Below are 255,197 nucleotides of genomic sequence, written 5' to 3'. Positions count from 1 at the left end.
TCCTCAGCCAAGTCCAGTCAACTGATGAGCCCATGGAAAGCATTCTTCATTTCTGTTACAGTTTTCTGTTTTTTAAAAAGGTTATTTCTTAGAATTTCCATCTCTCTACTTATATTACCCATTTGTTTTGGTGTGTTGTCTACTTTTACTGTTAAAGCCCTTAATGTGTTAATCACAGTTGTTCTAAATTCATGGTCTAACAGTTCTAATATTTCTGCTGAGTCTGAATGTGATTCTGATGCTTGCTGTGTCTCTTCAGACTGTGATGTGGTTTGGTTTTTTTTTGGCCTTTTACTCTGCCTTGTAATTTTCTGTTGACAGCTGAACATGATGTACTGGGTAAAAGGCGCATCAGTGAATGGACCCTTTAGTGCTGTGGTGGTGAGGGGTTGGGGAGGAAATCTTTCCATAGTCCTGTGATCAATTTTCAGTAAGCCTGTGTCCCTGGGCTCTGAACTTCACGAATGCTTCTGTAGGGGGAGCTGGAGTTGGGGATTTCCCTACCAGTATGTTCAGTCTCTAATAAAATAATTTCTGCTGAGGGCAGGCCTTGTTAAGAATAGATGACTTTGACTTATTTCAAAATGGTTACTTTCTTCCTTCCCCTGCCAGAAGCACCAGGGGATTTTTCTCTGAATTTCCCTCTGAGACTCTAGTAGAATTCCTGGACCTAAAACTCACAGAACTGTGGGGATCCCCTTATGATCCCCATAGTGTTTAATGAGACCTGTCCATGCTGAGCTGCCGCAATCTGTTAGTCAGCGTCCAGGTCCTCTCACCCCAGCGCTGTCTCCCTTAGAAGGTTTCTGCCTGGAAGTTTCTGCTTCAGTAAGTTGTGATTCTCTGTGTCCACCCACCTGTCTCTCCAGTTTGGGGGAGTACAGTTGGCCCTATCACCTCGCTTCTGACAGATCCAAGGAGACATGTTTATTTTTCTCAGTGTGTTCGGCTTTTTTACTTACTAGGATGAAGGGATGACTTCCAAGAATATGGAAGTCTGATTCCCCTCTCAGAATCCTGATTGCACCTGTGGAGTTCCTTTACCAAGAGAAGTAATGTACACGGGCGCCAGGGATTAGGACAGGGCATCCCTGGGGGACCGGTATTCAGCTTCCTGCCAGATCCCTGGGTGCTTATTCAGCTTTCTTCTTGCTGTTATGACTTGTGCTGTCATGAACAGTCTTCAGCGAGTCTTGTGGAAAATGTGTCCTCCTTTCTGTTGGGTGTATATGTCGACCTGGATTGCTGGATTCGTAAGCTGTGTGTATTTTCAACATTAGCAGATATTAAATGTTTAGCCAAACAGTTTTTCCAAAGTTATAGGAGGTCGCATTTCTGGGAGCAAATGTTTGCAAATTATATATCTGATAAGGGTTTAGTATTCAGAATATCGGAAAACTCTTTAAAACTTCATAGGAAATCAACCTAGTGTTAAAATGGACAAAATACTTGAGTAGGTACTTCTTCAGAGAAGATACACAAACAACAAGCACATAAAAAGATGCTTGATGTCATTAGTATTGACTGGGGAAATGCAAAACAAAGCCACAACGAGATCCCACCTCACAGCCAAAAATAAGAAATAAGAAGTGGCAAATACGTGAAGACATTAGAACACCTGTATGTTGCTGTTGGGAATGTAAAGTGGCACAGCTACTCTGGATAGCAGCGTGGTGGTTCTTCAAAAGGTTAAGCATATAGTTAGCATAAGACCTAGCACTTCCGCTCCTGGGTATATACCCAACAGAAATGAGAATGATGTCCTCCTAGAAACATTTGTATACAGATGTTTATAGCAGCATTATATATAACAGTACAGCTATTACAGCTAGGAATAATAGCTAAAAGGTGACAATAACCCGGACATCCATCAGTGCACAAATGGATAAACAAAGTGTGGCCTGTCCATACGATGGAGTATTTTTCAACTATGAGAAGGAATGGGGAATTGGTGGTCCAGTGGTTAGGACTCTGTGCTTTGGCTGCCGAGGGCCCAGGCTTGGTCCCTGGTCCAGGACCTAGGATCCTACAAGTCAGGTGGTATGGCCAGAAAAACAAAAAAGAAGGAATGAAGTATTGATATCTACTACAACATGGATGAACTTTGGAAACATGTTAAGTGAAAGAAGCCAGTCACAAAAAATCAAAATGTGTGATTCCGTTTATATGAAATGTCCAGAACAGGCCAGTTCTCTGAGACATATTAGTGGTTGCGAGAGGAGAGGGCACTGAGGTTGACTGCTAATAGGTATAGGGTTTCTGCTGAGGGATATACAAGTAGTTCTGAAATGATACAGTCCCCGTCCTGTGAATATACTAAAGACTTGTCACTTCAGAAGGGTGGATTATCACGCGTGAATTACGTATCCGTTTTCTAAAAGGAATTTGCATTACTTCCAGCAATATTCAAGAGTTCCAGTTGCTCTACATCTTTGTACACACTTGCTGTTGTCGCTCTGGCAGGACTTTTGTTTTACACAGTAGAATCTCATTGTGATTTTAATTTTATTTCCTTGATGGCTAATGAAACTAAGCACATTTCATGTTTATTGGCCATTTGGTTATCCTCATTTGTAATGTACCTGTTTGAGAGTCTTAAGAATCTTCTCTTTTTTCCCCTCCTCAGAAAAACAGGGAAATATTCGACTTCTTTCTGACTCATTCTTCACATATTCAGAATACTAATCTTTGTCCGACACGCGTTGCAAATATCTTCTCTCGTTCTGTGGTTTGGCCCTTGTACTTTTTTTTTTTTAACCTGTTCTGAAGATGTGTTTGCTTGTCCTCAGATGTTGCTCTGATGGTAAAGCATCTGCTTGCAATGCGGGAGGCCTGGGTTTGATCCCTGGCTTGGGAAGATACCCTGGAGAAGGAAATGGCAACACACTCCAGTACTCTTGCCTGGGAAATCCCATGGACAGAGGAGCCTGGTAGGTTACGGTCCGTGGGGTCTCAAAAGAGTCAGACTCGACTGAGCGACTTCACGTTTAAAGATTGTGAGGATAGTCTTTTAAGTTTTTTTCCCCCCAAGAAGCTTTATTGTTTTACTTTTCTACAATTCATCAATTCACCTGGGATTGATTTCTGTACATGGTGTGAACTAGGGATAAGGGTTTTTTTTTTAATGTGTTCAGTTAATTCATTATCGTTCAGTTCACTTCAGTCGCTCAGTCGTGTCCGACTCTTGGCAACCCCATGGACTGCAGCACACCAGGCTTCCCTGTCCATCACCAGTTTCCGGAGCTTGCTCAAACTCATGTCCATGAAGTTGATGATGCCATCCAGCCATCTCCTCCTTTGTTGTCCCCTTCTCCTCTCACTTTCAGTCTTTCCTGGCATCAGGGTCTTTTCCAATGAGTCAGTTCTTTGCATCAGGTGGCCAAAGTACTGGAGTTTCAGCTTCAGCATCAGTCCTTCCAATGAATATTCAGGACTGATTTCCTTTAGGATGGACTGGTTGGATCTCCTTGCAGTCCAAGGGACTCTCAAGAGTCTTCTCCAACACCACAGTTCAAAAACATTAATTCTTCGGTGCTCAGTGTTATTTATAGTCCCAACTCTCACATCCATACCTGACTACTGGAAAAAACATAGCTTTGACCAGATGGACCTTTGCTGGCAAAATAATGTCTCTGCTTTTGAATATGCTGTCTAGGTTGGTCATAGCTTTTCTTCCAGTAATTGCGGGGGAGGGTATCGTCCTTCTGAACTGCAGTGTCACCTTGGTCATAATTGGACTGTCTGTTGATGCATGCGTCTGTTTCTGGGCTTTCTGTCTTATCCATAATGCTGGTTTGTCTATCCTGTACTAGTACTACCTTCTCAATTTCTGTAGTTAAAAAAAGAAGCCTTTATCTGGCAGCCTAAGCCCTCTTCTGATGTATTTCCAAAAGATTATTTTAGCTATTCTTGATGTTTTACATTTCCATATAAACTTTAGAGTCAACTGGTCCATTGCCACACCAAAAAAAAGTGGCATTTTGATTGAGATTGCGTTGAATTTATAGATCCTTTTGGGGATAATTATAATTTTTATGTCCTCCAGAACTATGCAGAGGAAGATCTTTGTATTTGTGTAGGGCTGCAGTCTCTCCTCGCAGTGTTTGTAGTGTCAGGTGTACGTGTATTTCAGGTTGCATCTTCTTTCGGTAGATGTTTTTCCAGCTATTTTTTAATGCTATTGTATTACTTGTTTGTTTATTTTGGCTGCATTGTGCAGCTTGTGGGATCTTAGTTCCCAGACTCCTGGGTCCTCAGCAGTGAAAGTGAGGGGTTCTAACCATTGGACTGCCAGAGAATTCTCTCTTTGATGGTATTTTAAACGGCATCCTTTTAAAATGTTACTTTGTTGCTGGTATGTAGAAATACATTTTTTTTTTATATTGATCTTATCCAGCAACTTTACTAAAATCCATTTATTAATGTAATAGTTCATCTGTAGTTTATTATACACACATCTGGTCTACAGTCCCCTGCTGTACAAATTGGGTTATGGAAAGGTGCACCATCTGCAGTTTATATTTTTCTAGTACAGTTATGTCATCTTCTCCAGGCAAGGTCACTGGAGTGGGTTGCCATTTCCTTCTCCAATGCAAGAAAGTGAAAGGGAAAGTGAACTCGCTCAGTCGTGTCTGACTCTTAGCGACCCCATGGTCTATATTATAAAATTTTATCATAAATAGGTATTAAATTTTATAAAAATTTATATATATATATATATATATTTTTTTTTAAAGAAAATCCATCCTGAACCTCCTCCTCCTCCTCCTCCCCATACCATCCCTCTGGGTCGTCCCAGTGCACCAGTCCCAAGCATCCAGCATCGCATTGAACCTGGACTGGCATCTCTGTTTCATACATGACATTTTACATGTTTCAATGCCATTCTCCCAAATCTTTCCACCCTCTCCCTCTCCCACAGAGTCCATAAGACTGTTCTATACATCAGTGTCTCTTTGCTGTCTCAGATACAGGGTTATTGTTACCATCTTTCTAAATTCCATATATATGCGTTAGTATACTGTATTGGTGTTTGTCCTTCTGGCTTACTTCACTCTGTATAATAGGCTCCAGTTTCATCCAATTAAGCCAACTTTGTGTCTCTGAAATAGATTTAACTTGATCTTAATAAAACTGAATTTGGTTTGCTCATATTATGTTAGGATTTTACATCATGCTTCTGAGAAAAATTGGCCTGTATTTTTCATGGACTTGTCAGTATTTGATATCAAGTTTATGTTTGACATCATGAATCAAGTTTTTTTATTTTTTATTTTTTTTTATGAATCAAGTTTTGAAGTATTCCCTCTTTGTATTCATTGTAAAGAGTTTATGTAAAATTGGTGGTGGTGGTTAGTCACTAAACTGAGTCCAACTCTTGCAACCCCATGGACTATAACAGCCCATCAGGCTCCTCTGTCCCTGGGATTTCCCAGGTAAGAATACTGGAATGGGTTGCCACTTCCTTTTCCAGAGGATTTTCCCAACTCAAGCATCGAACCCATGTCTCCTGTGTTGGCAGGCACGGATTCTTTAGCACTGAGCCACCAGGGAATCCCAAGATTGATGTAGAACTTGTTGTTTTTGCTTCTTTAAAGCTATCAGATATCAATTTATAAGGCCCATTATGGAACTTAACAGTAGCCCAAATGGTAGTATCCTTTACGATTTTTTATGAGGGCTTTTGCTTTACAGAAAGTACTTGCTTCTTAAATTGGCAAAATGCCAGAATATGGGAATTCCTCCTTCATGTAACACCTTTATTAATGTCTTTATCAATAGTGGATCCCCACCTCATGCGAAGAGTTGACTCATTGGAAAAGACTCTGATGCTGGGAGGGATTGGGGGCAGGAGGAGAAGGGGACGACAGAGGATGAGATGGCTGGATGGCATCGCTGACTCGATGTATGTGAGTCTGAGTGAACTCCGGGAGTTGGTGATGGACAGGGAGGCCTGGCATGCTGCGATTCATGGGGTTGCAAAGAGTCGGACACGACTGAGCAACTGATCTGATCTGATCTGATGCTGAAATAGGACTGTAGACAGTGATAGGGAATTCTCACTGTAAGATTTATCCTGTGATCATGGTCACTTTAGAGAATTATAGGAAGAACTATAATATATACATAAAATAAAAAAATACATGAAGTGAGTAATGTGAAGAGGTCCATGAAATTCAAGGATATTTTAAAAGATATTTTTCAGATAGAGCATATATGGAGATGGTTATATTTTTAAGAAACAATAAAATAATGATGCCTCCAGTTCCTCAAAATACGGTTATATATAGTTGGAGGGAGAGTAATACACACCCACACACACACTACCACACAGGTTTGGGGAGAGCTGTACCTTGAACTCATTGTATTACCGAAACTTTTTAAATTAGTTGGTGACAATTCTTTTCTGTCTTGTCTTGGGGTAAAATTTACTTTTCTAAAATTTAGATACAGTGATTTTCAAAATTTTTGGTCACAAGATTCCTCTTCTATTTTACTTAATTTTTGCTCGCAGCTTGTGGGATCTTAGTTTCCCAACCTGGGCACTCAGCAGTGAAAGCGTGGAGTCCTAACCACTAGATCGGCAGGGAATTCCCAGGATTCCTTTATATTTGTACTTACTAAGAACCCCAAAGAATTATTTTTAATGTGGTCATTTATCTATATTTGCCATGTGGTAAATAAAAGCTGAAAATTTAAAAATATTCATTTATAAGTAGCGATAGTAAATCCATTTCATGTTAGCATAAGTTTACAGAAAACAGCTCTGTGAAACTAAAAAAAGTCTGTGAAGGGTGCCGTTGTGTTACATTTTTATAAACTCTTTAGTGTCTGGCTTAATGGAAGACAGCTGGGTTCTCCCATCTGCTGTATTCCGTCTGATCTGAAATGCTGTCTGAATTCCAGGAAGAAAATGCAGCCTCAGAAATACATAGGTGGAAAAAGGTAGGAGTATTTTAATAGCTTTCCCAGAGAATTGTGAGTTTTTCTTTCGGTGCTAAGACTTGACAAGTGTTTTTTGCAGGCTAACTACAGTGGAGAAAACCATTGGTCTGTCTTTCACCTGGAGTAGATTTTTACCCCTGTTTGACTCTGTAACATTATTCATTGGATTTAGAAAATATCAGTTTGCTGAACTCCAGGTTCTTCCAAATTCTAACATGTCCCATTATAAAATGTCTTCTCCCCAAATAACATATTTTTAGTTATTATTAAATCTCATTAGAAAAGTTTAAAGTGGTGGGAAATGGTCAGGCTCAGTGGCCAATACAAATTTTCCAAGATTCTAATTTTTTTCTGAAAAGTTCAGATTCTATCAGTGCGACAGATACGGTCAGTGTATATTGCTTGTACTGATAGGACCACTTCATTCATTACTGAAAAGTGTCTCCCAAATACGCCTGAAGAACCAGTTGGTCTGTAAGTAAGTCTTTTAGGTGGGTGAAAGAAGTGGCCACACCAGCTGATCACTCAGTAGTACAGAAACACTTGAGGAGGCAGCAGAAGTGTGCGTGTGTCCTTCCATTTCCTCACAGAGCTGTGGAGGAACTGGTGCCAGCTGGTGCAAGGCAATAAATTCACTTCATCAAGGGAGTTCTTCAGTGGGTTTGCTTTGTATTTTCCCAGAGTGGTGAAGAAGAGGACTACAGATTCAGTTTGCTTCCACTGCCTTGCCTTGTGCTAGAGGGCTCCTGGTTTTACTCCAGCTGCAGTGCAAACCAGTATTCACCAGTGAAAAATGCAAGTGACCTCTTGGGAGGAGGAGAATAGTCTGACCTCACAGAATCCCTGTGAAGTTCTCAGGACCTCCAAGGCTCCTCTGATCACTCTGAGAGCTGCTGTTACAACTCAGTAGCCAAACTAGTCATTTGATGTTGCCCCATGTTGCCTTAGAATTTCAAGCCAGGTTTTGGTTCAGAAATCTGAGTTGACATCCTGTAGGATGTGACTCTCCAAGCATTTTTTATTAAGGTATGTTCTGTCTTTACTGCTACAGCTTCACCGTCGTTACCCGGGTTGGGCTCCCACTCTGTTTTGTGTATGTGTGCACGTTTCAGATTCTGTGCACATGGAAGTACTATTAAGGAAGTACTATTAAGTACTATTTAGTTTAAAAAAATGTTAATATAGGTTTAATGATTACTCCCCACTAAGTTATTACCACATGCTGGCCGTGTTCCCCATGTTGTGCGGTGCATCCTGGGGCCTGTCTTAGGCCCGCTAGTTTCTACCTCCCACTCCCCCACTGCTGTAACCACTAGCTTCTCCAGTGGTTCTAGCTTCTCTATATCTAGTTCATTGTAATTTAAAAATTCCATATATGTGATATCATACAGTATTTATCTTTGTCTGACTTATTTCACTTAGCTTGATGCCCTCCAACTCCATCCGTATTGCTGCAAATGACAAGATTTCAGTCTTTTGTATGATTAATATTCCATTGTATTTAGGTACCACATCTCATTTATCCATTCACCTGTTGACGGATCCTGAGGTTGCCTGCATATCTGGCAGTTGTAAGGACTGCTGCTCTGAACACTGGGGTGCATGTGTCCTTCCAAATGAGTGGTTTGGGTTTTTTGGATACATACCCAGGAGTGGAATTGCTGGACAGCCACATCTTTTGCTATACTCCCAGATATTTTCCTGCTCTTTAGCTGCCAGAGATGCTCAGTATTTTGAGAGCTTTAACCTTCAAGTAAAGTCTTAATCCAACTCTGGCTTGCAAGAGATAATTGAGCGTCTTAGCCACCACCTTCTTCGTAATGGACTTTGTAAAGCCACAGCTGTCTTAATGTGAAAGAACTGTGGGGCCCGTTCTGTGGAGAACCATGGCAAGAGGCAGAAGAGCTGGGTCACTGCACTCACTCCGCATGCCTCTCTGAGTCATCTGTTCTTCTGTGGCCTTAGTCCCTCGGTGTGTTGAGGACAGCCTGCTTGGGATTAGAGTTACGATGGGGTAAACCAGATTGAGGATGTGGGGGTACTTTTCTAAACTGTAAAGTGTTACACAAATTAAATTTTAGTAGCCACCAGGGAAGGAATTTTAATTTGCATAAATTCGTTAAATAATAGTCCCATGATTATGCAAGCACTTTGAGCTCTCTGCTCTAAATGTATTAGTGTAAGTGACCGTTTCTGAAAAGCCCACTGCCTCGTGTGCTTGTTTCTACAAGAAAACAGTTTTATGTATGTTTGTATACATATATACATACATGTGTATTTACATATATAAATATACACATATGCATATATATAAATATGTATGTATACATACACATGTATAAAATGGTATTAGATCAAGTGCTAGCTGTTTGTAAGGGTAAAATTAGATCCATCCCTGACATCAGTCACAAGAATCAACTGCCAGGTGTATCAGACCTAAATGTAAAATATGAACCCATACAAGTACTAAAAGAAAACTTAAAATGCTTTTGTATCCAAATGGGAACAGGCTTTCTAACTTTAACTCAGTATACATGCAATTAAAAATTGTATACTCAACTATCTAAAAGTAATCTGGAAAAAAAAGCACGATGGCAAAAAACACCATAAACAGAAGCAAAAGGCAGGCAAAAAGTTTGAGAGAAAAAAGTTGTACCACAGACAAAGAGCTGATATACCTAATATTTGAAGAATTCTTAAAATAGAGGTAGGGGAACCAGAATCCCTATAGGATGTAAATAGGCAAAAAGCATGGACAGAGAAGTAAAACGTAATATAAAAGTAGCTCTTGAACATATGTAAATGCATTCCATTTTTCTCAGGAAGAAATGCAAATTAAAATCACACTAAATATTATTTCTCCCTATCTGAATGAAAAAAATTCAAAGCTTGAGAATGCAGTTTGTGGGCGATGTTGGAGAAACAGGTGTGTGCACTATTTCTGGGAGTGCAAAACAGTACAACCTCTGGTGAGGGAAATTTGCACTAGTTAACAAAACTGTGCAAACTCAGTAACCACCTAACCTAGGAACTTACCCCAAAGGTACATATCTGAGGATACAAAAGTAAAATTCACACAGTTATTCTCTGCGACATTGTTGCTAATTGCAAAACGTTGGGAACAACCTAAAGGCCTCTTCATGGGAAATTGGGTAGATAAACTGAGGTATGGCCACTCAGTGTAATTATTAAAAAAACAAAATGAAGCTGATTTCTATAAACTGACATGCAGCAGCTCCAGGAGAGCGTATGTCTCTTTCGACGACAGAAACACAGGGAAGATGAAACAAAATGTGGCCTGCAGAGAGTGAGTATCTTTCGGTTACGTCTTTGCTTCGGGAACCCCTGTTAATGCTTCCCATTTTCAAAAGCTAGGATTTAATTCGGAGAAGGCAATGGCAACCCACTCCAGTACTCTTGCCTGGAAAATCCCATGGATGGAGGAGCCTGGTGGGCTGCAGTCCACGGGGTCGCTAAGAGTTGGACACGACTGAGTGACTTCACTTTCACTTTTCACTTTCATGCATTGGAGGAGGAAATGGCAACCCACTCCAGTGTTCTTGCCTGGAGAATCCCAGGGACAGCAGGGCCTGGTGGGCTGCCGTCTATGGGGTCGCACAAAGTCGGACACGACTGAAGCGACTTAGCAGCAGCAGCAGCAGCATTCCTTGGCCGTTGCAGCCCTCTGCTGGTGTAAATGAAATGAGATTGACAATATGATTTGCTTAGCTTCTAGTCTAGTTTTTGATTTTATTTTAATTGGAGGAAATTGCTTTGCAGTATTGTGATGGTTTCAGCTGTACAACAGCACAGATCAGTCATAATTATATCCCCTCCCACTAAAGCCTCCCTCCCGTCCCCCATCCTGTCCCTCTTGGTTGTCACAGGGCACAGGGTTGAGCTCCCTGTGTCAGACTGCAGATTCCCACTAGCTGGCTATTTTACATATGGTCATATATGTGTGTATGTATATATATGTTTCAGTGCTGTTCTCTCAATCCATCCCGTGCTCTCCTCCAGTATGTGCAGAAGTCTGTTCTCTGTCAGCATCTCTGTTGTTGCAAATAGGTTCATCAGTATCATCTTTCTAGATGTCATATGTATGCATTAATATATGATATTTATTTTTCTCTAACTTCACTCTGTATAACAGGCTCTGCTGCTGCTAAGTCGCTTCAGTCGTGTCCAACTCTGTGTGACCCCATAGACGGCAGCCCACCAGGCTCCCCTGTCCGTGGGATTCTCCAGGCAAGAACACTGGAGTGGGTTGCCATTTCCTTCTCCAACGCATGAAAGTGAAAAGTGAAAGTGAAGTCGCTCAGTCGTGTCCGACTCTTAGCGACTCCATGGACTGCAGCCCACCAGGCTTCTCCGTCCATGGGATTTTCCAGGGAAGAGTACTGGAGTAGGGTGCCATTGCCTTCTCCGATAACAGGCTCTAGATTCATCTAACTCCTCAAATTCGTTCCTTTTTATGGCTGAGTAATATTCCACTGTGTGTGTGTGTGTGTGTGTGTGTGTGTGTGTGTGTGTGTGTCCGTCCGTCCGTCCGTCCGTCCATCCATCTGTTGATGGCATCTAAGCTGCCTCCATGTCTTGGCTGCTGTAAATAGTGCAGCAGTGAGCACTGGGCTGCATATATCTTTCAAAATTACAGTTTTCTCTGGATATATGTGTGGGTGTGGGATTGCTGGACCATATGCTAGGTTTATTTTTAGATTTTAAGGGACCTTCGCAGATTTCTCCATAGTGGCCGTTACCAATTTACATCCCTGCCAACAGCATGGGAGGGTTCCCTTTGCTCCACGCTGTCTCCACCTTTGATGTTTTTAGATGTTTTACTGATGACCATTGGGACAAATGTGAGGTGATACATCTTTGTAGCTCTTTTTTAAAAATGTACTTATTTTTGGCTGTTCTGGTCTTCATTGATGCGAGGGCTTTCTCTAGTTGTGGAGAGCGGAGGCTACTTTCTAGCTGTGGTGCATGGGCTTCTCATTGCAGGGGCTTCTCTCATTGCAGAGCGCGGGCTCTGGGGCGCACGGGCTCGGTAGTTGTGGCTCATGGGCTGAGTTCCATGGCATGTGGGATCCCAGGTCAGGAATTGAACCCATGTCTCCTGCATTGGAAGGCGGATTCTTTACCCATGAGCCGCCAGGGAAGGCCTGGCCTTGGGGTTTTCATTTGCGTTTCTCTATTAACAGCTGTGAGGAGGGCATGGCACCCCCCTGCAGTATTCTGGCCTGGAGACTCCCCATGGACAGAGGAGCCTGGTGAGCGACAGTCTGCGGAGTTGCAAAGAATCTGAGACAACTGGGCGACGAAGCACAGCACATTAATAGCCAATGGGTTCTCTTTTCCACTACTTTTTTTTTTCTTTTCAAACTGTGTGAATGAAATTTACCTGTTGAAATTGGCTTCTTGAAAGTCAGCCCTGTTTTGCATTATTCTTCCAAGATCTTCCACAGGACATTTCTTGAGAGTGGGTGCCGATTCCAGCGTCCCAGGGTTTGTGAATAGCAAGTGCCCATGAGCTGCAGGTTTTAAAGTGCTGTTACAGGAAAGGGCCACAAGGTGGCAGCACTTTGCCACATACAGATCTGGTTACCTGGGCAGCCAGACGATTGGCAAAGTCATGTTCCTGGGTTGTCCAGGAGAGCGGAATGCCTGAGAAGAAACGCCCAGGGGCTTGTGTGTCATTCCTCCTTCCTGTTACCTTTCACCCCATGGAGAAATGCCCATCCTTGCAAAACTGCTCCGCTAAGGGTGCTGTGGTCTGTAGGTGTGGGGACTCTCAGGAAGGAGGGTGGAGGTGGGAGCCCAGCACCAGGACGCGAGGAGGGGAGACCAGCTGACTTCACGAAGCTCTTCCAGCCCAGGAGGATCTACAGATCTCTGGGTGAAGTAGGCTTCTTGTGGCTTTTTGTGGGCCTGCCTGGCTCTGGAGATTGTGGTCCCATCAAGGGGGCTCATTTGCTTGCACATCCTCCGTCAGTCCCATGCGAGTCCAGCTTCCAGACGCAGGCCTGCTCAGGCCCCAGGGACGTGACACCCACCTGGGTCCCTGAGGCCTGTGGGGAGTATGGTTGGCTCTGCTTTTCTTAATTTTTATTTTATATGAAGTAGAGCTGATTTACAATGCTGTTTGTTTTAGGTCCACTGCAACTTGATCACTTATGCACACACATAGATGTCTCGTTTTTTGGATCCTGTTCCCATATAGGTTATTACGGGAGTGTTTAGTTGAGCTCCCTGTTCGAGTTCCCTGTTCTATACAGTAGGTCCTTCTTGATTATCTCTTCTATATATAGGACAGTGTATCTGTTAACCCTAACCTCCTAACTCATCCCTCCCGCCCCTGATTTCCCCTTTGGGAATTACACATTTGTTTTCTAACTCTGTGAGTCTTTTTCTCCTTATAAATTAATTCATTTGTATCAATTTTTAGATTCCAAGTGTAGGTGATCCTGTATGATGCTTGTCTTTCTCAGTTTGATTTACTTCACTAAGTATGATCTTGTCTAGGTCCATTCATGTGGCTGCTAACGGCATCAATTCATCTGTTTTTTATGGCCAGTATCCCACGGTATACATGTAGCTGCTGCTGCTGCTAAGTCTCTTCTGTCCTGTCCGACTCTGTGCGACCCTATAGACGGCAGCCCACCAGGCTCCCCCATCCCTGGGATTCTCCAGGCAAGAACACTGGAGTGGGGTGCCATCGCCTCCTGTGATACACGTGGTGCGTCATCTTTTTTGGTTCCTCTGTCAGTGGGCACTGGTGGCTCCCGTATCTTGGATGTTGTACACAGGGCCGCACTGAATGTTGGTGTGCCTTTTCAGATTCTGTGTTTCTCTGATGGTAGGTCCAGGACTGGGGTGGCTAGATCATCAACTGGCTTTATTCTTAGTTTGTAAAGAACCTCCACACACTGTTCTCCAGAGCCTGTTACCAGTGTCCACCTTCCTCAGCCTGGTAGGGGAGCTCCCTTCCCTCCTTGGCGTCTCTGCATTCATTGTCTGTAGACGTTTGCGGATGGCCATTCTCACCCGGCACAGTGTGATACCTCCTTGACGTTCTGATTTGCGTGGCTCTTAATAATAGCTGTGTGCAGCATATTTTCCATTAAATTTTTTTTTCAATAAGTATAAGTGAAATTTACTTCTTGAAGTTGGCTTCCTGAAAGTCAGCCCTGGTTTGAGTTGCTTTTCGTGACCTACCGTAGGACATTTCTTGAGGGCAGGTGTCATTTCCAGCCCCACGGGCCTTGTGAATAGGAAGTGCCCCTAAGCACTAGTTTGGCCACCTGATTCGAAGCGCTGACTCATTCTCATCAGGGAAAAAACCCTGATGCTGGGAAAGAGAAGGCAGGAGGAGAAGGGGACGACAGAGGATGAGATGGTTGGATGGCATCACTGACCCAAAGGACATGAGTTTGAGCAAGCTCTGGGCAATGGTGAAGGCCAGGGAAGCCTGGTGTGCTGCAGTCCCTGGGGTCAGAGTCGGACACAACCGAGTGACTGAACATTGATGGGAAATGGCCACAAGGCTGAAGCATTTCTTCCTGCCCACTCGGGCTAGTTGGGGCAGTCAGACCTTAGGAAAAGTCGAGTTTCTGGGTTGTCAGTTAGGGTGGCATGTGCCAGGACAAAACCCCAAGGACGCGTCTCTGCCTTTTCCCCTTTCACCCTTCCGTAGACAAACCAACCCCTGCCAAGCTGCCACACCTAGGGCACTGTTGCCCATAGCGGGGGCCGCTCTAGGGAAGGGGGCTGGAGTGGGGACTTGGCACCAGGTCACGTGCAGACAGGTTGGCTGCTCAGAGCTCTTCCAGCCCAGAGCGTCCACCACTGGGAGGGTGTCCTTGGCTTGGTATAGGTGGAGGAGGGCCCGCCTGAATCTGGAGACTGTGGTCCCACCAGAGAGGACTGTGCACTCCGTGCCCAAGCGGGGCTCACTTGCTGGCACACCCGCCCCGGCTCCCGCAGTCTCGTGACAGTCCATCGCTGGGACCCACGGCTGCAGGGGTGTGACACCAGCCGGGGTCACCAGGGCCTGAGCGGGTATGGTAGGCATGGAGACGTTTTTCTCCTCCACACTGGAGTATAGTTGGTTTACAGTGTGACTTTTGTTGTAGGTGTCCACTGACTTGACTCAGTTATACATACAGCCATTCTTGTTTACATTCTTTGCCCGTACGTGCAGGTTATTAAAGAGTATTGAGTAGAGTTCCTTGCGCTGTCCAGCAGGTCCTTGATGAGTATTTTATTTGTATTTGTGTGTCTGTGTCAAGCCCCACCTAATTTACCCCTCCGCTTCCTCTTGCCTTTCCCCTTGGGCAACCATAAATTTATTTTTCTAAGTCTGAGAGTCTCTTTCTATTCTGTGGATTAATTTGTCTCAGTTTTTAGATTCCACCTGTAAGTGATATCATATGATATTTGTCTTTGACTGACTGACTTCACTTTGTCCTGATAGAGATGAAAATGATTTCTCTCTGCTTTAGTTAATCACAGAGGCAACCATTTTATGTCCTGTACAGCATCAGCTAGTTTTGGAACTAGTAATCGTATCCCATTTTTTTTCATACATAGACACACATATCCCATGATTGTTCATATCATCCTCTGAAGTGTTTTTGCATTCTTTTGATTGCCAGTAAGTTAAATAAATCTTTGAAGCACGCTGACTCTGCTTGTAGGGCCGTCATGCTTTTAATGTTTTGAAATGCACGCTTTGATCCTGACAAGAGGTAGTTCCTCCTGTGCGCCCTGTCTCTCGTCAGTCTGTTACATGGCTTGAAAGTTTAGCATCTGTTTCAGTTCCTCCCCTTTTCAAGCAAATCAATCTCCAAATCGCACTGGTTTTCCCTTCCACAGAGTCTCTTCAGGCCACCCCTTCTGCTCTATTTCTGTGCCCACTGTCCGAGTTCAAGCCTCTCTTTCCTATTTCCAGAACATCTTCAACAGTCCCTGCCTGCCTGTTAGCAACCCGGTCTACACAACGGTGCTAGAGAAACACCCCCAAGGAAGAGCGCTGGTCATTCACTTTCCTCCTCTGTGGTTGCTCATTGTTCAGCAGTAAAGGGAAGCTCTAGTTCCTTAGCCTGATTTCTTTTTTTTCGGCTGTGCCAAGAAGCATGTGAGATCTTAGTTCCTGGACCCGGGATCGAACCTGTGCCCCACGCAGTGGCAGCACGGAGTCCTAACCACTAGACCACAAGGCAAGTGCCTCCTTAGCTTGCCTCCTCAGGCCCTCCCAGACTGGGCCGTCGCTTTGCCCTCCCTCCCCACGCTGCCCTTCCTCCTCTGCTCTCCTGAGCACGTCTTGGCTTCTCTCGCTGTTGCCACTCTGCCTGTCATGCCCACTGTCCTCTTCCTGCGCGTCCGAAGTCCACTATTCTTTAACCCCCAGCTTGAAGCTCCACCACGCTGATCCTTTCAGCTGAAAGTCATTTTCTTCGACTCTGAATTCGCAAAACATTTAATTTGTATTACCTCTTTTTTTTTCCTCTTTTTTATAATTTGGACCCTCTGCCTTTTACAGCATCCGCACTGTCTGTTCTGTGCCATGGTCAGTTTGCAGGCGTCCCTGTAGGACAGTCAGTGTCTGTGATCCAGAGTTGTATCCACGGTCCTGCCTAACAGTGCTAATATAGTTAAGACAGCCCTGAAGTTGTTTCAGGAGGAGCTGCTGAAAACAAAATTTTAATGAAAAAGTAGCACCAAATTACTTTTTGAATAGTGAAAATCTCAAATTATATTTTCCCAAACTTTTTGAATGTTTTTTTCCCTTCGTTTAAAAAAAAATACTGCTATTAAAGGAGAAAACTGAGTTATCTTCAAAATTTAATCTTCCTTTTATTTGGTGTAACTTTTCTCCATAAATAAGATTTCTCATTTCAGTGTACCCAGTCCCAGCATTTATTCAGGGTTGTTTGTTCATTAATGAAGGGAAAGTTTTCTGTGTGGGTGCCCCCCATCTAAAGGACTCCCTAATAATTATAGTCATCCTCTGGTGTCTGGGGGAAATGGTTCTACGACCCCACTTTGGGAGCCTCCCTGGTGGCTCAGATGGTAAAGAATCTGCCTGCGATGTGGGAGACCTGGGTTCCATCCCTGGGTTGGGATGATCCCCTGGAGAAGGAAACAGCTACCCACTCCAGTATTCTGGCCTGTGGAATTCCATGGAATGAATAGTCCATGGGGTCGCAAAGTCATACATGACTGAGCAACTTTCAGTTCACTTCACTTCATCCCCCTTTGGATACCAGAATCCTCAGAGACTCTAGTCTTTCCTTTAAAACTATGTAGTATTTGTATATAACCTATGCACATCCTCATTTGTTGGGTTTTTGGCTGTGCTGGGTCTTCGCATCTGTGCTCAGGCTTTCTCTAGTCTCTGCCGGTGTGGGGTGTTCTTTGACTGCAGTGCACTGATTACCGGGGTGCTTTCTGTTGCTGCAGAGGCTCTAGAGCCTGGGCCCAGGGCTTGTGGTCTGCTGTCTTAGTTGCTTCTAGGCATGTGGGATCTTCTTGGACTGGGGGTCAAATTGGTGTTCCCTGCTTTGGCAGGGGGATTCTTAACCACTGGACCACCAGGGAAGTCCCTCCTTTAATACTTTATTTTGAAAATATCCAAACACATAAGTTGAAATGATTGTACGGTAAACACCCGTGTGCTACACCATTAACATGTTCTGCAGTTGCTTTATCACGAGTCTCTCCTTTCATCCATCTCTCTGTTCATTAACCCATCTCTCTCTCCTTGTGAGGGATGAATTGCAAAGTAAATTTCAGACACAGGTAGTGTCTAGTTTGGGATGAAAGTGACTTGAAGAATAACAAGGCAATGAATTTTTACAGCCCTTGTGAAAAGACAGAGGCTTTATTGGCTAGGATTGGTGGCTGCTTGGCCTTGGCAAGAGGTTAAGAACATGTTTTATCAAAGACGGTAGGATAGTTTGGGCTGACTGTAGATTATCCGCCCCCACCCCCTCACTCTCAGCATAGGATCTACTCTCTTTGTTCCATTTGAATGGGAGAAAGGGAGGTTTGGGGCTGTGTAGAACAGAAGATCCATGTGGAAGCAGCATCCCCTCCCTTCACCTGGGTTTCCAGGCCCTCAAGGGGTGCAGGCTGGGGATTCTGGCTTAGTGGTCAGCAGCAAGGCTGAGAGTCAGATGGCCTGGGCTTACCTTCCACTTGCCTGTGAGTGTTTGACCTTGGATGTGATACTCAGCCTCTTGGCCTTGTTTCTGAACTGAACTTGGGTCTTCTTGCTTACAGTCCAGCAAAGCTGGACTTGACACTGGCTTGCAGTGAAGGAAAGGAGAGCGTTTATCACAGGACCCAGCAGGGAGAATGGACCGCTTGTGCTCAAAAGACCTGAACTCCCAATGGTTTTCATTAGAAGGTTTTAAAGGCAGCATTTGGGGTGAGAATGCAGAGGGCGAAACTTTCTTCTCATTGGTTGGCGGTGAGGTAAGGGTGGCATTTCAGGAACCTTCATCATCGCTGTCTGGTTCCAGCCAGTCTGGAGTCTGTGTGCTGGTGGTCAGCCTGTAGCCACCACCCTCCACCTGCGCGGGGGTCTTAGTTCTTCCTGCAGAACACCTCCAGGATCCATGGTCAGATTGTTATGGGCAGGCATCGCCTGAGGAAGAGCTAGGACTGTTTCATCCCTGAACTGTTGTTGTCTTGACTGCTTTTGTTTCTGCATTCCTCACTTCCTTCATTAGTAATTGCTTGAATCTGCTCTTTGGAACTCAGGGAAGGCCTGGGAGACCTACAGCCTTTTTCTAAAAACAAGAACTGGGGGACATGGCGGGGGCTTCTGTACCTGGGAGGGCTGGATTCCAGCTTCAGTTTTCTCATCTGTCAAATTAATGTAATGACAGTACCTACGTTATATTGTTGTGGAGAAAGTATGTGTGCATGGCATGTAAATCGATCAGCTGTGGTTGCTAAATATGATTACCTTTCTTGATGAGTTCACACAAAATTAACATACGGGAGGACTATAGCAGCAGTTTTGACACGTAAGCCTGAAAGGAATTCAGAGAAGCAGGAGGGAGCAATCCCGAAAGTCCTTTGGGATAACCCATAACAATGAAAATGAAATTCATTTTTTCCCTTGCTCTGCAAGGCCCCTACATTGTCTGGCTTCTGCCTACCTCTCCAGCCTCACCTCCTCCTCTTCTCCCTTGCTCAGCCTGGCCACAGCAGCCATTTCAGAGAGAGCCGGGACGTTTGCGATCCCCAGGACGTTGCACTTGCCGTTCATGTTCCCCGAGTCTCCGAAGATCTTTACGAGAAGAGAGGCCAGGCCTCGCGGCAGGGGGCGGGCCGGGGCGGAGTCTGCCGGAAGTGGGGCGGAGGCCCAGGAAGTGACGGCCTAGCCCGCCGAGTCGGTGGAGTCGGCGCCAGCCGCGGCCTTGCGTTCCCGGGCCCTGGGCGATGGAGAACGGACAGGTCTACAGAGCCACCACCGAGGCGCACCCGGGCCCCGGCATAGGCCCCCGGAGCGGCCTCGCCGCCTACTTCACCCTGAGCCGGCTCACGGGGTTCCGGCGACTCAAACTCTTGGAGCTGGTGAGTCCGCGGCTGGGGCGGGAGAGGAGGCAGCGAGCGGCGCCCTGCCTGCTGCTGAGAGGCGGCCGTTTCCACATCCCCGGTTCCTTCCCGCTCCGCCCGGGGAGGGGCCGTCCCCCACGGGGGTCGGCCGGCGCCCCCTCCTCCGGGGCCCCTCCCCGAGGCCCGGCCCCCACCCCCGCCCGCCCGGTGTTCCGGGACCACCCAGCGTGTTTGGCGGGCGCAGGAAATGCGTCGGAGAGCCAAGCCAGCGGCTTACCCGTTCTCTGCTTCTGTGTAGCGACCTTTGGCTCTTCTCCCTGCGATTACCCTGCATTATCTCCCAAAGTGCCCTGTTTGGACTACAAAATGCTTTTATATCGTTTATCTGGTTCTTTCGCTTTTCCTGGTGCGCACCCAACGGGACAGTTAAATTTGTTGGACAGAGTGTTCCGATACTACGCAAGGCGTAGAGAGAGATGTCTCCAAAGAGTTGTCTCAAGTTTTAATACTAACTGGAAAAGAATTATTTCTAAATGAGCAGTGTGTACCCAATACAAAGTCAAAAGGACAGCTTTTTGTGTGAGTTGTGTGAAGGTAGCAGGGCGAGGGCATTCTCTCAGGGACATTGAGTTTCAGTTTGCTTTAGGCGTTGGTTAAGGATCTTTATCAAACCGTCTTTGAGATTTACATTTTCATTCAGATCACGTGCACATTGAGCTCCTTTGTGCTGTTTTAACCAACAATGAGTAACATTTTCTGCAAGAGGAAAAATCAGACTGTTTATTTAGAATGTTTCTGGGTTGGTTTGGTTTTTGAATCATCCCCAGTGAAAAGAGCCAATTGGTTTTCTTTGGAAGATCTTAAGTTCTTAGAAGTCAGATAACCAGAACTTACATTCTTAGAACTCAGATGACCTACTTTCATTGAAAAGAAAAATTGCAGTAAAAAGCCTAACATAGCTTTTTAGCCCCCTAAATGATCACTTCCGGGAATAACTGGGAAGTCACTTGGAAGGAAGTGACTGTGGCCCAGGAGGGTCGGGCTGGGTCTGCGTGCTGGCAGCCCTTCTGTTCCTACCGAGTCGTCTGCCCGCTCCTGCCATTGTTCTTGAAGCGGATCCTCCTACCCAAGAAGGGCTTCCTTCTGCTCTTCCTGTCCTCAGCTCTTGCGTGACTTTAGATGTCAGCTGTGTTTCTCTGCCTCAGAGCTAAAATGTTCTTATACAAGTAGAAGACTTCTTTGGAAGAGGAAAGAGTTAATGCTCATTTGAAGCGCTCTCGCTGTTCAGAAGACGTCCTCAGTGTCGGTCTCTTGCCCATTAAATATCTTTTCAGTTTCCTTTTTCTTTGCAGTGAGAACTGGCAAATCTAAAGTAAAGTTTCTGATTGCCTAATTTATAGTTTAATAAACTGTAGTTCCATATCTTCTGAATAGAATGCAGCTATAAGTTTGGATGGTAGACTTTCTACTTGGAGAGAAGGGGGAGGATGAGTTTATCTTGCCGGGATTGTTAGACTGTTCCTGCTTGTTCTCCATCATCCATAAGCAGAAACAACAAAAGAATGAAAATTAATGTCTCCTTGAAATCCATTTGTTCGTTTATGGTGAACCTGTCGCAGCCTTTTCACTTGGTTTGGCCTCGCCTCACGGCCTTCAGGATCTTAGTTTCCTGACTGGGGATTGAACCCTTGTCCTTGGCAGTGAAAGCCTGGAGGTCTAATCCCTGGACTGCCAGGGAATCCCCTGGTTTACAGGGAGCGTATTACATTTTCTATAACATAGATTGAGAAAAATATTTCTTCAGTATTGCCGTTCATTCTGATGGTTGTCTTTTTGCTCCTACTTCGTCTGTTTTAATGTCTTACCTCTTCAAAACAATAGATTTACCCAGAAAGTCCCCAGAAAGTTTTATATGGAGTAAATGAAAACTCATGCATCCAGGGGCAACAGACAAAGTCTTCTTTGCCGTAACTCAAACTCTGCCTTTAGGTTGGTTTCTTTAGATAAATTAATTTTTAATTAAAAAGAGTTGGCAAGCTCTAATAAGGAACAGCTGGAGTGGAAAAACCCGTAGTCAGAAGCGGAGGTACTTTAACAAGGGACCTGCAAGCCTGAGGACATTTTATTCAAAATACAGTGCATTTCTGTGTTCATTATTCTAGACCCATAAATCACACCAGATTCTCAAAAAGCCCAAAAGAGAAATGTCTTATTCTGAAATTTAACAAACCAGACACTGTGCTTAGGAAATTCATGGAGTCCTAGGAGGTGAAATTGGGTCTCCTCTGAGGTTCTTTCCATCCTTGAGGTTTTTGCAGTCTCTGAGGCTCTGCAGGATGTGCGTGCCAGGACAGATCTGCCAGGACAGATCCAGGGGGGAGCGAGGGCACCTGCGAACAGGAGGGGAGGCTGGAGCGAAATGGCCTGACCGGCACTTGAGTTACAGACCCCAGGAGTTAGAGGGCCATATCTGCCCTTCACGCCTGACCTCAGTTTTGTCAAAGGCTTGTCCACCCACCCTTGCAGAGCTGAAGAGGAAATGGAGACTCGGCTGCGAGGGCACCATCAGGCGTCGCTGCAGTTCTCAGTCCATGCAGTCACTTTAGTAGTTACCCTGCCCCTAGGTTGGTCCTTATGCACCTACTTGGTGAGGTTTTTGTTGTTACTCTTTGAGGCAGGTTTTTTTTCTTTGGTCTTACGGGGAGAATTGACTTGCTAATAAACTGGTGCAGTCAGTGATCTAAGTATGTATGATACAGTCTCTGCCACAAACAAGCATTGTCTTTATAGTGCCCACTGAGTGTCCTGAGGCTGCACAGTACTAGGATTCTAATGACTCTTCAGGCAAGCAGTTGATTTAGAGTTCACCACTGATTTAAATGTATTAAATTGTGAGTAGTGTTATTTTGTAAGTGCCAAGAAACAAATCACTTAGAAGCTGTTTATCTTATATTGGTGCTCTTTTCATGACTTAAATGTGAAAATTGATACATTCTAAATTGAAGTGCTCTGTTTTTACCTTTAAGAAGATCCATAATGTCAGCAAATTGTATCTTTGAACATTTGTGAGTAAATGTTTGCTGAAAGCAAGGGAGGCTTAGCCTGACCACAGGCTGACACATTTGTTTACTTGAACCTTACTAGCACTACAAGCTTTTAAAAGCAAGTTTAGTAATTCACAGACTAATAGAATTGTGTAGATGGAGCCTTACAATTAATACAAACATTAAAAAGTTCTTTTATGAGAAATTTTTTGGCAGTAGACTGTTCAGTGATAGAGAATTAGTATTTAGTGTGGTGACTGTTAATTTTAGGGAAGACTGAAGTTTCAGAAGGGGTAGTGAAACTGAAATGGAGACACGGAGGAGTCGTTATCTGAATGTTGAGGTCACCAGGACGGTAAGTGCATCTTCAGTCACTGAGACTTCCCAAATGTGTTGACTCTAGCGTGGTGGTTTTAATGTATGACTTAAGAGCAAAAAGGGAAATGCACACAACTCTGCTTCTAACTTCAGAAACCCAGTTGACAGGGAAATCCTACAGACACACCTAGTCGTAAGAAGGACTTAAACGGTGTGTTAGGGGGAAATAAGTACAGAGTGGGAGTCAGGAGTGTGTGGCTAACTTGGGAGTTAGTCTGTCAGAGATTTAAGTCCCTCAGCTGTAAACAGAAGCGTGGGAGACCGTGTTCTCCAAGGGCCCTGCCAACTGTTAGCAGCTTGATAATGCCCTTAATTACGTTTGGGTACAATTTTGTATCATTAGAAGGAGCCATACTGGGCATGTGTACTGTGTTAGGTGCTTAGCCTAGTACTCAGGACGCAGTACTTAGTACGATGCTTTCATGCTGTTGAGAGCAAAACTGTTCACCAGAAAGTAATCACTAAGCCTCTCAACTTAGGAGTTGAGTTCACCATTATATCCTGACCTGATTCACTGACCTTATCTCTTTTCCTATCTTCAACCACTTAGGTATTTAATGCTGGTGACCACACATTTCTTGATGTTCTTCCCTTAACTTTCACTTTTCTTCTTCATTACAAAAAAGTGTCTGCTTACAAATATAAATATATACATTATATATGAGATTAAAATCACTCTGCTATGTCACTGTTAGATTAACACTTGGGAGTGTGTTTACTTGCTTTTTAAGGACTCTCCCTGAGAAATGTCCCACTTCCCGTCCCTCGCTCTCCTGGTGCCAGTTGCCCTGGTCCCTCCTCCGCTTGGACTGTGCCTTTCTTCAGCCCCTCCCAGTCCTCCACCCCTCCTTTCTGCTAACCAGCAAAACCAGGCAGGCAGTTCCTGTCTCGGAAAGTCCATCCTCTCTGACAGGATCATCACATAACCACACTCCACTCCTTAATCATTTTCCTCAACACTCCCCATCCAGTTAGGTCAGTTGCCTTCTTGCCCTCTTGCTGCCCTGCAAGTCCTTACTGGTGTGATTCTGTTCCTTTTGTGCCACACCCAGAGTGCCCTCTGTCTGTCCTGAACCTGGGTCTTGCTTTTCACATATCCTTCTGTGGCTACTATTAATCCAGGTGGATCTGAACATTTTCCTGAATTTATACCAAGTGCTCAAGTATGAGATATAAAATTTTTTTTTCCCTTATACTTAGGTTTTAAAAGTGCAAGTTGCTCAGTCCTGTCCGACTCTTTGTGACCCCATGGACTATATACAGTTCATGGAATTCTCCAGGCCAGAATACTGGAGTGGGTAGCCTTTCCCTTCTCTAGGGGATCTTCCTAACCCAGGTCTCCCGCATTGCAGGTGGACTGTTTACCAGCTGAGCCATACATAGGTCTTATTGTTCTGTTATTACATGTTCCTACACATACTACAGTGTTGGATACATAATACTCAACACACTTAAACATTTTTTTTAATTGAGATGTAATTGACTTGTAAACGTTTCATGTATACAACGTAATGATGTGACATTTGTATAGATTGGGAAACGTTCCCTTTGTTTTGTGTTGGAGACCGTATAGAGCTGCTGTTGCTCTTGCTGTTCAGTCGCTCAGTCTTGTCCAACTCTTTGCGGCTCCAAGGTCTGTAGCCCATCAGACTCCTCTGTCCATGGGATTCTCCAGGCAAGAATACTGGGGTGGGTTGCCATGCCTTCCTCGGGCATCTTCCCGACCCTGGGATCGAACCAACATCTCCTTCATTGCAGGCAGATTCTTGACTACTAAACCACCAGGGAAGCACATGGAGCTGTGGGAGATTTTAAAGGAAGCTTAGTATTAACAGAGATGGGGAGTCAGGAGTTTTCATACTGAATATAACTTACAGTGCTAATTTCCTGGCCTTTAACTGGGAATAGGAGCTAGTAAATATCCAAACTTGACATAGTACCCCTTCCTTCTCTTAGGATGTCCATGCTGAACCCCCCTCCTGATAGAGCCCGAAGCTTTAAGGTTGGTAAGAATGCCTCCTTTGAGGAGTTTGGAAGAGGGCTTGTAATGACTTGTCTCTGATGGGCTCTGGCCCAGCTGGTTCCTGCTGCACTTTTCTTGGGGAGAGTAAATAAGTGGTCTGTATCTACTGCAGATAGGATTTTCTTGTCTTAGGGACACTGTTGAGTGTTCCGAGAATCTCATTCTCGTAATAAGAATGGTTCAAGAGCTGCTCTCCTCACACCTCAATGAGTTCTAGGCTCTTACCTTCTCACAGTTGATTCCATACAACGTAGATACATCCTGAAGATTGCTTGTAGAGAAACTCCTAACCTTCAGGTAAGATTTAACACAGTAGGGAACATGGCAGTGGAGTTGTAGACGTTTGGCACTTAGTACACTCTAGACATTAGAAACCCTTCTTGTAATTACAGGAGAGGAAGTTCCTTTGCACAGTGACTTTCTGGGACGTGTCTTGGTGAGCCGCTTTGTCTGTGGTGCCATGACTGGGACGCCTCAACCTAACGTCTGTCTGATATGAGGAAGTTGTTTGGGATCTTCTGGACTGTTCTATGCCTCATTAACTTACAGGAAATCACAGCAAAATAGGGTCTATTTTCACCCTTACACGCTGTTCTTTTCAGTTGTGGGCACATGTGAATTTTGTATGGCCAGTATGAGGGGGAAATCCCTTAGAGGCTTCCATGCTAATTTAGATTTGTTTCTAAATTTGTTTAAAATAATCATAGTGTCACAGGAACTTGCAAAAAAACAGGCGCAGGGAGGTCGTTTGCGTTCACTCGTGTGTGTGTTCGTGTACCTCTGTGCTTTTGGAGCAAGTGTAGCCTCCTTAATCACCACAGCCAAGAACCAGAACTGCTCCATTACCATGTAGCTCCCACATGTCCTGGCCGCCGCTGATTAGTTCTCCATCTCTGAAAGTTGTGTTCTTCTGTGAATGCAGTCCTGCGGTATGTAACGTTTTGAGATTGGATTGTTTTCACTTTATAGAATTCTCTGGGGATTCATCCAGATTGTTGCATATATCAAGTTTCTTCCTTTCTGTTGCTAAGAGTAGTAGTCCATGGTATGGATACCACAGTTTGCTTAACCATTGAAGGACATCTGGAGTGTTCAGAGTTTGGGACTCTGATGAATAAAATGTTAAGAACATTCACGTATCAGTTTTTGCAGGAATGTACAATTTCATTTTCTGGACCAAGAAATGAGCAGATTGTAGGAATGCAGTTTCTGGGTCATATGGCAGTTGCCTGCTTAGTTTTTAAAGAAATTGCTAACCCGTTTTCCAGAAAGGCTGTACCAAGGACCTCTGCTTGGATGACAGTGTTTTGTAGGATAAAGCTGTTCTGAAATGTCGCTGTTGATTCTGGTCACAGTCTTACTGCCACTCATGTATCTGGTTGCACCTGCGCCATTCTTGAGTAAGGTGACTTTTCCCAGTAGGCTTTGACCTGGGTCATCAGTCATTTCATCAGCTGTCAGGTTTTAACGCTCAGAAGGAAGTTCCCTCAGCTTCCACAAAACCCACACAGGCTGCCCAGGTGAGTCTCTGCCCCCTCTTCCTTTCTCTAGAGCAGCGCTAGCCCACACCTTGCGTCCTGAATCCTGCTTTTAGAGATGCTCTTTTCTTCCTAGACTCCTCGTAGGTTTCTAAGCGTTTAAACATGCTGAGTTCTCTGTTTTGAAATGCCTTTCCTGTTGAGCCCATCCACCAAGGCCCGCCACCTGGCCGCGTGAGGCTGCACCTGACGACTGGGCTGTGTCTGTTGCCGGCCTCGCACCCTCGCTGCCGGGGGACGGCACTGGAGTGTGAGCCGCCCTCACCGAGCACGCTGAGGTGGCCCTGTTGGTGTCAGCAGCAGCCCCGAAACTCAGTCTCTCGTAGCGTTTCAGTAGTTCTTACCTGACCTCTGAGTAGCATTCAGCACTCTGGTGGTGGTTCTTGTGTTTGGCTGTGCCACGCAGCAGGCCTGGGATCTCAGATCCCTGACCTCAGATCCCCTGCCCCCTGCATTGGAAGCACAGAGTCTCAACCACTAGACCACCAGGAAAGTCCACAGTCAGCACTTCTGATTACTTGCTCTGCATAGAAATCCTTTTTCTTGATTTGCTACCCTTTGGACTGCTGCTCCTAACTGTCCTGTGCTCGTATCTCCTCCTCTCTTTGGGGCTTCCCTGGTGACTCAAGCTGTAAAAGAATCTGCCTGCAGTGGAGGAGATGCACGTTCCATCCCTGGATCAAGAAGATCCCCTGATGAAGGAAATGGCAACCCCATTCCAGTACTCTTGCCTGGAGAATCCCATGGACTGAGGAGCCTGGTGGGCTACAGTCCGTGGGGTCCCAAGAGTTGGACACGACTGAGCGCCTGAATCACCACCACCAGCAGCCCCCTCTGTTGGTCCATCCAGTCTTGGGGTTCATCACAGTTCTGCCGGGGGCCAGCGTTTCTAACTCTGGGTGATCTCCCACATGTTGGGCTCCACCTCAGATGTGTCCCTCGAGCTCCAGACCCATATATCCTTTTGCCTCAGGCAGCACATAACTCATCCACAGACCTCTCATTTACAGCATGTTTAAAATGAATTTATCCTCTTTGCAACACTCTTGCCTCTTAAAAAGCAGACAGACTCTTCTTTCTGCAGTGAGGCATCAGTGTGTTAGTACCTCATCACGCAACAGTGGGAGTGCTGTTAAAACCCACTGGCATTTAAGTGAGTTGTCGAATTAGCTAAATAACTTCTCCATTCAGTGGAAATGCATTAAAATATTTTTTGTGGCCAATTAAATACTTCAGTACTGAAATTGAATGTGAAAAGGAATTGTTTATATGAAAATAAATGGGAAGCTTTAGAAAGACCAAAAAATAAGTTAATAAATACTTGCTGTGGAATTAAGAGCGCGGCAACTGTGAAAGGCTAGTAAAACTAGTCTGATTCTAGGAGTCATCATGCTACTTCTTGAGTGTCCCAGATCTTGTCCTGCTTGAAATAACATCAGTCTGGAAGTGGCAGTCATAAATGATGGAGGTGATTAATGCAGCAGACCGGAAGGGGAATTCCAGTCAGGCGCACTCCCAAAGAAAAGGCCCACTTGCAAGACTGGTGAATGAATAAACGTGCCTTTTTGGGTTGAAGTGTTTAAGCACATATGTGTTAGCTTGTTTCCTCTTCTGTCTGTAGTCATCCTGTCAGCTGAGGGCTTCTACTCCATCATCAGGGGTTTGACTCTCCTCCATTACAACTCCCCTGTTAACTCTTGCCCTTCATTTCTGGCATCAGCTTCCCGACTGGATGGCTACCCCCCGTTTTGCCCTTTCCCACATCCCTTTGCTATCTTGTAGCCAGAACTACTAAAACATAAACCTGATCGTGTCACCCTTTGCTTTAAAAACCCGTAAGATTCAGATTCCTTACACTAGGAAAAGGAGGTGTTTGTTTATTCATACACTTATTTTTGAGTGCGCGGGTCTTCCCCGCTGGGTGTGGCTCGCTCTCGTTACAGCGAGCGGGAGCTGCCCTCTGGCTGCGGGGCATCACTTCTCACTGCAGAGCGCGGGCTCTAGGCGCTTCAGCACTTGGGGCACATGGGCTTACTTTCTGTGCAGCAGGTGGTCTTCCCAGACCAGGGGTCGAACGTGTGCCCCTGCACTGGTAGGCAGATTCTTACCCCTTGGACCGCCAGGGAAGCCCATGGAGGTACTTAGAGAGTCCCTCTGCTTACCTCGCTGGCTTCATGTAGCCATCTCTGTGCTGTGTCCCCTCTTCTGTGTTGGCCCAGCCCCTCAGTTCAGTGCGGGGGCGGGGTGGCGCATGCGCTCTCATCTCCAGGTGCTCCTGGCCCAGCCCCTCTCAGTTCAGTGGGGGTGTGGGCTCTGTGTGGGTGGGGGGTGGCGCGGTGCATGCGCTCTCATCTCCAGGCCTCCTGTGCGCTGCTCCTCTGCCTGAAACTCTGCCCCTATCCTTTGCCTCCCCACCCACCAGACTGACTCTGCAGCCCTCCTGGTCTCAGCTTCCTTGTAGGAAGCTTTTCCTGAACCCCAGGTTGAGTGCCTGTTCCATGCGCTCTTAGGACAGTTCCTGAATTCCTCCTGTTCTGGCATTCAGCACATAGTAGGTAATCTTCTGTGTACTTATATTCCCTTCAAGGCATCTGGACTGAGTCCCGTGTAGGTAGAACGGGTTCATTGAGGAAGCTTGTTTGCCAAGTCTCCACTCGACAAATACTTGAGTGAGCAAGATGGTATTCTCTGAATTCTGTAGGTTTCCCTGAAACAAGTAAGCCAGATGCTCCGCTTCTTTTGTAGGTGCTGTCTCTCCTGGCCTTCATCTGTGAGGAGGTTGTGTCGCAGTGCACTTTGTGTGGAGGACTCTACTTCTTTGAGTTTGTCAGCTGCAGCGCCTTTCTGCTGAGTCTGCTTATCTTGGTTGTGTACTGCACACCATTGTACGACAGAGTCGATCCCGCGAAAGTCAAGTCATCGGTAAGCACGAGAAAACACAATCCCTGTGACAGGAACGTACCTGGTTTTGGATCTTGTGTAGTTGTGTTATTCACGGTAGTAGCGCTTTCACAACTCTCACAGGAAAAAGACTATCCATTGTTTCAGGTCTGCCTCCAAGCAGCTTGGTTTTCCTGCCAAATGGGGTGGTTGGGGAGGGTGAAATTATAGTGACAGACACTGCCAGTAATTTACAGGTATTGATGGTTTAATCTGATTCACATTAGGTATTTTTTAAAAACTGGGGTTTTTATCGTCTTTGGTTTCTCGCATTTCAGAGTGTGGGTTCTGCAGTTCTGCACTCTGCCTGTTGTAGGTCAGGCACTGTGCTGAACCTGAGAGATGGAGTAATGAACTAATGGGACAGGTTTCGGAGCCTTTCAGCAAAACAGCGTGTAACTCTAGCTATTTTGTTTTGATTTTATTATGAAAGAAAGTTGTCTCTAAGTGAATTTAGAAGGTATTTGTTATATTCATTATTTAGAAGTAACCCTTTTAATAAAAGTAGAGGGGCAATTTTATATTCACAAAATTAAGATGTATAACTTTCTACAGACTTAGTCTGCCCCTCAGTTTTTCATTTAGTATGGATTTGTGAGATGACAGATGAGCTAATTTATAGAGTTCCTGCATTTAAGGAAGAAAAAATTGAACAGTTTACTTCAGTAGCATTCAGGTTCTCAAGAGTTGTTTGTGAGGAATTGTAACTAGCAGGGTTGATTTATGAAATTCACAGTTTTGAGGAGAAAGATAAAAGAGTTAAGTTTTAACTATTAAAAACAAGATAATAGGGTAAATATAAACCAGTTAAGATTTTATTGTTTTAATGAGAAGCAAGCTTTGGGTCCTGTATTGATAATGTACCTAAGATTTACTTTTTTCTGTATACCCTTTTGTACCATAAGAATCTATTACCTTTTTTTTTTTTGCATTTTAAAAATTGTACTGAAGTATAGTTGACTTACAGTGTTGTGTTGATTTCTGCTGTACAACAAAGTGATTCAGTCACACACACACACGCATATTCGGTTTCATATGCTTTCCCACTGTGGTTTATCATAGGACACTGGGCGTGGCTCCCTGTGCTGCCCACCCCTCCTGTACACACCAGTTTGCTCTGCTGAGCCCACCCTCCCCCGGGGCAGTGCCCGTCTGTTCTCTGTGAGTCTGTTGCATAGGTGGGTTCATCTGGCCATGTTTTAGATTCCACCTATAAGTGATATGGTATTTGTTCTTCTCTTTCTGACTTACTTGACTTAGTAAGATTAATCCATTTATTTTGCAGCTAATTGTGTAATTTCATTCTTTTTATGGAGTCATATTTCATTGTGTATACACACACACACACACACTCCACATCTTCTTTGCCTGCTCATCTATTGATCTATTGTGTTTCCATGTCTTGGCAACAACAGTGATGCTCTGCACCCTGGGGTACATATGTATTTTCAAATTACAGTTTTGTCTGGGTGTATGCCTAGAGGTGGGATCGCAGGATCTACGGCAACCCTGTTTGTAGTTTTTGAGGAACCTCCCTGCTGTTCTACATCGTGGCTATGCCCATTTGTATTCCTACCACCAGGGTCAGGGTTTACTTCTGGCCTCCCTACTCCGTTTCCGTGATCTATATACGTCTGTTTTTGTTTGAGTTTTCGTTGGAGCATAGTTGCTTTACAGTGTTTCTGCTGCACAGCAAAGCGCGTCAGCTGTGTGCATCCATGTGGCCCCGCTTTTGGATTTCTCCCAGCTCAGGTCACCACAGAGCACTGCATGCTGTGCAGGGGGTTCTCACCGGTGGTCTGTTATACACAGTATCAGTGGTGTGTGTGTCAAGCCCAGCCTCCCACTTCACAGAAATTTTTGATTTTTTAATCTGTATACTAGCTTTCCTAAGTGATTTACTTTCAGATTATGATTTTCTCTTTCCTGTAGATGCTTAAAATTTGTATATGTTTAGAGATGACCTTTCAATACTCCCCTTAGGATGGGTTTAGTAGTGCTGTATTGTTTTAGTTTTTAGTTGTTTGGGGAATTCTTGGTTTCAGTAGAGTGTCTCAGGTGGCGGACTTTTGCCTTTCAGGACTTTGAGTACATCTTGCCGTTCCCTCCCGGCCTGCGGCGCTTCTGTGGAGAAACAGGCCTTGCCTTGTGTAGGTCTGTTCAGGTTTACCTTGTTTGGGACCTTCTGTGTTTCCTGTGCCTGGATATCTGTTTCCTTCTTTAGATTTGGGACGTTTTCAGCCATAATTTATTCAAATGCATTTTCAGTCCCCTCTTCTTTCTTCCCTTTTTTGAATTCCAGTTGTGCACAGATTGGCACGGTTTATATTATCCCGTAGGTCTCTTATATCGCTTTTTTTTTTTTTTAATTTGGCTTTCTGTCCACTGTTCTGATTGGGTGATTTCCATTATTCTATCTTCTAGGTCACTTAATTGTTCTTCATTTTTCATTCCACTACTTTTAGCTCAGCTTTCATCTCAAGAAATAATTCACTAATTTTTCTTTGTTCCTTTTTTAGTTTCTAGTTCCTTTTTATAGTAATCTGCATTTCTATCAGTAGTCCTCAATTTCTTCACTGTTTTCATTATCTCCTTTTTGAACTTGCCATGTATTAGACTGAAGAGGTCTGTTTTGTTGTTCGTTCTTTCAGGGGAATTCTCTTGATCTTTTAATTGAGAGTGGTTCCTCTGCTTCCTCATTTTATTTACATTTCCCTTGCTGTGTGCATTTAGGAGAAGCAGTTATCTGCTGTGGTTTTGGAGGGCTGTTTTTATGTGGGAGCACCCCTGTGTAGCCCTGTTTAATATTTTTGGGGGCGAGAGCTGTTGGCAGCGTGGATGCCTGCCACCGCTTTCCTCAGCGTCTGCTCGCTGTCCTCCCCTCGCTGGGACGTGTGGCTGACGTTGTGAGCAGCACCTACAGTGGACATTGGGTGGGGCCTCCTTGCTCTGTGGTTGTCATTGGCCTGTCAGGGGCCCGGTTTGTGCCCTAGCTGTTGGGAGTAGAAGTTATCAGATGTGCTTCTGAGTTGTGGTGCAAGGTAGGGGGATTGGAGCATCCCCACTGAGTCTTCCTCAGAGCGGTTCTCAGGTGAGTCTGCTCACCTGGCACCTGTGAAGACATACCGTGGTCAGCTCTGCCCTCCCCCCATCTCAGCCTTGGGACTTCTATCAGTTGGCCCTGGGGTCCTTCTGGCCTGGTGTTCACAAGGCCACCAGCTCAGCTCCACTGACATCAGGCTCCAGGACCACAGGAGTGGTGCCCCTGCTGTGGGGCTCTGGAGGTGTTCAGACCCTGGCCCGGCCCAGGTCCTGCGTGCACGTGTCCAGGAGGCCCCCAGCTGCTCAGGCTGCATCTGTTCCAGCCACGGGAGGACCCGTGGTCCGCACGATGTTCTCTGGGTGCTGAGTTTACACGGCTGCCAGCAGAGATGGACGCCGGCAGCTCCCAGAGCTGTGGGGAGAGACCGCAATCCTGCTCCTAAGCTGCACGGCCCCTGGGTCCAGCCCCGCCTCTGTGCGTGGGCAGCCTGCTGGCGTTGGCTCCCAGGCGCCTGCCAGCGCAGGAGCCCCTGAAGTTGTGGCCGGAGCACATGCCAGCCCCTTCAGGTCGTCTCCGCGGGCCTGCCCTCTAAACCCCTGCGGTTCAGCACCCGGCCTCCGCCCGTACGAGAAGTTTCTCAGGCTGGGGCCGCAGGGTGGTGGCCTGCACCACGTGTGCGGTTTGTCTCTCCTGCCCCTGACCGGCTGCCGCGCTCACCTCCTGGCCAGTGAGGCGGCCTCCCACAGCGTGGGAACCTTTCCTTTCTCCAGCTCCTCCCGGGGGGACAGGTCCCATCCTGCTGCCTTCCCTCCCCACCTTCATCCTGCCTGTCACTTGGAGACCATTCCTGTCCTTTCAGGGGTCTGAGGGCTCCTGCTGGTTGGTGTTCAGTAGGTGTTCTGTGAGAACTGTTCCGTCTGTAGATGTAGTTTTCATGGGTTTGTGGGAGGAAGCAAGTTCCATGTCCTTCTATTAAACCATTTTGATTGGATACTGTCCTTTAAAATAATTCTTTTTAGCATGAAATATTGCCATTTCCAGTAACATGTTACTGGACCTAGAGAATATTTTACTATGTCAGAGAAAGACAAATACTATATGATAGCACTTACTATGTGGATTCTTAAAAATAATATAAAAGATATATATATATATATACACATACACACACGAAACAGACTTACAGACACAGAAAGCAAGATTGTGGTTGCCAAAGAGGAGAGGGAAGAGAGCAGGGACAAATGAGGGATGTGGGCTTAAGAGACTATATACATAAAATAGAGGAGCAATAAGGATTACTGCTAGCACTGGGAACAGTACTCAGTATCTTATAATAGCTTCTAATGGAATATAATCTGAAGAAAACATAAACCTATAATAGAATATTCTGAAAAAACATAATTGAATCACTTTGTATTACACCTGAAGTGAACACAAAAGGATAAATCAGCCGTACGTCAATAAAAAAGTACATATGAAAAATGAAGCAGCAAAAAGTTGGTACTGAACAGTTAAGAAATAACTTTGAAAATCAGGTAGAGTCTGAATCAAATCCACAAAGCCTCTGATGACCACATTCATGCGTTTCTCGTCCAACAGCCAAATAGCACTACTTTCCATAAAAGTTTACTTCCCATAAAAGTATTTTAGAAGCGGTTAGTGCTTCTCGAGTGCTGTTTACTTCCTGGCTGCACTGGGCCTTCGTTGCCGCAGGCCGGCCTTCTCGGGCTGTGGCAGCGGCTGCCCTCTAATGCAGCGCTCGGGCGTCAGTGCGGGGACTTCCGCTGGAGCACAGACTCCAGGGCGCACAGGCTTCGCTCCCCCATGGCGGGCGGGCTCTTCCCAGACTAGGGAACGCACCCTGGACCACCAGGGAAGCCTAGAAATGGTTAGTTGTGCATAAGAACATTGATCTTTTGGACGAGAAACAATATACATTTTCTACTTTTATGGTCAAAATAAGCAAAATGTAGAAAACTTATTACATCAAACTCCAGCATTTAAAAAGTTATGAGTAAATACTGATTTTAAAATATTGACGAAAAAAAATTAGTCACTTCATCTTAAAATAGCTTTTGTAAAATACCTTACAATATTTCTTTTGGGTCTTATATACTTTTCAGCCTAACATTGTAAGGAAGTCCTGTTTCTTTGATTTAAAAGTTACTCTTACTGTCTGCTTTCTAATATACTTAAATTTTTTGTGTAAGGTTTTCTTTTTGAGAAAATGTTTTTGAGTGTATAGTGGTTGTGGTACCCAGGGTGGAACAGTAATCTTTTTGAAGAGAGAATCTTTTCTGTCCCATTACATCAAGAACAATAGCAGCCAGTGTTTAGGAAACATTTACTGTGTATCTGGCACTGGTCTGCGAAGTTTTCCTGGATTAAAGAACTCTATAGAGTCACCTGTGAATACAGTATTGGTACTACTCATCTTGCAGATGAAGAAGCGCTGAGGTAACGAACTCAGTCATGTCACTAGGAAGGAACATTACTGGGATGTGAACTCAGGTAGTCTAGCTTCAGAACCCATGTTATTGAATACTGTGTTCTGTCTCAAAATGAGTGTCTTGTTTAAATACTTGAGTGTACTTCAAATATTAATAGTTTTATAAGTAACAGGTTTGAAATAATTCAAAGGGATAGAAAAAAAGAAAAGTAACTTGGAGAAAAACATGTCTTTTAGAAGCAAAGAGAAAAATCAAGTGTTTTTTATAAATGCTGAACTAACAAAATAGTGAATTCTATTTTGGGTGGTTTTACTGATGCTCGGTTCAGTGGCGAATGTAAACTCACTCAGACTGGAAGCCCTGTGGCGTGGCGGTCATGTCTCCAGTCTCTCTTCTGAGTCAGGTCTGTGTGTCTAGCAGTGTGTGCACTCGGCTTCTGAGAGACAGCGTGCTCTCGGAAACCAGGAAGCTATTCCAGTGCTGTAGGCTGCATTCTGATGAGCTCTGCGTGCTCTTACAGGGTAGATAATCTCATCCTATTAATACAAGCTTGTGCTGGATGACCTGGTGGGCACAGTTGAAAACAACAAAGCTTAAGTGTCTAAAAAACAGACTATTGGTCTAATTTTATTGTGTTAATGATGGGCAGTCCTTTGTACTTTAAAAGCAACAAAGTACTATGAGAGAGGCCATCCTAGCTGGGTTACCTGGAAAGGAAAGAAAAATGCCTTTTTTTTTTTGCTGGAAGTAATATGGTATTTAATCTTACGGCTTTGATCTTTATGTCCTAAAGGAAAAGGTAAACATACATGCACGTGTGTTTCATCTTATTTGTCATGGTATATAGTTGATTTTTTAAATTACTTTCAGATGTAAAACCCAGCAGTTCAATATTTTTGTAGATTATACTCCAGTTAAAGTCAGTTACAAAATAATGGCTAGATTTTCCTGTGTGTACGGTACTTACAGCTTGTTGCTTATTTAAACAAGGTAGTTGGTCCCCCCGACCTGGCCCCCACCTTCCCCCACTGGTCTGCACTAGTTTCTCTGTGTCTGAGGGTCTGTTTCAAAGTTACATACATTGATTTTAGTTCTTAGACTCCACACATAGGTGATAATGGAGAACTATTTTTATTAAAAGATTATCTTCTGATTATAGCATGTGCATATTCATAGGGTGTTCCTTTCCAGGGCATTTATGAAATACCAAGCTTACTGAAAAGTTCGTTGAAATATGTAAGTCTGAGTAAGGAAGAAAGAAGTCACTGTTTTTTAAAAGTTAAAAAGTAAAACACACAGTTTTCAACCAGCCTAACCCTGCCGTCTGTCCCTTCTGTGTTGCGTGTGTGTAGGACTTTTTTATCACTCTGGGCACAGGACTGGTGTTCTTTGTGGCATCCCTCACTTTCGCTTTGACACATGACAATACCATAGCTGAAATTGCTGCAATCGTAAGTACCCTTTATCTCTGCTTGTTTTTGTCTGCTTAAAAATACAGAATTTGGAAGTACTTAACAGGTTATACAATAAGGGAGAGTAGTTTTTCTAACTTATTTTTTAGTGTAATTTTCAACAGAGAATAAATGTGATAGCCTTTAATAAATAATAGCAAATAAATGTGATAGCCTTAAAAACCTAGAACCTGTCTTTAGAATTTGAGTTCTGTTAACAAAAATCCACTTACTCTGCCTATGGACATTATTGCTAATGGAAGTGGTAGGATTGACTGATTATCTTAAAATGTCTCCCCTTTTCAGTTCAACAGAACACACTTATACATACCAGGTGCTGTTGTAAGTATAGGGACTAACAGAGGTATGACCTCAAAGTTCAGTCTAATATAAGAGATAGATAAGTAAACATCTTTTTATCTGAAACTGTTGAGGGGCCAAGTGTTTTTTAGAATTCAGAATATTCTGGATTTTAGAAAGGCAATAACGGTACATTATCACACACCTTTGGACAGTCTGAGCAGCACCTTATTATCTAACATTAATATTTCTGAATATTATTCTGAATATTCACAGTAAAAGAGATGGGAAAGACTAAATAGTTTTGTCTTGTGTCAGTTTTGAGCCAAGTAAATCATGAAACTTTTTTTGTAGCTTTCTGAATTTCAGAATTGCAGATCAAGGATCGTGGATTTAATTGGGGCCAGGAGAAGGCAATGGCAAGCCACTCCAGTGTTATTGCCTGGAGAATCCCAGGGACAGGGGAGCCTGGTGGGCTGCTGTCTGTGGGGTCGCACAGAGTCGGACACGACTGAAGCAGCTTAGCTGCAGCAGCAGTGCTGTGAATATGAACAATTAACAATTAGTAAAGAAGTCTTCTCACTAGTCAGCCGATTTCCAATTACAACTGAAGTTGTAATTAATGGAAACATCAGCATATAGATCATTCACACTGCTTAGAACAACTCAAAAGGCATTCAGACAATTGGCTGGCTGTAATATTATCTACCTACTTACATGAACACATCTTAGTACTTAAGAGAAAGTCTTATGGTTAATTTCACTTTATAGTCATTTTTGTTGAAGAATGAAGCAGTAATTTCTAGTATAAAAGTGTATTACTATAAAAATCCTGTGGAGGAAGTGAAAAGTGAAATAAAGTTGAGGAGATGTTCAGTTCATGGAGGGTGGGAGGGAGCCTAAAATTCCCAAAATTCCCAGATATTTAAAAGCTTATTTGTGTGTTTTAATTAGGTGATGTGTTAGAATGTTACAGTATTTAGTCTCATTGAATATGTTTAAGAGTGGTGGTTTAAAAGCTCAGTATTTATAAATGCTGAAAATTACCTTTTAAGTATGAAAATTATATAGATTTAAATGAGTAAGGAAGTCTATTAAAAAAAAAAATTCTGATGTGAGTGAAAAAGCAAAAAAGATCATTGGGTGATATGCAGAGGGGGTCCTGTATAGACCAGAGCTCTCTCAGGCAGTCGTCACAGACAAGGTGACATCTGGTCTGGCCTTTTGAAGTATGGAATATATTTGCCAGCCAAATGAAGACTCCAGAGGGGAAGAGGGCCTTGGGTTTTTGAGGGGTGGACTTGCTCGTGGCATGTGGGCTGGATGTGTCGGGGACACTCCGGTGAACGAGGAAGTTCAGTTTGCTTTCCCGTGAAGCGCGGCAGGGTGGAGGGCCGGGGCTGCGGCAGCCGCCAGCCGGGTGTCACCGCGGAGCTGCAGCCCTAGTCCCGCAAGGGATTCAGCCGGGCCCCCAGTGATGTCCCTTTCTGCAGAGTACTCTTCTGGCCCCGTCCTTAAGGGTCTTGTTAGTGATGAAGCTAAATTTGAACTGTTCTTCTGTCTCTTGACAGAATTCTCAGAATGTTTGCTCAGATGTTAGACGAGTGCAATGAGGAAGTGGCTTAAGGAAGAGGAAGTAGGTAGTGGCATCACGGTGCTGTGTCACTGCGGTGGGACAGTGAACTGGAAAGTAGTTTGTAGCTAATTGAAAAGTACCTTCCCTGTAGAATGTTTTGCTGTGAATAACCTTCCATTTTTGCCTAGGCGTGGTTGCCCGCTCCTTTCATCTGTGTCGGTCTAACCTTGCTAGCAGTCTTGTTTTGCATCATGTTGTAGGACTGGGTTTTCATCTGTTAACCTTAGCTTCAGAGATTGGCACTGAACACACGCACACACACACATAAGACAGGACATTAGTATTTTGGGAGACTTTGACTAATGGGCATTATTCTGAAATTTTTTTTTAACTTTGCATTTTTTGATGACCTGATCTTAAATTTTTTTAACTGATGTTAAGAATGGGGCTTCCCAGGTGGCACCAGTGGCAAAGAACGTGCCTACTTAATGCAGGAGACTTGAGAGACGTGGGTTCGATCCCTGGAAAAGGAAATGGCGATCTGCTCCAGTATCCTTGCCTGGGAAATCCCATGGACAGAGGAGCCTGGTGGGCTCCAGTCCACGGGGTCACAGAGAGTTAGACACGACGCACATGATGCACAAGAGCACACACACATGATGTTAAGAATGATGTGTATAGAATAAATCGGCTTGTCTTATTTGTATAAAATGGGTCCAGAGTCAAGTAGGAAATGTGAGAGTATACTCCAGAATTCCTCGTGTAATCTTTGTCCCCTTTCCCTCCTCAGGTGTTTGGGATGTTAGCAAGTCTTACATACGTGGCTGAGTTCTCCTTTATGCTCCGTGAAAAACTTAAAGAGCCCCGGCCGAGAAAAGGGGAGGCCACCATGAGGAGAGAGCACCTCACCGAGCCTCTGAATGCTTGAGGGGACGGGTGCGCGAGGTTGCCGCGGGGCGCGGCAGCTCCTGTAGACCCTGGGTCCGTGTTAAACCGCTGATTTTTGGAGAGCAAGGCAGGACGGCAGTTTGATCAGTATTGATTGGACTGTGTATCAGTCACCATAAATAAGGCCAGAGGGCTTTAAAAAAATTTTTTTGTAACAGTTGAAACTTGTGTCAGATGAAGTTTTGTTTGGAGGTAAGAGCAGCTGTGTCTTTAAATCACATAGCTCAACTGATGATAAATTATTCCATCATTGTTACTAGGGTTAGGTTTGAAATTATGCTTTATAGCTGTATAAACAGCGTGATGAAGTTCATCCATTTATAAATGGTTTCACTTTTAATTTGCTTAGCTGTGACTTTGCTTTTTGATGACTAGATACAGTTTAATGTATATTTGAGATATTATTTTAAATGTTGGTCTACGTTTTCCCCTTACACATGTAAAACCCAGGCTTTTACCATATCTCACTCTGCCTTAAAATTATACTGTAACATTTTAGGATATAATTATTAACTCTTTCTGAGACCTTTTATAGCCTAATAGAAAATGTATGGGAGATGCTGATATTTTACATGTTATAAAAGCAACAATGTCAGCAACCCCATGTAAAAGTACACAGAGAAAAACGGAAGCAGCCGCTACCCTAAGGACCAAAGATCCGCGTTTGCACAGTGCAGTTCTTCACCACTGTTCAGTGTCTGAAGAGATGAGTTCATTCCATGAGACAGAAGATGGTTCACTCCTTTTTGCCATATGATTATTTCTCCTGAAATTAAGGTTCTGTTCAGTGTTTTCTTGGGAGCCCATCTTACTTTAAAACCTCAACCTTTGATTTTTGATTTGAGAGCTTCCCCGCTCTGTCTCCTTACCAGGATGGGCCAGGTGCTGCTCCAGCAGCCGGCAGAGGTGGGCCTGGGGCTCTGGCTGCTCGATGGCAGCTTCTTCAGATTCCTGGGCCTGTCCAATTGCAGAGACTCACAGCAGGATCTTTAGGGTTCTTGTTCCCACACAGATGTTGCCCTAGTTTCTCTTCAGAGACCTTAAGGAAGGGAGTGCCGAGACGCCTGCCCAGCTCAGTACTGTTGATGGTGGAAGAGAGTGCCAGCCCACCCTCAGGGGAACTTCACAACCAGCTGTAATCGAAGAACTGTTTGCTGCCAGCAGGCTAACTTAGAGCCAGCCAGGGCACTTTGAATGAGACCGTTCTTAAGGGAGGTCTTTTTATAACGGGACCTTTCTAACCAAGTGCTTCCCAGGCTAGACCTTGCTTGCCCTCTCGTGGAGAGTTTTCACTTGACTCCGGCGTGGACTCTCGTTGCCGGTGAGATAGGCTAATGACCCCATCCTTAATTTCTCATCTGCCGCTGTGTCATGGATGGTTTCAGACAGATGCCCAAACACAAGCTCTGCTGTCTTCCTGATGCAGACCCTTATCCGTTTGTGGCAGTTTGGTTGCTAGTGGCAACGTCACCACTGCCTGCTCGAGAGATCGTGCAACCAGTCGAGGATGCTCTGTGTGTGTTCACAGGGTGTGCTAAATAAGGAAGGAGAACTGGTGTAGGTCTAACCCAGGTTCAGAGAGAACCAGCTTGTGGAAGGTAGGTGCCGTGGTCCTTGTATCATCTCTGCCCAGCTGGCACTTGCGGCAGACCATCTGGGTGCCCTCAGGGTCCCCGCTCGGGAGGTTGAGGGAATGGCCTCAGCGGGCCGGTGCGGAGCTTAAGCTCTCCTTGTCCCGAGGTTTCACTTCGCTTGTTTCACTGGCACAGAATGGAGCTCCTGGCTGGCCACCAAAAGATACTACTTTCACGGGTATTTCAGGTCATCCTAGAACCTTTCTTCACTTTTTTTTTTAAACAGGACCCACAACTAATTAGCCTCCATCTGCTTTGGTAGGAGTTAGAAGTAAAAAGATCTTTGTGGTCAATAAAAATTCAAGGAGAACTTGAAACCAAAGCCACTGTTACAGAAAAGGGCAAACTCAAATGTAAATTAATTTCTTATTAATGGTTATGGTAAATTTATGTAAGTAGACCTTTGAGAACAGTTCTTTTAAAAGGGAAGTGTGCATACAGTGCAGATTTTATAATTGCTGTACTTAAATTATGTTCTGATGGGGGCTGGGGAATGTATTTTTACAGTGTTTATAGCCAATCAGTTTATATTTAATAATTTTAAATCCTGTGGGCCTTTTGTGTCTCTGTGTCAAATTTTATAGTCTTTCTAAATAAATCGACTTCACTGTTCACACCTTTGTAGTTGTTTATTTATTACAGAAGCATAGTGTTTAAATGAATGTGTTCTCCAGACTTCTAGGAGTTGGTTTTACAACCTGGGAGAGAATACTGGACTTTGGATCTGCCAGGGCGTGGGGCGTGGGCAGGGAAAACCATGTCCACCTGTGGGCTCTCCCTCTTGGAGAGCTAGAACACACATTCAAACCACATCTCTAGGGAACCACGTGTGAAGAGTTACAAAAGAATGTTGTGAACTAAAGGCCTTCAAATACTTCCAAAGCAGCAAATTTGGACTCAGTCCCGTTTCCTAGTATGGGTAACAGTCCCCAAACAGGCTCATTCTCGTTCAGGCTGTTCAGTGACTGGGAAAGTGAAGCAAAACTAGGGTGGTTCTGGTAAAGCTACAGGTATTCGTGTAGTTTGCAAAATTCCTGCCTCCAGACGTATGAGAATAACAAGATCTTTAGAGTCATCATGAACTCACTGGAATTTGTACATTCTTCAAACCTCTGTGTTTTGATAAAGAGCATGATTTTATCAGCATACAATCAACTACAAGGAGCAGAATATCTAACTAGGTGGGTCTTAAAACACTTAGAAAGTGAAAGTCACTCAAAAAGAGTGTCCGACTCTTGGCGACGCCATGGACTACACAGTCCATGGAATTCTCCAGGCCAGAATACTGGAGTGGGTAGCCCTTCCCTTCTCCAGGGGATCTTCCCAACCCAGGATTGAACCCAGGTCTCCTGCATTGCAGGCTGATTCTTTACTGACTGAGCTACGAGGGAAGGCCTAAAACACTTCAACACTAAGGAAAATTTATTTCACAAGAAGTCCGGGTGGTTCAGTTCCACAGGTGATAAACTGAGTGGCTCAGGAGTGTCGCCAGGGACCCAGGCTCTTTCCATGTTTTCCTGCCCATCCTTCTGTTTTTGTCCTCTGGGTTGACTCTGGCTGCCCGGGCGCAGGAGGGCCTAGACGAGCTACTCCATGTTCAAGGTCAGGAGGGGCAGCGGTGAGGAGATACCCCTCGTCCAAGGAAAGGAGCAGCGGCTACGCTTTGCTGGAGCAGCTGTGAAGAGATACCCCACGTCCAAGGTAAGAGAAACCCAAGTAAGACGGTAGGTGTTGGAAGGGCATCAGAGGGCAGACACACTGAAACCATCCTCACAGAAAACTAGTCAATCTGATCACACGGACCAGAGCCTTGTCTAACTCAATGAAACTAAGCCATGCCATGTGGGGCCACCCAAGATGGGCGGGTCATGATGGAGAGATCTGACAGAACGTGGTCCACTGGAGAAGGGAATGGCAAACCACTAAAGTATTATTGCCTTGAGAACCCCATGAACAGTATGAAAAGGCAAAATGATAGGATAGTGAAAGAGAAACTCCCCAGGTCAGTAGGTGCCCAATATGCTACTGGAGATCAGGGGACAAATCACTCCAGAAAGAATGAAGGGATGGAGCCAAAGCAAAAACACCACCCAGGTGTGGATGTGACTGATAATAGAAGCAAGGCCCGATGCTGTAAAGAGCAATATTGCATAGGAACCTGGAATGTCAGGTCCATGAATCAAGGCAAATTGGAAGTGGTCAAACAAGATGGCAAGAGTGAATGTCGACATTCTAGGAATCAGCAAACTAAAATGGACTGGAATGGGTGAATTTAACTCAGACAACCATTATATCTACTACTGAGGGCAGGAATCCCTCAGAAGAAATGGAGTAGCCATCATGGTCAACAAGAGAGTCCGAAATGCAGTACTTGGATGCAATCTCAAAAACAACAGAATAACCTCTGTTCGTTTCCAAGGCAAACCATTTAATATCACAGTAATCCAAGTCTACGCCCCAACCAGTAACACTGAAGAAGCTGAAGTTGAACGGTTCTATGAAGACCTAACAAGACCTTTTTGAACTAACACCCAAAAAAGATGTCCTTTTCATTATAGGGGACTGGAATGCAAAAGTAGGAAGTCAAGAAATGCCCGGAGCAACAGGCAAATTTGGCCTTGGAGTACGGAATGAAACGGCAAAGGCTAAGACAGTTTTGCCAAGAGAACACACTGGTCATAGCAAACACCCTCTTTCAACAACACAAGAGAAGACTCTACACATGGACATCACAAGATGGTCAACACTGAAATCAGACTGATTATATTCTTTGCAGTCAAAGATGGAGAAGCTCTATACAGTCAGCAAAAACAAGACCAGGAGCTGACTGTGGCTTAGATCATGAGCTCCTTATTGCCAAATTCAGACTTAAATTGGAGAAAGTAGGGAAAACCACTAGACCATTCAGGTATGACCTAAATCAAATCCCTTATGATTATACAGTGGAAGTGAGAAATAGATTTAAGGGACTAGATCTAATAGAGTGCCTGATGAACTATGGACTGAGGTTTGTGACATTGTACAGGAGACAGGGATCAAGACCATCCCCATGGAAAAGAAATGCAAAAAGCAAAATGGCTGTCTGGGGAGGCCTTACAAATAGCTGTGAAAAGAAGAGAAGCGAAAAGCAAAGGAGAAAAGGAAAGATATAAGCATCTGAATGCAGAGTTCCAAAGAATAGCAAGGAGAGATAAGAAAGCCTTCCTCAGCGATCAATGCAAAGAAATAGAGGAAAACAACAGAACGGGAAAGACTAGAGATCTCTTCAAGAAAATAAGAGATATCAAGGGAACATTTCATGCAAAGATGGGCTTGATAAAAGAAATGGTATGGACTTAACAGAAGCAGAAGATATTAAGGAGAGGTGGCAAGAATACACAGAAGAACTGTACAAAAAAGATCTTCATGACCCAGATAACCACAATGGTATGATCACTCACCTAGAGCCAGACATCCTGGAATGTGAAGTCAAGTGGGCCTTAGAAAGCATCACTACGAACAAAGCTAGTGGAGGTGATGGAATTCCAGTTGAGCTATTCCAAATCCTGAAAGATGATGCTGTGAAAGGGCTGCACTCAATATGCCAGCAAATTTGGAAAACTCAGCAGTGGCCACAGGACTGGAAAAGGTCACTTTTCATTCCAATCCCAAAGAAAGGCAATGCCTAGGAATGCTCAAACTACCGCACAATTGCACTCATCTCACACGCCAGTAAAGTAATGCTCAAAATTCTCCAAGCCAGGCTTCAGCAATACGTGAACCGTGAACTTCCAGATGTTCAAGCTGGATTTAGAAAAGGCAGAGGAACCAGAGATCAAATTGCCAACATCTGCTGGATCATGGAAAAAGGAAGAGAGTTCCAGAAAAACATCTATTTCTGCTTTATTGACTATGCCAAAGCCTTTGACTATGTGGATCACAATAAACTGTGGAAAATTCTGAAAGAGATGGGAATACCAGACCACCTGACCTGCCTCTTGAGAAATTTGTATGCAGGTCAGGAAGCAACAGAACTGGACATGGAACAACAGACTGGTTCCAAATAGGAAAAGGAGTTTGTCAAGGATGTATATTGTTACTTGCTTATTTAACTTATATGCAGAGTACATCATGAGAAATATTGGGCTGGATGAAGCACAAGCTGGAATCAAGATTGCCAAGAGAAATATCAATAACCTCAGATATGCAGATGACACCACCCTTATGGCAGAAAGTGAAGAGGAACTCAAAAGCCTCTTGATGAAAGTGAAAGAGGAGAGTGAAAAAGTTGGCTTAAAGCTCAACATTCACATGGCATCTGGTCCCATCACTTCATAGCAAATAGATGGGGAAACAGTGGAAACAGTGTCAGACTTTATTTTTGGGGGGCTCCAAAATCACTGCAGATGGTGACTGCAGCCATGAAATTAAAAGACGCTTACTCCTTGGAAGGAAAGTTATGACCAACCTAGATAGCATATTCAAAAGCAGAGACATTCATTACTTTGCCAACAAAGGTCCGTCTAGTCAAGGCTATGGTTTTTCCAGTGGTCATGTATGGATGTGAGAGTTGGACTGTGAAGAAAGCTGAGCACTGAAGAATTGATGCTTTTGAACTGTGGTGTTGGAGAAGACTCTTGAGAGTCCCTTGGACTGCAAGGAGAGCCAACCAGTCCATTCTAAAGGAGATAAGCCCTGGGTGTTCTTTGGAAGGAATGATGCTAAAGCTGAAACTCCAGTACTTTGGCCACCTCATGCGAAGAGTTGACTCATTGGAAAAGACTCTGATGCTGGAAGGGATTGGGGACAGGAGGAAAAGGGGATGACAGAGGGTGGGATGGCTGGATGGCATCACCGACTCAATGGACATGACTTTGAGTGAACTCCGGGAGTTGGTGATAGACAGGGAGGCCTGGCGTGCTGCGATTGATGGGGTCGCAAAGAGTCGGGCACGACTGAGCGACTGAACTGAACTTGACCATCCGTGGTGTAACACAGTGGTGACATCTCCAGGCGTCATCTGCTTGTACAACAATGTCTGTGTCTCTCCAAGGATTTCCACAGAAGCCCCTTGGTAGACTTCACCTGTTTTACTAGGAGCCATTAAATGCCTATTTCCAAATCAGTTATTAACATGGAGACAGAATTTCTGCGACTGGCTTAAAGTCATCAAGATCCCTCCCCTTCGGTTGTGAATACCCTGTGAAGCACATAGCCTTCTGATAGCTAAACAAAACTGGTTCTGTTAGCAAGAGAAAGGACCATGGGTTAGGGATCAACAGTATCTGTCCTCCTGTTTAAGAAATTGGGGGAGGCCTGTCTAACTGACAGCAGTTTAAAATAGAAAATTGTAATTATACTAAATTACAATTCTACAAATGTGAACCACAGGAAATTGGTTTAATAAACGGTGGGCAGTAGTATTCTTTCCCTGATACCACGCCATTTGGTAACTTGGTTTGGCCGCACCATGCCACATGTGGGGTCTTAGTTCCCCAGCCAGAGAGGCAACCTGTGTCCTGCAGTGGAAACACCATCTTTTTAACCACTGGACTGCCACGAAGTCCCTGGCTACTTTTATTTTTAATTTTTGAAATATGTCAGGCACTGGCAGTACAGGATAATGCCTGTTGTAGATATCACCCAGCTTTAGTAGAGCATAACATTTTGCCATTCTTTGCTTTAAGGGTCCCCGTTTAAAGAGAAAATGAAGTTATCGTTTTTAGTACCACCACCATCTTACTCTTTGCTTTTCCAAAGGTCAACACGATTTTGAATTTGGTGGACACCCTTCCTGTTTTTCTGGTCTGCACTGTGTACAGATGTACCCACAGTGTGCAACATGTGTAGTCGCTTTTTCCGTCAATAGCATTCTGAAGTCCATCTGATACATGTAACTGGCTGGCTGATTTTTGCCACTTGGTATTTCATTGAACGTATATGCTGCAATTTACTTGTCATTTCTCTGTTGATAGAAACATTTTAAATTCTTGATCATATCAACCAGTATGGCACCGAATAAACATACTTGAACATTCTGTGCACATGTGCTGGGTGTGTATTTAGAAATGAAATTGTTGGGTCGGGGGTATATGCAATTTCAACACAGCTGCTGCTGCTAAGTCGCTTCAGTCGTGTCCAACTCTGTGCGACCCCATAGACGGCAGCCCACCAGGCTCCCCGTCCTGGGATTCTCCAGGCAAGAGTGCTGGAGTGGGGTGCCATTTCCTTCTCCAATGCATGAAAGTGAAAAGTGAAAGTGAAGTTGCTCAGTTGTATCCGACTCTTCGCGACCCCATGGACTGCAGCCTACCAGGCTCCTCCGACCATGGGATTTTCCAGGCAAGAGTACTGGAGTGGGGTGCCACTGCCTTCTCCATTCAACATAGCTAAATACTTCCAAATGGGTCTGCAAGGTGGTGGAACCACTTGGATTATATTCTCATTGGCAATGTGCATGCTGGGTTCCTCCCTCTTGTCTCGTGTTTAATCTCAGACAGTCTATTACGGCCAGTCTAGCACTGAAACAGCCTCGTTTTAGTTTACATTCCCTGTGGACATGTACACGTATGTATGCATTAAACAGTAAGTAACGCGCTAAACAAACTGCCCTTCCCACCCCCACTAAACGCTATGCTCCGTATGCCTATAGCATCATGCCAAACCCCCAAAACAAGGCAAAAAATACAAACACACAGAATTTATTAGTGGATCTATTTAACAAACATTTTCATGCTCAAAGGAAAACAGAGCTAGAAAATAACCCTAAACGTACCAATGAATTACTTAGTTCTAGGGAAGTGTCTGTCTTTATAAGGAGTGTATGTTTTACCAAAGTAAGTTAAAAAATCAACACTCAATTCAACATAAATTATACAGATCAACCATACATAAGCTATGTTATTACATAAAATATACAAACTCACCTGTTAATGTAGCTAAAATACTTAAAAGGAAGACACTGAATTCCATTAACATGGGTTTGCTCCCAGCCTGCTTGTTTTTAATAAAATTGTTCACGCAAGCATCATGAAGATTAAAAGGAGCCAGTATCAAGCACATGAAGAGAGTAGCTCACGATGCCCGGCTTACTCAGCCCCAAGGGAAGCAGCAGCAATCAAAATTAAGCCATAAATGAAGTCTGAGTAAGTTTATCTAAGGGTGGTAAATTTCCTGTCAGCCACCATTAGTCATACAAGTAATCCAAATTAATAGAAAAGACCACTGTAAAGTGTAACAGAATAACCACCACAACAAACATGTTCTCAGCCTTAAAAAGCCATAGCAGAAAGAAACTGAAAGTGACTTTAATGTTTCCTGAGTACAGGACAGCTGAAACCCAAACTAGAATTAGATAGCCCGCTACACCAAGCCCTGAACCCAAATAGTTACAGTAACAAAAGTATTCACCAGAATACCACTAGCAATAGCTTCACACTTAGGACTTAGCAGAGCTTTACACATGTAAAGGAGTCTGTTCTATAATCGATAAACACAGGTAAACCTCATCAGCGCTTGCTAATCCAGTCCATACGCTGCCATCTTCAGCAAACCCTAAAAATGAACTGTAGCAAGCATATTCAGAGTACATAAAAACACAGGGTCAGATGTGTAAGTTACAGGATGAGGAGAAATGGGCTACATTTTCTATTTCAAGAACTTAATTCCTATGACAAAAAAGTTTTCATGAAACTGAAAACCAAACAATTTAGTAGTAAATTTAGAATCGAGTGCTTAATTGAATCAGGCCATGAAACACACACACACTGCCCATCACGCTCTTCAAGTATTACATTAACCCATAAACCACTTAACAGACTAGGAGAGGAAGGAAGTCGTAACAAGGCAGTGAAAGCGAAAGTCGCTCAGTCGTGTCTGACTCTGTGACCCTCATGGGCTATACATAGCCCATGGAATTCTCCAGGCCAGAGTTCTGGGGTGGGTAGCCTTTCCCTTCCCCAGGGGATCTCGCCAACCCAGGGATCAAGCCCAGGTCTCCCACATTGCAGGCGCATTCTTTACCAGCTGAGCCAGCAGGGAAGCCCAGCAGACCAGAAAAGGTGCTTGGAGAAATCAAAGTATAGCTTAGAGCACCTAGCTCACACCCAGGAGAATGCATGATTCACAAATACCCTGAACTAAATCCAGTCCCAACCACCCACACATTCAACTACTACCAGTTATATAAAACATTCACCCAGTATCTAAAGCACAGGAGATAATGACCCAGCAATCCCACTCCTGGGCATATACCCAGAAAAAACCATAATTCAAAAAGACACAGGCACCCCAACACTCACTGCAGCACTATTTACAACAGCAGCACAGGGGAACAATGTCCATCGACATGGGTGGACAAGGCAGCTACGGGACGTGCACAGGGGGCATTAGGCAGAAAGGAGCCGAACTGGGTTACCGACGGAGACGTGGCCTAGGGACGGGCATACAGTGAAGTAAATCAGAGAAAAACATCACATTAATGCACTTACGTGGGATCTAGAAAAAATGGTACAGATGATCTTATTTGCAAAACAGAAATAGAGACACAGGACACAGAACAAATGTGTGGGCACCAAGGGGGCCCGGCTGAGGGTGGGGGCGAACTGGAGACTGAGGTTGATCTCTCTCTTATGCCTAACGTCAACAGTGTATATAACTAATGACAACCTACTGCATAGCTCAGGAAACCCAGTGCTCCGTGATGACCTAAATGGGAAGGACATCCAAACAAAAGGGGATATATGTATACGTACAGCTGATTCACTTTGCTCTGCAGCAGAAATTAACACAACACTGCAAAGCAACTATACGCCAATAAAAATTACTTTAAAAAATTAAGTATAGGAGACAGAAATTCAAAATGTTTTTGGCATTAGGCTTCCTCAGTGGCTCAGCAGTAAAATTTGCCTGCAATGCAAGAGACCCGGGTTCCATCCCTGGGTCGGGAAGATCCGCTGGAGAAGAGAATGGCAACCCACTCCTGTATTTTTGCCTGGAGAATTCCATGGACAGAGGAGCCTGGTGGGCTACAGTCCATGGGGCTGCAAAATAGTCAGATGTGACTGAGCAACTAAACAACAAAAAATGTACTGTAAGGGAGTGATGAAAGAAATAGTAAAAGTAATAAAAACCAGAGCTTATCCCTTTTGCATAATTTAACTAGTAAATATTTAACAAAGAGAATTTAAGTTAAATGCTCCAAAACCAGATGAGCTAATCAGTTTCCCAGAACAGATTCATCTATGCGGCAAAATAGAAGATTTGTAAGTAGTCGTGGTAAGCCAAACAAGCCTGTGAAAGCTGGCTGTCCAGAAAAGAACTTTAGTTCAACTTTAAAAATTACTCAAAAAACTATAACTTAAATGTTCATCCTAAAAGGTACAGCTTTTTAGAAACAGTCTACAGCCGTATCTAGCCATCAGTTAAGAAAGCATTCAGCATTATCTTCATACCAACGGCAAATTAATCAACTCCTAGTTTAACCCTGAACTAATCTATTAATTTATAGAAGCACTAATGTTAATATGAATAAGAAGCAGTGTGAGCATAAGCTTACATCACTGACTAATACTATACTGATCATAGTAAGTAACACTAAACCAATAGTAAACTATTTATCAAATATATTGTTAAACCAACACAGGTAGGCACCTATGGGAAGATTTTAAAAAATAAAAGGAACTTGGCAAAGATAAGCTGGGCCTGTTCACACTACCTCTACATTAACGAGCGCGAGAGGCGCCGCCTGCCACCGATGTCAGGAATTCGGGCGGCGCCCTCACCGTGTGAGACAGCGACCGATTTGCTCTCTGATACGGACTTGTGTGCATGGCCACGGGAAGGCTTCCCTGCCTCTCACTCACAGTCAGTGAGACTGACCTTCCTGTGAAGAGGTGGGAATGACAAAATAAGACAAGACCCTGTGGTTTTAATTAACTGCAAAAATTAAACCATTAATGGCTAACGATTTCATATGGGTCAACAATTTTGGTTGGGGTGACCTCGAAGAATAAAAAGCCTCCAAGTGATTAAACTCTACACCTAGTGGTCAGAATAACGAAACATCTTTTGATCCCAAAACTCAAGAGAACTGGCTGCCCTATGGCTAACAGCACAGCCTTATTCTAGAGTTCCTAGCAACAGCAGCGTGTACGACCAGTGTCAGCTCAGGACACCCCAGTGGTATAACCACTAAGATCATCTGTTCAATGATTAAAGTCCTATGTGATCTGAGTTCATATAGAGCCATCCAAGTTGATCTCCATCTGTGCTGGATTTCTCCCAGTATGAAAGGACACGAGAAATAAGCCTACCTTACAAAAGTGCTTTAAAAATAATTAAGGATATAATTTTAGTGTAATTAATTCATAATTACTCTGCCCAAGAAAAGGGTTTGTTAGGGTGACAGAGCCCTGTAATTTCGTAAAACTTAAACTTTTATAATCAGAGGTTGCACTCCTCTCCCTTAATAAAATGTTTCTTAATATTTAATCCAGTTCTTCTAGACATGGCATTCCTTGAGTCAGTTCAGTTCAGTCGCTCAATTGTGTCTGACTCTTTCTGACCTCATGGACTGCAGCACGCCAGGCATCCGTGTCCACCACCAACTCTCAGAGCTTGCGCAGACTCATGTCCATCGAGTCAGTGATGCCATCCAACCATCTCATCTTCTGTCGTCCCCTTCTCCTCCTGCCTTCAGTCTTCAAAAGCATCAGGGTCTTTTCAAATGAGTCAGTTCTTTGCATCAGGTAGCCAAAGCGTTGGAGCTTCAGCTTCACTGTCCGTCCTTCTAATGAATACTCAGGACTGATCTCCTTTAGGATGGACTGATTGGATCTCCTTGCAGTCCAAGGGACTCTCAAGAGTCTTCTCTAATCAGATCAGATCAGATCAGTCGCTCAGTCTCGTCCGACTCTTTGGGACCCCGTGAATCACAGCACGCCAGGCCTCCCTGTCCATCACCAACTCCCGGAGTTCACTCAGACTCACGTCCATCGAGTCAGTGATGCCATCCAGCCATCTCATCCTCTGTCGTCCCCTTCTCCTCCTGCCCCCAATCCCTCCCAGCATCAGAGTCTTTTCCAAAGTCGCATGAGGTGGCCAAAGTACTGGAGTTTCAGCTTTAGCATCATTCCTTCCAATGAATGCCCAGGACTGATCTCCTTCAGAATGGACTGGTTGCATCTCCTTGCAGTCCAAGGGACTCTCAAGAGTCTTCTCCAACACCACAGTTCAAAAGCATCAATTCTTCAGTGCTCAGCCTTCTTCACAGTCCAACTCTCACATCCATACATGACCACAGGAAAAACCACAGCCTTGACTAGACTAACCTTTGTTGGCAACGTATCTCTGCTTTTGAATATGCTATCTAGGTTGGTCATAACTTTCCTTCCAAGGAGTAAGCGTCTTTTAATTTCATGGCTACAGTCACCATCTGCAGTGATTTTGGAGCCCAGAAAAATAAAGTCTGACACTGTTTCCACTGTTTCCCCATCTATTTCCCATGAAGTGGTGGGACCAGATGCCATAATCTTTGTTTTCTGAATGTTGAGCTTTAAGCCAACTTTTTCACTCTCCTCTTTCACGTTCATCAAGAGGCTTTTGAGTTCCTCTTCACCTTCTGCCATAAGGGTGGTGTCATCTGCATATTTGAGGTTATTGATATTTCTCCCGGCAATCTTGATTCCAGCTTGTGTTTCTTCCAGTCCACTACAGTTCAAAAGCATCTATTCTTTGGTGCTCAGCTTTCTTTATGGTCCAACTTTCACATCCATACATGACTACTGGGAAAACCATAGTCTTGACTAGACGGACCTTTGTTGGCGAAGTAATGTCTCTGCTTTTTAATATGCTGTCTAGGTTTGTCATAGCTTTTCTTCCAAGGGGAGCAAGTGTCTTAATTTCATGGCTGCAGTCTACTCCATTCTATTATCCAATGTGTGTGTGCTGAGTCGCTTCAGTTATGTCCAACTCATTGCGACCCTATGGACTGTCCTCTGTCTATGGGGATTCTCCAGGCAAGAATACTGGAATGGTTATCATGCCCTTCTCCAGGGGATCTCCCTGACCCAGAGATCGAACCTGCATCTCCTGTTGTAGGTGGATTGTCCACCCATTGAGCCACCTGGGAAGCCCCTCTATATCATCTATGTCATCCAGATGAGCCTCAAACTCAAAATATGCACTAACTAGATTCCTATAAGCAGAAACACAGACAATTTCACAGGAAGCATCAGTAGCAATTAGCCTTTTACCATTTTCTTTTTTCATCAAGCCACTGCACAGCTTGCAGAATCTTAGTTCCCTCACCAAGGACTGAACCTGGGGCCCCGGCAGTTAGAGTATTAGTCGTAACCACTGGACTGTGAGGAAATTCCCCTTTTATCAAAATCAATGCAGATGGTGACTGCAGTCATGAAAAGACACTTACTCCTTGGAAGGAAAGTTATGACCAACCTAGATAGCATATTAAAAAGCAGAGACATTACTTTGTCAACAAAGGTCCATCTAGTCAAGGCTATGGTTTTTCCAGTGGTCATGTATGGATGTGAGAGTTGGACTATAACGAGGGCTGAGCGCCAAAGAATTGATGCTTGTGAATGGTGGTGTTGGAGAAGACTCTTGAGAGTCCCTTGGACCGCAAGGAGATCCAACCAGTCCATCCTAAGGGAAATTGGTCCTGGGCGTTCATTGGAAGGACTGATGTTAAAGCTGAAACTCTAATACTTTGGCCACCTGATGTGAAGAGCTGACTCATTTGAAAAGACCCTGATGTTGGGAAAGATTGAAGGCAGGAGGAGAAGGGGACGACAGAGGATGAGATGGCTGGATGGCATCACTCAATGGACATGAATTTGGGTGAACTCTGGGAGTTGGTGATGGACAGGGAGGCCTGGCGTGCTGCGGTTCATAGGGTCGCAAAGAGCTGGACACGACTGAGTGACTGAACGGAATAAATGAATCCTTTGCCCTTCCAACCCTTCTCACAACACAAGAACGTTTATGAATAATGTTCTCATCACATCCCCTACTGGATCACACAGTTTACTTCTACCCTACCAGAATCTAACTGTGCCCCTTTGGATCTAACAAAAGGAGAAAAACTCATATCTGGCTTCAGCATGGAATATGCAGCAGGCCCATTCGCCATATTTTCCCCAGAAGAATACAACACTATCATCATCATATCTTTACTGCAATCCTATTCCTAGGAGCATTCCAGGGTCCCCACACACCAGAACTGTATATAACTAACTTCATTATCCAAACACTTTTACTAGGGACTTCCCTGGTTGTCCAGGGTTAAGACTCCACGCTTCCACTGCAGGGGACTTGTGTTCAATCCCCAGTTGGAGAATTAAGATCCCACTTGCCTTGAGGTATGGCAAAATAAAAACAACAACAAAAACACAAGTCTCTAACAATTTTCTTCATATGAATTTGAGCATCTTACCCACAATTCCAATATGATCACTCATACCTCTACTCTGAAAAAGTTTCAGATGGGGCCACTAGCCCCATCTGAATGACACATCTCACTACTTATCAAAGTGTTGTCAAACATATCCCCACAAACATAAACAATATGTTTGATAAAAGTTACTTTGACAAAGTAAGTGACAGAGGTTTACATCTTATTTCTAAATTATAGGAGCTGGACTGACCCTTGGGGCTTCCCTGGTGGCTCAGGTGGTAAAGCATCTGCCTGCGATGCAGGGGACCCGGGTTTGATCCCGGGTGGAGAAAATCCCCTGGAGAAGGGCATGGCAACCCACTCCAGTATACTTGCCTGGAGGAGTCCCCATGGACAGAGGAGCCTGCTGAGCTACAGTCCATGGGGTCACAAAGAGTCAGACACAACTGAGCAACTACATTTTCATATCCTTTTCACTTAAGAATCCAAAACTCTTGGTACGACCACATTATACTACATCCCATAGTACGGTCAGCTAAATAAGCTATCAGGCCCATACAGACCCTGAAAATGATGGTTTCTAGCCTTCCTGTACTAAGAAACCCCATTTTCTTTGTGTCAACTATTATTTCAGGCACCTTAATTGTAACAACTAGCACACACTGATTACTTATCTGCATCAGATTTAACATAAACATACTAGGTATCCTCCCCATCCTAACAATAACTTTAACCCATGAGCTATAGAAGAAGCCACTAAGTGCTTCTTAACACAAGCCACTGCATCAATATTACTCACAATTTAAGCCATCATTATTTAATTTTTTTTTTTTTAATTTTTGGCTGCATCTCAGGACCTGCAGGACCTGTTTCCCGAAGGGGATTGAACCCGAGCCCCTTGCAGTGGAAGCATGGAATCTCAAGCACTGGGCCACTAGCGAAGTCCCTAGCCACCATCATGAATCTCCTATACACCAGCCAACGAACCATCACAAAAATCTTTAATCGAACACATCATCAATCCTAACAGTGGCCTAGTCATAACAGGAGGAGTCTCTCCATTCCACACTGGAGTACCTGAAGTCACAGAAGGCATTTCACTAACAGCAGGCTTAATCCTATTAATGTGACAAAAAATTGCAACCACCTGTCAGGGTTATACCAAATTTCACTCTCCATTAACCTAAATTTAGTACTACCTATATCCACACTCCCCATTATAATTGGGGGATAAGGCAGACTAAATCAAACAAAAAATTCATAGCTTATTCATCAACTGCCCCTACTTGTTGGGACAAGTAACAAGAACAATCCTAAACCTACCCATTTATATAATAACGCTCACAACATTTATGTTATTCATTCACAGTTCAACCAGTACTACGTTAGCATGATCATATACATGAAACAAAATACCCATCTTACTCACTCTCACTGTTCTATTATCAGTAGGAGGCCTCCCACCACTATCAGGATTTATACCCAAATGAGTAAGTATTCAAGCAACTTCCCTGGCTGTCCAGGGTTTAAGACTCTGTACTTCCACTGCAGGGGGCGTGTGTCTGATTCCAGGTTAGGGAACTAAGATCCCGCATGCACCATGGCCACAAAATAAAAGAATTAAGTCAAGAAATGACAAGAGTATTTTACCTACACTAATAATTACTACAGCATTGCGTGTGTTAGTCACTCAGTCATGTCCAGCTCTTTGCGACCCTATGGACTGCAGCTCGCCAGGCTCCTCTGACCGTGGGATTCTCCAGGCACGAATACTGGAGTGGGTTGCCATTTCCTTCTCCAGGCGATATTCCCCACCCAGGGATCTAACCAGGGTCTCCTGTACTGCAGGCAGATTCTTTACTGTCTGAGCCACTAGGAAAGCCCATACAACTTCCACACGCTACATCATTAAGCATATTCCCCTCCATAAACAATAACTTGAGCACGCACAGCAAATGACTTTCCTCCCAATGTTAACTGCAATGTCCACATAAACTCTACCCCTCATACCAATCTTACCCCTACCAAGAGCCTTCAAAGCCCTAAGCAAGTACAGTTTATTTCATTCTTGTTCCTGGACCAGGGATTGAACCCACTTCCCATGCATTGGCAGGCAAATTCTTATCCACTCGACTACCAGGGAAGTCCCCTTATGTTTATTAATTGGTGCTTGGGCTGGAACAGTAGGTTCTCCCTTAAGCCAACTAATTCATGCTGAATTAGGTCACCCCGGAGCACGGCTCTGAGATGCCCGAATCCACAATGCAGCAGTGACGGCCCATGCCTTCGTCAGTCTTTTTCTTCACAGTATACCTGTCATAGCTGGAGGTTTTGGAAGCTGACTAGTCTCACTGATAACCGGAGCACCCAGTACAGCTTCACCCGTATTAACAACAGAAGCTTCAGGTTCTGTTTCTTACTTACTTACTCTCACTTGCATCAGCGCTGCAAACCGGGGCTGGAACAGGCTGAACTATGTAACGACCACTGCCAGGAAACTGAGCTCATGGAGGAGCTTCCGTCACCCTTACGGTTCGGTTCCCTACATTTAGTAGGTGTTTCTTCAATCCTAGGAGCTATTAATTTCCTTAGTGCTATCATTAATGTAAAGCCAACTGATCGACCTCAATGCCAGACTCCGTTATTTGTATGATCTGTATTGATAACAGTTGTATTACTATTACCATTCATACCAGCGTCACCAGCCAAAATGACTCTCTTCTTCACATACCAAAATCTAAACACAATGTTTTCTGACCCTGCAGAAGGAGATCCAGTTCTATGCCAACACTTACTCTGACTCTTTGGTCACCCTGTGAAGTTTATATCCTTATTTTACCTGGATTTGGAATAATCTCACACATTGTAACTTCTTATTCCAAAAAATAAAAAAGAACCTTTAGGATAGGTGGGCCATGATATCCATCTACTTTCAGGATTTATCCTATGAGCCCATCATATATTTACAGTAGGTAAAGATGTTGATACACAAGTATACTTTGCATCAGCTGCTATAATTATTGCTATTCCTATAGGAGTAAAACTATTTCACTGATTAGTAACTCTTAATAAAGGTAACACTGTATGAACAGTGCAAAGAAATAGAGGAAAACAACAGAATGGGGAAGACTAGAGATCTTTTCAAGAAAATTAGAGATACCAAGGGAACATTTCATGCAAAATGGGCTTGATAAAGGACAGAAATGGTATGGACCTAACAGAAGCAGAAGATATTAAGACGTGGCAATAATACACAGAAGAACTGAAAAAAAAAAAAAAGGTCTTAATGACTCGGATAACCACAATAGTGTGGTCACTCAACTAGAGCCAGACATCCTGGACTGCAAAGTCAAGTGGGCCTCAGGAAGCATTACTACAAAGCTAGTGGAGGTGATGGAATTCCAGCTGAGCTATTTCAAATCCTAAAAGATGATTATGTTAAAGTGCTGCACTCAATATGCCAGCAAATTTGGAAAATTCAGCAGTGGCCACAGGACTGGAAAAGGTCAGTTTTCATTCCAATCCCAAAGAAAGGCAATACCAAAGAATGTTCAAACTACCACACAACTGCACTCCTCTCACATTAGCAAAGTAATGCTCAAAATTCTCAAATAAGGCTTCAACAGTATATAAACCGTGAATTTCCAGATGTTCGAGCTGGATTTAAAAAAGGCAGAGGAAGCAGAGATCAAATTGCAAACATCTGCTGGATCATAGGAAAAACAAGATAATTCCAAAAAAACTATCTACTTCTGCTTCATTGACTATGCTAAAATCTCTGACTGTGTGGATCAGAACAAACTCTTTAAAATTCTTAAAGAGATGGGAATACCAGACCACCTTACCAGTCCCCTGAGAAATCTGTATGCAGGTCAAGAAGCAACAGTTAGAACCAGACATGGAGCAATGGACGGATTCAAAATTGGGGAAAAAATACATCAAGGCTGTATATTGTCACTCTGCTTATTTAACTTATATGTAGAGTACATCATGCGATATGCCAGACTGGATGAATCACAAGTGGAAATCAAGATTACTGAGAAACATCAACCTCAGATATGCATATGAAACCACCCTAATGGCAGAAAGTGAAGAGGAACTAAAGAGCCTCTTGATGAAGGTGAAACAGAAGAGTGAAAAAGCTGGCTTAAAACTCAACATTCACAAAACTAAGATCATGGCATCTGGTCCTGTCACTTCATGCAAATGGGGAAAAGTGGGAACGATGACAGATTTCATTTTCTTGGGCTCCAAAATCACTATGGACAGTGACTGCAGCCATGAAATTAAAAGATGCTTGTTCCCTGGAAGAAAAGCTATGACAAACCTAGACAGTGTATTAAAAAGCAGAGACATCACTTTTTGACAAAGGTCTGTCTAATCAAAACTACGGTTTTTCTAGTATCCTGTATGGATGTGAGAGTTGGACTATAAAGAAAGCTGAGCACCAAAGAATTGATGCTTTTGAACTGTGGTGTTGGAGAAGACTCTTGAGAGTCCCTTGGACTGCAAGGAGATCCAACCAGTCGACCCTAAAGGAGATCAGTCTTGGGTGTTCATTGGAAGGACTGATGCTGAAGCTCCAGTAATTTGGCCACCAGCTGCAAAGAGCCAACTCATTGGGAAAGACCCTGATGGTTGGGAAAGATAGAGTGCAGGAGAAGGGGATGACAGAGGATGAGATAGTTGGATGGCATCACTAACTCAACAAACATGAGTTTGAGCCAACTCTGGGAGACAGTGAAGGACAGGGAAGCTTGGTATTCTGCAGTCCATGGGGTCACAAAGAGGCAGACACGATTTACTGACTGAACAACCACCAACAACAGAGGTAACCAACATCAAATGAGCCTCTGCCATCTTAGGAGACCCAGGGGTTTCCCTTTTGACAGTAGTTTAAGAACTCAACATGAATTATTAGAACCAACTCATCCCTAGTTATGGGCCTTCCTGACCCACACTGGGCAGCTGCACTTTTCCACTGTGTATTATCAGCACGAGTGCCCTTCCCCAGAACAGGAGGCTTTGTGCACTGATTCCTGCTTGTCTCAGGTTATATACTCAATTCCGAAGGAGCAAAACTCCATCTGTATTTGTAAAGATAACCTTCTTTCAGAGAAGGTGTGAAGGAAAGGGAACTCTCCTGCACTGCTGGTGGGGATGGACGCTGGAGCGGCCACTATGGAGACTCCTCATATGGAGGTTCCTCATAAAGCTGGAGTTGCCGTATGATCCAGCAATCCCACTTTCTCTGGCATATGCCCAGAGACTCTTTTAATTCAAAAAGGAAGTGCGCCCCTATGTTCACAGCAACACTATTCACAACAGCCACGACATGGAAACCATCTAACGTCTGTCAACAGATGAATGGATAAAGGAGATGTGGTACATACATACGATGGAATATTACTCAGCCACAAAAAGGAATGAAATAACGACATCTGCAGCAACATGGGTACAATTAGAGATTATCAAACCAAGTGAAGTCAGTCAGAAAGAAAAAGACAAATATCACACGCTATCATTTCTGTGTGGAACCTAAAACACTGCACCAGTGAACCTATCTATGAGACAGACATCACTCAGAGAGCAGACTGGTCGTTGCCAAGGAGGCTGGGGGAGGCATGGACTGGGAGTCTGGGATTAGTAGATGCAAACCAGGATGGAAAAACAACAAGGTCCTACTGTAAAGCACAGGGAACTATATTCAATCTCCTGGGATAAACCATTATAGAAAAGAGTATCTTTTAAAAAAAGAATGTCTCTATGTGTATTACCGAGTCACTCTGCTGTGCAGCAGACACCGGCACGCTGTCCATCAACTGTACCTCAATCTCGACAGGAGCCGCACTGGTAAGGAATCCGCCCGCCAGTGCAGAAGATGGAAGTTCGAGTCCTGTGTTGGGAAGATCCCCTGGAGCGGGGCACGGCAACCCACTCCAGTATTCCCATCTGGAGAATCCCACGGACAGGAGGGTCGCAAAGAGTTGGACGCCACTGAGCAGGTGTGAGTGCACTACTGGGCGTGCACACCCAGCTGTTTCTTTAATCAGGGAAAGGTGGGTGGAAAAAAGGAGTGAAAAGAACATGATGGAGCCCAACTGCAGGCCCCGGACCTCTCTAATCGACTTAAAGAGCCTGCGTCCTGGGGCCAGGATGTTGACGGGCTGGAAAGAGGTGTGGGACGTGTCCTCTTGATGCTTCGTAATTTTCTCAGAGACATGGAAAAGATACCTAAATATTTATTGGTCAATTCTCTTTCAAATTTAAGTTGGTGTTTCTGCAGACTGGAATTTGGCTTCTTCAACAATCAATCCTTCCTAAAAATTAAGACACTGTAATCCTTGTAATCGGTTTAACAGTGCATGTTTTTGCTGGGTAAGCTTCCAAGCCAACTGCCCTTGATCTTCCCCTACCCTCGATTTTTCCTTTCAGCATAGCTGCCCTTCCCATACTTCATCATCACCAAAGTGTATTTTCCATGAGAGTCCCACACACATGGCCCTTCACGTGCTTGCCTCTCTTGTCCCCACGTGCCCTCCAAGTGAGCTTTCCTGATTGTTCTTTGCTGAATAAACAGCCAACAGCCCAAAGTAGCCCATTGTGCCACTAAGAGGCTGATACATGGTTTATTAAATCAACACAATTTTCTTCAACAAATCCTCACTCACAATGGACAAAGGCTAACACCAAAGCATAACTCCTCACCCTCCAATAGATCTACCAAAATGATACTGGACTACTTGCAGACTTAAGATTTTTATTCACCGCTTAACTGAATACTGTTAAACCAAAATATATAATATATATAATACATACACTGATCGTTTGGAGTACTGACATTCTATTGCTGGGAAAATAGGCTGTCCTGTTTCTAAGAAGATTTTCCCTCTGCATTGTCAGCTCTTGAACAGGCCACTGATCTTGGCGGAATAATAGGAATTAAAAACTGCCTGGGTGTAAGACCTGGCTTTGCCCAGAACGTGACTGTCGGCAAGTCACTTCACCTCTCTGGGCCTCAGTTTCCTTCTCTCCCATGAATGAGGCTGGTATCATCCATGCTTGGCTCGTCCGTGTAAGGATCAGCGGATGTGAAGGAGCAGTGGGATGCATAGAGCGCTTTGTGGATCGTAACGTTACAAGTGTCCAGTTTGCTGACCTCTTCTTTGGCTCTTTTCGTTTCATCTTAAAATCCTATCCCTTAGAAGGTCCTATCTATCTGATCACAGTGAATCAATATAAATATTTAGCCCACTGTTTTTGCCTAGAGTTAGCCAGAAAGTGCAAAAAGAAGTGACAGGAGCAGATAATTATGTTTGATCACAATCAAATTCAGGACACAGTTTTGACATATTTATAATCCTTTTTTCACTGCTTTCATTTGTTGAAATCAAACAGACTTCAAATCTTGGCACTGGGTATGAATAAGAAAATGTATAAGTAAACTGTATTGAGTGCCTGCCTGCTGTCTAGCATGCTGTTAAGAGACTTTGCTGTACAATATTTCACTGAATTCTAACAGCAGTCCTGTGTGTGTGTGTGTGTGTGTGTGTGTTATGTCGATTCAGTTGTGTCCAACCCTTTGCAACCCCTATGGACTGTAGCCCACTAGGCTCCTCTGTCCACGGGGACTCTCCAGGCAAGAATACTGAAGTGGGTTGCCATGCCCTCCTCCAGGGGATCTTCCCAACCCAGGGACCGAACCCACACCTCTTAGGTCTCCTCATTGGCAGGCAGGCTCTTCACACTAGTGCCACCTGGGAAGCCCAGCAACCCCATGAGGCAGTTATTTTGTTTTTCTAGACCCCACTCTTGCTTCCTTCCTCCAGTATCACGATACACACAAGTCCCCACCACACCATAACAGCTGAGTCACTTTAGAACACATTTGCATCCTTTTCACTAGTTCATGTTGCCTCACAAACAGCAACATTCATCAGAAATAAGACAAACAGAAACTTATAAATTCTTTTTACTATTTGTCATTTATTTCTATTAAAAATAAGTATACTTCAATTTAACAGCTAATGCCTATCCTTCTGAAACTCTTACAAAAAATTTCAAGTGAAGAAACACTTTCAAACTCATTCCATGAAGCAAACATCACCCTGATACCAAAACCAGACAAAAACATCACAAAAAAAGAAAAGTATAGGCCAATATCACTGATGAATATAGATGGAAAAATCTTCAACAAAATTCTAGCAAAAAGAAATCAATAATGCATTAAAAAGATCATATAGCGTGATCAAGTTGAGTTTATCCCAGGATTTATCCCAAGTTTATCTTCAATATATGCAAATCAGTCAATGCGATATACCAGAATAACAAAATGAAAGATTAAAAACCATATGCTAATCTCAATAGATGCAGAAAAACCTGACAAAATTTAGCACCCATTTATGATTAAAAATTCTACAAAAAATGGGCACAGAAGCAACCTCCCCCAACGTAATAAAGGCCACCTGTAATGAACGCACAGCAAACATGATTCTCAATGGTGAAAAACTGAAAGCATTCCCTCTAAGATCAGGAACAAGATAAGAGTGCCCACTCTTGCCACTGTTATTCAACATAGTTTTGGAAGTCCTAGCTATAGCAATCAGAGAATAACAAAACAAAACAAATCCAGACTGGAAAATAAGAAGTAAAACTCTCACTGTTTGCAGACGTGATACTATACATAGAAAACCCTAAAGATACTAGCAGAAAATTCCTAGAGCTAATCAGTGAATTTAATAAAGTTGCAGGATACAAAATCAACACACAGAAATCACTTGCATACCTATATACTAACAACGAAAAATCAGAAAGAGAAAATAAGCAATCAATCCCATTTACCACTGCAACAAAAAGAATAACACACCTAGGAATAAAACTACCTAAGGAAACAAAAAAGCTGTTGACAGAAAACTATAAAATACTGATGAAAGAAATCAAAGACATAAACAGACGGAGACAGAGTCCATGTTCTTGGGTTGGAAGAATCAATATTGTGAAAATGACTATACTACCAAATGCAACTACGGATTTAATGTGATCCCTATCAAATTACCAACGGCATTCTTCACAGAACTAGAGCAAAAAAGTTCACAATTTGTTCAGTTCACTCACTCAGTCATGGCCAACTCTGTGACCCCATGGACTGCAGTACCCCAGGCTTCCCTGTCCATCACCAACTCCTAAAGCTTGCTCAAACTCATGTCTATCGAGTCAGTGATACCATCCAACCATCTCGTCCTCTGTTGTTCCCTTCTCCTGCGGCTTTCAATCTTGCCTAGCATCAGTGTCTTTTCCAATGAATCAGCTCTTCGCATCTGGTGGCCAAAGTATTGGAGTTTCAGCTTCAGCATCAGTCCTTCCTATGAACACTCAGGACTGATCTCCTTTAGGATTGACTGGTTGGATCTCCTTGCAGTCCAAGGGACTCTCAAGAGTCTTCTCCAACACCACAGTTCAAAAGCATCAATTCTTCGGCGCTCAGCTTTCTTTATGGTCCAACTCTCACATCCATACATGACCACTGGAAAAACCATAGCTTTGACTAGATAGACATTCTATCTTACAAATAGCTGTGAAAAGAAGAGAGACAAAAGGCAAAAGGGGAGAAGGAAAGATATGCCCATTTAAGTGCAGAGTTCCAAATAATAGCAAGGAGAGATAAGAGAGCCTACCTCAGTGATCAATGCAAAGAAATGGAGGAAAACAATAGAATGGGAAAGACTAGAGATCTCTTCAAGAAAATTAGAGATACCAAGGGAACATTTCATGTAAAGATGGGCACAATAAAGGACAGAAATAGTGTGGACCTAACAGAAGCAGAAGATATTAAGGAGAGGTGGCAAGAATACACAGAAGAACTGTACAAAAAAGATCTTCACGATCCAGATAATCATGATGGTGTGATCACTCACCTAGAGCCAGATGCCTAGAATGTGAAGTCAAGTGGGCCTAAGGAAGCATCACTACTAACAAAGCTAGTGGAGGTGATGGAATTCCAGCTGAGCTATTTCAAATCCTGAAAGATGATGCTGTGAAAGTGCTGCACTCAATATGTCAACAAATTTGGAAAACTCAGCAGTGGCCACAGGACTAGAAAAGATCAGTTTTCATTCTAGTCCTAAATAAAGGCAATGTCAAAGAATGCTCAAACTACCACACAATTGCACTCATCTCACATGCTAGCAAAGTAATGCTCAAAATTCTCCACGCCAGGCTTCAACAATACATGAACCATGAACTTCCAGATGTTCAAGGTGGATTTAGAAAAGGCAGAGGAACCAGAGATCAAATTGCCGACATCCGCTGGATCATTGAAAAAGTGAAAGAGTTCCAGAAAAAACATCTATTTCTGCTTTATTGACTTTGCCAAAGTCTTTGACTGTGTGGATCACAACAAACTCTGGAAAATTCTTAAAGAGACGGGAATACCAGACCACCTGACCTGTCTCCTGAAAAGTCTGTATGCAGGTCAAGAAGCAACAGTTAGAACTGAACATGGAACAACAGACTGGTTCCAAATAGGAAAAGGAGTACGTCAAGGCTGTATATTGTCACCCTGCTTATTTAACTTATATGCAGAGTACATCATGAGAAATGCTGGACTGGAGGAAGAACAGGCTGGAATCAAGATTGCCAGGAGAAATATCAATAACCTCAAATACGCAGATGACACCACCCTTATGGCAGAAAGTGAAGAAGAACTGAAGAGCCTCTTGATGAAAGTGAAAGAGGTGAGTGAAAAAGTTGGCTTAAAGCTCAACATTCAGAAAACTAAGATCATGGCATCCGGTCCATCACTTCATGGCAAATAGATGGGAAAGCAATGGAAACAGTGAGAGACTTTCTTTTTTGGGGTTCCAAAATCCCTACAGATGGTGACTGCAACCATGAAATTAAAAGATGCTTGCTGCTTGGAAGAAAAGTCATGACCAACCTAGACAACATATTAAAAAGCAGAGACATTACTTTGCCAACAAAGGTTCATCTAGTCAACGATTTGGTTTTTCCAATAGTCATGTATGGATATAGAGCAGGCAATGGCAACCCACTCCAGTACTCTTGCCTGGAAAATCCCATGGACGGAGGAGCCTGGTGGGCTGCAGTCCATGGGGTTGCTACAAGTCGGACACAACTGAGCGACTTCATTTTCACTTTTCATTTTCATGCATTGGAGAAGGAAATGGCAACCCACTCCAGTGTTCTTGCCTGGAGAATCCCAGGGACGGGGGAGCCTGGTGGGTTGCCATCTATGGGGTTGCACAGAGTTGGACGGGACAGAAGCAACTTAGCAGCAGCAGCAGCATGTATGGACATGAGAGTTGGACTATAAAGAAAGCTGAGCACCGAAGAATTGATGCTTTTCAACTGTGATGTTGGAGAAGACTCTTGAGAGTCCCTTGGACAGCAAGGAGATCCAACCAGTCAATCCTAAAGGAGATCAGTCCTGAGTGTTCATTGGAAGGACTGATGTTGAAGCTGAAACTCCAATACTCTGGCCACCTGATGCGAAGAACTGACCCATTTGAAAAGACCCTGATGCTGGGAAAGATTGAAGGCGGGAAGAGAAGGGGATGACAGAGGATGAGACGGTTGGATGGCATCACTGACTCAATGGACATGAGTTTGGGTAAACTCCGGGAGTTGGTGATAGACAGGGAGGCCTGGCGTGCTGCAGTCCATGGGGTTGCAAAGAGTCAGACACAACTGAGCAACTGAACTGAACTGATGGATGAACCCAAAAAGGACTAGAATCAACTGAATATGATCATTAGTTTAAGCTAAAATGAATGAATGTATAAATGTATACACACACACAGTAGATTATGATTGAGTTCATAATTATCAAATGTCTTTAGTATATATATTATCATAGCATGTACAGTATCTCTTATAAGATTATTCCCATACTGGTCTCACCTAATAGCCTCACTATTATGCCAAGAAGGAATAATACAATCACTGTTCATGAGAGCAACCCTAATAGTTCTAAAAACACATTTCAGTCTAGCCAGCAAAATACCATTGTCCTCCTAGTATCTGCAGCTTGTGAACTGCACTTGGACTATTCCTATTAGTAATAGCATCAAACATGTGTGGCACCAACTAGGTACAAAATCTTAACCTTCTCCAATGATAAAAATCATTATGCCAACATTAGTACCACTAACACGATTCTCAAAGAATAATATCATCTGAATTAACACTACAGGCCACAGCTTACAGATTAGTGGAATAAGCCTATTTATTTTCAGTGAATTTAATAAGAACAGCCTCAACTTTTTCCGAGCTTTTTCTGTGACTCCCTCATCAGCTTTAACAACAGGACTTTGCCACTCACACTTCCAGCTAGCCAATCCACCTGTCCAAACAGTCCTTAAACCTCCCCCCAAATCTCCATCAACATACTAGTAATATTACAAATATTCCTAATCTTAACATTGGCTGCCATAGAACAAATCCTATTTTACATTTTATTTGAAACAATACTAGTTCTAACATTTACTGTCATTACCCAATGGGGTAACCAAACAGAACAACTCAAGACAGGATCTGAATATATATACTTTTTTGTTCGACACACTGGTAGGATCCCTCCCACTCCACATAGCCCTAGGATATAACCACAAGACTACAGGCTCATGAAACTTCTTAATAATTCATGGACAAACAGAAGAGACTGGTGGTTGCCAAGGGTGAGGGCTGGGGGAGGGACAGTACGGGAGGCTGGGGTTAGCAGATGTGAGCTATCACATACAGAGTGAATGAACAGAGTCCTGTTGTACAGCAGAGGGGACTGTATCCAGTATCCTGTGATAGACCACAATGGCAAAGTGACATGAAAGTCACTCCATCGTGTCCAGCTCTTTATGACCCTGTGGACTGTACGAAAGTGAAAGTGGACTGCATAGTCCATGGAATCCTCCAGACCAGAACAGTGGAGTGGGGAGCCTTTCCCTTCTCCAGGGGATCTTCCCAAACCAGGGATTGAACCCAGGTCTCCCGCACTGCAGGTGGATTCTTTACCAGCTGAGCCACCAGGGAAGTCTGATAAAAAAGAATCAGCTCTGCTGTGCAGCAGAAATTAAAACAGTATCGTACATCAACTGTATACATTACCATATGTAAAACAGATAGCCAGCAGGAAGGTGATGTGTGACACACAGAGCTTAGGTCTGTGATGACCTGGTGGGGTGAGAGGGAGGGGTGAGGGAAAGGGTTAAGAGGGAGGGGAATGTATGTATACTCATGGCTGATCCATACTGTTGTACAGCAGAAACCAACACAACACTGTGAAGCAATTATCCTCCAATTAAAAATAAATTAAATTTAAACTTCTTAATAATTCAACATTGAATACAAATTAATACCGGACTCCTAATCTAACATTTTCATGGGACTAACATGCATAACAGCCTTCAGGAAAAAAAACACCTCTGACTTTCAGCCCTGACCATCCAAAGCCCACACAGAAGCCCCCGGCAGGGTCCACAGGCCTGCAGCCGTACTAGTGATTTTACAGGGAGGCTACAGCGTGTACGGTCACAACCATTTCAAACCCACGTACAGATTTCAGGGCAGATCCCTTTCTCATTCTTTCCTTCTGGGGAATAAACCTCACTCGCTCAAAGGGTTTACACCAAACAGACTTACAGCCACTCACTGCATATTCTTGTCAGCCATGCAGCACCAGCCTTTCTCATCCAAACACCCTGAAGCTATGGAGCAGCTGCTGCCCTGATAATCACCCCCATATCACACCAACTATACCCTTCTCCCAGCAATCTCACATCAACACATCCACAGCCCAGCCACCCCAGCATGAGGTCTACAAATGCTCTTCCCATTCACAACAGGAGGACTCCTAGCAAGCCCTAGACTTAGCCCCGTCCTCAACTACCAACTCAACTGGGGAATTATTTGTAATATCACCTCTCTCGTGATCAAACATCACCATTATCATCATAGGAATTACTATAGAAATGACTGCTTTACACTCCCTATTATAACACAATGAGGTAATTATACACATCACACTCATAACATTAAACCATCACAGACAGGAGAAAATGCCCTTGTAACTCTCTACCTCTTCCCTCTCTGACTCCTGTCACTCAACCCCATAATTATTTGGGGGTCCTTTGACTGTACATACAATGTTAAAGAACCCATGAGGATTGTTAATCTAGTAACAGAAGCTTAAACCTTATTTATTGAAAAAGTATTCAAGAACTGCTAATTCAAGCCCCCATGCCTAACAGGATGGCCTTTTCAGGCTTTTAAAGCATAGTCATCATCCATTAATCTCAGGAGTCAAAACACTGATGCAACTCCAAATAAAAGGAATAATCTTATTTGCCTCTTTCACACGAGTTACACAATTTATATTAACACTACCAAGTATAAACACGTACTGTAACATCTCCTAACATACACCCATCCTACATAAAAACCACTCTCATATGCTTTTATTACCAGTTTAATCCCCACAATAATATTCATTCACTCAAGCCAAGAAATAATGACTTCAAACGGACACTGAATCACCAAACTTTCGAAATGATCACTCAGCTTCATAAGAGATGACTTCAATAATGTTCACCCCAGTAGCTGTCCTTGTTACATGATCTATGAAAAAATTCTCAATATGATACATACACAGACCTGAACACGAACCAAGTTTTCAAATACTTCCCCCTCTGTCTAGTGATAGTGCTAATTCTTGGAACTGCCAACAATCTTCTCCAACTTTCTATTGGATGAGGAGAAGCTGGAATTATATCTTTTTTTACTGATGGATGATGGCATGGCTGAGCAGGAGGTAACTCAAATCCAGCTCCTTTGCAAGTAAATTTATATAATCTCATCAGAGATATCCAATTTATTTTATCAATAGCATGATTCTTATTCAACTTAAACGTACAGGATTTACAACAAATTTTTCCTTCGTCTAAACTATCCAAACTTACCCTTCAGAGGACTTGTTTTCCAGCTGCAAATGGAAAACCCACCCCATCTGGCTTCCTGGCTTGAACTCCCTCAGCAAGAGCTCCCCACTACCTCCTCTCAGCCCTACTCCAATCAAGCACAAGACTTGCAAGCAGGCATTTTTCTATTTATTTGCTTTTACTCCCAGTAAAAAAGGAATACATCTATTCAAACAACATTATGCTGAGGAGAATCGCCACACTATTAACAGCAGTATGTGTTCTCACCCAAAACAACATCCAAAAACTGTTGCCTTCCCATTTATTTTTCATTTTCGAATCATACTTTTAGTGCAAATTTATATCATTGAGGAAAATCAGTTGACGTATTAACTACAGTATTAAGGATCATTAAATGACCAGGTCTTTAATAAACTCAAGTTTTTCTAATTAGACAACTAAGTAATGAAGTATCTAGCTGTTTCAAATAAATACAAAAGAATCTTAAATGCCCAAATGTAGAGATACTGAAACTCTAGTAAGTATTGCAGTCCACGAGGTTGCTAAGAGTCAGACACAATTAAGCAACTTCACTTTCACTCTTCACTTTCATGCATTGGAGAAGGAAATGGCAACCTACTCTGGTGCTCTTGCCTGGAGAATCCCAGGGATGGGGGAGCCTGGTGGGCTGCTGTCTATGGGGTCACACAGAGTTGGACACGATTGAAGCGACTTAGCAGCAGCAGCAACAGACTGAATATATCTTGTGTATTATATTCATGACATAAATACAATTGTCTAGACCACAAAGCCTTTAATTGTGTATTTTTTCAACATAATTAAGATGTATACAATTTTCACACAACAGCACGAAACAAATTCTATTCAAGTTCCCATAGACTATAAACCAGGAGACAGTGGAACATATCCAGGGACATAAAACAAGGGACAAAATTTTCATGGTCTAAAGGTTTTGAAATCATGGGAGTTTTTTCTCTTGCCACTGTGGAATTATGTTAGAAATTGGTATCAAAAGATATTTTGAAAGTAACCCACATATTTTCAAGTGCAGTGTGACATTTACCATGTGAGATCTTCAACTTAGCCACTGAAAGCCTCAAAAAAGTTAAAAGACCGGCAAAACCCAGAGGCCCACACTCTTTCTTACAACATCAGTGGCTGTCGTGGGTGCCAGCAGAGGCTGAACTGTGTGTCCACCTATAGCCGAAAATCAAGCTCACACAGGAGATTCTGGTGACCTTACCACTCCCCCGCTACATTTGGCAGGTGCTTCTTTAGTCCTAGGCGGACTAATACCATTAGTGCAATCATCTATACAAAACCATCTCAATACCATCTCAATACAGATAACACTATTATCTGTATCATCTGTACTGATGACAGCTATATTCCTATCATCATCATTACTGGTATCAGCAGCTGGAATGACCTTCTTATTAACAGACCAAATTCTAAACACAATATATTTTTTGGTCCTGCAGGAGAAGAAGGAGACCCAATTATATTCAACACTTATTCTGATTCTTTAATTACCCTGAAGTTTATATCCTTATTTTACTAGGATTTGGAATAATCTTGCAAGTACAGTCTCAGGAAAAAAAAATCCTTCAGGATAGATGGGCAGAGTTTGAGCCATGATATCCATCAGCTTTCTAGAATTTATCCTTTGAGCCCATCATATATTCACAGTAGGTACAGATGTTGATACACAAGCATATCTTATGTCAGCTACCACAATTATTCCTACCGTAGAGTAAAAGTATTTAGCTGACTAGCAACTATTCAGAGAAGGCAATGGCACCCCACTCCAGTACTCTTGCCTGGAAAATCCCATGGACGGAGGAGCCTGGTGGGCTGCAGTCCATGGGGTCTCGAAGAGTCGGACACGACTGAGCGACTTCACTTTCACTTTTCACTTTCATGCATTGGAGAAGGAAATGGCAACCCACTCCAGTGTTCTTGCCTGGAGAATCCCAGGGACAGGGGAGCCTGGTGGGCTGCCCTCTATGGGGTTGCACAGAGTCGGACACGACTGAAGCGACTGAGCAGCAGCAGCAGAGGAGCAACTATTCACAGAGGTAACAGCAAATGATCGTCTACTATGAGTCCTAGGATTTCTTTTCCTTTTGACAATAGGTAGTTTAACAGGATGGAGAAGGAAATGGAAACCCACTCCAGTATTCTTGCCTGGAGAATCCCAGGGACAGAGGAGCCTGGTGGGCTGCCGTCTACGGGGTCGCACAGGGTCGGACATGACTGATGTGATTTAGCAGCAGCAGCAGCAGCAGCAGTTTAACAGGAACTGTTATCGCCAGCTCATCCCTAGATATTGTCCTTCACAATACACATTGCATAGTTATAGTTTTTCACTATGTATCACCATAGAGGTGCTTCCCTGGTAGTTCAGTGGTAAAGAATCCACCTGCCAATGCAGGAGATGCAGGTTCAGTCCCTGGGTGCAGAAGATCCCCTGGAGAAGGAAATGGCAACCCACTCCAGTTTTCTTTTTTTTTTTCTTCCCCACCCTCACTCCAGTTTTCTTGACTGGGAAATCCCATGGACAGAGGAGTCTGGCAGGCTATAATCCATGGGGTGACAGAGTCAGACATAACTTGGTGACTAAATGACATCATCATTGTCAATACAGGCGTTTTTGCTATCATAGGCGGCTTTGTGCATTGATTCCCGCTACTCCTGGGTTAAACACTCAATCCAACAGGAGAAAAATACATTTTGTAATGCTATTTATAGGTGCAAATAAAACCTCCTTCCAAAAACATTTTCTTGGTTTATCTGGAATACCACCAGGATATTCCTACTACTTTCGTGCCCACACAACATAAAATACCATTTCATCAACAGGTTCCTGCCTTCCACTTACAGCACTCATACTAATAATTTTCATAATCTGAGAAACATTTGCATCACAACAAGAGGTCTCAACAGTAGAATAACTTTCCAAACAGAGTAATTACATCGAGGCCCTCCACCACATCACACATTTGAAGAACCCACTTACATCAGTCTAAGATAATTAGGAAAGGAAGGAATCACACCCTCTTCTACTGGTTTCAAGCAAACACCATAATAATTATGCACTTCTCGATAAATGAGATAGAGTAAAAATTACATAACTTTGTTCAACTTAAAATATAGGTGAAAACTCACTCTCTCTCCATGGCATATCCTTTTCCACTCGACTTTCAAGAGGCAATATAACCCATCACAGAAGAGCTCCTACATTTTCATGATCACATATGAATCATCATTTCTTTCATTAGCTCTCTGGTTTTTTATATCACTCATGCTAGTGACTAAAGCTTAGATAGTAGAGAATCCACCTGCAATGTGGTAGACCTGGGTTTGAACCCTGGGTCGGGAAGATCCCCTGCAGAAGGGGAACAGTTACCCACTCCAGTATTCTCGCCTGGAGAATTCCATGAACAGAGGAGCCTGGCAGGCTATAGACCATGGGGTCACAAAGAGTCGGACACAACTGAGAGATTTTCACTTTCACTCATGCTAATGACTAAACACACACATACAAACACAAGAGATGCATAAGAAGTTGAAACAGTCTGAACAATTTTACCAGTCATCATCCTCATCTTAATTGCCTTGCCACTGTTACCGATTCATCCTTTTCTGACCCTAAAACCTCTAGAGAAACAATGAGACTGGAGTCACGAATACACTGATTATGAAGCTTTCAATTCTGACCCCTCTATGATCCCTACATCAGACCTAAAGCCTGGAGAACTGCGATTGCTTAGAAGGAGATAATCGAGTGGTTCTACTCATAGAAATGACAAGAGAATCTCAGTCTCCTCTAAAGATGTTTTATACTCATGAGCTGGCCCTTCATCGGGTCTAAAAAGAGATAGATGCTCTTCAGGAGCATCTTAAACCAAACAACCCTTGTATCAACACAGCCAGGCCTATGCTATGGTCAGTGCTCAGGAATTTGTAGATCAAATCACAGCTTCATATCTATCGTCCTGGAATTAGTTCCACTAGGATATTTTGAGAAATGGTCCACATAAATATCATAAATCCACTAAGAAGCTAAACAGCATGAACCTCTTCAGTTAAAGATGGGAGTTAAAATCTCCCCTTAATGATTTGCTGCAACTAGAGACATCAATTCATTACTATTTCAATCATTCTAGGCCTATTTATTACAGTCCAATGAATAATTTTAAAATACGTTTATCACATAAACCTAGAATTAAAACTCACTCAAATGCAAAAAACAATCCATCCCTTGAGAAAGAAAATGAACTAAAATTTATTGGCCTCATTCATTACCCCAACAATAACAGGACTTCTCTTGTTATCTTCATTGGTCTAGTCCCAAGAACTGTATTCCCCACACTTATATCACAAGTCCATAACCACATCACTTCTACTCAACAATGATGCTTCCAACTCACAGCAAAATAAATAACAGCCATTCATATCACTCGGCCATAAGGTGCAAGAAAACTGGGTCATTTGAAGAGACGTGGCTGGACGTAGAGACTGCGTTATGGAATGAAGTCAGAAAGAGAAAAATATAGTATATGAATGCATATGTGGAAGCTAGAAAAATAGTACAGATGATCTAATTTGCAAAGCAGAAACAGAGACAGGCACAACAAACAGTATGGATACGAGTTGGGGGCAAGAGAGGTGGGATGAATCGGGAGCTTGAGATCGACACATACACACTACTGACACTATATATAGAATAGATGACTAACGAGAACTGACTATGTAGCACAAGGCACGCTGCTTAATGCTCTGTGGTGACCTGAATGGAAAGGAAATCCCCAAAAGAGGGGATACATGTGTATGTATGGCTGATTGTTTCTGCTGTTTGGTAGACACTAACACAACGATGTCAGGCAACTATACTCCCAATTAATCAAAAAACCCCCCAAATAATAGCCATTTACAATCTCAGAGGACAGACCTGAACACGAGTATTTCACTCACTCCCTCTGTTTATTGGGTCAACAAATTTACCAGGCTCCTCCCACCCTCATTCACCCACCACACAACCCTCAACACGTTCAGGTCCAGCGAGCCCTCCAGGAGCAGGAACTGTAACGCCTGCTTTTCCCCACATAACAAAAGCATCCTTGGATCACTTTGTACCACAAGGAACCCCAGGTCATCTCATCCCTGCGCTAGTCCTCATCACAACTGTGAGCCTGTTTAGTGAACCCACAGCCTCAGCCATATGATTAACAGCCAGTATTGGAGCAGGGCGCTCGTTAATTCCCTGAATGGGGGGCGCTCCAGCGCTGCTATACATTAGGGCCAGCACAGCCCTACGGCAGTGACCATTCTCATCCACTCATGATCCTCGAGTTTGCTGTCTGCTAGTTCAAGCTTATGTAGTCACCCTACTAGCAAGTCTCTACTGACATGGCAACACGTCATGATCCATCAAACCCACGCATGTCAGAGTAAATCTCAGTCCCTGACTCCCTTCAGGAGCTCCTTCAGCTCTCCTAACAACACCTGGCCTCGTCATAGGATTTCAGTTCAATATGAGAATTCTCAAAAGTCTACTAACACTCAGAACATATTGATGATGAGACGCTGTCCAAAAAAGCACCTGCCAAGGCCATCCTACACTGACTGTTCAAAAAGGACTTCGATCTGGACTAATTTTTTTTTTGTTTAATAAACATTTTATTGAAGTATAGTTGACTTACAATGTTTCAGGTGCACAGCAAGGTGATTCAGTTATACACATACACATATTTTTCAGATTATTTTTATTTATTAAAGGTTATTATAAGCTGATTAGTTTCCTGTGTTATACAGTAAAACTTTATTGCTTGTTGAATTTTTTTTAATTAGAAATATAGCATTCTATTCATACTAAGTCAAACAAGTAGAATCAAAATGTCTTAAATTTTTTAGTTGGGCAAAAGTTTGTAAGTTTTCTAAAATATATGTATTATACACACTATTTACATGTGTTTAGACTCTCAGTCTTGTCTGACTCTTTGTGACGCCATGGACTGCAGTCCACCAGGCTCCTCTGTCCATGGCGTTTCTCCAGGCAAGAATACTGGAGTGGGTTGCCATGCCCTCCTCCAGGGGATTGTCCCAACCCAGGGTTCAAACCCAGGTCTCCTGCATTGCAGGTGGATTCGTTATCATCTGAGTCACCAGGGAAGCCCCCACATACTATTTAATATATATGTATGCAAAAGTTTCCCCACTAAGCTTGAGAAAGAAAATAAAAAGACAGAAGAGACAGAGAAATTGGAAAACAAACTAAATGAAATGGGAGCACTGAATACGATATAGAAAAAAAAGTGAAATAAACTAGATAAAAGTAAAAGATTATCATATAGTCCAGTTGTTTTTAAACATGGCTGCTCATTAGAAACGTATCTGGAGCTTTGGAGAAAAAAAGTAATACCTTGGCTTTTGTCTTTTTCAAAAAATTCAAAGTTAATTCTGATATGCATCTGGATTTAAAAAGTGATTACAGGTTTTTCTATTAAATGCTAGTTTTGGTGATATAGAATTCTATTATTTTTCTGTTGACCAATCATGATACAATAGTATTAAATGAGTAATAGTTATACAATCACAATAGTAAAAGGTGTTTATCACTTTCTACAATCAATGATCTAGAGTAACGCTTTTCATGATTTCAGAAGTCCTCTTTAATACCACCATTTTCTGAGTCTTTCATTATTCAAGCTTTGCCCCCACACCTGGGCTAGGTGGATGCTGACCCCCCAAGCATTCAGCCTCTAAGTCCACTAGAGGAGCACTTCTCAACACCTCAGCCCCATTAGCCACTGAGGCACTCATCACTGTGCCTGCCATAGACTCACAGAAGACATACCCTCCAAGGACTGTCTGGGGCTTCCCAGGTGGCTCCGTGGTAAAGACTCTGCCTACAAATGCAGGAGACACAGGTTTGATCCCTGGGTCAGGAAGATCCCCTGGAGGAGGAAATGAGAACCCACTCCAATATTCTTGCCAGGAAAAAAATCTGGTGGGAGCCTGGTGGGCTACAGTCTATGGGGCTGCTAAGAGTCAGATATGACTGAGCAACTGAGCAACAAACTCTGTGACAACTGTCTGGGGTGTTTACTACACATTTCACAAACCTCAGAATAGTAGGAAACACCTCTTGCAATTTCAGATAGGATATATGGATCAGCTTATTTCATGGCTACAGGATTCCCCAGCCAACATGCAATGATTGATTCTACTTTCCTGATCATCTGCTTCTTAGACTATTTAAAATTTCACTTCACATCCAATCACCACTTTGACTTTGCAGTAGCTGCTGCCTGATACTGACATTTTGCAAACCTGGTATGACTATTACGTATCTATTACTAAGGATGCTGAACGTCACTATCAGAGAGATACAAAAGTACAATGAGGTCTCACCTCACACTTGCCAGAAGAGCCATCATCAAGAAGTCTAGAAACAATAAATGCTAGAGAGGGTATGGAGAAAAGAGAACCCTCCTACACTGCTGGTGGGAGTGCAAGTTGATGCAGCCACTATGGAGAACAGTACAGAGGTTCCTTTAAAAACTAAAAACAGAATTACCATATTATCCAGCAATATCACTCCTAGGCATTTATCCGGAGAAAATCATAAACTGAAAGGATACATGCATCCCAATGGTCACTGCAGCACTACTTACAATAGGCAAGACATGAAAGCAATCTAAATGTCCATCAACAGAGGAAAGGAAGAAGATGTGGTACATATACATGACAGAATATTACTGAGCCATAAAAGAGAACGAAATAATGACATCTGCAGCTACATGGATGGACCTAGAGATCATCATACCAAGTGAGGTAAGTCAGACAGCCAAGGACAGATGTCATATGACATCACTCACATGTGAGTCTAATTTAAGAAAAACTGACACAATTGAACTCATTTACAAAACAGCAACAGACTTACAGACGTGGAAAGCAAACTCATGGTAGCCAAAGGAGAAATGTAAGCAGAGGGGAAAATCAGGACCCTGGGATTAACATACACACACTACTACATGTAAGATAGATAACTAACAAGGACCTACAGTATAGCACAGGGAACTCCACTCCATTTTCCATAACTTATATAAAAAGAAAATCTGGAAAAGAATGAATATATGCATAAGCACTGGGCTTCCCTGGTGGCTCAGACGGTAAAGAATCTGCTGCATCACTTCACTGTACGCCTGAAACTAACAAACATCAACTCTACTCCAAAAAATGTTTTTAAAAAGCAAACTATGCTCATTAAACCCCTGTTTCTAATTGCACCAACAGCAGTTAGTTTGGTCTATGCATGCACCCAAAAAGGACTAGAATGAACTGAATATGATCATTAACTTAAACTAATATTGACTCATTACAGTATGATTAAGTTCATAATTATCTAGTGCCTTTTAGTATACATAAATATTACTAAGACATGTACAGTTATCTCTTGTAGGATTATTAATATATTGACCTCAATATCCTTACTAGATATGATGTCTTGAAGGAATAATATTATCACTATTCATGATAGCAAAGCTAATAATTCTAAACACACGTTTCAGTCTAGCTAGCAGAATACCCATTGTTCTGCGGGTATTTGCAGCCTGTGAAACAGCACCTGAACTATCCTCATTAGTAACAGATCAAACATGTATGGCATCAACTAAGTAAAAATCTTAATTTTTCCAATGTTAAAATTAACTCTATAATTATATTAATACCACTAACATGATTCTAATAACAAAAATTAATACAAGCTGAATTAACCCTGTAGCCCAGAGCTTAATGATTAGTGGAATAAGCCTATTTCTTCTCAATTTAATGAGAACGATCTCAACTCTTCACTAGTTTCTTCTGTGACTCCCTCTGAGCAGCACAATCAGTTTTAACAACAGGACTTTGCCACTCACACTTCTAGACAGCCAATCCTGCCTGTCCAAAGAATCCCGAACCACCCCCTAGAAACTCTCCATCACCATGCTAGTCATATTACAAATGTTGCTGATCTTAACATTGGCTGCCATGGAACAAACACTATTTTATATTTTATTTGAAGCAACTAGTGTTCCGACACTTGTCATTACTCAATGGGGGTAATCAGAGAGAACAACTTCAGGCAGGACTTTCTTATTCTACACACTAGTGGGTCCCTCTCCCTCTTAGTAGCACTAGGATATATCCACAACACTACAGGCTCATTAAACTGAGTAATTCACAGACATAGAACAGGCTGGGGGATGCGAAAGGGGGCGGGCTTGGAGGAGGGGTGGAGTGAGAGGCTGGGGTTGGCAGAGGCAAGCTTTTATACACAGGATGGATAAACAAGGTCCACCTGTATAGACAGAGAATGATATTAAATATCCTGTGATAAACCATAACAGAAGAGAACACTAAAAGAGAGCATATGCATGTGTATGGCGTCCCAGCTGGCACTAGCGGTAAGGAACTAGCTTGACACACAGGAGCCATAAGAGACATGGGTTCAATCCCTGGGTCGGGAAGATCCCCTGGAGGAGGGCATGGCAACCCTCTCCAGTTTTCTTGCCTGGAGAATCCCATGGATAGAGGATCCTCGCAGGCTACAGTCCCTAGGGTGGCAAAGAGTCGGACACGACTGAGCGACTTAACTTTCGCTTTAACTTTCACTTTCAGAAGGCAGACTAGACCTCAGTTAAAACATGTGATGGCCTTCAGCTCTGATCACCCAAAGCCCACACAGAAGCCCCCCAGGACAGAGTCCACAGTCCTTGCAGCCATACTAGTAACAGTGGGAGGCTATGGATCCACACACAGATTTCAGGGCCGCTGCTGCCTGAATAATCTCCACCAGTGTCACATTGACTATACCCGTCTCCTAGGAAACTCACACCAACAATGCATTCGCAGCCCAACAACCATCCCAGCACAAGGCCTGTGAACACACCTTCATTCACAGCAACGTGATAGTTCCTAGCATGTCTTAGAGATTTAGCCCTGCCCCAACTACCAACCTAACTGGACAATTATGTGTAGTATTATCACCTCTCATGATCAAATACCACCATTATCCTCATAGAAATTAATGTAGTAATGACTGCTTTACACTCCTATATGCGCTCATCATAGCACAAAGGTAAACATCACGCCCTAACATGAAGCCACCACTGACAGTAATGAGCCCAGAGTCTGTCGTACTGAGTGAAGTCAGAAACACAATTACCGTGTATTAACGCATATACAGAGAATCTACAAAAAAGGTACTGATGAACCTATTTGCAGGGCAGGATCAGAGACGCAGAACAGAGACTACAGAACAGAACTGTGGACACGGAGTGGAGGGAAGGAGAGGGAGCAGCCCTGACATATACACACTGCCATGTGTAAACAGCGAGCTAGCGGGAAGCTGCTTACAGCACAGGGAGCCCACCTTGGCGCTCTGTGATGACCTAGAGGGGCGGGATTGTGGGCAGAGGGAGGCGAGGGGGGGAGAGAGAGAGACACAGAGGAGATATGCATACCTAGAGCTGAGTCACGATGTGTACAGCAGAAACTAACATGACAATGTGAAGCAACTATACTCCAAGTAAAAAATAAATAAAATGGAACTAAATAAGACATTAGAAAAAGAAGTGTATAATAAACCCCAAATGAGGGAAATAATTAAAACCAAAGATCAGAAATCAAAAACACTGGAAGCAGAAAACAACAGAGGAAATCAATAGGCCAAACTAGTCAAGAGAGTTTGGGTCTACTTATGCATTGTATTCAAATAATTTTATTCTTTAATTCATAAGGTGGAAAATTCATTTTTAGGATCTTAATATATTAGCCCTTGTACTAAACCATAATATCAAGTCACTATATTTATAAACTACCTAGGAGTTTATAAGTTTGACTGTTATAGTAAGTGTTTTATAGCCCGTGAATTTTAGATTTAAATATAAAGCATGTGTTTGGGGGAGGGGGGGGAAATCACTGACATGAGAAAATGCTATTTTAATTCTCCAACTCTTACCTATTACCCCTATCACTCAATCCCCAAAATTATGTGCTGGCCCCTCTACTGCCAACATAGTTTAAAAAAAAACCACTAGATTTATTGTGCTCAAACTCTCTTATTTACCAGGAAAGTATGCCAGAACTGCTAATTCAGGCCTCCAGACCTAACAGGATGTCTTTTCCAGACTTTTAAAGGGCAACAGTCATCACTTGGTCTTAGGAGCCAAACACTCATGCAACTCTAAATAAAAGGCATACATTTATTTGCCTCTTTTACAGCAATTAGACTATTTATATTAACACTACCTATTATAACAAACTCTAACATATAAAGTTACATATATTCAACCTACATAAAAGCTATTATCTCATATGTTTTTATTACCGGTCAAATCCCTATAGTAATATTCATTCATTCCGCCTGCAATGCAGGATACCCCGGTTTGATTCCTGGGTCGAGAAGATCCCCTGGAGAAGTGATAGGCTACCCACTCCAGTATTCTTGGGCTTCCCTGGTGGCTCAGATGGTAAAGAATCTGCCTGCTGTGTGAGAGACCTGGGTTCGATCCCTGGGTTGGGAAGATCCCCTGGAAAAGGGCGTGGCAACCCACTCCAGTATTCTTGCCTGGAGAATCTCCATGGACAGAGAAGCCTGGCGGGCTACAGTCCATGGGGTCGTAAACAGACACGACTGAGGGACTAAGCATGGCACAGCGGGCCAAGAATGATTTCGAACGGACAACGAATCACTGTCCAAACCTTCAAATGATCATTTAACTTCAAAAGAGATGACGTCAATAATATTTGCATTAGTAGCTATACTTGTTACATGATTATAGAATTCTTAATACACACACAGACCCTAACATGAAACGATTTTTCAAATACTTCCTCCTCTTTCTAATTACAATACTAATTCTTGGTACTGCCAACAACCTTTTCCAATTTCTCACTGGATAAGGAGATGGAATTATTCCTTTTTACTGACTGTATGATGACATGGCCAAGCAGAAGCCAATCCAGCTGCCCTGCAAGCAATCTTTTTTTTTTTTCCCCACCTTTGATCCCACTAGGCTGCTCCTGGGATTTTAGTTCCCAGACCAAGGTTCAAATCTGGGCCCCAGCAATGACAGCCCAGAATCCTAACCACTAGGCCATCAGGAAACTCCTCCCTCAAGTAATCTTATATAACTGCATGGGAAATACTGGATTTCTTGTATCAATTAGCATGACTCTTATTCAACTTAACATGAAATATACAACATATTTTTATGCTTAAATTACCCCAGCTTCCCTTCATAGGGCTTGTTTTCCAGCCGCAACTGGAAAATCCACCCCATTTGGCCTCCCTCCGTGAATTCCCTCAGCAAGAGGGTTTCCCCAACCCCACCCCCCCATTCAGCCCTGCTCCACTCAAGTGCAAGATGTGTCACAGGAATTTTTCTACTTACCCACTTTCACGCCCTAATAGAAAACAATAAGTTCATTCAAACAAGAACATATGCTTTGGAGCCATCACCACACTACTTACAGCCATGTGTGCATGTATGTGTGCTCAGTAGCTGGTGTCTTGTCCGACTCTGCGACCCTATGGACCCACCAGACTGGACTCATCCAAAATAATGTCCAAAAACTGGTTGCTTTCTCCACTTGAGCCAACTAGGCCTCTTTAAGGCAACGATGGCATGAGTCAACCTTACTGAGCTCCCTGCACACGTGTACACATGCCTTCTTCAAAGCCATAGCATTTGCAAGCTCCGGATCCATGCTCCACAATTTAAATGGTGAACAAGACATTCAAAAAACAGTAAGCTTATGGAAAGCCATACCTTTTCACCGCAACCTCCCTCGTCGCCGAAGTCTTGCGAGAACAGGAAGCCTCGTCCTCACCGGTTCTTATTCCAAAGACCTGATGATGAAAACTGCTAACTCCTTGTAACCGATGCCTGAGCCCTGTTAACCACTCTCCTTACCACACTGCTCCCAGCTGTCTACAGCATGCAAATTTTCCTCCCACTCCCAGAACGACCTTGCTTCTCTCTCTTCTCAATGAAAATCACCTGCTCCTAATCCATTCCATCAAATGTCCATTAGCTGGAAGCATCTTCGCTGGATTCCTTCTCTCCAACACTATTCTCCCCCACAACAATTCCACAAATAACAATGCCTCGTTATTGGAAACGAGCTGCCCTGGCCGTGACTATTTTAGGTTTTATTCTGGCCCTAGAAATCAACCGTACTACCCCAAATCTAAAGTTGAATTATCGTTCAAACCTCTTCAAATTCTCTAACCTCTTAGGCTATTTTCCAATGATCCTGCACCGCCTCTTACTATCATTAAATTTTTCAGATAGCTAAAAATCAGTGTCATCACTTCTGACTACAACATGTTTTACCAAAATCCACCTCTCTTAGCCAAAGAAAAACCTCTATCTACACTGTATCAGACCAAAAATGCCTGAGGGAACTGTTTCCTCTCATTCCTCATTACCTCTTCCTGAGCATAATTCTATTTAGTTACCAGAGTAACCTCCATCATGACTCCAACACCTATAAGCAGTTATCAGCCAATAACAATTACTAATCAAGTACTAAAATTATACAACACAGCAATTGCTAGAGCATCATTGTGAAAAACCCAGAGTTAGTGGTATCATAAATGACCCAATGCCCTAGTTCATTAACCACAATCTCTACATCCTCATCCTTGAAAACAAAAAACCATTACAAATTCCGTCATTCATTCTGAAAGAAATTTGCCTAAAACAGCTTCAGTAGAGATGTGTGAGGCTGAGCTTTTCATTTGTTTACTTTTTAGGCTTCCATGGGTCTGTGGTTTGTTTATAACCTTGGCCGCCTTTTTTAAATATTGAGTTGTTTCTTCCTCATTTGAGAGTTCTTTTATTATTATTGTCTGTGGAATCTTGATTCCCTTACCAGGAATCAAACCTGCACTCCCTACATTGGGAGGGCAGAATCTTAACCACTGGACCACCAGCAAAGTCTAGAAAGTTCTTTAAAAAAAAAAAACAAACAACTATTTTATATTGGAGTAAAGGTGATTAACAATGTGTTAGTTTCAGGTGTGCAGCAAAGTAATTCAGTTACACATGTATCTATTCTTTCACAAATTCTTTTCCCATTCAGGTTGTTACATAATACTGAGCAGAGTCCCCTGTGCTATACAGTAGGTCCTTGTAGGTTATCTATTTTTTAAAATAGCAGTGTGTACATCCTGAGAGTTCTTGACATTTTATAGATATGACCCTTTGTAACATGCCTTGGACGTATCTTTTCCTATTCTGTGAAATATATTTTAACTTTGGTTCTGTAGTTACGTAGGTCAGAGATGTTCTCTATCTTCTAAAATATTTGAGGATTTTCACACCTTATATGTAGTACTTTGGTCCTGCCTTGATTTTTCTGTGTGGTGTGAGTATCTCATACCTTCTCATTGATTGTTTCAATGAACGACTCTGCTCCTCTAACAGAGTGTTGCTTTTCTCATATACCAGATTTATGGGTATGCATGGATCTGCTGCTGACCTTCTGTGACAATTTTACTATCCCTTGCTAATACCAAATAAAAATTTCTAAAAATCAAAGACCATAAAAACATTGTTACAGAGTGGGGCATTCCTAGGATGGCGGAGGAACAGGACGGGGAGACCACTTTCTCCACCACAAATTCATTGAAAGAACATTTGAACGCTGAGCAAATTCCACAAAACAACTTCTGAACGCTGGCCAGAGGACACCAGGCACCCAGAAAGGCAGCCTGTTGTCTTCGAAAGGAGGTAGGACAAAATATAAAAGGTAAAAAGAGAGACAAAAGAGTTAGGGACAGACACCCATCTCGGGGAGGGAGTCATAAAAGAGGAGAACTTTCCAAATACCAGGAAACCCTCTCATCGGCGGGTCTGTGGGGAGTTTTGGAATCTCAGAGGGCAACATAACTGGGAGGATAGATAATAAACCCACAGATTATGAGCCTAGGCAACTCCCAGCTGAGAAGTAGCCTAGACGCTCGCATGGAGCATGCGCATGGAGGCGCGCGGGCTGCATTGCTTAGGGTAAGGACAGGGACTGAATGTCCTGAGGGCAATCTGAGGGAGCAACCCAAACTGTGGGATGGCCAGAGAGAGAAAAAAGAGAGAGAATTATCCTGCGAAAAGCCCTAACCTAAGACACTGCTGGCCAGCTCACAGAACACAGGACTGAGCAAATACCAGGAGAGCTGGCCGGCTGCCGACCGGCCCATCCCCCACTGGAGACAGCGAGGCAGGCAGGGGGCAGCCAGAGCAGTAAAGGGGCAATCTCGGCCCCAGAGAGGGCAAACTGTGAGCAGGCTCCAGTTGCTAACCAAGTCTTCCTGGGATCCTGGATGGTTGACATCCGCCAGGAGGGTCACAGTCAGAGATCGGATCCCCAGAAGAGACACACAGCACACCTGAGATGGCGCTCCCGCTGAGCACCCAGGAAACCGAGGGGCTGGATGGGGGAGGCCATAAGACGCACCCCCACCCGGGAGAGTGCGCTTGCCAAGCACCTGGTCACCTGAGCTGCTCGGACCTGGGAAGGACACAAAACGCAGGCCCAACCGAGTCTGCGCCTTTGTGGAGTACCCAAGAACCTGAACCTGAGGGGCTTAGACCTGGGAAGTGCACGCAACCCAGGGCCCGCTTTGGACAGTTCCCCTGCAGAGGAACCCGGAGCCTGAGCAGTGTAGACCGGGAAAGCACACACGCCCGTGAGCGGGGGCAAACCCAGTGTGGCCGAGACACTGCGGGCTCTCCCCACACATGCCAGCGATATTTGTTTGCCACGTTCCTCCCTCCCCACAGCACGACTGAACAAGTGAGCCTAAATAAGTGACCACCACCGCCCCCTTGTGTCAGGGCAGAAATTAGACACTGAAGAGACCAGCAAACAGAAGGAAATAAACAGAGGGAATCACTTTGGAAGTGACAGGTTCAACAGATTAAAACCCTGCAGTTAGCACCGACTACAACGGAAGAGGCCTACAGATCTTGAGACGTATAAGGTAGAACAAGGAACTATCTGAAACTGAACTGACCCCACACTGCCTGCAACAGCTCCAGAGAAACTCCTAGATATATTCTTACTATTACCATTAAAAAAAATTTTTTTAATTAAGTCCTCTATTACTCCTTTAATTTTCATTTTTATAACCTACTATTACCTTGCAAAAAAAAGACCCTATTTTAAAAGCAAACTTCATATATATATTTTATAATTTTTTTGATTTTGTTTTGTTTTTTTTTAATATTGTATTTTTGAGAGTCTAACGTCTACCCTAGATTTGTAATCTTTGCTTTTTGGTATTTGTTATCAGTTTTGTACCTTTAAGAATCTAATCTTCAGTACCCAATTTTACTTAGGAGTGTGATTACTGGCTTGATTGCCCTCTCCCCCTTTTGACTCTTTTTCTCCCCCAGGTCACCTCTATCTCCTCCCTCCCCCTTCGCTTCTCTACTTATCTCTGTGAATCTCTCTAGGTGTTCTGGGCTGCGGAGAACACTTAGGGAACTGATTGCTGGTTAGATTGGTCTCTCCCTTTTTGACTTCCCCTCTTCTCCTGGTCACCTCTCTCTCTCTCTCTCCTCCCTTTTCTCCTCTGTGTAACTCTGTGAATGTCTCTGAGTGTTCCAGACTGTGGAGAGCACATAGGGAATTGATTACTGTCTAGATTGTTCTCTCCCCTTTGATTCCCCCTCTTCTCCTCCTGGTCATCTCTATCTCCCTCCTCCCTCTTCTCTTCTCCATGTAACTCTGTGAACCTCTCTGGGTGTCCCTCTCTGTGGAGAAACTTTTCATCATTAACCTAGATGTTTTGTCATCGGTGCTGTATGGATGGAGAAGTCTTGAGGCTACTGTAAGAATAAGACTGAAAGCCAGAGGCAGGAGGCTTAAATCCAAAACTTGAGGTCACCAGAAATCTCCTGACTTCAGGGAACATTAATCGACAAGAGCTCATCCAAAAGCCTCCATACCTACACTGAAACCAAGCTCCACCCAAGAGCCAACAAGTTCCAGAGCAAGATATACCATGCTAATTCTCCAGCTAATTCTCCAGGAACACAGCCCTGAGCATTAAAATACAAGCTGCCCAAAGCCATGCCAAACCCATAGACACCCAAAAACTCACTACTGGACACTTCATTGCACTCCAGAGAGAAGAGATACAGCTCTACCCACCAGAACATAGATGCAAGCTCCCCTAATCAGGAAACACTGACAAGCCACTTATCCAACCCCACCCAAAGGGAGCAAGCTCCACAATAAAAAGGAACCACACACTTCCAGCCTACAGAAAGGCCACCCCAAACACAGCAATATAAACAAAACAAAAAGAGAAATACTCAGCAGGTAAAGGAACATGATAAATGCCTGCCAAACCAAACAAAAGAGGAGGAGATAGGGTGTCTACCTGAAAAAGAATTCAGATTAGTGATAGTAAAGATGATCCAAAATCTTGAAAACAAAATGGAGTTACAGATAAATAGACTGGAGACAAAGATTGAGAAGATGCAAGAAATGTTTAACAAGGACCTATAAAATATAAACAAAAAGAGTAAATCAATCATGAATAATGCAATAACTGAGATCAAAAGCACTCTGGAGGGAACCAACAGTAGAATAACTGAGGTAGAAGATAGGGTAAGTGAGGTGGAAGACAGAATGGTGGAAATAAATGAAGCAGAGAGGAAAAAAGAAAAAAGAATTAAAATAAATGAGGACAACCTCAGAGACCTTTGGGACAATGTTAAATGCAACACTAGAATCATAGGAGTCCCAGAAGAAGACAAAAAGAAAGGCCATGAGAAAATACTTGAGGAGATAACAGTTGAAAAATTCCCTAAAATGGGGAAGGAAATAGCCACCCAAGTTTAAGAAACCCAGAGAGTTCCAAGAAACCCAGACAGCTACAAACAGAATAAACCCAAGGCGAAACACCCCAAGACACATATTAATCAAATTAATGAAGAACACACACAAAAAGCAAATATTAAAAGCATCAAGGGAAAAGCAAAGCAACAAATAACACACAAGGGGATTCCCATAAGTATAACAGCTGATCTTTCAACAGACACTCTCAGGCCAGAGGGGAATGGCAGGACACACTTAAAAGTGATGAAAGAGAAAAACCTACAACCCTGATTACTATATCCAGCAAGGATCTCATTCAAATATGAAGAAGAAATCAAAAGCTTCACAGACAAGCAAAAGCTGAGAGAATTCAGCACCGCCAAACCAGCTCTCCAACAAATGCTAAAGGATCTTCTCTAGACACGAAACACAGAAAGGGTGTATAAACTCGAACCCAAAACAACAAAGTAAATGGCAACGGGATCATACTTCTCAAAAATTACCTTAAATGTAAATGGGTTGAATGCCCCAATCAAAAGACAGACTGGCTGAATGGATACAAAAACAAGACCCCTATATATGCTGTCTACAAGAGACCCACCTCGAAACAAGGGACACTCACAGACTGAAAGTGAAGGGCTGGAAAAAGATATTTCACGCAAATAGAGACCAAAAGAAAGCAGGAGTAGCAATACTCATATCAGATAAAATAGACTTTGAAATAAAGGCCGTGAAAAGAGACAAAGAAGGACACTACATAAGGATCAAAGGGTCAATCCAAGAAGATATAACAATTATAAATATATATGCACCCAACATAGGAGCCCTACAATATGCAAGGCAAATGCTAACAAGTATGAAAGGGGAAATTAACAGTAACACAATAATAGTGGGAGACTTTAATACCCCACTCACACCTGTGGATAGATCAACTAAACAGAAAATCAGCAAGGAAACACAAATTTTAAATGATACAATGGACCACTTAGACCTAATTGATATCTACAGGACATTTCACCCCAAAACAATGAATTTCACCTTTTTCTCAAGTGCACACGGAACATTCTCCAGGATACATCACATCCTGGGCCATAAATCTAGCTTTGGTAAATTCAAAAAAATTGAAATCATTTCAAGCATCTTTTCTGATCACAATGCAGTAAGATTAGATGTCAACTACAGGAAAAAAAACTCTTAAAAATACAAACATATAGAGGCTAAACAACACGCTTCTGAATAACCAACAAATCACAGAAGAAATCAAAAAAGAAACAAAAATATGCATAGAAATGAAAATGAAAACACAACAACCCAAAACCTATGGGATTCAGTAAAAGCAGAGCTAAGGGGAAGGTTCATAGCAATACAAGCTTACCTCAAGAAACAAGAGAAATGTCAAATAAATAACCTAACTTTACACCTAAAGCAACTAGAAAAAGAAGAAATGAAGAACCCCAGGGTTAGTAGAAGGAAAGAACTCATAAAAATTAGGGCAGAAATAAATGAAAAAGAAACAAAGGAGACTATAGCAAAAATCAACAAAACTAAAAGCTGGTTCTTTGAGAAGATAAATAGAATAGACAGACCATTAGCCAGACTCATCAAGAAAAAAAGGGAGAAGAATCAAATCAACAAAATTAGAAATGAAAATGGAGAAATCACAACAGACAACACAGAAATACAAAGGATCATAAAAGAATACTATCAGCAACTATATGCCAATAAAATGGATGACTTGGAAGAACTGGACAAATTCTTAGAAAAGCATAAGTTTCCAAAGCTGAACCAGGAAGAAATAGAAAATCTTAACAGACCCATCACAAGCACAGAAATTGGAACTATATCAGAGATCTTCCAACGAACAAAAGCCCAGGACCAGATGGCTTCAGAGGTGAATTCTACCAAAAATTTAGAGAAGAGCTAACACCTACCCTACTCAAACTCTTCCAGAAAATTGCAGAGGAAGGTAAACTGCCAAACTCATTCTATGAGGCCACCATCACCCTAATACCAAAACCTGACAAAGGTGCCACAAAAAAAGAAAACTACAGGCCAGTATCACTGATGAACATAGATGCAAAAATCCTTAACAAAATTCTAGCAACCAGAATCCAACAACATACTAAAAAGATCATACACCATGACCAAGTGGGCTTCATCCCAGGGATGCAAGGATTCTTCAATATTTGCAAATCAATCAATGTGATATACCACATTAACAAATTGAAAGATAAAACCCATATGATTATCTCAATAGATGCAGAGAAAGCCTTTGACAAAATTCAACATCCATTTATGATAAAAACCCTCCAGAAAGCAGGCATAGAAGGAACATACCTCAACATAATAAAAGCCATATATGATAAACCCACAGCAAACATCCTCAATGGTGAAAAATTAAAAGCATTTCCCCTAAAGTCCGGAACAAGACAAGGGTGCCCACTCCCACCACTACTATTCAACATAGTTTTGAAAGTTTTAGCCACAGCAATCAGAGAAGAAAAAGAAATAAAAGGAATCCAGATTGGAAAAAGAAGAGGTAAAATTCTGTTTGCAGATGACATGATCCTCTACATAGAAAACCTTAAAGACTCCACCAGAAAATTAATAGAGCTAATCAATGAATATAGTAAAGTTTCAGGATATAAAATTAACACACAGAAATCCCTTGGATTCCTATACACTAACAATGAGAAAACAGAAAGAGAAATTAAGGAAACAATTCCATTCACCATGGCAATGAAAAGAATAAAATACTTAGCAATAAATCTACTTAAAGAAACCAAAGACATATAGAAAACCATAAAACACTGATGAAAGAAATCAAAGATGATACAAATAGATGGAGAAATATACCATGTTCATGGATTGGAAGAATCAATACAGTGAAAATGAGTATACTACCCAAAGCACTCTATAGATTCAATGCAATCCCTATCAAGCTACCAATGGTATTTTTCAGAGAACTAGAACAAATAATTTCACAATTTGTTTGGAAATACAAAAAACCTCAAATAGCCAAAGCAATCTTGAGAAAGAATAGAACTAGAGGAATCAACCTGCCTAACTTCAGACTATACTACAAAACTACAGTCATTAAGACAGTATGGTACTGGCACAAAGACAAAAATATAGATCAATGGAACAAAATAGAAAGCCCAGAGATAAATCCATGCACCTATGGACACCTTATCTTTGATAAAGGAGGCAAGAATATACAATGGAGAAAAGACAATCTCTTTAACAAATGGTGCTGGGAAAACTGGTCAACCACTTGTAAAAGAATGAAACTAGAACACTTTCTAACACCATACACAAAAATAAACTCAAGATGGATTAAAGATCTAAATGTAAGACCAGAAACTAAAAAACTCCTAGAGGAAAACATAGGCAAAACACTCTCTGACATAAATCACAGCAGGATCTTCTATGACCCACATCCCAGAGTAATGGAAATAAAAGTAAAATAAACAAATCGGACCTAATTAAAGTTAAAACTTTTGCACAATGAAGGAAACTAATGCTGTGAAAAGACAGTGTTCAGAATGGGAGAAAATAATAGCAAATGAAGCAATGGACAAAGAATTAATCTGAAAAATATACAAGTAGCTCCTGCAGCTCAATTCCAGAAAAATAAACTACCCAATCAAAAAATGGGCCAAAGAACTAAACAGACATTTCTCCAAAGAAGACATACAGATGGCTAACAAACACATGAAAAGATGCTCAACATCACTCATTATCAGAGAAATGCAAATCAAAATTACAATGAGGTACCATCTCATGCTGGTCAGAATGGCTGCTATCAAAAAGTCTACAAAGAATAAATGCTGGAGAGGGTGCACAGAAAAGGGAATCAACACTCTTATACTGTTGGTGGGAAGGCAAACTAGTACAGCCACTATGGAGAACAGTCTGGAGATTCCTCAAAAAACTGGAAATAGAACTGCCATACGACCCAGCAATCCCAGTGCTGGGCATACACACCAAGGAAACCAGAATTGAAAGAGACACGTGTAGCCCAATGTTCATCGCAGCACTGTTTACAATAGCCAGGACATGGAAGCAACCTAGATGTCCATTAGCAGATGAGTGGATAAGAAAGCTGTCGTACATATACACAATGGAATATTACTCAGCCATTAAAAAGAATGCATTTCAATCAGTTCTAATGAGGTGGATGAAACTGGAGCCTATTATACAGAGTGAAATAAGTCAGAAAGAAAAACACCAATACAGTATATTAATGCATATATATGGAATTTAGAAAGATGGTAACAATGACCCTATATGTGAGACAGTAGAAGAGACACAGATGTAAAGAACAGACTTTTGGACTCTGTGGGAGAAGGTGAGGGTGGGATGATTTGAAAGAATAGCATTGAAACATGTGTATTACCATATGTGAAATAGATTGCCAGTTCAGGTTTGATGCATGAGATGGCACTCAGGGCCAGTGCACTGGGATGACCCTGAGGGATGGGATGGGGAGGGAGGTTCAGGATGGGGGACACACATATACCCAAGGCTGATTCATGTCAATGTATGACAAGAACCACTACAATATTTTAAAGTAATTAGCCTCCAATTAAAATAAAATTTAAAAAAAGATTGTCATACAATGTGAAGTCCAAAAAAGACAAATGTATAATACTGCTTATATTGTGGAATCTAGAAAAAATGGTACAAATGAACTTATTTGCAAAGCAGAAATAAAGTCACAAATGTAAAAATACAAACTTATCTTTACCAAGGGAGGAAGAGGTGAGATGAATTGGGAGATTGGGGTCAACATATACACACTACTCGGTAAAAAACAGATAGCTAATGAGAAGAACTGTACAAAAAAGATCTTCATGACGAAGATAATCATGATGGTGTGATCACTCACCTAGAGCCAGACATCCTGGAATGTGAAGTCAAGTGGGCCTTAGAAAGCATCACTACGAACAAAGCTAGTGGAGGTGATGGAATTCCAGTGGAGCTATTTCAAATCCTGAAAGATGATGCTGTGAAAGTGCTGCACTCAATATGCCAGCAAATTTGGAAAACTCAGCAGTGGCCACAGGACTGGAAAAGGTCAGTTTTCATTCCAATCCCAAAGAAAGGCAATGCCAAAGAATGCTCAGACTACTGCACAATTGCACTCATCTCACATGCTAGTAAAGTAATGCTCAAAATTCTCCAAGCCAGGCTTCAGCAATATGTGAACCGTGAACTTCCAGATGTTCAAGGTGGATTTAGAAAAGGCAGAGGAACCAGAGATCAAATTGCCAACATCTGCTGGATCATTGAAAAAGCAAGAGAGTTCCAGAAAAACATCTATTTCTGCTTTATTGACTATGCCAAAGCCTTTGACTGTGTGGATCACAAGAAACTGTGGAAAATTCTGAAAGAGATGGGAATACCAGACCACCTGACCTGCCTCTTGAGAAACCTATATGCAGGTCAGGAAGCAACAGTTAGAACTGGACATGGAACAACAGACTGGTTCCAAATAGGAAAAGGAGTACGTCAAGGCTGTATATTGTCACCCTGCTTATTTAACTTATATGCAGAGTACATCATGAGAATCACTGGGCTGGATGAAGCGCAAGCTGGAATCAAGATTGCTGGGAGAAATATCAATAACCTCAGATATGCAGGTGACACCAGCCTTAGGGCAGAAAGTGAAGAGGAACTCAAAAGCCTCTTGATGAAAGTGAAAGAGGAGAGTGAAAAAGTTGGCTTAAAGTTCAACATTCAGAAAACGAAGATCATGGCATCCGGTCCCATCACTTCATGGGAAATAGATGGGGAAACAGTGGAAACAGTGTCAGACTTTATTTTTTGGGGCTCCAAAATCACTGCAGATGGTGATTGCAGCCATGAAATTAAAAGACACTTACTCCTTGGAAGAAAAGTTATGACCAACCTAGATAGCATATTGAAAAGCAGAGACATTACTTTGCCAACAAAGGTCCATCTAGTCAAGGCTATGGTTTTTCCAGTGGTCATGTATGGATGTGAGAGTTGGACTGTGAAGAAAGCTGAGCGCCGAAGAATTGATGCTTTTGAACTGTGTAGCTGGAGAAGACTGTTGAGAGTCCCTTGGACTGCAAGGAGAGCCAACCAGTCCATTCTAAAGGAGGTCAGCCCTGGGTGTTCTTCGGAAGGAATGATGCTAAAGCTGAAACTCCAGTACTTTGGCCACCTCATGCAAAGAGTTGACTCATTGGAAAAGACTGATGCTGGGAGGGATTGGGGGCAGGAGGAAAAGGGGAAGACAGAGGATGAGATGGCTGGATGGCATCACTGACTCGATGGACGTGAGTCTGAGTGAACTCCGGGAGTTGGTGATGGACAGGGAGGCCTGGCATGCTGCAATTCATGGAGTCACAAAGAGTTGGACATGACTGAGCGACTGAACTGAATGAGAATGAACTGTATAGCTCATGGAACTCTACTCGATTCTATGTGATGACCTAAAATAGGAAGGAATGCAAAAAAGAGACAAAATATATGTATATATGTATATAGCTGATCCACTTTGCTTACAGTAGAAACTAATACAACATTGTAAAGCAACTATACTCCAATAAAAAAATTTTTTTAAAGCCCAGGAGCTGGAATCAGTATATTTTTCTATTGTGCAGTCTTTTTGAGCCATTTCTCCAATAAGCTCCCAAAATAAGAAGAAATGAACCTCCAGGACCTTCCATGCTTGTCTTGATTGGCCGCTAGCCCTTGGGACCCTGCAGCAGGTTAGGTGAAGGTGAGATTTTCAACATCATGAGAACTAGAATATTAGGGGAAGGACATGTGAAACTGCTGGTCCATGTTTGTAAGAGAAAAAAAGAGTTACTCATTTCCCCTGGACCTCAGTGCACTTCTGGGGTCAGCCATGTTCACACCTGATCAGCTGAGATGTGTCACCTCCACATCAGGGATGATCCAAATCATCTTCCTTTCTGGTCCAGGAGTTGCTACTTTTCAATGGCATAGACAGCGGGCAGGGGAGGGTGACCATAGAATATCTGGGTCAAAGTGGTCAAGTTTATCTACGTAGATTTGAACAAAATGAAACATCCACCCATCCACCTGCTGAGATCAAAGCAGGTGCAAAAGCCCTTGAATGCCTAGGAGCTCAGGTAGACAGAGGGGCCAGTCACTCTTGTGCAAGCTGCCAATAGGTGCAGACAGACCAGGTGGCCCTGTGGAAGTCCTCATTGAGGACTCTAGGATAGTGGACCAACGATACAAGTTTTTGCAGTGAAGACTTACTTCCACGATTCCTCACTAGGCATCTCAAGCTTTATGGTGGTTCCATTACAACTATGGTGGACTTGAGCACAGTCCGCTGGTCTGCAGTAGAGGTGATGGCTCCGCCTGCAATGCAGGAGAGCCGGGTTTGATCCCTGGGTCAGGAAGATCCCCTGGAGAAGGAAATGGCAACCCACTCCAGTATTCTTGCCTGGGAAAACCCATGGACAGAGGAGCCTGGCAGGCTATAGTCCATGGGGTCGCTTGCAACTTAGCGACTAAACAGCAGCAAGAGGTAATGGCCACACGTGTTGGCTTTTCCACATATGTTTGTCTCAACACTGTTCTCTAGGTGTGGTTACTTCATATAACTATACATATAATGTAAATGTTGAATCTGAAAACTGCTATGTTTCCAAGAGGAGGTCATCCAATATATGGGATCTCTTTAAGAGTCCAGTCCTGGGGGGCCCAAAGACCTGACCATTAAAGCTGGGTCATAAGTGACAGTCCATGAGCTGATACACAGATATTGTTCACTGATTCCTGGGAGAGCAGGGGTGGGCAGTACACTGACTAGAAAGTTCCACGTGAAATTCAGCTCATCACATGGGACACCCATTGCTGCAGGCCATCAACCGTTTGCCTTCACTGAAAGGCTCTAGCATTATAGAGGACCTGCTCACCTTGGAGCAGGGTGGGCTTCTTCACTGATTCTTGTCAGCTGGCTTTCATGAGACTAGTACTCCATAAGGGAAGACACCTGTGGGTGAAGTCAGAGGCTTAGGGACTGGGCTTAATTGCAAGATCCATAGTGTTTTCATGACAGAACTTCCTAGAGCTCATCCCACCTACGGAATTTAGTTCAGATTTGCAGGATGTCAAGTTGGAGGCTGTTTTGACCAGAGGTTAGTCACGTTCACAGTCGCTTCTCAATGGCAGGAGGAAATTCTCAAAATCAGAAGCTCAACCACACACGTTAAAAAAAAATGGTAGCTGTGAGGTGACGGACGTGTTAACCTGATTGTGGTAATCATTCACAAAGTAGACATATGTCAAATCACCACACTATCTCCTTTAAATATGTAACATTTTATTTGTCTATTATATTTTTTGCCAAAATTTCTTCAACCTCTATGTTCTTCTGGTTTGTCTATTATCAGATCAGATCAGTCGCTCGGTCGTGTCCGACTCTTTTTGACCCCGTGAATCGCAGCACGCCAGGCCTCCCTGTCCATCACCAACTTCCGGAGTTCACCGAGACTCACGTCCATTGTCTATTATACTTTTTATTAAAACACCACCACCAGCTCAGAGGGCCAGGAGAACCAGAGGAGCCGTCATGGTAAAAGGCCTCCATCAGCTGTGCAATGAGTAACAGGCACCTGTTACTCACTGGTCTGAAGGAGGTGCTAGGGTACAGTGCGTAAAGCGCTTCCAAGATTATTGGGTATTGGGGCCCTCATTCAAATACGGCCACAGGTCTGACGTCTCGGGGTGGAGCTTACAGGAATATTCCCAGGTTTGGGATGTACTGTCTCTAATTAGACAATATGCAAAGGGGCCAGTGGAGCTGGGATTTTTGCCATAATTTGTGGTTACCACCAAGTTGCTTGTTAACTGATTGTGAAACGTCTCTTTGAGCTGTGATGCAGCTCTTAAGATGGCTACTTGGAAGGCAGCTGAGGGGAGCGTGGGTCACTAAGCAAAAGCGTTTGGCCTGTGAAGCCGTTATAGAGACGCCTGCACACCCACCAACAGTTCACATGATAACAAGTTGTATCCAAACACTGAAGCTCTCTCACTGGAGAATTCAGGGCCATGAGTGTATTGTGCGCTACGCCAGGTAGAAGCAAACTCGCCGCCACCCCCGCCCCCACTTAAAAAATAAACTGTTGGCCATACCTCAGACTGAAGACTAAGAGCCAGGTATGAGGGAAGTGGCAGTTCCGTCCACGTTGGAAGCGTCGATCATGGCTGAAATGAACGAGGCCACCTTCTTCCCTAAGCACCCAGAGTCCATAGTAAAGCTCCCGGCTTTCATCGGCCTGACAGAGGGGGTGCAGCTCCCAAGGAAGCGTGGAAACCCCGTGCTGCACCCCTGGCCATCCAAAACCTCAGGTGAAAAGACCGTGCACCCTTTCTTCTCCCAGGAAGAAGGCGCTGTCTCAAATGTTATGCTCGGCGAACTTTACAGGGAAACGCCTATCCTGGAACTTGCATGTGACCCTTAGCAGGTTCTTACGAAAGAGAGGCAAGCACAGTCCAGACCAAAGCCAACCAAAGAACCCCCCGCAAAACTACAGCCAGTATTCTGTAAGTTCAGGAATATGCAGGGCTTCCCCCTGGGTGGGGTGAATCCGGAGAGACGATCCATACCTGAATTTTGTCCCTGCTTGTCCCATGGCTTTGGTTCACCTGGTCTGAGGGGAGTCAGCTCGCACCGAGTAGATCTTCGCGCGCAGGACTCGCGGACTCACTCCAGGTTCTCGCGTTGCTTCCTACGCGCAGGCTCACGATCCTCTGGTCCGCTCTGCCCGCCCGTTTTAACTCTGTCAATCACCTGTCTTGGCTATTGTAAAATAGATTCATCTGTGTAGCGGTTTTCCTGGGTTGCCTTCTTCCTGGCATTCAGTGGCCTCCTTAACCAGGAATTTTATTTGGAAGGTGACTCACTTCTTGTTCAAACGACTTGCTCGTTTGAGAATCTTGGTGGCTTTATGCCCACCCACTTCTTGCAGGGGGCCGTGGGGGGTTGTCCCTGGCCGTTCACCACTCCCTCCAGGCTATTTTCTTTCCTTGGAAGAGTCAGATGCTCCGAGCTCCAACCACTGGGGTCAGCAACCTTCCCTACTGTCTTCCAAGGTCGCCCCTGAGTAAGGCAGTTAGTTGGCGCAGCTGTGGCCTATTTTTGGCTTGTACTCACAGACCCAGATGGACCACCTACCTGGGCAGTGAAGCCAGTAGGAAGCTGCCGAATGGACCACCCTGTGTGATCGTTTGCAGGGTCCCATGGGAGACACTGTATAAAATCTGCCTCAGGACAGTCTGGGCTTCCCTAGTGGCTCAGACGGTAAAGAATCCGCCTGCAATGCAGGAGACCTGGGTTTCATGCCTGGGTTGGGAAGATCCCCTGGAGAAGGGCATGGCAACCAACTCCAGTATTCTTGCCTGGAGAATCCCATGGACAGAGGAGCCTGGCGTGGATAGAGGAGTCTGGCGGCCTACAATCCACAGGGTCGCAAAGAGTCGGCTGAGCAGCTAAACACAGGCCAGTCTGTCTCGGGTGAGGAGGACAAATGTACCCACTGACTGCTGTGTCCAATTAGCCAGCATCCCCCTACGGGCAGGAACTCTCCTAACTGCGGGCTGCACACCCATGGCGGGGTCCACAGGAAAGCTCTGGTGTGGCAGTCAAAAGCTGTCAGTGAAGCCTGCGGCCCAGCTCTGTGCTTGCCCTGGAGTGAAACTGGTCACAGCCTTTGCGGGGCAGACACGTGGTCCTTGTCTGGATTAAGAGATAGTGTGAAAAAGGGCCGAGAGGATGCTAAGTGTTGCCTGAAAGGAGGTGGGGGCGGGGGGTGGTGTGTCTGTTACAGCAACACAATGAAAGGATGACATACAGCATGGGGTCCTTTTCGTTTAATTATAAAGAACTGCCATACTTATCTGCACTTTTTAGGCAATACATCGAGTGAAACTAGAATTATGCGGTAAGAAAAGCAAAGGTGTGGTGAATGGAGATTTCGAAAGAAAGGAGAACTAGGAGCGGGGATGGGGTGAGAGGCGTGTAGTTAAATGTGGTCAGAAGCCGGTGATCAGCGCGTGAGCATCATTAAGTAGGGAATTATGATGCGTCTGAGTGCCTGAGGTTCCAAGAAAACCTGCAAGTTGGGCTTCTTTCTGATCCCGAACCCTGGATTCGGATGTCTCGGCTTTCCGGGCCTGGCAGCGGCGCTCCCCACGGCCACCAGAAGGCGGCGCCGCGGGCGCGGGGAGCCGAGCAGCCACCGGCGGGGCCGGGTGCTTCTCCGCAGAAGGAAACCGAGCCCGCGGGGAGCAGTGGCGACGCCCAGAGGCACTCCCCGGGGAGGGCTCCGCCCGAGCGGGCGCAGGAAGCCGCTGACTTCCTGCGCCCCCGCCCCTCCTCTGCCTGCCCGAGGACCGCCGCTAGGAGTCGGGGGTGCTCTGCAAACCAGCTGCAGCCAGCCCACACAAGTTTTGTTTGGCCTAAAAATCCAGATTTCTGCTTCTCTCAGACACGTGGGGCTTCTGGCGACCCCGGCGGCACTTGCGGCCGCCCCTCCACGTGCATCCCCGGCCTGGCGTTTCTTTTTCCTTTTTTGATAGTTTCGACCAGATCAATAGCTTTCTGGCTATTGACTGTTTAATCCCTCTTCAGAACTGAATCCGGCGCAACACTTAATACTAGCGTTTCCTTTTCTGTACAACTCTATATAGAGTTAATCATGGTCTCTTTTTGACAGTGAATCCCCAACAAGCTACCAGTTGCCTCAGTCTCCTTAGGACAAGGTTCAGAGGCATCAGGTATGGTCACCACAGCCTCCTGAGGAAGTTTCTCCCGCTGTTTTGCCTTCTCCAACCTGGACTGGTCGCCCTGTTCATTCGTCTGGTGTCTAGTGGGCAGCCTGGCAGCTCCCTTCAGCTCCAGGGGTGCCTTTTTTTTTTAAAGCAGAGAAGTCCCCCTTGTCAATCGAAACCACATCAAATTCCATTATATAAAACTGAAAATATGGCATCCATATAAATTATTCATTTACATTTATAACACTAACTTATAATGAAATCAGTCTATAAGAGTAATGACGTTAATTGGAACAGCATGCCAATTGGAAGAAGGCGCTAAATGGGGCTGTAGCCTCTTCTGTTCATTCATCTACCTGCTTTTGTGGCTGGAGGTAGAGGAAGCCTGGCTCTTCCAGGATATCCTGGAAGGTTCTCAGAAGCTCACCTCCCATTCCTGGTGTCTCCCTGGACCAGCCAAGGTGTAAGGCCAGCCTTCTCCTAGGGCTGTGTGAGGCAGGGTTCCCACTGTCAGTGTCATCAATAACACAGGAGTGTACATCTTAAGATGTTAATATATATTTTGCACATAACATCAACATCCAGGGACTTCGTTGATGGCCCAGTGGTAAACATTCTGCCTTGCAATGTAGGTTCAATCCCTGGTTGGGGAACTAAGATCCCACATGCCTTGGGCAACTAAGCCTGTGTTCTGCAACTACTGAGCCTTGATGCCACAAATAGAGAGTTCGAGTGCACAAGGAAAAGATCCTAGTGCCTCAACTACGACCTGACCCAGCCAAATTAATGAGTTAATTTAAAAAATAGGATAACTTTAAAAAATTTAAAATAAAAATTGACCTCTGTGAGCCCCTGTTCACTGCTACAGTCCAGAAACCACCCTACAGTGGGGAAGAAGTGGGACCCAAAGGCCTGCAATATCTCCATGGCAACAGAAGGTAGCAACCCAGGCTAGGGACGAGGCTTGGGAGGTGGTGGCACAGGGAGTGGGCCAGCTTTGGGTCACCTGAGTATCCTGACTGAAGGCTCAGGCTGAGGACAGAGCCTTCAAGTCCAGGCTGAGCCTCCAGGTCCAGGGTGAGGACCTGGACTCAAACCCCATCTCCAGCCCTGACCTCATGTGCCCTCGGCTTTCTCCTGGGGTCTCCCCCCTCCTCCTCCCGGCCTTTGGGACAGGTGGGCTTCCTCATGGGGCCCCTGGAGGAAGGGCCAGTTCTGTGGCTACACGTGGGAGCCTCACTGAGCAGAAGTCTTTTCTTGTGGATGGTGAGAAACGTCTGTGCAGAGGCCTGCTGGATGGAGGGCACCACCCCACCTTCCAGGTCCCTCCCCAGGGCTCTGCCGCTTGTTCATGGGAGACCATGTGGGCCGACCCACTTTGGTCTCACCTCAGGGTCCCTGGTGTCAACACCCTTTCCTAGGCCTGCAGTGGTCATGATGAGTGAAAACTGGCTCTTGGTCCTTGGGGCAGGTCCCCACAGGTCCCATGCCCCCTGAAGTTGAAGTGAGGAGTCCTAACCATCCTCCCACTATGGGTCCAAATGTCCCTCCTCTCATATCTCCGCTTGGTCCTGCCTGGCTGGGACTGCTTGGTGGGTCACCTCCCTGCACTAGGAGCTGGGGTGGTGGGGGCAGAGTTTGGCTTACTCGTGGGCACTGCCCCTGAGATGACAGACCTGTATTCTCTAGACCTGCAAGAAGGCTTAGCTGTTAGAACACGGTGCTGCCTCTGCTGGGCTGTAGGTGGGCATCTCTGTCTTTCTCCATTTCCCAAGAAGCTTGTCAGTTACTTAGGAGCCTTAGACAGAAGGTCCTGCGTTGCTTTAAGAGAAGAAAAACTCTTGGTGAAATATACGTAACAGAAAAGCTAACCATTTAAACAATTTTTAGGCATTAATTACATTCAGATTAATGTGCAGCCGTCACCACCATCTCCAGAATGTATTTTTTTTTCTTTTGGTGGCGTGTGAGTTCTTAGTTCCCCAACCAGGAATCAAACTTGCAGCCCCTGCAGTGGAAGCAAAGAGCCTACCCATTGGACTACCAAGGAAGACCCAACCAGAACAGAGTATTTTCACCCTCCCAAACAGAAACTGTACCTACCCATTAAATACTCCCAATTCCGCCCTCCAGACTCTGGAGGCAACCAATCGCAATTTTACTTTCTGTCTCTGTGAATTTTGCCTACTCTAGGCACCTCATGTAACTAAAACCATACAGTCTTTGTCCTTTCATGTCTGGCTCGCTTCACTTAATATAATGTCTTCAAGGTTCATCCATGGTGTACCATGTGTCAGAATTTCCCGCTTTCTTAAGGCTGCCCAAGTTGCTTTTGAGTCTTATGTGAATTATGCTGGTTTCCACCCTCAGTGTACTTTGAAAATACACAAGTCTTCTGAGGCCAGGATGACATGCATTCTTTCCTCCTCTCCCCTCTGGGGGGCATAGGAACCTAGTGGGTCCCCAGGTAGCACGTGTTTCACTCTGGTTTGACAGCCTTCTTCTAATTTAATAAGAACTCCTGCAATTGGCCAAGTCAACATTTTATTTAAAAACACACATACACAATGGGAAAGGGCCCGTGACACCTTCCTAGCTGGTGACTGGCTGACCGCATGGTGCTACCACGAGGCTTCACTTTCAAGGAAGAGGGTGCCTTCAAGACCGGATTTCCAAGCGAGATAAATTAGATGATGGCTGTGTTTTCCGAAGAGAATTTAAGGCAGTGCTCCTCCCGAGGGCTGGAGAGAGGGACAGGCTTCACAGGAGTATTCAGAATCCCCTCCCCCCATCACCTTAAAGGTGGGGGGGTGCGGCTGTGGGGGTGGGGTTGGGGGGCGGGCATCAGTCCCTGAGGCAGTTCTAAAGCTGGAGGAAGAGATCAGATTTTCCTGGCGGTTGCTTTTCTTTCCCAGACAGGGAGGAATATTCTCTGATGAAGTGTGTAAGGCTGGAGAGAGAGGCTGGACCCGCTTGGAAGCCGGAAGAAGAGTCCTTCCCGCGCCTACCAGCCGGGGGATCCGGTGCGAGGCCGAGACCCCGGTTTCTTCTGGGGTCGCCAGCTCATGACCCTCCATCCGCGGGGTCACACGTCCTGCAGGGCCTCCTACAGGGCTGGGGGTCCCTGGGGGCGTCAGGCGGCGTCTGGGGGAAGGGCAGGGCAGGGTTGAGGGGGCCGGGTCCTCAGGGCCGCCCCAGGGCTGCGCATGCGCTGCGTTCCTCCGCCCACACCAATACTTTATGCTATTTTAGTCCGTTTGTAAAAACCAAATAAAAGATTCCCCTCCCCGCTCCTCCCCACCCCAGGCTTCTTTCTCAGAGGTACTTTAACTCCTTCAGCTATTTCTTTCGGGTCTTCCTCCATAAATTTAACATATTTATATCAACGTTGATTGATGTATCACTTTTAGACATTACCTATTAACTTTTTCACATTCTTTTTTCGTCATTCATTCTTTCTTTAAACAGCCTCACAGGGATATAATTAATCTACCACACAGTTCACTCATTTAAAGTGTGCAATTCCGTGGTTTTCACTATATTCACAGAATTGTATAACCATCCAATCTTAGGACAGTCTCATCGTGTCCAAAAGAAGCCCCAAACACATACGCAGTCACTCCTGTATCCCCTGCCCCCAGCCCTAAGCCGGTTCTCCACTGTCTGTCTGTGGATTTGTCTATTCTGGACATTTTCCCTAAAGGGAATCCTACTACCGTGGTCCTTGTTGACTGGCTTGGTCCACCCAGCCTTCTGTTAGCTTTTTGCCAGTGAGACTATTAGAAGGAGACTGCAGCTCTACTGTGGCAAGCACTCTCTAAGGTGCTTTGATATTTTTAATGTATGTTTTAAAAACAAAGAAAAGAATAATGAGCAAAGAGTGCTGATTCAAAGAAAGAAGTAAAGTATAACTGGTTCAACTTCCAGCAATCCTATTTCTAGGAATTTATTCTGAAGGTGAAAAAACTTTAGGCTATGTGTCTGGAGGTATATTTACAAGGATGTTCATTTGTTCATTACAGCACTGTTGAGTAGGAAAGAATTTTTAATTAAAAAAAAAAAAAATATATATATAATGTACCCAAATAGGAGACGAGTTCAGTAAACTACAATGCTGACATGCAAAGGAGCCAGTGCAACACCACCGAGCCATGACGGATGCCAGAGCAGGACACTTAATAATGTGGAGAAAGTGACCGATAAGGGTCTGGGTAGGAGCAGAGGAGCAGTTTGCAAAATCATACACGAAGTCTGATCCTTTAATAAATGCACATCTCTTGGGACTTTCCGGGCGGTCCAGAGGTTAGGACTCTGCACCCCCGCTGAAGGGGGCTTGGCTTTGATCCCAGGTCAGGGAACTAAGATCCTGTAAGCTGCATGGCACGGCCCAAAAAACAAAGGCACATCTCTCTCTTTGTGTATTCAGAGCAAGGAAATGCTGAAGGGACAGACACCCAGCAGGTGCTATTTCTCGGTAGTGTGATAATGGTTTTTATTAAAAAATTTTTTTTCTTATTTCTATTTTCTAAATATACTACCTTTTATTTTTGTCATTAGGAAACTCATTTAAAGAAAACGCTTTGCCATCAAGAGAATGAGAATGTTGGGGTGACCCTGGGCACCATGGAGACAGGATGGTGCTCTGTAAGTGGTCCCCTACTGCCAAGCTCCAGAGCTCATGTCCTCCCATTCCTGAGCACAGGGACCTTCTTGGTCATCTGTATTCAGACCAGAACTCACCTGTGGACTGGGTCACGCACGAGATCTTGTAGGACAGCCACACACTCGCCAGGCAGAGGAAGGTGGCCAGGAAGCCGAAGACCTGCACAAGAGAGAGGGGCCAGGAGGTGCCCAGGGCAAGGGCCAGTCACGCGGGCAGCCCCTCCAGCGGCTCATCCCTGTGCCTGCTTCCTGTACTGGCTGTGGCCGCGAGGGAGCCCAGGCACTCATCTGACCTGGCCACCTGTCCTCACGCAGCCAGAGGGGTGATGCCCTGGCCCCGGTCAGGCCGGCAACTGGGTTGCAGCCAGGCCTCTGGGCACCACCCCTCACCTCTTCTCCAGACAACTACGTGCCCCCGCTCTTTATCCTGGACTAATAAGACAGGAAAAGGAGGAACAGTACATTTTATTTGGGGTTCTTAACATTCAGTGTTCAAATGGATCTTGGTATGGTAGCATCATATGCACTTCATCCACAAAGGCTTTCTGTTCTGTCTGGCTTCCCAGCTGTCCTGGAGCCAGAAGTTGAGTAACATTAGGCTGAAGTAAGTTCAAGCAGCGTGCCTGTCCTTCCTGTGTTCCGCTGTGAGCACCCAGCCCTGTGCAGCCTTCTCATTTGTGGTAGGCAAAGGACCTCCCGGGCTTCCCTGGTGGGGAAGTTCTTTAGCTTCTTCACTATCCCAGATGGTAAAGAATCTGCTTGCCATGCAGGAGACCCAGGTTCGATCCCGGGGTCAGAAGATCCCCTGGAGAAAGAAATGGCTACCCACTCCCGTATTCCTGCTTGGAGAATTTCACAGAGGAGCCTGGAGGGCTACAGTCCATGGGGTCACAAAGAGTCGGACATGACTATGCTTTGCTATGCTATGCTAAGTCACTTCAGTCGTGTCCGACTCTGTGCGACCCCATAGATGGTAGCCTATCAGGCTCCCCCGTCCCTGGGATTCTCCAGGCAAGAACATTGGAGTGGGTTGCCATTTCCTTCTCCAATACATGAAAGTGAGAAGTGAAAGTGAAGTTGCTCAGTCGTGTCCGACTCTTAGCGACCCCATGGACTGCAGCCCACCAGGCTCCTCTGTCCATGGGATTTTCCAGGCAAGAGTACTGGAGTGGGGTGCCATTGCCTTCTCCGCGGACATGACTAAGTGACTAACAATTTCACTAACACTGTAAAGGACCTCACGGAGGAATATTAAATGATGGAGTGAGAAGCAGACACAGACTCAGGTGTCTCTGCCTGGAACTTGGAAGCCTGTAGCCTTTTGCGACTTGTCGCAGAGGTCCCCAACTTTTTTGGCACCAGGGCTGGGCTTCAGAGAAGACAATTTTTCCACGAACCAGGGAAGAGGGATGGTTTCAGGATGATTCAAGTACATTACATTTATTTCTATTATTACTACATCAGCTCCACCTCAGGTCATCAGCCATTAGATCTCAGAGGTTGGGGACCTCTGGTTAACAGCAACTGCAGCAGCAAGTGCTAATGCTGATGGAGCATTACTTCATCCCAGGCAGTGTCCTAAGCCCTTCAGATGCATGGCTTCCTTTAGCCTCACAGCTCTGCCAGATGGGAGCGCAGCTGTTACCTTCCCCTCCATGTTTTTGCAGTTCAAGAAAGCAGGAACGGGAGGTCAACTCTTTAAGCCAGGGCAGTGGAGTCAGCCAGGCCAGACCAGAGGTCTGAGCCCAGGGTTCCTCTCTGCTCACCTTGCCCGGGTGTCCACAGGCCCCCCAAAGTGCATGGCCAGGGGCTCCCAGAGGTCCAGCAGGAATGGCCGAGAGCAGCCAACCCAAGCGCAGGACTGTCCTGCCTGCCTGCTGGTTCCCACACGTGGCTGCCCTCCCAGCCCCCGGCAGCCTCCTCTTCCCCCTTGTCCATCTCCCTGGTTCCTTTTGTACCAATTGTCTGCACCACATAATCAGCCTATTACAGCCTGTCCCAGCCTCTCATTGTCTGTTCTGCACAATTAGCACATTATACACTGTCCTGCTCCCCAACTGTTCGCGCTGCATAATTGAACAGTTTATTACAGGGCTACATAATGTGCTTCTGGACGACAGGGCCTTGTGTGTTAATTGTTTCACAGCCCTGGCCTCCTAAGCAAGAGCATCACTTTCTCATATAGCAGGGACTTTATCTTTTCATTTCTTCTGGCTTCTCCAGGTCCATGCTGGTTCCCACAGGACAGGTGGAGGACAAGTGGGGGCTGTTGGGAGTCCAGGGCTAATACTGTCATGTGCCACCTGAATCAGAAAATCCAGTGGGACTCTGCCCGTGTGGTCTTGAAACACGGTGGGCACGAATCTCCTCTGTGCTTCATCTGCCAGCGGGCAGGTGGGGAACATGCCTCTTCTTGGAAACTAACCTCCACGGTGGGGAAGGGGAATGGGAGGGGCTTAAGGGGCACAAATTTAGGGGACGAGGGTTCGATCCCTGGGTCAGGAAGATCCGCTGGAGCAGGAAATGGCAATCTACTCCTGTATTCTTGCCTTGAGAAACCCATGGACAGAGAAGCCTGTAGGCTACAGTCCATGGGGTCACAAAGAGTCGGCCACGACTGAACGACTAAGCTCAAGGGGCGTGAGTGCTCAGAGGTCTGGCTACCCCTCTGCAGGGACCTTCTGCCCCCTGCAGACTCCACCCCTTGGTGGATCCCAGGCACTCACTGGCTCTCAGTCCGAAGTCAAGAGATTTTGAGTTCCATGTGGAAATGAGTGTCTATCACACAGACAGCTTCTCCTCAAACTCATTTGAAAAGTGAGGCAAATCGGTTGTAGCCCACAGGCTTCCAAACTATAAACAATAAGCTAAATCAGAAATCAGATGACAGGAACCTATAGATCTTTTAAAAAATATGGCTTCCCATATGTGGCTTCTAAGACACATGTGGGTTCCCTGGTGGCTCAGACAGTAAAGAATGTGCCTACAATGTGGGAGACCTGGGTTCAGTCCCTGGGTTGGGAAGATACCCTGGAGAAGGGAATGGCTACCCACTCCAGTATTCTTGCCTGGAGAATTCATTCCATGGACAGAGGAGCCTGGCAGGCTACAGTCATGGGGTTGCAAAGAGTCAGACATGACTGAGTGACTCACACTCACATAGACACATCTGTGCGTCTCTGGGTGATAAATACACATAGCTCCCACCGTGCTCTATTTTTGTCCACGTCATGCTACTTCTGTTCACGTTAGCCAGTGGGCAGTCTTCACCTCTGAAAGGTACAGGAGTGTTATTTCCTGGCCTGAATACTGAGAACAGTCAGGAATAGCAAAGCTGAGACTCCTGGTGGATAGCTGATCCCAGGACTGTTCCCTGGGCCCCAAAGGTGCCTCAGAACCCTTCCCTGCACAGGGCTGAAGCAGCCCCGAGCGAATGACCAGGGCAAGCATGAGAATTAAAACCTACTTATCCCCTGCTTTAAGGAGTGGCTGTAAGAGAAAGAGGTCTGGGCCGCTGGGGCCATTTGAGTTTGCACAGCCCTGCCCATCACCACCTGAAACCCTCTGCCATGGGCCCAAGTTTCAGGCTCTCTGGGGACTGCCGCTAGTGGATCAAGGTGGAGACTGATCCTGAGAAAGAAAGGCCCCAGAGAACAATCCCTTTGCTGCCCTGTGAGGAAGAAAGTGGGCATTCAGAATAGGAATTCCTCCCTGCCGCCTCCTGGGAAACGTCCTCACCGCTCCAGCCACCAGTCCGTTCTGGCTGTAACTCTTGGAAGCTGCCACGATGGAGGCGATGAGGAGGAGCAGGGTACCGATTAAATAGTGCAGGAGTTCCTGGGGGCAGAAACAAAGCAGACCAGTGGGTAGGGAGCTCCACTCCCGGTTCTCAGAAGAGAAGGATGGGGGGAGAGGGAGACACTTCTTCTCCCGGTAACACCCCAGCAGGAGCAGTGGAGCTCACAGGCAACAAGAAAGGACAGCTGGCCAGGATGAGGCCAAGCAGGAGAGAAAAGACGCTAGGCAAGCAGGAAGAGAGGTGGCAAAGATAAAGATGCTTCTCAGGTGAGCAGACAGGTCCCCTAAGGATGGCTGCACTCCTGAGGTCAGGCTGTCCATGGTTACCTGGACCTCTGCCTAAAGCTCCTAACAAGCAAATGAGCTGCTTGCAACTTCCAGGCTGGAGCGTTTCAGTGCAGTTCCAGCTCTGAGAAGCAAAGCCCCTTAGAGAGATGTGTGCCTTCGCTTCTGCTGCAGAGAAAGGTCTGGGCTCGCAACGTGCTGGCTTTGATGGCTGCCTGGAGGGCCTCCCCATTCTGTGGACAACAGTCCTCCCAGTTCTACCCGCATTTTTTCTTCCCTCTTCTTGGCTGTTGAAAACATGCCCGCAGGCCAGACTGCCGAGGGTCAGCAGGAAGGGCTGACCTCGTCTTTGCTTCCCTTGGGTCCACAGGGCCATCTCTTTATGCCCCATTCACTCTCCACGATTAAATGCGGGCTTTGCAGGTCCTGGAGGAGGTGGGGTCTCTGTCTTTTGACAACAAGAGGATGCTTCTCCTCATGCCACCCCTTCCCTACCAACACCAGATCAGAAGGATGAACTGGGGCTTAGGGCCACCGACAGTGGACTGTGCTCTACAGAGACATTTGTAGCTGTTAGGGCATATATTAAAAGTGAAGAGAGGTTTCCAACGAATAAGCTAAACCTTCACCTTAGGACACTGGGAAAGAAAAGCAAGCTAAAACCCACAAGAAGAAGAAAGAAGGAAACAGAGATTACTGCAGAAATGAATGATACAGAGAAAAGAACAACAGAGAAAGGCCATGAAATCGAGAGTTGGTTCCTTGAAACGATCAACAACATAAAGAAAACTTTAGCTAGACTGACCAAGGGGAAAAAAACAAGAGAGGAAAAACATTCAAATGGCCAGAATCAGAAATGAAAGAGGAGACATCACTACTGATGAAATAAAAAGGATTTTAAAAGAATACTGTGATAGGCTGTACACCAATAAGTTAGATAAGTTAGATGAAATGGAGATATTTCTAGAAAGACATGCTACTGAAAATGACTCAATCTGAATAAGATCTAAAATAGTAGAACCTGAATGAATAATAAAAACACTACCCAGAGGAAAAGCCCAGACCAGATGGCTTCCATGCAGAATTACAAACATTTGGAGAGGAATCAATACCAACTCTTCCCAGACTTTTCTAAAAAACATAAGAGAAGGAAACACTTTTGATAACAAAACCAAAGACATCACAAGAAAACTACAGACCAATAATATTTCTTATGAATATCAATGCAAAAATGCTCAACAAAAGACTAGCAAACCAAATCCAGCTACATGTAAACTGAATTATACATCACAGCCAATCAGAATTTCCCCCAGGAATGCAAAGATAGTTCCACATATGAAAATCAGTGCAATAACAGAATCCTAGAGCGATTAATCACCCTACATGATTGTCTTAATAGACAAATGAATTAAAGGTAACTTCTTCTATTTGAGGGAGAAGGCAATGGCACCCCACTCCAGTACTCTTGCCTGGAAAATCAATATCATCTCTGGTGGCTCAAACAGTAAAGAATTTGCCTGCAATGCAGGAGACCTGGGTTTGATCCCTGGATGAGGAAGATCCCCTGGAGGAGGGGAATGGCTACCCACTCCAGTATTCTTGCCTGGGGAATTCCATGAACAGAGGAGCCTGGCAGGTTACAAACCATGGGGTTGCAAAGAGTTGGACATGACTGAGTGACTAACACTTATCTATAAAAACCCCAGCTAATGTTACATTTAATGATAAAACCTAATACTCTCCTCCTAAGATTGGGAACAAGATGATATCTGCTCTTGCCACTTCAACATTCAATTTCTTGCAATAAGTCAAGAAAATGAAGTAAAAAGCATCCAGACTGCAAACAAATGTAAAACTATCTCTTTACAGACAGTATGCTCCCATAGATAGAAAACGCTAAGGAGTCCACTAACCGTCTATTAGATCTAATAAATGATTTCAACATGATTGAGGATACAAGATCAATAAACAGAAATCAATTGTATTTCTATCCACTTGCAGTGAACAATCTGAAAATGAAATTAATAATTACATTTGAAATAGTATCACAAAGGGTAGGACACTTAGCAACACACTGAAGAAAAATAGTATAAAACTCGTACTCTGAAAGTTACTTGACATTGTTGAAAGAAGTTTTAGAAGATCTAAATAAATGGAAAAACCTTCCATGCTCATGGATCACAAGACTTTATATTATTATTAAAATGGCAAGACTCTCCAAATTTATCTACAGATTCAATGTCATTCTTATTAGAATCTCAGCTAACTTCTTTGTGGAAACCGAAAAGCTGATTATAAAGTTCTTGTGGAACTACAACGATTCAAAATAATCCTGAAAAAGAACGAGTGGGAAGACTGCTGGAATACAACATGGTACATCCACTTTGGAAAATAGCCGGGCAGTTCCTCAAACAATTAAACAGTTACCATGTGACCCAACAATCCCACTCTTAGGTATATTCCCAAGCGAAATAAAAACACGTCCATACACAAAACTTGTATACAAATGTGCACAGCAGCAGGATTCACAATTGCCAAAAGGTGGAAACAACCCAAATATCCATCAATGATAAATGGATAAACAAAATGTGACTGAGTGGTTAGGACTCCGTGCTTGCACTGCAGGGGGCATGGGTCCGATCCCTGGTCAGGGAACTAAGATCCCGTATGCCACATGGTGCACCCCCAGCAAACAAACAAATCAACAAAAAACCAAAATATGGTATATCCTTTCCATGGATTATTTGTTAGCTATAAAAAGCAATGAAGTACTGATATATGCTATAAATAGATAAACCGATACACACTCTACTAAGTGAAAGAAGCTAGTTACAGAAGACCACATATATGAGTCTACTTACATGAAATCTCCAGAACAGGAAAAGTTATAGAGACAGAAAGTCAATTAGCAGTAGCTCAGGACTGGAGGAGATGCGGGGTAGGAAGTAACAGCTAAAGGGTACAGGGTTTCTTTTTGAGGTGATGAAAATATTCTAAAAATGAGGTGACGGTTGCACAAGTCTAAAAACATACGGAAATCCACTGAACTGTACACTTCAATCGGTAATTGTATGACATGTCACCAAGGTGTAAATAAAGCCGTTTAAAAAATAATATAATGGGAAGAAGAAACCTTAGCAACTTGATATCTTTCTTCAGACTCTGCCTGTCCACTTCAGCTGACAGTTCCTATACGTACGACAGTGTGAATACCCAGCACCTCTATCAGCTTTATCCTTCCACGTTCGGCCTCCAGATCACCCCCCCACCCGCCACACAGCCCATTTTCTGTCATTTGAGAAAAGAAGCATCGAGATGAGAAGCACAGCCTTCTTGCAGCTTGAAGGTGAGTTTTAGAGGCCAGTAGGACCGGAGGCAGAGAGGGCCACCCAGCAGTGGGAAATTCAGGGCTGAAGCAGCCAAGGAGGCGGGGCGGGTAGGCTGGAAGGGCGTTGGGCCCCAGCGCCCAGCCGGCGTCCTGACCCGTGCGGGCGGAGCGCAGCCGGGCCACTCCCTTACCGACAGGGGCCAGCTGATACAGGTGAGCACGCGGGGCAGGCGGAAGAGGTGCGCCAGGTAGAAGGCGAGGATCATGATCAAGTTGCAAATGGTGACCACCTCAAAGTAGCTGTAGGCGCTGTAGCTCGTCCACAGAGAGCTCCTCACGCAGATGAAGGCGATCAGCAGCGTGGCCTGGGGTGGGAACACGGAGACATCAGAGGAACGCCCACCCGAGATGGGCACCCAGGGCACGAACGACCAAACAACAGGGACTTCCCTGGAGGTCAATGGTTAAGACTCTGCACTTCCACTGCAGGGGGCTCGGGTTCGATCCCTGGTCAGGGAACTAACATCCCACATGCCCAAAAAAACAAAATAAGATAAAATGAACACAGGGATAAGACAGATTTATAAAACGAAACAACAGGAACACAACCAACCACAGGGAACTGAGGAGCTGCCACAATTGAGGTTACTTCCTCACAAATTGGCAAGGAACAGCAGTTTCCCCACAGGACAAGGCTTTGATGCACAAGCCCCTGGGAACACTGAGGATGGGAGGGAGTGGCATGTCTGCTCTAAGGAGTCTATGCAGCAGCAGGGTGCAACCTTAGAGAGAAGGCAGGAATTCTGGAGAGAGCCAGGCAGGACCACTCCCCTTATCTGCTCAACCTCCAAAGTCGGTCAGACAGTGGCCCCCAGGTTTACATGTGAGGCTGACCTAGGAAGTTGCCAATACTTGACTATTTTTGACCCACCAAGATGTCCCTTCATACAAATAACCTACCAGCTGGCAGACAGTAAGTTACTGTTGACAGGAAATCAAATAACAATCCAGCAAAGAAGACAGATAAGAGAATTTTATTTGAGTCAAGCTGAGGATGATAGCCTGGCAAACAGATTCTCAGAAACTCTGCGAACTCCTCCACTGAGCAGAAGTCAGAGGTGAGGTTTCATACATTTTTGAGACAAAGAAATTATGTATCATATTGACAGGTCAGCATTGAGTACACAATTCGCTGAAGTGTTTTTGTTTTTTTCAATTATGCATGTACAGATAAGCCTTTGGTCAGTGTGGGCCCTTGTTTGAGATGGAAAAGAAATATATTAATCATAGAGTTATAAAGAATCTGAAGAAAGAGGCCTTCTTCTCAAAGATTGAGTCCATCTCTCTGCTTTGAGGAGGTCTGGTTAATGAATAACATAGATTCACACTGCACTCTGGGACAGGCCCACGAAGGCGGCATGTCCTTAGTTGCTGCTGCTGCTAGTGCTGCGTGGTTTCAGTCGTGTCCGACTCTGTGCGACCCCATAGATGGCAGCCCACCAGGCTTCCCGTCCCTGGGATTCTCCAGGCAAGAACACTGGAGTCGGTTGCCATTTCCTTCTCCAATGCATGGAAGTGAAAAGTGAAAGTGCTCAGTCGTGTCCGACTCTAGCAACCCCATGGACTGCAGCTCACCAGGCTCCTCCATCCACGGGATTTTCTAGGCAAAAGTACCGGAGTGGGGTGCCATTGCCTTCTCCGTGTCCTTAGTTACTGCTGGCTTTTTTTCCTTCTGTCTCAGTTTGACTGTTCTGCCATGGAAGATTTACCCCATCGTTATCGTGTACTGACTGGTTGATCTCTCCACCATGACCAAGTAATCCAAGTCTATGCCCCAACCAGTAACGCTGAAGAAGCTGAAGTTGAACGGTTCTATGAAGACTTACAAGACCTTTTAGAACTAACACCCCAAAAGATGTCCTTTTCATTATAGGGGACTGGAATGCAAAAGTAGGAAGTCAAGAAACACCTGGAGTAACAGGCAAATTTGGCCTTGGGATACGGAATGAAGCAGGGCAAAGACTGACAGAGTTTTGACAAGAAAATGCACAAACACCTTCTTCCAACAACACAAGAGAAGACTCTATACATGGACATCACCAGATGGTCAACACCGAAATCAGATTGATTATATTCTTTGCAGCCAAAGATGGAGAAGCTCTATACAGTCAGCAAAAACAAGACCAGGAGCTGACTGTGGCTTAGATCATGAGCTCCTTATTACCAAATTCAGACTGAAATTGAAGAAAGTAGGGAAAACCACTAGACCATTCAGGTATGACCTAAATCAAATCCCTTATGATTATACAGTGGAAGTGAGAAATAGATTTAAGGGCCTAGATCTGACAGATAGAGTGCCTGCTGAACTATGGAATGAGGTTTGTGACATTGTATAGGAGACAGGGATCAAGACATCCCCATGGAAAAGAAATGCAAAAAAGCAAAATGGCTGTCTGGGGAGGCCTTACAAATAGCTGTGAAAAGAAGAGAAGTGAAAAGCAAAGGAGAAAAGGAAAGATATAAACATCTGAATGCAGAGTTCCAAAGAATAGCAAGAAGAGATAAAGCCTTCTTCAGCGATCAATGCAAAGAAACAGAGGAAAACAACAGAATGGGAAAGACTAGGGATCTCTTCAAGAAAATTAGAGATACCAAGGGAACATTTCATGCAAAGATGGGCTCGATAAAGGACAGAAATGGTATGGACCTAACAGAAGCAGAAGATATTAAGAAGAGATGGCAAGAATACACAGAAAAACTGTACAAAAAAGATCTTCACGACCCAGATAATCACGATGGTGTGATCACTGACCTAGAGCCAGACATCCTGGAATGTGAAGTCAAGTGGGCCTTAGAAAGCATCACTACGAACAAAGCTAGTGGAGGTGATGGAATTCCAGTGGAGCTATTCCAAATCCTGAAAGATTATGCCGTGAAAGTGCTGCACTCAATATGCCAGCAAATTTGGAAAACTCAGCAGTGGCCACAGGACTGGAAAAGGTCACTTTTCATTCCAATCCCAAAGAAAGGCAATGCTAAAGAATGCTCAAACTACTGCACAATTGCACTCATCTCACACGCTAGCAAAGTAATGCTCAAAATTCTCCAAGCCAAGCTTCAGCAATATGTGAACGGTGAACCTCCTGATGTTCAAGCTGGATTTAGAAAAGGCAGAGGAACCAGAGATTAAGTTGCCAACATCCACTGGATCATCGAAAAAGGAAGAGAGTTCCAGAAAAGCATCTATTTCTGCTTTATTGACTATGCCAAAGCCTTTGATTGTGTGGATCACAATAAACTGTGGAAAATTCTTCAAGAGATGGGAATACCAGACCACCTGATCTGCCTCTTGAGAAATCTGTATGCAGGTCAGGAAGCAACAGTTAGAACTGGACATGGAACAACAGACTGGTTCCTAATAGGAAAAGGAGTTTGTCAAGGCTATATATTGTCACCCTATTTATTTAACTTATATGCAGAGTACATCATGAGAAACCCTGGGCTGGAAGAAGCACAAGCTGGAATCAAGATTGCTGGGAGAAATATCAATAACCTCAGATATGCAGATGACACCACCCTTATGGCAGAAAGTGAAGAGGAACTCAAAAGCCTCTTGATGAAAGTGAAAGTGGAGAGTGAAAAAGTTGGCTTAAAGCTCAACATTCAGAAAACGAAGATCATGGCATCCCGTCCCATCACTTCATGGCAAATAGATGGGGAAACAGTGGAAACAGTGTCAGACTTTATTTTTCTGGGCTCCAAAATCACTGCAGATGGTGACTGCAGCCATGAAATTAAAAGACACTTACTCCTTGGAAGGAAAGTTATGACCAACCTAGATAGCATATTCAAAAGCAAAGACATTACTTTGCCAACAAAGGTTTGTCTAGTCAAGGCTATGGTTTTTCCTGTGGTCATGTATGGATGTGAGAGTTGGACTGTGAAGAAGGCTGAGCCCCGAAGAATTGATGCTTTTGAACTGTGGTGTTGGAGAAGACTGTTGAGAGTCCCTTGGACTGCAAGGAGATCCAACCAGTCCATTCTGAAGGAGATCAGCCCTGGGATTTCTTTGGAAGGGATGATGCTAAAGCTGAAACTCCAGTACTTTGGCCACCTCATGCGAAGAGTTGACTCATTGGAAAAGACTCTGATGCTGGGAGGGATTGGGGGCAAGAGGAGAAGGGGACGACAGAGGATGAGATGGCTGGATGGCATCACTGACTCGATGGACGTGAGTCTCAGTGAACTCTGGGAGTTGGTGATGGACAGGGAGACCTGGCGTGCTGCGATTCATGGCGTCGCAAAGAGTCGGACACAACTAAGGGACTGATCTGATCTGATCTGACTGGCTGATGTACATGACCTCGTTGCGACGGTCCAGAACTCTGCCGAGTCAGCAAAATCCCCCCCATGTCTGCTTGTGGGGAAATGCAGGCAGACAGGCTCCATCATCAGCCCATGGCTACCCAGTTAGAGCTTTCCTGGTGGCTTAGACAGTAAACAATCTGCCTGCAATGCAGGAGACCCGTTTCAATAGCTGGGTTGGGAAGATCCGCTGGAGAAGGAAATGGCTACCCACTCCAGTATTCTTGCCTGGAGAATCCCATGGACTGAGGAGCCTGGTGAGCTACAGTCCATGGGGTCGCAAAGAGTTGGACACGACTGAGTGACTAACACCCAGTTTGTAAGCAGTGGAGGAGGGATCTGAATCCTAAGACTGTCTGATTCCAGGGATCATGTACCTCCACTTTGGATGCAGTTTTGCTCTCCAAAATGTAAGCCCTGACCACAAGTGAGCTGAGGAGGCCAGACGCATCATCAAACGTGTGGGGATCCCGGCTACAAGGTGTTGCTTGCTCCACGCCCCGTCCCCCGGCATCCCGGGGCCTGCTATGAGAACTCGCTAAGTATATTGTTACCTGAATGAATGAGTGTGCAGAAGTAATAAACTTGTGACCTAGTAATGAATGAGCAGGTTGGGTCAATTATTAGCAACATAAGAATACTATGGGAGGGACATCCCTGGTGGTCCAGCCATTAAGACGATGTGCATCCCATGCAGGGGATCCAGGTTCAATCCCTGGTTGGGGAACTAAGATCTCACATGCTGCACGGCATGGCCAAAAAAAAAAGAATACCATGGGAGGGCAGACTGGAAGAGGGAAGAGAAGGCTGAGTTTCTGTGAAGGCCACTCACAGAGAAGAAAGTCTTGCTCACCCCAAATGGGGATGAACTGATAACACACAGGTGTTAAACGTATGTAAAGTCTGGTCAATATTAAAAGCACAACCAATTTAGGACAAAGGTTAAATCTTTCCTACTGCCTCTGGCCTACAGAACAGTGACTGTCCAAGGGCGTGTTGTGTTCTATGAGACAGTTGGTGATGTCTGCAGACATTCCTGGTGGTCACAGTGTGTGTGTATGTGTGTGTGTGTGTGTGTGTGGTGGGAGGATGCTGCCACCCCTCCATGCACAGGACAGTCCCCATAATAAAGAACTATCTGGCTTCAAGTGTAGCCCTCAAGCTACTGTGCTGCCGTGGGGAAACCTCGCTGCAGAAAGTGAGCAGCTATAAAGAGAATTCAATCACGAAATCTAAGGCTGGCCAATGCTAAAAACGCTGTTTTCTAAAGCTCCTCATTCTAGCATTCTATCAGGGGCCTAGGTTACAGGGACGTCAGCCAGCAAAGAACAGTTCAGCTTGAGGCCTAAAGTGGGCATGAAGAGTGTTCTACTTAACAGATCAAAGCAGAAGAATGTGGCCCTGACACATGGAGACCCTCAATGTTTGCATATTTCCCTTCGCTAATGAGCAGCCTGAGGATTTTCATTTTTTCGGTTCCTCTCCAGCCCACTGGCCACGGATGATATAATGATTCACGCCTTGAGGCTGTTTCAAAGCTCCAAAGCGAGTCTTTGCTTCATCTAGGAGTGTGCCTGATGGTCAGAGCTCGGCTGCTCCATCAACATCCCCCCATTTCCAGCCCTCTTCTATCTGGGGAGTGAGGTGGGGGGTCCCTCCACCTGGCATGGATCCTCTCACACAGGCTGGGGTGGTTTAATTCACTTAAAATGCAAATAACCCAGGATTATGCAGTGTGATTTCGAGGTGGAGAAGCAATTTTGCACCTCATTGAATGCACAGATTAGAATCATTTTTACCAGTCTTTATCTGGGACTGAGTCTGCGGACACACGGGTAAGTTTCCCCAAGCAACAGAAGGGGCCCAGGCAGGTTTTCCCCTCTGAGCCCCAGGGCTGAGCCGAGAAGCACACGATTGCTCTATGACCCCAACCCATCTCCATCTTCTCTGGGAACCCTGACTATGAAATAAGACTCCCCGAATTCTCATCCCTGGGTCTCAGGCCGCCAGTCATGCAGTCTTCTCCGTAAAGCCCGATTCTGGCCAATCTCGTTTAGAGGGCAGATGGTGTATACTCGTGCGTGCTACCAAAAGCTTCCTTTCTGCCCAAGGAGGCATCATTGCTACTTTAGCTAGCCAGCATCTTAGCTAGTGTACTTTATTCTAGGCTTTTCAGGAACTCCTCCAGGGCCAGTGAGTAACCTCTGCAAATGCCTTGAATCCTCCAGATGGACACTCAGGGCGCATGCGGAAGGGTGAAGCAAGAGAAAGAACAGACAACGGAGAGAAAAGAGCTGGGATGTGGACAACTGATATATACACCAGTTTTATATATATATATATATATATATATACACATACTTTTTCAGGTTCTTTTCCATTATGGGTTATTATAAGATACTGAATATAGTTTCCTGTTAAGTCCTTATTGTTTATCTATTAGGACCTGTTCGTGTTCCCAGTTAAAAAAGTCTGAACTCAGAGAAACTGAAGTGAAGCAGGCTGGAGAATTTCTGGAAGACACAATCGGTTCTGTTTAGAGTAATATCAGTGTGATACCACCTAAAGGACTCATTTGTTTCTCTGGCAGCCTCCTGTGTGTGTCTGTGTGTGTGTTAGTTGCTCAGTTACATCCGACTCTTTGCAACCCCACGGACTGTAGCTCAGCAGGCTCCTCTATTCATAGAATTCTCTGCTGCTGCTGCTAAGTTGCTTCAGTCGTGTCCGACTCTGTGCGACCCCATAGACGGCAGCCCACCAAGCTCCCCCATCCCTGGGAATTCTCTAGATCCTCTCATAAAGGTCTTTTCTTTTTTTTTTGGCTGTGCCATGCGGCTTGTGGGCTGAACCTAGGTCCTGGCAGTGAAGGCTCTGAGTCTTAACCATCAGGGAATTCCCAATCTGTTCTTTTATAACAAACTGTCACGCAAGTTGAAAATAAGTCATCTAATATAAATGTCCAGGGGTTTAAAAGTCACGTTGCAAGAACCTTCAACTCAAAGCCACGTCTCTCGGACCTGCCATGGCACTGTTTGGAGACAGCCTGGCTTTCACTCAGATGAGAAACCACTCCTTCTCCCCTAGACGGAGTTCTTTCTGACTGCGTGCTATCAGAATTCTTCCTATGAGAAAGGAGATGAGTGTTGTGAAAGCAGCACGAGTTTCAATTTCACAGCAGATGAAACCAACTGAACATCACCCGAGAGAAATGACTGTCACCCTCTGAGAACTTGGGAAACTCATACAGGCAGATCTGAGGTCCACGGCCTCGTGCCAGGCAGTGGGCCCAGGTTTTCAGGCTGGGTGGGTCTCCTTCAAAGAGCAAATGGAAATCTGAAGTCTAAGACAATTTCTGGACAAGCCTCCAGAGGCGGTGCTCAGGAGATGAACTGCTCAGGGACATCCCCCCAGCAGGTCTGTCCCCTAACACCCTGCTCACGTCTGGCTGCAGATGGCACCACGCACCTTTGTGTGAGAGCCTGCCGGGGCTGGGTGCCGGCAGGTCACCACCCCACCCTCTCGCAGGGCTTTCCTTCTGACCTTGGAATAGTGTTTCAGTGAGAGACACAGGCAGGAGGAGGGAAAGTAAGTGATGAAAGGCAACATCAATAGGCCGCAGACCCACTCTAAGAGGCTTTTCTGGAAAAGCCCAGGAGATGAAAACTGAGCTTGCTCAAAAAGTCAGAGATGTGGCTGATGATGCCGTGATGGGGCAGTGTATCTGTAGATGTAAGCGGGCCCATCGGCGGCTCTGCCTGGGGGCGGGAGGATGGCAGGAGACTGCGATATTCCAGCTGCGGCTGAGCTCTGCCCTGGGCTCACGTACGCGCACTCCTGCCTGTCAGTGAAACCCCCTCCTCCAGTCTCCAGAAAATGGGCCCGCGCCAGCTCATGGAAAGGCATGTGTCAACGGACTGTTCCGTGGTAAAATTCATTTGTTTTATTTTCTTGTATTATAAAGATCACATATGAGGAATTCCCTGGCAGTCCAGCGGTTAGGACTCCACGTTTCCACTGCAGGGGGCACAGGTTCGATCCCTGGTCAGGGAACTAAGATCCCTCAAGCTGCATGGAACTGGCCCCCACCCCCCCACCAAAAAAATTCCATACAAAGTTGTAAAAGGCGCTTTATGACACCTCGTGGAGATCTTTAACAGCATTCTACCCAGGCCCAGGGATAAGTGCTCTAGGAGGCAAATCCTGTTGTCCTTTTACAAGGAAAATAAGGCACAGAGAGGTTAAGCGACTTGCTGAAAGTCACACAGCAGGGCAGCGGGGCCAGCTGTGCCCCGGCACATGGCTGCACACCCTGCTCCCCACCACACCACCCAGCCCGTGGGACCTGCTTGTGTCTCTCCAGGCCCCTCTCCCGGCTCCTGGCCTCTGTTTTCAGCCCAGGGCTTGAACCCTCTGTCTGCTTCCCACTGGGAGCAAGCACAGAACAGCCTGTGGGACCCTGGATAATAGAAAGGAAACCTGCCTTGACTCCAGTGCTCTCACACTGGGAGGCAGGGCTCTGGGGCTCTGACTCAGAAAGGTGGGGCCCTTTAGAAATGACAGTCATGTCAGGCATCCTGCTTACATAATAGGGTCACTCTAAAATACACAGAATAGAAAATCAATTCATGAAGTGTCTAAAAAAACAAAAAATCACCCATAATCCCATTTCTCAGAGATAACTACCACCTCTGGAATTTAGGGTATTTCTTTCTACATAGGGATGTTTTGAGCACATATGTATTATTTTTCTGGAGACGGCAATGGCAACCCACTCCAGTACTCTTGCCTGGGAAATCCCATGGATGGAGGAGCCTGGTAGGCTACAGTCCATGGGGTCACAAAGAGTCGGACACGATTGAGCGATTTCACTTTCTACCTTTCACTTTCATGCACTGGAGAAGGAAATGGCAACCCACTCCAGTGTTCTTGCCTGGAGAATCCCAGGGACAGGGGAGTCTGGTGGGCTGCTGTCTATGGGGTCACACAGAGTTAGACACGACTGCTGTAACTTAGCATCAGCAGTATTATTTTTCCTTTTCAAAGACTGGATTGCATGCTATATACAGTTGTTTAAAATAATTTTTATTTAGTTTTGGCTGCGCTAGATAAATTTTACTTATTTATTGTTGCCGTGTGGGCTTTTCTCTAGTTGCGGTGAGTGGGGGCTACTCTCCAGACGTGGTGCGCGGGCCTCTCATTGCAGTGGCTTCCCTGTTGTAGAGCGTGGGCTCTAGGCATGCGGGCTTCAGAAGCTGTGGCTTTAGAGCGCAGGCTCAGTAGCTGCGGCACATGGCCCGAGTTGCTCTGCAGCACGTGGGATCTTCCTGGATCAGGGATCAAACCCGTGTCCCCTGCACTGGCAGGCAGATTTTTTTAATTTTTATTTTTTTTACCACTGAGCCACCAGGGAAACCCCTACACACTGTTTTATACCCTACTTTTCATTTTTTGGAAGGCTTTTTTTTTTTATGTGGACCATCTTGAAAGTCTTTATTGAATTTGTTACAATATCGCTTCTGGTTTCTTTTTATGTCTTTTTTTTTTTTTTTTTGCCCAGGAGGCTTATGGGATCTTAACTCCCTAACCAGGGATGGAACCTGTGCCCCCTGCACTGGAAAGCAGCATCCTGACCACTGGACCACCGGGGAAGTCCTGATACCCTGCTTTTTAAAAAGATGAGTATTTTATCATTTGTAGTCTCTCCTCACTCATTTATTCTGCTTCAAGCCCCAGCAAGCAAGATCTCTCATCTGTTTAGTTTTTATTGTCTGTCACCCCTGACTGTAAGCCCCATGATGCTGAGGGTTTTGGTCTGTTTTGCTCACTGTCGGTGTTCCCAAGTCAGGACCTTGAATGGCACGTGGATTCTCCACAGATAATGTTTTTGGTTGGAATGAATGAATACAGTTTACAGTCCACCCACTCCTGAGGCCTTCCACCTTCCAGGCACCCGGCAGGACCACGCTCTTGCTCCCTGATGCTGAGAAGGGGAGAGAGAGAGAGAAGGCATCGCCCGGGACAGGCCCCACTGTTAACACATGGGAGGGGACCGGTGCGTGCAGGCTTCTCTGGTGCCTCTGAGACAGGTGCAGGCTCTGACCCCAGAAACAAGGGGTCATCAGGAAGCTCTGCAAAACACACACACACACATTCAGGTGTGGATCAGGCCAGAGTGGTGTGTGACCAGCCGGCCACCCCCGCCCTGGGCACTCTTCTCTGTATGCAGTTCAGTGGTGGGCACAAGGGCAGGGCCCAGGACCAATTCCTTGCTGCACCCACAGGGCCCAGCACAGAGGGGGGCCTTTGATGATGGGCGCAGGACTGAATTTGGGGCAAAACTGGATTCTCACCAGCGCCCCAGTGTAAACATGGCTTGTGGGTGGACTGCTGGGGAAATAAGATCCCGCATGCCATGTGGTGCAGCAAAAAAAAAAAAGGACACACACACACACCCTGAAATATTTATGGATGAGATAAACACAGCAGTACAGCAGCGGCTTCTTCAGAATTATATGGGAGCAAGTGTGCAGGAGGGATATTTTGGGAATGACGGAAAAAATCTAAAATGGGATTACGGTGATGGTTGCACAACCCTGTCAATTTACTAAAAATTACTGAAGTGTACGCTTAAAACGAGGAGCTTTTACGGTATGTACATGATACATCAACAAAGCTATTAGAAACACAAAGGGAAGTCTAAGGAGGTGAAGATGTAGTTCAAGGAGGATGGGAGGAATTCCCTGGTGGTGCAGAGGTTAGGACTCCAAGCTTCACTGCAGGGGGCAAGGGTTCCATCCCTGGTCAGGAAACTGAGATCCCATGTGCCACGAGGTACAGGAAAAAAAAAATCAAGGAGGATTGGGCATGAGCTGGTGGTGACTGCTGCCACAGGTAACGCAGGTAAAGATGCGATGAGAATAACTTCCAGTAACACACAGAGCGTCCTGGTGCTTCACCCCCAAATACACACAGTGAACCAGAAGTAACAGTTAGCAGTGAACTAACGCCTGAGGATTAATACTAAGCACGCTTGGGAGGCACTGCCAGATTTAACACCCAACTGGCATGTATCTAAAAAGAATTAGCACATCTGTTGATCCAGTAACGTCACTTTTACTAAATTATCCTATTGAAACAGGAAGTCCTTAACCGAGGAACCACAGTATTAATTTAGAATGGGGGAAAACAGAAAATACATGAAATGCTCTCTCTCTCTTTTTTAAAGATTCTAAAACCTAGAGAATGGGATGAAAAGACCCCCACCCCCAGTGTGACCCGCCCCCAGGGTCTGACTCAAGAGTAGGAGCTAGTGTTTCTCAGAGGTTCCCTGATGAATCATTAAAAGAAAATAAGAGAGACTGCTGAGAATCTTCTCCAGGGCTGGGGGGTGCAGGGGCAGGGTCAACGGCCCTTGCTGGGACGTGAGCTTTCTACAAAGTGCTGAAGTGAGGAAGCTTATTCACAGGGATCCCTACTGCTCATCAGGTACCGCCCACGAGCCTGGCCCCAGGTTGTACTCTTAGGCAGATGAGGAAACGGAGATGTGGGAAGTGCCCGCCCCGGGCCATAGAACTGTTTGCCCAGGACAGGATTCAGTCTTTTCCACCCAATTCCACAGTTTGGTTCTTAATCACAGAACCCTGCTTCTGCCCCCTTTTATGTTTTTTTTTTTTTTTTCCTCCCCAGGCTGAGGTCCCAGGTGGTGGTCCCAGCGGTAAAGAACCTGCCTACCAATGCAAGAGATGAAAGAGATGTGGGTTGGATCCCTGGGTCTGGAAGATCCCCTGGAGGAGGGCATCGCAACCCACTCCAGTATTCTTGCCTGGAGAATCCCAGGAGCCCGGTGGCTACAGTCCATGGGGTTGGAAAGAGTCAGACATGACTGGAGCAACTTAACACCCATGCATGTGGGACCGGGCAGATGACCTCGCTGGCAAAGCTTTAATAAAGCTCTACCTGAGGACTCAGTGGTCTGGGGTAGGAGACAGGAGGGACTGGACTCCACAAGAGCTTAAACTCCCTGCAGCCAGATATTCTGATGCCCTCGGCCTCAGCAGTGAGGGGTAGGAGGAACATCTCACCCCTCCTTGCTGCACGCCAGCTGACTGCGCTTTCAGAGAATAGCCGTAGCAACAATTCCAGGCTCCTGTGCTCTTCTAGACCCTGGCCGCTCCTCACCCAGAAGCAGAACGCATCCCTTGCCTTGAACCTGGGTTGCCTGAATGGCCTCCTGGCAGGTGGTCAAAGTGACACCACAGGCCTTCCACGGCTGGGTCAGGGACCCTGATGCCACTTCCCTGAGCCCCCCTCCCGTCTGCGAATGCACCCCTGGAGCTCTCCCACCAGGTCACTTGGGGAGGCGGAGAGTGGGTGTCTGGCCAAAGCCCCAGCTGAGGGTAGGTTACCAGTCAGCACCTAGCTCAATACACGAGAAAGCAAAGCCTTCGCTCCTCCAGCACCAGCTCTCAAGTTCTCCCAGCTGGCCAGTCACCATGGAGCAAAGACAAAGCCCTGTTCACCGTGTCCCGCCCACACTCCTGACCCAAATAATCTGTGAGCCTAGCCAATGGCTGTTTTACACACACTAACTTTAGCGGTAATTTGCGGTACAACCATAGTAGCTGGAGCAGGCGCTTAAACCAAAAAAAAAAAAAAAGGTCCCGCCTGGCCTGTTTTGAAAGTTGCATATGCATTGTTCTGGGTTTCGTGTTTTGATTCTTGTGCAAAGGGAAGTTGAGGTCCGTTCAGAGGGCAGCGGGGGGCCCAGGTGAGGGATCACATCTGGGTCCCCACCTGGGACCCTGGCGTAGACACAGCCCCTTGGCCGAGAGCTCTCGGGCGGCTCAGCTAGAAGGCAGCTGTTGCCTCCAAGAACCCGGTCGCCGACGATTACACAGCATAGCCGCTGGCTGCAGTGGGGATGGCTGAGGACGGCTCCATAAATCCCCACCTCCATCCCATGTCACACCCCCAAAAAGATGCTTGACCCGGAGGGACCTCAACGAGAGGCTCTGCTGGGGCGACAACTGCTGGGTCTGGATGCTCTGGGCTCAGCTGAGAAAAGTGAAAAAATGCCACCGACAGTTTCAGAGGTTACCTCCGCCAGCTCTAGGTCTGGGCTCCCCTGCAGTGGCATCTAAGAAGGAAATGTCTGGTGGCAGACACTCAGACAGTGCTGAAACTCAGTTACCCCAGATGAACCCAGTCCAGATCGGACGAGAAGCCAGCCTCCAGACACAGAAGCAAGCCAGGGTCATGATCAGCAGGGCCAACCGCAGCTGACCTCCACCACGTGAGCAGTGAAGACCTGGTGATGCCACCAAGATTTTAGGACCGTTTGTCATGCAGCATAAGCTAACTGATGCATCTGTTTTCAGAACTTCCCTGGTTTCCCATTCAGGCAACCCCAGTTTTTACAGTGGAAAGAAGAATAAAGTTATTTATTCAGTCATTATTTATTGAGTCCTAACGATGTTCCCAGCCCTGCTTAGGAACACAAGGCTACGTTGGTTTCCATTTTGCCAAGGATGATCCTAAGAAAACCTTGACTCAGGAGGGAGAGAGTTACGCCATTCAGTGCTTTGCCCAGATCCTGGTGAAGTAAATATTTGGAGAAGCTGTGTCGCCCGGCCCCAGCAGGCCTGGCATCCAGCCCTGGGCGCCTGCCAGAAGTAAGTGCCTGCTGGATTTGACAATGTGGGTGTGGGATGCCTTGATTAAAAACCCAGGCAGCATGATGCCAACTCAGTGCCAGCCTGGGGGAAAAAGAAATTAGTCTGGGATTAAAAATGACAAAGCAAGTACACAAGAGCCACTGACGGATTGTAAGCATGTATCAGTGATGGAAAGCCACAGCGATTAAGGGTACACGATTGTCGTATGGCACCCAGAGAGAGGAGAAGGAGGCCTGAGCGTAAGCCAGAGGCTGGTCTTCAGTCGGAACAAGTGAGCCTGAAAGGAGCAGTAAAGCATGCCAGCAACCCCCGTGGGTCAAATAGTCACTTAACACAAGTACTAAAGGGCCAGTTAACCTCGCTAGGCCTCAGTCTCCTCATCTTTAAAATGGGGTAAGAAGAAAACCTACCACAAAGAGCTGATGTGAAGATTAAATGAGACGATTCGAGCAAAACATTTAGAACAGCTGGCAGTACTCTTGTGAACATTTGACAAAGGGCAAGTATTAAAAGTCCCTGCACGTGTATTCTGAGAAGAGTCACACGGGATGATGTTTGAGAAGCTCTTGGCACACAGCAACGGTTAACCGGTGGCTCATCTAAGCACGGCGAGTTGTCAGCAGGCAGTAAGCGCACCAGAAGGACAGTTTAGACCCGGGCCCTGCCTCAAAGGACAAGGGGCCTCAGACCCAGACACGGAGACGTTAAAAGAAAAAGGGGACGAGGGCTTCCCTGGTGGCCCAGTGGTTAAGACTCTGTGCAGGGGGCCCAGGTTTGATCCCTGGTCGGGGAACTAGATCCTGTATGCCGTAACTAAAGAGCCCACGTGCCCAAATGAAGATTCAAGATCCCGCGTGCTGCAACTAAGTCCCAGCGCAGCTCAAATAAATTTTTTTTTTTAAGAAAAGAAAACAAAGGACAATAACATCAGGGAGGTATCATCTGTGAGGAAGGCTGCTGGAGGGCAGGAAGGCAGGCATGTCCTCTGTAAAGAGTGGGACTGGTTCAGGGTGGACTCAGGGGCTGCAGGATTTGAGCACACGAAGGGGAAGAAGGCTTCCAGCAGAAGAACCTGGTGGGAAGGCGAGGCTGGAGAAGCATGGGGCAGGTATTCGGGGGCAGGTGAGCTGTCCACAGTAAGCAAACCCTCCCTGTGTTATGGAAAAGCTGGCGCAGGAAAGGGGGGCAACAGGTCCTGGACTGAGAAAGGAGACGGCAGGGGCGGGCAGTGGGGAGCCAGTGAAGATCATTGAGCAGGAAGAGCCACAGTGGCACTTCAGGCTTGGAAAACACATGCCATGGAGATGGGGGAGAAGCAACAAGGCTCAGAGGCGGGGAGCCTGGGTCCGGCAGGGGGATAAGGAGCAGAATCCAGCCGGAGGAATGCAGAGGCGGTGGGGAGGAAGGGAGGAGGGTGACAGGTGGCACAGATGTCTCGGGGGAGCTTTGGGGTGACGTGGGGAGCCCCTCCTGCATCACAGCTCTTGGGGGCAGACGAGAAACTCCCCCTGTGAGCTCAAATGGGAGGCGGCTGCCTCGGATTCCTCAGACTGCTGACCACAGGCTCCAAACCAGCTGGCAGAGCCGTCTGTCTAGAGCTTTGCACAGACAAAGCCCTGGATGAAAGAAAAAAATGTGCCAGGCCCTCTGCCTCCAGCGCGCTGTCAGCGTCCCCTCTGCTGCTCTTTGGCCAGGTTTTAGAAAATGACTCCCCAGAGGCGATAAGACCACGGGGCAGAAGTATATGCCTTGACCCTGACCACTTCCCTCTCCAGCCACCACATCCTTGGTTCAAAGGCACAGTTAACTGTGGTCCGCGCCCCCAGCTTCAGTGACATCACTCCCCAAAGCAGGCCTTTCTCCCATGCCTCACTCTCCCTGACTCTCACTTTCAAATCACCCGTGTGCCAGGTGAAAACAAAGACTTTCCTTCAGAAAGTTCCCCACCCTCTTGGCCTCTGCTTACAAAACAACTCCGGGAGGGCTGCAGCCCAGCCCCTCCCTACGTTTCCCCTTCCTGGGCCTGCAGGCTCACTCCAGGCCTCCTGGCTGCTGGAAGCTGCCTGCTGGTAAGACACAGAGCCTTTCTGTCCCCAAGGAGCAGCCCTGCCTCCACCCTGGTCTCGATGCCTTTGGAAGAAACCGGGAGGACAGAGACAGGAGCAAAAAGCTCCTGCTAAACAAAGCCTCCCTTGAGCACCTGCTAAGAGACCCGCTGGGATGAATGCAGCAGGGACACACGGTCCCCAGGGCTGCCCTGAGGCACGGCACTTAGCAGAGCCTCAGCAACGTGAGTCAACCTAGATCTAGCCACGGGAGTCAAGTGCTTCCTCCTACATCCTGTTTCTGAACTGAGTTTCACAACTTTATCCTGTTCTAACGTGTGTGCAGAAGTGAGACACAGGCAAAACCCCAAAGGGCTGCAGCCACAAGAAGAGGAAAGAGAAGAACCTGAGCTCGGCTACCAGTGTGCCCAAGTCTCGGTGGAGCGTTAGAAGCTGCTGGATCAACTCCTTCCAGGCTGTCAAAACCCTCAAAAGAATAAGGACACAGGACTTGCCACGTGGTACAGCGGACAGGAATCTGCCTGCAGTGCAGGGCACATGGGTTTGATCCCTGGCCCTGGAAGATTCCACATGCTGCAGGACATCTGAGCCCACACACCCAGTCACGAAAGCCCTAGTGCCCGAAGGCCTGAATGCCACACCAAGGGGCCTGCAAGCTGCAACGACCGAAGCCTGGGCACCCAGAGCCTGCGTCCAGCCACAAGAGAAGCCCCTGCAACGACAAGCCTGCAGACTGCAGCGAAGCACAGCCCCTGCTTGCCGCAACCAGGGAAAGCCCACAGACGGCACTGAAGACCCAACTCAGCCAAAAATACATCACAAATTAGAAAAAAAGTTTAAATAGAAGATGTTTTAAAAAATATATTGGTATATTGACTCCAACAATCTATAAAAATATAAATGCTCAACAACTAACTAAAGTTTATCCCAGGAATCCACAGCTGGTTCAACATTTGAAAATCAATGTATGCCCATTAACAGACAGAAGAAGAAAACCTGAATATTCTTATCAGTAGGCGCAGAAAAAGCATTTGACAAAATTCAATATCCATTCATTATAAAAACTTTCATGATAGCAGGGAATTTCCTTGACCAGATAAAGGCCATCTACAAAATCACCTGGTGAAGGACAGAGAGGCCTGGTATGTTGCAGTTCATGGGGTTGCAAAGAGTTCATGGGACACGACTGAGCGACTGAACAACAACATCAAAATAATCTAGAGCTATCAGTATACTTAATGGTGAGAGACTGCAGGTTTCCCTCTAAGAAAGCCAACAAAGATGTCCTTTTTCACCATTCATAGTCCATGTTCTTCTGGAGGTTGCAGTAAGAAAAAGAAATAAAAGGCATATAGATTGAAAAGGAAAAAATAAAACTTTATTTGGGACTCTGTGCTTCCACTGCAGGGGGCACAGTTTTGATCCCTGGCCAGGGAACTAAGATCCCACATGTCATATGGACAAATAAATAAATAAATAATTAAAAAAAAACCCCAAACAGCTTTCTTTGTTGACAACAAGATTACTTATAAGCCCCAATAGATATAAATAGATATAAATCTAACTTTATAGTATGCTAAAAACTACAAAATACTGATGAAAGAAATCAAAGAACACCTAAATAAAAGGAGCGATTTTGATGGCTAAGGAGATGCAATATAGTTAACATGCCATCCCCCAAATTGATTTATAGATTCAATACAATCCCAATCAAAGCCCAGCAGGCTTTTTGGGTGGATGAGCTCCAAAGAACTGATGCTTTTGAACTGTGGTGTTAGAGAAGACTCGAGAGTCCCTTGATCTGCAAGGAGATCAAACCAGTCAATCCTAAAGGAAATCAGTCCTGATTTCCTTGGAAGGACTGATGCTGAAGCTCCACTACTTTGGCCACCTGATGTGAAAAGCCGACTCATTGGGAAAGACCCTGATGTTGGGAAAGATTTGAGGGCAGGAGGAGAAGGGGCCGACAGAGGATAGATGGTTGGATGGCACCACCAACTCAAAGGAGATAAGTCTGAGCAAACTCCGGAAGATAGTGAAGGACAGGTAGTCCATGGTGTCAAAAAGAGTCGGACACGACTGAGCAACAGAACAACAACAAAGAGCTTCCATACTGCACCACAACCTATAGCCCAGCTTGGGAGCTGACCAAGAATGTTTTCTTTGCACAGGCTGTTGGCTCCTTCGGAACTCTCTTCCCAGGCTCAGGTCTCAGCCTCAGGTTCCTCTCCCAGGCAGGTGTGAGTGCAGGCGGGAGGACTCCAGGTATCCGAGATCACGTCCTTGTCTGCCTCCTCCCGCAGCAGGCTCACCGCCCTCACACTAACCACACTTCACTGATGCAGAGATGCTCTGTCTCTCACATTTCCAGTTCCCTCCAGCCAAAGATGGGTCTACACCTTCTGCTGGCGAGAGCAGAGAGCAGATGTGGAGCAGTCACCATTGCCTGCCATGTGCCAACTCAAAACTTGGGAATGGTGCCATAGCACGCATAAGAAAACCCCTGAGACCAGAGCGCAGCGCTCTCTGAAAGCCTGGGAACCAGAGGCTGTGGGGTGGAGACGGCAAGACGGTGAGACAGGCACATGTAGCATCATCCCCAGAAGCAGGAGTCAAAAGCCAGCTGGCTTATGAGCCCAGCACTGATGGCTATCACTTCTTCCATGGACTCTTCTAAGGAATGCTGCACTGCTCACACTCTTGATGACACAGAGGACCAGAGTATGCGAAAATACTTAAAAAATGATTCCTTAAAAAAAAAAAAAAGACTCCTTAGGGATGTCACTGGTGGTCTGGGCCAGTGGCTAAGATTCTGTGCTCCGATGCAGGGAGCCTGAGTTTGATCCCTGGTCGGGGAACTAGATCCCATGTACTGCCTCAAAGACTGAAGAGCCTGAGTGCTGCAACTAAGACCTGGAGCAGTAAAATAACTAAATAAAATATATTTTAAAAAATAAAGATTCTTAAAAAAAAAATAAAGAATTTAGCAAAGAAGGGCCATTTTAGGAACATCTTCACCAATTTATTTTCCTTCATCAATTTTCCTTTTTAGATATTTACAAGAGTATATAAAAGGGCTTCACTGGTGGCTCAGCTGGTACAGAATTTGTCTGCAATGCAGGAGACCCTGGTTCAATTCCTGAGTCAGGAAGATCCTCTGGAGAAGGGATAGGCTACCCACTCCAGTGTTCTTGGGCTTTCCTGGTGGCTCAGCTGGTAAAGAATCTGCCTGCAATGAGGGAGACCTGGGTTCCATCCCTGGGTTGGGAAGACCCCTGAAGAAGGGAAAGGCTACCCACTCCAGTATTCTGGCCTGGAGAATTCCATGGACTGTATAGTCCACGGGGTTGCAAAGAGTCGGACACAACTGAGTGACTTTACTTTCAAGAGTATATAAAATTTCCCTTTAGTTCAGTCTACAAGAATTCTTTCAATGAGCATAGATTTTCTAAGTGATATGAGATTTGTGTCCTCACAAAGTTAACACCAGCTTCCTTTCCTAGCAGTGCCTAAAACAATGGGGCCTCGGGGGTGATGACGTGTAACACCTCTACATCTTCTGCCCACGGGAAAGGTACGATCGGCCTTGTTCACTGCTGTACCCCCAAACAGCTGGGACAGAGGAGACACCAAATAAACCTCTGACGCCATGACCTGAAGCTGAGCCTCTGCTGGGTGAGGAGCCACGACCAGGACCGCACAGGCTCATCATTCAAGCCAGAAATCGAAGTCGAGAGTAAGGAGCCCGCATCAGGCACGCTGTGCCCTCAGTCTCTAATCCACCATGGCAATGCAACTGTTCAGTGTTTGCTGGTGACGCTTTAAATTAGGAGCCCGGTCCTGACAGCTGGACAGACCGGCAGACACTTCTATTATCCCACGGCTCATTTTTGTTTGCTCTGGCATCGGACCCCCTGTTTTGAGTGTATGAGTCAGTGCAAAGCTGTCAGCCCAACTCAATAAAAAAGAAAGGTTCTCCCACACTGGCCACCAGCATAGAACCGTGTCTCCACCAGAAACTCCAGGCCAGGCATTCAGCCTCTCCCCGCCGGCTCCCTCTTCTGCCTCCTGGCCTCCAGGCCCCACTGCCTTGGGCCCTTCCACAGCCAGGTCACCCCTCTGCCCTAGCTATCACTGTTCATGATCATAATTAATAACTAGTATTGGGTCTTCAGAAGATCCATGTCTCTCAAGCGCTTTACCCAGGCTGACTTTTCTGAAACGAGTGCTATTAACAGAAGCTTTGGTAAAGAAAATCTTCTTTCATTCATTCAAGGAAAAAAAAAAAAAAGATTCTGAATGGACACAAGAGAACAGATTTGTGGATGCCAGGGGGGAGGGGGTGGGGGAGATGGAGTGGGGGGCTGGGGTTAGCAGGTGTAAGCTTCTATATACAGGATGGATAAACAACAAGGTCCTACTGGATAGCACAGGAAACTATGCATAGCCTGTAAAAACCATAGTGGAAAAAAAGGTTTTTGTGTGACTGCACCCCATAGCACATGGGATCTTAGTTCCCCAACTCGGGATAGAACTCAGGCCTCCTGCACTGGAAGTACAGGGTCTTTACCAATGGACCTCTGGGGAAGTCCCAAGGAAAAGAGCATTTTTTAAAAAAGAACGTATATATGTGTATAACTGTTGTACAGCAGTAATGAATACAACATTGTAAGTCAACTATTGTAGCTGTTGTATGGTCGTTCAGTCATGTCCAACTCTTGCGACCCCAGAGACTGTAGCCCACCAGGCTCCTCCATCCATGGGATTTTCCAGCCCAAGAATACTGGAAAGGGTTGCCATTTCCTTTCCCAGGGAATCTTCCCGATGAAGGGATCGAACCCACGTCTCCTGCATTGACAAGTGGAGTCTTTACCACTGAGTTACCCGGGAAGCCCCAAATCAACTATACTTTCATTAAAAAAATTTTTAAAGCTAAAACAAACAGCAACAACAAAGATTTTGAGTGCTTTCTAATCCCAGGCAACCCGAGGCAACCCAGGCAGGATGGCCACTGCCCCCTTGCGGTTCAGTCGAGTCCTGGTGGAGAAGACCACCACCACTTCTGATGAAGAAGAAAGGGGATTTCAGATGAAGAACTGCTGGGAAGAAAGCAGAACTGAGCTACAGGACAGGGTGATGGGGGCAGCAGTAGGGTGGAATCAGCGGGCAGGGGTGGGTGGGGGGACTACCTTGGAGGGGGTGTTGGGAAAGATCCTTCCCAGGCTGGAGGGGGCGGGGTTAGGGAGGGGAAGCCCTTCCGGGATTGTTTCCAATTCCTTATCTTTAAATATGCAAACTAGGGCTTGGAGTCCCCTGCATTCAACTGACTTTGAAAAAAAGAGTGGAGGATCCCGCCTCTGCAGAGCCTCAAACAGGAAGTAACCAACAGCCCTTCTCGCTCACTCCATTGGTGACAACGAGCTGCCTCTGCACGGCTATCGACCAGAAACCAGCCTGCAGCCCGGGAGAAGCAGCCTGGGTTTGGGGAAACTGCTAAATACCTGTGCCGGACTCCATATCTGACGGTGTAATCACTATGGACTCGGGTGCTTGGCCGAAAATATGAAAAATAATAGTCCGGAAAATCCCATGGACAGAGAAGCCTGGTAGGCTGCAGTCCATGGGGTTGCGAAGAGTCGGACACGACTGAGTGACTTCACTTTCACTTTTCACTTTCATGCATTGGAGAAGGAAATGGCAACCCACTCCAGTGTTCTTGCCTGGAGAATCCCAGGGACTGGGGAGCCTGGTGGGCTGCCCTCTGTGGGGTTGCACAGAGTCAGACATGACTGAAGCGACTTTAGTAGTAGTAGTAGTAGTAGTAGAGGATAGGGCCATTGCTGAGCGTTAAGTGAGGTAATTCAGGCAAGTTCACAGAACAGGACGTGGTGGGTGATAATCCCTCAAGCAATTTTAGCCACTCTTCTAAGAATGCCACCTTTAAGTTCCCCAACCAGGGATCGAACCTGTGCCCTCTGCATTGGAAGCACAGAGTCTTAACCACTGGACCACCAGGGAAGTCCCCTAAGGATGTTATCTTTGAGCTAAGCTGTTGTGTTTTATTATTATTATTAATAGGACATGCAATCAAGTCCAACCTGAACTATTAACTCTGCATAGGAAGTCTGCAAAGGGGACTTTTGTGAAAACAGAAGTAGGAAAATGGAGGTAAGGTCACCGTGATCCAAATACATGTTCTTCCCTTTCTGTCTCTCCTGCCTCCGTGGTGGCTACGGAACACGGGGAGTCAGAGGGTCCTTCCACACCGACTTGAACATCCAGTGAGAGGGCTGCTCTGTCCTGGACTCCTCACGAATGTCAAAGTCATGCAAAACAAGACAGACCATTCCAGACTGAAGAGACTGCGGAGACACAATCATTGAAGGCAACGCTAGACCAGAGAAAGGATGCTAGTGGTCATCTGGTGAAACCTGAATACGGCCGCGAGATTGGATGCCACAGAACTGATGTCACAGGCCTCTTGAAAGAGCGAACTGCAAAGCGCTTTGTAAGATAAGGACCTTCTTGGGAAACGTGCACTCAAGCAGTGGGGACAAAGAGCACTGTGTCTTCCGGCCAGTCGTGCCCGTCTTTCGCTCTCTGCAGGCCTCCCTGCTCCCTGAGACACAGCAATGCTGAAATTAGGCCACCAATAACCCTACCATGGCCTCCACTCGTTCAAGTGAAAGGAGGAGTCGCATGTCTCTCACTTTAAATCAAAAGCTAGAAATGATTAAGCTTAGTGAGGAAGGCATGTCAAGCCCAGGCAGACTGAAAGTTCGGCCTCTGGCGCCAAAAGTTAGCCAAGTTGTGAATTCACAGGGAACATTCTTGAAGGAAATGAAAAGTGCTGCTCCAGCAAAAAAAAAGTAATGATAAGAAAGCAAAACGGCCTTATTGCTGATGTGGAGAAAGTTTCAATGGCCTGGATAGCAGACCAAACCAGCCACAGCATTCCCTTAAGCCAATACCTAATCCAGAGCCAGGCCCTAACTCTCCTCATTCCAGGAAGGCTGAGAGAGGTGAGGAAGCTGCAGAAGAAAAGTCTGAAGTTGGCAGAGGTTGGTTCATGAAATTGAAGCAAAGAAGCCGTCTCCTTAACATCAGAGTGCAAGGTGAAGAAAGTGCAGATGCTGAGCTGCAGCAAGTTCTCCAGAAGAACTAGTTAAGAGAATTCACTAGTTAAGATAATTTCACAAAGGGGAAAACACTATAAAACAAGTTCTCAGTGTAGACAAATACCCTTCTACTGGAAGAAGATAAGATAGCAGGCTTCCCGGGTGGCTCAGTGGTATAGAATCCACCTGCCAATGCAGGAGATGCAGGTTCGATCCCTGGGTTGGAAAGATCCCTGGAGAAGGAAATGGCAACCCACTCCAGTATTCTTGCCTGGAGAATCCCATGGACCGAGGAGCCTGGCAGGCTACAGTCCATGGGGTAGCAAAAGTCGGACGTGAATGAGGATGCATGAAGGGAAGAAGGTGCTCTATAGGACTTTCATAGCTGGAGACAAAGTCAAGGCCTGGCTTCAAAGGACAGGCTGATTTTCTTGTTTTGGGCTATTGCAATGTTAAATGGTTATTTACCATTCCGAAAATCCTGCTGCCCTTAAGAATTATGCTAAATCCACCCTGCCTACACTCTCAAAATGGAACAACAAAGCCTGGATGACGGCATATTCTGTTTACAACACTGTTTATTAAGTATTTTAAGACCTACTACTCTGAAAAAGGACTGCTTTCAAAATCTGACCACTCATTGACAAGGCATCTGGTCATCCAAGATCTCTGATGGAGATGTACGAAGTCAATGTTATCATGCCGGCTAACACAACATTCATTCTGCAGCTCACGGATCATTTCAACTTTCAAGTCTTACTATTTAATAAATTCATTTTGTAAGGCTACATAGCTGGGCGCTATGGTGGTAAAGAATCTGCCTGCCAATGCAGGAAACATAAGAGACATGGTTTGATCCTTGGGTCAGGAAGATCCCCTGGAGGAGGGCATGGCAACCCACTCCAGTATTCCTGCCTACAGAATCCCACAGACAGAGGAGCCTGGCGGGCTAAGTCCATAGGGTCACAAATATCTGGACATGACTGAAGCGACTTACCACACAACACAACATTCATTCTGCAGCCCATGGATCAAGGAGTGGTTTCAACTTCCAAGTCTTACTATTTAATAAATACATTTTATAACGCTACGTAGTTGCCATAGACAGGGGTTCCTCTAATGGATCTGGACAAAGTTAACTGAAAACCTCTGGAAAGGATCCACCATTGTCGCTGCCGTGAAGAAAATTCATAATTCACATGAAGAGGTCAAGATATCAACATTAACAGGAATTTTGAAGAAGTTGAGTTTAACCCCCATAGATGATTTCGAGGGGTTTCAAGACTTCAGGAGAGGAAGTAACTGCAGATGTGGTAGAAACAGCAAGAGAACTAGAATTAGAAGAAGACCCTGAAGATGGGAATGAATTGCTGCCTCTCCTGATAAAGCTTGAGTGGATGAGAAGTCGCTTCTTACGGATGAGCCAAGGAAGTGGTGTCTTGAGATAGAGTTGTGAAGTTTGTTGGTGAAAATGTTACGAAGTTTGCTGAAATAACAACAAAGGACTTAGAATACTACGTAAACTTAGGTGCTAACGCAGTGGCAGGGTTTGAAAGCACTGACTCCAATTTTGAAAGAAGTTCTCCACTGTTTGATCAAGTGCTGCCAAACGGCACTGCAGGCTGCAGAGAAGTCGTTCACGCGAGGAAGAGCCAATCTATGTGGCAAACTTTGCCATTGTCCTATTTTAAGGAATTGCCATAGGTGCCCCGACCTTCAGCAATAACCACCCTGATCGGCCAGCAGTCATCGAATATCAAGGCCAGATCCTCTAGTAGCAAAAAGACAAAGACACATGAAGGCTCAGATGATGGTTAGCATTTTTTTTAGCAATAGCATATTTTTCAATTAAGGTATGTACATTTTTTAGACATAATGCTATTGCAGAGGTAACAGACTACAATTAGTACAAACATAATTTTTATATAACACTGGGAAGCCAAACAATTCATATGTCTCATTTTACTGTGATACTTTATCGTGGTGGCCTGGAACCAAACGTACACAGCAAACTGTGACAGCAGACTTTCCATCAGCAAGGAGACGCCATCAGGTTTAGGGGACGCATATTACAATGCAGGGTGTTTTTTTCAGCCACACCCAGAGGCACGTGGGATCTTAACTCCCCAGTCAGGGATCGAACTCATGCCCCCTGCATTGGAAGGTGGAGTCTTAACCACTGGACCAGCAGGGAAGTCCCTACACTGCAGTTTTGCTTTGAGTTACAATGTTGTGTTCATTCCTGCTGTATACACTGCAGTTTTTCCTCTCCTCAAAGTGGCAGTCAGTAAACACTCTCCATAATGACTGACACTTGAGGACCCTTGGAAAACCAATGTCACATTATCAACAACAAGGTCAGTGGTGCTTCTTTTTACCTTTCCCGTGTGAAACTCACAACAAACATGATATAGCAGTAAGGCCCCCAAATCTGAAATCATTAGGTCCCTCCAAGGAGTTAAAACAGATATGGTCAAGTTATTTATACCACCATGATACTGCTCACAATTCTTTCCTGAAAGGTTACAGAAATAATTTTGGTTCCTATTGATTTTATTTTTTCATTCAGTAAATATTGATTTGTTTTCATCTCCCCTTGTTTCAAATGAGAGTTGAACACAAAAATAATAAAACTGCTTAAGTGAACAGCAGAAAGTAACATCCGAATTCGGTGCAGACTGGCCTTGCAGATCCAGGGTGTGCCCCAGGGAAGAATACTGATAAACCAGTTCTGCAGGAGGAGGGAGGCTTCGGTCAGATTTGCCTGTCCCGCAGAGCACACCAGCTTAGAGCCTTGGCAGAGATCAACCAGAGGAAAGGCCATTCATTCCAAAGGCTCCTGAGAAACACAGGCAGGCGCTGCTCCACAGGTTCCCTGCTCCACTGAAAGTGAGTGAAAAGTGAAAGTGAAAGTCACTCCCAAATTGCTCAGTCGTGTCCAACTGTTTTAGACCCCTCATGGATTACACAGTCCATGGAATTCTCCAGGCCAGAATACTGGAGTGGGTAGCCTTTCCCTTCTCCAGGAGATCTTCCCAACCCAGGGATCGAACTCAGGTCTCCAGCACTGCAGGCAGATTCCTTACCAGCTGAGACCCCAGGGAAGCCCAAGAATACTGGAGTGGGTAGCCTGTCCCTTCTCCAGAGGATCTTCCTGACTCAGGAGTCAAACGGGGGTCTCCTGCGTTGCAGGCAGATTCTTTACCAACTGAGTCACCAGGAAGCCCCCTACTCCACTGGGCTCCCCTTTATCAGGCCAGTGTACACATTCCAGCTACCACACCCGCAACCTTCTAAAGATTTTCCTTGCACAGTGGGAGCTGTCTGGCTCACAGGCCCCCCATCCCGAGTTTATCGACTCCCCTTCTCTGGTCTGTGGCCAATGAACAGAACAAAAGCCTAGCTCCACTGCCCCAAATGGGAGCACCTCTTTGGGGCAGCTCACTCTCCAGAGCTCCCGGCAAGATCAGGCTGAGGCTAGACTTCTCAGACCCATGGTCTAGTCCTCCCCTGCCCTTGACTGCAGCCCTCACTCAGGCAATTTCTGCAGTACTACTTAGCCATAATAAGGCGCGAGACTGTGCCATATGCAGACACATGGAGGAAACCAGAGACGGTCAAACAGAGTGAATGAAGTAAATCAGAAAGCAAAAAACAAATACTGTATGTTAATGCATATATGTAGAATCTAGAAAGAAAAGGTAGAGGTGATCTTATGTGCAAAGCAGAAACAGAGACACAGACGCAGAGAACCAGAGCATGGACACCAAGGGGGAAGGGAGAGTGGGATGGACTGGGAGACTGGGATCGACAAATATACACTAGCGTGTATACAACAGATGACTAATGAGAACCTAGTGTGCAGCACAGGGAACTCTCCTCAGTGCTCCGTGGTGACCTACATGGGAAGGAAATAAAAAACAGAGGGGTGTATGTACACATGTAGCTGATTCACCTTGCTATACGGCAGAAACTAGCGCACCATTGTAGAGCAACTATACTCCAGTAAAAAGAAATATTATTAAATAAATAAAAGAATCCCCATTTCTAGCTCTATTTTTAAGAAGCTTGACTTCAACACTCCCTGTGATGGATTCTGGGAAATTCTAACAATGCTGATCACACAGGTCTGCTTGTTCCCCAGACGTTTCTGGTCCTTAACATCTTAAATCAAGTCAAGTAGGAGTCTAGAGAGCTTGAACTATGAACCCTGAGCACCAAGTAGAGCCTCTCAATGACAATGGATGCGGAAGACCTCTGACACCCCCTGGGAGGAGATCACAGGAGATGTTTGCGATTCTGAGTTACAGAACAGACGAAAAAATGTCCAAGGGCAGGCAACAGCTAGCGGGCCTAGGAATTCCACCTTTAGGGATTTCTCCTTCTGAGAATCTTGTACACACAGAGAACTATGATATGTAAAATGGTATCCACTACAGCACTGCGACATAACAAAAGATGGGAAATAACATAAGTGCCCATCAGTAGGGGATTGGTTAAAAAACAATATGGTCAATCCATTCTCTGGGACACAACGCAGCTGTTATTGGAACATGAGGAGAATGAGAACACTCTGCATGCGTACAGAATGATGGAAAGCCAATGGAGAGACACACACACACACACACAGAAACATAAAATATTAATAACTCCTAATGACATGCAGGGAGAAGGCAATGGCACCCCACTCCAGTACTCTTGCCTGGAAAATCCCATGGATGGAAGAGCCTGGTAGGCTGCAGTCCATGGGGTCACCGAGAGTCAGACGTGACTGAGCGACTTCACTTTCACTTTTCACTTTCATGCATCGGAGAAGGAAATGGCAACCCACTCCAGTGTTCTTGCCTGGAGAATCCCAGGGACGGGGGAGTCTGGTAGGCTGCCGTCCACGAGGTCACACGGAGTCGGACACGACTGAAGTGACTTAGCAGTAGCAATGACATACAAGAAAACAGTTATCACTGGGAGCCTCCAGGAAGGAAATGTGGAAACTGAAAGAGTTTATGCACTTTTAAAATCTTGATCATGTGAATGTTATTTACTTAAAAACAGGAAATACATTTTTAACAATTGTACAACCACAGTTACTGTGAGCATCAGCATTTTCATTTTTTAGAATGGCTCTAAGAAGGACCCTGGAGGACAGTGGGACTGCCAGGCGGTGGAGGCCATTCTTCTGCACAGAAGGTATTTAAACTCCCCACACAGTCTCCTCATCTGTAAAGTGGAAATACCGCTGTAAGAAATAGCAAAGGAGATGTGATGTCATTCCCATGGTTATGTCACATTCGGGGGTGAAGGGATGCTGCAGAGGTAAGTAATTAAAGCTCCAAATCAGTTGACTCTGAGTTGATCAAAAGGATGTTATCTTCAAGAGAAAATCCCTCAGTCGAGTCTGATTCTTTGCAACCCCATGGACTGTAGTCCGCCAGCCTCCGTCCATGGGATTTCCCAGGCAAGAGTACTGGAGTGGGTTGCCATTTCCTTCTCCAGGGGATCTTCCCGACCCAGGGACTGAACCGGGGTCTACCAGCATTATAGGCAGATGCTTTACCGTCTGAGCCACCAGGGAAGATCTGAACCCGGGTCCTAACGATGAGTGAATTCTTGGCTTTTAAAGCATTTAGCACAATGCCCAGAGCAAGGATTCCAACCAACAGATTGACTGCACAAGAATTAAAAGACATATGACCACAGCCCAGATAAAAACTTATGGCCACTGTAAGGACTTTTTTGGTGGTCTAAGTGGTTAAGAATCTGCCTTGCATGTGGGGAACATGGGTTCGATCCCTGTCCGGGAATTAAGATCCCAGATGCTGTAGGGTAAGCCCATGTGCCACAACAGAGATCCCATAAGCCATAACCAAGATCCAATGCAGCCAAATAAAGTAAATATATTTTTAAATGGCCACTGTACCTCCTGCCTCCTGCACAGCTGTTGACCCTCCACTCCCCAGCCTTTCTTGCTAAGGAGCAGCCATGAAAACACCAGATCTGATGCAGGAGACACGGGTTTCTGTGGGTGTATGAGATATCTCCTGCTGCCTAACAAATTACCCCAAGTAGGTAGTTTAAACTGATATTCATTTAAAATCTCACAGTTTTCAGCAGTTGGGAGCTCTGGCTAGAGTCTTCTGCTCAGGGTCTCACGAGGCTGCAATCGAGGTGGGGGCCTGCCTGGGGTTTCCTTTGAGGCTTGGAGTTTTCAACCACGCTCATGTGCTGTTCCAACTATGGGATCCTATTTTCTGGTTGATTTCAGCTGAGAGCTGCTCTCAGCTTCTAGACACGACCCATAGCTGCGCCCCATGTGGCCCTCTGCTGGGCCCAGCAAGGCAGGTTAGTTCTCCGGGGTCAGCAAGAGAATCTGTCCCTTTGGGAAGATCCAGTATCTTTCTTAAGGACTGTCACCTGATTAAGCCAGGCTGATGGCTCAGATGGTAAAGAATCCACCTGCAATGCACAAGACCCGGGTTCAATCCCTGAATGGGAAAGCTCCCCTGGAGAAGGGAATGACTACCCATTGCAGTATTCTTGCCTGGAGAATCTCATAGACAGAGGAGCCTGGAGGGCTACAGTCCATGGGGTCGAAAAGAGTTGGACGTGACTGAGGGATTTTCACCTGAATATAACGTCCTTTTGATCAACTCGGAATCAACTGACTTGGAGCTTGAATTACATCTGCAGCATCCCTTCGCCCAGGCACAAGACATAACCATGGGAATGACATCACATCTCCTTTGCTATTCCTTAATGGTTAGAAAAAGTCGAAGGTTCCGTCCACACTTGAGAGGATGGAATTGCATTGGGTGTGACTCATGGGATGAGACATCACTTTGCCAACAAAAGTCCATCTCATCAAAGCTATGGTTTTTCCAGTAGTTATATATGGATGTGAGAGTTCGACTGTAAAGAAGGCTGAGTGCCGAAGAACTGACGCTTTAGAACTGTGGCATTGGAAAAGACTCTTGAGAGTCCCTTGGACTGCAAGGAGATCCAACCAGTCCATCCTAAAGGAGATCAGGCCTGAATATTCATTGAAGGACTGATGCTGAAGCTGAAGCTCCAAAACTTTGACAACTTGATTCGAAGAGCTGACTCATTTGAAAAGATGCTGATGCTGGGAAAGATTGAAGGCAGGAGGAGAAGGGGATGACAGAGGATGAGATGGTTGGATGGCATCATCGACTCGATGGACATGAGTTTAAGCAAGCTCCGGGAGTTGGTGATGGACAGGGAAGCCTGGCGTGCTGCAGCCCATGGGGTCACAAAGAGTCAGACGTGACTGAGTGACTGAACAACAAAGTGACTCACGGGAGGGGTCCCCCTAGGGTGTGTCAGCCACAGAGGGGGAGCCCGGGAGCCTGTCTGCCACGCACAGAGAGACAGTACACCGTGGGGGGAAGGGTTAGACCATGGCACTTAGGTTCCCATGCTGGCTCCAGAAATTAATAGAATTTTCCAACCTTGTGCAAGTGACAAAATCTCTCAGCCTTCATTCAATCAAAAGAAGGGGGAAATAATTAACGAATAGTCATTAAGGATTAGCCAAAGGGAAACTGCATGTGAAATTGCCTGACATGACAAAGCAGAAACCTGAACTTTAGTTCTTCTCTTGGGAGGAACTTAGGACATAACACAAGGATGATACTAATGATTTAACTTTTTTTTTTTTTGCCACTCCGTGTGGCACGCAGAATCTTAGTTCTCTGACCAGGGAGCCAGGGAAGTCCTACTAATGGTTCCCTCTTAAGCCTTCCAGAGGCCCAGAGAGAAAAACATGAAATGCTTTCTAAAGTAGGCACACTCTGTCTGCCCTATACCCCAGGGAGGGATTTTCCCCACTCGGCTGAGTTCATTTCTGGCAAAAGGTGAAACTGTCACCAGCGCCTGCTGGCACATCTCAGAGCACCTCCTTCTAGATCTGCGACTGCCTGTCAACCAAAGAGGAGCCGAGGTGGGGTCCTCTAACCAAATAATGGACTCGTATGTAGTTACCACAGCATCCTCCCCAGGTAAGCTGTAATGACATGAGGGGACTTCCTAGGTAGTCTAGAGGCTAAGACTCTGCACTACCAAGGCAGGGGGCCTGGGTTCAATCCCCGGTCTGGGAACTAGCTCCCCATGCTGCAACTAAAGATCTTGCATGCTGCAAAGAAGATCGAAGATGCGTGTGCTACAACTAAGACCCAGTACAGCCAAATAAATACGTAATTAGGAAAAAAAAAAAAGGTTTAAAGACATGGGAAACTCTTCATGGCATACTGATAATGAAAAAAAGTGACTCCAGGTTGTCCTTTTACAAGTTCAGGATCTAGACTCAAACTGCCCCAAATGCAGCTTCATTATTTATGGCTTTGTGATTTTGGGCAAGTTACCAAATTTCTCTCCGTTTCCTCATCTGTAAGATGCAGATAATTATAGGAACTAACTATTTTGAGGACTGAATAAGCCCACACATGTAAAACACCTAGCCCAGTCATTGTCACCTAACAGGAACTCACTGTATGATAAACGCTATTATTTCTATTATTATTAGCTAAGTATCACTTTCATCATATGAGAGAAAAAGTTTTTAAAAGACTTCCCTTTAAACAATACTAGCATTGTTGCCGTCTCTCTAGGGGAATAAAGAGAACCTAAAAGGAAGAAATGAGCAAAAAGGTATGGAGGTCATGCTCTCTTTAGTTACTCTCTCTGCATTTCAGAAGGTCCAATTTACTCTGTGCCCAAAAGCATTTATTTAATTTCTCCTCTCCCTTTCCTATTCCCTTCTGAATTCCCTTCACTGTCTCTACCTCCACCCGTTTTACTCTGAAAATTTCACAGTAATCTTTTCTGTGGGTAATGTGTGGCAACCACTTTCCAGACAATTTCTCTCTTTCTCTATCAATGAATCTGTCCACCTATTTCTTTAAAGGGAAAAGGCTGCCCCAGGGAAAGGAAGAGCCTTGTCACTGCCAAGTAAAACACAGACCAGGTAAAAGGCTTTCTCAGCAGGAGGTTGACCGCCGCTGGTCCAGAGGATGGGGCTGTGCTGGGAAGAGGTCCCCTTCTCCTTGTGAGCCCTCATCTCTCAGGAAGGCTAGGGGATGGAGGGCTGGCAGCCAGCGCCAGGCCCTGAGCCAGGCCCCCAGTGCCAGGGGGTTGCTAAGAACCCGATAGAGGAATGCCCGGGAGTGAGCAGCGGGCAAAGAAACTTCTGAGCCAAACTGGTGACAAAGGAGGACAGCATGAGGCAGGCGGAGGGTCACCGGGAGGCTCCCGGGCAGCAGGCCTGGGCTGGTGCCGCGGGCAGATGGCAGGGCGAGGAAACAGATGGGCGGCCAGAGGCCCCAGGCAGGAAGCGTCAGCCTGGAGAGTGGGGGATGAGCCTGGGAGGAAGGGAGGAAAGAACTGAAACGAATGTGCTGACCCACACAGGGCGGTCTCGGAATATCCTGGAGGGTGTCCTGGAGTGTCTCCAGGATCCACTGTGATGCCAGGGACCCTGTGCGACTGTCTGGACTCACGTGGGACCACGCACAGCCCCCAAATCCCCACCCTCATCCCCCAGCCTGGTGGATCCTTTCAGCTGCTGTTTTCATCAGGACCCTCTCCTCTGGCCAGGGGCTCCTGATTGGGGTGCGGACAGTTATTTGGGGTGCCCTGAAGGGGAATTCTTGCCAGTAGTTAGGAAATCCACATCATCTGCAGCCTGAATAAACAAATCCTCACACCCATGGGGTGTTGTCATCCTTCCGATGTACGTGGAGGCTGTTGCCATTGCTTAAACACATCTGCCTTTCAAAGTATTTGATGGAAAGAGGGACTTCTCTGGTGGGTCAGTGGTTAAGACTTTGCCTTCCAATATTGAGGGATGTGGGTTTGATCCCTGGTCGGGGAACTAAGATCCCACAGGCCTCCAAACATAAGAAACAGAAGCAACACTATAACAAATTCCATAAAGACTTCAGAAACGGTCCACGTCAAAAGCAGGTGATAAAAGACAGAGGCTGCAATGGACATGACACAGTTCTTGTTTCATTCTGGACATACAGATTTCTCCAAGACCTCTTGCTTTTGAAAAGGACACGTGACTACTCTGACCAATGTATCACCCTTGAGCCAAAGAATTAAAAAGGAGATATTTTCATACCAGCAACCAATGACTGATGTAAAACGCTGAAGAAATAAATCTTTTTTTATGAAGCTCTTAATAAAATAAAATAAAACCCTTATAAAGTCTTCTAGTCCACCTGTTTCTTTTCTAACCCATCAGACACTGAAAATAAGACTGTGACTTAAAATATTATTACTACAACATTTGGCTCCTGGAAATTTCTGGATGATACAGAGACAACCATTGATTTCTGGACGTTAACAAGGCTAGAGAGTTGTTTAAGGCCCGCACGCTCAGCAGGGCAAGCCGCACTCCATCTCTCTCTCTGTGAAAGGTCATAAGGAAGTATTAATGGCTTTGCACGCCAAAACTTCTCTGCAGGGCAGTTCATCACTGTCTTGTTCATCAACAGGCAAAACCAAAAGCTCCTCGAGCCACAAAAAAAGGGGAGGGGGCTGGTCACACAAACCATGGTACATTCATAACTGGCTGCAAACACACTGTTGAAAACCTCATTGCGTGCAAACCTTAGGTGACATGAGAAATCATCCATCACCTGTTAAGCAGATAAAACCACTTTACAAACTCTAGCGTGTCATCCTACTTTTGTAAAAATAAGACAAAACCAACAACTGCAAATTGTACGTCGCCTATGAAACAGTGTAAAATTTTACTTTCAATATTAAACCCAGGGGGAGAGGGAGCGGGAGGGTCTAGTTTTTTCTCGGTTTCCCGAAGTTTCTACAATGAACAAGTATTACTTCTGTTATCAGGAATAAAGCCTGTAAGTGATGTCTTATTATTTTTACTTGTTTGACCACTGATGGACAGCAGCTTCTTGTTGTTGGGTTGGGACTGGGCTGGGGTGAAAGACTTTTTTCTGGCTAGGTCGGGTCTTAGTTGTGTCCTATGGGATCTCGTTCCCTGACTAAGGATTGAAGCCAGGCCCCCTGCACTGAGAACTCGGAGTCTTAGCCACTGGACCACCAGGGAAGTCCCAAGGGGTCAAAAACTCTTGACATGAGGTTCTTTGCTGCCCTCAACCCTCCAGCTGCCACGAAACAGGGCGTGGGAGTGCCGGCTGCATTTGGGAAGCTAACTGGGGCTCCTCCTTCCACACAGACCTGAGACAGAACATGAAGGGTGAGCCATTCTGGGCTATGCTTGCTCATTCTCCACTAACAGGTCTTTTCATGGTTATATCAGAGGCTGTGGTCCCCCACAGTCTAACTCCATCTGGGATGTGGGCTGTGAATACCCAAGGGAAGCCTGTACTTGCCCCCAACTCCTGGAAAGTCTTTAGGAAGCCAGAAAAACTCAGGCACTCTCCCCAGACTCTCACACCCACTTAGTCTCCTTCAACAGTATTCCTGATAACACCTCTCTTTAGGATAGTTAAATACTTGCAATGCCTTCGTTACTTTGTTGAAATGAATGAAACACATCCTGAATACGATCCTAATCGCAGTGACAGCCAACAGACAATTTCCATGAAGTTCCAAAATGACCCTAGAGGGCTGTGCAGTCCCAGGTTGAGAACCATCGCTTCGATTGATACTGATGATTACTTCCCGGATAATCTTAGAACAAGCACCGTATTCTCAGCACACTCTGGCAGACCCTGGAAGGGCTAGTCCTGGCATATTTCTCCAGACTCACTCACACCATTCCCAGCCTTGTTCCCTTCCCTCCAACCATCATCACTCCTCCTTCCTCTAGTCACTGAGCCCCTGTCTGTGCTCTTCCTTCTTCTGGTTATGCTGTTCCCTCATCCTCCAAATATCCCTTCCACAGAAAAGCCCTTTCTTACCTCCCCGACAGGGTAGGCCTCCCAGTTAATTCCCTGTGGCAGGGGTCCCCAACCTCCGGGATCTGATGCCTGATGATCTGAGATGGAGCTGATGTAATAATAATAGAAATAAAGTGCACAATATATGTAATGGACTTGAATCATCCTGAACCATCCCCCGCCTTCAGTCCATGGAAAAACTGTCTTCCATGATACTGGTGCCTGGTGCCAAAAGGCTGGGGACTGCTGCTGTATGGGCCTCTCCTTCATAACTTTTGTCCCCGTGTACAATTTTATATTGAAAACCACTCAATGTTTATTTTCCCAATTACACTATAAAGAGGTCAGGGGCTGACCCCTTGTTCACTGGGCCTTCCACACTGTCCTAGCATACAGCAGGTGCTCTATATTTACTGAGTAAATAAAGGAACCTTCTAGGAATTCTCTGGTGGTCCAGTAGTTAGAACTCGGGGCTCTCACTGCCGAGTGCCTGGGTTCAATCCCTGATTAGGGAACTAAGATCCCACAAGCTGCACAGCGTGACTGAAAAAAAAAAAAAAGGAAGCTTCTGGAAGACACTTAGATTTCCATCTTCACTGCTTATTAAACTACATTCTGATTCTCCTTCCCTATTATGGTTCTGCAAATGTCACAGTCTCTGCTGAAAGGCTCTATATTGTGAACGGCTGTACTCCACAGGCTTGGCTTACACAGAAGTAAGGACAGAGCAGATGCTCAGTAAGAGAGATAAACCAATTTCTAAATGTCAGGAAGAACTGCCCAACACTGGCCCTCATCTCACGCTGTCTCCTTCCTTTCTGTGTCCCCCCTCCCCAGAATCACCGGAATAAAGTCACTGGGAGGCCAACAGGGCATGCCCAGCCCGACACACCCACACTCAACTCTCAAGATTCAACTCAAATGTCACCTTAATCTTCCCTCCATCCTTCCTTCCTTATGCGGGCAACCACAGATCTTTCATCACCTCAACCAGGCAGTTTGGGGACAAGTCTGTCTTCTCAGCAAAACCACAGAATCCTTGAGGGCAAGGGCTTTGTTACAGCCATCTATTTCCGGAGAAAGAGAGGTGAACACAGCACTCACCGAAGTCTGATGAACAAACAAAATGATAAGGAGTGCTGGTGGAGCCCCAGGCAAGGCCCTCTGGATGCCTGCAGGGCCCAGGGCACTCCTTCCAGCTCAGGCCCCTCAAGGACACAGATGATGCCAGGAGGCCCAGCTCTAGCTCACACTCTGTGAGGATCCAGATGGACATTCCTTCCTCGAGTAGAGGATTTGGGGGGATGCCCAAAGAAGAGGAGGAGGAGGAGGAGATCAGCCCTAAATGGTCTCTGTGTAGTTATATGACCATGGCAACAGCAACTTCACGCCCAGGGGGTCTGCTCAAACCAGCCTGCATCCATAGGGCAGTTCCCAGGGAAGGAAGAAGGTGTAAGAACCCTCTGGGCACACAGAGATGCAATTCTCCAAATCTCTGTTCTCTCCGGGGCATAGGGCCATCACTGTCACCGGCAACTTGGCCCAAGGGCCAAAGGTAAGAGGCTAGTTTAGGAGCAGAATGAAGGGGTGGTTTCTCTTCTCCACTGTCTGTGTCTATTAAACTTATAGATGGCTCTGACCCCAATCTTTGTCCACTAATCTCATCATTCAGCTCCTGATACACCTTCCAAGGCTCCCATTCATCTTTCTCAAGGATGGGGAGGTAGGTAGGTCCCCTCTATTTGGCTGATCAGATCTCTTAGCCTGAATCCCCCAAAATGCCTTACTCAAAGCCAACACAGCTGTGCATGATTTATTTTGGTTAGTAGCTAAAATACTTCCACTTCCTAATTTTTAGTCCATCTAGATGCTCTTCTTTGAGAAAACGGAACTCTTCCCTTCAGGTCTGGCATCAGCAGGAAGCCAGAGCCCCCTCCACGCGCCCTTGGCCCCCGGAGTAACGAGCTGTGGATGCCTGCGAGGCTCTCACCCACCCTGTGTCCAGGCAGCCCGGCCTCTGGGTCTGTGACCTTGTGTATAAGCCCCATCCCTCCCTCCTTTCAAAACTACCACTTTCCCCTCTACCATTCTCGCTGCAAACATTGTCAGGAGTGGAATCACAAAGAGCCCGGCCGAGCTTCCAAACACATCAGACAAATGGGAAAGGTGTTTCAGGTTTAAAAATTGTGAGGAAGAAAAACGGGAAGAGAGAGAAGAATGGGGAACAGGCGGAGCAAGGTCTGCGCTGCTGGAGGCCCCGGCCTCCGTCCCGCCAGGCTCCCTTTCCAGAGATGCCCGCTCCTCACAGAGCAGAGGCCTCCCGAGTGACCACTGCCGTCCAGCGGCCCCGAGGGCCGGCCCTCCCTTGAGTCGAGGCACAGGGCCTGGGACAGCTGCCCCAAGGGTCCCCGCACCTTTTGCCCCCGGGAAGGCCGGGCCGTGGACCCCGCGCTCGGGCGAGGCCGCTCCGATGGCAGGAAGCCCAGTGCGGGGTTTGCGAGGAAGACGCGGCGGCCAGAGAGCTGGAAGAGGTCGGCTTCCGCGGCCTGAGCGCCGCCCCCCGGCACTCCCCACCCCCTGCGCGGGTCCGAAGCGGCGCGGCCAGAGAAGAGGAAGGAAGACGCTCGGAACTTTGGCCGTGGTTTCTTACGGTCCCAGGCAGGCCGACACCACGGAGCGGCTGGAGAAACTTGGGATCCCGGAGCAGGGGCCGGGGGAGCAGGCCGGGGGGTGCGCCGAATTCCTCGCCGGAGGAAGCCCCCTCCAACTTGACTGGGGCGGTTCGCGACCCCGCCCGGGGCGCGATGCTCCTGCCGCGGGCGCGTCCCCTCCCCGGACCCTGCCCTCCGCGGTCACCCCGCGGGACCCCGGCCCGCGCCCTGGCCTCTCTTACCATCTGCGCCACCTTCAGCATCGCCGCCTGGGTGCGGGGGTAGACGGGGTCCAGCAGCCTCACCGAGGAGCTCGAGCCCAGCGGCCCCGCGCCGACCCCGTCTCCCGGGGCGCTGCCGCTGCTGCACGTGGTGCGGACGAGACCTGCTCCGTGCGACATCGCGCGGCCCTAGCCCGCGGGCCGCCTCCGCCGGCGGAGGGCAAGGGCCAGTACCAGAGGGGCGGGGCCTGTGTGGGGCGGGCGGGGCCTTGCGGGGAGGGGCGGGGCCTTGGTGGGCGGGGCGCACGCGCCCAGGGCCCGCGCGGGGGACGCCCACCCAGCCTCGGCGGCACTGGCCGGTGAGCAAGTGAAAGGCGGCTATAGCCTCCGCCCTCGGGGAGGCGCGGAAGTTCGGCTGCAGGGGGGCGAAGGAAACGGATGCCCCGAGTATTAGCCTTTCCGAGGTGGGCGAGGCCGGGCACAGCTGGTCTGAGCCTCCTGGGATCTGGTGTGGGCGAGGCTGCGGATGTGTGCTAAGGGCCCTTGAAGTATAAACTACACTCACTGAAATGCCCAAACCTTCCGTGTTCAGCTCTATTAATTGTTCTGTATGTGAATGTACATCTGTGTAATCACCGCCCACGGGGGAAAAGTTCCATCGTGCTCCTTTCCCACTTCCTGTCGCTATAGATTCGTTTTGCTTCTTCTCGGATTTGATACACTTGACATAATACAGAGTATTTTCATTTGTTTCTGGCTTCTTTCATTCGACAGGATGCATCGGGATAAATCCCATTTGACCCAATAAAGCTGTGAACATTCTGGTGAAATTTTTTTGGTGGACAGAAGCTCTCATTTCTGTGTGTGGGGGCAACTATCAATGGGTTTGCTGGGTCACAAAGTGAGCACAGGTTTATCTCTATAAGAAGCTGTCAAACCGCTATCCAAGAGAGATGCTGTTTCCTGCGTTCTGGGTTATTTTTTAAACGAGCAAGCAGGATCACTGAAAGGAGATGGTATCACTCATCAAACCACCAAATGTTTCCACACAACACGAAAACCTACCTCATGAGATCACTGGATGCCAGCGCTATCCTGTCATCAGAGAACTGTTAATGTGGTGAAGTCTTGATAATTTTTTTCAGTCGGACCATGTGGTATGCAGAATCTTAGTTCCCAACTAAGATCCCAGGCGCCCTACCAAGCCCCCTGCCAAGTGGGAGCTTGGCATCTTAACCACAGGACCACTGGAGAAGTCCTTTGATAATTCTAGAACGTAGAGATAACTAATGAAATCTCTGCTTTGACAAGTCTGCCAGGTGATTCTACTGAACGCTCAAGTCTGAGAACCAGTCATTGCCAAAGCTGAAGCATTCGGGGATTCATGACACCACGTTCTCTACTTTTGTGTACACTAGGAGATTTTCATGACCAAAAAAAGAAACTGTCTCCAATATCTGTTTTCTGTTTAGACAACAGTCATGGTGCCTGGTACTTCCATTTCATTCTCTAGAACAAAGATAATTGCACCTCAGGGCTGCTGTGACAATGTGACAGCCATGCAGGTGCTCTGTGACAGCTCCAGATGCCACGGGCATGAAGTTGATATCGCATGTCATTTTCTATATAGTTTCACATCTTCGCTTCTGTGCTTTTCCAAGGGTTCACAACACACTGTGGAGATGACAAGAGGTCTTTGTTGCTGTGAAGGCCTCAGGGAAGCAGAAAAAAACTAACACTGGATTACTCTTCCTTCCAGGGGCCACCGATCTCCTAAATCAGTGACTTTCGATGTGTGTTCCCAGCATCACCTGGGAACTTGTGAGAAATGCAAATTCTCACCGCTAACCCCCTCCATCTGCCCAGACCTGCTGAATCAGAACCTCCGGGTATGAGGCTCAGCAACCTGTGTTCTGGCAAGATCGGCCCTCAGCCTCCTACATGATTCAGATGCATTTCAGAGTTTGAGAACCACTGTCGTTTCCAAGTCCAGTGAAGCCGAGACTGAGCTGGGTTTCCCTGACTGCCGCTGGCCCATGTGCCACCCAGCCTCGATCAGAAGTAATCACTGGTGGTGGCCCACTCTGTGTTAATCACTTTATCATGATCACTTAAAAGCTTGAGCAAGAGGGACTACCCTGGTGGTCCAGGGACTGAAACTCCACGATCCCAATACAGGGGACCTAGGGTTCAATCCCCGGTCAGGGAACTAGATCCTGCATGCCACAATTGAGAGCTAGTGCAGCCAAATAAATTTTTTCTTTTTTAAAAAGCTGGAGCGAGAGGCTTGGCAGCACAAGAGCTGTGTGCTGGCCTGGAGTGTAAGAGGCTCCACAGACCTGTGGCCAAGTACATGGAGATGTCTACACAACGTGATAATGTCTTGGTGTGAAGGGCTGCCCCCTGGGGAGCAAGGGGTTAGGTGGGTCCACTCACAAGAGTGAGGGGGCCCACTAACTTGGCTATAGTCCATGGGGTCGCAGAGTCAGACACATCTGAGCACAGCAGAGCCATGCAGCCCAAGAATAATTGTGACTATCAAAGAGGTCAGATCAATTTCACTGTTCTATTAAAAAAAGTCTGAACAGAAATGCTCACTGTGTATTCTTTTTTTTTTCCCCAGGAAAAACAAAGAAATTAAAAATCACCCCATGATCCTTTACAATTAAGCTCTGAGTTATACCACAAATTTCCTGTTAGAAATTCCTCACAAAGAATTTTTCATGGCAACATTGATTTTTTGTGTGTGTGTGTATAGCTTATTTTCCTCATTCTATATATTTAAAGAGACAGCACTTTAACAACTGATTTTCAATTTCATAATCAACCTACCAACCACAGTTCAAGCACAGCTTTAAAAATGTGTTACAAATACAAGTGTTAGTCTCTCAGTCGTGTCTGACTCTTTGCGACCCCATGGACTGTAGCCTACCAGGCTCCTTGGTCCATAGGATTTCCCAAGCAAGCATACTGGAGTGGGTTGCCCTTCCTTCTCCAGGGGATCTTCCTGACCCAGAGAAATACAAAATTAAATCATTAATGATGGTTCTAGCCAATTCTGATTCTGAATAAACTTGGGTTGTACTGCATTCATTTATAAAGTTTCGTTCAATGATTTATTGATCCATCATTCTCCTACTGTTAGGGTTTTAGGCAAATTTATTTTTTTCCCTATTATACATAAGACCGGGATTAGCATCTTTGGGCATGAATCTTAAGACTCCTAAGAGAAGGATCCCCAAATCAAAGGGAATGAATATTTTTAAGACTCTTCATATATATATATATATATATATATATATATGTAAATATATATATACACACACACACACTCAGATTTCTGGAAATGCTGTACCACTTCATTCCCACAGCCTACGTAGTTTTCACCTAGTTCCTTTTCTCACAGTACAGATGTTTTCTATCCACTAGGCTGCAGGAGCTGAAGGTTCAACTGTGTCATCATGAAGTATCTTTACATCTTTATCTTTCTTCCAGCTGCCTTCATCCCATGGCTGGCTCCTCCTCGTGGTCAGATAACTGTCAACAACTTTCCGCTTGTACATTTCCTAGGAACTTCCCAGCAAGCCTGGGTCACATGCTCCTGCCTGAGCCAGTTGCTGCTGCCAGGGTGGGATGGGCTTAGCCCTGGCCACACGCTCCATCCCAGAGCACAGTGGAGCTGGCTTTCCCTGAAGTCGCTGGGGTATAAGTGGGTGGTGCGGATACTGGAAAAAAAAAAAAAAAAAACTAGGGCAGTCAGATGACAAGAGGAAGCAGGGATGCTGAGGATGCAGTGGCAAGGTCTGCTACATCCTGACTTAACTGCTACTCTGAATATTCTAGAAAAGAAGTCTGCCACTGACATGAAACACACCTTCCAGATGGAATGAATGAATGCCTCAACTTTCCTGCCACTCACCTTAAGTTTCTGAAAAATCATCACCTTTGGGTTGCCAAGCACTTTCCCTCAAACCTGATACTCTTTTATATACACCAAATACTTGTTTACTTTTAACAACAGATATTCTGATCTTTCTCATTGCCCAAAAGTCACCAGCACTGGAAGAGTCACCTAACTTCTTTTACCTCTGTATGCTCACAATTCACTTCGGCAGCAGAACGTAGCCACAATAGTTACGTAACACCAAGTCAGGAAATATTCCCAGGTTGCCCTTTCAGTGTGCACCTGTGTGTGTTTAGGCTGATATGGGCTTTCCTCGGAGATCGGGCGGGTTTGGTCCCGGACCATAACGACAGTCACACGAATGTTTTTGGTTTCTCGGGGCATATAAAAGTTCTGTTTATACTATAGTCTATTATTAGCATTATGCCTAAAAAACAATGTACATACTTAAAAATACTTTTCTTGCTAAAAAATGCTAACAATCCTCTGGCCTTCAGCAAGTCATAAGCTTTTTGCTGGTAGAGGGTGTGGCCTGGATGTTGATGGCAGCTGACTGATCAAGGTGGTGGCTGTTAAAATTTTGGGGTGGCCGTCTTATTCTTAAAATAGGACAACACCGAAGTTTGCCTCATAGATGGACTCTTCCCTTCACAAATGATTTCTGTACTCGGTCGTGTTGTTTGATAGCTTTTACTCATATTCTTTCAGAACTGGAGTTAGTCCTCTCGAATCCTGCTGCTGCTTTAGCAGCTGAGTTTATGTAATATTCTAAATCCTCTGTTGTCATGTCAACAGTCTTCATAGCATCTTCACCAGGAGTAGATTTCATCTCAAGGGACCACTGTCTTTTCTCATCCATAAGCGACTCCTCATCCATTAGAGTTTTATCATGAGAGGAGAGGCAGCAACCCAGCCCCATCTGTCGGATGGCTCTTTTTAGCTGCTCCACGGCATGTGGGATCTTCATTCCCTGAGCAGGGATCACACCTGGGCCCCCTGCATTGGGAGTTGGGAGTCTTAACCACTGACAGCCAGGGAAGGCTCCAGGCTCCACTTCTAACTAGCTCTGCTGCAATTCCCACTACATCCACAGTTACTTCCTCTGCTGAAGCCTCGATCCCCCAAAGTCCTCCACGACGGCTGGAACCAACTTTCTCCAAACTGCTGGCAATGTGGCTCTTCTGACCTCTTCTTATGAATCACGAATATTCTAAATGACACCAGTTGTTAAAAACAGTCTTTTCCAGAAGGTTTTCAACTGACTTTGCCCAGATCTGTCAGAGAAATCACCATCTATAGCAGTCAAAGCCTTACAAAATGTATTTCTTAAATAATAAGCCGAAATGACTCCATGATCCACGGGCTACAGAATAGGTGTCATGTTAGCAGGCACGACAACTTAATCTCGTATTCATCTCCACCACAGCTCTTGGGTGACCTGGTGCCTTGTCAATAAGCAGTCATATCTGGAAAGGAATCTTTTTTTCTTTTGAGCAGTAGGTCTCAACGGTGGGCTTAAAGTAGTCAGTAAACCATGCTGTCAACAGATGCGCTGTCATCCAGGCTTTTGTTGCTTCACTGACAGCACAGGCAGGGTGGATACAGCATAACCCTTAAGGTCCCTGGAACTTCCCTGGTGGTTCAGCTGGTAAAGAATCTGCCTGCATGGTGGGAGACCTGGGTTCGATCCCTGGGTCGGGAAGATCCCCCCCTGGGGGAGGAAATGGCAACCCACTCCAGTATTCTTGCCTGGAGAATTTCATGAGCCTGATGAGCTACAGTCCATGGGATCGCAGAGTCAGACACGACTGAGCGACTAACACTTTCACTTTAAGGTCCCTAGGAGTTTCAGAATGGTAAATGAACACTAAACTTAAAATGACCAGCTGTGTTTCACCCCTAACGACAGAGTCAACCTGTCCCTTGAAGCTTTGAAGCCAGGCACTGACTTCTCCTCTCCAGCTCTGAAAGCTCTAGATGGCATCTTCTTCCAATAGGAGCCTCATTTGTCTACATTGAAAATCTGTTATTTAGAGTAGCCACTTTTATGAATTATCTAGATCTTCTGCACAACTTGCTGCAGCTTCTGCATCAGCACTCGCTGTTTCACCTCCACCTTTAAAGAGACAGCTTCTTTCTTTAAACCCTTCCTCATCTCTCTCAGCCTTCCTAGAATTAAAAAGAGTTAGGACCTAGCTCTGGATTAGGCTTTTTTTTTTTTCTGCTTCAAGAAAAGTGGCTGTTTGAATCTTCTTTCTACACAGACCCCTAAACTTACATATCAGCAATTAGGCTGTTTCCCTTTCTTACCATTCTTGTGTTCACTGGAGTAGCACTTTTAATTTCCTTCAGGAACCTTTCCTTTGCATTTGCAACTTGGCTGTTTGGCACAAGAGGCTGAGCTTTCAGCCTGTCTGGGCTTTCGACATGCCTTCCTCATTAAGTTTAATCATTTCTAGCTTTTGATTTAAACTGAGATACGTGTAACTCTTCCTTTCACGTGAACACTTAAGAGGCCGTTACAGGGTTATTAACTGGCCTAATCTCAATACTGTTGTCTGAGGGAACAGGGAGGCCTATGGAGAGGGAGAGAGATGGGGAATGAGCAGTCAGAACACACACATTTATGGATTAAATTCATCATCTTATATGGGCATGGTTGGTGGTGCCTGGAAACAAATAGTAACATTACAGATCACAGATCACTGTAAGAAACATAATAATGAGAAAGTTTGAAATACTGGGAGAATTACCAAAATGTGACACAGATATGAAGTGAGGAAATGCTACTGTAAAAATGGACTGGGTCCACATAGGGTTGCCTCAAACCTTCAGTTTGTATAAAACATAGTATCTTTGAAGTGCAGTAAAGTGAAGGGCAATAAAATAACGTGTGCCTGGATTTTTTTTTTTTCCTGTGAAAATCTCTTCTCAATTTAAGAACTGTCTAGGGAACAGAAATTCAGACTTTTAAATTGATTTCCTACCCAGGGCTGCATCTTCAGTTAGTATTGTTAAATGTCTGTGCTCTATGCAGAGACAGCTTGTGTATTTAACATGCTTGTGCCCTGATACCCGGCGGGGAGTCTCCTATGAAGGGAGAATTTAAAAATGGACAAAAGTAACTGATGCCGAACGTTCTTGCCTCTAGATTTTCTTACAGTTTTAAAATACTGGCTAAACACTTACCTTGTGGGGCTAAGAGCCGGAAATAGCCATAGAGAGAAATTAAACGCCTAGAGCACTCCATTGATTTGTCATGAGTGGGTAAACACATCACATGAAACCCGCCGCCCTCAGTTCTATGAACGTGATGGTGCTGGAAGGGCTAAGACGCCAGAGTGTAAGCACATTCTATTATACTTGGAATAATATTTTTCATCCCCAGAAAACTACTCTTCTTGTTATGCAGGCTGTGTTGCATGTGGCTTTGCTTTTTTTCTTCCTTCTTTTTCCAGAAAAAAATTAAACCCAGCTCAAAACTTACAGCTTCAGCAGAGAATCATTTTGTTGTCTAAAAATTCACACTTAAAAATTATTAACGAACAAAGTCAGCATTCAAAAGAAGAAATAAGAACTTCCTTTCAGCTAAAAATAAATGCTTTTTGTTTTTTGGGTGGTTTTGGGGAGGTGAACTTTCAAGGCAACACTAAGGGTCATGCTCTTGAAAAGCCACACATAGAGACGTGAAGGCAAGTCCCCCACACCCTACGTGGACACAAATGAAACACTGATCTCTTGAAATAGATCCCTTGAAACTGATCCCTTTGATGCTCCCAGTTTAGGAAAGGGCCACAGTTGGTTGTAGTCTATTTGGAGGCTATTTCAAGTTGGCTAACGAAACCTTTTACCCCAGAAGTTACTTCCTATAAATGTGGCCATGGTTGTAGAAATCACACACACACACAAACACAGAACATAAAAACAGGCTTCTTCCTCACGACTGTTTCCAGAAACAGACCTCTTAGGTTACAGTTTTTCTGCCTTTCATGGAGGCTTAACTGCAATACAAAGTACTTAAAAACCCACCCGGTAATGTGAGATAATGTAAAAAAAGAATATATATGCTTACATATATGTTAAAGTGTATCACTTGCTGTGCACTTAAAACACAACACTGTAAACCCGCTGTATTTCAATTTAAGAAAAATCGATACACGGAAGGGATGTGGAAGGTGAATAGGCTTCTGCGAGTGTGAGAGGGAAAGATGGGCAGAGAGGCGGTGCGCACACACCCTGACTAGTTATTTCAGCTTTTCTTGCAAAACCAGCAAGTCACAGGCTGTCCGGGCGATGCCTGGGAACAAAACTCCAGAAAGATCGTGGGCAGCCCCAGGCAGCTGCAGGTGTGAGCTGCAGAAGCCGAAGCATCGAGACTACAGGTGGGACTCAGACAGGCTTCCCGTGCCCCACACCTCCCTCCCTCCTGCTGTCCCCTCCCCGAAACCACTTTGGACCCACAAGCCAAGAACATTCTTCACTGTTACTTTCAAAGGTCTGGGGTGGGTGTCATTAGACACTCGAGAAATCCCAACTCTTTCCTTCTTATACAGGGGGAAACAGAGCTTGGGTGAGGAATGACAGGAACAGGAAAACCAGCACAAACAACCCACAGGAGAAAGAAACGGCACCGCCACGAGCAGAACGGCGGGGGCCACGGGGCCGCGTCCACAGTGTTCGACTGAACCTGCTCCTGTCACCAACTACACTAACGTTTCTGTGGTTTTTTGTTTTTCAAAAGAGGCTCAGTTTGAAAAATCACCCAAGATACACTGCCGTGCCAGCAAGAGCCATCCTGCTCGAGAACACTTCCTCTGAGTGCACATCTGCCTCCCAAACGGGCATCTTCCTACTGTCTCCTAAGAGCTGACAACAATGTTACGAACTATTCAGGCTGGAGCCTAGAGATTTGGGGCCTTTGGGTCACACATGTTCTGCTTAATGTGGTACTCTGTCTCTGGGGTCAGCAGGATGGCTTTAAGGTACACCCAAGTATTTATTCTTTTAATGGTTATGAGTTTATTTTGATCAGTGTTAGAAAAACCACCCACCAGCGCATCAGCCACTGTGCTCAGAGCATCACTTAAGGGGAGTTCATTACTAAGCTCCAAGGTCAGTGGCCATTAGATGCTTTTGGTGCCAACTAGTCAGCGTGTGAGAATCATGGCTGCCAATGACCCCCAGGCTTGGGGAGATGGATCGCTCTGACACACTGGCCTGTGGCCAGTGTCTCCCAGCAGGTATCAACCCTGGGCAGCCCTGTGAGGGCGAAGAACTCCCTGCAGCCCCCAGCCTCAGGCTTCAGCAAAAGGTCTCCTTTCTTGAATGAGACACCTTGTTACCCTGGATTCTGCAACATTTAATCAAAAAAGAATCTAGCATTTTTAAAAGTTTGGTTTATAAAGCTGATGCATTCTTCCTATCAGCAGTTCATCTCTTTCTACATTGCCTAAGAAAATAAGGTCTATGAAGACAGCAACAAGATAGATAAGAGTTCATTAGAAGCTACAGCAAATAAGTATCCAGTTTAATTGTAACAAACCAGTGTGAGCAAATTTAACTAAGTATATAAAAACATTAGTTAAATACAAATCTCTGGAAATATACATTATACCTACAGGTTTGTTTTTTGTTTGTTTGTTTTACAGTGAGTCTTCCTTTTGTTTTCCCCCTTTTAATTTTCAAAATGGTGAATCACTGTATGGTCCTGGATCTCCAAGCTATAAAACTGAAATATGTGTTTCCAGCGTAGCAGATGGTGACCAGGAAGGCAAAGAACTGGAGAAAACAAAACACAGTAGAAAGAGGGTTTAGAATTCATCCTAATTAGCAAAAGTTATCACTTCACTTCCATCGAATAATGTACTTACAGCATCCCTTGACTCCAAGTTTTCTCATCTAAAATTGCTTTATTGGTTCAATTACCTTCCTTCTGGAATGGATTTGGGCTGTTTTTCTTTCTTGGAACTATCTGGGAAGCCTGTAGTTTTACTCCAATCCCCTGCCTTCCTCCAGGGGATCTTCCCAACCCAGAGATCAAACCCATGTCTCTTACATCTCCTGCGATGGCAGGAGGGTTCTTTACCACTAGTGCCGCCTGGGAAGCCTATATATATCTATCTATATATAGATACAGATTCTTTCTCATGTTATTTTCCAATTATGGTTTATCACAGGGTATGGAGAAGGCAATGGCACCCCACTCCAGTACTCTTGCCTGGAAAATCCCATGGATGGAGGAGCCTGGTAGGCTGCAGTCCATGGGGTCGCTAAGAGTCAGACACGACTGAGCGACTTCACTTTCACTTTTCACTCTCATGCATTGGAGAAGGAAATGGCAGCCCACTCCAGTGTTCTTGCCTGGAGAATCCCAGGGACGGGGGAGCCTGGTGGGCTGCCGTCTATGGGGTCGCACAGAGTCGGACACGACTGAAGTGACTTAGCACAGCATAGCATAGCATTGAATATAGTACCCTGTGCTATACAGTAGGATCTGGTTGTTTATCCATCCTATAGATAATAGTTTGCAACTGCCCAGCTGATTCTTGCTGTGTGTGTTAACTACAACAGACCATTATTTTTAATCTCATGTGGACTCATGCTGTTTATCTTTTAATAGGGTAAAGCACCCACTTCATCCTTACCTGGAGAATCCCATGGACAGAGGAGCCTGGTGGGCTATAGTTCATGGGGTCGCAAAGAGTCAGACATGAATGAAGCAATTTGCTATGCATGCATGCAGAGATTGTGAAATATAAGTTTAAAGCACTGGTACAATAAACACCCATGGATCACCCATCAGCTTTAACATCACCCTGCTGGCCTTCCTGTCTAATTGCCCACTTCCCCTAACACTTCTGATGCTGATGAAATATTTTAAGGCCAATCTCAGAGAAACTTTTAAAGTTAGTTTTTTAAATTTGAAAAATACACACGATTCCAAAATGCCAACAGTACAGAAGTACATGAATTAAAAAGCAGAAGCCTCTCATCCCACACCCCTCATGGTCCATCACAGTCCCTGGAAGGAAACTCCGCTAGGGTTTATCCCTCCAGGCACTGTTACGGTGTAAACAACAATTTCTACTTAAACAGAATCCTAGAGTGCATATCTTCTGTCTCTCCCCAAAAGGATGCTATAGGCAGCAGAATTATTCTTATTCAGTCACCCAGTCACGCCCGACTCTTTGTGACCCCATGGACTGTAGCCACAAGGCCCCTCCGTCCATGGGATTCTCCAGGCTATAATACCAGAGTGGGTTGCCATTTCCACCTCCAGAAGATCTTCCCGACCCAGGGATCAAACCCGCGTCTCCTGCCTGTCCTGCACTGGCAGGCGCTTTCTTTACTGCTGAGCCACCTGGGGAAGTCCTGCAGGTAATTTTGTCCTTTTCCCTCTGATCCGCAGGTGGCCTCAGGGAGGAGGAGACTCCCAGGATGACAGGCTCACTCACCGACGAAGCCGCCCAGCTGTTGAAGTTGTGACTGTCTCTCTCCGGGGAGACGGAAGATGCGTCCACAATAGCAGCTGAGAGGTATAAGGCGAAGGCGCTGCCGTTAAACCACAGACCCTGGGAAGCAGAGGTGCAGAGTGTTTAGGGAGCCTGGGAAGGTCTGGGCACCCCCAGACCCCAGAAGCAGCTAGAATCGCACTTGGCAAGGCACTCACATGGACGCAGGAAGAAGGCAGGGGACGAGGCTAATGAGAAGGCGGCTCCTCCGCGCCTAGGGGGTCCCTGCTGCGTGCTACTTCCTCCACTCACACAGGCATGAGGGTTTATAAAAGGGCTCCTCAATGAGAGCAGCAAATAAAATATCCCAACTAGAGGCCAGACACACCTGATCTTTATTGGCATCTACTGGCAGTACATGAAATTTCCAAAATTTGGCTGCAAACATCTCCAAAATGGGGGAGCTGAAACAGAAACCCAGACTTCTAGATTCTCCAGGGAGGGGGGAAAAGCCAACAACAGAAGACCTAGAGATTCTGGGAACACAGCTCATTTCTAGTTGAAGACTATTCTGCAATTGTTTAAGTCCATGGGTCTGGGTGGCAAGGATTCCATACTTTCTGAGTTTACACTCATTTGTCTGAGCTTCTGATCTCCTCACATGTGTGAGCGTGCAGCGCCTGATGTGAAGGGGTCTCCTGGCTGTTGGCCAGGGTTCTAATTACTTCTCGGGCAGAGAAACACCCAGAGCAGGACGATGGCAGAAAAAAACTGCTGGGTGGAAGTCGAGAGACATGGGCCCAGATGTGTGTGAACCTGTACAAAGTCAGGAGGCTTCAAACCTCAGCTTCCTTATGGTAGAATGGGGACATGCCTCATGATGACAAATTCTGAAAATGCAAATCAGAGCATTTTAAAACCAGGGAGTTTCAGAAGGAAGCATCGTTAAACAAGTAAAAAAAAAAAAAAAGTAACATTACAGGCAATGTTTTAAATTTTTAACGTAATAGATCAATGAAGGAATCTTAGGCTTGGAGGAGAGAAAGAGACTAATAGATGCTCTAGGCTGAAGGTCAGCAAGATAAAGACTCCTGACTAGCAGTCAGCAGAATGAGACTTAGAGTCCCTTCAGAAGTGTTTAACCCCTTTATCGCTTCAAGAAAGACCATCACCTCCCTGTCAGGGCTGCTCACCCATGTGTGAAAAGGCCAGAGAAACTCAAGTCTACCAGTTTTTCTGTTTGTTTTTTGTTTTTTACTTTTTTGCCTGCACCGCTCACAACTCGTGGGCATCCCAGCTCCCCAGTCAGGGACTGAACCCGTGCCCTCTGCATTGGGAGCACTGAGTCTTAACCACTGGACCTCCAGGGAGGTCTCCTACCTGCCAGTCTTTATGTAAAAACTTTTGCTGGAACAAGTCATGCTTGTTCATTTACTAAGTGTATAAGGCGGCTCTCCCATGGTAAGCGGAGCTGGATGACTGTGACAGAGAAAGTTTGCCAGCCTCTAGTCCAGAGCATCGGCTCAGAACTGAGACTTGGGCAGAGGCGGAAGTCAGGGTCCTGCCCATTCCCACATCTGGACCACTGGCTCCCATGTTAGCTTTTCCAGGCTCATCTTCTTCCCAGCACTCAAGCATTTTCCTCAAGACCTGGTTCAAGCTTTTCTTAAATCTCCCCAACTCACTGTGATTGCCCCTCACCTGGATCCCCTGTGCCACAACTTTGGGGTGCCAGCCTTCCGTGACTCCCTCAACCAAACGAGGCAGTCTTTCCTGCGCCTGCCTGGGAAGCAGGGTGCCAGTTCCCCCAGGGCTGCCTCCATTGCCCCAGGCATGTGTGGAACCACTATGAACTTAACTCTCAGAAACTGCACCCGGTTCTTGAAGGTCTTCATGGGGAATCCTCACTTTTGTCTCTGGGTAAACAGGCAGGAGTCAGTCAATCTGCTTCCCCAAATACAAATGTGGGCATCCCACTTGGTACATCCCCCCACTTTAGTATGTATCACACAAAGTGCTGGGATGGTTAATCTGACGTGTTAACTTACGCTGGTACGCTATTCTGGATGTGTATCAAGGTGTTTTTAGATAAGATCGATGCTTGAATCAGTAGACCGATTGGGTAAAGCAGATTGCCCTTCCCAGTATGGGTGGGCCTCACCTAGTCAGTAATGGCCTGACTACAAAAAAAGGCTGGCCTCCCTGTGAGTGAGAGGGAACTCCTGCCAGACTGGCTTAAGCTCGGACCACCAGTCTTTGTTCCTGCTTTTGGACTTCAACTGAAACTTCAGGTCTTCTTGGGTCTCAAGCCTGCTAGCTTTTGGATTAGAACTTACACCAGCAGCTCTCCTGGTTCTCAGGCCTATTAGCTCTCCTGGGCCTCCAACTTGCTGTCTGCAGGTCTTGGGATGTCTCAGGCTCCATAAGCCCATGAGCCGATTCTTGGAGCAAATCTTTTTATATAGATAAACATTCTATTACTTCTATTTCTCTAGAGAACCCCGATGAATACAGAATTTGGGGCAGAGAGTTGGGTACAGATTTTGGAACTAGAATTAAAGTGTGGCTGTAACAAGAAAAACTATGACCAACCTAGACAGCGTGTTAAAAAGCAGACATTACTTTGCCAACAAAGGTCTGTCTAGTCAAAGCTATCGTTTTTCCAGTGGCCATATATGGATGTGAGAGTTGGACCATAAAGAAGACTGAGTGCTGAAGAACTGATGCTTTGGAACCGTGGTGTTGGAAAAGATTCCTAAGAGTCCTTTGGACTGCAAGGAGATCCAGCCAGTCAATCTTAAAAGAAATCAACCCTGAATATTCATTGGAAGGGCTGATGCTGAAGCTCCAAATACTCTGGCCACCTGATTGCAAAGAACAGATTCACTGGGAAAGACCCTGATATTGGGAAAGACTGAAGGCAGGAGAAGGGGGCAACAGAGGATGAGATGGTTGGATGGCATCGTCGACTCAGTGGACATGAGTTTGAGCAAACTCCGGGAGATGGTGAAGGACAGGGAAGCCTGGTGTGCTGCAGCCCATGGGGTCACAAAAAGTTGGACATGACTTAGCAATTGAATAATAATCTCAGTAGAAGCCATGAATAAGTAAGGGATTATACCAGTAGAAACACTGCCAGTTAGAGCAGAAGGGGATGGAGATAGGCCAGAATGAAGGAGGGGTGCTGACCTTCTTGGATTCTGTAGGACAGAACCACAGAACTATATGCCTGTGACACAGCTTTATCTTTCACAAAAAGAAAGGCGATTCAGAGATCATCGGGGCTGGCACTCCTGTCATGGGCCCACTGGGCAGGCTGGTTCCTCCTCAGTTTCAAAGGGTGGGGCTACCTCTCTGGTTTCTGGGAGGGACCCTGCAGAGGCACTGGGGCGATAGTACTCTCCAGGTGGATCCAGAAGACAGCGCACTGAACCAAAAGGATGATTATGGAGCCTTAAGATCAGACGGAATTTGCCTTGTAACTTTCTGGGCTTGCTGGAGACCTGTCACCCCTTCCTTCTTTACTATTTCTCCCTTTTGAAACGGCAGTGTCTGTCCCACCACTGTATTTTGGAAGTACTCGCCTGGTTTCACAGGTTCACAGCTGGAGAGGAATTTTGCCTCAGGGTGAACTGTACCTCAAGTCTCACCCATATCTGACACAGATAATATTTAAAGGAGACTTTGGTTTGGGTGGGGGCGGTTGTTTTTTAAGCAGGATTAGCGCCTGTCTGATTTATCTTTATTTTTTGTTTTATTTATTTTTACATGCAGCATGAGGGATCTTAATTCCTTGATCAAGGATCAAGCTCCCTGCACTGGAAGTGTGAAGTCTTAACCATTGGAGCACCAGGGAAGTCCCTTAAAAGGAGACTTTGGACCTAGATTTTAGTTGATGCTGGAATGAGTTTGAGGGACGCTGAGATGAATGCACTTTGCATGTGAGATGGGTGTGATTTGGGTAGGCAGAATATTATGGAGAGAATGTTTTTCCCTCAAATTCATATGTTAAAGCCCTAGCCTTCAATGCGATAGATAGTGATAGATAGTATTCGGTTAAGGAGCCTTTGAGGTATTTAGGGTCAGAGGAGGGTCATTTCATTCTAAGAAATGAAAGGGAGTTCACATCCTCTCCTCTCTCTCTGCCATGTGAGGACACAGCAAGACTGGCAGGCATCTGCAAGCCAGGAAGAGAGCTCTCACCAGAAACCAGCTCTACTGACACCTGATGCTACACGTCTAGCCTCTAGAACTGCAAGAAATTTCTGTCACCAAAGGTCTAGGGTATTGTTCTGGTGTCCAAGCAGATTACGGTCCTGTAATCTATACGTTTTCTTACCTATCCACGGCCCGCATCTCTGGACTCTGTGTTTCCCTTTGCTGTCCTGCATCCCGCATGGAGTCAGGACAACAGTCCAGTCACTTGTGACCACTCCTGCTCCCAAATATGAGCACACCTCGTTGTTCTAGCAGTGCCTTTCATTTTTCATTCTAACTCTTTGCATCTCAATATCAAAGAACTCTGCTGCCCAAAGAGTTAAAGCCACGACATCAGAAGGTGTTGGAAGGATGAAAGATCTACCGCGGCTGTGCCTTGACACACCTGTATCCAGGTGCCACTGTTGACTGAGAATTAATAAAACAAGAGGTTAGACGAGAGAACAGAGCTTCTCTCGGTTCAGTCTTCTGAGGACCGCTTGGCTACTTTGCCTAAAAGGAGTTCCTGGACCTTCCAACATGATGCTCCACACTCCAGTGTAAAACACCAGTGCTGGGCTCTCCCTGGCTTTGCCCTCTGCTTTACCGGCATAGAGACCATCGCAAATTGAATGGAAGACTAAACTCCATCCCACCTAAGGGGCAACGGACAGGAAGAACACTCGTGGTTTGCTTACCACCGTGGTCCAGGGCACCTGGGGGATCCTGGTGTAGGTCATCGTTAGGTAGATGATGAGGAAGAAGACGGTGAGGACCCAGTAAAACACAGCTACGAACATGACCCAGCCAAAGGCAGGGACCCGGAAGTACTCCGTTCCAGCGATGAGTGTCCACACCAGCAGTCCCAGAACCTGTCAAGCGGGAGAGGGAGTGGGAAGGAAAAGGGAGATGGAAGAGAAAATAAAGGAGGAGGAGGAAGTGGACACAGAGGAAAAAAACAATTAGACAAAGTGTCAACTACAACTTTCATGCATACATATGGATACATGTAACAAATGTGACTGGGGGCAAACTCACATTCCCACAAATACCAGAAAGGTAAAATGAAGGAGCAGAGCAGGCTGCGCAGAGACCAGGCAAACAGGAAGCCCACGCCTTGTCTCTGCCCAGCTCCCGCCAATTGCTGTGGGCTGGTTTTCTCGATCTTTCTCCCCGCCTACCCCCAGGAGAACACAGAAACTCAAGTTTGTACGTGCTGATAAACTTCATTTTTAAATGCCAGCCCTAGAATTCCCCAGCAGTCCAGTGGTTAGGACTCGACACTCTCACTGTGAGGACCTGGACTCGATCCTTAGTCAGGGAACTGCTGCTGCTGCTGCTGCTGCTAAGTCGCTTCAGTCGTGTCCGACTCTGTGTGACCCCATAGATGGCAGCCCACCAGGCTCCCCTATCCCTGGGATTCTCCAGGCAAGAACACTAGGGTGGGTTGCCATTTCCTTCTCCAATGCATGAAAGTGAAAAGTGAAAGTGAAGTTGCTCAGTCGTGTCTGACTCTTCGAGACCCCATGGACTGCAGATCCCACAAGTCTCATAGTGCGGGATGCAGGCATGCATAAATGAATGAACGAATAATTTAATCAACAAATGTTAGCGCTGATAAAGACGGACAAAACAACACACATCTGTGGCTGGAATCTGTTCCCGACACCTGTCAAGGGAACAAGAAACAAGCCGTGGGTTTATTCCAGCAACAGTTGCCTGACTTCACCGCTGCGGCAGGGCAGGGCGAGCCCGAAGCTCTGTCATATCAGCACTGAGTGGAGGAAGGATGCTGACCCATGCTGTAGGGATTCCTGGTTCTCAAGGAGGGAGGCCACAATGAAGTGTCCGTCTCCCGCCCACCCCTTCCAGGGCCCGGGAGGACTTCATTCCTGAATCACAGGAACGCTTGCATCTAAAACCTATCCCCAGGAGATAGCATCAGGTGTCCGGGGTGGGCACTGGGTGCTGTATGACTCAGGGCAAGCAGCTTCCTTCCTGTCTCAGCTCTCTCCGTGGGATGAGACACAAAACGGACTCTGATCACTCTGGTCATTCGGCCTTGACACCTGAGCACCTACCACAGGCCAGGCTTCTTGCTCATGGGCCCCGAGGACAGAGCCAGGCAGGAACAGAGCAGACTAGCTCATGCACCACTTAAGAGCCTTGTGAGGGGAGATATGCGAACAGTCACAATTGTGAACACGCTATGAAGGAAATAAAGGGTGTGACCAGAGTCTCTAATAGGGCTGTGAGCTTGCAGGCAGGAACGGCAAGTATCAGAGGAGGCCATGCTGAGGAAGAGCCTGAAGACCCACTAAGAGCTATGAAGACGGCTGGGTGGATGCTGTCCCAGGCAGAGGGCATGATGCGAGCAGACAGCTGCAGGGGAAGGGCCTTCTAGAACCTGTAGAAAAGTGGAGGATGTTAGGACATGGGTACAAGATGTTAGAAGGCTTGGCGATGGTCAGATTCTGTGGGCCAGGACACCTAAGGACTTTGGACTTTATCCTACGAGCTAAGGGAGGGTTTTGAGCAAGACAATGATATGAACAGGTTAAGTTTTTGTTAGATCACTTTGGCTACATGGCAAGAACGGGCATGTAGGTGGCTGGGTAGGGGTTGGAGAGACAAATTCAGAGACTGTTGTAATAATCCAAGTGGAAGAAGAAGACAATGTGTTTAAGATTAAGACGCTGGTGAGTACTAGGAAGTGAATGATTCAAGGCAAATTTCAGAAGGAGTCAGGACCTTCACGGCTTTGATGGACTAGGTTACAATAAAATGGAATTACACCCGAGTCTCTGGAAAAACTCCTCAGTGGATTAGGGTGTCACCTCCTCAGCTGAAAAGATGAAATATACGAACAGGTTAGCAGGGCTGACCCGGGCTCAGGTTACAACCTATCTCATTGGAGCGAGCCTGGGACCTCAGGATGGGATTAGAAGTGGATGGTCCAGGGGAAGAGTTCAGGCCCTGCTTTAGGAAGGAAGACTTCGTGTGAGCATCATTTAGTGAGCATCACTAAGACAGGTTTCTGGGGGACCTTTGAAAGTGCTCATGGAGACAAGCCCACCTCCCTGTCCAAGTCTGGATGTCTGTACTGGGGAGCAGAGAGTAGACTCTGAACACTGCTACTTTCCCTCCTTGGAGCTGAAAGTTGAGGTTCTTTTATCTGCCCCATGTCATATGTGAATCCAAAGAAGCATTTATGTATTTTGGGGCTCATACCTGTGGCAAAGGAATTTATTGAAAGCGAAGAAGTATCAAACAGGATAAAACTCCAGACAGCGTCAAGACTCACACCCCTGGGGTTATGGTCCAGAATTCATCATAACTGACAGGTAACCTACACACACAGATGTGACTTTCCATTGTATCAATAGGACAGGTAACACACGTCATCTGGCATGGCAGAATCTGAAATAACATCACGGGCTTCTTGATTCAAACTGAAGGGGTGGGAAGGGTCCTTTGTTGAGGATTCACCCAGGAAATAACCATGGGAGGAGCCACTGCTAGTGGGGCTGGTGTCTCTCCAGGAGCGTGCAAGGGTTTGAGAGTTGCCAGGATAAGCTCACATCCACCTCAGTTCAGTTCAGTTCAGTCACTCAGTCATGTCCGACTCTTTGTGACCCCATGAACCACAGCACGCCAGGCCTCCCTGTCCATCACCAACTCCCGGAGTTCACTCAAACTCACGTCCATCGAGTCAGTGATGCCATCCAGCCATGTCATCCTCTGTCGTCCCCTTTTCCTCCTGCCCCCAATCCCTCCCAGCATCAGAGTCTTTTCCAATGAGTCAACTGCAGCTACATGGGCTTAACTAAGAGCTCTTGACTCTGAATGTGAAAATGCTTTTCATTATTAAAAGCAAGTGGGGTCCACTGTCCAGAGATGCTCTAACGTGCTAGCAGTGGTCATCTTTTACAGACAAGGACGATATCTCTAACTGAGCAGTCTGTCAAAGAGTAGGAATATTTGACCCAAGATCTCATCAGCAAACACAGGAAAAGAACTGTCAAGAAAAGACAGTTTTCTTGAAAATTGTCTTCAAGAATTCCTACTCGAGAGAATTTCTTGGGCAACTGAAACACACCCGGAAGCAACTTTTGTCTCTCACTATAACCAACGCTGATGAAAACCACTCTACAAAAACGCTCATCTCCTGTGTGTGTGTGTGTGTGTGTGTGTGTGTGTGTGTATTTAAGACAAACTCTTCATCTTTATTTGCTTAGACTTGTGTGTGTGTGTGTGTGTGTGTATTTAAGACAAACTCTTCATCTTTATTTGCTTAGACTTCAAAAATACTGTTTGTTTTTCACTGACAAGCATTATTTAGGCTAACACTTTTTTTGGAATGGTAAATCTGAGACCTAAAAAAAACTTTTGAAAGTGATAAATGCAGGCAGAAATGAACCTGGCAGAAGACGAAGCATATATAAAGCACACAAAGAAGTTATAACCCCAGCTACCAGCTGTAAATTCTCAAGAGAAACCAACATAAAAATTTTATGTCTACCCTTCTTAACTTCTTTCGCTTGCATTTATCACTAGCATTACCACCTGCAAATCCTTTTCTTTTTCCTTTAAAAATATGGATCACTCGGTATATGATGCCTATGACTTCTGTCTTTGGGTCAGCCGTACCACGGAGGCCCTCCTTCCAGATCTGCGTCGATTCTAACAGCGGCCCAGCTTTCCATAATTCATGGGACCTGCTCCCTATGGAGAAAAACTTAAGTTGTCACCTTTATGCTTCTACAAAACATGTCCAGGGAACATTCTTATACAATGTATATCCCTGCAAACCCAAATTCCCGGATAATAGTCTTATAAATGCAATTTCTAGGCTATTTTAAGCTTCAGAAGTACTGTCAAATTAGCCATTAAAAGTCTTGTGCTAACTCATCTCATCAGAGCATGCCGGCTCTTCCTTTCCAACCTCATTAAATGCCCAGGTTGTAAATGATTAAAAACCTGGTTTTAAAAAAAAGAGAGAGAGAGAGAGCTCATGTTTTGCCTTTCACTGCTTGGCTGAAGTACAGTGCAGAGTAAAGTGCACAAACCCTAAGCGAACAGCTCCATGGATTTTCACAAACTGGACTAACCTGTGTCACCAGCATCCATCTCAAGAAACAGGGCACCTGGGGGCTCCACCCTCACTCCCAGTTAACTTCTTCCTTCCTCCGAGGGGAGCAAGTCCCCTGGTTTCTACCATCCCTGGTCTGGAACTTGAAAGGCATGGAATCTTACCGGCCACACCCCCACGCGTGGTTTCTCTCACTCAGCGACGTGAGTCTCATCCATGACACTGACCACTGTGTTTTCACAGCACCAGTTCTCAACATCAGAGAACCACCGGAAAGGCTCACTAACCCTCAGGCGAAGAGGCTCCGTGCCAGAGCTTGTGATCAGTAGTAGATCTAGGAAGGGACCTGAGAATCTGCGTTTCTAACAAATTCCCAAACGGTGCTCTTGGTCCAGGGACTGCACACTAAGAACCAGTGATGTACAGGATCCTTCTTCTTTTAGTTCACGTTGTCCTGATCAGTTGTGAGGATGGAAGAGCATCTTTTCAAAGGCTTATTAGCCACTTCCAGTTCTGATTTACTGATATTTGTACAAAATCATGTCCTTACTGATCTGTAGAAATATTTACATAACAGGAACGGTAACCAGCAACACAGGCGGCAATCTTTTCCCATCCAGTTTACTTTTTAGACTTCAGTCTTCAGTCACATGGGAGTTTAAAATTTTTACACAATTAATAGGTTGAGCTTTCTTTTATTCCTATGTGCTTAGGAAGGGCTTCCTCAGAACCAATATCATAAAAATATTCTCTGATATTTTCTGAGAGCTTTGTGTGTTTGCTTAATCTGTAAACAAACTAGAACTGAGTTCTACAAATGGGGTGAAGACGGTTCAATTTTATTTCTTTCTCGCAAATGGTCAGGTGATCCATTATCACATACTGGTGGTCAGTGTCTGAAATCTTTATTCTATTCTACTCGTCTGTATTGACTGTTAATGTGCTGTGCTCAGTCGCTCAGTCGTGTCCAGCTCTTTGCGACCCCAAGGACCTTAGCCCACCAGGCTCCTCTGTCTATGGGATTTTCCTGGCGAGAATACTGAAGCTGGTTGCCATTTCCTCCTCCAGGGGATCTTCTCGATCCAGGGATTGAACCTGCATATCCTGTGTTCCTGCATTGGTAGGCAGGTTCTTTACCGCTGAGCCACCAGGGAAGCCCTGTTGCCTCCACCTGGCACTGCTATGCCAGGGCCAATTCCTATAGTTTTGGCATATATTTTAGGTTTGGGGGGAAAGATGTCAAAATGAACACACGAATCTAATTTTGTTCCTTTCCTAAACCCTTTGAAAACTTTCATCAGAATGAGATGAATAGGAAAGGAGACAAAAGTAACATTTTTCTGAAGCTTGGATGAATGTCCACCTAGAAGGGGCTCCCCCGAGTACCCAGCACAATGGATGAAAACAGACTCAACTGAGGCTCGGCATGAAATCTTAGAACCTCAGGTGCAAAGATGCTTCAAACAACCAAAGACCCACCAAGGATCAGAAACCAGAATGGCTTTTCACTTTTTCCAAAAGCAGACAGGATGTTAGAAAATAATGGCAAATGGTTTCAGATGGGAAAGTGATTTCTAACCCAGAAATGACCCAGGAAAATTACCAATGAAGAGCAAGAGGCAGACACTGTGTTTTTTTTTTTTTTCAGATATGCAATGTCTAAAAAAAATCTACCTTCCATACATTCTTTCTCAGGAATCTAGAAGGATATGACCCAACAAAATGAGGGCATAAACTCTAAAGGAGGAACAAAAGAGTAAGCCAACAGAACTCTGGTAAGCCCCCAGAGGCGGGGAAATCTAGACATGACAGGCACCCAGGCATGGATGGTAACCAGGTCAGACTGGAGCCAAGTGACTCAAAAGACAGGCATGGTGACGGCCGTCAGCACCGCGCTCCATGTTATTTTCCCTACTTTTGCACCTGGTGAGACTACTGGGGAACTTGCTCCACCCCAAGTGAGGGAGGAAGCCAAGAAAGAGGACGATAAGGGATCCAGGGAACAAGACATTCAGCCCAACAGAAAGGCAGGAGTTTCAAGGTGAAGGGAGATCCCCCGGAGAAATTTGTCCAAGTGAAAAATGAGAACTCTGATTATCTGATGGGACTGGCTTGTGGGAGACTTTACTGAAAGGCTACTGGACAAATGTGAGAGCAATTAGCTACAAAGACAAGTGAGCAAATTTTTAAAAATTATGCATGTTACTGGCTTTAGTGAAAACCAAAAGAAACCACAGGAGTTGTTTGTAGTTACGAGTTCACTCTAATATGTGACTCTAATATTTACATACAGATGATAATAAATATTGGATACTGACCTGAACAAATGATAACGAGGAGGAAAGCAATAGGGATGGGACTTCCCTGGTGGTCCAGTGGCTAAGACTCTGAGCTCCCAACGCAGGGGTCCTGGGTTTGAATCCTGGTCAGGGACTTAGATCCCACCTGCCACAACTAAAGATCCCACATGCTGCAACTAAAACTCAGCACAGCTAAATAAATATATTTTTAGAAGAAAAGCAATAGAGATGATGCAGTGAACTGAATTCTTCAATTACTACCTTGGGGAATAAGAGTCCTTGCCCCATCCCCACTCCCACCCCCAAATGGTACCAGATATCCATGCTTTTCTATGGAGAAAAACTTTTCACACTGAAAGCCTCCCACCTGGTGGCCTCTTGCGGCTGTCACTGAGCCCGGCTGGCCCCTGCGTGCACTCGCCCACGCACAGCTTCCATACCCTATGTCCTGCAAACCAAGGAAACAGATGCCTTAGGTTTTGAAAAATGACGCTGAATTTGTCCATGAGGACTCTCCTGCCTGTGAAGCCTCTGAGCCTTGTGACAGCTGTTCTGCTGCAGAGAGGAGTTCAAAGGGTCTCGTTTATTCAAATGTGTACTGAGCGTCTTTTATGAGCCAGGGCTTTTTCTAGGCACTACCGGCTGGCTGATTTCTTTCTGACCTTAGCCTGGAACCAGCATGATTACCATTTGTCTTTCAGTCTTCAAAACAGACAGGTGACTTCTGATGATGAACTAGGCTGCCCTGGGAGCAATGTACCAGCTGTTCCCAGCTGCCCTTGCCCCTCGGAGCTGCGCTGATCCAGCAGGTGAGCTCAGCACACCTCTGAAATACCTCATTGGGCTTGAAATCATTTACCATATTGATTCCTTGCAATAAAGTACCACTGGAGACCAGCTCCTGTAGATTTACTCTTAGGCGTCCTGCAAGAGAGAACCGAACAGTATGACCATGCTGAGTGGTGTCCTCTTCCACACACATGTGACAACATGCAATCAACAAGCTCACTGAGTGTGCCCTGGTGGTGTCATGGTGAGTGGAGCAGACATTTCTGCCTCTGGAGAAGGTCCACCAATGGATATCTGACTATGAACTGTGACAAGTTCTACACAAGGAAACTAGGCTGATACAAGACCTTTAAGCACAAGGTCCCAACCACACCTGGATGGTCAGAAGCAGATGAAGACTGAGCAGGCAGGGACTTCCCTGGTGGTCCAGTGCTGCAGGGGACGCAGGTTCGATCCCTGGTCCAGGAACTAAGATCCACATGCCAAGGAGCAACTAAGCCCTCACAGCACAACTACTCAGTCTGCGTGAGCGAGAGCCCCTGCTCCACGATGAGAGAGGCCTGTTCACCACAACTAGAGGAAACCTGCAGGCCACAGTGGAGACCCAACAGAGGCTGACACCAGAGCATCTCTGCTGCAAGCCAGATGCAGTGCTGGGTGCTCAAGGATCCAGTGGCGAGCAGGGCGTGCGTGCCGGCCCCTGGGGACTTGACTATCTCGTGTGAGAGATGAACACAGTCCAGTTCCTTCTTCTGCACAGGGGTTGATAACAGTGGTCCATAGCTACCCTCAGCCCACTGCCTGTTACGTACAGTCCACAAATGTAGCCAATGCTCATTCATTTAAGCACCATCTAAGGCTGTTTTCATGCTATGACGACAGGGTCCATGGTTTTTGGCTGCAAAGCCTAAAGTATCTACCACCTGGCCCTTTATAGAAAAAATTTAGCCAATCCTGTTGACCAACAGTCCCCAACCTCTGACATCTGATGCCTGATGATCTGAGGTGGAGCTGATATAATAATAATAGAAATAGAGCGTGCAATAAATGTAATGTGGTTGGATCAGCCCCAAACTGATCCCTGGTGCCAAAAAGGGTGGGGACCACCGCTGTGGACCATCGTACTTACTCTCTGCATCAGGAAATACACACACGTGCACATACTGTTGTTTTACTTGTTTCCTGCATTGTTGCAAATAAGTCAGATTACTAATATATTGGGCCACAGGAAGTGACAGAACAATAAGCCTGTACCTCTTCTCTGCACCATCAAAGAACCACACACTCAAGATGACGGCTCCCAACACCAGTGGAGCTTTGTTTAGAGTCACCCCCACGTCACAGATCAGCAGTGCTTCTCTTTTTTTGAGTTTCTATTGTGTCAGTCGTGTCCGACTCTTTGCGACCCCATGGACTGTAGGTTGCCAGGCTTCTCTGTCCATGGAATTCTCCAGGCCAGAATACTGGAGTGGGTTGCCATTCCCTTCTCCAGGGGATCTTCCCAACCCAGGGATCAAACTGGGTCTCCTGCACTGAAGGCAGATTCTTTACCAGCTGACCCACCAAGGAAGCCCAAGTTTCTATTGGTAATCATCAACAATTATGTTTTATCACATACCAGTTTACATGGTAGATAGTTAAAATTAGATTTCAAGAAATTTTCCATCCATATGGCAAATGTATGTATCTTAAGTTTAATAATCTATTTTTTCTTTTTTTGATTTCTTTTAATTGGAAGGTAACTGCTTTACAATATTATAAAGCAATTATCAGCAGCATTTCTATTCAGCAAGCATGGCCACCTTTTCCATTTATCCACTAGGGGGTGACCAAACCCTGCTTATGCAAGATTCAGGAGCTTCGGTCCCTGTTCAGTGGGAAGAAATCAGAGTTCACCACCTGTCTAGAGGAGTTCTTCCACTTGAAGCACATTCCACAGAGGTGGTGAGACATAGAAGAATGAACTTGGTCTAGGACTTATCCATGAGACCCAGACGTAGCCTGGAAAAGAGATCTGACAAGAAATGTAGCCAGCAGCTACGATAAGGATTAATCAATACAAAGACTTGGAAAGGCAAATTTAATCTGTACACCCCTGTGATGTCTTACCGAAGTGTGCTTAAATACCTGCTGCTTTCGCCAACAAGAAACTGTGTCTCTTTGGGCCTCTGCTTTCTGATCTGGGAGGCGGGGAAGGTCAGGTTAGAAAAACTGTTTTCAAATCGGAGTAGGCGGCCAGGACCTAGGAGATGCAGATCTGAATGACCCGGCTTGGGTGGTGGGGCTTTAAACCACTTTCTTCTTGGTCATCTTCCCACTTCCACACACCCCAAGACAGTGGGTGTCTCCCCCTGGCCCTCCTTGACCCCTCCTCAAATACCACCAGAGGAGACCTTCAGGTGCTGCAGAGCAGAACAAGGCTTGAGCCTCGGTGATGCCAGTACTTTGTGACCTCACCTTGCTTATCCTTAGAACTTTAGTCTGACATGTACGGCCAATTAAATCATTAAGGGGGCCTTCTCTGCTGGCCCGGTGGTTAAGAATCCACTGTGCAATGCAGGGGACACGGGTTCGAGCCCCGGTCAGGGAACTAAGATCCCACATGCTGCACAGCAACTGCTAAGCTCGTGTGCTACAACCAGAGAGTCCATGCTCTGAAACAAAAGATCCCGGATGATACAATGAAGACCCCACCTGCCACAACTAGGACTAGGCAGTCAAATAAATAAGCAAATACTTAAAAATTTCAATCACAGAGGGAATCCACAGAAGCCCAACAGTGCCAGCAGGCAATGGAATGGGAATCTGCACACTGGGCTGGTTTAAAAATATATCTGTGTTTCATGGGCGGTCGCCTGCCTGAACGGGAGCGGGGTTTGGGAGAGAATGGATCCATGTATATGGTATGGCTGAGTCCTTTCACTGTCCACCTGAAACCACACAGCATTGTTAACTGGCTATACCCCAAGACAGAATGGGCTTCCTTGGTGGCTCAGAGGTAAAGAATCTGCCAGCAATGCAGGGGACCCAGGTTCGATCCCTGGGTCAGGAAGATCCCCTGGAGGAGGGCATGGCACCCACTCCAGTGCTCTTGCCTGGAGAATCCCATGAACAGAGGAGCCCAGCAGGCTACAGTCCACAGGGTCACATGCCTTAAGTGACTAAGCAGCAGCAGCAATATAAAATGCTTCTGGTGTTAAAAAAAAAAAAAAATTAAAAACACATCTACAAGTTCTCTGATGCACTCTTAGATACAAGTGTCCCTCAAATGCTTCTGATGAACAGTGTCTGGCAGAAATGATGCTGCGTGATTCGGGAGACCAAGTCATGAAAAGGATCATGTTGTGAGCACACTCAAGCGGTCTTGAGGGGAGAACCAGAGAGAGAGGAACAAGGTCTCCCACGGCAGCCTGCACCAACTTGCCAGCCCGGTGAGTGACTGCCTTGGAAGTGGATGTCCAGGCTCAGCCAAGCCTTAACTGACTGCAACCCACGAAGATACCAGACTGACCCTCAGGTAAACACCTGAGCCAGAACTGCCCGGCTAAGCAGATCCTGAATTCCTGATCCACAGACACTGAGAGTGTAACACGTGTTTACTGCTGTTTCAAGCTGTGACGCTTGGGGGTAATCGGTTACACAGTAAGAGCTTCCCAGGGATGCTGGCAGTAGAGAACCTGCCTGCCAAAGCTGGAGACGTAAGAGATGTGGGTTCGATCCCTAGGTCAGGAACAGCCTCTGGAGAAGAGAATGGCTACCCACTTCAGTATTCTTGCCTGAAGAATCCCATGGACAGAGGAGCCTGGCAGGCTACAGTCCGTGGGGTTTCAAAGAGTTGGACATGACAAGCGATTTAGCATGCACGCAACAGATGACTAATACACCAAGTGCACCCAACGTGGGCTGTATCCAAGAAGCAGGGTGGGAGGCAGAGAGAACCAAAGACCTAGGTTCATCACTAACTTTCGGTCCCCTCTAAGCCTCAGTCTGTGCCTCCGTAAGATGGGTATAGCACTATCAAGGTTGCTGCAAGGTCTGAAGGTGTTTTGTGATCTCCAAAGATCTAGGTAAACAGCAGTCATTACTAGTCTCATATTTTTCTCCTCCAGAGGATGCTTAGCAGAGTTGGCATCTTGGCAGTTAAGGGTCCAAGACTATTTAGCCAGTGAAGAAAGTGGGGTCTGTTCTTGTAGTTAGAACCACGGGGCTCAGGCGTCAAGGACATGCTAGAGCAGGTGCTGGCACATTTTTTTCTGGGAAAGGCTACAGAGTAAACTTTTTGGGCTTTCTGGGCCACATGATCTCCATCACGATGACGCAATTCTGCCCCTGGGGCATGGAAGGGGCCACAGACACACGCAGGAGGGTGGGAGTAACTGTGTTCCATGAGAACTACAGAAGCAGGCAGCAGGGACTTCCCTGACGGTCCAGTGGTTAGGAATCCACCTTTCACAGGAACAGAGTTGCAGACACAGAGAACACACGTGTGGACACAGCCGGGGAAGGAGAGGGTGGGACGGATGGAGAGCGCAGCGCTGAAACCTACACACCACCACGTGTGAAACAGCTGGCTGGTGGGACGCGGCCGTGTGACACAGGGAGCAGGGCTTGGCGCTCTGCGAGGACCTAGGGGATGGGATGGGGGGTGCTGGGAAGGGGGCTCAAGAGGGAGGGGGTACACATATACTTAGAGCTAATTCACCTTGTACGGCAGAAACTAATGCAACATTGAAAAGCGATTATCCTCCAATTAAAAAAATAAAGCGACTCAGGTTCAATCTTTGGTCTGGGAACTAAGATCTCACATTCTGCAGGGCAACTAAGCCAGAGCATCTCAACCAGAGAATCCGAGTGCTTTAGAGCTCACGCTCCACAGCACAGGAAGCCCTCGCACACTACAACAGAGACCGAGCACAGCAACAACAAAACAGATGGCAGGCGGGCGATCGTGTGCCAGGCTCTGCCCCTGAGCCTTGCAGAGGTAGAGGGTGTGGGCCCCACTGCAACGCGGTCACGTAGGCGCCCCCCTCCGCCGGCCCCACACCACCCTGAGCTTGTTGGAAATGTACTCTCGGGCCACCCTCGAGTTCTCACAAGTCTCCAGCAGCTTGGCTTTGAGAAGGCCCTTCCTCCTCCCTTCCCTCTGACTCCCTCAGGAGCCCCATGCGCCAGGGACGTAGAAGGGATCTTGGGTGACAATGACTTGATCAAAGATCTCCTCACAAGGGACACACACCAGCTCCAACATTCTCCAGGAATCCGTGAATAACACTTCACTCATGGTCCTGGGTAACCAATAAGCAAAGGAGCGGCCAGTCCTGGTCAGAGAGCTTAGAGCCTTCCAGAAAACAGAACCGAGTGGTAGCCACACTCTCAGGGTGAGGAGACTGGATTCAGCGACACCCCAAGGCCACCTACACCCCCACAGCTGAGGGAGCCCTCTGAGGTCGGACGCCCGCCTGGCTCCCAGCCCTGCTGGCTTCTTTCAGCAAAATTCCTTGCTGATTTCCTTCTGTTTGGGTGAAGTGCGGGCAAAGGGGGGAAGGAAAAGGGATACCTTTTAAGGAACAGCAAAGAGATGACAGGCTTATAGATGTCCCTGATGGCTCAGTATCTAAGGATCTGCCTGCCAATGCAAAGACATGGGTTCAATCCCTGGTCTGGGAAGATTCCCACATGCCTCGGAGCAACTAAGCCCATGCATACTCCGCAGCAAGAGGAGCCACAGCAATGAGAAGCCCCAGCAGTGCAACTAGAGGGTAGCCTCCACTCACTGTAACTAGAGAAAAGGCTGTGCAGCAGTGAACTCAGTGCTGCCAAAAATAATCTTTTTTAATTTCTAAAAAAAGAAGAAGAAGAAGGAAAAGAAAGGCTTATAGGGAGGAAGCAGTAGGAAGCAAGAGGAAAAAGGCACTGTGGGGGGCAGGGAGGTGAGAGTCAGTACCAAGCAGCACCTCCGTCTTCTCCGTGGAGGGAAGCTCCAATCCCACCCTGACCATGACCATCCTGCCTCTCAGCAGCATCGCTGTCTGTCCATGGTACTCCCACTCGCGTGACTCATCTCATTCAGATACACGCAGCCACATGGTGCAGAGGATCATGCTCCCCTGGGCAAGGTCAGGTTGAAAACCGCGGTCTACAAAGCCGGGTCTGGGGTTTCTCTCCGCTACGGACCCTCCCAGGACCGCCCACAGGGGCACAGTTCCACCTGAGGTCAAAAAAAACCATCTCACATGAACTAGTCTTCCTGTACGCTGCCACCACTGCATCAGGCCCCCACTGCAGGCACGTGCCCCCCAGGTGAGTCTGTGTCCACCGGGGGGCAGGGATTTCCACCTCTGTCCTCCCTGGGGCACCAGGAAGGGAGGAGATCAGACAGAGCGGTTCACACGCTGTCAGCAGTACAATATCAGGAGCCACACGGCCGCTCTTTAATGTCAATCTTAAAAGCCCTGAAATAAAAGCCAAGCACGGAGGTATGAACTGCTTCCCTCTGCCAAGGATGCCAGGCGCTCGCCCCACAGCGGCTGGTGTGAGAAATTACTCTCATGTCAAGGAAGTCGGACCACTGCATTCCAGGTCAGGGAGCTCTGCAGCTGTCTGTCCAGGCTGCTGTTCTTTGCAGTCTGTCCTTCCCTCGGTCCACAGGCTTTGTGGGTGTCTGACTGCCTCTGAGTGTAGAAAATAAGGCTGTGCATCTTTGGCCGAGAGCTTGGATCCCTCGAGTGGCAGATCCCTTTCCTTCTAGGAAGCTGGAAAGGCCATTCTTGATTTCATGTTTTATGATTATCAGGCCTTTTTGTTTCAAACAGAAGGAAACTGGGGTGAGTTATACATCATAATCCCTGGAGAAGGAAATGGCAACCCACTCCAATATTCCTGCCAGGAAAATCCCATGAACAGAGGAGCCTGGCGGGCCACAGTCCATGGGGTCGCACAGAGTCAGACGCAACAGAGTGAGCACGCATGCACACATGCATCATAACGGTCAGTCCAGGAAACACCAGGGGACAGGCAACCTTCATCACATGCCCTTGGCCCCAGCAAGACCAGGCTCAGAGCGGGCCGAAGGCCACGCTCAGTGAGGTCACAGCTGCGGAAATGCAGAAAGACAACCATCTGGCCCCTAGAAACAATCACGAATGTCAAACTCTGTTTGAAGGTGAGTCCGACCTCCACGTTATTATGTACACCTCATGGGAGTCCCACCACCTGCCAGCTAGTGCACCTGACCCCCAAATACCAGTTCAGTCTACACCTGTCAGGAGATGAGCACAAACACACTGCAGGCAGGAAGACTGGCATCAACAGGAAGGCACCATACTGTTCCAGCTCTCCCAGAAAGTGAGCTGGGAGGGCGGCGCTGAGGGTGCCGCCCTGCAGCAGCTGGACAGACCCATGAGTACCCCCGGAGACCAGCTCTGGCCCTTCCCGTCCTTCCTTTTCAGACAGAAAAGCCCTGGAGTCCTTGCCCCAGGCTGTCAGAGAGTAAGAAAGAGGTGTGTTCTTTTGTGGGGAGGTGAAGAGGGTTGAGAGGCACGTGGGATCTTGGTTCCCCAACCAGCGATCAAACCCACGCCCCCTGCAGTGGAAGTCACCAGGGAAGTCCCCAGCAGAGGTGTGTTCTTACTCAGGAGCAGACAGGCACCTAGGGAGAGACTAGCACCTGAATGTTAATTCTATTTTCAATTTTTTGATGAAGCTTTATACACTTGTTTCCATAGCAGCTGTAGTATTTTACATTCCTACCAGCAGGGCACGTGGCTTCCCTCGTAGCTCAGTCGGTAAAGAATCAGCCTGCAATGCAGGAGACCTGGGTTCAATCCCTGGGTCAGGAAGATCCCCTGGAGAAGGAAATGGCAACCCACTCCAGTATTCTTGCCTGGAGAATCCCATGGACAGAGAGGCCTGGTGGGTTATAGTCCATGGGGTTGCAAAGAGTCAGACATGACTTAGTGACTAAACCACCACCAGCAGGGCACAGGGTTCCAATTTCTCCACATTCTTGGCAGCGCTTGTCACTGTGTCTTTTTGATAGCCGCTACCCTACTGGGTGTGAGGTGATATCTCATTTGATTTTGATTTGCATTTCCTTAATGATCAGTGACACTGAGCAGCTTTTCATGAGCTTGTTGTTGGCCATCTGTCTATCTTTTTTGGAGAAATGTCTAGCCAAGTTTTTTTTTGCCCATTTGAAAACTGAATCTCTTGTTAAGTTGTAGGAGCTCTTTATATATTCTGGATCTTAATCCTGTATCAGATATTTGACTTGCAGATATGTTCTCTCATTCTGTCAGCTGCCTTTTCACTCTGCAGATGGCTTCCTTTGCTGTGCAGAAATTTTTAAATTTGATGTAGTCCTGTTTTCCCTACTTTGGCTTCTGTTTTGGATGTTATATCCAAGAAATCACTGGTGAATACCAAGTCATGAAGATTTCCCCCTGTTTCCTTTTAGGAGTTCTATAATTCAGGTCTTATCTTGAGGTCTTTAATTCATTTTGAGTTCCTTTTTGTATATGATGTAAGGTAAGGTATCCAACTTCATTCTTCTGCCTGCGGATATTCCAAATTTCCCAATATCATTTGTTGAAAAGACTGTCCTTCCCCTTGGCACTTGTCCTTCTTCCTTGGCACGTGTGTTGAAGGTCATGTGACCATAGATGTGTGTGCTAAGCTGCTTCAGTCGTGTCCGACTCTTTGCAACCCCGAGGGCTGTAGCCCACCAGGCTCCTCTGTCCATGGGATTCTCCAGGCAAGACTACTGGAGTGGGTTGCCATGCCCTCCTCCAAGGGATCTTCCAGAACCAGGGATGGAACCCACGTCTCTTAAGTCTCCCGCACTGGCAGGCGGGTTCTTCACCACTAGCGCCTCCTGGGACCACAGACATGAGGGTTTATTTCTGGGCTCTCTATTCTGACCCACTGGGCTGTATTCTGTTGGGAAATGCAGTCTTGTCTGTGCAGTCTTCTGACCCTCATTCAGCTGTATAATAATAAGCCTTGGGCCTGGAACACTGCATTACCCAAGAGATAAAGAACCCAGAGAGCCTGAGCAGGGCTTATCACTTTGTGTGGGAATAACTTTTCCTGTTTCAAGCGCAATGAACGTTCCTTTGTTTGTTCTGTGTTAGTATGTACACGGCAGCCCTCAGGCACTCCCCCAGCTTTCAGGATTTCAGACTACACAGGGGAAGGGTTGAGGTCTTTCTACTGTGGCTTAAGAGGGGTGCTCACAGGCCAATTGCCCTGTGTTGGCTAATGAGGGGAACCAGCGAATGAGGAGTGACTGATGTCTACTACTGAAGCTGATGTCTATTCACCATATAGGTAAGTCCTTGTCCCATCACTTGCGTTTTCCTTGTAACTCTAATACCCAGATACAATGGCACAAGAGTCTGGAGTTCTTCCTGAGACTGGTAATCAATAAGAGACAACCCCTTGGGATTGTTAAATAGTGACAGTACTCAGCTTGACATCTGTCTTTATGCCAATACCACGCTGTTTTGATGACTGCAGTTTTGTAATAAGTTTTGAAATCAGGAAGACGCTAGCTTTACTTTTCTTTCTCAAGATGTTTTAGATGTTTAGGATCTTTTGAAATGCTATATGAATTTTAGAATTTTTCCTGCTTTTGAAAAACAAATTCCTTTGGGGTTTTGATAGGATTATATTGAATCTGTAGACTGCTCTGTGCAGTATGAACATGTTAACAATATAAAGCCTTCCAATCACAAACACAGATGTCTTTCCACTTATTTGTATCCTCTGTAATTTCTTTCAGCAGTGTTTTGTAATTTTCACTATACAAATCTTTTGCCTCCTTAAGTTTATTCCAATGTATTTTATTCTTTTTGATGCCATTGTAAGTGGGATTATTTAATTTCCTTTTTGGACTGTTCCATGTTAGCTTATAAAAGTAGAATGAATTTTTGTGTGTAGATTTTGTATCCTGAAAGTTTGTTTAGTTCATTAATTTGCTCTAACAGTGGCTTTTTTTTTTTTTGGTGGAATATTTAGGGTTTTCTACATACAAAATTATGTCATCTGTGAAGAAAGATAATTTTATTCCTTCATTTCCTATCTGGATGGCTTTTATTTCTTTTTTTTGACTAGTTTGGTTAGGACTTGAAGTACTCAGTAGAATGGAAGTAGGGAGAGTGGACATCCTTGCCTTATCTCAGAGGGAAAGCTTTCAGTTTTCACCCCTGAGTACAATGCTAACTACGGGTTTTCATAAACAGTCTTATGTGGAGTTTGTTCCCAGTTTGCTGAGCATTTTTATCATGAAAGGGTGATGAATTTCATCAAATGTTTTTTCTTCATCAATTGAAATGATTGTTGGGGTCCTTTAACGGACCGAGACCTGGTGGTCCGGAGGCGAACATAAGAAAGTGAAAGAGAGAAGAGGCTGATACTCCCTGGTTTCCGCAGAAAACCAGTAAGTCCTTGACACAGGACTTGCGTCTCTCACTAAGGCACCGGGCGCCCTCTCAAGGAGGGGTGAAGGCACAGGGTGCCTTCTCGAGAGAGTCTTAGAAGGCCGGGAAGGAGAGTGAGCAAGACGGGTCTCTGCGCTCCAGGGAATCAGCTGGAGAGAGAGAGAGAGAAAGAGAAAGAAAGACACGGGGACCCAAGCTCAGATGGAGCAAAGGTGCTTTAATGATTTTTCTGTGAGTATATATAGGCTGTAGTACAAGAAGTTTCTTTCATCAATGATAAAGATCAGAAAACCAAACATACAGTAACCGTTACCAAGGGAACAAGAGATGGTGATGGTCACAAGGTCAGGAGACAATCCATATCTCAAGAAAGGGGATCGAGACGAAGCAGTTTTGTCGTAAAGAGAATGTTTACTAAAGGACATTGAAGCCTGTCTCACACAATGACCCCAGTTCCTGGGAGCAGCCTGCTGTTCCGCTTAAAAAGAAACAAAGGACCTGTGAGAAACAGCACGTAGGAATCTTCCTGTTAAACATTCCCTGACACATGATCATGTAGCCTTTGTCCTTCACTGTGTTAATGTGGTATGTTATGTATACTAATTAACTTTCATATGGTGAACCATCCTTGCATTCAGTAATAAATTCCATCTGGTCATGATATATAGTATAACATGTTGTTGAACTGTGTTTGCTAGTATTTTGTTGAGGATTTTTGCATCTGTGTTCAACAGGGACATTGATCTACAATTTCCTTGTAGTATCCTTGTCTCCTTTTGGGATCAGGGTAATGCTTGCCTCCACAGAATACATCTGGACATGTTCTCTCCTCTTCAATTTCTGGGAAGAATTTAAGAAGGACTGGTATTAAGTCTCCTTTAAATGTTTGTTAAAATTCTCCAATGAAGCCATCTTGTCCAGGGTTTTTCTTTGGTGGGAGGTTTTTGATGACTGATTTAGTCTCTTTCTAAGTTATAAGTCTGCTCAAATTTTTAGTTTCTTTATGACTGAGTCATAAAAGATAGTATGTTACTAGAAATTTGTTTCTTCTGGATTGCCCAATTTGTTCATGTATAATTGTTTGCAGTAATCTCTTGAGAGCATTTTTATTTCTTTGGCATCAGTTGTAATGTTTCCTCTTTCATTTCTGATTTTGTCTCAGTCTTTTTTTCTCTTTTCTTAATATAGCTAAGGATCTGTGAATTTTGTTGATCTTTCAAAAAAAAAAAAACCAAGTAAGTGTTGCTTTCCTAATGGTGAGGATCACATACCTCTATAACACAGATATAAGTATATACTCCTGAGCTTTAATACTCACTGGTGGAAGGTTTACCTATTACTGCAACAGAAAAGAATTCACATGGAAAAGGAGGCCATTCACCATGTTCCTGAAGATTGACCAGGCAGTTTCTCTTATCAGTGTATTTCATACTTCAGTATTTCTGACCTGTCATCTAAAAATTGAAATATCTCCTACATTAAGGACTGCTGGAGGCTATGGAACACCTTATATAATTTGATAGTTTGGGATGGACCCTTCCAGCTGCCCTCCAAAACTTCCTTGTGTGCCAAATCTGATATTCTGCAGCTAAGAAAAATACAATGGGATTATTTTGGCAGTTTTATTTCAGAGTTTCAAATTCAAACCACTCAATTTTTTTTCCTAAAAGATTATCAAGTTGCTGTAAATCAAAATTTATAAGCCTTAGAGAAGTGCCACTCACAAGATGCTGAAAATCCTGTCTGGGAGCAGAATTACCTTTTAATTTAGTCTCCATGTAAACTTGAGTTTTCCTGGATTGCACCTATTTATAGCACATCTGTGTAAAACTCCATTTTTTCCCTCCTTCCAACAGCTGAATGAAGGTCACTAAGGTTACTGGACACCGGGATAAGCCAAGAGCCAGGCTTGCACGAGGCCAAAGAGTGTGTGCAAGGACAAAGACACAGCGCTCTCCCTTGCAGAATGTTCAGTGTGGCCAGGGAGATGAAAGAAACAGAAAAGCCTGTAGCACAGCCCAAGGTAAGGGCCGAGGAAGTGCAATCACGACAGGAAATGCCGGGCGATTCATTCGGGAGGAGCAATAAATGATTCTGGGTCCCCAGAGATGACTTAACAGCCTCAGGAAGGCCAGGATGGGAGCAGCTGCCCTCCAGGCAGGGGCAAGGCTGGGACTTGGCACCCACTTGCTTTAAGGATGTGGGCAAAGGCCAGAGGGTTGGCAGTGAGACACACGGGATGACTGGGGCCACACTGCAGAGCTCAAACCAGCAGGTTAAGGAGTTCAGATTTTATTCACCAGGCAGGCATCATAGGACCAGAGGCACTTTTGGAAACAGATATTTCTGGCGTCAGTGTTTCAGAGTAGGCACATTCTCAACATTTCCTTTGGCAACAGCTGCATGGGGAGAGCCAGGCATGTCATTGAGCGTGGGTGAGCTATCGGGAGGATCTGTTTCAATGTAACGTCGCCGAGACAGCCGGCCGGTGGGAGGAGTGCAGTGGGGGCCCTGCCGGGCTGGCCTCCACACCACCTGGCTGCCTCTGCTGCTGCTTGGGAATAGACCTGCGGCCCTAAGAGTAGGTTCTAAGCCAGCCGTCCTGAGCCGGGTTCTTTCATGGGCACCATTAAGTGTTTGCATCCTAGGTGATGCCGTCTACCACTGCTCCTGGGAGGGGGATGCCCCCCACTCAGTGGGTTCAGATGCTCCGCCTGGCATTTTAAAGTCAACCACTGGCCCCTGGGGGCTTCCTTTGATAAGCAGCAACACTGTACACACACCTAATCATGGGGAGAACTTGGCCCTCTGCCAAAGTATGAAAGTGAAAGTCGCTCAGTCCTGTCTGACAGTCCATGGAATTCTCCAGGCCAGACTACTGTAGTGGGTAGCCCGTCCTTTCTACGGGGGAATCTTCCCAACCCAGGGATTGAACTCAGGTCTCCCACGTTGCAGGCGGATTCTTCACCAGCTGAGCCATCAGGAAGCCACATAATCTTAGCATCATTTTAAGCCAAAGATTCAGGGGGTAAGTTAGGGGAAAGGTCTTATCACAGATAAATAACTAAGTACCTTCAACAGACTGAATGCCTGTGTCTCCCCCCACCAAATTCTTATGTTGAAACCTAACCCCCAATATGATGCTATCTGGAGGTGGGGCCTTTGGCAGATGATTCAATCATGAGCATGGAGTCCTCATGAATGGGGTTTGGATCCTTATGAAAGAGTCACCAGGAAGCTCCCTCTCCCCTTCAGCTATGCACGAACACAGTGAGAAGCCAGCAATCTACCAAGTAGGAGACAGGCTCTCACCAGACACCTACTCTGCCAGTGCCTTGGCCTTGGAGCTCCCACCTTCAGGACTGTGAGAGAGACATTTCTGTGGCCGCAACCTCCCTGGTGGTCCAGTGGTTAAAAATTCACTTGTAATGAAGAGGGTGGAGGTTTGATCCCTGGTCGGATAAGATTTCACATGCTGTGGAGCAACTGAGCCCACATGCTCTGGAGCCCACGTGTGGCAACTACTTAGCCCGAGCGCCAGAACTAGGGAGTCCCTGTGCCACAACTTAAAAAATAAAAAAGGTCGCACATGGTGCAGCGAAGATCCGCATACCATAACTAAGACCCAACACAGTCAAATAAATACATAAAACAGTCAAAATTTTTTCTGTGGTTTATAAGCCCCCTAGCCTATTTTGTTACAGTAGCTGAGCAGACTAAGACAGTACCTTTTCATTGAGAATCAGAATCAGAAATACTGCAGAGAGGAAAGCTCACAGGAATTTTAAATATAAAATATAAAAATCACCCCCATCAAAAAAAAAAAAAAAAACCCCACCTGGGTAGCTTCAGGCCTCACCCTCAGATTCTCGAGTTTGCTCTCAGAGGTTGGGAAAATTTTTGGTTGAAAAACTTGAAAAGCCCAGATTCATGGAAACAACACTGGTTAATTTGGACAGGTCCTGTCACATCTTCCTTCCACTGAATGTTGAATGACAAGTCCCCTCCCCTCCCCCGGGAGAAACTTGTTATCCAAGAAACTCATTATCTTCTTTCCCTAAAGAAGAGGCGACCATGGAGGTGTTTTTGAAGGCAGTCAATAACAATGCATCTCTATTTCTGGAACTTTTCCTTGTAGCTGAGTTACACGAGGAACCCCTAGGTCTATTTCACTATTTAAATAGGTGATGCTCCCCCGGGGATGGTCACAAACCAGTGCTCCTGTGGGGAGAGAGCAACTTAGCCAAGATGGTGTGTTCAGACTCTCGCACCCCATGCAGTATAAATAAGGACTATTAACACTGAGATCACGTATGGTGCCGTGCACGTGCATCATTAGGTACCGGCTTGGTCACGGACTACTCTGTGTGGTACGCCCGTGTGAGCTTCACCACGAAAGCCCTGGCTGCTGTTGCACTGGGGCTACACTGGAGCGATACAATGGTTACGTCATCGGAGGCTATGTTGTGGCTACATTATGGTTCTGAATGACTGCTGCTAGGGCCGCTGCGTCAGCCAGCAGAGAGGCTGTGTTATGGCTACAGTACCAGCCAGGAGAGAATAAACGTGTTCGCAGTTACTACAGCTCCTTCTCACCTCTTACCTTGCCCTTGCCTACCCTGCGTTCAGCAAACGATGCGGGCAGTGTGAACAGCGAGACAACTGGCGTCATGGACAGGATCAGTGAAACAGCTCCCATTAAAACTGGAGTGAGATGCTGCTGCCAGTCGAGCTGACTGTAAACAGTTCAGCAAGTTCCTGCCTGGGCATGATGATGTGAGAGACCCCAACCTCCTTTTCCCTTAGATGAGCTTAACAATGATAATTCCCTAAATAAGAAAAAGAGATCCAACCTTTACTCTTGCAGAGAGGCCTAGAAAAGCTTCATGTAAGAAGAGGACAAACAGGTCAACAAGCCTGAGATGATTACACTAAATTGGCAGCCTGCCCACTGGAGACAGAACATTTTAGCAAACAGGCATTTATAATCTTTATAACAAGTTCATGTTCTCTTGGAAAGGAGAGGCTCAGAGAGTATTTTTCACAGGGGATAACTCGAGGGCACATGTGGATGGAAGCAGGTTTCTGAACCCAGGAGATACGGCTCCTAGACTTGAGAAATGTTTCCATGTTATAAGCAAATAGCTTTGAGCCCAGGTCCCAGACACCACACTTGACTATTCCTAAGAAAATGATGCAAGAGGTGGTGTTGCGAACCACCAGTAAAATGAGAAGTCTGATCACTGCCAACAGACAGAAAAGGAAGGTCGGTCCTGATGGAGAAATAAAGCTCAGACAACTCAGTTGCAGACACACGGGGCTGGTGTACAAGCCCAGGTTCACCAGAAATGCCCCAAATCCACCTGGCCTGTTTCAAAGCCACTCACCATTGTGTGTGCGAGCGTGCTTACTCGCTCGGTTGTGTCTGACTCTTTGTGACCCCATGGACTGCAGCCAGCCAGGCTCCTCTGTCCAGCAGAATTTCCAGGCAAGATTTGCCATTCCCTTCTCCAGGGCATCTTTCCCACTCAGGGAACAAACCCGGGTCTCCTGCATTGCAGGTGGATTCTTTCCACCTGAGCCACCAAGGAAGCCCGCTGCTGCGTTCACCAAATGTGTCGGCAACTAAAAGAACCAATCAGCCTTGGGCGGGGCCTGCATCATTTTCCAGGAGAAAATAAAAAGAAACAGCCAGCATTCCCAGAGTTCATATTATGGGCTAAGGGATTTCTAAGGACTCAATTTCCAAGTACCACGGACACAGGCCTCTTCCCAGGACTCCCATGGGAGGGAACTCCATCACTGAGCACTGAGGTCAGCAAAGTTTTTCTGTGAAGGGCCAGACAGTAAGTATCTCAGGCTTTTGCAGGACGGACAGTTGCAGTAACTCGGCTCTGTGGCTGAGACCTGGGGGCAGCCTATAGCTAAACAAAGGGGTGTGGCCGTCTGAACAAACGTTCCTGAAAACTGGCACCAGGACAGACTTGGCCCCCTGACCGTGGTTTGCCTCCTGATCTAGCAAATTACAGCCACCATTTCCCTGCTCTTCAAAAGTAGTTCTGGATACTAAGGTCGGGCTCCCCTACCTGGGAGTTCTTCACCAGGATGCTCCTCTGAAGATGTCAGGGCAGGACGTGTTTCTCCCTCTGCTTCCCAGGAGGGAGGTCTGTGGAGTCAGTCCACACACACACTTGAGCACACATACACACACACAGACACACTTTCACCAGCTGTGTTTCTCCGTCTCTCCCCAAGTGCTATGCTACGTCGCTTCAGTTATGTCCGATTCTTTCCGACCTCATGGACTGTTGCCCACCAGGCTCCTCTGTCCATGGGATTCTCCAGGCAAGAATACTGGAGTGGGTTGCCAAGTCTTCCTCGGGGGGATCTTCCCAACCCAGGGATTGAACCCATGTCTCCTGCATTGCAAGTGGATTCTTTGCAGCTGAGCCACTGGAGAAGCACCCCATTCTCCCCATACAATTTTCTATTTTCAGCAGATTGCCAAGTGAACAAGCTGGTGCATGACCCGAGTCTCACTTAGGTCCCTGATGCCATTTAAATAGCACCATGTTTCCCAGGGAAGCATGCTCATACAGCTTTTTCACCAGCAGGAAAATACACCTTTGACCTGGGTGTTGTTTTATTTTTTTATTTTTGGTCACAAAACCACTTGGCTTGCGGGATCTTGGTTCCCCAACCAGGGATGGAACCTGTGTCCTCTCAAGTGGAAACTTGGGAGTCTTAACCACTGGATTGCCAAGGAATTCCCTTGGGTTCTTTTCTCTCTCTCTCTCTTTTAAATATTTACTTATTTGGCTGCACCAGGTCTTGTGACATGTGGGATCTTAGTTCCCTGACCAGGGATTGAACCCCAGCCCCCTGCATTGGGAGTCTTAGCCACTGGATCACCAGTGAAGTCCTACAGGTGTTGTTTTTAAACTCTTTCTCCTTCTTGGGTCATATAAATAAAAGGGGCAGTCTTTTTCATACCAGCACTGATTTCTGAAGACCAAAACAATTGCCAACACAGGACAACTCCAGAAAAGGAAAGTCACCGACTGTCACCCAACAAGGACAAGGATACTTTAACAACAAGTTTTGGGGCGGGGGTAGAGAGAGGAAAAAAGAAGTCATTAGCTGCTAAAGGAACCACTGTCCTAACCTTGAATGAAGGGTGGGAAGTAAAATAAGACCACGGGGTCAAATAAAGTCACTGCTGTTTCCTAGTGATCTGGGAGGGAGAGAAGCAAGATTTGCAATGGAGTTTCGGAGAGGGAAGGAAGCCACATCTCCTTCCTTCCTCGTCTCACCTAACACACCCCAACCCCGGGGCTGCACCACACCCCTAGTCCAGACAAAAACCAAAACAGATGCCATTTCAGGTACATTTCAAGGCACTCTAAGTAAATCCAGTGCCTTTAAAATATAACTTTATTTATTTATTTATTTTTGGCTGTGTTGGGTCTTTGCTGCTGCACAGGCGTTTCTCTAGCTGTGGGGAGCGGGGGCTACTCTCGAGCTGCAGTGATGGCTTCTCACTGCGCTGGCTTCTCTTGTTGCGGAGCACAGGCTCCAGGGCGCACGGGCTTCAATAGTTGTGGCTCCTGGGCTCCAGAGCACTGGCTCAACAGTTGTGGCTCACAGGCCCAGTTGTCCTCAGCATGTGGGATCTTCCCAGACGCAGGATCAAACCCGTGTTTCCTGCCTTGGCAGGTGGATTCTTTACCACGGAGCCACCAGGGAAGTGTCAATGGTATTTAATAATAGCTTTACTGAGATTTATTTTTTAATATTTATTTATTTGGTCGTACTGGGTCTTAGTTGCAGCATACTGGATCTTCAGCTGTCCCAATAAGAGCTCTTAGCTGTGGCATGTAGGATCTACTTTGCTGACCAGGAATCAAATCTAGACCCCTGCACTGGGAGTACAGAATCTTAGCCACTGGACCACCAGTGAAGTCCCTATTGAGATGTAATTTACCAACTGTAAAGCCTATCCATTTAAAGTGTACAATGCACTGCATTTCAATGTATTCACAGACCTGTACAACTGTCACCATCGTTCTAGGATATTTTCATCACCTAAAGAAACTCCTTCCCCCTTTCCTGCCACCGTCACCACCTTTAGCCCTGAGCCACCAGTGGTCTGCTGTCTCTGCAGATCTGGACATTTCACACAAACAGAATTACACCCAGCTTCCGTGCTGTAGCATGTATCGGTAGCATGCACTCTGTTTCAATGGCTGAGTAACATTCCATTGTCCGCCTCACTGCCTGTCGCTCGTCCATTTTTCACCTGATGGACATTTGGGTTGTTTCCGCTTTTCAGCTTTTATGAGCCAAGTGTTTGTGTGGGCATACAGTTTCGTTTCTCTGAACTCTAATTCCATTTCAGATGCACAAGGGAACCTGATTAAGGACTGGGGCAGCGGCATTGAGGTCAGTTTAGGTTTTCGACAACAGACTCATAGATCTCCAGTGAGAAGCAGAAGCTTCTGACACAGCTGCTCGGTGCAGAGCGCCTGCAAGAGGAAGTCCACAGGGGCCTTGACTTTCAAGTTCACTCTGCACATTACTGATTGCAACTCCCAAGGCCTTTGATGTCAAGCACCCTGATATAAGCTGACAAACCCCTACTTCCCATTGTGGGTTGTTTTTCTCGAGGGTGGTTTTGACAGCTCTGCCACGCCTGCCTTCTCAGCAGAGCTAGTCTACACAAATATCTGAATATTTTGTTGCCTTTTACCCTTCTTAGCTCTTCAGAGTGAGTGTTACATGGAAGAGTGGAACCACCGATAACGCCAACAGCATCGTTAACTATGTGTTCACAGGACCAAAGTGAGCGGACCGTCCAGCTGAGAAGAACAAACTTCACATGCAGGAAATGCTGGAAGGAGTTTCCTGGGGAGCTTCTAAAAAGCAAGGTGCAGTGATGCATGAAGTGGTGAACCCTCTTAAAGCACAGACTGAGAGTTAACATTTCGAGAAAAGAACCCCATGGTCAAATTTCAAGTGGGACAGTGTGGTGACTGGGACAGTTGACTTAATTATTGGTTCAGGATGGGAAGGGTTGTATACCTGAAATTAAAGAAATTAAAAAATAAATAAATAAATAAATAAATTTTAAAAAAAAAAAAAAATAAATAAAATAAAATATAATTATTGTCAAAAATATTAAAAGATAATTCCTATCTTTTAGAGCTACTTACTAAAATACTTACGGGTGAAATGACATTTCCTTCTAAGTCCTCCTGGAGGCAGAATGGGTAGGAATATAGAAGCAGCATAAATTAACAGTCTGAAGCTGGGTGGTAGGTAGATGGGAGTATATTATACTCAGTTTGAGATTTCTCATAATAAAATTAAAATAAAGCCATACATTCTTGAGACCTAAACCTAGAGAGAAATTCCCAGGGTCTCAGCACCATTATGCTGACAGCCTGCTGTCACCTTTATGAAAAGAGGAAAGTTGGGGTGGAAATTCAAAAATTTTAAAAATATTTATTTATTTATTTGGCTGCACTGGGTCTTGGTTATGGCATGTGAGATCTGGTTCCCAACCCAGGACTGAATCCAGGCCCCCTGCATTGGGAGCTCAGTCTTAGCCACTGAGCCACCAGGGAATTCCCACCTCCTGCTTATTCTTTGTCAAACAGGTAACACACTGCTGCTATAGCTGGAAATGGAGCAGTGCAGAGTCAGACAGTGAGGCGCCTCCGGGTCACCAGATCCCTCTTGGGTTTCTCTTGCCACAGCAGATTCCCTCCTGCCCTCCTTCCACCCAGAGGCAAACACTGCTGTTAGTTTCTCCTGCGTCGTTCCCAAATTATACTTAACTCTCCCTCTCCGCCTCCCCTTGCTGTCCTGACAACACGTTTTAGAGATCTTGTCCAAGAACTTAGAAAGCATCCTGCGTGTGCATGCATGCTAAGTCCCTTCAGTCGTCGCCGACTCTGCAATTCTATGGACGGTAGCCTGCCAGGCTCCTCTGTCCATGGGATTCTCCAGGCGAGAATACTCAAGTAGGTTGTCATGCCCTTCTCCAGGGGTTTTTCCCAACTCAAGGATTGAACCCACGTCTCTTAAGTCTCCTGCATTGGCAGGCAGTTCTTTACCACTAGTGCCACCTGGGAAGCCCAGGAAGCATCCTTAGTTAGTTAGTTAGTTCAGTCGCTCAGTCGTGTCCGACTCTTTGCGACCCCATAGACCGCAGCACACCAGGCCTCCCTGTCCATCACCAACTCCTGGAGCTTACTCAAACTCATGTCCATTGAGTTGGTGATGCCATCCAACCATCTCATCCTCTTTCATACCCTTCTCCTCCCGCCTTCAATCTTTCCCAGAATCAGGGTCTTTTCCAATGAGTCAGCTCTTCACATCGGACCAAAGGATTGGAGTTTCAGCTTCAGCATCAGTCCTTCCAATGAACACTCAGGACTGATTTCCTTTAGGATGGACTGGTTGGATTCCCTTACAGTCCACGGGACTCTCAGGACTCTTCTCTAACACCACAGTTCAAAAGCATCAATTCTTCAGCGCTCACCTTTCTTTATAGTCCAACTCTCACATCTATACATGACTACTGGGAAAACCATAGCCTTGACTAGATGGACCTTTGTTGGCAAAGTAATGTCTCTGCTTTTTAATATGTTGTCTAGGTTGGTCATAACTTTCCTTCCAAGGAGTAAGCGTCTTTTAATTTCTGCAGTCACCATCTGCAGTGATTTTGGAGCCCCCAAAAATAAAGTCTGACGCCGTTTCCACTGTTTCCCCATCTATTTCCCATGAAGTGATGGGACCGGATGCCATCATCTTAGTTTTCTTTGAGTTTCAAGCCAACTCTTTCATTCTCCTCTTTCACTTTCATCAAGAGGCTCTTTAGCTCTTCTTCGCTTTCTGCCGTAAGGGTGGTGTCATCTGCATATCTGAGGTTATTGATATTTCTCCCGGCAATCTTGATTCCAGCTTGTGCTTCATCCAACCAAGCATTTCTCATGATGTACTCTGCATATAAGTTAAATAAGCAGGGTGACAATATACAGCCTTGACGTACTCCTTTTCCTATTTGGAACCAGTCTGTTGTTCCATGTCCAGTTCTAACTGTTGATTCCTGACCTGCATACAGATTTCTCAAGAGGCAGGTCAGGTGGTCTGGTATTCCCCATCTCTTTCAGAATTTTCCACAGTTTGTTGTGATCCACGCAGTCAAAGGCTTTGGCATAGTTAATAAAGCAGAAATAGATGTTTTTTTGGAATTCTCTTGCTTTTTCGATGACCCAGAGGAAAGCATCCTATTTCTCATTAAACTGCTACATAATGTTCCCGAGTATAGGGTCTCTGCTAGTTGTTTCCGGTCTCCTGCTCTGCCAACAGCACTGTAAGGAACCGCCTTGTACAAATATCATTTCATTCGCAATCAGGCTCGCTGTAGGGTAAACTTATACAGCAGTGTAACTCCTAAGTCAGAGTACCTGGGTCTGTCCTTACAAAGAACAGCTGCTGAACTGCCCTTCATAAAGGTTAGACTTCTGCTCACTTTTATTTACTTTTCCACTGGCAATATGTTTATTTCAAAATAAAATCTGGACAACGTTAGGAGTATCTTTTGCCTCCTACCCTTTAACAGTAAGTCTTTCCTCCAACATGAACACTTATTTTCCTGCTAAATGTCATTTTAAGTGCAATGGACCAAGTCAGATGTGACGAGTTGACTTTAGAGAAGTAATCACGGTTGACTACACTTACTGCTTAATCTATGTTTTAAGTCTTACATAAAAAATAAGCTAATGTTTACTGGGCAGTCCCTGAGGGCTAGGCGGTGCTTCAAGCCCTTTCCCTGTATCCACACGCTTAGACCTTGCACGATTCTGAGGTCAATTCTACCACCAATCTCAGTTCAGATGAGCACAGAAGCCCGAATCGAGTGACCGTCCCAGGACACACGGCTGCAGAGTGACAGAGCGATGTCAGGGGTCCCCTACTTCTCCCTCCACTGCCCTGAGAGTCGGAGAAACTTACCAATTCAGATCCCAGGCCACTTCCCAATATCCAGGCCTCTAATAGTAACATGTAAGTCTGTGGTTCCATTTTCAAACACAGTCTTGTCCTGCATTTTTAGGAATAAATTATACACAAAAGCATTTTCTTATCAGAGCAAAATATCTACCATATTGGCAAACAGACTTTCAGATTGGGTTCACAACCAGTCAGATTTCAGCTGAGGGTGGAGTTCTGAAATATTCATAAATGGAAGATGTTTCACATAAAAAAAGGAGAAGGACTTCCCTGTGATAGTCCAGTGGTTCAGACTCTGCCTTTCAATGCAGGGGGTGCAGGTTCGATCCCTAGTCGGGAAGCTAAGATCCCACATGCCTCACGGCTCAAAAACCAAAATATAAAATGGAGCAATAGTGTAACAAATTCAATAAAGACCTTAAAAATGGTCCACATCAAAAAAGAATTTTTTTTTAAACCCACAGCATCCATATGTTCTATGATGTACGAAAAAAAAACAACAACTCAGCACTGAGGAGGTCTCTCACCACGTAAGCGACTGGTTTCTAAAAACTGAACTGAAAAGTTCAGCTTTCAACTCAAGTCATTCAGTTCTCCTTCACACCTCATCCCCCTCAAATACATTCTGAGTCTCAATGAAAGTTGCTGCTGTCCAAGAAAACTACTCCCAAATTCGCAAAGCAGGCGCTTTTTTATTCCGCTTCCGTTTCATATTCACAGAGCTTCAAGCTCACAAATGACTCGACGCCTCTGTAAGGCCCTAAATGTTTGGCCACAAACTCTTACAGAAAAGTTCACATAATGTCCTGCCTTTTGCTCTGAGAAGCTGTCCATCTGTCAGGGCTCAAGACCACCCTTAAAAACACTAGGCATCTGGAAGGGTCTGAGTTCATCTCCAGGGATATTTTGAAAAAGACAATGGCCTCAATCTCATCCAATCGGCTCCACCAGGAGATGGATCCCAACAAGTCAGAAAGGTGGAATGAGAGGAGTTATTGAGTACAGTTTTAGATTTCAGGGAATTTCCTTTTGGAACTTCCCAGAGGATGTCTAGTTATTTCAAGGAATGTCAAGAGCTTCTCAAAAGAGAGCTAATTTAAGACTTCCCAGTGGTTAAGTGGGGTCCAGTGGTTAAGACACCATGCTTCCAATGCAGGGGCTGTGGATTCAATCCCTGGTCAGGGAACTAAGATCCTGCAGGCTATGCAGCCAAAAAAAAGAGACAGGTAATAGAGTAAACTTTTTTTAAAAAAAGAGCTAATTCATTTTAAAAAAAGGGATGTGGGGGAGAGGCATTTGGTTTTCTTAAAAGGAATAACATAGGTTGTCAACCCCAGATAATGTAGGAATTAGTGTCTAACACCACAAGCCACCAAAAAATATGCCACCAGCTCCCTAAGTCACATTTTTCAAAGTATGTTCTGAGACAGTCCAACAAACAGGGTTCACAGTCCAATTAGTCTGGGAAAGGCTGGACTTAGTCTTAGAAATGTAGCCCATTACGGCTTCAGAAGGGCCTCCCAGGAATAACATCAACATCGTCTAGCCTGGCCTTTCCCAAACTGACTCAGCACGGCCCCTCTTTCACTGTGGGGACCCCAACGAGGCCATCTTCTGGGCACCAGCGGGACCTCTTTTCTTTCACTCTTCACCCTGCCTGTGTCTGGTCAGCATCACGTCTCTTCTTCCTTTAACTGTAAAGTTTGAAAACAGCGATGGCAGCTTAGCTCCGTTTGTTTCCCCATTTACTTCACCCACCGAATGGATGCCCAAAGGCCCACCGAGGCGCTCCAGAGTCGGCGAGTAGGAACACAGAAACGGACGGATGTGACGGGAAGTTCCCCCACTTACTCAAGCATCAAGCTCACCAGAACTCACAATTCAACATCTCTGCAAGAGGCTGTCAAGGTCTCCCATCAGTGATGCCTCAGCCGGACCCACAGGCCCATTCTAGAAAACTCTCCCTCCTTACCAATAATGGAAAGAAAGAAAAAAGATATATTAAGAAAAAAGTTTTCACAGGGACCTCCCTGGCGGTCCAGTGGCTAAGAGGCAGCACTCCCAATGCAGGGCCCCAGCTGGAACTAGATCCCGCAGGCCACAGCTAAGACAGGCACAGCCAAATAAATAAATACTTTTTTAAAAAATAAAAAATTCCTGTCTTACTCTTCTAACTCATACTCCCTGAGCGCAACCCTGCCTTCAAGTCAGGCGATTTCCTAAATGGTTAGTCCAGAGGTGCAGAGACACTGTTCAAAGCCTGCGCCCAGAGCTGATACTAAAGGATGAGCAGACAATCCCGGCAGTGAAATTCGCAGGTTCCCATGAGGAAACCCCCACACAATCGCAGTGTGACTGCTCTCTTGCGTTGCAGGAAAATGCCCCTAGAACAAAGCAGTCATGGGCTTGTAAGTCCAACCTAGTTTCACTGAACTCGTTTTCACACCCCTTGCAGTCAGGGACGAAGCTCCCTACTAAGATGCCATTTACTGGATGGGACATCTCTAAAGCACCTCCAGAGGATCAGGAGTTTCGAGCATCAGATGTACTTTTCATTAGAGCGAAAGGACGCTGGACTGTAAATCCAAGCTACGCCTTGCAGTGCAGGCAAAATTCCTCTACCCTCCATGGTGGGATTCTGACGGGATCTTCCAACAACCTTCCCTCAGAGATGTACCCATGTGACTTTTTTTTTTTTTTGGCCACAGCTTGCAGCATGCAGGATCTTTGTTCCCTGACCAGGGATCAAGCCTGTGCCCCCTGCCATGGAAGCACAGAGTTCTCACCACAGGACTGCTAGGGAGTTTTCCCATGTGGCTTGTTAAAATCCATGTAGTAGTTTTGGGATATCTGAGTTACTGAGAAAGAAAAAAAAACAAACTCAAAAAAATTTTAAAAATCAGCCATACCTTCACTCAGAGAAGGCAATGGCAACCCACTCCAGTACTCTTGCCTGGCAAATCCCATGGACGGAGGAGCCTGGTGGGCTGCAGTCCGTGGGGTCGCTGGGAGTCGGACACAACTGAGCAACTTCACTTTCACTTTTCATTTTCATGCATTGGAGAAGGAAATGGCAACCCACTCCAGTGTTCTTGCCTGGAGAATCCCAGGGACGGGGGAGCCTGGTGGGCTGCCGTCTACGGGGTCGCACAGAGTCGGACACGACTGAAGTGACTTAGCAGCAGCAGCAGCATACCTTCACTGCTCCTTCCCCCGCATGTAACTTACACGCTGAACCTTAGAAAGTGTGAATTTCCTACTCTGCTTTTGTTTTGAAATGTCCTTTGTTCGCTACCTCTTTTCTAAAGATTAAGCCAGGAAAAGAAAGACTGGATATGAGAATCCCAAATGATCCTGCAAGATGCAGGGCCAACCCAGCATGGTCAAGGGCGATGGTCACCAGAGGCAGCGAACCCTCCCCTCACCCACGGAAGGAGGCTCACCATACGAAGCTCCCAGCCCCTACTGGACTTCGTTGTTCAGTCACTCAGCTGTGTCCAGCTCTTTGCGACCCAGTGGGCTGCAGCATGCCAGGCTTCCCTGTCCATCACCATTTCCGGGAGGTTGCTCAAACTCAGGTCCATTGAGTCGGTGATGCCATCCTACTGGCTCAGCCTCTGTCGTCCCGTTCTCCTGCCCTCAATCTTTCCCAGCAGCAGGGTCTTTTTCCAGTGAGTTGGCTTTTCGCATCAGGTGGCCAAAGCACTGGAGCTTCAGCTTCAGCATCAGTCCTTCCAATGAATATTCAGGGTTGACTTCCTTCAGGATGGACTGGTCTGATCTCCTTGCAGTCCAAGGGACTCTCAAGAGTTTTCTCCAGCGCCACAGTTCGAAGGCATCAATTCTTCGGCGCTCATGGACAAGGCTGCTGCAGGATTTCAGTGTCCACTCCCAACTTCCTGCTAGACCAAACCCTCGGCTAGAATCGCTGCATCTCCAAAAACATGGCTGAGCTCTCAGTGAGTGGGACTCTGAGGCAAAACGAGATACCAGGACACCCCAAGTTTGGGACCCTTTGTGGGCCGTGAGTCCAGCATGGGGGCAAAAGAAGAAACTGGTTTTCAGCTCAGGCGTGAGTGCCTCCCGATTCAAACTCAAATCGGCTTTTCTTGCTGGACCGAGGCTTTTCACAGCTCAGAGAAGGGGGTTAAAGGTGTCTAGAGATCAGCCACTCAAGTTGTATGACCTGAGCGCCAACTCCCCAGGACACCTCGCTCTGTCTGCACTCAGTCACAGCTCCCTGACCCCACAGGCAGCGCCTGTGCCCACGTGGGTGCCATCCACCCGCAGGCACTGCTGACTACAGAGCTGTCAGGACAGCCTTCTGGCGATAGTGTATCTCTAACTGGCGGGGCTGCCATGACCCCACACTGTCAAACAGTTTTGAACCTTAAATTCCGAGGGATGCTACGCCATTATTTTCATTAAAAGGTGAGACCATGAGATCTAGCAGATAATATACGAAAATTCACTAAGCTCCACGGTTCCTATCAACCCATATTCAAATCTAATAGCAGGTTTCAGGAAAGAGTCTGATGAAGAATACATATATTATATATATGTAACTGAATCATTTTGCTTTACATTCGAAACTGACACAATTTTTTAAATTAACCGTACTTCAGTTTTTAAAAATCCAATAGCAGTAAATGCTCAGATTTTTTTCTAAGCATTTACTACGTGCCTGGCAGTGAGACACGAAGAGTTCAGGTAACACTGAGGTTGTGAACGAAGTCGGAGTCCAGTCTCCTCAGGTCCTATGTCAGCGCCCCTCCCACGGTCTCACCCAACACCCCGAGGTTCTGGGGAAGGACTGAGTGGTAGAGGTGCCCCAGGATGTGCTAGGGGTTGCTGTTTTTGTTCAGTCACTAAGTCGCGTCCGACTCTTTGCAAACCCACGGACTGTAACCCGCCAGGCTCCTCTGGCCATGGGATTTCCCAGGCAAGAATACTGGAGTGGGTTGCCATTTCCTTCTCCAGGGGATCTTCCTGACCCAGGAATCAAACCTGCGTCTCCTGCACTGGCAGGAGGGTTCTTTACCACTAAGCCACCCGGGCATTCTTACAAACTTATATTGCCTCCTTCTGGGCACAGACACAGAGATGGGGAGGAAGAGCTTGTACATTTGTTTCTCCTGGTACACAAAACTTGACCGACTACTCTGCAGCTTGCTTGTCATTTCTTCTTTATGCCACTAAGGTCCCTAAGAGTCCTCAGACACGAACCTGCTTCTGTGTTGTCTGAAGCTGCTGAGAGCAGGACCATTCAGCCTGAAGGCATCTTCCCACCCAGGGCAAATCAGACACGGGAGGAGGCGGGGAGGGAGGGGGTGCGTGACTCTTCATCTGTTTTATTTTTCTGGAAAGAAAGCTTATGCCTCCTCCATCCTGAAGGGGTACTGTTAATAGCAAGGATGGTCATAATACGAGGAGTAATAACAGTACTGTGTACAGGTGGGTGCTTAGTCATGTCTGACCCTTTGTGACTCCCCAGGCTCCTTTGTCCAAAGGATTCTCCAAGCCAGAATACTGAAGTAGGTTGCCATTTCCTACTCCGAGGGATCTTCCTGACCTTTGGAGTAGGGATGGAACCCGCATCTCTTACATCTCCAGCATTGGTAGGCAGGTTCTTTACCACTAGTGCCACCTGGGAAGCCCAGAATAGAACTACTACTAATAGGAAAAAAAAAATCCCACTCTCCATCTCCCTTTTTTCTCTTTTCTTCCCAAACTGAGTTTCTAACAGGAATGAGCTTAATGCTCATCTCAGCTCCTTCTTGAAGCAGTGTCCTGTCTTCCCAGAGCTAACATCAGCCAGACTGCCCTGCAGCTTTATGTCTCTTTGCACACATTCCCTGATCACGGTCCCCCATGCGTACTTTTGTCCCACACTGGGGGTTCCGAAAGCGTGGCCCCCAGACCAGCAGCAACATCACATGAGAGTTTCACTCCAGACCTACCAGGTCAGAAACACTGTGTGTGTGGGAGATCAATGAGATTCGAGTTAATAACCTTCTGGATGATGCTGAGGTTTCAGAATCACTGCCCTGAACAGTCTCCGCCCCGAAGTCCCTGCCCCCATTGTTGATGCCATAGCCTGAGCACAGCTAACCGACATCCACTCCGAGGAGGGCTATGCAGTGACGAGAAGCAACCCAACGGATGGGTGTGTAGCAAAATGCACTGAGTCAACAGCACAGAGCTGACTGGAAAAGAAACGAAGTGAGAAGATTTATGCAAATACAGTTGTGTTAAGATATCCTCGAAAGTCAATAAAACATTTCATGGGTAAAAAAACCCAAAGTCAAAGATTTACGTGTAAACCCTAAGTACAGTTGCCATTGTAGAGGGAAAGGTGGTTAACGGGTAAGTGATAAGATGCCTCGCAGGGGTCATGCCAATGTCTGAACAGAAGAGTGGTTTTGTAACCTTCCACACTGACTCACCCTGTAAACGCCAACTCAAAGGAAGTTCCTGTTCACAGCCTGCTGTGCCAGCTCCTCTCCAACAGCTAGGGTGGCTTGTAAATAAAAACATGAATGTACCAGAATGCGGTGATTCTCTACTGTCTCTTTTCCCAGCGAGGTGATCAGCTTTGTTGTTGTTCAGTCGCTCAGTCGTGTCCAAATCTGCGACCCCATGAACAGCAGCACACCAGGCTTCCCGATCCTTCACCATCTCCTGGAGTTTGCTCAAACCCATGTCCATTGAGTCGGTGATGCCATCAAACCACCTCATCCTCTATCATCCCCTTCTCCTCCTGTCTTCAATCTCTCCCAGCATGAGGGTCTTTTTCAGCGAGTTGGCTCTCCACATCAGGTGGCCAAAGTATTGGAGCTTCAGCTTCAGCATCAGTCTTTGGAGTGACTTAATTTTCTTCAAACACCCGGTGCCTCATATACTGTAAACATTTGCTGATAAATCATATGAAAAGGAGCTTTCCACCTTGGCACTCCTGACATTTTGGACCCATATTCCTTTGTCATCGGCAATGTGTGTGTGTGGCGGACGATGGCGTCTGTTAACGGAGGCATGTTTTAGCAGCTCTCCTGGTGAAGAATCCGCCTGCAATGTGGAAGACCTGGGTTCACTCCCTGGGCTGGGTAGATCCCTGGAGAAGGAAATGGCAATCCACTCCAGTATTCTTGCCTGGAGAACTCCATGGACAGAGGAGCCTGGCAGGAAACAGTCCGTGGGGTCGAAAAGAGTCGGACACGACTGAGCGACTAACACCCTGCCTCTCCTTGGCACCTTCCCGGCGGTGACAATCAAAAGTGGTTCCAGATTTTGCTATATGTTCCTTATGGGTCAAAACCACTCCCTGGCTGAGAATCAGTGTCATAAAGGATTGGGCTACACGATGCTACGATGCTGAGATGGCACTTTACAAACAATGAGCACGTTTGAAACAAATGTCTGAGATGACCAAACTCCACCATGCTCTGCAGAACACCTCCTCAGGAGCATTCAGATGGCCAACATCTTCCCTTAGATGGTTCACACCCACTGCTCCAAACTAATGTCTTAGCTCACTTCCCTAAGGGGAAAGAGGAAATACAAAATCCACTTGATATATGTGTAACTGATACATTTTGCCATACAGCAGAAACTAACACAACACTGTAAATCGACTATACTCCAATAAAAATTTTAAAAATAAAAAACAAAATCCACGCAAAGTTTCACATCCATACAGAAATATTTCTAAGATTTTAGACAAACCTATTATTTAATTTTTAATTTAAACACAGTTTATTTACATTATTGTGTTAGTTTCAGGTGTACAGCAAGCACACTGATTCAATTACACTTTATTGTTTTCAGATTCTTTTCCCTTGTAGGTTACTACAAAATATTGAGTATAGTTGCCTGTGTTATACACTAGGTCCTTGTTGGCTAACTATTTTGCAGTCAAACCTTTTACAAAGTTTCAGTGCCCCTTTAATTCAGCAGTAGACAGTGCTGACTCTTCTCTCGCCTCTGCAGAGGTTGTTTATCCAGACGGGGCTGCTGAAGCCCACATCCCTGTTCTGTCTATTAACTAAACATGAAAACCGACGTGTAACCGTGCTCACACAATTCTGCCTCATTTGTCTTGTGCATGCCACCGGGCAAACACCAGGCGTTTCTATAACCTCACCCAGACTTTCAGCAATCACTGCAGGCTACCGACCCCAGACAAATATTTGCCTTGGAGGTCTCTCTATGGGGAGACGGAGCCCAGCTAAGCTTCTTTTGTTCACAGAGACTGACTGTACACTCTGGAAACTACAGAGCGCTCACAGCATTCGTTTCTTGCAATTATACAAATAAAGGAGCCATAGGGATGGTTCTACACAGATCTAATTGGACCAACTTTTCTTTTCACTTCTTTTTTTTTCTGCTTTTCCTTGCAGCCTCCAGCAACAGATGCAACGGGGCTAAGAAGAACATCAGCGGGTGAAAATGCATTAGGGTAAAGTCCATGCACACGGCTTCAAAACAGGCCCTCGAAGGCTGAGGACAGGAGGGCCCCATTTCACAAGACCTCGCAGGTACGCCCGGAACCCAGAGACCATGCTCGGCAACGCTGTCACGGGAACAGCCCGTGGTCACGTGCCTCCCGAGGGGCCCTGATCAGCACCACTCACCTGTATCCTCGCCCACATGCGTTAACCTGAATCTCATCACGAGGAAGCAGACACACCAGGCTGTGGAGCATTCCAGAAAATGGCCTAGACTCCTAAATGTCAGTGTCCTACGACAAGGAAAGGCTGAGGACACTCCCAGATTAAAGACGATCAAAGAGACAAGGCCACCAAATGCAAGGCCCCCAAATGCAACGTGCGACTCTGACTGGACCCTGAAACAGAAGGTAGAGGGAAAGGACAGGATCGGGACAGACTGGGTGGCTTCCCTGGTGGCTCAGACTGTAAAGTGTATGCCTGCAATGCGGGAGACCTGGGTTTGATTCCTGGGTCAGGAAGATCCCCTGAGAGCAGGAGAAGATCAGGAGAAGGAAATGGCAATCCACTCCAGCACTCTTGTCTGGAAAATCCCATGGATGGAGGAGCCTGATAGTCTACAGTCCATGGGGTCGCAAAGAGTCAGACACGACTGAGCGACTTCACTTTCACTTTAAAGGGCATTTGGCGGATGTGAATATGAGCTGCATTAACAATCAAGTATTTGGTCCCTGGGTCAGGAAGATCCCCTGGGGAAGGAAATGGCATCCACGACAGTATTCTTGCCTGGAAAATCCCACGGACAGAGGAGCCTGGCGGGCTGCAGTCCATGGGGTCGTCAAGAGTCAGGCAGGACTTTGCAACTAAACCACCAGCACTGAACTGCTGCTATTAATGAACACCCTCAGTGTGATGAAGGGACTGCAATTATGTAAGAGTACCTTTGTTCTCGGGAGATACACTAGAGCATTTAGGAAGTGTCATACCTGAAACTTCATAGCAACCGAACAAAAATTAAAATAAGTACACATAAGGAGATAAAGCAAGTGCAGCAAAATGCTAATTGGGAATGTAAATGGAGTCTACAAAAGTGGGTTGAAATGTTCTTTCTTCCTTTAAAAAACTTTTTTTGACATGGACCATTTTTAACGTCTTTATTGAATTTGTTACAATATTGCTTCTGTTTTATGTTCTGGTTTCTCAGCCTAGAAGCATGTGGGATCTTACCTCCCCAACCAGGGATTAAACCCTCTGCATTAGAAGGCGAAGTCTTAACCACTGGCCCACCAGGGAAGTCCCTGAACTGTTCCTTCACTTTTCCTACAGATTTGAAATTTTTCAAAATTAAAGTTGGGAGTAAAAAGAAAGCTAAGTATAGATCTCTTGCTATCCATATGCAATCAAGCCACAACGCTTCAGAAACGTATCACATGATGGGGAAGAAAGTATTAAGAACCTGATTTTCTTCCTCAAATCTGCAGATAGGTAACCAGAGTTACTAAGTGTTTGGAACCTAAGAGTTACGATTAAAAAAAAAAAAAATCTTGACTCTAATCATGTTTTGACTCTGTTACCACATTAAGAATGGGAGCTGAAACCAGAAGTTTTGATGCATCAGAGTTCTCAAAAATCCTAGAAATTTCTCATGGCTACATTAACAGGCTTTAAGACGTAGGCATGCACCAAGCTGAATCCTTAGCGAAGATTAAAGTCATCTTTGCAACATGTTAACACAAGTGTTCTCACGAGAATATAGGGAAATCTTGCCAGGAAAGGCCTTCGTTCCAGCAAGCAGTGACTCTCAGCAACTTAGAATAAGACAACAAAGATTTTCTTTAAAAAACCTTTCTTCTTTACAACCCACATTTATTTATTTTGGATTCTGGGACCTATGCAGTTGGACTTTGAGTGGAGAGTTCAAGTAATGGTGACCAAGAACAACTCGCTGAGAACAGGAGCAGGCTGCCCAGTCGGGTGTGTGGCTGTTTGAGAGGGTTAGGGGTTAGAGAGAGAAAATTACTTGAACAGTTTTTTGTTTGGTTGTTTTTGGCCATGCTCTGTGGCACGTGTGATCTTAGTTCCCTGACCAGGGATCGAATTTGCACCCACTGCAGTGGGACTGCAGAGTCCTAACCACTGGACCACCAGGGAAGTCCCTATTTTAATAGTTTAGTAGGGCCAGGGCCACTGGGCATTAAAGACCAAAGACGACGAGTTTATACACCAAAGGCCCTGGATTTTTTGTTTAAATTTAGTGAGTCAATCTCTTTCTGTCTGGGATTTCAAAAGACCCTGAAGTTACAGGCAAAACTTGTGTGTGTGTGTGTGTGTGTGTGCATAAATTTATGAGGAGAGGAGCCTTAGATTTCCCTGGTTGGCAACAGACCCCTGACCTCCCCAAAAGGTTAAGGGCCAACGCCTTCTGAGAGCTGCTATGATCTCTCCTCTGCGCTTGAAATACTCAGGGGCTTTAAGCACCACTGCTGCTTCTGCTAAGTCACTTCAGTTGTATCCGACTCTGTGTGACCCCATAGACGGCAGCCCACCAGGCTTCCCCGTTCCCTGGGATTCTCCAGGCAAGAACACCGGAGTGGGTTGCCATTTCCTTCTCCAAGTTTACTGTGTAATTAAACAGGGCCTCTGGCTCCTTATCTTCTGTGTCCATCTCTCTCCCCAAGGTCCTGGCTTGTTGGGATGCCAACCTGCCTTTCTAAAGCTGTGTTTCACCTTTTCCTCCCTTAGCCCAGGAAATCCTTGCTCTCAGACTCAAAAACCAGCTTGGAACCAAGCAACGGCCCTAAGGTATAGGAACAGAAAGAGCCTGTGAAAGGCACTCGGCAGCATAAACTGAACAGCAAACAGAGGCACATGATTCCATCTGGTACTTTTCCACCGCTTTCACTAAGGTTTCACAAGCTGTGCCAAAAACAAACAAAAATCAAACAAAAGTTAACATCCTATAGGGCATAAAGCTTTTACCCTTGATGGGCCTTCCCTACACGGGAGAAATCATTCTATACCTTAATTGGACAAAAATCATTTGCAACTTATTAATATCAGCTTGCTTTCATAGGGCTTGTGAACGAAAATGATTTTTATATTTTAAATGGTTGGAAAAATCCAAAGAAAAATATTTTATGACACATGAAAATTACATGAAATTCGGATGTCAACATCCATAAATAAAGTTTTATTGGAACACGGCTGAATGCATTTGTTTATGCATTGTTTATGGCTGTGCTCACAAAACGAGTTCAGTGGTTACCTCAGAGACCAAACAGGCTGCAAAGCCTAAAATATTTACTAAGTGGCCCTTTACAGAAAAAACTGCTGGCTTCCGCCCTAGAATATCATGTGCTCCGCCGGAGGCTTGTTAAACAATGTTCCAGTGGGATATTGAAAGCATACTTGGTAATCTCTTTTTGCCTTATATTTAAGTTTTGGATAAATTTTTCTTAAAAATTCCTTTCCACTGGTTTTGATGTTTCTCAACGACCCCCATGTAAGAAAAACCTCTCTCTAGTGTAGGAACAGCCAAGCTAGATAGAATCCTGGCATTCCTATGATTAACTCAAATTACTCCAACATGTTTACAAAATACTGGGTAACCTAAGCCAATATTATCATTGAGTTAATCCAATCCTCCCTCTTGAACTCTTCTCCAAAAAGAAGGAGTAGAAGGAAGAGAACTTACATTTGGAAACGGTGCCCTGACATCCTCTAAACCTCATGCTGTATGTCCAGGACCGTGGACTGTTCTCCACAGGAAACACACCACACTCTTTAAGGTGTGAATCCAACCAAGATGGGCTTAAACTAGGCACGTGGGACTGGCTGATAAGAGCAAATGAAATATAAAATCAGAATTGTTTTCATTTTATAAGCAGAAACTGGATATAAGGAAATTTCTAGCTAGGGTTTCCCTGGAAATAGACCCAGAGCTCTGAAGAAAAAATTTTAAGAGAAGGGAAGATATTTAAAAACAAAAAGTCATATGTCTATTGCATGTCTCATATTTTAGATCTTCCAATATGCAAAGCTTTTAGCCAGGGGATTACTGAGATTATGTGGAAATTCTATGAGCAAGGAACACTGCCAATGGCCATGATGTGTGCTGGGGACACAAACCAGACCTCTTTACCTCCACCCACACTTGGGTTCCTTCCGCATCTTTAACTTTTAACTGTTATCCTTAGCCAGGGCTCCCTCAGAAACAAACACTTCAAATACTTAAATTTGTACCCAAACTACTCCAAATTCTTCCCACATACAGATCTTCTTTTCCTATTTCAACTGCCAAAGTCCCCTGAGTTTAACAACCTTATTTTCCTTAACTACCACAAGCTGGTAATTAAATGTTCCTCCAGATAAGGCTGTTGAACAACAGAAGAACTTGTTATCTTTCACCACCACCATTTTGCACAAGATACTATTAAGGATGTTCCTGGGATTTCAGGCAGACAAACCAGCCTGGAGCGTCCACCCCAGCAGCAGACAGGGCTGAGACCAGCCAGGAGGTTTTCTGGGTGAGGCCACCATTTATCCCACAAGAGGCGTTGATGTCATGAGTGCTGCTTCATAGAAGAGAACAGCCTGGTTAAGAAGTTCAAGTCATGTGTGCATTCAAGGCCAGGAACTGGTGCAATCCCTCTTCAAAAGTAGAGGGCAATTTCCCTAAAATCATCTTTCTACACTAACACATAACAGAGAGACTTATTCTCTTTGTCCAGTGGCCAGAACACAAATCTTCCAGAAAAGCAACCATCTTTTGAGAGCAAACATATGGGGAACGAGCTGAAAAGGTAACCTCATGAAGCTTATTAAAATAAAGAAAATGTGGGCATTAGGCGGGCTGCTCTGCTGCCCTCTACTGGCGGGGCCAAGGATCAACAACACACTAAGGCACCCAAACACGTGGGCACACAGCCCTCCTGCACCTCTGTGGTTGATCTAGCCACTGTTCTTCCCAAGAAAACCTGGGTGAACAAAGCAGGGGTCACGACCCATGGAACCACAAGTCCGACAGGAACATGTGAAGCAACACAGCACATTACACTACCCTAAGGGCATCGTTCCCGTGGAATGCTGCTGCCAGGGCTCCGAGGGAAGCCATCCCACAGCCCCAGCAGGCCATTTAATAACGGCTCCAGGAGTGCAGCTCATCTCTCCAGGGTCACTGGGCCAGTAATGCACCTGGAGCAGAACACTCAAGGGAGTGGCAGAGGGAAACCAGATTTCCACAAAGGCAAGTGGATTCCAAGTGGGCTGGGTTGAACACATGAGAACACACACCCACGGGCCATTTCCAGGCCTTTGCAAGAGCAGAGGCCTGGAAACAGACGTGTGGAGGACACCTGTCACTCAGGCGAAAGCAGACAAGGCTGAGTTTCGCTGAGTGCCCTGTTCAAGATGAATAAGACTCGGGACTTTCCTGGTGGTTCAGTGGTTAGGGCTCAGTGCTGCCACTGCAGGGGATGGAGGTTTGATCCCTGGTCGAGAAACTAAGATCCTGCATGCCACATGGCAGCCAAAAATGGGGCGAAAAGACAGCACCTGACAATGAACAAATAAACAAACAGACAAATAAATAGCGTGTAAGGAGGCAGGATGAGGGGCCCAGGACTTAACCGTTCAGGCCACTGGCTTAACTTAACTCACCACGCACCAGGCAGACGCCAGGTATCTCTGACTGTTAGGTGGGAACAGGAAAATTCAAGAAATAAGGTTTCCAGATTCATTCCTTTCTGGATCCAGCCGTCACCACGCAGTGAGGGCACCATTCACCCTATGTGACAGCCTGATGGAAGGGATTCAAGCTGAACTGGCGTCCCCTTTCACTTCCAGCTACGGGCTTTCGATAAGCCACTTAACTTTTCTCAGTTTCTTCATCTGATTAAGTGAAACGCCTAAAGACTTGTCAACAGTTGACCTAAGACAAATTTCTCCACCAAAATTCACCTTCCCCCTCCCCTCCCATCAGATTTCCAGTGGAGAAAGAAAACTAAAATCTCCATCATAGTCCAGTCCTATCCAGCATGTTTCAGTATTTCTCAGTTTTGAACAGTACATGAGCCTCTTGAAAGTGAAAACAGGGAACTCCCTGGTGCTCCAGAAGTTAGGCCTCCGTGCTTCCCTTGCCAAGGGCCCAGGGTTCAATCCATGGTCAGGGAATTGAGATCCCACAAGCCACATAGCATGGCCAAAAAAATTTTTTTAATTAAAAAAAATAAAGTGAAAATAATTCTTACAATAGCCCTCAGCGACGGCTAAGTTGTGTAATGTCAGTATGAACAAGAGCTAAACATAGACCTCTTCTTTTTTAACTTTCTATTTTGTACTGGGGGGTAGCCGATTAACAACAATGTTGTGACAGTTTCTGGTTAACAGCTAAGGGACTCAGCCATACATACACATGTATGCATTCTCCCCCAAACTCCCCTCCCGTCCAGGCTGCCACATAACATTGAGCAGAGTTCCCTGCACATAGTAGGTCCTTGTTGCTCATCCATTTTAAATACAGCAGTGTTTACATGTCCATCCTAAACCCTGTAACTATCCCTGCACCACCCCCATCCTTGCCCCTGGCAACCATAAGTTCATTCTCTTTAGTCTGTGAGTCTGTCTCTTAAACATACATCTTTTACTTATGGTTCCTTCACATTGATAAAACAAAATCAAATTTGCAGTTAAACAGAACAAAAAACCACAAATCCAATAAACTTCAAATCAACACAACTAGTTATGTTTTGGTGGCCAGATTTTATGAAACTAAACACTCTCTGAAATTCAGATATGGCACCAAGCGCAGCGTGTCAGTTCTCTTGCGTTTACCAGCCATGTCATAGCCTGTGTGACGATGCAATTCTCCAGTCACTTTACTCCAGCTGCTGCAAGCCCCTTTGTGAACTCTGGCATTACTTGGCCTCCCTCGGTCTAAGCGGACCTTTATAAAATCATTCTGCTTGTTCTTCTGTCATCAGCCCATGATGGATGACTACAGCTCAGCACCACGGTGATGCAAACACAAAAGCAAGTGTCTCCCCTGAAGATGCCTGGCAACCCCCGGGGAAACCGAGCGTGTCCAGAATTTGCTTGTAACATTAAAGTTAGGCAAAAAAAATTTTGTTTTACATTTCTGACCCAGTCTAATAAACACTGTCATATTAATCATATCTAAACTCCATACTCTAGCACCAAAGTCCTCTAAATTTGGCCTCAGACTATCATCCTGCTTCACATGGGAACACATTTTAGAAGCAGCCTAATTTACCTTACGCGTACCCATACAAAGATTTTGTGATTTGGACTGTAATTACTTTGAATGAAATTATTTGGGAAAGAGTTGACATCTGTGCAATATGGATGCTTCCCATTTATGAACATGGTATAGCTTTTTCTTTTCTTAGATCTTTACCTTTCAATGAAGTTTCATAGTTCTGCTCCATAAAGGTCTTATATAGTAAGTTTTAAAAACTGTATTTGCAAACTATTCACTGTTTGTGTACAGACATGGAATTGATTTGGCCATCTCTATATGGTTGAGAGAATATATGAAACATGTCGATTTTTATTCAAAGAATAATTTTCTAAAATATTTATTCAGATTCTACCAACCCAATCAACTTTTAAAAGCATCCCAACAGACATTTAGATATTTTGCTAAACTTTCATCTTACATTCAGAATACAAATTCTGAATTGGCAGAATAACTGTAATTCTTGTCATACACAAAGACAAAATAAAAAACAACTTATTTGACCACTAAGAAAATAATTTACCTAGTACTAGTTTAAAAGTATTAGCCACTAAAGTGTCTCATTAGCCACTAAAGTGTCTCATGATTTCAGGAGTAAATGTAGTCACTACATTGGCTGTTTAGGAACAAAACATCTAGGAGATTTAAAACGTTGAGAAAAAAATTATGACTATGTGTCAGGCAAGTTTTGATAAAGACAAAACACTGAAGGAAAACCTCCAACTAAGAACACTGACTGGCTCTGAGTGTGTGTCTAAAGGAATGGAGACAGCCTTACCTTATTCCTTTCTAGCTGGGAACTCCCTTACCTCATCTGGGTTCAATTATTACAGAAGGTGCCCAATAAAAATAGTGGTTATATGCTTCAGTTCAGTTCAGTTGCTCAGTCGTGTCCGACTCTGTGACCCCATGAATCGCAGCACGCCAGGCCTCTTTGTCCATCACCAACTCCCAGAGTTCGCTAAAACTCATGTCCATTGAGTCGGTGATGCCATCCAGCCATCTCATCCTCTGTCGTCCCCTTCTCCTCCTGCCCCCAATCCCTCCCAGCATCAGAGTCTTTTCCAGTGAGTCAACTCTTCCCATGAGGTGGCCAAAGTACTGCAGTTTCAGCTTTAGCATCGTTCCTTCCAAAGAACACCCAGGGCTGATCTCCTTCAGAATGGACTGGTTGGATCTCCTTGCAGTCCAAGAGACTCTCTATGGATGTGAGAGTTGGACTGTGAAGAAAGCTGAGCACTGAAGAATTGATGCTTTTGAACCGTGGTGCTGGTTATGTGCTAGAGACCTCATCGACTGTGCATCAATTCTCAAAGCCGCCTGCTGATTCTTTATTGCGCGAGTCTAACTACTTAGGCAGGAAAGGGGATTCAGTGGCTCTCAGCCAGTCCAAATTAAAAGATGAGAAGCACCCCAAACCTGACTCCACTGCACATCTCAACTCCAACCCCAAAGTGGAGACCAGGGGTGACCGAGGGGCTGAAGGCCCTACCGCCCCCTCGGGTGAGAGGGGCTCAGCAGGCTGAGCCCAAACCCATCTGACCTTCCAGGAGACAAGTCACCCGAAGAGACCACCGTGAGGAGCCTGGACCTGAGGGGGCCTCTGTGAAACCCACACAGGGGAAAGGGGCTTCCTGAGGGCGACGCAGGCTGGGGCTCCTGAGGCCAGAGGAGCAGCCTTCCTCCGGGCCAAGGAGGGACCATCACGCCAACCCCTGGTGAGGGGCAACATTAACTCTGCCCCCAGAGGCTGGAGTTTCCCGAGCTTCCGTGTGTGCCAGTGATATGGAGAGCAGGTTAGGGGAAAAGGCAGAGTCCACAGGCCCATGAGCTAATGGTGGGTTCTATATTTTCAAAGTGGGGGGTGGGGTGCGGAATAAAGAGAAGGCAAACACTTCATAGAGTGAAAGCTATATGAAATTCAAGTTCAATGTCTGCAAGTAAAACTGCACTGGAGTACAGGCAGGGCTCAGCTACAGATTATCCATGGCTCCTCACTGTCCTGCAGAGCTGCATGGCCTGCAAAGACCCAAACACGTTCTCTGGCTCTTTAAGGAGAGTGTGCCAACCCCCATGTGTCATGCTAATTTCCTCTTTATCAAAATCAGCATGACACACAGTCATGATGTTTTTCTCAAAGTTTTTGCTCCCAGGCAGGCCCTGAGTTCTACCCACATTGTTGTCATTCGTGTTCAGTCGCTCAGTTGTGTCCGCCTCTTTGCGACCCCCTGGACTGCAGCATACCAGGCCTCCCTGGCCTTCACCATCTCCCAGAACTTGCTGAAACTCATGTCCATCGAGTCGGTGATGTCATGCAACCATCTCGGCCTCTGGCGCCCCCTTTTCCTCCCGCCTTCAATCCTTCGCACGTCAGGGTCTTTTCCAATGAGTCAGTTCTTGGCATCAGTGGCCAAAGGATCAGAGCTTCAGCATCTATCCACATTATGGACATTTAATTCTCCCAATGCCAGGAGGAAGTGGCATCGTTCTCCTTGCCACAGGACAGAAGAGCCTCAGGTTCTAAGTCACCTGTGCTAGCTTCATTCAAACACCTGGGTACAAAAAACAGGTGCCAGGCTCCATGCTAAGTGGAGGGGAATTTAATAGTGAACAAAACAGATACAGCTTCCAAGGAGTTTATATTCCCAAGGGGAGAAAGGCACGGAGCAATATGCAGTTATCAGTCGGGAAAAGGGACAGAAGTTACTGCTAGGCACAGGGAAGCGTGGGGCTGAAGCCAGCTCTGGTGCCAGACCCTGCTTCAAAAATTAATTTTTAAAAATTGTTATTTTAAATGAGAGACTCATAAGAAGTTGCAGAAATAGTATCCAGAGGTCTTTGGTCCCCATCACCCAGCTTCTCCCATCGTACATAACTGCAGTACTTCGTTAAAAACAGGACATTGATACGTTGAGACAGGCACAATACACTTAACTAGTCTACAGAAATTACAGGGATTTCATCCACTTCGGCATATATATTTTTTGGTATATGTTTAATACATAACTCTGTGCAAGGGCCCTGCTTTTTCACTACTGTGCCTGCCAGCTGAACCACCGCCAGCAGGTGCCCACTGCTGCCCCGGAAGCAGTAACGCCTAGGGGCTGCTCTCCACATGCCCAGAGGGTTCTAAGCTCCCTTCCTGGGTCGGGTCGGGTGAGCCGAGGTGTGTGCCTAGACGGCATAGTTGGGGCCTCTGAAACGCTGGCCCCCTTTCAACTCTTCTGTGATGCCAGGCCTGCAACTTTCCCTCGACAAGGAAAGGCCAGGTGGACCCTATGTCTGAAGGTTCTCCCAAGTTTCCTTGAGGACAAGATCCAGGATGCCATTCAACATTCCTGACATAACCGCTCACGTGACAGAACTCTCAAAAGGACTCAGGAGGGGGCATGGGAGCTATAAATTAGGAGGCTGGGATTAACATATACACATTAGTATATATAAAACAGATGATCAGCAAGGACCTACTGTACAGCACAGGGAACCATACTCAATGTTCTGTAATAACTTCTAAGGGAAAAGAATCTTAAAAAAGAATACACACACACACAGATACATATATATATATATATATATATCTGAATCACTGTGCCGTACGCCTGAAACTAACACAACTTTAAAAAAATCAACACACACACATACACAAAACAAAACGAGCCAGAAAAAACCAACCAACCAAACTCTCCCTCAAACAACTGACGGGCTTCTTGCTTTCCAGTAAGGAGAACTGTAACACCATTCATTTACTCGATAAAATATTTACCGAGTTCCTCCTGCCTTCCAGGTACTGGAGTACCGAGATGAATAGTCACAGTTCATGGCCTCTGGGAGCCGTGATCTTGGCAGGAGGTTGAGACAGACACCAGTCATCTATAATGTCTACTCAAAGGCCTATATCCAGCTTTTTCAACGATGCTATAGAGCCAGTTATATAGACTTTTCAGTAAAAAGCACAACCTGATGACCAAAGGGGGAAAAAACAAAACAAAACCACGATGCATGACCAAGCAAGGTGTAGCAGTCAAGGGTGGGAGCACATCTCCCCAGTTCCTGGTTGGTGGGCGGCGACAGCATGGGCTTCAGGTGACCTCCCACTGAACCCCGCTTCACCGCCCCCCCAACCCCAGAGCTCACTCACCTGCCTCCTCCTGCTCTCCCGGGCTAGAGCTTTCCCCACTTCTGTTCAATTTCAGTGTATATTTGCATGGGGGGTTATATATACTCAAAAAGCTACTTCAAACTCTTTTTAGAAACAAGTGAACTACAAATAAAATACCCAGTGAATACTTACAAACTGAGTTTCAGAAAAGACTCCAAAGGCATCACGAATATCCAGAGCATCGTATTCCAGCCATAAATAACAGTGCACTGGAGCCTCTGCACGGATCGCCTCATTTCTTCACTATTCCTTCTAGAAGCCTCTCTGAAACCCCAGTTCTCTTATGGCGGGGGAGGGAGTGGGCATGTGTGTGAAACATACTGAAGATGTGTTTTTGCTGTCAAATGAATCCTGGGAGCCAGAAGCGATAAACATCCTGCCACGGTGTGGAGGGAGGGAAGTCCCACATGATGGTCAGTATAAGCCACAGAGGACAAGTTCAAGAGACTTCAATCCAAGAAGAAGAAATTCAAGCGGCCTTTCCCTGGTGGTTCAGACAGTTAAGAATCTGCCTGTAATGCAGGAGACAGGGATTTGATCCCTAGGTTGGGAAGATCCCCTGGAGAAGGGAATGGCAACCTGCTCTTGCCTGGAGAATCCCCATGGACAGAGAAGCCTGGTGGGCGACTGAGGAGCCTGGTGGGGTACAGTCCACGGGGTTGCAAAGAGTTGGACACGACTGAGCTAGTTCCACTTCCTTGTTAGAACGGATTGGCCAAGTTCTGCCTAGTGATATGCAGCTGTCATAGATAAAATGACAGAGTGTCCCACGGGGAAAAGACAACAGAACAGCCCAGCGATGAGGGTGACGGCAGCCCCGAGCTAGGCAACCACGTGCTTTCCACAGCTTGGGCGGGGGCCCATTTCTCAGCCGTTTTTCATGACTGTTCTTCACTCCCAAGGAACCTGTGTAAACATTTTCGTCCTAAAGTCTTCCGTTTCTCCCCACCATGAAACATGTTTTTCTTTTAACACACATTTACTTAGAGTCTGCTATGTGTGAGGAGATATTTCAAGCTCTTGGGGATTAGAAACGAACAATATAAACAGTCTCAGTTCTCACATCACTCTCCTTCTAGTGGGAGTTATCAGCCCCCCCAAATTACACGTCAGGTAGTCAGATGGTGATAAATGTTTATGCAGAAAAACAAGGCAGGTGCCAGGAGGCTGAGTGGCTGGACAGGCTGACCCAGAACGGGGGGAGGACATAGGGCTGTGTAGACTGAACAGACTTTGGCTTTTATTCCAAGCAAGATGGATGGGGTACCATGTGATTTGTCTTAGTGGGATCTCTCTGGCTGCTTTGCTGAAAACAGGTAGTAAGAGCATGGAGATCAGTCAAGACGCAATTATATATACATATAAAAAGGCAAGAGAGGACACTAGTTTGACTTCTGGTGGCAATATTGGAGGTGGTGAGAACTGACAACATTCTGGGTACTTTTTTAAAAAATGTTTTTTTCCTAATATAACCAAATCACCATTATCATGGCTATAAAATTAACAGTAATATCTAATATTAATACTTATCAATATTCAAATACCCCTGATAATCTCATAATTTATTTTTTTAACCATTTGCTTATTTTATTTTTTTTTATTTTTATGTTTTCATCGGCTTATTTTAATCAGTACCCAAGCAAGGCCCACATATTCACGACTGGCATTTGCCTCTTAATTTATAAGGTTTCTCTTCCATTACTCCCTTTATTTTTTTCTTTAATTTTTTTTTTTTTTAAGAAATTGGATCATTTGTCCTATAAGCGCAGTCTGGATTTTGCTCATTGCATCCTCATGAGTTCTTTTAACATGGTTCTCTATCCTGTGTATTTCCCCAAAATTGGCACTTAGCACTGAGTTGTCAATGAAATATACAAGAGACAGTAAGTTGGTATATACAAATCTGGGATTTGGGGAAGAAGTTCAAGCTGGAGATAGAAACTGGGAGTCACAGACAGAGAGAGAGAAAGTTTAAAGCCATGATTCTGGAGATCAATAAGGACAGACAGGCAAGAAAAATATTCTAAGGCCTGAGTCCCCACACTCCCATGTTTGGACTTGGGGAGATGAGGAAAGGAGATGAGGAGCACATCAAAGAAATAAGAACAAATTTAGGACAGTAGCCCAGATCCAAGAAAAGGAAGTACTCGAAAGAAAAAAACAGAATTGTCAACTGCGTCAAAGTAGGTTCAGTAAGATGAGGACCGAAACCTTATGACTGGGTTTGGCAAAACGGCACCATTGGTGACCCTGACCAACGTGGTCGGGTGGGTAGTGACAGGCTGACCGGAGTGGGTTTGAGAATGAATGGGATGAAAAAATTATAGGCCAAAATTTCTGATGAACATAGATGCAAAAAAATCCTGGGTAATATATAAGGGAAGCAAATTCAAGAAGACACTAAAAGGATCACAGACCATGATCTAGTAGGATTCATTTCAGGGATGTAAGGATGGTTTAACATCTACAAATCAATCAACGTGATATACCGCATTATAACAAAGGATAAAAATCATCTCATTAGATGCAGAAGAAGAGTTTGACAAAATTCAACATCCATTTATGATAACTCTCAATAAAGCTCCTTGACATCAGTCTTAGCAATATCATTTTGTGTGTGTCTCCTCAGGCAAGCTCAACTAAAGCAAAAGTACAAAAAAAAAAAAAAAGTGGGACTACACTGAACTAAAAAGCTTTTGTACAGCAAAGGAAAACCACCAACAACACTGGAGTTTAGATTGGAAAGGCAATTTGCTGAATGGGAGAAGGGATTTACAAATGATGTATCTGATAAGGGGCTGATATCCCAAATACACAAAGAATTCATACAAACATCAAAAAAACAAACAACCTGGGACTTCCCTGGGGGTCCAGTGGCTAGGACTCCTCGCTCCCAATGCAGAGGGCCCAGGCTTGATCCCTGGTCGGGAAACTAGATCCCATGTGCTGCAACTAAGACTCAGCGCAGCCAAATAAATATTTTTAAGAAACTGTAAATTTACTAAGAAACAATGAAGTGTACACTTAAAAACAGATGAAATTTATGGTACATAAATTATGCCTAAATAAAACTATTTTTAAAAATACCGCAGATAAAGCATACATGTATTTATGTACTATATGCACATACGCTGCTGCTGCTAAGTCGCCTTCAGTTGTGTCTGACTCTGTGTGACCCTACGGATTGCAGCCTGCCAGGCTCCTCTGTCCATGAGATTCTCTAGGCAAGAATACTGGAGTGTGTTGCCATTCCCTTCTCCAGGGACCTTCCCAACCCAGGGATAGAACTGGGGTCTCCTATACTGCAGGCAGATTCTTTGCTGCTGAGCCACCAGAGAAGCCCATGTCCATATGCACTTATACATAAATAACAGTAAGATTTTTTTCACTCCCCCGAAACTGGAACCAGTTTTCTCTCCCTTCCAGATAACATCGCCTCAGTTGGGAATGTGTGTACTAAAGTAATCAACACATTCCAAGAAAAGAATCCAGCTACCCAACTCCTCCTACTTCCGTGAAAGTAAAGTGAGTTCTATACTGGCCAAGGAAAGTGTTTTCAGGTACAGCACCAGAAGTACTCCAGGGAAAGTGGAATTTATAGCTAAATCGGTAGTATTTTTTTAAGTCTTTATTTAATTTGTTACAATGTTACTTCTATTGTTTATGTTCTGGTTTTTTTGGCCACAAGCCATGTGGGATTTAAGCTCCCCACCAGGGATCACAGTTGGTGATGGACAGCGAGGCCTGGCGTGCTGCGATTCATGGCGTCGCAAAAAGTCAGACACGACTGAGCAACTGAACTGACTGAATTGAACTGACTGACTGACCAGGGATCAAACCTGCACCCTGGCACTGGAAGGTGAAGTTTAACCACTGGACCACTAGGGAATTCGCTAAATGTGTGCTTCTACACAAATTCCTCCCATGGTGGAGCTGTAAGAAAATTCAGTATTCTGACGGTCATACATACAGGCACCAAACCTCATTTTTCCCCATACAAAGATGGAGTTCCAGGGTCATTCACTCTCGAAAAAGTTCAGTTCAGTTCAGTTCAATCACTCAGTCGTGTCCGACTCTTTGCGACCACATGAATCGCAGCACGCCAGGCCTCCCTGTCCATCACCAACTCCTGGAGTTCACTCAAACTCACATCCATCGAGTCAGTGATGCCATTCAGCCATCTCATCCTCTGTCGTCCCCTTCTCCTCCCGCCCCCAATCCCTACCAGCATCAGGGTCTTTTCCAATGAGTCAACTCTTCGCATGAGGTGGCCAAAGTACTGGAGTTTCAGCTTCAACATCAGTCCTTCCAATGAACACCCAGGACTGATCTCCTTTAGGAGGTACTGGTTGGATCTCCTTGCAGTCCAAGGGACTCTCAAGAGTTCTCCAACACCACAATTCAAAAGCATCAATTCTTCAGCGCTCAGCTTTCTTCACAGTCCAACTCTCACATCCATACATGACCACTGGAAAAACCATAGCCTTGACTAGATGGACGTTAGTTGGCAAAGTAATGTCTCTGCTTTTTAATACACTATCTAGGTTGGTCATAACTTTCCTTCCAAGGAGTAAGCGTCTTTTAATTTCATGGCTGCAGTCACCATCTGCAGTGATTTTGGAGCCCCCCAAAATAAAATCTGACACTGTTTCCCCATCTATTTCCCATAAAGTGATGAGACCAGATGCCATGATCTTCGTTTTCTGAATGTTGAGCTTTAAGCCAACTTTTCCACTCTCCTCTTTCACTTTCATCAAGCGGCTTTTTAGTTCCTCTTCACTTTCTGCCATAAGGGTGGTGTCATCTGCATATCTGAGGTTACTGACATTTCTCCCGGCAATCTTGATTATAGCTTGTGTTTCTTCCAGTCCAGCGTTTCTCATGAGGTACTCTGCATATAAGTTAAAGAAGCACGGTGACAATATACAGCCTTGACATACTCCTTTTCCTATTTGGAACCAATCTGTTGTTCCATGTCCAGTTCTAACTGTTGCTTCCTAACCTGCATATAGGTTTCTCAAGAGGCAGGTCAGGTGGTCTGGTATTCCCATCTCTTTCAGAATTTTCCACAGTTTATTGTGATCCACACAGTCAAAGGCTTTGGCTCGAAACAGTGAGGTGCAGTGAATTAAGCAGCCAGCATCTGGAGTCAGAAAGACCTGGTTTGAATCCAGTTCTGCTACTTTCTGGTTGTGCTTTTAGGTCTCCATAACCTCTTTTAGCCTCATCCTAGATACAATGGGCATGTATTCTTGCCCGTTATCTCCCTCCTTGGAGATCCAGCTTCTCTGCAATGCAAGCTGAGTGGGGTTGACTCCATTCCGACCAGAAGCAGACAGATGACCCGGGTGTGGTCCGTGCACTCGGTCTCCCTGGCCACAATGACTGGACCAGGAGTGGCCATACAACTAACGCGGGCCCATGTGAGGCTTCCTCCACTTGGTTATTGCTATGAAGACAAAGATTCATGTTCTTTTTTTCCCCTGGAATCAGTAACTATAAAAATAATACAGAACTGTGGGTGATATCTCTGTCATCCTGCAGAGAAAGCCTTCCTAAGAACAAAGTCTACACTGAAGAAAGCATGGCCAAGAGATGGAGAGAGAGCCTGCGATTTGCTATCATTTTATTTCAGCTCTTGGCTTCTGCTGTAACTGAAGCTAGTCCCACACCTCTACTTCTCAGATACACGAATCAGTAAATGCTCCTCCTTTCTGTTGTCATTCAAGTCAGTCTGGGTCAACTTTCCATCATCTACAACTAGAAAGGCCATGACTAACATGCTATTTCATTGTGGTGCATTAAAAAATGTCTATAGAAGTTCTAGACAGTGCCTTTCTCTGAACATTCAATAAACGGTACTGATCATTGCTCTGTATTATGTACCAGGTATTTTTTAGGCTTTCAGGATATGACGGTAAATAACAGGTAATGTGTAGAATTAGCAGTTTGTGTATTAGGATGGGAAAAAGCAGAAAGAACTCAACTTGGAAAGGAAGGAGGAGGTGAGTTATCCTCAGGGGGAGTTTGCCAGGCCTGAAAGGGAGGGAAAGTGAAGATGGAAAGTGAAAGTCGCTCAGTCGCATTCAACTCTTAGAGACCCCATGGACTGTAGCCCACCAGGCTCCTCTGTCCATGGAGAGGGAGGGAAGGGAATTCTAAACAGAGGCAGCAGAAGAATAATAGCCGGGGGTGTCATATTGAAAAGGATCATCAGGGCACAGTTGAGAAAGCAACCTTAAATGTCTCCTGGGACCAAGCAGCTAACACAAGTGAGTGAAGCCCACCAGGAACAGCAGTGACTCTTGGTCTCAGTCGTGAGAAGACTGCCCAGGATGGAGGGCTGCAGGAAGGTGAACATGGGGCCTCCGGGGCATAGAGCAAGACCCACTCTCACACCTCCTCTGCTCATGAAGAAGTGGGCTTTGGCTATTTACCTGGTCATACAGACGGAGACCACGTTTCCCCAGCCTTCGCTGGCCACACGTGGCTCCACCAACAGGACGTGCCAACAGAGAAGAAATGACACGTGCAGCTTTCAGGAAGACTCCACTCCGTCTTCCTCCTGGAGCAGATGTGATGGTGACGAACAAAGCAGCACTGGGACCATGGGGAGCCCCCGCACAGGGCGCAGCAAGGACAGGACACACGTGGCAGGACCCTGGCACTTCCGAGCGTGCCGCCAGCATGTGGCTGCTGAGTGGGACAGAATCACGTTCCTGCCTGGTTTCAGCCCCTCATCTTGGGCTTTGTCACAACAGTCACACGTGCATGCAACCAGCACTCTCACGGGCAGAGGCCAGAGGGTGACCGCCACAAGCGACTGCGAGCCTACTGCTGTGCCCTGATCCAATTTTCCAAGAGAAGACGGAAATCTAGATTTTTTCTCTGAGGGGGATGGTTGTGCTAGAGGGCTTGCAGATCTTAGTTCCCAGGCCAGGGATCCAACCTGTGCCCCCAGCACTGGAAGCTCGGAGTCCTAACTACTGGACCGCCAGGAAAGTCAGAGGAAATCTAGATTTTCCTAAAATTTCTGACTTTTACACATTGGTGATGAATTCTGATTTTCAACACTATACAGGCCAGTCTCGTTTCTAGTCCATGGGCTTCTCTGAAGCAAAGACTTTTCATTAGAAAGAATGATGTAATTTAGGGTGACAATAATACCCAAGGTGGTGGGGTAGAAGGATGCGCGTTCACCTTCTCCTGCAAGAACTCCAAAAGTACAACTTGCTGCTGAACAACCATCAACAGGAGAATGTTGAATCTCACCAAAAAAGACACCCCACATCCAGGGGCAAAGCAGAAGCCCCAGCAAGATGGTAGGAGGGGTGAAATCGCATTTAGAATCAAACCCCATACCCACCAGACACACTAGGAGGGCTCAGACAAAACCTTGCGTGCCCCAGGAGACCCCACAGACACTGAGCCAGACCTGCCTTTGAAAGTTTGAGTGTCTTCTGCAGAGGCACGGGTCAGCAGCGGCCTGCCGCAGGGGCAAGGGCTCTGGGTACAGCAGACCTGGGTACGGCGTAAGCCCTCTTGGAGGAGGTCACCATTAACCCCACCACAGAGCCACCAGAACTTACACAGGACTGGGGAAACAGACTCTTGGAGGGCACAAACAGAACCGTATGTGCACCAGGACCCAGGAGAAAGAAGCAGTGACCCCAGAAGAGACTGACCCAGAACTTGCCTGTGAGTGCCCAGGAGTCTCCAGCAGAGGCATGGGTCAGCGGTGGCCTGCTGCAGGGTCAGGTTCACTGAGTACAGCAGTGCGTGCACGGGACGTTTTGAAGGAGGCTGCCATTATCTTCATTACTTCCACCATAGTTTGGTCTCAGGTCAACAAAAGGGAGGGAACACAGCCCCGCCCATCAACAGAAAATTGGATTAAAGATTGACTGAGCATGGCCCCGGAGAAGGTAATGGTACCCCACTCTAGTACTCTTGCCTGGAAAATCCCATGGACAGAGGAGCCTGGTGGGCTGCAGTCCATGGGGTCGCTAGGAGTCAGACACGACTGAACGAGTTCACTGTCACTTTTCACTTTCACGCACTGGAGAAGGAAATGGCAACCCACTCCAGTGTTCTTGCCTGGAGAATCCCAGGGACGGGGGAGCCTGGTAGGCTGCTGTCTATGGGGTCGCACAGAGTCAGACATGACTGAAGCGACTTAGCAGCAGCAGCAGCAGAGCATGGCCCTGCCCATCAGAACAAGACCCAGTTTCCCCTGTAGTTAGTTTCTCCCATCTGGAAGCTTCCATAAGCCTCTTATTCTTATCCCTCAGAGGGCAGAAAGAATAAAATCACAATCACATAAAACTAATCAAACGGATCACATGGACCACAGCCTTGTCTAATTCAATGACACTATGAGCCATGCCGTGTAGGGCCACCCAAGACAGACGGGTCATGGTGGAGAGTTCTGACAAAATATGGTCCACTGGAGAAGGGAATGGCAACCCACTTCAGTGTTCTTGCCTTGAGAACCCCATGAACAGCAGGAAGAAGCAAAAAGATATGACACTGAAAGATGAACTCCCCAGGTCGGTAGGTGCCTGATATGCTGCTGGAGAAGAGTGGAGAAATAACTCCAGAAACAATGAAGAGACAGAGCCAAAGTGAAAACAATGCCTATTTGTTGTGATGTGATGTGACTGGTGATGGAAGTAAAGTCCAATGCTGTAAACAGCAGTATTGCATAGGAACCTGGAATGTTAGATCCATGAATCAAGATAAATTGGAAGTGGTCAAACAGGAGATAGCAAGAGTAAACATCGACATTTTAGGAATCAGTGAACTAAAATGGACTGGAATGGGTGAATTTAACTCAGCTGACCATTAAATCTACTACTGTGGGCAAGAATCCCTTAGAAGAAATGGAGTAGCCATCAGAGTCAACAAAAGAGTCCAAAATGCAGTACTTGGGTGCAATCTCAAAAACTGACACAATGATCTCTGTTCGTTTCCAAGGCAAACCATTCAGTATCACAGTAATTCAAGTCTATGCCCCAACCAGTAATGCTGAAGAAGCTGAAGTTGAACGGTTCTATGAAGACCTACAAGATCTTCTAGAACTAACGCCCAAAAGAGATGTCCTTTTCATCACAGGGGACCAGAATGCAAAAGAATGAAGTCAAGAGATACCTGGAGTAACAGGCAAGTTTGGCCTTGGAGTTCAGAATGAAGCAGGGCAAAAGCTAACAGAGTTTAGCCAAGAGAATGCACTGGTCATAGCAAACACCCTCTTCCAACAACACAAGAGAAGACTCTACACATGGACATCACCAGATGGTCAATATCGAAATCAGATTGATTATATTCTTTGCTGCCAAAGATGGAGAAGCTCTATAGAGTCAGCAAAAACAAGACTGGGAACCTACTGTGGCTCAGATCATGAACTCCTTATTGCCAAATCAGACCTAAATTGAAGAAAATAGGGAAAACCACTAGACCATTCAGGTATGACCTAAATCAAATCCCTTATGATTATATACTGGAAGTGACAAATAGATTCAAGGGATTAGATCTGATAGACAGAGTGCCTGAAGAACTATGGTCGGAGGTTCCTGGCATTGTACATGAGGCAGTGATCAACGCCATCCCCAAGAAAAATAAATGCAAAAGGGCAAAATGGCTGTCTGAGGAGGCTTTACAAATAGCTGAGCAGAGAAGCTAAAGGCAAAGGAGGAAAGGAAGGACATAAGCATCTGAATGCAGAGTTCCAGAAAATAGCAAGGAGAGATAAGAAAGCCTTCCTCAGTGATCAATGCAAAGAAATAGAGGAAAACAACAGAATGGGAAAGACTAGAGATCTCTTCAAGAAAATCAGAGATACCAAGGGAACATTTCATGCAAAGATGGGCACAATAAGGGACAGAAATGGTATGGACCTAACAGAAGCAGAAGATATTGAGGAGAGTTGTCAAGAATACACAGAAGAACTCTAGAAAAAAAATCTTCATGACCCAGATAATCATGATGGTGTGATCACTCACCTAGAGCCAGACAGCCTGGAATGTGAAGTCAAGTGGGCCTTAGGAAGCATCAACGAACAAAGTTAGTGGAGGTGATGGCATTCCAGTTGAGCTATTTCAAATCCTGAAAGATGATGCTGTGAAAGTGCTGTACTCAATATGCCAGCAGATTTGGAAAACTTAGCAGTGGCCACGGGACTGGGAGAGGTCAGTTTTCATTCCAATCCCAAAGAAAGGCAATGCCAAAGAATGCTCAAACTACCTCACAATTGCACTCATCTCACATGCTAGTAAAGTAATGCTCAGAATTCTCTAAGCCAGGCTTCAACAATATGTGAACCGTGAACTTCCAGATGTTCAAGGTGGTTTTGGAAAAGGCAGAGGAGCCAGAGATCAACTTGCCAACATCCGTTGGATCACTGAAAAAGCAAGAGAGTTCCAGAAAACATCTACTTCTGCTTTATTGACTATGCCTTTGGCTGTATGGTTTTTCCAGTAGTCATGTATGGATGCGAGAGTTGGACTGTGAAGAAAGCTGAGCACCAAAGAATTGATGTTTTTGAACTGTGGTGTTGGAGAAGCCTCTTGAGAGTCCCTTGGACTGCAAGGAGATCCAACCAGTCCATCCTAAAGGAGACCAGTCATGGGTGTTCATAGGAAGGACTGATGCTGAAGCTGAAACTCCAGTACTTTGGCCACCTCATGCGAAGAGCTGACTCATTAGAAAAGACTCTGATGCTGGGAAAGATTGAGGGCAGGAGAAGGGGACGCCAGAGGATGAGATGGTTGGATGGCATCACTGATTAAATGGGCATGAGTTTGAGCAAGCTTTAGGAGTTGGTGATGGACAGGGAAGCCTGGCGTGCTGCAATCCATGGGGTCACAAAGAGTCAGACACGACTGAGCGACTGAAATGAGGTTGACAGCAGTGACGAAATGCTCAGAGTTCTGCAAGTTTGGGCCACACTGGAGAGTTCCTACTGGCTCTAACCACTGTCAGTAAGGGCCCCAGGGCAGCTCTGTCCCCGGGCCACCGACTGCCCTAGTCTGACAGCAATAGTAGCAGTCCTGGGGTCTTACCTGCCTGCAGCTCACACCCACCATGCAGGCCCTTCACCAGGGTGAACGCTTCCATTTCTCTCTCCCTTCCCCTTTGTTTTCAAGATTAGGGACAAACGGCCGTGTCATCGAGATGTCGCTCATTTGTGTGAAAAACAGAACATGAAAAAGGCATCCCTCATATGACAGACAATATGGAAGGCCTGGGAGCCTCATCGAACAGGTTCACCCAGACAGACAGCTCCCTGGAGGAGTGGGAGGTGGCAGGAGATGCGGAAGGTGTGACGCACTGCTCAGTCTGTAGGATCCATGCATGAGACAGGCTGCAGGAAACCACCTGAGTGCTGCCAGGCATGGCTCCAACTGATCCTTCTAAATAGTAATCTCCTGGTGATGCAACTTCAGCCAGCCCTCCTTCTGTCCAGGAATGCAGAGGAAGTCACCCAGGCTAAGGTCCACAGGGAGCCGGAGCCAACCCCTCCCCCTGCCCAGAGGCAGCAGTGTCATCAAGGTGCTCAGACAGGTACGGACCCTGTGACATCCTCGAGAGCTGATATAATGATACACGAAACACCAGGGTTTTACTGTTGTACAAGCAACACCATGAACAGAACAAAAGTCAATCACGTTAGAGAAGATGAAGTTCCTATGTCTAATGCCATCCCTCTAGGGAGCTGGTTCCTAGCTCACTGGGCAGCCTATGTTCTGAGGCGCCCTCAGTGGGTTAAGAGACACAAGTTGCAGGTAGGAGCTGGAGATGGTTTCCCTGCATAATAGAGGCAGAAGGATTTGGAGGTGAGGAGGGTGAGTAATCTAGGAGGAAACACAAGAAGGGGAGAGAAGAGAGAGGTCAGTTTGCACTGACCAGAGCCCCACACCCATCACTGGTCACTACCGGAAACTAAGCCAGCACGTGGACAGCTAGGCTTCTTATGGACACTGGAGTTGGGCCACGCTGAAGGGCAGGGGAGGTCGGGGAGGAAGCACTGAAGACCGAGAGAATGCTAGCGGAGGCCTTGAGGCTCCTCCTACAGGGATATTGAGGTCCTCAGCAATTTCACCAATACCCTTGGCAACTGGTAAAGGGGTTAAAAAATATGCCTTTCCATTTAGCCTCATACGCAGCGTCTCCTTTGGGTTTGGTCTGAGTCTACATAGACTATGATGGGCACAATCGATCTGAAAAAGGTAAAGAATTTCTAGAAATGTAAAAGAATTGAAATTTAAATTTGAGTATATGAATTAAACAGGGCTCCCCTAGTGGCTCAGAGGTAAAGAATCCGCCTGCCAATGTAGGAGAACTGGTTTTGATCCCCGGTTAGGGGAAGATCCCCTGGAGAAGGAAATAGCAGCTGACTCCAGTATTCTTGCCTAAAAAATCCCATGGACAGAGGAGCCTGTCAGGTTATAGTCCAAGGGGTCACAAAAGAATTGGACACAACTCAGCAACTAAAAAACAACAATATGAATTAAATAGCTAAAAAAAGAATCACTGAATTGGAAGATACAGTAATAACATTGATATGTATATCAGGAACACACAGTTGGAAATTATCAATTTAAAAGATACAGGAGGGACTTCCTCGGTGGTCTAGTGGCTATTCCACATTCCCAACACTGGGGGCCCAGGTTTGATCCCTGGTCAGAGAACTAGATCCTGCATGCCATAACTAAAACCCAGCACCGCCAAATTCAAATTAATTAATTAAAAAAAATCTTTTTAAATACTGCCCCCCAAAATAAAAGACATGGCAAATAGAGCTTAAGGGTCTAATACACATTAAGAATTTCAGAAGGAGATGAAACAAAATGAGAAAGGCAATACTTCCAACATTTCAAGATATAAAGACTGAGGATTTTTCAGTACTATTGAAAGAGCAATCGCTGGATTCAAGAATTCCAACTAAACCCAAGAATAAATAAAAAGAAACCCCTCAGCCTGATTGATCACAGTGACATTGCTATATATAAAGGCAAAGACAATTTTAAAAGCAAAACAGCTCAGTTAAAAAGAAATGGCGAACTACATTTCAACTGCTGACTCTGGACAACAACCATGGAAACCAGTAAGACAAAGAACGACACCTTCAATGAACTGAGACAAAAATGACTGTCGTGTGGAATCTGGCCTAGCAATCTTTCAAGAATGAGGAAGAAAAAGATTTTCAGAAAAACAAAGGCCGATGGGAGGTCTGAGATGGAAGAAAGAACAGTGAGCACGGATGTCGGGCAACTGTGTGGGTTGCGGATAAGACCAAACTGTCGCTGGTATACAAGGGTCGTGCCTGGCTTGCAGGTGGGAACGAGGACAGAACTACACTCCTAGAGCAGTTTTAGATTGTGAGGCATGTCATCTGAGTCAAGAGTTCCAAGATCTTCTTTTTGTTTGGGAACAGGGGAAAAACACAGATTCATTTTGACTTGGATGACAGACTATTATGCCTGTTATGATGGCTGGAGAATTAACTGACAGAACAAACAGAGAATAATTCACAAAGAGGAGAAAGAAAAAAAAACGAGAAATACAAAAAAGAGAACTTAATTCATCCAAAACATGGCAATCTGGGCGGTCATCAACACAGAAGAGGGAGATTACAGTACATTCGTGTAATGGACTACAATACAATTTCTAAACTGCGTGAACAGCTACATGTAGTAACGTGGAAAACACTGAGTGATGAATTAAAGCAGCAAGTCATAGAAGAAAATATGTGACCCTATACTCTCTTAGCATTCAAAGGAAGTCAAGGCTGGGACTTTCCTGGTGGTCCGGTGGTTTAGACTTTGTGCCCCCACTGCAGCGGGTGGGATCAATCCCTGATCAGGGAACTAAGACCCCACATGCAGCAAGGTACAGTCAAAAAAAAATTATAAAATAACAATAACTTTTAAAAAAATGCCTTTTAAAAGGTTAAGGCTAAACAATGGCCAGACCATGAACTTTACATTATACAAAGCCAGGACAGCAGTCACCTTTGCAGAAGTCAGCAGGGCACACCAGGGCCTCTAAGATCAGGTAATGTTCTATTTCTTAAACTGAGTGGATAGCATATGGTTACTTGCTATATCATTCTTTAAATCATACATAGCTTTTAGTGCTGTTTGATATTCCATACACAGAAGTTTGAAGGAATCTTAGTTCTGGGGGCATGATTAAATCTGCAGACAACTTCCCCACTTCTCAATTGTATGTCAGTAACAGCAGGATTACGGCTCCGTCTTTTTGAAGTGCTCCAAGAGCTGGAGAACAGGCACGACTCCTATCCAAGCGTCATTCCCCAGCTGGCAGCGAAGCCAGCCCGATCTTAACGAGGGGCCTAGGTAAGCCAAGCTCTGGTCTCCCAACTCTCACGAAATCAACCTCATCACATGAAGGGAAGTTAAAAATCCAACCTTCGCTTCCCAGGGCAATGTGAACATCAGCTCCTCATTTGACATGTGAGTGAAAAGAAAAACCACTCAAGATTCATGTCACAGTTAAAGGAGCCATGACTTCCAAAAGTACAGGCTAGTAGAGTATTAGACATTGTTATCATAGATCTCCTCAAACATCCATCTCTAAGGAAACTGCTGGGCCTTGAAATCAGAAGGCCAGAGCCTCAAAGCACATAGACTTTTTCCTCCTCAAGTAAATTTAAAGCTGAAGAAAGACGAGCTGACAAGTCTTCCATATTTTCTCCCCGTGACGGCTACACGTGGTGTCAGGCAACCGGCAGAAGAGCATTAGTTGACCTGCCTATGTTAGACACCGCGGCGGCTTTCCGTCTCTGGGAACTTCATTCAGGAATGGCCCTGCGAGTCTGTTCAGGTTTAGTGCTTCAGATTAAGTGTTTCTTTTTCTAAAGTGATCTTTGAAGCTTGTCAATCCGTGACTGATACAGATTTCTAGTTGTATTCTTTAAAAACCTCAAAGATTTCTGTCCTGCCTCGAGTTCTTTCCGGAAACAAGGCAGGTTATAAATCAACGATAAAGACGTCTTTCTCCTCTCAATTACTTTTTCCCTGGAGAGTGCCATTTCTGGTAATTAGATTTCGGATAGACGAAGGAAAGGGTGACGCAAGATAAGAAGGTCGATGACTTGCCTGTTTTCCAAAACAGACTATTCAACTCAGACCTTTGGAAAATGAAGCCACCCAGTGGTTTTTCAGACCTTCTCTGAGTAAAGTCTACCCAGGAACAAAAATCGATGAAACCCTCCTGCTGCGTCTACAAAGCTGGAATCACTCATAACTGTGGCCAGATCTTCCTATTAATCTTTCACAGTCTAAATGAACTACCCGTGTTGAAAGTTAAAATAAGCCGGTCTTTGTGGTTCTCAGTGTAACTTTTAAGCTTTCTTTAGTTCAAAGTCTGATCCTAGGGCTTTCATGGTGGTCCACTGGTTAAGACTCCATGCTCTCACTGGAGGGGGAACAGGTTTGATTCCCTGGGAAGACCAGGCATGACCTGCAGCAGAGAAAAAGTCTGATCCTAACCCTAATCCCACTACAAGCCACAGAGGGCAAATTCTATATTCTTGCTCATGGCTGAGTGCATGAGAACTCACTAGAAACTAAGATTTGGCCACTCATTCCAAATGCAGCCCCATTCAAATGCAATTAATCTACAAAGTCTGGACCTACTGAGGGAAGAAGGGAAGAAATGAGCCGACATTTACCCAAGAAATTAACTAATATTTCCCTCTTGGATAGGGCTTATGTGTATGTTAGCTCACTTCGTCTGCCAGCCTGTAAAGTCATCATCACCCTTCTCATTATTCTAGATGGAAGTTCAGGAAGTCTTCGATCGGTTGTGCAAGGTCACAGAGCTAGAAATCAAATGCACATCTAGAGGGAATTCCCTGGCGGGCCAGTGGTTAGGACACAGAGCTCTCACTGCTGAGGGTACAGGTTCAATCCCTGGTCAGGGAACTAAGATCCTGCAAGCCGCATGGAAGGAAGGGAGGGAAGGAGGCAGGAAGATGCACATCCAGATGCAAAAGGAGCAAGTGCTTAGAATGTTCTGGAAGCGTGACAAATCCCAGGAGGTCTTCTGTGACCCTGGTGAAACCCAATGACGGTGGCTGTAGGGAGCACTGCATGGACCACTCAATTCCACTCCCCTCCCCCTGAAGCACGGCCTCCTCTCAGGAGACGCGGAAGTCAGACGGAAGTTCAGGCCCCACACATGGTGGGGTTTGGGCAGACACACCCATGCAGGACTCGGAAGCCAAAGACAACATCGTGGGGCCAGAAGACACACTTTGGCACCTTCTGCATTCCCACTGGCAGACTCAGCCAAGGCAGCATTTGTTTTTTTGTGGCAGCTATAACTGAAATCCCAGTTCCCCATGCCGAGCTTCAGAGTATTGAGAGATAAGCAGGGGGCTCGTGGGGCCATGTGTCACTAGGGAGGTCCAAGATCCAGGAGCCCTGAGGAGATCCTGCTTCCACTTCCTGGGACAGGCAGGCCAGGTCTGGGCTGACATTCTGGGAGGTGCTGCCGGTCAGCCTCCAGCCTCACCAAAAATTCTGGAAGCCATCCAGTCATGTATAATCAGTCTCTCGCTGCTCCCACTAGCTAGAGCAGATGTTGTCTGCAAGTGAAACTTGACCGAGACAACAGACGTATTACTTTCTCGTAGAAGGGAGATTCTACCTGGTGGTTACCATAAATGTCTTGGGTGAGTATGGAAGAGGGAGACACAACCAATGGAACTGTTTCACTTGCACCCCACAGGGTACGGCTGACTCGCTCACGTATAATTTGGGAGCTGTTTCCTCAAATTGTTGCTCAACCAGAAATGGGAATGAAAGAAGGAATTCCCCAAAGTCTGGGGCTGGTTCATATCAAGTGACACAATCTATGTGAAAAATCAGTGACTTCTAAATGCAGATGAATGGTAAAGTGTGCACCTAGGGAAAAGTACTACCACCTTCCTGGGAACACCTCTGGTCATAAACCTTAGCAAAAACAGAAAGAAACTGTATTTTGCATCTGTTAAATTTTAGATTTAAGTCTGTGAGATGAGTAAAAGACAAAAGGCCAACAAGGAATAAATGACTCTTGAGTTTCTGCTCAAATTTGAAAATTTGAGAGTTTTTAAAAAACTATCCTTCAATATCATTCTGAGTATATGTTTCTTTTCATGTCTTACATCCTATCATTGACCATCCACTTAAATAAAAATAGAAAAGTATCATACCACTATATTCTAAATGCTAGACAAAGGTTCTAGAGCACAATTATTCAACACACATTTGATGACTGAATAATTAAGATATGCACAATTAATTTACATTGTAAAACTCACATTATAGACTGGAAAAGACCTCGAAGAGCAAAGAATCAACAGGAATACGTAACAGAAGACAAGGGAACAGCTAAGGCATCTTCTTATTAGAAACTATATAGTATAAACCTCTTTTCCAAAGTTAATCTAGGTATTATACAACCTTGTTACAGGAAAGAAAGAAACCTAAATTGAACAGTGGGAGCCTGGATATTTATGGAATACTAGGTGGCCCAGAGAAGGCAATGGCACCCGCTCCAGTACTCTTGCCTGGAAAATCCCATGGACGGAGGAGCCTGGTAGGCTGCAGTCCATGGGGTCGCTAAGAGTCGGACACGACTGAGCGACTTCACTTTCACTTTTCACTTTCATGCATTGGAGAAGGAAATGGCAACCCACTCCAGTGTTCTTGCCTGGAGAATCCCAGGGATGGGGGAGCCTGACAGGGCACAGCAATGAATGACTTTTTACAAAATTCTAAAAATTATGGTTGGGGTGGTTTGCCTTGTCAGATGTTAAAATGTATCTTTCAAACTTGGGAGCAAAGGCTGGAATAGACTAGGAAGTATAGAGGTGAACCCAAATAGATACATGAACCGAATCAGTGAAACAGAGGGAGCAATCCACATTAGTTAATGAAAAACAGACTTACAGATTATCAATATAGCACGTTGAGACAACTGAGAAGACACCTAAAAACAACCCAACCTTAGAGCCAACCTTCTACCTCCAGCTAAAGTAAATTTTAATATTAAGGCTAAACAGAAAAACATACTACAAGAAAAATACAGGTTAAAAATTAACGTGTAATGACTTCCCTGGTGGTCCAGTGGTTAAGAATCCACCTGCCAATGCAGGTGACGCAAGCTCAATCCCTGGTCCAGGGAAGTCCCACATTGTGGGGGGCAACTAAGCCCATGCACCACGACTGAGCCTGCATGCCGCGACTACTGAAGCCCGGGTACCTAGAGCCCGTGCCCCGCACCGAGAGGAGCCACCGCAGTGAGAAGCCCGAGAAACACACACCAGTGCGTAGCCCCTGCTCGCCGCAACTAGAGAAAGTCCGCGTGCAGAAATGAAGACCCAGCACAGCCATAAATAAATAAAACTTAAAAAGCAATGTATAGTTAATTACACTTAGCTTTGTTAGGGAGGTAGACCGTTCTAATGAACCGAATGTAAGGAAAAAACATAACTGACAGACTTAAAGATGAGTCTTTAAGGTTTGCAAATAAAGTCAAAGCATGAAAAGCTGGAAAAATGCATTTTCAACTCAGAAAGAAGGTGAATATTCCTTATATGACATAAAAAAATGCCTTTACAGGGCTTCCCAAGTGGTCTAGTGGTTAAGAATCCACGTGCAACGCAGGGGACGTTTGGTCTCTGGTCGGGGAAGATCCCACAGGTCTTGGAGCAATTAAGCCCATGCACCGCATCTACTGAGCCCACACTTTACAGAGTCTGAGAGCGACAACTACGGAAGCCCGTGTGCCCTGGAGCCTGAGCTCCACCACAAGAGAAGCCCCTGCCCTGCAACTAAAGAACAGCCCCCGCTTGCCGCAACTAGAAGCCCACGTGCAGTAACAAAGACTCAGCACAGGCAAAATAAATGATACAATATGCCTTTACATAAATAATAAAACAGCAGAGCTCTCTCAAGGCAGCTGACTAGACCTCTATGTTTCTCTCTCCATCCTCCCTAAATCCCATTGAAATGACAAAAAATAAAAAACACCATACATACAAATAATTTTAAAATATGCAGTAGTGCTGAAAAACTGGAAAGAGCAACAGCAGCGGTATGTAACCATGAGGGAATCCTGGGAGGCTTTGGCAACAAACTAATAACAAGGAAAAAGGTTTCCAGTCTTCAGCCCTGGAGAGGGAAACAGAGGACCATCAAAAAGGGAAGTTTCCAAGCAGATACTCAAAAAAGTCCAATGATTAAAGGTAACAGCAAAGATGGGGAAAAGAATGAGCCAAGGGTTATCTGATAAGGAAAAAATTTAAAGACTTAGAAGGCTGCCAAGTTAATCATTCTCTCCACACCCTCTCCAGCAGTTACTTCTGGAAACAGCCCCCAAGATAAAGCCTCAAGACTTTCAGATGCTCCAACAAGCTATTTGCACATCTCATAGCAAAGTCCAAGCAGCCACACTTCCCCCAATGTTGCTCCCCTCTATTAATAATTCTTTTTCTCTAAAAAAAGACACTAGATCATGTCTTGAAAGGTCACATGATGAAAACCTGCATTCATTCCTGAGGGCTCATAGATTCTCATGTAAGCCAACCAGCCTCCAACCATCTACAATTACTAACTGTGCTGTGTTATGGTAAGTCGCTCAGTCTGTCTGACTCCTTGCGACCCCATGGACTGTAGCCCACCAAGCTCCTCTGCCCATGGGATTCTCCCAGCAAAAATACTGGAGTGGGTTGCCATGCCCTCCTCCAGGGGATATTCCCAACCTAGGGATCCAACGCAGGTCTCCCACATTGCAGGTGGATTCCTCACTGTGGGAGCCCCCAGGGAAGCCCTACAAACCAACAATCATCAACAAATGGTTGAGGAAAACAGCCATATGGGAAGCAACAGACTCAACAAGTACAAGTGGTCTCTCTATAAACTAAGGAAAGCTTAAATATGGTTGACTTTTGACCAACACAGGGGTTTGGAGAGCCCCGACTCTCTGTGGTTGAAAATCTAAGTAAAACTTAAAGTTGGCCAACCTTGGCTCCTGTGGTCGGATACTACAAAAAAATATCCACTTGTAAATAGAACCATGCAGTCGAACCAACATTGTTCAAGGGTCAACTGTATACCCAACAGTCTTAAAGTGATTCAATAAAACACAACCAGACTGCAAAGTAAAAAGAATGACAAAACGTTGGGAATTAAAACTGTCAAAGCCAAAATTAAAATTCAGCAGTTGGGGTACTTCCCTGGCGGTCCAGTGGTTAAGACTTTGCTTTCCAATGCAGGGAGGGAGGGTTCCATCCCTGATCTGGGAACTAAGATCCCATAAGCCACAGGGTGTGGCCAAAAATTAAAAATAAACAAACACATTATAAATCAATGATCAGATCAGATCAGTCGCTCAGTCGTGTCCAACTCTTTGCGACCCCATGAATCGCAGCACACCAGGCCTCCCTGTCCATCACCAACTCCCGGAATTCACTCAGACTCACGTCCATCGAGTCAGTGATGCCATCCAGCCATCTCATCCTCTGTCGTCCCCTTTTCCTCTTGCCCCCAATCCCTCCCAGCATCAATTATACTTCAATAAGAAAATATTTTTTTAAATTCAGCAGTTGGGCTGAAGAGCAGAACACAGTCAACTGAAAATCTGACTTTGAGCCGTAAGTAGTTATTTCCTTAGGACTCTGCAAGAGAACACAGAGAAGGAATGTATAAAAGAAAAGTTAGAAGATATTGAAGATAGTTTAATTTCTCCTGGAACTTCTGGATTGAATACAGACTTTTTTGAAGGAGAAAACAGAAAGAAGAGATGTAAGAAATACAAGGAATCTCCCTGCACTGAAGACAGATCTGAGTATTAGTTATAAAGGGTCCAAGGAGTGCTGGGGCAGATGAGTTTTAAGTCACCCTCTAAAGAAGGGAAGAAAATTCCAAAAGCATTCAAAGAGACTTTTTTTTTTAATTTTGATTACTTAAAAGGACATTAAAAGAAAAAAGGAAGTGAGAACCTGATTCCCCTAGAGTTGTGGGTTTGAAAGCTAGTAAAACAAGCTTGTGACTTAAACACCATAAACCTCATAGTTCACTGAAATAGATGCAAAGGTTTGTTCTCAGCAGGGAATATCAGGCTACAGCTGTCCTGATAGGGGTTTCCAGGTCTTCTGGATTTCTCCCAGGATGAGGTGAGGGTATTCAGCCTGCCCAGGGACAGATCTCACCAGGACTCAGGAAACTCCAAGTGGAAGGTCAACAATCTTCTTTTATTCCTAACCACATCAACCTGAAGCTCCAGTATAATTACCTCATACGGCTGCAAAACTGCCTTGCATGAGCCATGTCACCCTGATTGTGTAATGACAATCCACCTACCATTTCTTGCTACACCATCCATACCAACTTTCTACATTCTTAAGGTTATTGAATGTGCAAGGCATCATTCATGCAAGGTTGTACTGCAACTAAATCGGTGGGAATGGCAATCACAAGGTTAGGGGTTGGGGGTGGGGTACGATATTGAAACTCACAGGCCTGTCCAGGGACTACCAGACCATCAGGTCTCTTATTAACACCCCGGGACACTAGAAGACAATGAAGCAACATCTCCAAAGCACTAATGGAAAGAAATTTTAAGACCTATCATTTTACCCAATGAAATTACTCAAGTATAAAGGTGAAAAGAAAGACGCTCTTTGAAGTGCAAGGGTTCAAAAAAATTCAACACCTTTAAACCTTTGCTAAAGGAATTACTCAGGGAAGTACTTTGAAAGTGAAAAATAAACCAAGAAAGCAAATGACACAAAAAGTAGCATGAAAAGATTTAAATTTGTAGTCGTCAAAAGAGTCATTTGGTATTACGGGTGTAATATCAAACGGTACTACTGCCTGGTAGCTCAGTGGTAAAGAATCTATCTGCGAATGCAGGAGACATGGGTTTGATTCCTGTGTCAGGAAGATCCCCAGGTGAAGGAAATGGCAACCCACTCCAGTATTCTTGCCTGGGAAAACCCATGGACAGAGAAGCCTGGCAGGCTATAGTCCATGGGGTTGCAAAAGAGTTGGACGTGAGTTAGTGACTAAACAACAACATTATGGGTAAAAGCGTCAGACAACTGGCAAGAAATTATTCCTAAGAAATTAGTTTTTTAAAAAGTAACCCAGGGATTGTAAAATTAAGCATTTGCTTTGGAAAATAGTCTGGCAGTTCCTCATACAGTTAAACACAGTTATCATACGAGCCAGCAAATTCTACTCCTAGGAAGACATTCAAGAGAAACAAAAATATATGTCTACACAAAAACTTGTACATGTATGTTCTTAGCAGCATTCAGTTCAGTTCACTTCAGTCGCTCAGTCATGTCTGACTCTTTGCAACCCCATGAATCACAGCACACCAGGCCTCCCTGTCCATCACCAACTCCTGGAGCTTGCTCAAACTCATGTCCATCAAGTCGGTGATGCCATCCAGACATCTCATCCTCTGTCGTCCCCTTCTCCTCCTGCCCCCAATCCCTCCCAGCATCAAGGTCTTTTCTAGTGAATCAACTCTTCGCATGAGGTGGCCAAAGTAATGGAGTTTCAGCTTCAACATCAGTCCTTCCAATGAACACCCAGGACTGATCTCCTTTAGGATGGACTGGTTGGATCTCCTTGCAGTCCAAGGGACTCTCAAGAGTCTTCAACACCACAGTTCAAAAGCATCCATTCTTCGGCGCTCAGCTTTCTTCACAGTCCAACTCTCACATCCATACATGACCACTGGAAAAACCATAGCCTTGACTAGACGGACCTTTGTTGGCAAAGTAATGTCTCCGCTTTTGAATATGCTACCTAGGTTGGTCATAACTTTCTTTCCAAGGAGTAGGCGTCTTTTAATTTCATGGCTGCAATCACCATCTGCAGTGATTTTGGAGCCCCCAAAAATAAAGTCTGACACTGTTTCCACTGTTTCCCCATCTATTTCCCATGAAGTGATGGGACCAGATGCCATGATCTTCGTTTTCTGAATGTTGAGCTTTAAGCCAATTTTTTCACTCTCCACTTTCACTTTCATCAAGAGGCTTTTGAGTTCCTCTTCACTTTCTGCCATAAGGGTGGTGTCATCTGCATATCTGAGGTTATTGATATTTCTCTTGGCAATCTTGATTCCAGCTTGTGCTTCTTCCAGCCCAGCGTCTCTCATGATGTACTCTGCAGAGAAGTTAAAGAAGCAGGGTGACAGTATATAGCCTTGACGTACTCCTTTTCCTATTAGGAACCAGTCTGTTGTTCCATGTCCAATTCTAACTGTTGCTTCCTGACCTGCATATAGGTTTCTCAAGAGGCAAGTCAGTTGGTCTGGTATTCCCACCTCTTGAAGAATTTTTCACAGTTTATTGTGATCCACACAGTCAAAGGCTTTGGCATAGTCAATAAAGCAGAAATAGATGTTTTTCTGGAACTCTCTTCCTTTTTCCATGATCCAGCAGATGTTAGCAATTTGATCTCTGGTTCCTCTGCCTTTTCTAAAACCAGCTTGAACATCTGGAAGTTCATGGTTCATGTACTGCTGAAGCCTGGCTTGCAGAATTTTGAGCATTACTTTACTAGCGTGTGAGATAAGTGCAATTGTGCGGTCATTTGAGCATTCTTTGGCATTGCCTTTCTTTGGGACTGGAATGAAAACTGACCTTTTCCAGTCCTGTGGCCACTGCTGAGTTTTCCAAATCTGCTGGCATATTGAGTGCAGCACTTTCACAGCATCATCTTTTAGGATTTGAAATAGCTCAACTGGAATTCCATCACCTCTACTAGCTTTGTTCGTAGTGATGCTTCCTAAGGCCCACTTGACTTCACATTCCAGGATGTCTGGCTTAAGGTGAGTGATCACACCATCATGATTATCTGGGTCGTGAAGCTCTTTTTTGTACAGTTCTTCTGTGTATTCTTGGCACCTCTTCTTAATATCTTCTGCTTCTGTTAGGTCCATACCATTTCTGTCCTTTATCGAGCCCATCTTTGCATGAAATGTTCCCTTGGTATCTCTAATTTTCTTGCAGCGTTACCAATAGCTAAAAGGTGGAAAACAACCCAAATGTCTATGAACTCATGAATGGATGAATAAAATGAAGCCACACAATGAAACAATATTTGGCAAAAAAAGAAAAGAAGTACTCGCTCATGCTTTAACATGGATGAATCTTGAAAATGTTAGCTTAAGTGAAAGAAGTTAGGCGCAAAAGATCACGTATTATGGGATTCCATTTATATGAGATGTCCAAAACAGGCAAATCTGATAGACACAGAATGTAGAATTAGTGATAGCATAGGAAGAGGTTGTGGAGAAATGGAGAATGACTCCTAATAGTATGGAGTTTCTTTCTGGGATGATGAAAATATTCCAAAATTGATTATGATGATGGTTGCACAACCCTGTAAATATTCCCAAAGCCACTGAGTTGCACACTTCAGGTGGGTGAATTGTATGGTATGTGAATTATATCTCAAAAAATGTTATTTAAGAAAAACATAAAAAACTGTCTAACACAAAGAGCATGATAAGGAAAAGCTTAGTGTTATATTTTGAATGGAATTATGTGGTTACACATCTTAATTCTCTGGGGAGTTAGCAAAATATAAGTGAAGTGAAGTACCGCAGTCGTGTCCAACTCTTTGCAACCCCATGGACTGCAGTCTAGCAGGCTCCTCCATCCATGGGATTTTCTAGGCAAGAGTACTGGAGTGGGATGCCATCGCCTTCTCCGTACTTATATGTATATAAGTACTTTGGGTAAAATTTAAAAGATAGCTCCAAACAAAATAGAAATGGAATTTATAACTTACAATCATTAGAGAAAAAAATAAGGAAAACTAAGAATTCTAAATAAGTTATCACAATAAATATAAATGTGTTAAAAATTTCTATATTGAAAGACTGATTCTCAGACTGGGTATAGAACTAAAATCTAGTTACATGATCAATATAGAAGGCTTAACAAGATGACAGACAAAGGAAAATATTAAAGGGACAGTTTCCTTTCAGAAGATGAAAATGTTCCATAACTGGATAAAAGTGATCGAATGTATTATACTGAATGTCATTCATTTGTTCATTTTAAATAGCTACTTTTATAGACATACCTCATTCCATTACACTTTCCTTTCATGTGCTTCAAAAATACTGTTTTTCACAATTGAAGGTTTGTGGCAACCCTGTATCAAACAAATCTTATTGACTTTTTCAAATAGCACTTGCTCACTTTGGGTCTCTGTCACATTTGTTAATTCTCACAATATTTCACACCTTTTCATTACTACTACATTTGTTATGGTGATCCGTGATCAGTGATCTCCAATGATACGATCATAACTGTTTTGAGGTGCCACAAACCTTGCCCATAAAAGATGGTGAACCTCACTGACTGCTGACGATCCAGAACATTATATGAACTTAGCTGATAACGCAGCGGCAGGGTGTGAGAGGACGGACACAAACCCTGAAAGAAGTTCTACTGTGGGTCAGGTGCTGTCAAAGAACACAGCACGCCACAGAGAGACGGTTCATGAAAAGAGAGTCAGCGAATGCAGCAAACTTCATTCTTGCGTTATTTTAAGGAACTGCCAAAGCCACCCCAACCTTCAGCAGCTACCACCCTGCTTAGTCAGCAGCCATCAACATCCACCAGCAAAAAGATTATGGCTCGCTCAAGACTTGGGACGGTTAGCATTTTTTACCAATAAAGCATTTTTAATTAAGGTATGTACATTGTTTTTTAAATGTATTGAATTAAATACTTATCAGCCTACAGTATAATGTAAGCAATTTATATGCACTTGGAAACCAAAAAATTTATTTGACTAGCTTTATTTTGGTACTGCTTTATTACACTGGTCTGGAACCACAGTATCTCTGAAGTATGCCTATATGTGATGTGAATCTCACTTCAATTAAAAATAAAGGGACAAGAACATATCAGATAAATGCTAGCCAAAAAAAGCTGGGGTGACATTAGTAAAGTCAGACAAAAGAGAACACAGCAAAGTGATCTAGAAGGCTGGTCTTACATTAACACAAACAGAAAACCCTCAGATATGACACCAACAAATCAAACCCAAGAGTTAAAAAAGAAAATTTTAAAATCCAATAATTTCTTTAAAAAATACACTATAATTAAATAGAGATTATATCACAAGTACAAGAACGACTCAACGTTAGATTTTCTAATGCAATTCATTCCATTAACAAATAGAAGGAAAAAAAAAACCTATATGCTGACCTAACAAAAGGCACCCTCCCAGCCAAATATTAGCTCCCAAATTCAACAATCATTCCTGATTAAACGACGTACAGAGTTAAACCTCCCTTTCTTAATTCAATAAAGAATATCTACCAGAATCCACAGTAAAACCTGTATTATAATTAAAGCATTGGAAACACTGCAGTTAAAGTTATGAGTCAGCCAAAGATATCCATCTTGTCTCAATCATTCCTAACCTATGCAATAATGAAAAACAGTATAAATATAAAAAGAAGAAAACCACCCGTGTTCAGATATTACTGTAACTTATAAAATAATAATAGAACTAACTATAATAATTAGGACAATAATAATTAGAACTAATTATTCAAATAAAATGGCTACATATAAAACAAGATAATCAGTAGCTTTTTTTCAAATTATAAACAGTTACAAATCGCCAAATTCATTTTTTTATAAATCCTATTTATCAAATATAATAAGAAGTACATAGATACATCTGGCAAAAACTTAGGACTGCAAGAGCATAAAATGACCTTAAATAAATAGATAAAATATTCTTAAATAAGATTCAATATCATAAGGATATCTCTTCAAATTAATTTATAAATTTAATGCAGTCTCAATCAAAATCAGAGTGGAATGTAAAGAACAATGATTTTAAAAATCACCTCTAAGTGTAAGTGTAAGTATACAAAAGCACAGCAAGAAAGAGAGAAACTGGTATGATTTATAGCAAGGAGATCCAACCAGTCCATCCTAAAGGAAATCAGTCCTGAATATTCATTGGAAGGACTGATGCTGAAGCTGAATCTCCAATACTTTGGCCAGCTGATGGAAAGAACTGACTCATCTGAAAAGACCCTGATGCTGGGAATGATTGGGGGCAGGAGGAGAAGAGGAGAACAGAGGATGAGATGTTTGGATGGCATCACTGACTCAATGGACATGAGTTTGAGTAAGCTCCGGGAGTTGGTGATGGACAGGGAAGCCTGGCGTGTTGCAGTCCATGGGGTTACAGAGTCAGACACGACTGAGCAACTGAACTGAACTGATCCTACTGAATATTTAAACGCATGTAAAGCTACAGTCAATTTAGAATTGACTCAGAATCAATGGGGTTGCACAGAGTCGGACACGACTGATGTGACTTAGCAGCAGCAGCAAAATCAAGAAACAGTTACACATATATGGGAATATGATTAATGGTGAGACAACTAGCTACCCATTTGGGGGGGAAAATTACATTCTTTTAAATTTATTTTTAATTGGGGGATAATTGCTTTACAATGTTGTGGTGGTCTCTGCCATACAACAATGGGAACCAGCCATAGTATACACGTGTCCCCTCCCTCGTGAACCACCCTCCCAGCCCTCACCCCCTCCCACCTGACTAGAGTCCCAGCTTGAGCTCCCTGTGCTATACAGCAGTCTCCCACTAGCTATGAATTTTACCCATTGTAACGTATATATGTCAGTCGTACTCTCTCAGTCCATCCCACCCTCTACTTCCCCTGCTGGGTCCGGAAGTCTGTTCTCTATTCCTGCCCTGTGAATAGGTTCATCGGTACCATATTTCTAGATTCCATCCATTTTTCTAGATTCCATCATATGCGTTAATATATGATATTTGTTTTTCCCTTTCTGATTTACTTCACTCTGGCAGGGGAGATACCATGATCATGATTTTACATTCTTATCCACACAGAAAGAACTTATGCCTTTAGATGACAATTTTTTTTAATTGTTTATTTATTTATATTTGGTTGCACCGCATGGCTTGCAGAGTCTTTTCCTTGACCAGGGATTGAGCTCAGGCTCTGGCAGTGAAAGCGCCGAGTCCTAACCACTGGACAGCCAGGGAACTCCTGCTGGTAAATATTTTTAACATTTAAAAGAATGGTATTTTCTCCAAATATCTGTATAATCCTGGGTCTAAGGAAGCCATGTTTAAGCAAAGTAAACCCAAGAAGGCTGAATAAAGGTAAGATCTAGATTTCATGCAAATTAGAAACTTATTTTGATGAAAATGGCATGAATGATACTAACAACAAATGACGCGAGAAAGTTGATACTTATACAGGAAACCTACAAATCAACACAAAAGCAACATGGAAAAACATCAAGGTATCACTAAGTGAAAACAAAGCTGCAGAATATGTATACTACACTCATTCACGTGTGTGTATATATGCACACGCACAGAAAAAGGTCTGTGAACACTAAGTAGATGGGGTAGATGCTGGATACGGTGAAGGAGGTAAGTTATCAGAGACACTCAGTTTTCACTCTATATGTAAATGACTTGAAGTTTTTTACAATGAACACACTGCTAAGTTTCTTTAATTACATTAATGCATAAATACATTCTCATCACAAAAAAATTAAAACCATATAAAAAATAAGGAGTTAAAAAGCAAACCTCCCTATTCAACTACATCCCACAATCCAATCTTATTTCCCTCCTTGGAGGTAAATTTTCATAAATGTCTTCACTCCCTGGTGGCTCAGACAGTAAAGAATCTCCCTGCAACACAGGAGACATGGGTTCGATCCCTGAGTTGGGAAGGTCCCGTGGAGGAGGGCATGGCAACCCACTCCAGTATTCCTGCCTGGAGAATCCCATGGACGGAGGAGCCTGGCGGGCTACAGTCCATGGGGTCACGAAGAGTCGGACATGACTGAGCAACTAACGCTTTCACTTTTTCAATCCCTTTTATATCTTTAAAACATTTTTAAAGAAAGAAAGGGCCCTTTTTTTTTTTTTTTTTTTAATGAGTAGAAGGGGAAAAACAGGCATTTACTGAAAGAAGAAATAAATGGCTAATGAGCATATTTTAAATGTTAAATTTTGATCATCACAGAAATACAGATTTTAAAAAATCTCTTTTTTCACATGTCCAAGGCTCCCCTGAATATTAGCTAATGCTCTGACTGGTGGGTGTCTATGCCAAATCAGGTTTTTTTAGAGTATCTCCCACTCCAAGAAAATTGGAAAATGTTAAAAGTTTAAGTATTTGAAGAAACAAACCCACTGAAACACCACTAGAACACAAACACACAAACCCACTGAAACAGAACTACAGGGAATGCCAGTGGGTATAAACCTTTCTGTACAACTGGGCAGTAATATCAAAGCCTTAAAAACACATAGAGCAACCCCACTCCAACACAAAACTATTAGAACTAATAAATGAAATCAGCAAAATTGTAGAATATAAGGTTAAGGATACAGAGCTCAACTGGATTTCTATGATGTAGCAATAAACAATCTGAAAATGAAATTAAAATAATTCCATGTTCAATAGCATCAAAAAGAATAAAACACTTAGGAATAAATTTAACAAAAGAAATATATGATATGTACATTGAAGACTACAAAACATTGTTAAAGAAATCAGAGGAGTTGTAAATAAACAGAAAGGTATCCCATGTCCATGAATCAGAAAACAGTTTTCAAACAGCAATATCCCCTAAATTGATCTACAGATTCAGCACAACCCATACTGAAACTCTAGCACCCCTTTTTGCAGAAATTGGCAAGATGATACTAAAATTCAAGGAAATGCAAGGGACCCAGAATAGGCAAAACAACTTTCAAAAAATAACAAACTTGCAAACTCACAGTCTGATTTCAAAACTTTCTACAAAGCTACAGTTAGTGTGGTACCGGCACAAGGATAGATATTTAGATCAACAAAACAACTGATGATGCAGAAATAAATCCTTACATTTATGGCCATATGATGTTCAACAGTGGGTGCCAACACAATTCAGTGGGGAAAAAAATTATCTTTTCAACATATAGTGCTAGGACCATTAGATATCCACACGGAAATGAACAAAATTACCCTCCTTCCTCAAAAAATTAACTCCAAATTAGCCACAGACCTAAATGTAAGGCATAAAACTACACAACTTTTGACTTTACCAGCAGTCCAGTGGTTGAGATTCTGTGCTTCCACTGCAGGGGGCACGGGTTCGATCCCTGGTCAGGGAAGTTGCGCGTGCCATGCAATGCAGCACCACCCCTAAAAAAACCTATAAAACTTTCAGTAAAAAACAGACAAGCAAATCTTTGTGACCCTGCATTAGGCAAAGTCTTCTTAGATATGACATCAAAAATACAAACAACAAGAGAAAAAAAATACACAGACTGTACTTTGTCAAATTAGGAAACCCTTGTTCTTTAAAGGAAACCATCACATAAAGTGAAAAGACAACACCCAGCATGGAAGAAAAATATTTGCAAATCATGTATCTGATATATGATAAGGAACCTGTATCCAGAATATGAAAAGCATGCTTACAGTCCACAATAAGAGAAATTAGTTTTTTAAATGGCAAAGGATTTTTTGGTTGTTCGCATTATCTTTATTGGGCTGCCGTTGACATTACTTTTCAACTTTTCAGGGCCTGGTTGTTCCTTTTAAATGGCCAAGGATTTGAACTGACACTTCTCCAAAGAAGCTAGACAAATGACATAAAGAGATGCTCAACATCAATAGTCATCATGGAAATACAAACTAAAACCACAATGAGATATCACTTCATACCTCGTCAGGATGATTAGAAAAGGCAGAAAACAAATCTCGGGGAGGATGTGGAGAAATCGGAACACTCGTGTTGGTGCTGGAATTATAAGTTAGGGTCACCATTTTGGAAAGAGTCTAGCAGTACCCTGACAAATAGCAGACAAAGACCTACCGGATCAGTCAACCCTCCTCTCCTACGTAAACGCCCAAGAGAAGTGAAAACTAAGTCCACACAAAACCTGTGCACGAAGGTTCACAGCAGTGTGTTCACAGCAATCAAAATGTGGAAACAGCCCAACTGTTTGTCAGTTGATGAATGGATAAACAATACATATATATGTATAATACAATGAAATATTATTTGGCAATAAAAGGAATGAAGTACTGAGACATGTTAGAGCATGGATAACCCTTGGAAACATTATGTTAAGTGAAAGAAGCCAGACAGCAAGGGCCACACACTATAGGATCCATCTACAAGAAATAACCAGGACAGACAAATCCAGGGGGCAAAGAACAGATTAGCTGCTACCAAGGGCTGAGGCCAGGGGAGACCAGGGAGTGACTGCTAACAGATATAAGGTTTCTTTCTGTGGTGACAAAAATGTCCTAAAATCAGACAATGATGAAAGCTGTACAACTCTGTGAATATCCTAAAAAATTTCTGAATTGTACACCTTTAAAAGGTCAACTTTTCATGTATATTTTTACTTTTCTTATTTTTTTGTTTTTTATTTAATTTTTTCTTGAAGTATAGTTGATTTTAAATGTTTCAGGGGTACAGCAAAGGACATGCATATCCTACATGATAATGGTCTTTGACTTACTTCATCTCTACATCTATCCATGTTGCTGCTAATGGCATTATTTCGTTACTTTTTACGACTGAGTAATATTCCATTGTATGTGTGTATCACGTCTTCTGTATCCATGAGTCTGTCAGTGGACACTGCGGCGGCTTCCATTCCTTGACCGCTGTAAAGAATGCTGCAGTGAACGCTGGAGTGCGTGTGTCTTTTCTCCCAATGTACACCCACGAGTGGGATGGCTGGATCAGACAACAGCTGTATTTTTAGTTTTTAAGGAAAAATCATCAATCTGTTATCGCTAAATCTCAATAAAGCTGTATCTTAAACCTGGATATGCCCAAACTCATAGAACAGTACACTAAAAAGGGTAAATTTTACTGTAGACATCAATAAAATTTTACTTCAAGGAAGATTCATATGCCCTGTTGCTCAATTCCAAGTACACATCCATAGAAAACCTCAAAAGAGTATCCAGAAAGAGGGGGCTTAAGGACTGTTTGTTACAACCTTGTTACAGGAAAGAAAGAAACCTAAATTGAACAGTGGGAGCCTGGACATTTATGGAATACTAGGTGGCCCAGAGAAGGCAATGGCACCCCACTCCAGTACTCTTGCCTGGAAAATCCCATGGACGGAGGGGCCTGGTGGGCTGCAGTCCATGGGGTCGCTAAGAGTCGGGCACAACTGAGCGACTTCACTTTCACTTTTCACTTTCATGCATTGGAGAAGGAAATGGCAACCCACTCCAGTGTTCTTGCCTGGAGAATCCCAGGAACAGGGGAGCCTGGTGGGCTGCCGTCTATGGGGTCGCACAGAGTCGGACACGACTGAAGCGACTTAGCAGCAGCAGCAGCAGGTGGCCATTGGGATTCCCCAGTGGCTCAGAGGTAAAAAATCCACCTGCGATGCAGGAGCCACAGGAGACTCGGGTTCAATCCCTGAGTTGGGAAGAGCCCCTGGAGAAGGAAATGGCAACCCCCTCCAGTATCCTTGCGTGGAGAATCCCATAGACAGAGGAGCCTGGTAGGCCACAGTTCATAGGGTTGCAAAGAGTCAGATATAACTGAAGCAACTTAGCATGCACGCATGCAGGCAGACATTAAGAATGACTGAAGAACTTCAATAATTTTTTTTAAAGCCAGGAACAGAAGAAAAAATGTTTTTAAAAATTGGAAAAAAACAAAACAAAACACAATGCCTAAAGAAATGAACGCTGATGAGGAAAGGTAATTTATCAGGTCTCCCCAGGAAACTGGCACATTCAGATTGGGTAATCTGAGCAGAGTGTAATAAAGGTCTTATTTAGAAGGTAGGGTGCAGGAAAACCACAAGCCATAACGCAGGGCCTGGCAATAGGAAGTGGCTGGGAGTGACCGGATAACAGAGCCAGGGAAAACAGCCCAGGGCCGAGGGCTGCCAGAGCCCGCCTTGCACAGAGGGACACAGCTAGGCTGCTGAGCCCGGCAGGCAGGAGTCCCAAGAACGAGCGCCCTGAACCTGCTCCTTTCCCACCTACCGCATCCTACAGGTGCCAGGAGGACCCTGGAATCCAGTGTGGCATCAGAGGGGACCCTGGAGACGGCCGGGTCCGTGCAAGTCACTACAGGGTGGAGAGCCGGGTGGAGGGTGCCTCTGAGTGATGAATGGAAGGCATTCAGCACAGATGGTCATAGCAGGAAGCAAGGAGTAGCTCGTAAGTGACCACATTTTTTAAAAACTGCAGATAAGTAACACACAACCACTTAAGAAACCCTGGAATGGTTTACTCCAGCGGGTAAACAGAGGTTCGCCCAGAGTTTCTCAACAGTGGGGCTGTAGGCAGCTGGTGAAGCAACTCTTCATGGCTGGGGACTGTCCCAAGCGCTTCAGGACATCAGACTCCCTGGACCCCAGGGCATTGAACACCAGGAGAACAGGCACGACAATAACCAAAAATTTCTGAAAAGCCTCCCCACGCCCAAACATGGGTCAATATTGACACGCCTGACAGGAACCACTGTGGGGAACACGGTTCAAGGGGTTTTTTTTCATACTTGCATTTTTCTCATTTTTCTACCAAGATTAGGAACCTGTGTTCATCCTTCTTCAAAAAGAAATCAACAGGATAGACTAATTTAACTCCTCCCGGCCTCACCGCACCACATGTGGGATCTAGTTCCCCCACCGGGGATTGAACCCTCGTCCCCTGCATTGCGAACTTGAAGCCTTAACCACTGGATTGCCAGGCAAGTCCCAGGACAAATTAATTTAGCTGCCGGTTCTCAGGAAACCCTATCTGTCCTCCCCCAACTAAGTTTGCTCATGACAGTAAGTAAACGAAAGGCGATCTGACATTATTACCTGCATGACATAACTCATTTTGAAGTCGCCAACAACAGGAAGGCTGCAGTTTAACTCAGCTTCTGACAAACCACTTGTATTCTTCCAATCCTCATAAATGTTATGAGATCACAACATCCTACAAGTCACAGGTCAAGTCCTGGATTGCTTCTAGCTCGTTATAAAACTTGAAGAGGAAGGAAACCACTACAATTTGGTTGCCATGCCATGTTACACCGGCACCGTCTAGGGTGTTTTAGCAGGTCACCTCTGTGAGAAAGCCAGGCCAAGGGATCCTGACAACAGATTTGGGGAAACACTGTGTTTTACTCTCTATTATTTCCCCCAGGCTCAAGCAGGAAGTCAGGTTCTTAGTAATTCTTTGTCTCAGTATTTTGCTTTTTCAAGGCGGAAAGTAACATTCTTCTAGGGGCAGGTCTAACTTAATCTGAGGGCTGGAACAGCAAAAGTTTGAAACCTGCCCTGCCTCCACCCTCAAATAAAGAATTCATGGCTCCATTTTCCTTACGGTTCAACAAACCATCCACTGCAAGCTACATTCTGACTCAGATGTTAAAATATAAACAAAAATTAAAATATTTATAAAATATAAACAGTATACTGAATCAATAAAATGTAGTATATACTATTTAGGGTGATCCTTAACATTTTCAAGAGTTCTATGGAATCCTCTGGCGATCCATTGGTTAGGACCTCGTGCTCTCACTGCTGGGGCCCTGGGTTCAGTCCCTGGTCAGGGAACTAAGATCCCACAAGCCACGTGGCATGGCCAAAATAAATGAAAAAGAAAATTTTAAGAATCTCTTTGGAGTAGGCAATAGCAACCCACTCCAGTATTCCTGTCTGGAGAATCCCATGGACAGAAGAGCCTGGCTGGCTACAGTCCATGGGGTCACAAAGAGTCGGACATGACTGAACTAACGAGCACGTACGTATGGACAGTAAGTTCATGAACTGTTCTTCCGATGAATGAAGACACCCTCTCCCATTCCACATTCCCAACATCTATTTAGATAAAAGTAATGTATAAAACTGCACAAGGGGAAGAAACTCTGCAATCATCAATTGACTCGCTTGAAATATCATAAGTAATGGAATTTTTAAAATAATTAGCTATTGACATTTGTTTTATAGATAATAGCATATTATGATAAAAGAAAGTATCTAAGCATTCTGTAGCTGTTTTCTCAAAGGACCATCCAAGAACACTTTGCAATAGTATCTAGTGAGCTTGTTAAAAATGCTGATTTCTTTCTCACTGCAGCAAACTTGCTGTAACAGGATTTCTGTAGCCAGCACTCTAGAATATGCATTTTAGTACAGTGCTCACTGTGATTTTTATGCTCATTAAATCTTTAAAGTCACTGTGCTAGAGGCTAAGATGGCGTAACAGAAATTCTAGTTAAAACAGCATTTCAGTGGAGGTTTCTTAAATTTCTACAGCAATTTCCACTACAATGGATAAAGCAGGCTTAGAGAATGTTACTTACTTTCTCCGGCCATTCTAAACATTTGACATAGGCAATTTGGAGCATGCCTAGAAGAAGAATAAGTAACTTGGCTCAAAATTGGTGATCAATATATATTTGTTGAATAAATGAATATAACATAAACAGGAAAAAAAAAAAAAACAACCTTTTAGGGGACTTTCTGGTGGTCCAGTGGTTAAGAATCCGCCTTGCAGAGCAGGGGGTGTGGATTTGATCCCTGACCAGGGAACTAAGATCCCATATGCTGTGGGGCAATTAAGCCCACGTGCCACAACGAGAGAGTTTGTGCACCACAATGAGAGAGTCCATGTGCTGCAACTAAGACCCAGTGCAGCCAAATAAATTAAAAAAAATTTTTAATCTCTTTAAATGTCCGTGAGTTTTCCTGATTGAGAGAACAGGTTCTTGGTATTACAGAAGAACACACTCATGTGAAGGCACACCGCTGTGATGTCACAGCTCTCTGGGAAGAAAACAGATTCTACAGGTTTCCAGAAAGGGGGTGGGGGATCAAGAATTGGAATCTTTTAAAAAGAATCAGAAGAGCTAGAAGATAACAGAGGAACACTTTGAAAATTCTGAAGGAAAAAATTTCCAATCTACCATTCTTCACTTAGTCAAACTATTAATTATGTGTAACAGTGGAATGAAGACATTTTAAAAGATGCGCCTCTCGATTTACACATGTGTCCTTTTTTAGGAGACGCATGTGTGCGTCAGAGGGTGTGTGTTTCCCCCCAGACAGAGGAGGACACTGGTCCTGGGAGGCAGAAGATCAACCTAGGAGAAGGGGGAAGGGGCTTTCAACAGGCACATGCAGGAGACCCCAGGCCATCAGCTGTGTCCAGGTGAGAAGGCCAGGTGAGAGCGGATCAGACGCTCCCAGAGGGCTGGTCAAGAAAACGACCCTGATGGAATACCTGCTGTCTCTCAGTTTCCTGAGTGAAGACTCAAACAGTAAAGTCAGTGACTAAGTATCTAGAGAACTCAGAAATGGAAAATTACAATCTCCAGGAACAACAAGAAATTGGACAGCAAAGGAAAAGCACCCACAGACCGCTCAGCGGCTCCTCTTGAACAGTTTATGATATCCTAAGGTCAGCACCGGTTACCGATCTAATCCAGACATAAAGGTGTATGTATGCGGGTGGGGAAGGGGTGGCCCAAGAGGGTAAAGCCTCATTTGTCAGAGTACAAAGCCAAGGATAACACCATTGGTGGGGGAAGGGTCTAAGAGATGGGAATGTGGGTACCTCTGGTACGGCAATGGTGGGGGAGGGTTAGATGTCTACCGGTAGGCCAGTGACTCTAAAACCTGTGCATATAGAGATCTGCCAAAATAAAAACTCTCGTAGTCATTCAGGATAATTTTTCTCACATGTTTTTCCATCAGTTTCAAAAAACGTATTGAAATCGAAACGTCTACGTGCCAACACATAAGCAGTGGTTATTTCTAGTAACATAATTGTGGGCCATTTACATTTTTTCTTTTACTTTCCTATTTTCAGAGCAAGCATGGAACATGGAGTCTGTTGATCATAAATCAGAAAACAAGAGGTGTTTTGCTTTACACCTGGTCCACATCCACACCAGGGTAGAAGGCCCACCTCTGTCACTGTAGCTGCCACTAGCTCTGCTGGAGCAGAGGAGCCTGCCAACTCCTTCATCCACACAGCAAATATTTGTTGAATTCCTATAAGCCAGGCCCTGCAAGGTGATTCCAATACCCGAGCTTTCTATTGGATCTCCCCAGCCTCAGTGCCAGCAGGGGGAACGAAATGGGGGATGGGCTAAGCCAACACTTCAAACTCTCAATGCACTGGAACCAACGGGGATGTATTCATTTGGTCTGGGGTGTGCTCTGAGTCTCTGGAAAAGTGGATGAGCAGGTTTCTCAGGGGATCTGGGGTCCTCAGCACTTTGGTACCATCACGGCCCCAAGCTCACATAAGCTAGATTTCAACCCCACAAAGGTTTAAGTGAAAGTATGAGGGATATGGGGCTTCCCCAGGTGGCATAGTGGTAAAGAATTCCGCCTGCCATTGGAAAAAGCCATGGTCCCTGCCCTTTTGTATGACACCCTTTTTGAAACACACCAGCCTGGAAATAAACAAAAAAAAGAACTCGCCTGGGAATGCAAGAGATGTAGGTTCAATCCCTGGGTTGGGAAGATCCCCTGGAGTAAGAAACGGCACCCCACTCCAGTATTCTTGCCTGGGAAATCCCGTGGACAGAGGAGCCTGGTGGGCTGCAGTCCATGGGGCCGCAAAGAGTCAGATTCAACTGAACACGCCACAAGTAAACTGTGCGAGATATGGCAGAAGGAAGGGATGCCCCTTAACAGTTACAAGCAGGGCCCTGGAGACAGGCAGGCCTAGGTTTGAATCCCACCTCCACCCCCAGGTGGGACCTACTTCCTCTCTCTAAACCTCAGTTTCTTCACAAGTAAAATGGGATCATAATCAAAGCTCCCTTCACAGGATGGGCTTCCCAGGTGGCTCAGATGGTAAAGGGGCTGCAGTCCAGAGGGTCGCAGAGAGTCGGAGACGACTGAGCGACTTCACTTTCTTTCACTTTTCACAGGATAGGAGTGTTGTGCGGGACATGTGGGCAGGAAGGTGTCTAAAGGGCTTGATGAGACCCTGGCACCTGGTGAAGACAGTACACAGTAGCCTCCGTTAGCTGTTAACAAGCCCGGGACCTTTCTCAGCCAGGAGGAAACCAAAAGGGGGGATAACTGGATCTCTCAGCGTCCACGTTCTCCTCTAGAGAGGAGAAGGCTGGTTCATGTGCCCCCTCCCCAGGAACGGTCTGAGTCTTAAACCAGGATGTGCAAAGCACAAGAACCCCTTTGATCCTCAAACAGCACCAGACAGGAGACCCTCGGAATTTTTCCGTAAACCCTTCCTGATTCACCTCAGTTTTACTTCCAAGGAGATAATTAGGAAAAAGAAGTCTTCTCCCCTGATCTTCGAGAAGCTTTGCTTTTGGGGAAAAGGCCATCCACGTGGATATCAGGTGAGGGAGGCACCAGGTATCTCTGACACTCATGAACACAAACTCAATGTTCACCAAGCATCCGCTCCGGGCACACGCCACGACCGCAGAGAGGGCCCAGCAGGTCGGGTTTCTCCCCAGCATCCCGAAGCTCATGACCCTCTCCCCTAGAAGAGCCCAAGGTGAGAAGGGGCCCTCTTCTGAGAGGAGTCTCGGAGTTTGGCACCTTGGGATGAAGGCGAGGCTAAGCCTAAAGCGTTCCTCCGAAGCCGTCGGAAGGATGTGAACAAGCTCCCGGGCGAGGAGCACCGCGCGGGGTCCACCTGCGCTCCCCGCCCCGCCCGCCCGCCCCGAGGCACTCACGATCTCCGCCACGATGAGGAGCCCGGGCAGGGTGCGGAGGAACTCGCGGTCGTAGGAGAAGCTGCTGCTGGTGGTGGAGAAGTTCTCGGCGAAAGAGCTGGCGGTGGTGGTGACCGTCTGCGAGCGGGCGCGCTGCGGCTCCTCCATCGTCGCGCCCGGGCGGGCAGCGCCGGCCCCGCCTCGGAGACCCCCGGCGCGTCCAGGCGGGCCGCGCGGCTCAGAGCCCGGGGACACCGGCCAGTGGGGGGGAGGGGAGCGCGGCGGCGGAGGGACGGGGCGCGCGGGGGGCGCCTGCCGGGCCCGTGTGGCCGCGGCGCGAGTCTGGCGAGCGCGCGGCGCCCCCCTCTCCTCGGCGAGCGCGGGCTCTCGGGCTGCGCGGGGGCGCCGCGGCAGGAGACCCGGCGAGGGGGAAGCCGCCGGCGGCCGAGGGAGGCGGCGGAGGCCGGGCGGAGGAGGGGGCGTGGAGAGGGGCGGGCACGCGGTGGGCGGGGAGGGGCCGCCCCGCGGAGGCGCCGCCGGCCGGCGGCCGCTTCACCTGTTGCTCGGCCGGGAGGGTGCGGGGGCGCGGGGTCTGCGGAGGGAGGCCTGGGGTCGCGGCCGCCGGCTGCTCGGCTCAGCCAGGCGCCGCCTCCCGGGGGCGAGTCGCCGCTGACCTGTCTCTTTCCACCTGGCGGCGGCCGGCCCGCGGCTCGGGGGCCGCCGGGAAGAGCCAGGCCTCCGGGCCGCGTGGCTAAGGGAATGGAGGGGTGGGCGGGGCGATCACTCCAGGTGGCGAAAGAGTGGCTGGAGTTACGACCTGGCCGGACCTTAGACCCGAAAGAGATCGATGTGTGGCTGCCGGGACGGTCCGGCCGGAGCTTCTCCCCCTGCCGCCGCGGCGGCCGCCGCAGCCGGGCGGGATTTCCTGCCCCTCCTGCCGGGAACAATTTAAGGAACCAGCTTCATCGCCGGGCTTGGAAGGCGAGACGCTTCCAGGCGCTCTCAGAGGCTCGATCGCGCGGATGCATGGAGACCGCGCCTGGCCCGTAGATGGGAACGGGGAAATCTTTGGGGGGGGTCCCTGGTCACGATGAATCAGTGTCCCATCGCCCTCGGGAGGAAATGTTGGGGGGAGAGCTAGAAAACTGTGTGAGTCGTGCAAAGTGTGCTTTCCTGGGGTGCGGGAGGGGATGAGGGAGCCCCACGCATGCAGGCAAACGTGTCAGGCTGACCCGAATTTCAACACTTGGATTTCTCAGCCGTGTGACCAGGAGCAAGGGGCCCCACGTCTCTGGACCTCAGTGGACCGTCTGTAAAATGCCTAGGTGGACACCTTGCCAACAAGAACATCTTCCTGGCACACTCTCTTCTGTCTGGTGAAAGAATGGCAAGAAATATTCTATTTTATTCAGACACGCCCCAGAGGAAAGGAAATAATCCTTGTTCACAAATAGAGGGTTGCTCTCAGATCACAGCGAAAG

At 45.4% G+C, this 255,197-nt stretch overlaps 3 protein-coding genes and 1 non-coding gene across 10 annotated transcripts; 1 reads left to right on the top strand and 3 right to left on the bottom strand.

The window, feature by feature from the left end:
* Positions 1 to 19,309: 19,309 nt before the first annotated feature.
* Positions 19,310 to 41,457, top strand: CMTM6 (CKLF like MARVEL transmembrane domain containing 6). The gene is made up of 4 exons (XM_005898136.3): positions 19,310 to 19,536; positions 29,247 to 29,423; positions 36,287 to 36,385; positions 39,052 to 41,457. Exons 1-4 carry the CDS (start codon positions 19,402 to 19,404, stop codon positions 39,187 to 39,189), a joined length of 549 nt encoding a protein of 182 aa, XP_005898198.1. The 5' UTR covers positions 19,310 to 19,401; the 3' UTR covers positions 39,190 to 41,457.
* CMTM7 (CKLF like MARVEL transmembrane domain containing 7) lies at positions 24,306 to 149,158 on the bottom strand. Of its 6 annotated transcripts, XR_011461862.1 has the most exons (6): positions 148,935 to 149,158; positions 111,119 to 111,292; positions 107,255 to 107,353; positions 103,595 to 103,676; positions 29,464 to 29,575; positions 24,306 to 24,739 (listed from the first exon to the last, which is right to left on the bottom strand). XR_011461862.1 is itself a non-coding variant. In XM_070359084.1 (5 exons), the coding sequence occupies exons 1-5, from the start codon at positions 149,091 to 149,093 to the stop codon at positions 24,714 to 24,716; spliced, it is 540 nt and encodes a 179-aa protein (XP_070215185.1). In that variant the 5' UTR covers positions 149,094 to 149,157; the 3' UTR covers positions 24,322 to 24,713. The 6 variants fall into 6 exon arrangements, 5 of the variants coding, with proteins under 5 accessions (XP_070215185.1, XP_070215184.1, XP_070215183.1 ...); XM_070359084.1 differs by lacking the exon at positions 29,464 to 29,575 and having other exon boundaries at positions 24,322 to 24,739; positions 148,935 to 149,157; XM_070359083.1 differs by lacking the exons at positions 24,306 to 24,739; positions 29,464 to 29,575 and adding an exon at positions 95,026 to 95,072 and having other exon boundaries at positions 148,935 to 149,157.
* On the bottom strand, positions 132,978 to 133,050 carry TRNAG-UCC (transfer RNA glycine (anticodon UCC)). Its single transcript has one exon. It is a non-coding gene; the product is annotated as a tRNA-Gly (tRNA).
* A 9,138-nt stretch (positions 149,159 to 158,296) lies between the features above and the next one.
* On the bottom strand, positions 158,297 to 254,508 carry CMTM8 (CKLF like MARVEL transmembrane domain containing 8). Of its 2 annotated transcripts, XM_070359373.1 has the most exons (5): positions 253,738 to 254,508; positions 172,225 to 172,305; positions 165,164 to 165,337; positions 160,272 to 160,388; positions 158,464 to 158,595 (listed from the first exon to the last, which is right to left on the bottom strand). In XM_070359373.1, the coding sequence occupies exons 1-5, from the start codon at positions 253,882 to 253,884 to the stop codon at positions 158,512 to 158,514; spliced, it is 603 nt and encodes a 200-aa protein (XP_070215474.1). In that variant the 5' UTR covers positions 253,885 to 254,508; the 3' UTR covers positions 158,464 to 158,511. The 2 variants fall into 2 exon arrangements, with proteins under 2 accessions (XP_070215475.1, XP_070215474.1); XM_070359374.1 differs by lacking the exon at positions 172,225 to 172,305 and having other exon boundaries at positions 158,297 to 158,595; positions 253,738 to 254,467.
* Positions 254,509 to 255,197: the final 689 nt, after the last annotated feature.

The sequence above is a fragment of the Bos mutus genome, chromosome 22, assembly GCF_027580195.1.
Source record: "Bos mutus isolate GX-2022 chromosome 22, NWIPB_WYAK_1.1, whole genome shotgun sequence".
NCBI classification, from domain to species: Eukaryota; Metazoa; Chordata; class Mammalia; order Artiodactyla; family Bovidae; genus Bos; species Bos mutus.
This window is presented reverse-complemented; position numbering and strand designations above follow the sequence as displayed.

Excerpts from the sequence above, each read along its gene's own strand:
- CMTM8 (XM_070359373.1), bottom strand. The coding sequence starts at position 253,884 with ATGGAGGAGCCGCAGCGCGCCCGCTCGCAGACGGTCACCACCACCGCC. Across the intron at positions 165,338-172,224 it reads CAGCCGCAAGAGGCCACCAG|GTTCTGGGACTGCTGGTGTG; the intron begins GTGGGAGGCTTT and ends CCCGCTTGACAG. Across the intron at positions 158,596-160,271 it reads ACAGCTGGGCGGCTTCGTCG|TTCTTTGCCTTCCTGGTCAC; the intron begins GTGAGTGAGCCT and ends TGTTTTCTCCAG.
- CMTM7 (XM_070359082.1), bottom strand. The coding sequence starts at position 149,093 with ATGTCGCACGGAGCAGGTCTCGTCCGCACCACGTGCAGCAGCGGCAGC. Across the intron at positions 111,293-148,934 it reads TGCTGAAGGTGGCGCAGATG|GCCACGCTGCTGATCGCCTT; the intron begins GTAAGAGAGGCC and ends TTCCCACCCCAG. Across the intron at positions 103,677-107,254 it reads ACGGACTGGTGGCTGGAGCG|GTCTTCGGCTTCCTGGCCAC; the intron begins GTGAGGACGTTT and ends TCTCTTGTGCAG.
- CMTM6 (XM_005898136.3), top strand. The coding sequence starts at position 19,402 with ATGGAGAACGGACAGGTCTACAGAGCCACCACCGAGGCGCACCCGGGC. Across the intron at positions 29,424-36,286 it reads CCGCGAAAGTCAAGTCATCG|GACTTTTTTATCACTCTGGG; the intron begins GTAAGCACGAGA and ends GCGTGTGTGTAG. Across the intron at positions 36,386-39,051 it reads TAGCTGAAATTGCTGCAATC|GTGTTTGGGATGTTAGCAAG; the intron begins GTAAGTACCCTT and ends TTCCCTCCTCAG.